General features: G+C 39.2%; 1 protein-coding gene and 4 long non-coding RNA genes across 7 annotated transcripts; 3 read left to right on the top strand and 2 right to left on the bottom strand.

The window, feature by feature from the left end:
* Window positions 1–8,544: 8,544 nt before the first annotated feature.
* LOC130412939 (uncharacterized) lies at window positions 8,545–10,262 on the bottom strand. The gene is made up of 3 exons (XR_008905424.1): window positions 10,014–10,262; window positions 9,188–9,274; window positions 8,545–9,070 (listed from the first exon to the last, which is right to left on the bottom strand). It is a non-coding gene; the product is annotated as an uncharacterized LOC130412939 (long non-coding RNA).
* A 1,919-nt stretch (window positions 10,263–12,181) lies between these two features.
* Window positions 12,182–14,457, top strand: LOC130412940 (uncharacterized). Its single transcript, XR_008905425.1, has 4 exons — window positions 12,182–12,375; window positions 12,888–12,924; window positions 13,230–13,398; window positions 14,171–14,457. It is a non-coding gene; the product is annotated as an uncharacterized LOC130412940 (long non-coding RNA).
* A 3,953-nt stretch (window positions 14,458–18,410) lies between these two features.
* Window positions 18,411–125,563, top strand: tmx3b (thioredoxin related transmembrane protein 3b). Of its 2 annotated transcripts, XM_056737747.1 has the most exons (16): window positions 18,411–18,652; window positions 18,758–18,818; window positions 41,937–41,976; window positions 43,384–43,507; window positions 45,127–45,172; window positions 55,166–55,246; window positions 71,100–71,199; window positions 78,945–79,022; window positions 80,103–80,169; window positions 89,203–89,301; window positions 101,815–101,872; window positions 101,983–102,036; window positions 107,238–107,294; window positions 117,416–117,545; window positions 120,518–120,586; window positions 124,946–125,563. In XM_056737747.1, the coding sequence occupies exons 1-16, from the start codon at window positions 18,634–18,636 to the stop codon at window positions 125,198–125,200; spliced, it is 1,338 nt and encodes a 445-aa protein (XP_056593725.1). In that variant the 5' UTR covers window positions 18,411–18,633; the 3' UTR covers window positions 125,201–125,563. The 2 variants fall into 2 exon arrangements, with proteins under 2 accessions (XP_056593725.1, XP_056593726.1); XM_056737748.1 differs by lacking the exon at window positions 55,166–55,246.
* A 56,817-nt stretch (window positions 125,564–182,380) lies between these two features.
* On the bottom strand, window positions 182,381–185,666 carry LOC130412941 (uncharacterized). The gene is made up of 3 exons (XR_008905426.1): window positions 185,024–185,666; window positions 184,153–184,199; window positions 182,381–182,715 (listed from the first exon to the last, which is right to left on the bottom strand). It is a non-coding gene; the product is annotated as an uncharacterized LOC130412941 (long non-coding RNA).
* Window positions 185,667–219,143: 33,477 nt separating this feature from the next.
* Window positions 219,144–228,044, top strand: LOC130412938 (uncharacterized). 2 transcript variants are annotated; one of them, XR_008905423.1, is made up of 6 exons: window positions 219,144–222,935; window positions 223,184–223,313; window positions 225,408–225,479; window positions 225,750–225,908; window positions 227,094–227,203; window positions 227,879–228,044. It is a non-coding gene; the product is annotated as an uncharacterized LOC130412938 (long non-coding RNA). The 2 variants fall into 2 exon arrangements; XR_008905422.1 differs by having other exon boundaries at window positions 219,144–223,313.
* The last annotated feature ends 4,034 nt before the right edge of the window (window positions 228,045–232,078 follow it).

Here is a 232,078-nt window from a genome sequence, read left to right as displayed (position 1 = left end):
TCTCATCATTTCCGGAGGATAGCGGCACTCTTGTAGTCCTTGGGGACTTCAACATCCACCTGGAGAAACCCTATGCTGCTGACTTCCACACCCTCACCACCTCGTTCGACCTCACGCGCCTCGTCACAGCCAGTACTCATAGATCTGGTAACCAGCTGGATCTCATCTACATCCGTAACTGCACCACAGATAACATTCAAGTCACTCCTCTTCACATCTCGGACCACTTCTTCATCACTTTCAACATGCTCCTTCCTACATGCACTACACCAACACCACCACCCGTTCACTTTAGACGGAACCTTCGCTCTCTCTCCCCCAGCACACTCTCTGCCAGAGTGACATCCTCTCTTCCCTCCAACTTTGCTTCTCTAGATGCTGACACTGCCACAAACACCTTATGCTCAACACTTACATCCTGTCTAGATAACCTTTGTGCTCTGTCCTCCAGACCGGCTCGTGCCACTCCCCGCTGCCCCTGGCTGTCTGACATCATCCATGAACAACGTAGTACACTCAGGGCTGCTGAAAGGAAATGGCGCAAGACCAAGAACCCTGCTGACCTAGGGGACTACCAGTCATTACTCTCTTCTTTCTCTGCTAGTGTTACCACAGCAAAAATGTCTTTCTATACCACCAAGGTAAGCAATGCATCTAACACTCGACAGCTTTTCAAGACATTTAACTCTCTTCTTTGCCCCAATCCTCCCCCGCCCACTTCATCATTGACTGCGGAAGACTTTGCTGTATTTTTCACTGACAAAACATCATCCATCAGCAAACAATTCTCGGTACCTCAGACCTTGGGAAACACCTCCCACACTTCAACCATCAAACTCTCCTCTTTCACCCCACTTAAGGACACTGAAGTCACCAGGCTTCTCTCCAGCCACCCCACCACCTGTCCCCTTGACCCTATCCCCTCCGATCTCCTTCAGGACATATCCAGCTCGCTCACAACTGCACTCACACATATCATCAACACCTCCCTGCTCACCGGCACTTTTCCATCCACATTCAAACAGGCCCAGGTCACGCCCCTACTGAAGAAACCAACATTGGACCCTTCTTCTCCCGACAGTTACAGACCTGTCTCTCTCCTCCCATTTATAGCAAAAACACTTGAAAGGGCAGCTTTCAGCCAGGTGTCTTCCTACCTGTTCCAGAATAAACTACTGGATGACAAGCAGTCTGGCTTCAAAACAAACCACTCCACTGAGACGGCATTGCTATCGGTCACAGAAGCACTGCGGCTAGCCAAGGCGGAATCTAAATCCTCGGTCCTGATTCTGCTAGACCTATCTGCAGCGTTTGACACTGTCAATCACCAGATACTGCTAGCAACCCTGTCATCACTAGGAATCACAGGCTCTACCCTCTGCTGGTTCAAATCCTATCTCTCCGACAGATCCTTAAGGGTGTCATGGAGGGGCTCGCTGTCCACGGCTCACCACATGATCACTGAGGTCCCTCAGGGGTCGGTGCTTGGACCGCTGCTTTTTTCCATCTACACGACATCACTGGGACCCATCATACAGGCACATGACTTCTCATATCACTGTTATGCCGACGACACCCAGATCTACATCTCGTTTCACCCAGACGATACCACTGTAGCAGCTCGCATTACAGCCTGCCTCGAGGACATCTCAGCTTGGATGAAAGACCATCACCTCCAGCTGAACCCTGCCAAGACCAAACTACTCGTGTTTCCGGCACACCCTACGGTCCAACACGATTTCAACATCCATCTTGGCAATACCACAATCACCCATTCCAAAACAGCCAGGAACCTCGGAGTCATATTTGATGAACAGCTGTCCTTCAATGATCACATTGCAAAGACAACACGGTCATGCCGATATGCCTTATTCAACATTAGAAAGATCAGACCATATCTCACGGAGCATGCGGCACAACTCCTTGTCCAGACCCTGGTAATCTCAAGGTTGGACTACTGCAATGCTCTCCTTGCTGGTCTTCCTGCAAAGGCTATCAAACCACTTCAGCTGATTCAGAACGCAGCAGCACGCCTCGTCTTCCAACAGCCCAAAAGGGCTCACGTGACTCCCCTTTTCATCTCTCTTCACTGGCTACCGGTTGCAGCCCGTATCAGATTCAAGTCACTAATGCTTGCCTACAGGACTATCACTGGATCTGCACCGGCTTACTTCCTCTCTCTCCTGCACTCCTACACCCCATCAAGATCCCTGCGCTCAGCAAACCAGCGGCGGCTTGTATTGCCTTCCCATAAGGGCAGTAAATCGCTCTCCCGCGCTTTCTCATTCACAACTCCTTCCTGGTGGAACATTCTTCCTAACTCTGTCCGTTCAACCACATCTCTCACAACATTTAAAATACTACTTAAAACCCATCTCTTCTGTGAATACTTGACAAACAAATGAGAAAAAAAAAGAAAAAAAAAATACACTAACCCTTTCTCTCAACAGGTAGTGGTCTAGCTTTTGTTGAAACCAGTAACTTTGTATTGGCACCTAATGTATTTTGCCTCCTATATGAACTTTCGCTTATTGCTCCTAAACTCTTTGTAAGTCGCTTTGGATAAAAGCGTCTGCTAAATGTCTAAATGTAAATGTAAATGTCCAAACCATGTGTAGCCTTTACAATTTTTCATTGGCCCCTCAACTTTGCCCTTAATTTAACAGACACACAGAAGTCAAAATCTTTAATCTGTCATTTTCCTTTATTCAGAGTGAAGCTGCCTGTTAGGGGTGAAAACATAAATGTTGTGGAAAATGATCAAAAAGGTCATGTTTTTTTTATGGCATTTCTACGTGCATTTTTCTGTAGTTGTTGAATTTCCAGCTCCAACTTTCTCATCTTCAGTTTTTTTTTACTGGATGTCAGTATCAATTGCTTCCATTTGTTTAAGGAGGTAGCGTTTATATAATCCTTTTATGTTTTCTGGGTTCTGTAGCAACATATATTTAAGTTATTTCATTGTCACATTGTTTTCATTTCTTAATACTCACTTTGTCACATGTGGTCCCAGACTGAGAGGGCTCTAGAACTGTGTCAGCATCGTGCAGCCAATAATATTTGAAAACACATATTATGATCACCTTATGACTCAAGTACATTTTTAAATATATAACAGTATCACATGGAACCTGTGACTACCTCAGGCCTCCTTGAACATACAGACACTGTCTCCTCATCCTCCTCAACTGGGGATGGGCCTTCACCCTGTAACCACAAATTAAACTCAGTTAAACTCATTATTTTACATGACTGTTTTAAAAGATGTCATACTCACAGGCAGCATGATGTCTGGTGGAGCCATCAAGCACACAGAATCTTTCGTCACTATGAAACCAAACATGATAGAATTAGTGGTGGGCATAGATTATTTTTTTTAAATCTAGATTAATCTAGATTAAAATGGCTCATTTGAATTCTGACGAAGGCATTCAGAGTATGTGTGCTATCCAAATAATGACTAAAAGTAAGTCTTTAAGAACGGGTGTCTCAAGCCAGGTGGCGCATTTGACCAGGGGCTCATCTCCTGTTTCCAAAATGCATCACAAACTGCTTGAGAAAGCTGTTCTACTATGATAATTGGTGATGAAAATAAATTATGTTCAATAAGGGTACTTGTGTTTATGTCACGGGGTGACAAATAATCACAGAATTTTTTCACCAGAGAAGTGTTTCCGCGGGGGGAAAACTCCCAGTGTAACACTGTCCCCGGGCCTGTGTGTGTGTCTGTCGCCATGGCAACTAACCGGCAGATTGGCAACAGGTGTGGGGACTTCACTCTGAGTGTCTGATTGAGGCCACGCCAGCATTCTGGAGATGATAAAACACAAGGGGAAGAGAAGGCTGGGGGGGGTTGTGTTGTGTTGTGTTGTGTTGTGTTGTGTTGTGTTGTGTTGTGTTGTGTTGTGTTGTGTTGTGTTGTGTTGTGTTGTGTTGTGTTGTGTTGTGTTGTGTTGTGTTGTGTTGTGTTGTGTTCTTTTCTGTTCTTTTCTGTTCTGTTCTGTTCTGTTCTATTCTACCTTCTCCGTTGGTCTGGAGTGTTCTCTCCCGTTGGGAAATGCTTGTGGAGTATTACAGCTGAAGAGTTATCGTGAAGAAAGAGGAGTGTGGCTTGCGGGACCCGAGGACAGTAAAAGAGAGTGGAATTCGTCGCCTGGACTGGGAGAGAGTGAAGGATTATCAGTGGAAATTCAAGGAATATCGTCAGCAGTGGGAAAGACGCCAGTGATGAGTATTTGATCTGTCGTTTATATGCACTATACACTGAAGTGGTGTTGAGAGTTTGGATAGTGTGTGGCACGAGTGAACTAGTACACCGAGTGGATTGTTGATCTGACTCTAACTTCTATCCTCCCCTTTGCCAAATGTGACAATAGCTGCACCCGTCTTATGCTTTTCTCTGGAGAGAAATTGAACCCTTGCAAGGACGAGATTTGAGCTGGTGGGAGAAAGTCCGGAGGGGTGAGTGCTGGCCCGAATGCACGGTGTGCGAGTGAGATGCAGTGCCTGAAGTCACGATTCACACGGTTTGTGTTATGGAGTGAAGTTTATGGTGTGGACAAGTAATAGTATTCTGCTGTGCACTCTCCTCCCAGTCTTTCATCCGCTGTCTCCAAGGAAGGGCTTTTGATACCACAAAGCGCCCGATTTATTACTTTGAGTCAATCCGGCTCTGTTAATGCTGAAGGTTTTATATGCTGTTGAACAGTTAAACTGGGCTGTATCGTTCCAGTGTATAGCCGAAGTGGAGCGTTCCGCCCAAAGTGTCCTCTCTGCCTGGTGGTCTCCACATGCCCCCGCCGAAAGCCTCTGGCCTGGTCAGAAAGGAAGAAGGTATTCCAGATGGATGTTTCGTAGACTGTGGAACAGTTAAATACTGCTACCTTGTTACTGTTGTGGCGCTGAAGCCCATCTGCATAGCGTGAAGTATCTGTCCCCTGCCACACCCGTGAGGTCTGTTCACTGCTGTCCGAAGCTTTGATTCTGTCTGTCCCAGCGAAAGCCCCGCTCAGCTTGTGACATGAGTCTGTTGCAGCTCTGAAACCCATCGGTGTAGTGTGAAGTACCCGTCCACTATTCGCCACTGAGTCCGGCGTCAGCGCCAGAAGGAAGTGAGTCCTGATCCACATATCCACCTGGGATACCCACCGTCTATTACTCACTACCGTGAGTCCGACACCGTCGCCCGACGGAAGCGAGCCCCGATCCACCTACGCACCTGTGTGGTCCCCGCTGGTCTGCAACTTACCACGGTGTTGCTTTGGATTCCTGGGAAGAGGAAGGAAGAGGATTTTAGATTAGGGTTTTCAAATTACTTTTAAATATTAAATAAAGCTTGTGATTCTTTTATTCCCGTCTCCTGCCTCCTCCTTTGACACGCTCCTCAGGGTGATCCTGGTCTAGGGGTGGGTGCAGTCTGGCTTGACCCACTCCGACCTGTGACATTTACTTCCGCATTAGCTAAGGGATGCTTTACGTTTAGGTGGTACTTGAGACTGGAAGAGCTCCTACAGTACATTTACATTTAGTCATTTAGCAGACGCTTTTATCCAAAGCAATTTACAAAGAGTTAGGGAGCAACAAGCGATATGTCATACAGGAGCCATAATACATTAGGTGCCAATACAAATTTACTGGTTTCAACCAAAGCTAGCCCACTACCTGTTAAGTTTTTTTTAAAACCAATTCCGTTTGCAAACAACCTTAGTCTTGTCGATGTTTTCATCGGGAAGTTTCTTAAAAATATTTTTTTTCCTGAAGCAACCCGGCGGCTTCAAAGCTGCATCCATGATAGCACGTCACGTTTGATGTGGTAATATCGCAGTAACGTTATGTTGTGTTCAGACCAAACGCGAATGGCGCGTCAAGCGCGAGTAATTTAAGTAAATGCAAAGACGCGATAGACCTACTTGCGGCGCGAATCGCGCGAATGAAGCCCTGGTCATGAGATGATGAGGCGGTGCGAATGACGCGTATTGCGCGAATCGAAAAAATCCCGTTCTCGCCCGGTACAGTGCAATTCAATTCAATTCTATTCAAGTTTATTTATATAGCGCTTTTCACAATGTGTATTGTTTCAAAGCAGCTTTACAGGGGCAAGCAGGACGAACAGAAAAGTTAAAACACAGCACAGTGCATGGTGTTTATACAACGAGTAAGATCATTCTAATAAATAATATCTAATTTCTAATTAAATAAATAAATGAATGAATGCAGTCTCCCGGTGAGCAGGCCAACACTGCCCTACCCAAACCCAAACTCCAATGATTGATTAATGGAGAAAAAAACCTCGGGAGAAACCAGGCTCAACCGGGAGGGCCAGATCCCCTCTGACGTGTCATAGCTGCACTCAAACTGGTGACAATGTGATTTTAGTTTAGCATTTAATACCAAATATTGTAACTTCAGCATTAATAAGACAAATAGTCCGTCTTTGCTCTTGGTTGGGGATGTAGTGGTCTGAGCTTGGATGGTCCGATGGTCATATTTATCTTGGCTGGTGGTGGAATTGCCTTAGATGGAGCTGGGATGGTCAGTCAGTCTGCAGCTGTAGCTGTAGCTGGCGTAATCTCAAATTGGGGATGGGCATCTGTCGGTCGTCTGGACATGGTGGAACTTCTTCCTACAGGCAGAGGCGGAAAGAGAATAAAGTGAATAATTAGCGTAGCTGCTGTTCATTAACTATGCATTAAGTGAAAGCTTGGCTGAAAAGATGCGACAGTTTTTTATCTCGCGATAAGAGGCTCACGTTAACGCAGCACGAACGCGAACGGGGACAATACTCTTAACATGAAACGCGTGAAATTTGGACGCGTCTACACGATAAATTTGTACGCGTAAATAGGAATGTTGAGTTCGTGTGTTTGCGTCAGACCGTACACCAGCCAATAGCGTTGCTCTGTTTAAGATTACATTTGCATTTGTGATGCGATGGCACGTTGCTATATACGTATATAAACATCAGACGACCATTTTTTGCGTGAGAGATGATGCGCTGGTAGGTAATCAAATACCTATGCAAACGTCACACGTAACATTTGTTCGCGAATGAGATCGTAATTGTACGTTGGCATGTCCGTAAGCAAACGTAGAAGTTCTGAGTGATACGTTGGTTGTGATGTCAGTCCTATGTCATGGGTTGCCATCTCATCTTTTGTCCCAGAATCCCCGTTTAAACTTTTAAACTGTCCAAGAACCTTTACGGACTGCATTGGATTGGCTTCCTCTTATCACACAGGGTGATTTTAATATTACAATGCATTATACCGCGTCATATTGCCTTACGTTTACTTTGAAATTTGCCCTGCACATTACATACAGACAGGCCTATGAAGAGATATACAGTATGGTGGTCAAAAGTCATACACCTGATTCTTAATACAGTACAGTGAGACCTGGAAAAATGATGACAGTGTGTGTGGTTTTCTGATAGTTGTTTAAGGGTTTAAAGTTTTTCTTTTCAATTAAACTATTCCCTGGTCTTTGATTTTTCAGCACTTTCTGCATGTTTATCCAGGTGTGACTATACAATGTTAGATTAATCTTTACAGACTTACAACAAGCACTCATACACAACTATTATATGTCAGTGTGTAAAGATCAACTCAACATCAGAGTTACTGCTGGACAGAGGTCGGACATGCAGAAGATACTGAACATCATAGAACATGTGCAGGACCTGGAGGATTTCTCTGAAGATCAGTGTACAAGTTAAATGGCTCATAAACAAAAAACTCTTAGACAACAGTCAGACAACACACAAACTATAACTGATTGTCCAGGTACATCAAACAGTATTATAAGAATAAGCAATATGTAAACTTTTGAAAGGTGTGTTTTTTTATACACTCTAAAAAAAGGCTGGGTTAAAACAACCCAATTTGGGTTATTTTGGTAACCCAACGTTGGGTCAAATATGGACAAACCCAGCGTTGGGTTATTTTAACCCAGCCAGTTGGGTTATATCTTTGACCCAACATGCTGGGTTGTTTTATTTAAATCAACTTTTGCTTAAAAATTACATTGCTGGTTTAAAACAAACCCGAAATGTTTAAAAATAATAATAACAAAATCACAGAGAAATACTCGAGGCATCAGTAAGAATCAAAAGTTTTATTAAGGATCAAAATGCAAGACAACAGGAATTCATAAAAACATGCAATATGTTATGCTCACACTCTAAAAAAAGGCTGGGTTAAAACAACCCAATTTGGGTTATTTTGGTAACCCAACGTTGGGTCAAATATGGACAAACCCAGCGTTGGGTTATTTTAACCCAGCCAGTTGGGTTATATCTTTGACCCAACATGCTGGGTTGTTTTATTTAAATCAACTTTTGCTTAAAAATTACATTGCTGGTTTAAAACAAACCCGAAATGTTTAAAAATAATAATAACAAAATCACAGAGAAATACTTGAGCATCAGTAAGAATCAAAAGTTTTATTAAGGATCAAAATGCAAGACAAAAGGAATTCATAAAAACATGCAATATGTTATGCTCAATGAACAATAAAATGGCATATAAAACACTTTGATGAAATGTATGTTTATACATATTTAAGGAAAATTAACATCAATAAATTACATTAGTTTAGATTTTAACATATACATTAAACAAGGTTATTAAAGTAAATATAAATAGTTAGACAACTTAACACTTCAAAAATTCATATACAGTTAACAAAGTGGCACGAGTAAAATGCTTTAGGGCAATTCCAGCGTTATGGATGCGACATAAAAACACTATAAAAAGTATTTTACTAAACCCTTGTTGATAGAACCGAATTTAGATGATAAAATATCAGTCTATGCACAAGTTTTCTATAAAAAAAGAAATAAACAAGCGTTATGGATGTGAAAAAGGGACACCGGAACTTTCCTCTTCATATAAACTCACAAAACATTTTAAAGAGTGTTAGTTCTTTCGGTTTCAGCACTGCTTAACCTGACATATCCACGGAGCAGTCTTACTAAAGAGGATTCTTTTCCTGGGAGTTTGTAGACAACAGTGTGGCGTGCACTTTTGGAAGTGGATGTTCAGCAGGAGGGTTTCTTTATCAATTTGTTCATCTATAAAGAGAAAAAGAGACAAGAGAAGAATGTAAGGAAACTGGCCTACCCAGAGCACAATGGATTATAATAAACATATAAAGAAGTACATTAACATTTTACCTAAATAATGTTTACCTTTAAGCCTGTTATGAAAACATCCACGTTCCAGTTGACTTTCTCTTGAATAGAATGATCCATTTATATTAGCTGTTATTCTGCAACCTGTCAGTGGGGGAAAAAAGAAGAGTGGGCTCTAGTACAGAAAGTGAAATACAGTCTTAAAAAATAATATTATAAACGTTAACACAACTCTTAACTAATTCGACACACTCGGGAATAAGTAGAAGTCTAAAAAGAGCAACAATTGTTCGTCTCATATACCCAAAATAAATTATATCGCATTGTTAACCACTAACGTTATAAGAGCGGCTACTCCCGAGGCAATGGCCGAGATGCCACGGAGCCACGACCGCTGACAGCCTGAAGCTCACACCTCCGACAGCGTCTTAACAAAATCTCAAAGAGGCGTTATGTTTATATATAAATCACGTATTTGTGTTCTTAACAACTAAATTCTCGTCTAAAAGACTATTTAAACTAAGTTCCCTCACCGAACATTAGCGGTATTTAAAATAAAAAAATTGCTGGATGTTTGCTTTTGACACGACGCTCTCTCGTGTCAACCTTAAACTAATATCAAGTTGCGTAAGTTACTGAACTAAATTCCTCACACAAGTCACACATTTCAGAGGAAATGTTCACCAAAAAGGAAGTTTAAATGATTAAAAAGCTGTAAGTTAGAACAACGTGGGCATAACGTTACAGACTAGCTATACAAAGCTAACGAAGCTAGATTGTAACGTTACTTTTCAAACCTAATGCGAACAGCCGAATTTTGCATACTTTTGCATTTTTTTTTTGTACAGTAATAGTTTTATACATTAAAAACTCGTAAACATACCTTTTCTTCTCCGAATAACAACTTTCCGAGATGAGGTGGATCAAAATGCCCGCGAAGGTAAAGTTTGTCTGATGCGTCGAGGAGTGGGAGGGGTTTACTCTCTCAACTGTCACTCAATTGGACCCGACTGCTAACCCAGCGTTTGGGTTACTCAAAAAATGACCCAACACTGAGAAAATAACCCAACAAAATGACCCAACAGGCTCAACCCAGCTGTTGGGTTAAACAAATAACCCAGCATTTTTTAGAGTGTATATTCCATATGATATCATAAAAGAAATGATGACAATGAAAACCACACAATCTTTTATGCATTCTTATTTTTTAATATCAGAATCAGAAAGAGCTTTATTGCCGAGTATGTACGTTTGCACAAACAAGGAATTTGTTTTGGTGACAGGAGCATCCAGGGGCCCGTTTCAATAAGGAAGTTCAACCAACACCGAGTTAAAATCTGAACTCTGAGTTGATTTACTCAGAGAATCGCTACTCTGAGTTTTCAGTTTCAGAACAGCTGATTTGAGTTAGTTCAATCAACCCTGAGTAAGTTCACTCTAGGTTACGCGCGTTCAGCATGGCGATGAAAAGCCATTATCAATTGAGTGAAGATAGCACGATTCACCATGGCAACGGCACGTGACAAAAAGCGCTCTGTTCATTTCTCGCCAATCGAATTGAAGGTACTGTTACAAGCGTAAGGTGAATATTAAGAAAAAAAGAGCAACACAGCCGCAGCAGCAAAAGAAAGAGAGTTGGTATGGGAGAAAAGTGCTTCACTTGTTAATGCGCCAGTTTATATGTCAATCACTTTTATATTTATTTTGTTGAAACTGTGAAAATGCGAATTATATTTAACTCTCTCGCTCTCATGTAGGTGCTATCCTTTTGCAATAAAAAGGTCTTGGCAGCAGCTGAATATGAAATATACGACGGCGTCGTAAAAAAAAAAAACATTTCGAGAATAAAGTCGAAATGTTACGAGAATAAAGTCGTAATATTTTGAGAAAAATAACAGAATTTCTAGAAACAATGGATGTGGAGGATTTGGTTAAATCCTACTTTAGATTATGATTTAGCAATAAGGAAATTCTTTGTATTTTGGCGCATCATCACGGAGTTATAATTAGTAAAAGGACACTGCAGCCGTTATGTAGGAAACTGAATTTATTCAGAAGAAAAAATCTGACATGAACTACGAATTAACTCACTGATTCAGATGACGTGCTCAAACATAACTTCAACTCTTAAACTACAACCTTCACGAAAATAAAATACGTATTACGACGAGTTTATTCTCGTAACATTCGACTTTAATCTCGTAACATTTCGACTTTAATCTCGTAATCTTGAATTTATTTTATTTTTAACGTGCCACTAAAACGCCGTCGTAGATATACAATAACATCATTTATTCAGGAAACTTTAAAGAAATAAAATGGTCTTGCTAGTAAGATGCCTGATTGGGAAATGTTAAATATACTTCTTAAACTGGCCTTAAAAGTTAAGATAAAACGTCCAAACGGGGCCTCACAATTCTCTCCCGACATAAATATAATTCTCTGCGAATTAATGCAGTTTCCTCTTCTATGGGTTCCTAAATAAACGGACATGCCATTTTAAGTTCTGTGTGACTAAATTGAGCGCGATTAGGAACACGAATCAATAAACAAATGACGTATGTAATTTCAACACCGCTCGCTTTCACTTCGAAAAGGGGGAGGAGATTGTAACAAACCCTACACTGTAACCCTTTACTGTAAATTTACAGCGAATTTCGTACAGAAGTGTACTGTATTTCCATAATACAGTATTACGCTGTATCTTTTACAGAACAGCTGTAAATATACAGCACATTTCTGTTTTCATCCCGCTAAATTCGTAATACAGAATCATACTGTAAATGCATTGCATTGTGGGATTGATTTTTTTCGCGCTCAATTCAGATGAGACAGTTCAGGAAAACTTGATGTGCCAGCGGGTCTGACGAATATTTATTCCTTTGATCTATATTTCAGAGTTTTTGTGAATTTATAATTAATCTTTAGGCTTTTGTGAGCTTTGGTTCGTGTAAGCTTCGTTTCGTGTTAGCTTTGGTTCGTGTGAGCTGCGTTTCGTGTTAGCTTTTGTTAGCTTTGGTTCGTGTGAGCTGCGTTTCGTGTTAGCTTTTATTAGCTTTTTTTCGCGTGAGCTTCGTTTCATGAAAGCTTTTGTTAGCGTCTTTCAAATATGAGTTGCCTGTGTGACGCAGCAGAAACTGTTAACGTCACATGAACTTCATGAAGACAGGAGGAAGAATCTGTCATGCGTCTGTGAGCAAAAGTGGATTTTAGAGTTTGAGAAGAGTGTTCAACTGATCGATACGGTAAGCCAATCTATTTTTATTTATTTATTGCGTTCGGATTTCTACATTGTTTACACGAATAGTTTGATTTTGCGCACGTGGTTTTGTACCGCGAAAAAAAAAACACTCCACCTCTTTACCAAGTAACAACTTAACTTCGATGTTTCACATACGCAGCATACCTTTTCAGTTGCATGACTAGCTTTTATATATATTTATAAATACCTCGACATTAAAAATCACTCGTTCCACCTCTTAACCAAGTATCGTTTACACGATTAGTTTGATTTTGCAAACATGGTTTTCTACCGCGAAAAAAAAAACACTCCACCTCTTTACCAAGTAAATTAACTTCGATATTTCACATCATACCATTTTAGTTGCATGACCTGCTTTTATATATATATTTATATTTACCCCGAAAATAAAAATCACTTGTCCCACCTCTTTACCAAGTAACAACCACATATAGACAAAATTTACAATGTCATTTGGATAATCTGCTTTTTATTAACATGTTTCTTTCGTTTCAGGTTTTACAATCTGATGACATAACAATCCAGTGCTAAAGTAAGTGCTATGTCCAGTCCACGTGCAAAAATGCCATTGTGTCAGTTCTGCGATTATTCTTTTGAATCATTGTCAGCATTTTGCCAGCACATGAAAATCCAAAGTCATGTTCCAAATTCCGTTTTCATTACTGTATTGATGAACCCTAACAAAAAACACTACTAAGGAAAATTGAAATGGTGTATCATGTGAATGGTGTTTCAGAGTTCTTTTATCAGTTATGTAGAATTATGAAAAGACAACTACATAGAACCCACAATTTTTTTTTATTAATACTTTTTTATTCTGTTTTTTATTTTTTACAGGTCAATCTCTGAGCAACCAGCGCTGGATGTTGAGTTTGGAGGGTCAAGTTGTGTGTGAAGGAGCACAGCCCACCTTCATCACCGGCCTGGCAGCGCTGTTTGCCTCCTTCTATAATTTCAATTTACAGTACAAGGAAGAGGCAGCATGCACCCTTGAGTTTGTTCATAGGTAAGTAATTAGCATATTTGCCATTCATATATTTTAGACTGAATTGACACTAACCTTGTCTGGACAGTATTTGTTAAGAACTTCATCTTTTTATATAAACGTTTTGTACAGCTGACTACTGGGAATAACAATATGGACCTGGTTTCACACACTGACAAACACACTGCTTTCGTCTTGTTTCCAGTCCAAAAAAAATAATTACTTAATTTGGATTAATAAATACACAAGACATAATATCTAATCTAATTTAACGTATCTAGTAAATGCATCTTGATTTAAGATTTTTTAGATATGTGGACTGGAAATCAGACAAAAAGAGAAGCATTTTTTGCAGTGCAGACAGGGCTTAGCTTAAGCCAGGCCCAGGCTTTATTAAAATTAGAGTATTTAAAGGGATGGTTCAGAGTAAAATCAACCTAGGGTCATTCACCATTACATTGAGCCAAACACCCCCCCCCCCAGAAGCCTTTTTTCCCTTGATCGAACAGTAGCTCAACAACTATTGGCTCAAGGTCATGGTGAAAAGCACCATTTAGGTTGAATTTTTTTTAAATTATATAAATTAAGTCACAAATATGGACTGGATTCAGCAATGTGTGCTCAGGGTTTATGGCTGTGTTTCAACTGATACTCTGGTGGGCCCTGATTCATACCTGATGAGGGGATTTTATTGTTAATAAGATGGGTGAATAGTCGTTAAAACAGACCTCTCTCTCTCTCTCTCTCTCTATCAAATATTTAATTTGATTCTTTTTTCTTTTCTGCATTTTAGATGCTTTGTTGACATCAATCCTGAACGGGGATCGAAAGCAAAAAAAAGAAAAGTTACTTCAAAGAAAACCGGCCAAATTGTGCAAAGAAAGAACAACACTGTAAGCCCACCAGTTTCCTCACTTCTGCAAAAACTTGCAGACTTTGAATGGAACTTTGTTTAGATCCTGTCAGCAGGTATATTCAAAGTAAATACTGCATCGTTAACTCCATTCATAAAAATACAACTGGGATTTCAGCCAATTTGCTGTTCTATTTTTCTTTTTTTACTCTTTCTAGCACTTTCAATTTCTGGATTTTTTTTACATTTGTTAAAGGTTAACAAGATTAATATATTATAAAGTGTAAAGTGTTAAGTTGCTTTTAAAATAAATGTTTTAAAACCCAGAGAATGTTGTTGGTTTCTAGTTTCAAGTTCAAAGTATAATGTTTTCCCTGTAAAAAATATATATTTTTATCTGGTTATGGTATTCTGTAAAAATACAGTATGTGGCTGGCAACCCAGCTGCCAGCATTTTACTGTAATTTTACAGTACAACGGTTTACAGATCCAGTACTGTAAATTTTAATTACAGTACTAGATCTGTAAAAATACAGCATGTGGCTGGCAACCCAGCTGCCAGCATTTTACTGTAATTTTACAGTACAACGGTTTACAGATCTAGTACTGTAAATTATAATTACAGTACTAGATTTGTAAAAATACAGTATGTGGCTGGCAACCCAGCTGCCAGTATTTTACTGTAATTTTACAGTGAAAAGTTTTACAGTGTAGGTTTGCGGAATAAAACCTGCTCCCGACCAGGTTAGGTTCACGGAGTAGGTTACTCTGGTTACTCACTCGGAGTATAAAATACCTCGATTTCTGAAATGGGCTTGACTTACTCCGTGGTCGCGGGTTTGACATACCTCGCGTTCTGAAACCAAAAACCCTGAGTATTCCGTTTTCTGGGGTTGACTTACTCTGAGTTTGCACTTACCCTGCTTTCTGAAACGGGCCCCTGTACACAGAAACAGCAACAACAGTACACAGACACCATAACACAATAGAATACAGTACACAGATGATTTATATAAGGTCCTATGGGTATGAAAATATGAAATACAATATAATAAACATAAGATTTAGACGTAGAGAGTAAAGCTATGTGTGTATGTAAATATAAAAGTAAAAACTAAGAATCAACTATTGTAATACAAGGTATGTGCTATGTACAGCAGAATTAAATAATAATTTACAGAAAAAGTTGTATAAAAATAGATGGTGTATAATCTGGAGGATATCATTAATATTGCACTTAAGTATTATTTCACAGAGTTATTAATTGCACGGTGGGTATAAAACATTGAACTGTTCAAGAGGTAGATGGCCTGAGGGAAGAAGCAGTTTTTGTGTCTGTTTTTTTTGGTGCTCAGCGCTCTGTAGTGCCGACCAGACGGCAGCATTGTGAAGAGATGATGGCTTGGATGTGAGAGTTCCAGGATGATTTTCTGAGCCCTTTTCCTCACTCTGGATGTATAGAGTTCTTGGAGGGTGGGCAGAGGAGCACCAGTAATCTTCTCAGCAGTCAGAACCGTCCTCTGTTGTCTTCTGACGTCTTACTTTGTGGCTGAGCCAAATCAGACAGTGATGGATGTGCAGAGGACATACTCTATGACTGCTGAGTAAAACTGTTTTAACAGAGTTTGTGGTAGGTTGAACTTCTTCAGCTGATGTAAGTATATCCCCTGCTGCGTTTTTTTAGCAATGGAGCCAATGTGATTGTCCTACTTCAGGTCCTGAGAGATGGTGGTGCCCAGGAACCTAAATGACACCAGTGCTGTTCATGATTGAAGAAGCTGGAAGTTTTTAAGTTAATGCCTGGAAAGGTTGTCCTTTTAGGGCTGTTTATCTCTGCTTGAGTCAGTACAAAGGTCTCTTTAATGTCCTTTGGTATTCTAACCATGCATTTAATTGCTCCCTTATATGTGCATTTTGGACATAATGGTTACATTGAAGCATGGAAAACATAGCTTAAACCCTTTTCAACAAATACATTTTATTTGATAAATATCTTTAAAATTCTGTATTAAAACGTATACAAGACATAAGTGATGTTATAGGCTGTAATATGTGTGTGCAGTGACCATTAAGTTGTATATAAAAACGTAAACATATGTAAGTTATACACCATACAACACAGGATAGAATATAAATATATGTATGGCACAAAAGAAGCAATTAAATAACAGCGATGTATAATTAGTGATTTGAATTTATTTATTGACCTCAAATTGTCAGCAGTTCAACTAAAACAGAAAGATTAGTATGTCATGTTTCAAAATAAGAGTCAAAATATTACACGCTCAAAAATGACCTGTTGACACGACAAAAACGTTCGTTTAAACAAAACACGGCCAAAAAGATCGCGTTATGGCGATACAAACGATCGTGTCTTGAAATAACACGGCCAAAAACTTCGTGTTAAGACGAAAGAAACGTTCGCGTTTACACGGAACAAAAAGTCACGTTCAAAATTGTCACGTTGAAGCGTCCAAATTTCACGCGTTTCATATTAAGAGTACAGTCCCCGTTCGCGTTCCACACACGTTAACGCCGTTAATGGCCCACCACTAGATAGAATAAAATATTTTTTTGCCAAAAAGCTTCATTAGCACAAGTACCTCTACATGACATTACTGCTATGATTTACTTAGGCTTACAATGCCTATGGAAGGAAATAATAATGATAATAATAAAACACACACACATTTTATATAGTCACTCCTTAGGTGGTATAATTTCAGATGACGTCCCCCCTCCTCTATTCTCACAAGGACTGGCCTCCCTTTGTTAATTTCCAATGCCAGCTCCTCTGCAGGAAGGAAGTTGGCTGGTGAAGTTGGCTTTAACTTTAAGCTGGCTATGATTACATATTTACATACCTTTAGATTTACTTACCATTCTGAAGAATATTTGTATATTTTATTTTCACCTGCTGCCAGGTTCTTTTTTCTTCACTTAAATTGCTTTTGTGTAAATGCTATAGCAATTACTGTTATTCACACACAAACTTCGCAATATATTGTGACACACATTTAACGTACGTAGCTGTACACCGCTACTTACGCAATGAGACGATCAGCAATTTCCTGCCAACCTTTCTCTCTTTTTTTGTTTATTGCCGCTGTATTTCCTTTTTTGTTGATTACATCTTTAAATTCTTCATATGTCTCTAATAGCAAACGTTGTTCAGGCGCCGTGAACATCGCTGCTCTTTCTTTACCTTTCGTTGCCATGGAAGCCCACAGTAAATCGATGGATCCATGCTCGACCCTCAGGGCTTTTAAACAATAGCGTGCACGCGCAATTATCTAGACTAAGTAAACCTGATTCAAATTAGTAAGATCACATGATCTTCAATTTACTGTTAAGGAAACCAATTTCAGCGTGCATGTTTAGATCGGCTAATTCAAGTCAGGTTTTGGACTTTAATCCCCGCTTTCTTTAGCGTCTGTTATGGAACAGGCCCCAGGATGAGCATCGAAGAACCAAACACTCCGAGATCGTCAACAATCAAATCCAGCTAACTGAATGAGCGAGCTACGAAGAACGGGCCCGAGGTCCCGAATGCACCTATCTATGTCATTGATAGGTTGAACACCACCTCCACAGAAAAATATGACTACTTCTCTAACCCCGCCCACTGGTTCGCGAATGACTCAGCCACACAACAGTAGTACACAGTCCCGCATTTGTGATGACTGACAAACTGGTAACCATAGCGACATGTTTGCGCTAAAGATTCGTTTTTTTCTGTCAGTTTAAACTAAACTGCTGATATGAGGTGTGCTGTGTTTATTCTCGGAATGCTACATCACAATGCGTTCTTTTTGTGTGTTGCCATGTTTGTTATGAATAAGCGCTTTTATGCTTGTTGTTTGGTCTTAGATCAAAAATCCTCGTCTCTTAGTTCTTAATAAATGGTCAGTTGCAAATTTTAAGAATTTTTGGTCTTAAAAAATATATAAACAATATATACATTCTGGATTTTAAGATGGGAATAAACTTAATAATTAGAGATAAACTGTCCGTATATTCCTCAGATTGAATTGCTATAATAGTAGGGTATAATAGTAGGACGAAGATGAAGAATGCGTGAGACTTGAGAGCCCTGTGTATTAATGTTATGGTGCTTTTAATGCAGCTTAAGTGCAGCTCCCCCGTCTAGTTGCATTTGTTTACAAGCCACTCTTCCGACAAATATGGCGGAGCCGTTGACGTATCGCAGCAGCTGACCTAAGCGGCCAATGCGCGGTCGTTTTTGTCTATGAAGTAAACGAGGACAGACGAATAGAAACTGAGAAGTACACAGAGCGCACAAATAAGATTTGAGAGCCATCCGTGCACAGCAGCGTCACAGCGCATGCGTGCTGGACTACTATGCTCGCGCTTCCTGTCGAACGGCACTACAAACCGGAGAGATGATGCTTCTGAAAGCAGGTACTGGCTACATTCAACTTTTCAATATATCATCTGAATACTCTTATCTTATTGAACCAGTCATGTATAATATAGTCACAACCGTCTGTAATTATGTGTTTGTAGCTATATCGCTTATTATCTTCAGTCCGATGGCGTTTGGTCTAGTGGAGGATCTCGATGACACGTAAGACCCTTCATCTTCGATAATGTCATTAAATATTATACAGTTAGCAATATTTTGAGGTTGTGTGATAAAACGGGGTTTTTGCACATGAATGACTAACTTAGCCATTGGTTCTTATTGAGCTTACGAAAATTACCACGTTTGGTTGGTGAAGTGTTTACTATAGGCAAAACCATGGTTTTACTACAGCAACCATTTTTTTTATTTCAACTGTAGTAAAGCCATGGTTTGTGGTTTTAAACCATGGTTAATTTTCATAAGGGCAAGCACATCTGACAGACACAGCTCAGCCATGTGCTGAATTAGGTGTTATGGCATGTCAGTTTAGGGCTGCTAAAAGAATCATGGTTGACAATTATTCACCTTGACATTGAAAAAGTGATATCTCCCTATAGAACACCTGATTCAACTCGTCAAACCAGCTTCAAATGTTTGTTAGTTTGATAATTCATCTCTCTAAAAACACACTTGCCAGGTGATGATTTTAACATCTGCCCAGTTGAATGAAAGCCCTTAGGTGAGTGTTTTCCTGAGGGACAAAATATCTCTAAGGCAAGGGATTTCTTCAAGACTGTGGCAACATAGGTCCTAATCGTCACCATTACCTAAGTGTTAATACTGAGGCACATTTTTTGTTATTTTAGCTGTGTACCAAAATATATTCGAGGAACCGTTGTATAATGGATCCTGTCTTAAAGTGCAGACTCAGATTTAGAGTGCAGGGCTGTATTTTTACTCCTTTTGTAAGTAGCACAGAGGTTTAAAGGGGTCATATGACGCAAATACGTGTTTTTCTGTGTCTTTGTTGTGTTATAAGGGATGCACCGATACCAGTATCGGCCCGATAACAAGCTCATGCACTCGTACTCGTAATGACAAACAGATACCAATGACCGTTACCTCACGTGATATACATAGAGTCCTTTGATTTCCACAATGCGGAAAACGCGGATTGAATCGAGGAATCCAGGCATGAAAAAACAAATTTGCTGTACAACACGAAATGGCACGGAATTTTTGCTATTTTTTTATTTCCTAACAAGAAATTAGCTTTGAACCGCTAACAGCTAACTTAACAGCCAGTTCAACAGGAAATATTCAGATAATGTTTAAATATGTATTCTGCTTGTTTTGCGTGACTATATGTGAAAGAGTGGTGCGGTTACGCGCGTACTGAACCTGAACGTATTGTGCTTGTGTTGTTTGCATGAGGACACAAATGCATAAACAAACACCATTTGCAGTGATCCGTCAAAATAAAAGTCTGCTTAACTTAAATAAACACTCTTTGCGGCGTCTCGTCAAAATAAAAGTCAGGGTGACTTGAACAAGGTATAAGTACACTCAAATTTTACCACACCACCCCCCTTGAATTTTTTTGTAATTCAGCCAAAGAATATATTGTTTACTTTAGCAAACTAAAGTAAATGTCCTAGTAAAATTGTGCTACTTATCATACATTTTAACTTTAATTTAAGGAAAAAAAATGACCACTAAGATTCTGGTTTATTAACATAATTGTTCATTATACAGGCATCCGTTATAGGTATCGGTATTGGCGAGTACCAGAAAAAAATATCGGTATTCATACTCGGTCTTTAATAAATGGTATTGGTGCATCCCTTGTTATAAATTGGCCAAGCATTTATTAGACACATAAAGTTGGAAAAAGTAAAGTGTCTGAACAAAAGATGCATTCTATCTAAAAGCGAATGCTCACCCAGACCTGCCTGAAACGCCTCGTGTTACAACACCCCCACAAATTCACGTCAGTTCGTGGTATGATTTCACAAATACCGACCAAATCAGTGGTGATCTGTCACTCCTCTTTAGGGGTAGCAGTGATGCGAAGCTCGGCAAAACATGTATTTAGCCCATCATGTTCATCACGCATCATGTCAAAATACATGCCTGCTGCAGACATTTTGAAAGGGTTTTTAATAAAAGAGATGCTCGCGTTTAGTAGATACTTGCTTAGTCTCATGTGTAAATAGATGTTAAGTGTTAACCTAACGTCTTCTGAACGTGAGCGTCTCTTTTATCATAATCCCTTTCGACGCGTCTGCAGCAGGGATGTATTTTGACATGATGCGTGATGCATATAGGTCCACGTGAAGCGCTGATCACATCTTTAGAATTCCTTCTCCCTCTTCTGAAGAGGAGGCACCGATTGCCACTGGCCCTAATGTATACGCAATTAAGGTGGGCGTACCTGTGAACTCAATTGCTTTGGAACCGAAATGTTCCAAAGATGGTAAGAGGCGTCACATTTCTGTCACACGCTTGCAGTTTTTGACCAATCACTTCACACTGGTTAACTGGCCAATCAAAGCTCACCTCGCTTTTCAGAGCTTTGAAAAAAATCTGTGCGTTTCAGAGAGGCAAACAGGAGATACAAACATGTACGGTATGTCAAAAATACAGCGTTTTTTAACCTTAAATCGTGTATAATCACACATTGCATTACATCTAAAACAAACGAAAATATTTGTTTAAGCTGTGTCATATGCCCCTTTTTAAGTTTCTTAGCAACGGCCAAACAGTTGCAGCATAAGTATAAAAGGTCTGTCATATTAGAAAAAAATACACACATTTAAATTAGGGTCATAAAGTTTTCCCCAAGTTTTTTCCCCAAGAGTTTCTTTTCTGATATTTCTGTATATATACATGCAGCAATGAGTATTTTTTTTTTTACACCTTTCACTGTAAAATTACAGTTAAAACAAGGGCAACTGTGAATTTATATGGACAGCCATACTTTTATAGTGAATCATAGCCTTTGCTATGATTTGTTGTGTTTTTGAAATCTAACTATGGTCTGTTTCACTTGCATGGGGATCGACCTGAACCCCATGATGTGGGTTCACAGCAACCGCTTCCAAATGTAAACACCACATGTAAAATCAACTCCAGGCACTTAACAGGCTTAATTTATGAATAAATGTAATTAACGAAAAGCCCATACCTGTGAATAAAACAGCTTTTGATTCAACTGTCCAATTACTTTTTGTCCCTTGAAAAAGGGCGGAGCTACATATTAAAGAACTGTAATCATTAAATCAGCTAATCTGGAGGTGAATACACTGTAAATAAATCTAAGAATGTGCACGTTAAGACAAAATACATTATATAACTGTAACTCAAATATATTTTGGTAGACGGCTAAAACAACAAAAAATATCCAGGGCTCCAGACTAACTTTTTTCACTAGGAGCACAGTGGCCCCAACTGAAAATTTTAGGGGCACAACCAGAAAATTTAGGGGCGCATACCGTAAATCAACATGCTAACCAAATCTACTAATTTCCACTGTATTACTAATAAATACTTTAATAATAGATGCAGAAATTACAATGTGCTCTATCAAATTCAGTGTCACATATTATTCTGCACTTTTGAAGATGCAACAACAAGGTAAACTGACAGCACCATCGCTGTCATGACAGTTCAAATAGTAAACAAAATACCATACATTCAGAATAAAAAAAGTGCTTAGTAACAAAGTGCTTAGTAACCTTTCGGTCATTTCACAGTTACAAACAACACTTAAATGTATGTAAACTAGTGGTGGGCATAGATTAATTTTTTTAATCTAGATAAATCTAGATTAATTCCAAGATTAATCTAGATTAATCTAGATTAAAATGGCTCATTTGAATTCTGCCGAAGGCATTCAGAATATGTGTGCTACCCAAATAATGACTAAAAGTAAGTCTTTGAGAACGGGTTTCTCAAGCCAGGTGGCGCATTAGACCAGGGGCTCATCTCCTGTTTCCAAAATGCATCACAAACTGCTTGAGAAAGCTGTTCTACTATGATAATTGGTGATGAAAATTAAATTATGTTCAATAAGATGAACTTGTGTTTACTTCCGCATTAGCTAAGGGATGATTTCCGTTTAGGTGGTACTTGAGACTGGAAGAGCTCCTACAGTACATTTACATTTAGTCATTTAGCAGACGCTTTTATCCAAAGCGATTTACAAAGAGTGAGGGAGCAACAAGCGATATGTCATACAGGAGCTATAATACATTAGATCTCAATACAAAGTTACTGGTTTCAACTAAAGCTAGACCACTTCCCCTTTGAGAGAAAGTGTTTTTTTTAAACCAATTCCGCATTGCACAATGTGCAAACAACCTTAGTCTTGTCGATGTTTCTATTGGGAAGCTTCTTAAAAATTAATATTCCCTGAAGCAAACCCGGCGGCTTCATAGCTGCATCCATGTTAGCACGTCACGTTTGATGCGGTAATTTCACAGTAACGTTATGTTGTGTTCAGACCAAACACGAATGGCGTGTCAAGCGCGAGTGATTTATATGTTAATGCAAAGAGCCAATAGACCTACTTGCTGCGCGAATCGTGCGAATGAAGCCCTGGTTATGAGATGATGAGGCGGCTCTAAGGACGCGAATGAAGCCCTGGTCATGAGATGATGAGGCTGCTTCTGCTTCCGCGAATGACGCGAATCACGCGAGTTGAAAAATCTCGTTCTCGCCCGGTACAGTGCAGTTAAGCTGGTATACATCCGCGCTAAAATATCAAGGTGAAAGTCATCATAGCTTGCGTAGTATAGACCCAGCTCCCAACCCAACTTTGAGAATAGATTAACGGCGACATTTTTTTTAACGCGCGATAATAGTCTCACTGCGTTAACGGCGTTAACGCCGTTAACGGCCCACCACTAATGTAAACATTAGGGGCACTGGCCAATAACATTCCACTAGAACATGTAGGCCTAAACAACTTGAGCCTTTACTCACTCCCCCTTAGAGCAGATCCTCCTGTGTTCCACTGGCTCCACTGGCTCAGAAGGCCAGCCCTTGTAATTTGGCCTCCTAGACCTTTTACCCTGACTGAACCATGTTTGCACAGCTTCCTTGGCATCAAACTCTTGTAAACTATGTCCCTCCATGCTAATTCAAATCAAGTCCTCCACAGTGTCTACATGCAGGGACCCCTGACATCAGATTTAATCCTCTTCTGAGCAGAAAATCCCCTTTCACATATAGCAGAGGAGACCGGGAGGACCAGCATGATGTGAACAAGATGTAGGATGTTCTACAAAGAATGGATCATTAGTGTAGGTTTTATTTAATCAAAAAGTAATAATTACTAACTTAACAAGGATATGATCATAATGGGGTACCCTGTAATCAGAGCAGAATGGCAACTTCGTTACCATCATCCCCCATAAGGCATGGTAAGACTTGTCCATGTAGTTCCTAAAAATGAATCTCTTCATGGATTGATACTCCTCTCTAGCCAGATTGAAATCACAGCCATTTCTGAAAAGAGTGAAAGGAAAAACTGACCAAACAGTCTAGGTTAAGGATCAAAGTAGATGTTTGAAATGTTGCTCTGTGTTATACTTTTTATATCTTTATGATAATTTAAAATGAGTCACTAACCTTGTTAACACAGAGGAAAAGTGGTCTAGCAGGAAGTCAAGCTCCTCTGCACCATAGTCTGTCAGCTCTCGTTGCTCTGCTGGCCAGGAATCATGACTGAATATCTTGAATGACTTCACTGCCTTTGCTGATGCTGATGTAGACTCTTCATCTATCAAGGAATAGAAGTACAGAGTTGAGAGAAAAAGAAAAATGATGATAGCTTATCTTATTTTCACAGATTTTTTTAAATATATAATTCTGTGCTTTCACTTACAAAGCAGACTGCTGAATCTTTGCTTTAAATGAAGCAAAGTGCAGTGGATGGTTGCTCTCACTGCTTGTTGTAGCTTAGGTGTGCTTGCCATGGAGAGTCCTTCCTTTCCCAGCCCAGCAGCTTCACCTTTGATGGTGATCCCCTGGGTTCAAAAAACATTCAACATTTAGACAAGGAAAAAATTAATAAATAAATCAACTCCAAATCTAAAATTTACTTTAAAAAAACTGCTCACCTGAAACTTGTACAAAAGGTGAGTCTCCCCCTCACCCTCTTGTTGTCTTATCTGGGCCTGAAGGTCTGCCAGTAATTCTGCCAGCCTACAACCTGGCTTGCATCTCACTGACATGGCCTCAATAGTTGCAAGGAGATTCTCAATCCCATTCACAGCCTGTAAAACATTTCCTTGTGAAAAACAAGGGTAGAAGCTACATATTCCTTGATTAAAATTATTTGTTTAATTATACTTTTCTTAACATGTCAACATTACCTGAGGCAAAATAACATCATTTCTTTGGAGAAGAAAGCTGAATTTACTTATGGCCTCAAACAAGTCAGCCAAGAAGTGATAGAAACCCACAAAGCTTCCATCTTCCATCATCTTCTTGACCTGCAAGACATAACCAATTACTAACCACTAACCACCAATATCAGTTATTTTGTGTGCCTCCCAAATATGATATCATTTTGAAATTAAATACAGACCTTCATTGATCTCCCAGCAATATCAGCATTGGTGGATGATGCAGTCAAATGTTCCATGTGGTAATACACTGCTGTGAACTGGCCAGGGTTCTGCAGATGTTTATCCTTTCCTCCAGGTTTTAGCAAGGTTTGGAGGGCCCGGTTCACATGTGGTAGCCAGCGTGTCCCACTGACACTACCTGGTACATTTACACGAACACCCAACTCCTCTCCAAGTGCTCGTAGTTCTCTCATAGACTTGCTGCTAAAGTGATATGTCTTCCAAACCATGTTGAGGAGATTGTAGACATGATCCACCATCGGAATTTTCCTTTGCACAGATAGCATTGCCAGCTCCATTCTACAATTACAATGAATTAAACTTAAAATTAAACATGCATTTTTTTAGGTTACTACCCTATCTTTATTCTGAAGGTTCACATTTAACCTACCTATGTGGCATGCGATGAAAAGGGACAATAAAAGCCCCTGCCTCAGCTTGGAGGAGGGCTATTACCCCTCCTTAATGCCCGAGGTTGACTGCTGCACCATCAGCTCCCATGGCAACGGTCTTCTCTAACCACCCTGTTTCTGCCCCTAGATGCTGAAAGGACTCTCTGGTGGTGTCATATTCACCTTAAAATGCAAGCACATGACAATGGTGTACAATTATGTCTTACACTGGACGAAAACACCAGTTGCCTGAACAGTTTTTTCCCTCTGTCATCATCACACCTCACAGCTGTTGTATTATGGCACCTTAAGTGATTATTTAAACTTATAAATATTCAAAGTAAAGACAGCTGAATAAGTTAGTGATATAGGTCTAAACATAATTTGAATTAAACTTACCTTGAGCGTGTGCATGTTTCACTTCGATGTGGCCAATCAAAATATTCATTGGTTTCCCTTCGTTTAGGATCCTTGCGTATATGATTTCGCATTCCTTTGTTGAAACGTCGGTGTCCCCATCGATCATAATTGATAAATACGGAGCATCCTTGATTTTCGTGTAAGTCTTCACCTTCAAAGTATCCGCAATTACTCCAACGAATTGTGCGCATGCTGTATCGTCAAGTTTTAAGCCATTCTTCCTTTGAAGGTCGAGCTGGCTTTTGTATTTGGTGAAGGGTAGTTCCTCTTTAGCAACGAAGTAGGCCGTGTTAAATTTCAACATCACCTCTGCCTCATCTGCGCTCTGATTTACAGTCATTTGTCTTTTAAAAGCAACCGGCAGTGGCGTTGCTTTCTGATTTATAAACATGTCACGACATACTCGATGTTTCAGGCTGAGATTGTGTTTAATCAGTGTATTGTGTTTAAACTGCGAAGTGCCTGTACTATCGGCAAACTTTGTGTTCCCCGCAGTTCTGGGGTAGCTGCTGCAGTATTCGCAGTTCATATAGTTTGACTGCTTATAGTACCTCAGCCAGCTGAATTCTTTCAGCCAGTCCTCTCGAAAATGGTGAGTGCGGGCTTTTTTCGCCACACCAACCTCTGACTCTGCATCATCATCCGATGGTGACACTGTAGACTATGGCACTGGTACACTTGCCGCAGGTCGGAAGAACGAATCAATAGTTTGCTTGCTCATAGCTCAGACGCACGAATATATCAGGTTTTGATGATATTTGTCTCCGTTTCCTTTCCACAGATGTTTACGCGCGCTCGATTATCTCTAGGCCCCTCCCCCTCCACGCATTTTAGCCACTTACAGTGACCATTCCCTATTCTTCTCACACGCATTGGCCGCCTCACAGATAGGCATCACTCAATGAAACGCGAGTGTGTGCTCGCGTCTCTGGAGTATGTGTGCGAGTATGTGTGTGTGTGTGTTTGCGTGCGTGTGCGCTCGCGTCTCATTGATTATTTCATTGTTCATTTCATTGATCGTTGAAGTGCCCCTTCCACGTTTAATGTATAAAATAAATACGGAGGGTGGGGGAGGCAAATTTACTGGTAGCACATGTGCGACTGGATGTAAAATTCAGTCGCACACTCTCAAATTTTTGTCGCAAAATGCGACCATTTGGTCGCAGTCTGGAGCCCTGTACCCCTGTCAAAATATTTATGGACTGACTGTATATGCAATGTGAACTGTGACAAATTCACTATTCTTTTCCATTGTAAATGTCTGTCCTTTTATACAGTAAAGTTGATGAGTAAAAAATGGCCGACTCCCTGTTGGGGGGAGCTAAGGTAAGCGAATAGACACCATGTTTATCTTGATGGGAGTGTGTCCCTACCAAAATTTGTGAAAATCAGATGAACATTGGTGCAACTACAAAAATATTAGGAAAATATTAAGAATGATTCAAGTCATACAAATCATTCTTTGCCATTACGTTATAATTTTAGCTATTTACGATTAAGTTTCTTGCAACACATTTTCAGTGAAATCCGATGCACTGTCTTGGAGGAGCACAAAAAGGAGTTAATATTAATATTTCAAAATGGGCGACTTTCTGTTGGCCGGTATCAGCGGATCTTTGGGGCCAACACGGCAAAAAACATATTCACGAATGTTAGGGGGCGTTGTGGAGCCAATGAGGGCTACCTTTGCTGATTTTTGCTTTCAAACCCAAATTTGTCTTAAATGACGTGTGCCCTGTTTCCCATAGGATTTTGACATACTTGTGGCGCTATGTGTTACGTCACAAACTAATTAGCATGTTTGTGACGTAATCACATCGTGTAAGCACTATTTTTTTTAAATGAAAAACTTGACAAAAGCGCTTTTTAGTTAAAAAACGCTTCCAGTGTTTGGTTACAATATCAGCCGAACACCATGACTTTGTGCACGAAGGCAGCCCAGAGAAACATAGCCAGCGTTAAGGAGGTCTACTTGAATTATGAACAGAGAGCGTCTTTGCAATAACTAACCACATATGTGACCCTGGGCAACAAAACCAGTCTTATGGGTGTAGCGATTTTAACTGCATGTTAAAATAAGGATGAGTTTAACTCGCCAAAATAAGATTCTCCACCAGATCTATCAAGATCACATACATGAAATGAGTTATTTAAAACGTCAATTTCAGTCAAGGAATTAGTTAAGCTCAAGGAAAATACGTATAATAATCGTCATTACACATACATATTTTACAATTCTGATAAGCAGTATAGTGATAAAAATCCTACATGTATTCGTCCAGCAAATGCATTAATGATTTATATACTAACGTTATCTTATGACCATAAGTAACGTGACTTTACCAAACAGAATTAAGTGCAGAGGTACCATAGATCGAAACACAGTTTAAGTGACCCGTTTGTGAGCGTGAACACAGAGAACCCATCACAAATGCCTTTATGGTTTTATTAAACTCTACTCTACATGGTAAACATAATGACGACAAACAAATGCATGAATCACAAACGCTCAGGGAGAGAGGGAGAGTGAGAATGAGAGAGAGAGTGAGAGGGAATGGCCGCGAGGCAGGTAAAACATGTCTGAAGACCAATAAAATAATCTTTAACAAAGAGGCATGCTCTTAACGCAGCTACTCTATATTTAGAGACGGATACTTGCAATCTCGGTGTTGGACCAATATCCGTATGCGCATGGATGGAAATCTTGAATGGTTTCAGAATGCAGTCCTGTTGAAACGCTGTTTGGGTTCTGAGTCCAAAGGGTCCATGGTCTAATCGGACTCCCCAGATGGGAAGCCCCAAGCGGGGGTGTCCGTTGGAGTGTCCTCAGCATCCTCTCTTTCCCTTCCAATTCCTAATTCCAAAAGGTATCCCCCGAAGTGGATCGGTGATGGTGTTTTAAATGCATACCTGCCCTGCCCCCAGATGGTATTCGGGCCAATGCCATGAAAGTGTGTTTGCCAGAGAAAGTTCCTTTGTTTCTCATGGCGCCTCATTTGCATAGCTCTGACAGGATGGTCAGTTTGCATTCAATATCTAAAATCACATAAGTTCCTATTTGTCAGAGAAGTTTCTCTGGTTAGCCTCAGATGTTAAGTTAGAGATGACACAGACACTTCTCACCAATGCTTTAAAGCTTTAGAGTCGTAAATATTCTACAGAGAAACCAAAAGGGTTTTCACACTCTAGGTGAGAGTTCACAATCTAAAACCAGACCCATGGAGCCAGGCTTTCTTTGGTCTTTTGATGATGGTATCTAGAAACCAGGACAAAAGGGAGTAAGGGGGTTCATGGCTTTCTACTCATTGATCCAGTCACTACATGGGTCAATTTTACAATTAATCTGAAAGCTGAATAATTAAGCTTTCTATTGATGTAGGAGTTGTTAAGGATAGGACAATATATGGTGGAGATACAGATGTTTATAACTCCGTAATCTAAGGGTGCCAAAAAATTGAAACATTGAGAAAATCGCCTTTAAAGTTGTCCATCAGAGACGCTGTAGCAGGCAGTCCACTCACAAAAATAACATTTTTATATATTTAGGGTAGGAAATTTACGAAATATCTTCATGGAACATAATCTTTACTTAATATCTTAACGAATTTTGGCATAAAAGGAAAAAAAATCATTTTGACCCATACAATGTAGTTTTGGCTTTTACTAAAAATGTTCCCGTGCTACTTAAGACTGGTTTTGTGATCCAGGGTCACATATTTAAAACACAGTACAATCTGTCATACTTAATCTCGTGCACATTTTAGCAACTTCATCCCTACCATTACCTACGGTGCTAGGGCCCTAAAAAAAACACAAAGAGAAAACGTCAGGGCTCTGCACCTACGATAGGGCTCTGCATCCACTATAGGGCTCTGCACCTAGGTGCATTATTAATAATAATAAACGCCAGGAAAACAATAGGGCTCTTCACCTACAGTGCGAGTCCTATGGCTGCACATCGGTTCTGGGGCCCTAATAATGTTCAGAGTGAGCATTTATTTGCAAGACCATGTTAAAAGAATAGTAAAAGAAACAATGAATAATTAACAGCACATATTATTTGTACATTGTTTACCCCTAAAAACCTCACTTTAATCCAGAAATTGCTTAATAATCTTAAATGGTAATAAAACCCTTTTGCTTACGTGACTGAATTTTTTTGTTCTTTTTGCAGAAAGAAATACTCTAAAATGTATGTAAAATGTCTAGGGATGTGCCAAGCCAATCGCAAAGATTGGGATCGGGGGCTGATCAAGGCATTTTTCAACCTGATCAGGAATGGCTATTTCATGCCTGATCATTTCTGATCACATCTAATGTCACACAAGTTTTGTAAACGAGCACGAGCTGTGACTCACAACTGTGTCTGCAGTGTGGAATTAAGAGAGCAGTGGAACAGCTGCTTGCTATTTCTGCAGCAGGAGCATTCCGCAGGGCATTGGCAACGGAACTTTGTTCAATGATAATAATTTATTTCCAAATTCTCAAAAATGTGGATGGATTACAGCGTGTTCACTCAGCTTTGTGACTGTTACGAAATGCTCTAAGACTTGAAGCTTTGAGGATCTAAACGCAGCTTTATTTATACAAGCATTCACCAATTCCCGGGTAGGCAGCAAACATGTGTATTGTGTTGGCAGACCATATGATGAGGGCATTGCCCTCCAGTGTTCTTGAGAGGGGAGTGCCCTCTAGTGTACTTGAGAGGGCACTGCCACTGGTGACAGTGACATAGCCCCCCTTAACCCCCAACATTGACAGATATTTTATCATTTTTTTATAATAATTTTTATCTATTCTGAGCGGAGACTTTGACAAAAAGAGCTAGTTATCTCAGCTGTTTAATCGCAATGATGCATTTTTTTAAGAAATCTACCCACGTTTAAGAGGTCATAAAAAGAGAATAAATGAAGATATAACTATACAGTTTCTTTTATTAAGAAGCAGAGACTCTGTTCTTTCATTTGATACACTCCTGATCAAAATCTTAAGACCGGGGGAAACATTACAAGTAGGGCTTGACGATATGGCCATCTACATATGATTATTAGAATTTAATTATTTTTGTATAGGACTGTACCTTGTGTAAGTTTCAAGTATTAGTTTCATGTTTACCAATAAAATCGAGAATAACTTTTCTAAATGGCTTCAGCTTCAAAGTATAATTCCATAACTTCAAATGTGCTTTAAATCATTGGCATATTTTACACTTGTGTTTACACTTGAATTCTTTTTCGAAGCTGCCAGCGTCTGTTTTACAACAAAATCCTCTGGAGTAAACCTTGTTTTCATAAAGTCAAAAAGTCAAAAAACGGTGGATAAAACCTTGAAAAGAGCCCGCCAAATCCCAGAAATGCCTATTCGAACGGGAGACACATAACATGACCTCGGTGTTCATCAAAATATGGTAGGTAATTTGGGGGGGAATTTTTAATTTACATATTACAGACAATGACGATTCGCACGAGATTAAGATCACAGACAACCTCTACAATACGCTCTGTGCACAAGTGTAGTGACCAACTTCCGCTGTAGCCAGAAGTCGGGATGTCAGTTTCCGGTTTGCTCTCACGCCGTACAAAATGTCAGTGTTTACAAGATGTCTTAAAGATCTGCCAAATATAAACATTAACGATGTACACCCCATCGTTGACGCCATTTCCCCTGCTCCAACAAGCAAGCGGACAGACTCAAAGGATTTAAGCTCGATATATAGTAGAACTGCACGATTAACCTTTAAAATACCGCAATCTCGATTTGAACACCCACGCGATCTCGTTAATGAAAATCAACGATTCTCTGTGTCTATTAACTTACACCTCGGACTAAAATCATGATGCTTCGATATGTGCTGGTTGATGGCGCAGAAGCAGAGAAACGTCTCGGTTACGTCTGTACCCTCAGTTCCCTGATGGAGGGAATGAGACGTTGTGTCGAGAATGACAGATGGGGTTCGCCCTTGAGAACCAATCAACTCTGACTTCTATAGAAAAGGCCAATGAAATTTGCATGCCGGTCTCCGCCTCCGGATGTCCGGTATAAAAGGAAGCCGTCGTGCAGCATTCATTTAACTCTTGTTCTGAAGAGCCTGAGAGCCTCTCACGACTGCAGCAGATTACGATACGTGTTTGTGGCATAAGGGACACAATGTCTCGTTCCCTCCATCAGGGAACTGAGGTTACAGACGTAACCAAGACGTTCCCTTTCTGTCGGTCTCTCGAGGTTGTGTCGAGAACGATAGATGGGGTTACCTGTGGAAAACGCCACAACGCTGTATTGTGTCACAATCTCTAGCGAAGCGACGGTAACAGGCCTGGGCGTGTCATCTCGAAGCTTTCGTGAAACTGTAACCTTCCTGTGTGGTGATCGGGGGTTTCCAGAGCTTTCTTGGAGAAAGATGGGTACAGCCCTTACCGGTGACCGTTCACGGACGGAGGCCATAGCTGTCTTCTGGCGAGAGGCTGTCCGGCTCGGGTTTACGCCAGGTAAGCGCAACTTCCTTAATTAGGGATGCGCTGCAGAGGCCACCTCCTACCCGTGGGGAGGAATATGGTCGACATAGGTATGGTCTCGTCCTTGGAGGAGAACGCATGGAACGTATGAATATTTCAGTTAAACTTTTGCCTTTAAAGTAAAAAAAAATTGGGACTTATGGAATTTGTGGTACAAAATTTCTCACCATGGTCACTTTAGGTTAACCATGAAATATTTGATAATTTTGACGCAAAGTCCTACATATTACCTACCTAAATATTTTTTTTGTCAGAACCTCTATTACATTTACATTTTACATTTAGTCATTTGGCAGACGCTTTTATCCAAAGCGACTTACAGTGCACTTATTACAGGGACAATCCCCCCGGAGCAACATGGAGTAAAGTGTCTTGCTCAAGGACACACTGTTGGTGGCTGCTGGGATCGAACCAGCAACCTTTTGATTTACCAGTTCAGTGGTTTAACCCACTAGACCACCATCTCCTTGCAAATGTAAATGATGTATTACTTTGTCATCAATCAGAATCGTAAAAGAATCACAATTTCTATTTGAAACCAAAGAAGCGGGATTCTCAATTTATCCCGAATCGTTGACCTCTAATATATACCATAACCGTTATATAATATACCGTTATATCCATAACTATGAGGATAAGTAGTTTAATCTGATGATTTTTCATTGTACACGTTATCCCCCACACGGCTCTAGACTAACTTTTTGCACTGGTTGCACTGGTGCGCCTAAGAAACCAGCACAAAAGTAAGGTGCACCCAAATTTTCGACCGCATCACATTTAACACATTTAATATTTAACTGGTTTTACCAGTACACTTTTTTTAAATGTCTATATTGGCAAAATTTACTTTTTGTAATGATTAAATAACAATCTGGTCAACATAAAGTTCTTTATTTGAATCCCAAAATCTACAAGAAAGGGAACTTACTGAAAAAGTGTTGGTGCTTAAAATGCTTCACTGAACTGAAATTTAAACTTGAAAAATCTCAAGAGAAACGGACCAGGGCCTGACATAACCTGGGAGTTTGATGGCTCCTTGTCAGAGCAATGCTTCTGATTTTCGTACGGATCAGGTCTTAACTTAACATTAATCACAAAAATCTTGTTCTTTTCATCTTCTCTCATGATGCACGGCTACATCCACTCTGTTTAACTGACGGCCCTAGGCTACTCACCTTTCTGTCTGACTGCAGCACACGCATTTCCAACAGGCCTGGATTAAGAATTTAGAGGCCCCTGGGAACAAATGTTTTAAGGACCCCCCCACTTCACACACATGCGCACAATAAAGTTTTAAATTAGCCTATACTCAACTCGACTCAACTTTATTTATATAGCACTTTTTACAATTTTCATTGTTACAAAGCAGCTGTACATGAGACACATTGACCACAAGTAAAACAACTGAAGTCATGTACCTGTAAAAACAAGAAAAAAGGTGAAAACACAAAAGACAGACATACAAATGCTCCACACACACAATATGCATACATACTTACACACATTGACATAGACGCACACACACGCACAGTGAAAGCACACATTTGAGATAAAGGAGAGAGAACCACAGGTCAAATATTAAATGGACTATAAATTCTTTTATGCAATATTAATTATGTCTAACTTCTGAATTCTAAACTATAGAATTTATATACTATAGGGTACTATGTGTATGAATACAGGATACAGGAATACTATACAGGATAACATTGAGATGTTACAAACTATGATCACAACCTGACAATATAAACACCTGTGCACATATTTAATCATACAGAATTTACACCACACGATTGCAACAATGCTTTCCTGGACCAGGAGCAACAATATTAAGTAGGGCTGCAACTAACGATTATTTTAATAATCGATTAATCTGTAAATAATTTTTTCGATTAATCGATGAATCGGATAAAAACAAAAACCAAGAAAAGCATTCATTTCCAACCCTTTATTCAAAAACAGAACTAAAATCTTTAGAAAGTGCACAAGCATGTTGCTCCTTGAACATCCCTGAGCTGTTAGAAAAATAATAAAATAAAATAAAAATGGACTAACACAAAAAACATACACATGTATGCTTTACATCTGCCAAATATATAGATTTTTTTTAAATAAAAGTGCCACCTGAGCTGCCAGAACAATAAATAATTTATAAAATCTAAAGAACAATACAAATCAGAAAACTTAACAGGATTTGTTTGAATGTAAGAACTTGTTCTCTACACTACACTCGCAGATGCACACACTCGCAGACGCACACACTTTTGCAGACGCACACACTGACAAACACTGACACACACACACTCGCTCTCTCAAATTCACTTGAAGCTTATTCATTCAATTACTACCATCATTGTAGTAAGTGCAAGCTTCATTTATACACCACATTTTAACAAAGCTTAAGATGACCAAGAGCTATAAAAGAACTTTAAAATTAAATTAAAAAGTACAACACACACAAATATATTTGTCAATAATAACCTATATGGGAGAAAGCACAGAATATACACTGCAAAAATTGCTTTTCTAACTTAGTAGTTTTGTCCTAATGTCAGTCCAAATAAAAAAAAAAAATCTTATATCAAGAAACATGTACTAGACACATGAAAAAGCATAAGAAATTATGTCTTGTTTTCTGAAAAAACACCTCAAATTAAGTGATTTTTTGCTTAAAGCAAGAAAAATTATCTGTCAATGGGGTACGAAAATAATCTTAATGAGATATAATTTCAAACAGAACTTTTAAGCATCAATTAATTTTCTTGTCTAGTAATCTTGATTTAAGACTTTTTAGATATTTGGACTGGAAATTAGACAAAATTACTAAGGAAGTTTTGCAGTGTAGCTATACATGACAACAGATTGATAAATGAATGGTCCAAAAAAGGCGAGTGAATAAAAACGTGTCTTCAGTCTTACAATGCAAAGCGCAAAGTAACTACACCACCCCTGATTATACTGTTATTAACGAGCTAATGCTAACTTGTGATGCTTGTCAATCTGGATAACGAGTAAACACCAGCACCACGGACATTACGTTCTTCACTTCGAAACGGAACAAAAGTATGATTCTGTAGTGACTTAACCTGCTGTTGAACTCCCTTCCTCCTCATCACAGACTCAAACATGTTTGAGTTTCAGGTGCTGGATCATTGCCGCGTTGCTCCCGCCATGTCGCGTTTGCATATTTTGTAGTTAACACAGTTTTTCTGTTTATTTAGTGTGAAATGCTCCCGCACCTATGATGACTTGGGTCGCGCTGATTTCTCTGCCTCCGTCATGTATCTTTCCTCCGCTCGGTTTTTTTTTTTTGCTCCGCCCTGTATATGAGGCGCCGAACTCTGCTAGCATCAGTGCGCGAGAGACCGAGTGTGTTTACTTCGCTCCGCGCTCAAATAAAGTTTTTTTTAATAACCAAACGTCTCCGCGTCGCGCGACACAACGAATCGATAATGAAATTCGTTGACAACTTTTTTACTAATCGATTTTTATCGATTTTATCGATTCGTTGTTGCAGCCCTAATATTAAGACATTTCCCAGCATACTGTAACAGTTACTCACTGGCATGCAAGCAGCACACACTACTACACCTCTATCAATTCAGTTCTATCAGATTCTTCTAATATTCACACAAAAACACGCCAGATTCACAAAACTGTTCTTAGTAGAAAATAATAAAACTTTCATAAGATAAATTACAGAAAGTCCCTGTATGCAATTTTCAAATTTCATTTTTTCTAAGAATAAACGGGCAGTGATTGTCAATGACTTTATTACAAGAGTAATTTGTCCAATTGTTAAACTTTAGTTGTGTAACAAGCACCTCGCGACTCCTGTTCTTATGTAACTTTTAATTTTTTACAATTAACGCCATCAACGAGTAGACTTTTATAGTCAATATACTTTTTTAGCCTATATATTAGCCACTGTGGATTATCTAATAATGAAGGCTGAATATTGGTAAAGTAAGGCAGTTACTGATCACATTATATAACAATATAAAATAATTCCTTATTGGCAAGGAAGCACGAACCAAGTAAATGTAAAAAACTCATACCTTTTAAGACGGCCGCGGGCGTATATCAAGTCTGGCAGAACTGGCAACATTTTCCCACTGAATGAAAGCTAAGGTTTATCCAAGAAATCTCTAGATTTGTCGCTGTGTGGTTCTTCTAATCAAAAGCCACTACAGGGCTAGTAAAAGTGACTTAATCAAAAGACAGACTTCCTTATTTAGAAACACTGTTTTGTGTGCCCACCTCAATGTGCGCGGACCAGAGAAGTGCACAGCAGAATGAATATGGCGAATAAACGCTGTAATGTGAAATTTTCTTCCCATTGCCTGGGCCCCAAGCGCGCATTGGCCCCTGGGCCTGTGCAAGGTGCCGTTAGGTGGTAATTAGTTTGTTTGTGACGTCATCACGCTGTACTTGCGTCTCTGAACTTGTTGTATTTTAATACAACTAAATGGCCAATAAAGCCGTTGTTGTTTATATTTATTCATATATTTAATCTTTTAACGTTTATGTTCATGTGTGATTATCTCTGGGAAAACCCAGCACATGGTGCAAATTTATATAGGCTATTACAGTTTTTGATACCATATTCAAGCCCTTTGCAAATCAGTTTTTGTTTTTCTCATACCTTGTGTGTGTAACAAAAGGTATGGCGAGGAGGTCGGCTGAAGAGCTATGATTTTTAGGAACGGAATTTGGTGGAAAACGTGTTTAACTGATGAAAATAAAAGCACAACAATCAAGTATCACAAGTAAAAGTCATTTTACAGTGGTAAGAGACTTGCTCTTATAACAATTTAATAAAAAAACATTTCATAGATGTGAATTCTATAAAAATACTGTACAAAACTGTTTGAATAAAACTAAAGTGAGGAAAATGGTGCGGGGCACAATTAAAAACGAGAGCTCTGCCATAATCACTACACATGGAAACTAACAAACATCACGGACAGCAACTAATAAGCAGTGAAGCAAGTTTTACGTTGTTTATCATGTGCATAGTGTCTGGACTTTTGATCATCCCTTATGTTTTGCGATCGCGGTCCGGCTCACATGAGCGGCAGACCGGGGATAACTCCTGGTGCTGCAGACTGGCAGTCTTCAGTCTCACGAAAACATTGTATAAAAAAACTTTGCATGTCATAGTTTACACAGGACTAGCGGGAAATGTGCATCGATACTCCTTCATTCTTCAAGTTGTGGGGTTTACTTTGATAGGTTAACCGTCTTTCCCCCATCCAGCGCAACATCCGGCGCGTTTTCCCAGATCGCATCACATGTCTAGTCAGTAACATTGACAGGTGAAAACACGCAGGTCACTTCGCAAGCATATCACGCTGAAGGGAAACGGGGATTTAGCTTTCCTGTAGCTCAGTGGTAAGAGCACTGCGTTAACAACGCAAGGTTGTGGGTTCGATCCCAGGGGATTGCAAATACCTATGTAAAATGTATAGGATAAAGCAATGTAAGTCGCTTTGGATAAAAGCGTCTGCCAAATGTCTAATAAATAAAATATTAAAATCTACAAATTGTCCTCATTGTAAACCGGCAAAACGACGGACTTTCCGTCACTAGTAAAATAAATCCGCCCATGAAAGAGAATTTTCGGTTAACGCGACCTCTGGTACACACACGTAAAGGATATATGGACCACGGCCAATCAGAGGGGGGTCCGCCCTTCACTATCTCTGATTGGTTCAGACCACGATATGGGCCTCATGTGTGTCTGTTATTGAACCAAAGGGAGACTTTCAGCGTTGCATAGACTTTTTTCTCCCTCCAACGGCTAGTCGCACCGGTGCGACCTCTGATTATTTTCAACATTGAGAAATAAGATTGCATTTGTGACCAAATTGGTTGCACTCTAGAGCCCTGCCCCAGAAGATTTAATGAAGACTTTGACATTCGTCCATTTCTCTAATATCATGTTTTTCGCTTAATATTTTGTTCTGAACACTTTTTCAAAGGTTTTGGTTTCAAGAATTGTTATTAATATTTCATTTATTTTGTATGTTTGCAGGTGCATAATTTATAATTTAATTGGATTATGATTTTGCGTGTGTTTATATATTGATTCGTTAGTATTAATTCACAATTATAATTGTTTTTTATTTTTATTTGTTTGGATGTCACGGGATCCTTGTTCGTCTGGAGGTATAAATTGGGGTTCATGAGTGTTGGTGAATTGTCTGATGAAGAGCCTGTGTGCTCAAAACGACCAAGTCTTTTAAATAATAAGGTATTTTTGATATATGTTTCGGAGGTCTGGTGTACCAACTTTTGTTACTACTTCGATTTACTCTCTTGCTCGATCGCTCATTTGAGATTGATGTGCAAAGAATATATTTACGTATCAAAATAAAGCCTTGCAAATTTAAATCAATTAAGACGTGCAAAAGACGTGCAAAAGACGTGCAAAAGACGTGCAAAAGACGTGCAAAAGACGTGCAAAAAGTACTGCAGTGCAAGAAAGGAGGATAGTGAGAGTGACCGGAAAAGGATTTAAAACTAAATAATAACAACAAAATAAATTGAAAAATCAAACGTTTCTTTACATTTATTTTGGATTTATTACACACCACTGGGAAAAAGTAAAGAATCCCAGAACCTAGAACGTATGTTTTAGCGGTTTCAAACAATTGTTCTGAGTGTAACCGGCAGAGATGGGAACAAGTCACATATGGTCAAGTCCAAGCAAGTCTCAAGTCTTAACCATCAAGTCTCGAGTCAAGTCTCGAGTCACAGTTTAGACAAATTAAGCAAGTCAAGTCAAGGGTTCACCCTAAGCAAGTCAAGTCGAGTCCTGATAAGTTTCAAGTCAATTCAAGTCGCAGTACTAAAATAAACCGAGGTTAATTTTTTAGATACATGTTTATTTTTGCACAGAAAAGATGAACTTATATACATACATTATGTATCTTATTCACATTGCTATATATGAATTATATGCATATCTGTGCAACATTAATATCTGAAAATAAAAGTGTTGCTTACACAAAAGAAATCCAGTCTGAAATGTATAATACAATCTAATTCAATTTAATTGAAACGGTCTACACAGAAATGGAAATACTTGTATCTGACAGAATGACTTAAGCATTTATACAGGCTATGAAGCTTATAAACTAAGTATTGTGACTGACAACTTGACTATTGTATGTTTTAAGTATATGATGCTGTAATACTTGTGCTGTCCATTAAAGTGCACAGTAGGCCTATAGGGAATTTGCAATTTATGGGAATCCGGATCATTTTATTGACTTCGATATTGAATCCTGTTTATCAAAATGAACGAATCTTTTTCATTTCGGTAGAATATAAATTAAATGTATGTTAATATAGCCCAGTGATGAAGTTATGATGCTTAATCGTCATCTCTGCGGTGGATGCGCAATATGCACGTTTCATACGTAATATATAATCTGAGAATATTTGTTTTCTATTTGAACTGGTTTCATTATTTGTTGTTATTGTGAGTATAAAAAAAATCCAAACAGTTAACAGATTCGAACTATGAAATTATTCTCGTCAGTATGACCGCAAAGTTTTTAAAGAGTTATTTAAGTCCAAGTGATGTCACCGGCGCGTCCATCACCCGGTCATGCACAGTATATAAGCGAGCTGCTATTCAGCTTCCACACACAGTCCACACAAACACTATTACACTGACTATAAAGAAATTACTTTCTTACCTTTCCTTGTGGTTCTTGTAATGTCGGACGAAATTGGATGTTGTGGTTGTCGTGTCAGAAATCCTCGCGATGCATACTCTGCATCTGGCAAATCTTTTTTATTTTTCACGGTCCAGTTCAAAGTCCTTATAGCCAAACGTGACTATCTGTGGAGCTCGACTGTTGTCCGCCATTGTAACGGCCACAACTGTTTCAAGCCGCCAGGCGCATGCGCAGTTTCCTCTCTATCGTAACTGCTCTACAGTAATTGGCTGTTACACCTTGTTTGGCACGGTTTGAGTTGAGCAGCGTTAAAGGGACAAGCGCTGTTGTGCTGCTGAGTCACAATAATTATTTTAGCTAATTTCATTACTTTACAAAGTTCAAGTCATTGTCGAGTCTTCCATTTAAAGTCAAGTCAAGTCGCAAGTCACCTGCTCTCAAGTCAAAGTCAAGTCAAGTCATTTTCTTACTTCTGTCAAGCAAGTCGCAAGTCCTGAAAATTGTGACTCGAGTCCGACTCGAGTCAAGTCATGTGACCGGTCCCACCTCTGGTAACCGGGGTGGAATCTTTAACAAAAAACATTAATTATCTCTGCTGTTTAATCAAAATGAGGCACTTCTGAAGAAACCTACCCACATCTACGGAGTGATAAAAAACGAACAAATGCATATGCTGGCGTAGGCTGGCAACTTTTTTTTTTAAAGAGGCTGGCGGCGAATTGGTTAACTGTGGTGGTGGCTGATGAACATAGTCATCCACACAAAGACCAATCTTGACTCAGGAAAACTACGGCATGGTAAGGTATGTGCATGGTCGTGTACATTAATCTGACGTGTTAATTATACACAGACCGAAAGCACTGTGATTGTTCTTATAGAACAACTCCCTCAGGTCCAAAGACATCTGTGATAGTGTTGCATTGCTGGTGAGAGTAGAGGGGATTCACATTCGTACATTACATTCACAACGCCGTGACCTAGTATTGTCCATAAACAGTAGGGGTGTAACGATACACCAATTTCACGGTTTTAGAGCCACGATTCGGTTCTGTTCTATTTGATGTGTGGGCAGGATTCATGGCATGACACCAGCAATGTTAAAGAACAAAATTCACTTTTAACTTAATAATAATAATAATAATATAACATTCATAACAGCGCTTCAAACCCTGATTATGGAACTCTACGTCATATTTTGAATTTGGTTATGTCCATTCACTTTTATCAATGTGCTTCTGCAGTCTGCAATCTCTTTAGGATTTGCTGGGTTATGAGTATATTATGAGGACAACGGCTTATTGTTTCTGTCAGATTACTGTCTGAATGCATTCTGTATCGCTCATCATTGCATGAATTCTCGGGCCATTTACACCAATGCTCCACTATAGATAATATATAATTGGTCATTAGACTGAAAAAAATTACAATTGTGTGACCAACATATCTTTTGCATATTTTCTGGTTAAAGGAAGCAGCAGTCAGCAATTTCTTTGCAAATCGATATGGACCTAACATTTGACTCTAGACAAGTGTTTGAAGTGTTAGTTTTTTTGCAACCACTGCAATATACAGAGGCTTAAACTTAAACTTACTGAAAGGTTCAACACTCACATTTTTCTACCTTACATCAACTGCTGTTTCCTTCAGCTTTATGCAGATTCAACATGTCTGTGTTTTCTATTCCGTTTAGGTTGAAAGACAACAGAATGGATGACATTTGGCTGGTGGATGTGAGTGTCCTTTCAACAACCATGGACACAGTGAATTTGTATTGACCAGTTTAATTGCACTATGCACTTACTATGCATTGTTGTCCCTGTGTTGTTCTTATTGCTTCTGTTGTTCACCTCATTTGTAATTCGCTTTGGATAAAAGCTTCTACTAATGACAAGGACTTCCGATTTTGAAACATTATCATCAGTTTGATCAGTTATTGATATTTTTTTGATTCTCTCTAGTTTTTGAATACAGGATAGTGCTGGACGACCAAAAATCTTTATAATGGTATTTTAATGGATTTAGGTGGTTTCCTGTTTTTTCAAGGGTATTCCTGACTGTTTTTAATGTGCAAAACAAATGCCCGAAATATGAACAATATAAGACAAGTTTTGAGTTGTTATCACTAGGCGTAAGGACACTTTAGTAATTTAAACATAAACATTATTAACATTGTCATTCACAAAACAAAGAGCATAATAAATATAGGCCTACCTGCTAACACAAAAAACAAGAATTCTGGATTTTTCCTATACTTTAAAACGGATGCTTAGTTTGGGATTCATTATTATTTGTAAGTAATACATATAGTTGCTTGTATGAAGCATATTTGTGTTCGAGTAAATGCATATGCTAACGTTTGCAAGTTTCTCAGTTTATCTTCACTATACATAGTGTTGGGTAAGTTACTCTGAAAAAGTAATTAATTACTAGTTACTCATTACATATTCAATAGTGTAATTAGATTACTGTCCAAATTACTCTGTCCAAAAAGTATTTAGTTACTCATTACTAATTACTTTCTATATCCTACATCGACCTTGATAAGTTAAGTGATTCAAGGATAGACATGAAACGGCTTATTTAATTCATTCAAATAAATAATATTATTAACTGACCAAAGGATAACAAATGTGAGCACAGATTTTAAAGTAAGACTTTGAATTTTGATGTCAATTACACTATTGCACACGCATATATTTCACAAAGTATTTAGTTTAAGTACATCAAAAGTAACTGTAATTAAATTACAGAAAACATATGAGTTATCCCTTACTTTACTTTTTCAAGGGAAAAGTAATTAAAATACAGTAACTAATTACTTAGTAACTAGTTACACCCAACACTGACTATACACGCTTGGTTTCTTAGTCTGTTAGGTGTAGATATCAGGCAACTTAAATAATTGTCACGAAATAATTGTGTACTGGAAAAATAAGCAAACAAACACACTGACCCCTGTCTTTTGGACATTTGAGGTTGGGGTTATGGTTGTATAGTATAGTTCACCAATTTTTTTGTTAGGACTACACCACTGGTGTATATGCGTATCGGATTGAATAATTTATTGTAGTAAGTGAATGTGATTCATATTGGGTGGATTACAGTCTAGCTGATGTGTGTGTTGTGTTGTGTTGCAGTTTTATGCACCATGGTGTGGTTATTGCAAGAAACTTGAGCCAGTGTGGCAGGAGGTAGGCGCTGAGCTAACACGTTCAGGGTCACCAGTCCGAGTGGGCAAAATGGATGCCACTGCATATTCAGGTAACTTTGTGTGTACATTAAAATGCGTGTGTAAATAAAGAGCGATCTTACTTTAGTCAATTGCTCATTTTTAGTTATTTTTGAATATTTGAGATTTTAAAGGGATACTTAACGCAAGAAACAAAAAATGTTTACTCTCCATCAAGACATCCTATCTGAATATGACTTTCTTCTTGAAGAATAATGCAGTTAAAGTTTTAATACCATGTATAATTTTTTTTCGAAACGGTAGAATGGGAGTGAATGGTTGTCAATTTTTTTAAACTTTGTTTCTTGCCTGAAGTATCCCTTTAAAAACAAGTAGAAATTGTGCTAATTGTTTAATTTCATCCAAGTGAAAATAGCAAAGCGGTAAGAATCAATTTACATTTGTTTTAAACTCCGAGCCAGGCGCGAGTTGACACAGGTTGTGTGTGCACGTGCGTGCATCAAGCCTCATTCAAATTGCCAGATGCGGGGGACAGAGAGATTTAGAGACACAGGCCGTTTGTGTGTGTGTGGTAGTGTCAAAAATATTTATATTTTGATACATATCCATACTGAAAAATCAAAAAAACGTTTCAATACACATGTCCCACAGAGCTCCGCCTCCTCTCAGTGACTCGACTCGTTTGCGCTGGTAAAATAGTGTTAAAGTGTATAAGATGGCCAATGTGTAGTCTCGTTTACGCTTCCCATGTTTACCATAACGCTCTTTAGCAATCCATGATATCATCCACTTGTTACGCTTCGGATAGATGTTTGTAGATGTTAGAAAGATAGGCAGTGAAAGTCTCCAGAACAGTTTAATGCGTGACTAAAAGCCTTATTAAAATCTGTTCATCATATAAATTACATGAATAACTAATTGATGAACAATGAGCAATGCAGTTGTTTAAGTTTTTTTCCGTGGTTTTTTTAATGTTTGTTTAGAAATACAATTATGTGAGCTCTGGTCCATTCATATAAATATGTAAAATATACCTCATTGTCTAGTCTTGTTTTATTTAAAGTTTAATAAAAATCTAACATTTTAGGACCTTTAAGGTTTAGTTCATCCAAAAATGAAAATTCCGTATAAATTACTTTGTTTGGTTGAACACAAAGAAAGATGGAACTGGAAGAATATTAGGAACTCTGATTTCTGGGCCACTATTGACTACCATTGAAGAAATAATTATTGTATTTTTTCTCTGTTCTCTTTAAAACAAAAGAAAATATTTTGAAGAATTTAGCAAAACAAACAGTTCTGGGGCACCTTTGATAACAATTTTAATAGTAGTTAATGGTTCCCCAGAAATGTCAGTTGCAAACATTGTTTCAAATATGTCTTTGTGTTCAACAGAACAAAGAAACCGGTTTGGAACAACTTAAGGTTAGGTAATCCATGAAAGTATTGTAATTTTGTGGTGAACTGTCCCTTTAATGGTATGGGAATTTATTCCCTGTGGGCTGGCAAAAAGTATTGAATATGATTTTTTTTTTAAAGATATATCAAAGTTAGAAATTCCAGTGTCGTGACAACACTACAATCTAAGTGATATAAATAAACAAATGGCTTTCTGTGTTTAGAATAAATACGTACATGTAAATTACTGAGAATTATGGGAATTTTCTTACTAATATGTTGTATCATGCAGGTGTGGCCTCTGAGTTTGGCGTGCGAGGATACCCCACGATTAAAATGTAAGTCCTCCCCATCTCTTAATCTGTTTAAAATCCTCTGTCTCTCTGCTACTGCTTATGGCTGTGACGGTGGTAGGTTTCTACCACAGCGGTGGTAATGGACTAAATACAGCCTTCGACGTGGTAAAATCACACATAAAATACAGACTCAAACTTCTATTAACAAACGTCCGTGTTTATTTTAGCACCTCAGTCAGGGAACAGCCTAGAATTCACAAAAATAAATATCAAATAAATAATACAGCTAAATAATAAACTTGCCTAAATAAGAAAGTTAAATATAAAACAAACATTTGTTGCAGAAATTTGTAATGGTCTCCAGGGCAGGTGCGTTCCTTATGCTGGTTCCTTTCCGTGCATCCAGTGACTCTTCAGTGTTATCTGGCTGATCTTCGGTAATACGCTTTATCCTATTTCTGCCAACTGTGGGCGAATACAGCCACCAAATTTCGGCACAACCTCATGGCCCTGCCAGATTTAGATTATGGTCGAAACAGTTCAGCCATGGCCATTCTAATTTCCTTACAGCGGCTACAATATTATCCCTGTTGTCTGTGGTGGTGCATGCCAGTTTTATTTCTTTCAATCTCCATTCTTGAAATGCATTGAGGAGATTTTCAGATAAGTTATCAGCCGTGTGACTTTCAGGGGTGACCAAAGTTTGCAGGCACCTGCTCTTCAGTTTCCATTCTTTCATTTTAAAATGGACGATCAGACTCAAAATCTTGGTCATGCTAAAGATCGACCACATATCGGTAGTGGCGAAAATAAATCAATTTCTTGCATTTCAGCGATGATGGTCTGCTTGGTTTCATTAAATAACTGTGGGATGAACATATTTGACAAATATTTTTTACTTGGTGGTTCGTATTGCCTGTCGAAGGAATGCAGCTTTGCATCTCTTTGAATGCATGTTGCCACATTTCTTGTTAGCGTCTTCCATTTGTCGCTGTCCCTTCTGTATTTGGTCAGTTTGGAAAATGCCTCACCAATACCAACCTGACCAGCTGGCCGTTTGCGATCAAGGGAACTTGAAAACACTTGTAAAAACTCAGACGGTTACATGACTGGAGATGGCTCTTGAGATTTCAAGTATTTAACACTTTTTTCCCCCCACAAAGTCGACATATGGCTTCATCCAAATTTATTGGTTCACCTCTCTCAGTTGGCACAAATCCCTAATGCTCCTAGATCGGCGATGTAGCATTTGGTTTCCCAACAAGGTTGATCGCTAAACACCAAACTGATTTGCTGAAAGCAGAATAAACTGGATTTTTGCATGCTAAAACTCACCTTCCAATGCGAATTAAATGTTGCTGTGAGCTACAGGGACCGGCCCAGCCTTTCCCTCTGAGCTATTTTACCACCATTTCTCTATGTAAACACGCGATAGACGTGTGGGTTTCAACCTGTGTGTCTCGCGTCTGCAGTGCCTTGCGCATTAAACACTAATGTATATGGCGGTTTGCACTACCAGCTGCACTTTGGGAGCGCTATTACGTCATTTTAAATACATTCGCAAGCAAACCTCTTCAAAAACGGATCATCGGTCTCTTACATTTGACAATTTAAGCATAAATCCTGATGTTTTTTTGTAGTTTATGTAGTTTACTGTTTCTCTGAAGGCTATGAGGGTTCAGTCAGTGGAGGACAGAGGATTGACAGCGTGATATGATCACCACCTCTGCCAAAGCATAAAGAGAAATCAACCACAGCTCTTTACTAAAAGTTACACCTGTTACGAAATCAAAGCATAATTTTTGTGCAATTACTTCCTGTCAGTTGAGTTTGACAAACATTTTTGCAGCATTTTCATATTGTTTATTACTGCATAATATATTATATAAATTAAATGTTAATTTGTTTCACAAAGTGCAAGATGATTTTATAATGCCTACAGTTTTTGCATTTTGTGTTTTCTAGGTGAATAAATTACTTTTTTCCCTATATATTTCATCTTTTAGCATTTCGTTAAAGCAGCCATTCCCCGCGATCGCATTTTTCAAACTTTAGTTAGTGTGTGATATTGCTATTATAGCATAAATAATACCTGCCTAATACCTGCAAAAGGATAAAGCTCAAAGTTAAATGCCAAGTGAGATATTGTCTTTCAAATTCAGAATTCAATTTTTCAAGGACCACAGAGAACGGCTAGAATTGACTACAGCTCTCTACTTCTCGGGTACATGATGTCCGTATTCCAAGTGCTTTTAATAACCTCCGCCCAAAGGAATACGCCAAAAAAGTGCTGAGGCCTTCCATAGAGAAGAGGAAGAGCCACTGGAGTAGTGTTTGGTTATCAGAGATTGTAAACATTTGACTGAGCTACACGCTAAACTTCTTTCACTTTCATCACAGTCCTACATCTGGTCCTAAGAATTCAGCTACACACATTCTAAGATGGCAGGGCCCTGAGTACCTCAAGTCTCTGGATGTTGTGGGGCTGTCTTGGCTGACACGCCTCTGCAGCATCGCGTGGGGGTCGGGGACAGTGCCCTTTGACTGGCAGACCGGGGTGGTGGTCCCTCTTTTTAAGAAGGGGGACCGGAGGGTGTGCTCGAACTATCGGGGATCACACTTCTCAGCCTCCCCGGGAAAGTCTATGCCAGGGTACTGGAGAGGAGAATCCGGCCGATGGTAGAACCTCAGATTCAGGAGGAACAGTGTGGTTTCCGTCCCGGTCGTGGAACACTGGACCAGCTCTATACCCTCTCCAGGGTGCTGGAGGGTTCATGGGAGTTTGCCCAACCAATCCACATGTGTTTTGTGGATTTGGAGAAGGCATTTGACTGTGTCCCTCGCTGCATCTTGTGGAGGGGTCTCCGGGAGTATGGGATTCGGGACCCTTTGCTAAGGGCTATCCGGTCCCTGTACGACCGGAGCAGGAGCTTGGTTCGCATTGCCGGCAGTAAGTCAGACTTGTTTCCGGTGCATCTTGGACTCCGGCAGGGCTGCCCTTTGTCGCCGGTTCTGTTCATAATTTTTATGGACAGAATTTCTAGGCGCAGCCTGGGGCCGGAGGGCATTGGGTTCGGGGACCACACGATTTCATCTCTGCTCTTTGCGGATGATGTCGTTGTGCTGGCCCCCTCAGACCAGGACCTTCAGCATGCACTGGGACGGTTTGCAGCCGAGTGCGAAGCGGCTGGGATGAGAATCAGCACCTCCAAATCTGAGGCCATGGTTCTCAGTCGGAAAAGGGTGGCTTGCTCACTTCAGGTAGGTGGAGAGTTCCTGCTTCAAGGGGAGGAGTTCAAGTATCTGGGGGTCTTGTTCACGAGTGAGGGAAGGATGAAACGGTAGATTGACAGACGGATCGGTGCAGCTTCTGCAGTAATGCGGTCGCTGTACCGGTCTGTCGTGGTGAAGAAGGAGCTGAGCCGCAAGGCGAAGCTCTCGATTTACTGGTCAATCTACGTTCCCACTCTCACCTATGGTCATGAGCTGTGGGTCATGACCGAAAGGACAAGATCCCGGATACAGGCGGCCGAAATGAGCTTTCTCCGCAGGGTGGCTGGGCGATCCCTTAGAGATAGGGTGAGAAGCTCGGTCACTCGGGAGGAGCTCAGAGTAGATCCGCTGCTCCTCCACATCAAGAGGGGCCAGCTGAGGTGGCTCAAAAAAAGTTCTCGCAATATTTCCTATTCATTCTTCATCATCAATCGAATCACATTAAAATATAATTAAAAGTTCTTCTATATTTTGTCTGTCCCTCGTCAAGCTTTTATTTCTCGAAAAACTGTTAATCAACTTTGTAAGTTGCTGAGTATGTGAGTCTGTGCACATAACTGGAGACAAATCAAAATCAAGTGTATGGAAACAAATTATAATGCATTTCATCCAGCTTAAAAACGTAAAAGATCACTAACAGCCAGAAAAATCATACATTAAGTTCTTATTATAGCATATTTGTTGGTTTTAAAAGGACATGTTGATGTTTTTAAATACTTCTTATTTTAAATGGTCAACACAGAAAGACAATGAGTTACATTAAGAAAAGAACACAAGGTAGGCTTTTAAAAAATATGTTGAATTTAGCATATGATGAATATATAAATTCTTAATCGAAAATAAAAAAGAATGTTTTAGGCTTGTTTAGCGAACATTTACAGAGCCTAGATTCAAAACAATGAATCGTGGGGTCTTACAGTACAAACATTTTTCATTTGTCTAACTGTAACTCTCCAAAATCGATGCAATATAAAAATTATAAAAATAATAAAGGAAATTGAATGTCTTGGCATTACCATAAGTCTATAGCTAGGTTAGACCTGGGTCGTCATGTCATTGCGCTTCGTGCGCTTGGAAAAACACATCGGTTTAGGACCAGAAAGGAGTAACCGTTCTGACAGCACAAACAAACTCTCTGTGATGGTGTTCCTTTCACAAATGCATGTGTATTTCCTAGGGACTTTGGAGTTTGGTTGCCAGCCCAAAGTTCCCAAATTTATGAAGTTACATTCAGTTTATTTTAAATTCATATTCCTATGCCCGTTTTGAATTGCAGCAAATTGAGTCAGTGTCGATTCCATCACCTCCAAAAGTGGGAGTTGAGAACGGAGTGAACTCCAACATCCCTATTTAGCAGACGCATTTTACGACGAGAGTTCAGGGAGCAATAAGCGAAATGTCATACAGGAGCAATAATACATATACAAAGTGCATATACAAAGTTACCAGTTTCAACAAAAGCCAGACCAACACCTGTTTTTTTCATTAGTATGTCAAGTATTCACAGAAGTAGTTTTTTTATGTTGTGGGAGATGTGGTTTACCAGACTGATTTAGGAATTTGCTTTCATCTCTTTTTGCGTGAAACCACTAGACTATCTTCATGCGGGAGCTTTACCCGCTTGCTGAATGAAATAAAAAAGGCACCGGATCAAGTTTACTCTGTAAATACCGCCACAGCAAGTATGAAACTGGAAATCCAACATGACGACCAGATGCAGCTGGCCAATGGTCATGTATTTATAGCTTTCTGTGGAGAATCTCTTTCCAGTGTAAATGATTGGTTTAATGGACCGTGCCTTCTGCTGTGTGAATTCTTTGGATCTAGTGGTTCTCAACAGGGGGCCCCCAGCTAAACACCAAGGGGGGCTCTAGATAACCAATTGTTTTAAATTTGACAAAATGAGCATGATGTTAATTATTATTTAGCCACTTTTATAATAAATAAACATTTTTCCAGTTCATGTTAAGCACTAAAATATTTACTTGGGTAGAAAAATATTGTTAAATACAGTGAGGGGCTTTAAAGTCCAAAATGTCGCGAACTCTAATCATTTACATTTATTCATTAGGCAGACGCTTTTATCCAAAGCGACTTACAATAAGGAGAGCATATAAACATTTTGTCAACACGTGAAGTAGTACTGTTAGTTTATAAACAGTAGCGTTAGTTTACAAGTACCGTTAGTTTCTAATCGGTCAATAGGAGCATGGGGAAAAAAATCCACATCTGTATATGTACTTCACAAGGAGTGTGTGAAAAAGGCCTAAGATTGAAACATACCCTGGAAGTCTTTTTTTTCCAACGTCAATGCATACAATTCAACTAATGCATGATGAAAATGATGTGTTGAAATATGATGTCAGCTGGGTTTATGTATGCTGGATGAAGTTAAGGAGCAGGGGCTCATGTTTACTATGAATGTGCGCCCAGTTGCATGACAACCATTAACAGAGCGTTTTTCAGAGGACAAAAAATCCCTCAGGAAAAGGATTTCATTGAAGAGCATTGCAACAAACATAATACCCATTATCCAAGTGTTAATAATAAGCTTTCCACGATAGTTGCTGTCAAAACACAGCTGTAGTGGCAAAAACAATGTTTGGTTTTTCCTGTAACCCCCTGTTACTGTTTTCGACCACCGGGAGAATGCAAATGCAGGGTCAGACTCTCATCCCAAATCCAAGAAAATCCAAGAGTGTTTGTAGTTGAATGTTGCTGGTGTTTATTGTAAAATAGATAGAGTAAAAGACTAAACAAAAAAATGAGAACTGTTTTAAATGTCTTTAAATATTCCTTTGTATCGCCTTCTCCTATAAGCCAAGCTTTCCTGTATCGCAGATCCAGGCCGAGGTCAAAGACCGTATCTGCGGGCACTTCTTCTCCCCTATCATGTGCTACCTGCTCCAATTTATAGGGTGATGCGCCCCCTGGCTTTTTGGAAGGTGTACTACCCAAAAGCAATAGAAAAGACAACTATAAGTAAATTATGGAACCAAAAACAAACTCAAATGCGGCTCCTACAACAGCAATGTGAATCCGATTGGTGTAGTTACGCTATTTAATCATCGACACAAATACATTACAGCAACCAAAACATTTGCTCTACGGACAATATTAACAGAGCAGAAAAAAGATGTTTCTATAGCTTTCCTGTAGCTCAGTGGATAGAGTCATGGGTAGGATCCCAGGGATTGCATATACTTAGAAACAAATGTGTAGTATAATGTATCGTTTGATCGCTTTGGATACAAACGATGAAACGCCAAATACTGCCAGTAATATTGTTTCTACATCTTTACAAATGTGTAAGAACAGCCCATGTGTTTGGCTGCATTGATTTTGTGTTTGTCGAGTTCAGTGCCTGAGTATGAAGAGGGAGTAAAGCTCATCTGCTTTTCTGTGTTGAATTCGCAGTTGGACACTTGACTATAGTGGTGCAATGAATCGCAAAACTCACGTTTTGGATATATAACAGATTTTGGGTCACGGATAGGATCATTTTCGGATCAGCTAATGTAAATGCTCATCATAGTTTTATTATTATAATATTAACAGTTTAGAGAATTTTATAAAGTTGTTCTGAAAATACCCTGAAGATATCAACAGATTGCTTAAGCGTTTAATAATATTTAATAATATAATTATCATTTATATTCTAGGCCATGTTATACAGTATGCATGGATTAGGTTTATTTAAAAATAGGTTATGTATAACAAATAAATATGTCTAAATGTGAAATTTCTAGAGATCAGATTATTATTGTCACAAGTGTTATGACGTTGATCATGGAGTAAGTATTTTAACAGACTTTCTATCATCTTCTCAAATGCATTACTCAATTAAGAGTGAGCGGCACGTCAAAATTGCCGAAGTGGCGCACATTTAAAAAATTTTGTGGATCGCTTATAGAGCATTGTATTGCATCATTTCCGCTTGACTCAAAACAACATTACTTTCACTTTACAGCTAGCCTTTACGCAGAGGCTTAAATTAAGATATATATGCGAGAATGCACTTTCATATTGTACTCGTCATGTCATTGTAGCCGAGATACTGGAGAGAGAGCGAGAGCAACTATCTTTTAATCTATGATGACTTGCAGTTAAACTGCGGGTCACATGCATTCCTAACTGTAGAGCATGATCCGTACGGATCACGGAATCAACCACGATTCTCCGTTTCACAACTAATGGACTGTGTTCTATGGGGAGGTATGTGTTTTGTTAAAAAAACATCCTCGGGTTAATGTCCTGCCTCATGAGGGATGGTGAAACCTAAAGGTACTTTTTGTCTTTATTTAGATGTACTGTCTAACCCTGGAGGTTGATATAACATTCATCAGTCATAAACCTATGTTTCGTTAGCCATGTCCTTCTGGACTCTTACATACACTGTTACTGTGTATTATCAAGGGATTTTTCATTGTCTTTGGAGACAGCTAAAATAGACTTGTGTGCTGCTGTAACAATAGCAACTACTTAAGTGTTGGTTGTTTCAATGTATAACAGAAGTTAAAGGAATATTCTAGGGATGATTGCATCATTCACTGAAGGTTAGGTGGTAAATTAGTCTCAGCCTCAGATGTCACACCCACGGAATGTGGGCTGAACATCTAATGCATAAGGTAAGGCAAGGCAAGTTTATTCATATAGCAAATTTCATACACAAGGGCAATTCAAAGTGCTTTACATAAAATGATTGACAGAGATAAATAAGACATATCTTTAAAATACGCAGAGGTCTAAATTCCTGCAGCTCTGGACCCGATAAGAATTATTGCGGCAATGTATCAAATTCCTCAATAAAAGACAGTAGCGGTTGGTAGCTCTCTTGGAGCGGATGTTCAGACGATTTTTATTGTGTAGCAAAAGTTGTTGTTCAGTAAGGGGTAAATGCAAGTTTTAACAAAGAAATAGAGGGAAAGTGACTTCTATAATTGAACCTGAGGACAATGATTGGGAGAAGTTTTTTGGTCCTACACCTTTCAGAGAAGAGAAACATGTATAATTATAAAAATACCAATGTATCCCTCTAATTATTGATTACTATTAGGATGTTAAGAGACTTCCAACCAGGAATACAAAAACATTTCTGGACAGGATTGCCTACTCAATTTTTAATATTCAATTTCGAAACGGCTTTATGGTGGTTAAATGTACCCTATCAACGACCAGGGAAGCCCAACTTTCTGTCAAATCGTATTTGTAATAAACACTAGCTGCTGTTAAATGAACAATCCCTTATTACAGGCGGAATAGATTTGGTAAGATGCTAACTTTAGCTTGCTAGCACTGAAATCATGATCCCACCCTTCAATTCCAATTTAATCATGTCTCATTCACCAGTGAGAACATGTTACCGTACAAAGTAAATATTGTCACTACAACCGCTATCATAAACAACAGGTTTAAAACGGGATTAGATGCATAGTTGCCAATAGACGCTGGGTAACAATGTAATACATAAGGGACCACAAACTACATAATCACCATAATCAAAACCCTTCAAAATCGAATCATAAAATGTACTTATCTGTCCAGAAGTTACCATGGCATCATCTTTGAAACCCTTGACTCCCGTAGGTGCTCCCAGCATGGAAAAACAACACTGATTACAATCAAACCCGTCGAAACAGAATTTTCCCATTTTTCACACCCATCTGCAGAAACCTCCAGGAACAAAATCAGGAACCGACTGAATGGGAAAACCCTGCGAACCGACCGCCAGGAACCAGAATGCATTCACAAATGGAATTCTGCTTTCACCTCGATTAGACGTTTTTAGCAGTGGCATTTTTAAGATGGCCTTTATTTCTGTTAGTCTTTCGCAAGTGTCACTTGTAAACTTGACACATTTAACAAGGGGGAAAGTTAGGTTCCAGATGTTAACCTCCCATCCTTCCACTGTGTCTGCACTGGGTATTGTGAACCCACTTATGACGCGCTGATAACGAATAGAGGAACAGGGTGCGCAGTTGGATGCAAAATTTGTTGACTGATAATGGACACATGACATATCATTGCCCGGCACTGACGACAATGATTGAGCAAAGTTTTTTGGTCTGACACCTTTCACAGACAATATATAATTATAAAAATACCAATGTATTACTTATTGATTGCTATCAGGATGTTAACTCTTTCACCGCCATTGACGAGTTATCTCGTCATTTAAAAAAAAAAACGGTTCCCCGCCAAAGACGAGTTATTACCGAAATCAGTGTTTGTACTGTTTTACTGCAGGTGGTGCCACACACCTTTGGGAAAAAGTACAGAATCACAGAACCTAGAACGTTAATGATTGTTCAGAGTGTAATCTGGGCAGAATCTTTGACAAAAAACGTTAGTTATCTCAGCGGTTTAATCAAAGTGATGCATTTTTCAGTAATAAAAACAAACAAATGAAGATAGTGGTTGTGGATATGGTTTGTTTTGTTTAAAAGCTGAGACTCTGTTTTTTCATTTGACATACTGTTTGTCCATATATTCTTTACTGAAAATGTACTGTGAGCCATTAAAAGTTAAGAGACTTCCAACCAGCATGACAAAAAGCATTTCTGGACAGGATTGCCTACTCAACCTTTAACCGGATAAAGTAAAAAATCTCATGCTAAATGTTTCTAGAAGAACGTTAATGTGCCGAATTGATGACCACAGAAAACCAAAAGTGAAAATGCATGCTTTAACAGTATGATCAGTTTGTTTATCATCTTCTCTCTTTTTCTCAGTTTATAGTATTTTTTTGTTTCTTTTTCTCAGGCTGAAGGGGGAGCTTGCCTATAATTACAAGGGCCCAAGAACCAAAGATGACATAATCGAGTTTGCAAACCGGGTAGCAGGGTAAGGCTTTTAATATAGCAGTTTTCTGGTCAAACATAAAGTAAATGTAATTTTGTGTTTTATTGTTACGGAGTTATACAAATTGCATGTTATTGCAACCATCTAAATTGCCATGTACGTGGCAAAAAATCCATAGTTTTTGCAAAGAATACTGGCAACTCTGGTTAAAAATAAAGGAAACAGATAAACAGTTATTTATTTTAAACGGTGACAGAAATGCTAGCTAAATTTTAAGTATTACGGCTGTTTTTGTATATTCTATTATTCTCAATAGTATGTTTCATAGCAACGTCTTTTATTTCCTACTTATTCAAAACTGGGTAACACATTATGATGACTTTTATTAATAAACCATTAAGAAACATTATATAATGCATATTATAAACATATTATTAGTTAATATATATTCAAATCGATAGAAACGTAAGATTATTTTTTGGTTAATATTTACTAATAAACTTATCTAACATTACCTAACGATTAATAGATCATTATTTATTGTAAATTAAAATTAGTGGTGGGCATAGATTAATTTTTTTAATCTAGATTAATCTAGATTAATTTTGGAATTAATCTAGATTAATCTAGATTAAAATGGCTCGTTTGAATTCTGCCGAAGGCATTCAGAATATGTGTGCTACCCAAATAATGACTAAAAGTAAGTCTTTGAGAACGGGTTTCTCAAGCCAGGTGGTGCATTAGACCAGGGGCTCATCTCCTGTTTCCAAAATGCATCTCACACTGCTTGAGAAAGCTGTTCTACTATGATAATTGGTGATGAAAATTAAATTATGTTCAATAAGATGAACTTGTGTTTACTTCCGCATTAGCTAAGGGATGATTTGCGTTTAGGTGGTACTTGAGACTGGAAGAGCTCCTACAGTACATTTACATTTAGTCATTTAGCAGACGCTTCTATCCAAAGCGACTTACAAAGAGTTAGGGAGCAACAAGAGATGTGTCATACAGGTGCCATAATACATTAGATCTCAATACAAAGTTACTGGTTTCAACTAAAGCTAGACCAGTACCTGTTGATAGAAAGTGTTTTTTTTAAACCAATTCCGCATTGCACAAGGTGCAAACAACCTTAGTCTTGTCGATGTTTCCATTGGGAAGCTTCTTAAAAATTAATATTCCCTGAAGCAAACCCGGCGGCTTCAAAGCTGCATCCATGTTAGCACGTCACGTTTGATGCAGAAATTTCTCAGTAACGTTATGTTGTGATAATACCAAACGCGAATGGCGTGTCAAGCGCGAGTGATTTATGTGTTAATGCAAAGAGCCGATAGACCTACTTGCTGCGCAAATCGCGCGAATGAAGCCCTGCTTATGAGATGATGAGGCAGCTTCTGCTTCCGCGAATGACGCGAATCACGCGAGTTGAAAAATCTCGTTCTCGCCCCGTACAGTGCAGTTAAGCTGGTATACATCCGCGCTAAAATATCAAGGTGAAAGTCATCATAGCTTGCGTAGTATAGACCCAGCTCCCAACCCAACTTTGAGAATAGATTAACGGCGACATTTTTTTTATCGCGCGATAAAAGTCTCACTGCGTTAACGGCGTTAACGCCGTTAACGGCCCACCACTAGTTAAAATGCTTACAAATGTCATAAAACTTTTAATTCATATGATAATACATATCTTGAAGACCCTAAACATTTGAACAGATGTTATACAATGATTGAAAGCTTTTGTTATTTTACAACACTTTTGCTGTGATAACTATGATATGGCTATGGTTAGGGACAGGTTTAGAGGTATGTGTAGGTTAAAGGGTTAGTTAAGAGGGCAACAGTGTAAAGGGGTGAATTTTGAGATTTGATATCTGTTGATTACTGTTTTCTACTGTTCTCTTTAAATGTTGATTCATTTTCTCTGGTTGCTGTATGATTCAAGGAATATTCTATTTAATTGTAAACAATTGTGTGCTAATGTAAATGTTGTGGCAAAACATGCCTTGCTTGCACACAAATTATGCCTTTAGCAAGTATTAAATGTAACTAACCACCCATTACACACATGTTGTGAAAGTCCTAAATGATTAGTAAACATTTATGAACATTTACAAAAATTAAGAATAGTCAACGTCGGATTGCGGACTGCAAAAACTTGAACAAATTATAAAAAAATATTTTTAAAGATGTTTAAATAGGGTAAATTCAGGTCATTTGGGTTTATAAAAATTTACGATTGATTAATAGTTTCCTCTTTAGACTGAGTACTGCAACAACATAAGCAAATACTTACTAAATGATTTGCTAAACAAGTCTAAACAACAAACAAAAAACAAATATATGACCTTTACGGACTGTAATACTTTGAGTGAATAGTTGTAAAAGTTTTTCAGAACATATAAAGTAAATAAAATACACTTGTAATCATTAATAATGATGTTAAACATACATTAATAATGACTTCTGTTAAATATTTTGTAGATTTTTTAAAGTGCATGATCATATGAATTGAAAGTTTAATCACATATGTTAATATTAACTTCTGATCTGTTTCTTAATAATTTATAAATTACATTTCTAATCATCATGACATGCCTCGACAACCCGATCCCTGGACGCGGAATCTAGCTCTAGGGACATGGAACGTCACCTCTCTGACGGGGAAGGAGCCGGAGCTTGTGCGTGAGGTTCAGAGATTCCGACTAGAGATAGTCGGGATCACCTCTACGCACAGCTTGGGCTCTGGAACCACACTCCTCGAGAGAGGATGGACTCTTTACCACTCTGGAGTTGCCAAGGGTGAGAGGCGGCGGGCTGGTGTGGGTTTGCTTATAGCCCCCCAGCTCAGCCGCCATGTGTTGGAGTTTACCCCGGTGAACGAGAGGGTCGCGTCCCTGCGCCTCCGGGTCGGGGATAGGTCTCTCACTGTCGTTTGCGCCTATGGGCCAAATGGCAGTGTAGAGTACCCGGCCTTCTTGGAGTCTCTGGGAGGGGTGCTGGAAAGCGCCCCGACTGGGGACTCCGTCGTTCTGCTGGGTGACTTCAACGCCCACGTGGGCAGCGACAGTGACACCTGGAGGGGCGTGATTGGGAGGAACGGCCCCCCTGATCTGAACCCGAGTGGTGTTCTGTTATTGGACTTCTGTGCTAGTAACAGTTTGGCCATAACGAACACCATGTTCAAGCATAAGGGTGTCCATCAGTGCACATGGCACCAGGACACCCTTGGCCGGAGGTCAATGATCGACTTTGTTGTTGTTTCATCTGACCTACGGCCGTATGTCTTGGACACTCGGGTGAAGAGAGGGGCGGAGCTGTCAACCGATCACCACCTGGTGGTGAGTTGGATCCGATGGCGGGGGAGGAAGCTGGACAGACTCGGCAGACCCAAACGTACTGTGAGGGTCTGTTGGGAACGTTTGGCCGAATCGCCTGTCAGAGAGATCTTCAACTTCCACCTCCGGCAGAGCTTCGACCAGATCCCGAGGGAGTCTGGAGATATTGAGTCCGAGTGGACCATGTTCTCCACCTCCATTGTCAACGCAGCCACTCGGAGCTGTGGCCGTAAGGTCTCCGGTGCCTGTCGAGGCGGCAATCCCCGAACCCGGTGGTGGACACCGGAAGTAAGGGATGCCGTCAAGCTGAAGAAGGAGTCCTATCGGGCCTGGCTGGCTTGTGGGACTCCCGAGGCAGCTGACGGGTACCGACAGGCCAAGCGGACTGCAGCCCGGGTGGTTGGGGAGGCAAAAACTCGGGCCTGGGAGGAGTTCGGCGAGGCCATGGAGAAGGACTATCGGTCGGCCTCGAAGAGATTCTGGCAAACCGTCCGACGCCTCAGGAGGGGGAAGCAATGCCCCACCAACGCTGTTTACAGTGGAGGGGGGCAGCTGTTGACCTCGACCGGGGATATCATCGGGCGGTGGAAGGAATACTTCGAGGATCTCCTCAATCCCGCCGTCACGTCTTCCATTGAGGAAGTAGAGGCCGAGGGCTCAGAGGCGGACTCGCCCATCACCCGGGATGAAGTCACCGAGGTAGTCAAGAAACTCCTCGGTGGCAGGGCACCGGGGGTGGATGAGATCCGTCCTGAGTACCTCAAGTCTCTGGATGTTGTGGGGCTGTCTTGGCTGACACGCCTCTGCAGCATCGCGTGGCGGTCGGGGACAGTGCCCTTGGACTGGCAGACCGGGGTGGTGGTCCCTCTTTTTAAGAAGGGGGACCGGAGGGTGTGCTCCAACTACCGGGGGATCACACTTCTCAGCCTCCCCGGGAAAGTCTATGCCAGGGTACTGGAGAGGAGAATCCGGCCGATAGTAGAACCTCGGATTCAGGAGGAACAGTGTGGTTTCCGTCCCGGTCGTGGAACACTGGACCAGCTCTATACCCTCTTCAGGGTGCTGGAGGGTTCATGGGAGTTTGCCCAACCAATCCACATGTGTTTTGTGGATCTGGAGAAGGCATTCGACTGTGTCCCGCGCAGCATCTTGTGGAGGGTGCTCCGGGAGTATGGGATTCGGGACCCTTTGCTAAGGGCCATCCAGTCCCTCTACGACCGGAGCAGGAGCTTGGTTCGCATTGCCGGCAGTAAGTCAGACTTGTTTCCGGTGCATGTTGGACTCCGGCAGGGCTGCCCTTTGTCGCCGGTTCTGTTCATAATTTTTATGGACAGAATTTCTAGGCGCAGCCAGGGGCCGGAGGGCGTCGGGTTTGGTGACCACACGATCACATCTCTGCTCTTTGCGGATGATGTCATCGTGCTGGCCCCATCAGACCAGGACCTTCAGCATGCACTGGGACGGTTTGCAGCCGAGTGTGAAGCGGCGGGGATGAGAATCAGCACCTCCAAATCTGAGGCCATGGTTCTCAGCCGGAAAAGGGTGGCTTGCTCACTTCAGGTAGGTGGAGAGTTCCTGTCTCAAGTGGAGGAGTTCAAGTATCTGGGGGTCTTGTTCACGAGTGAGGGAAGGATGGAGCGGGAGATTGACAGACGGATCGGTGCAGCTTCTGCAGTAATGCAGTCGCTGTACCGGTCTGTCGTGGTGAAGAAGGAGCTGAGCCGCAAAGCGAAGCTCTCGATTTACCGGTCAATCTACGTTCCTACTCTCACCTATGGTCATGAGCTGTGGGTCATGACCGAAAGAACAAGATCCCGGATACAGGCGGCCGAAATGAGCTTTCTCCGCAGGGTGGCCGGGCGATCCCTTAGAGATAGGGTGAGAAGCTCGGTCACTCGGGAGGAGCTCAGAGTAGATCCGCTACTCCTCCACATCGAGAGGGGCCAGCTGAGGTGGCTCGGGCATCTTTTCCGGATGCCCCCTGGACGCCTTCCCGGTAAGGTGTTCCGGGCATGTCCCACCGGGAGAAGACCCCGGGGAAGACCTAGGACACGCTGGAGGGACTATGTCTCCCGGCTGGCCTGGGAACGCCTCGGTGTCCCCCCGGAAGAGCTGGAGGAAGTGGCTAGGGAGAGGGAAGTCTGGGCATCCCTGCTTAGACTGCTGCCCCCGCGACCCGGCCCCGGATAAGCGGTAGAAAATGGATGGATGGATGGATCATTGTAAGCCATGTCAAAATCATTTAAAGATGTTTAAAAAATGTATGTTCTTATGAATTGAAAGTATTATGGCATTTCAATTTACATGAAATAATGAAATGGTTATGATCTGGTGAACTATCAAATAAGTGAAACCAGAATTTAGATGCTCTCCTCTGGATTTCAGACAAATGAGGGAACCTTCCAAGTTCTGCTCTACCTCCCAGATTTGATGCATTTCTGTGGATTCCTAGGATGTTTTTAAAAAATTCAAGATTGAAAATTTACCCTGGACATTTATCCCAAGATGTATAGCCCAAATTTCACTACTATGACACAAAATCTTTGATGTTGTCATCAAATCCATTATTCTCTACAGTTTTGTATGGTGGTTAAACTAAAATTGTGATTGTCAGACCCAAATATTCAGATTCGCTTAATAGGACTAGGTATTATAATCCAACTATTTATGGTGGAGATGGTGGTCTAGTGGGTTAAACCACTGAACTGATAAATCAAAGGTTGCTGGTTCGATCCCAGCAGCCACCACCAGTGTGTCCTTGAGCAAGACACTTTACTCCATGTTGCTCCAGGGGGATTGTCCCTGTAATAAGTGCACTGTAAGTCGCTTTGGATAAAAGCGTCTGCCAAATGACTAAATGTAATTAATGTATTTCAGCACAGTTGAATTGTCCAATAGGACATTTCTCACACCTTATGCATGACAGCAGTCAAGAATATGAATAGAGGAAAGGAGGTCTGAGGTTTTACTGAGTTCGTCGGGTAGGCATCCTCTGTGTTTGGGGGATAAATGCTTATAGAAATACTAAGCATATTTATACTTGCCTTTCCTTGCTATTATTAGAGATAATCCCATAAATTTACTGCAGTCTCTATATTTCTTTTGCGGTGGCGGTCCGGACAAGACTTTTTTTAATAAATAATATTTAATCCTTCAATCTATTGTTTTATTAGGCCATTTATTTTATATTCTGATTTATATTAGCAACGGCTGCTCACTGCTTTGGCTATGTGTTCACAGTGTGTGTGTTATTCACTTCCGTGTGTGGACTTGGAATTTGTGGTCTGCATTTAACCCATCCGAGTATGGAACATCATACTTGGCCTCACATCACTTTCACTTTTTTTCATTCACTTTAATGTAGTTTTCATCTGTTTTGCACAGTATTACTTTAGTAATCATCAGATTGAAGCGTTGTCACTCTGCATGACAGTTTTGCCCAAGCAGCATCTGTTAGTCCCGCCAATTAAGTTCTTTAAACCACGACTGTTAAGTGCGTGTCCACAGTCCAACACTTCATATATTAGGTTGACCATGTGCATCATCCAGGTACTGAAAGTTAAGAATTTTCAATGTGAACTAGTGTTGATTTTGGCGGCCTGTTTTAATTCTAGTTTTAGTCTAGTCTTTGTGTCAAGCTATCATTTTAGTTTTTATTAGTTTTAGTCATTTTTAGTCGTTCATACTCATTAGTCAAGTTTCAGTCGACTAAATGTCTGAGCATTTTAGTTTTATCTTAGTCAGAATTATCCATGACTTATTTCGTCTAGTTTTAGTCGACGAAAACTGATGACATTTTAGTCTAGTTCAATGAAAATGGTATTTTAGTCTCTTTTTAGTAATGCAATTCTATTTAACCCAGTCAGTATAGTATAGAGGACCTAGTAGTATAGGCAAAACCAAAATTTTAATTTAGCCAAGCCAATTTCAAACAATGTTATTTTTATTGTTACCTTATAGATTCCGTATACATACATTCCAGACATGGAAAACGCTTTGATTTGAATTTACGGCAATCGGTGGGAATCTCTAGGCACGTCATGATGCGATTTGATTACGATTCAGAGGGTTGCGATGATAAAAAGATTCTCAATGCATCTTTTACATACACAATACTTTTTCTTGCTGTGTGACTATTAAAATAAACTATTTGTTATAACCCAAGACCGATTTTACTTCCAATATCCATTATTAATAAAACCAATTAAAGTGGTTTCGCAAGTCAACTGGAAGGTTACATTTGCCAGCATTGTAAAGAACCAACAGGAAAACAGTGACTGCCCTCAGTGCCCTGTAGTAGCATACAGAATGCGGTAAATTAATGCAGACTTTTTTTGCACATAGCACTGGAGCTAGAGAGGTTTACAATTTGGTAGCACAGGTCAAACAGTATGAGCACAAGTATAAATTGTTCGTTGTCATCATTAAAAAAAAGAATGCAAGTGCAAGTGCTTTCATGAAAAGGCAGGTAACTGACAAAAGACATTCATGTTACATACAGATGAATAAATTAGAGCCATATCATTAAACTGCAGTAACTATAGTAAATTGCAGTAAAATTATTATATACTATTCTGTTTTCTAACTTTACCTTAATACACAGTGTTTATCAATTTACAACAAGGGCACTACAATTTTCAATTGCAAATACTATAGTTCACTAAAGTTTTTTTTGTCTGAGTGTTCAATTTAACGTTTTTTATTTTGACGGGTCTTTGGGAAGACGCTCGAGTGTTTCTGTTAGCCGATAGCTTCACTCAAACAGTAAACGGTCTTAAAATAAACTCCTATCCTCATACAGGTCAGACGCTGATAAATCCTCGACCATCATGTTTTGTATGTTAAACTATGCACATAATTCATTCAGACACGCAGAACAGCCAGATCACATTTAAATAACAGGATTCTGCTCCACATCTAGGTTAAAGCATCAGACGAATTTGTCTCGTCTCGTATTGGTCAAATAAAATGAAGAGACATTTAAGCATAGTTTTTATTTTGTGAACCACATTTAGTCTCGTATAAATGAGACCCCTGGCCAGTAGAAAATATCCCTAGTGTTGAGCCCTTTGACTGACTGTGACCTAGGACTTTTATTTTGAAGGTACTGAGCATGGGTATGTGAAAACAAAGTTTCCCTCCATTACACATACATACCAACTTAATGCCGACAAAATATACCATCCTTATGTAGTTGTATGTTTGTAGCTCTATTTTTGGTTTTGTGGTATCACAAAATACCCAGTTTATCATCCCCAGTTGTTAGTTTTGGTCTGTTAAATGTTATTTGTTTAAATGCTTAATATTCAGTCATGCATGCTGTTCCAATATTATTACACAGAAAATTATACCAAAAATACTTTACACAGTAACTGTTTATTTAATTTCATTTATTTATCAAGTTAACTTCAATGCATTTCAAACAGCTGCAGGTGCACCTCTCACTTGCCAAACCTGTCCACATTGAAAGTAGCCATATTTAAAGGGATGATATGAAAACAAATATTATTGTTTGTTTAAGATGTAATGCAATGTGTACACACGATTTAAGGTTCAAAAACGCTGTATTTTCAAGATACCGTGGATGTTTGTGCCTCCTCTTTGCACCCCCTCTTTTAAAGGCGGAGATTTTTAAAGATCCAATTTCCCCAAGATCGCATTTTTCAACCTTTAGAGTAATGTCGGTGCTAGAGCAAAGAACACAGCCTGCAAAATGATAAAGCTCAATGTTCAGTGCCAAGCGAGATATTGTCTTTAACAGAATTCTCAGTGGGAAGAGCATTGTGTTAACAACACAAGGTTGTGGGTTCGATCCCAGGGGATTGCAAATACCTATGTAAAATGTATAGGTTAAAGCAATGTAAGTCGCTTTGGATAAAAGCGTCTGCCAAATGGCAAAAAAAGGCTTACAGAGAATGGCTTGAATCGGACTACAGCCCTCTATTTCCCAGGTACATGATGTCACTATTCCGAGTGCTTTTAATAACCTCCACCCTAAGGAAAACACCAAAAAAGGGGCGAGGCCTTCCTTATAGAAGAGGAAGAGCCGCTGGAGTAGTGTTTGGTTATCAGAGATTGTAAACATTTGACTGAGCTATTCCCTAAACTACGTTCACTTTCATCACAGTCCCACACCTGGTAATAAGAATTCAGCTACACACATTCTAAGAAAACCAACGGTCAAATAACAGCTTCCATGACTTTAACATCGGCTGTGAAAGCTGTTCCGTGTAATACACTAATATTTTGTGCGTGTGTATACCTCCAAAAGATTCTATGAAACGTCCTTTGAAGTCCTTCTTTCAAATCTCTCCTGGTCAGTCTGCTTGTTTTATCCAATTCAGGTCCAATATAAAAATGCTTCTGATATTGTTAATTAAAATAACTGGTCCGACACCATTCGGTCCGGTGTCATTTCCCTCGCCATAGTAGGGAAAATTATGATCTCTAACAAAGATTGACGTTTGCACATGCACTAGCAGACCTCCGTAACACTTCAATTGAACCGGATTTGTTTAACTGATGAAGTGCAGTTGTTGCCATTGTTACTGTTTCTGCTAAAAGCCAAAGTTTATAAATACACGTGCACTGAGAGGGGGACCGACCAATCACAACAGCCCAAGAAGCTTGCTGATATGGTGTGGGACATCTTTACTAGGGATGAGTCACGAATTTCGAATATTCAACTCAACTCTCAACTCAACTTTATTTATATAGCGCTTTTTACAATTTTCATTGTTACAAAGCAGCTGTACATGAGACACATTTAATACAAGTATGAATTCTAAAGCATTCTAAAGCAAATTAAGAATTAATTAATTCTTAATTTCTCTGCATCTGACAGTGACAGCATATGACGTAATTTAGATATATTCTTAAAATGGAAAAATGCAATTTTACAGGTGTTGGCGACATGGCTTTCAAATGACTGAGTACTGTCGAATACAACGCCAAGATTCTTAGCTGATGACGAGGATTTTATGGAGCATCCGTCAATCGTTAAGCAGTATTCTTGGTTGATACGCATAGCAGTTTTCGGTCCAGTAAGTAACACTTCTGTTTTGTCCGAGTTTAGTAGTAAAAAATTGTTACTCATCCACATTTTTAAGTCAACTATGCAATCCTTTATTCGATGAAACTGCTGGGTTTCATGAGGCATCGAGGAAATATAAAGTTGAGTATCATCAGCATAACAGTGAAAGCTAATTCCGTGTCGCTTTATTATATCTCCTAGAGGTAGCATGTATAATGCGAAGAGCAGGGGTCCCAAGACTGAGCCCTGTGGTACACCGTACTGGGCTTGTGATTTGCGGGACACCTCATTGTTTATTGCTACAAATTGAAAACGGTCGGATAAATAAGACTTAAACCATTTCAATGCTATTCCGTTAATGCCGACGTAATTTTCGAGTCTATGTAGAAGTATGCTGTGGTCAATGGTGTCAAATGCAGCACTGAGGTCTAGCAGCACCAATAATGAAATACAGCCACGGTCAGACGCTAAAAGCAGATCATTTGTAACTCTTATCAAAGCAGTCTCTGTACTGTGACATGCTCGAAATCCAGACTGGAATTCATCATTAATGTCATTCCTTTGGAGGAAGGAGCATAATTGAGTTGAAACTACTTTTTCCAGAACTTTAGATATAAAAGGTAAATTCGATATAGGCCTGTAATTCCCTAGTTCTTTAGGGTCGAGTTTGGGTTTTTTTAAAAGAGGCCTTATAACAGCCACCTTAAATGCTTTAGGCACATGTCCTAATGTCAGAGATGAGTTAATAATACTAAGAAGAGGATCTATAATTGTTGGGAGCATTTCTTTCAGTAGTTTTGTAGGTATAGGGTCTAGCATGCATGTTGTTGATTTAGATGATCTAATGATTTTAGACAGTTCATCGTGATCTACTGTAGAAAATAATTGCAATTTCTCCTTAGGGGTGCTGTAGTTAGTTTGTTCAGTGGATTTCACTACAGGTTGCTGTAGTAGAGTAGGCGGGGCGAGACCGTGGTTCGAGTCCGGTGAGTAATTGTGAATTAGCGCCAGCTGTGCGCACACCGGGCTCGAATCACGTAGGAGATGGGAGCATAAAAGGAACGAGCGACCGGACCGTCGAAGAGAGAGGACTGGGCCCGAACTTATGTTATGTTTGTATTTATATTATGTTTTGTTCGCCGGCGGTCGTCCGTGAGGGGCCGCCGGCTGTTATATTACTTTATTAAATGTTTAAATGTTTGCCGGTTCCCGCCTCCTTCCTTCTATTTTATTGAGATTTGTTACAGTTGCATTGTTATAATTTTTTCTCTTATATCTTGGATTTTACTCGTGAAGTAGTTCATAAATTCATCACTGTTATGCTGATAATCAGAATCTGACGTCGATGACAACTTATTTTTTGTTAATTTAGCCACGGTGTTAAATAAGAACCTAGGGTTGTGATGGTTTTCCTCTATTAGTGTTGAAAAGTAGGCGGATCTAGACGTTTTTATGGCATTCCTGTACTTTCGATTACTATCCTTCCATGCTATACGAAATACCTCTAAATTCGTTTTCTTAAAGTTGCGCTCCATTTTACGGGATGCTTTTTTTAGAGTCTGAGTGTGTTCATTATACCACGGTGTTGGGCTGCTATTTTTAATTTTCTTTAAACGCAGAGGAGCAACTGTGTCTAATATTTCCGAGAAAGTAGAGTTAAAATTTTCAATAGTAGTGTCAAAATCGTCAACGTTATTACTCATGCTAGATATTTTAGACAATTCAGGCAGATTATCGAGAAACGCATCTTTGGTAGTTGAAGTAATCGTTCTACCATATTTGTAACAAGGAGTTTGATTTGCAGCCGTAGGCCATTGAAGCAAACATAATATCAGATAATGATCCGAAATATCTTCACTCTGCTGAACGATTTTAACATCGTCCACATTAATACCATAAGAAAGTATTAAATCTAAAGTATGATTACGAAGGTGAGTGGGTCCTGACACATGTTGACTAACGCCCATGGAGTTAAGAGTGTCTTTGAAAGCCAGTCCCAAGGCATCTGTATCATTGTCTACATGGATATTAAAGTCACCGACGACAAGGACTCTATCTGCGGCCAGTACTAGTTCTGATAAGAACCCACCAAAATCTTTAATAAAATCTGTGTGGTGCCCTGGAGGCCTATATACAATAGCTAGAATAAATTTTAAAAATGTTTTGTCCTTAGTATTAGGTGTCGATACGTGAAGTACCATGACTTCAAAAGAATTGTATTTAAAATTAGACTTCTGAGAGGTAATAAAAGAATTCTTGTAAAGTGCAGCGACACCTCCCCCTCCACCTTTTAGACGAGGCTCGTGTTTATAGTAATAATCATGGGGAACGGATTCATTTAGAGTAATATAATCATCTGGCTTTAGCCATGTTTCTGTCAAACAAAGCATGTCTATTTTATGATCGGTTATCAAATCGTTAACAAAAAGTGCTTTATTTGAGAGAGATCTAATATTAAGCAATCCGAGTCGTAACAGCTGATTATCTGTATTTTGTTCATGTTTGATTTGTTTAACGTTTATTAAATTACTTTCAAGAGGTTTACGCAATATCTTATGTTTGCTAATCCGGGGGACAGACACAGATTCGAATAGTATATTTAATTATCGAATTTCGAATAGTGTGTGCGATCTTAAAAAACTCGCCGTGTTTTCACGTGTAACGGTGTTCATGTAACCAAAGGGTGGCACTGCCAATAACAACGCACCTAAAACCTAAAGGCTGTCAATCGACAGACATTTTCCCACAAGAATTGGTAACGAAGTTACGCACACTGTAGACCCGCGTGGCATAACGGAAACGGTAAATTGATATCAAAAATGTGTTCTGTGTGTGGGGGTCCTTTAATAAAATGAATGAGAATAAAGTGCAGTGCAAACTGTGCAATGCAAAGCTAGCTTATCATGGATCAACAACTACTATGCACAATCATTTCAGGGCGAAGCACCCAGCAGGTCCATCCACAGGTCAGCAATCAGTTGCTAGTTTATGGTCAGACCAACCAATTTGGATCCCAAACGGGCGGAGCAAATAACGGCTCTAACTAGCAAGATGATCGCTAAGGATATGCTTCCGATCGGCTTTGTCGGAGGAGAGGGTTTTAAAAATCTAATGGAGTTTGTTCAGCTCGAGTTAACTGTTAGTCTAGAAAAATGATCACTGCCAGACTGCAGAAACTTTTTCATGACAATTGAAACTGAAGCCTTATGAACTATTAATGCATGAAATCGCTCCGAACTGTTAATAAATGCCGTCATTCGGTTAATATGTTTTAACGCCTTTTATGTCTAGTCTAATCAGGAAAATATATTAAAGCCATAAGATTTAATCACACTGCTGTTTTTTAGTTGGTATAAATGTGCATGCTCATATCGAATAGGGAAATGTCCTAGCATTATGAGCGGTTGATGCTGATCGACGTACTGTTAATAAGTGCCGTCATTCGGTTGTTAATATATTTGTTTCAGCACGTTATTTTAATGTATTGCTTAACGTAAGATTGCATATTCCATAATACATAAAGCAGTGTGCCGTCATACTGATTTGATGCGTAAATGTGCTCTCTCTCTCTCTCCGTTTGTGTGTGTGTAATACTGTAAATGCGTCCATGTGGGGGAGGGGTGCGAATTTCAAATAATTTTCGAATAGTTCTCATCGATCTTCGAATATTATTTTTGCTTTAAATGCCCATCCCTAATCTTTACACACTCTAAGCATGGAACCAATTACGACAGACCTGGTCAGGTTTACCAATCAGAGCGTTTCGGAAGGTGGGACTTTATAGAGACCTTAAGAAATCCCGTCGTTTTGTTAGAAGAGGGACAGCGGTGAATAATAGACTTGAAATATGTGAATTATAATGCATTTTTGAAATTAGAAACATGAAAATCCACTGTTAAACACGCCAAAAACATAATCAAAGCCTCAAAAACAGCAAAGAATGGCTACCTTATCAAAGTTCATCGCTCTGAAAAGCGAGTTGTGCTATGATTGGCCAGTTAACCAGTGCGAAGTGATTGGTTGAATACTGCAAGCGTGTGACGGAAATGTTACACATCTTAACATATTTGGAACATCAGGTTCCAAAGCAATTGTGCTGACAGGTACACCAACCTTACTTGCGTTGACATTTGGGCGGTCTCAGTCAACTCATACCACGTACTGACGTAGATTTGTGGGGATATGGTTACACAGGGCGTTTCATTCAGGTATGGGTGAGCATTCGCTTTTAGATGGAATGCTTCTTTTGTTCCTCTACTTTTATTTTTGTTATTTTACTCAACTCAACTTTATTTATATAGCACTTTTTACACAATATTCACACGTACGAACACGCATAGACATAGACACAACCACACAAACATACACAGACGGACACACAGACCAGCACGCACACACAGACAAGGAGAGAGAAACACAGGTCAAATATTAAACAGAATATAAATTCCTATATGCAATATCATGTAGAACTTTTAAATTCAAATTCCAAAGCAGCCCCCCCGGGCAGGCAAATGGCCCAAAACAGTATGCAAACGGTGGCGAGAAACCCAAAACTCCAATGGGGACCCAGACACACCCAGGGGATTCCAGTTCCCCTTTGGCAAGAGCTGCTGCCTCTGCACAAGCTCAACAGTGCTTGCACAACAGGGCTAAATAAAAGTAAATAATCTAACTAATAAGGTAAATTATAGAATTATTAATCTAGTAGCATTTGAAATTTTGTAGCGAAGTCGTGTCAAGTTGCCACGTCCTTCTTTATCCAGCTCTATCATCTCAGCTCTTGTCAGGTCGCCACATCCCATTCTCCGCTCTGCCATCAGGTCTGGCCACGAACTGCATCCTGCTCGCAGCCATTCGAGGAAAGTGTGGAGAGGTTGAATTGCACTTGTATTTTTGGGCCTGTACATTGTCATAGCCAAACTCACATTTATTTGTATATTGTAAATAACTTCAATAAAAAAAAACAAAAAAAAAACTTCAATTTATTTTCTTTGGGTTTTTGACTACTGCTACTGTGGACACCCTGGATAACTACATTTTTTGCACCTTTGGGATTAAACTGCGCTGATCTGTGCTTTTTGTGACGTGTTATATTATTTACACCTCTGACCGCTGGTACATTCTAACAGTGAAAATCATGAAACATCATTCTAACTTTATGAAAAATAACTCTAAACTCTAAAGCAGACAACTAACAATGACAAAAACTATCATTAATAAAGTTTTTGCAAACATTAATATTTAGCATACTACAGTAATCTTTAAAAAAATTACCACCAAATTGAACATGTTGCAGTGCATAATGGGAATTTTCAGACATTGGTTTATTGTAAACATGTTTGTTTAGAATACACAGTTTAGCAAGTTGCTTTTTTTGCAGTGTAGATAGATAAATGTGTAACAGCTTTTTTGGGTCAGTACTGATTAATAAAACTGTTTTTTAATGGTTCCTTTCTTTAAGAAATTATGTAAGGCATATGTGCACTTATGACCCTAACTTTATGCATCCTTATGTTCTGTGTTTCAGACCAGCTGTGCGATCCCTCCCAAGCAGACAGATGTTTGAACATATATTAAAGAGGCATAATGTGCTGTTTGTGTATGTTGGTGGGGAGTCGCCTCTCAAAGTGAGTGACATCTCAAATCGCTTTGTGAGCTGTTTGTTTGTGCTGTATGGTGTTGATCATAGAGTCGGTGTTCCTTGTGTACTACACTACAAAACCATGGTTAAAGTGATAATCCGCACAAAGATTTGGTTTAAAACATGAATAGATTTGTTTGTTCTGATTAACACAAATGAAGATATTTGTAAAAATGTTTGCAACCGATATTCTGGGACATCATTGACTACCATAGTAGGAACTATTTGTTGAACTCAAACTGAGAAATTTTGAAGAATTTATAAATGCAAACAGTTTTAGGAAACCTTTGACTACCATTTACATTTTTCTAAAAAAATTCTAAAGTTGTAGTGAAAAAAACCCCCCACTGTGCAGTGCTTTAACACAATATAAAATTTCTGTTTTTGCGTATATTTTGCCAAGATAGGAAGCCAAGGTTCTTTGCGTTGTCCTAGAAAACACGAAAGCAATGCATATTAGAACAACAGCTATGACTTTGGGATATATTAAATATACTCTTAACCTCATTGTAGTGCTATGCTATGATTAGTTTATTTGAATGCTAACGTAGCTAACGTGAGCTACTATAGATAGTGGTGTTCTGCAGCCATAAACAAGCTTCCATTCAAGCCAACATTAGATGATAACTAACGTTAGCTAAACACAGCTGTCTAAGCGCCAGTAGCTACCTAGCACAAACAAACTGCACGGAGAGCTAAGACAGTAAGCTAGCACCACTGAAGTGCGCAGAGCTGAAGCTACACTACAAAAACATGTAATTAATTTAGCCAACTTTAGTACTTACTTGTTATTGTCTCCTTCACAAGTGACAATTGGGTGCCTCTTTTTCAGATGCTCCAACATTGTTGTGCTGGCATGGTATGCAAACTTCATTTGGCAAAGAGCGCAAATAACGACACATTTACGTTTGGAACTAAATTTGAAGTATTTCCATACCCATGTTTTGGTCTCCCACGTGTGTGTGGCGAGCTTCTGTGAAGCGTGAAATCTTTTGCTGTGAAGCAAAAATCTGACGTCCACGAAATTTTGACGTTAACATCATCGACGCGTCGTTACAGGCCTACTTATGACAGATCAGTGTCAGTTGAGTTTAATTCCATTTCTTTCAGTGGACAAAGCCTGTGGCCAAAAGTAGGAAAGAACAACCGAACTAACAACTTATTAATTCTTCAGTTCGGTTAATTTGATCCGGACCAATGGCAAAATATGATACACTGTAGCATATCTTATCTGCGTTGTTTCCTTTTCTGACCATACTGATTGCTTTGGTCCGAACCAGTGGAATCAAACCTAAATCTGTTCACGTGACGACATCCACATCACTCGTTGGCGAGACCCCATTTTCAAAATTGCTTTATGTTTGGTCAGAATTTACGTGCGGGAAAATTTAGACAGCCAGAAGCCAGCAGACAAAACGCTGCACTATAGAGAGATGACTATGATGGTTGAATGTGTCCCTGATCATTATATATCACATCTTTCGTATACACCACAACATACAGACTATACAATTCTGTAATGAAGCACGGGTGCGGCTGTAAAATAATGTTTTAATTAGTGGTGGGCTGTTAACGGCGTTAACGTGCTGCGTTAACGTGAGACTCTCATCGCGCGATAAAAAAATGTCGCCGTTAATCTATTCTCAAAGTTGGGTTGGGAGCTGGGTCTATACTACGCAAGCTATGATGACTTTCACCTTGATATTTTAGCGCGGATGTATACCTGGCTGAATTGCACTGTACCGGGCGAGAACGAGATTTTTCAACTCGCGTGATACGCGCAATTCGCGTCATTCGCGCCGCCTCATCATCTCATGACCAGGGCTTCATTCGCGCAATTCGCGCCGCAAGTAGGTCTATTGCGTCTTTGCATTGATTTAACATGTAAATCACTCGCGCTTGACGCGCCATTCGCGTTTGGTCTGAACACAACATAACGTTATTGTGAAATTACCACATCACATCGTGCTAACATGGATGCCGCTTTGAAGCCGCTGGGTTGCTTCAGGGATTTTTTTTTTTAAGAAGCTTCCCAATGGAAACATCGACAAGACTAAGGTTGTTTGCACCTTGTGCAATGCGGAATTGGTTTAAAAAAAAACTTTCTCTCAACAGGTAGTGGTCTAGCTTTAGTTGAAACCAGTAAATTTGTATTGGCACCTAATGTATTATGGCTCCTGTATGATATATCGCTTCCCCAACTCTTTGTAAATTGCTTTGGATAAAAGTGTCTGCTAAATGACTAAATGTACTGTAGGATTTCTTCCAGTTTCAAGTACCACCTAAACGCAAAGCTCCCCTTAGCTAATGCGGAAGTAAACACAAGTACATCTTATTGAATATAATTTATTTTCATCACCAATTATCATAGTAGAACAGCTTTCTCAAGCAGTTTGTGATGCATTTTGATGCACCTGGCTTGAGACACCCGTTCTCAAAGACTTACTTTTGGTTATTATTTGGGTAGCACACATATTCTGAATGCCTTCGGCAGAATTCAAATGAGCCATTTTAATCTAGATTAAAAATAAATAATCTATGCCCACCACTATGATAAACACATTTTATCCATGTTACTAATGTAATTTCACTACATATAAAAATATGTTTCAATGCATATTGCTATTTAAACAATGTAGCAAAGATAATATAACATGAAAACGAGCAACGGTTTATTAAGCTCATGGTTAATATGAAGTTACCTAGCTTGCCATCGTATTGGCATGAGAAATGATAATATCTTTGCATAAATTTACACCCTAATTTCTGAAACAAGTTGCTTTGTACTGGCAATGGGCAAAAACGACATAAAATCACGTCAATTTAGGTGTCAGATGTGATAACGCTAGGCCGGTCAATTGTGCGATAGCGCTGGACGATAGCGATGTTGAACTTTCATGGGTCTCAACAACCTCCTGGACTTGGATGTACTGCTGGCGGAGTTTCTTCACCCGGCACCTTTCCACAGACCTATTAAACCCCCTTTCCCTGAATTGTTTGCTAAACAACAAAAATGATACGCTGTTCTTGTGACTTTTCTACAGCTGTGAGGTAATATGGTCATCAGACCAAATTACTATGAGGGCCCGCACCTACTCACAACTCCTAGTTTGTCCACTAGCCGCCATGCTAGTCCAAATTTGTCCTCATCCCATCATCCTCAGCGCAGCTGATTACGGCAGCTGGTTTAGTCCAAAAAAGTGCTTTACTACTTTCATTTTCACCACCACAAACAAACAAAGCATACAGAGACCACCTCTTCAAGGAGTAGGTACACTTATTTGGTCAGTTTATGGTGCGCACTCGAGTGCGATTGCTGCATTCATACCTTCCCAAATGAACCTCGCAAAGAAGAAAAACTAACTCTAGTGGGATTCAACCGTTCTAAATCAGGTCAGGTGAGAAAGCACTCTTAGCCATGCCACTCCTTTGCAAGTTGTAGAAAGAAAGATTACACAAATCAGACAACCTTTCTAACCGTAAAGGAATTTTTTATATTAAGCTAGGGCTACATGATAATTTATTGTGATACTACTAAATCCTTTTGCAATCGAGCTGGCATATTGTAATATGCAATGTGTCGATCTGGGATCAGTAGGAAATGCTGCTTGATCTAAAAGCAGTGCGAGTTTGAGTCACTTATAATGTTGTAGTGTATTTCAGGGAAACTATGGGTTTAACCACAGTAATTAATTGTGATTAACCATACCTATTCTATACACTTTACTTGATGCAGCATAATTAATAATGGCGACAAACTAAATGCACTCGTCCAGTGAGTGATCAGCATGAGCGTATATCAACTCTAAGAAATATTACTTTCCTGGCCATGGAAACATAACACTCTTACTTTAGTGCAGTGCATGGCCTATAAAATAAACAGATGTTATATGAAACTTAGTCTTGTCAACATTTTGGAAAACGTTTTTGTTCATTGAGATATTGTTTAAAATGTTACTTTTCAAAGGGGGTGTACTCATTTATGCTGAGCACTGTACCTGTGTGTATCTTGTGCTATAGTCGTGTCCTGCTACGCTTGTGAATGACCCTTGTGGATTACCTTGCCCCTTGCTTTGATGTAATTTGTGGTAAGTCGTGTCCTAGTCTTAGTAAGCTTTAAGGATCTTGTCTTTTTTTTATGCCCCCTTGTGGGAAGTCTTTTTTCCTGTATCGTGCCCAAGTTCTGTTTTTCCCCATCGTTGGTTGTTTTCTTTTGTTCCTGTTTTTGTAAAATTCTTTTTGGACGCAGCCACAACACCGTTTGCTTCCCATTCTGCGGCGGCTGCCAAGCACCATCTGTAGCGGCGAACGGCGGTGGTGATATGAGGGTTCCCATGGATGAAAATTTTGTGCAGATGCAAGAAAGTAAGCTTTCTCAATGCGCCCATCCTGATAGGAAGCCTCTTTGGTCTGCTCCCTAGCAGCTTCGCCTCCTTCGCCATTATCTGGAATAGAAGTACCAGAATCTCCAACAACAGCGTACACACCACCTTGAGAGGCTGTCAGCTGGTCGAATACCAGTCATCATTAACCTAAGACCGCTCATCTTTGCCTTAATTCCATCATATAGTCGAGTCCTGGTGTTCATAAATTTGATCAGTTCGTATCTGGTTACCACAACATCAATTTGTAAACCAGAAATCCCACACTCTTTCCCACTTTGTCCAAAACCTATGTTTCTTCGGCACTGGATTTAATCTGGTGATGGCAGGTGTGACCTCCGACTATTATTATTGCTTCTACCAGAGCACACCTTCCTGTCCAATTTCTTGGTTCTTTCACAACCACCATAGATCGGTTGATGTTCTTGTGCCTTTTTCTGAAGGCATGAGTGGGTGACTATGAATATCTGGCCTACAATATTTTAAACAGTGATCTCGGGCTGTGGAATTAGCTTGTCTCAAAGTAAACTGTGTGTTCATCGATCCTAATCCTAACCCGCTTCAGCCTTTACACTTAGTTTCATAAATCTGCATCCTTCCCTCCATGTATGCTATTAGGCAGTTCCACACCACCTCACAATATGATAAAACCTCAAAATTTAGACCCAAATGCGTCACAGGGGAACATTCAGTGATGACAGGTAGCCCCCTCATCCACTAAAAGAGCAAAGATCTTCTGTCTGGCACAAGCAGAAATCAGTTTATCTATTAGGGAAACCACACAATCATCCAGACGGACTTTCACCCACGGGGTCGGGAAAGACCTACCTATTAAAACCGCGAATAGAGTATATTTCATCGTGAGGATGAGGTCATTCTCATTTCTGCCAATACGGCTGGTAGCACTTCTGGCCATTTTCTACCTGTTTCCAGACAAGTCGTTGTGATCTTATCTTTAATCGTTCGGTTAGTTCTCTCGGCCACCCCAGATGATTGTGGGTGGTACTGTATATCGTAGCAGCTAAACTGACCAATCAAGTTGGGTTATTAATTTTAACCCAACAAATGGGTTGTTTCCTTTTTAAAACACTGCTGAGTTTATTTTACATCATAACATTGCTTTATAATACTTTGTTTATTATTTTATATTCCACATTCAAAACACATGTCTGTCAAATACAATATATTACAAATACAACTATCTATGTTAGTACGGTATCTTTATTTTTTTAGTACACATATAACACAATTTCTTGTACATTAGATTTTTTCGATTAATATGATTCAAGAGCCTAGGATGAACAAATCTTATTAAACTTATAAAACATATTTATAAACCTTTATTTCACCAGAAAAAATACAAAGCATATCTGCTTGAAAAGTGCTTACTGATTTTTCTCCTGAAGAAAGTTGAAAATGCCCGCGACAGCAAACACAGCAGTTGTGTTGTTTTGACTAATCACAGCTTGAATGATTATTCAGCTTTTGCAACTAGTTAAAACATTGAGTTATACATAATTTACGTAGTGAATAAAATCAATTCAGCTTTTGAAATTTGTTTCAATGAACTTGCTTTAAGTTTGCTGATTCTGTCCAACTCGAATCACACAAATACTCTCTACAAACTTTAAAATACAAATAAATAAATAAATCAGGTAATTACCGACCAATTTGTTTTTTAAATGTAAACAAATCTCTTGACAGAAACATTAAGCAGCATTTCTATGACAACAGTTCTTTCCCCTGCCAGCCTATGGCAGCGTTTTCTAACATTTTAACCAAAATTTAATGTCTCGCACTACATTTTCTGTAAAGAATATATGGACAAACAATATGTCCAATGAAAGAACAGAGTTTCTGCTTTTAAACAAAGGAAACCGTATTCTAAAATCTTGTTTTGTTCTTCACTTTGATTAAAAGATAATTTTGAGATAATTAACGTTTTTTGTCAAAGATTCCGCCCAGATTTCACTCAGAACAATCATTAAAAACCGATAAGAAATATACGTTCCAGGTTCTGGGATTCTGTACTTTTCCCAAAGGTGTGTAACAGCGCCACCTGCTGTACAACAGTATAAATACTGATTGCCGTAATAACGTCTTTGGTGGGGAACCATTTTTTTTAAATGACGAGATAAATCATCAGTGTAGTTGAAAGAGTTAATGAAAAAGAGCAAGTCACAGAAGAAAATATTTTAAAAATAAAGGCAAGATATAAGACTCCTATCACTTAACGTCCCTCTCTTATAATCATTTTCCTCTCATTTAATACCTAATAGTGTTATAATAATCAAAACAGGCTTGACTCCTAAGCTCAATCAAAGCTTTATACTTTGCAAAACAAATAATAACAATGATGTAATTATATGATTATTGTTGTTATTTTCATTACTATTAATATTGCATTCTCTCATAAAAAGATTTACCACATAGTTAGTTAGTTAGCTCTAGATGGAGAACAGTCACCTTTCCCACACTTTACTTGTTCGCATTCGTTTGTAAACCCTTCATAATTCTCGCTGTGTGTCCTTCTACTGCGATAGCATTCGGGAAGGCTGCATTACACTCTAGCGCTACAGTGCCGTAGCGGTCAAATTGTGATATTTCAGGCCCTTAAATTAAGTCACGTAATCAAACAACTACTCGACAACAAGAATATCTGTCGACTAATCGTTTCAGCCCTAATAAGGATAGCAACAGTGCATCCGTTCCCTCTCTCTCTTTCTCTCTCCGTTCATTGTGTGCGTGCCAGAGAAAGCGCATCCTCGCATATTTCTGAACTTAGACGGCTTTGGGAGCTATTAGTAGTTGTGGTATTTACAGTGCTAATTCGACACTGAAATGACGCCGCTGCACATCTGCTGCATGATGCAACATAAACTCGCTCATGTTTAAAACCAGTGAAACGCACGATGAGGCGATGTTTTGATTAAACAATTGTCTTAAAGAAGGTTCATCATGTACATTAAAGTCTTGCAAGGCTTGTAGCCGATATTTCAAAATGTGTGATAATTAATAATTTTAGTAATATAATTTAATTATATTACTCTTTTGGAAGTGCAAAAAACAACTCTTTTGTTCCAGTAGATACAGCCTAGACTTGTATTATGTTTTTATTGTAAAATAAAGATTACTCGATTAAAACCTAATTAGTCGATAAACAAAACATTTTACTACTCGACTACCAAAATATTGGATAGTGACGGCCCAACTGGAAACATTTTACTTTACTCGGCATTATGGAACAATGCATTACTGGAACAGAATAAAAGTTTTTAATATGTAAAGATTATGCACTTATTTTTTGCATACAGTACCTAAGCGTTATTATGCTTATGTTGTCTTTCAGGAGAAATACATTGAGGTGGCATCTGAACTCATCGTGTATACGTATTTCTTTTATGCATCTGAAGATATCTTGACTGAGGTAATAACAATTCTATTTTTTTACTTTTGGTTTTAATTGCTATAGGCCCTTTTCACATGACTTCACGCGAAGCAGTGTAGCGTTACTTCCATTTAGCGCCTCAGAATGGACTTTACTAAGTCCCTTGCACAGCTGCCACAAATAGGGCTAGATGATGTACAACAAATTTTCGGTAACGACTAGATCAAAGCTAGATAAAGGATACAAATTCTTTGTGGAAACAATGCCTGTTTAATTATGAAGGTAAGTGTTTTGTTTTCTTTTTGTTTTAGAGAAGGTGCTAGGATAAGTACTTGCATACATGTTTTGTCAGTTGTTAAATTCCAGCGCGACGGCAAAAAGGACTTTCTTCTTCTTCTTCTTCTCCTTGTTTGTTGCAAGACGGATGTCATGATTAGATTAGATTAGATTCAACTTTATTGTCATTACACATAAACAAGTACAGTGTAACGAAATGTAGTTTAGGTCTAACCAGAAGTGCAATTAGCAAGTGCAGGATATACAGTGTGAATAAATACAGAATACAATATTAGGAAAAATACTATACAATAGGCATGTACTATGAAAATACTTTACAGAAGGAATGTTCTATGAAAATATGACAGTCGGTATGTACTATGAACAATATATACAGAAGGCTATATACTGTGAACATTAATGATTCACTGCTTTGCGAAAAAGCGAAAGTTAAGTTACGTCAAAAGGGCGTATGATCAGTGACTCATTTTATGTTTTGAAATAGTTGTTTACGAGTCCCGTCTATCTTCTTAGCTGTTTAACACACTATATTTTTCAAAACAATTAACCAGGTCCTGTGGAGTCTTTGCTCTACCAGCATGCCTCATCATCGGTTTCAATCCAACTGCGCCTGTATGATGTTAAGATTCAACTTGTCATGCTGAGGACACTTGATGGACTCATACACAACTATTAGAATAGATGAAGACATTTATTAAAGCATTACATTAAAAACCATACGTGTTAACTACATATGTGCGTGTGTGAGGGCTTTTGTGTTTTATCCAGGGAGATTGTTTGTCAATGTATATAATAAATAGTTCCTTTTCCCTTTTACTGCAGTCTGTTACTTTGCCGGAATTACCTTCAGTGCTTGTTTTTAAAGATGGAACCTATTTCACATATGATGGTGAGTCAGTTTAATTTTATGCAGATTTACTTATTTTCTTGCAAAGCAGCTTTACAGAACACATATAGTAGAACAAATAGTAGAGGCATAAGAAAAAAATAGGCAAAAAAAGGAATCCTAATAACAGGAAATTATGGAATACATTGATTTTTACTATCTGTAGGATTTTAATTTGACTGTTATTTTAATAGACAACATCGACCCAAACACCTCCGGGGGTTCCTTTTCAACAAATGAAACAGTAATATAGTTTACGAAACCATATCTACCAGTAGGATTAAAAATTAAGCAAGGAAAAGTAAACAACATAAAAGATAGATAGAACCAATGTTGTGCAAGTTACTTCCAAACTGAAATACATTACAGATTACTTGTAGCTGTTATTTAAAAGTAACCCCTTTTCTTGCAATATTACCGTCTCAGAATTGTAATGCGTTACATGACTCCTGTATTACTTTTGAGTTACTTTCACCAAAATAACTTCACATTCCAAAATGACAAAATGTCTTTCTATTTTTTTATTTTCACAATACAAAATATTTTTGCCAATCAACCTCTTTATTAGACTGGTGATTTCTTGAATTAACTAGGCTATACAAAAATAAATACAAAAAAATACTAAGATTAAATGCATTTAAATACAAAATACCGAAGGTGGGGGACTTGAGTCACATGACTTGACTCGAGGCACAATTTTCAGGACTTGCGACTTGCTTGATTGAAGTAAGAAAATGACTTAACTTTACTTTGAACTGAGAGGAAGTGACTTGAGACTTGACTTATAGTGGAAGACTCGACAATGACTCGAATTGTTAATAAAGTAAATTAAAGTAATACAATTAGTTTTAAAAATAATTATTGTGACTCAGCAGCACTATAATCAGAGCCTGTGCCTTTAATAATGCACAACTCAAACCGGGACAAACATGGCAGACTACAGTCGAGCTCCACAAAAATTCACGTTTGGCTATAAGGACTTTGCATCTGGCAAATCTTTTTTTATTGGCACGATCCAGTTCAGAGTATGCAACGCAAAGGATATCTGACACGACAACCACAACGTCAAATTTCATCCGACATTTCAAGAACCACAAGGAAAGCTAAGAATTTATTTCTTTATAGTCAATGTCATAAAATGAATACTAGTGAAATCAATGAATCGTTTCTGTTTGTCATAATTTGGCTTGGTTTTTTCTTTATTATTAGAAATGTGATCATTGATCATCACTGATAGGCCTACGTCTCATCTCATAAGTAGTTATATTTGGGAATTTTGCTATAACAGTGGTGTTGTCCAAATTTTAATGTTGGGGGTCATCTTAAAATGAAGGGGCTTCCCTATATTACATTTAGGCTTACGTCTATAATAAATGTGTGCGTTTTCATGTGTTTGTGTGGACAGCGTGTGGATAGCTGAATAGCAGCTCGCTTATACTGCATGACAGGCTGATGGACGTGCAGGTGCGTTCACTTATACTTTAAAAAAGTCTTTAAAAACTTTTTGGTCATACTGACAGAAATAATTTAATCGTTGAATTTGATAAGTGTCTAAACATTTTTTTTGCTAATCTGCTAAAAAAAAAACATTTTTTTGTGTACACTCACAATAACAACAAAAGTTTTGTGCTGTATAATAATGAAACCACTTCAAATAGAAAACAAATATTCTCCATCATATATTAAAGTATCGCATATGAAACGTGCATATTACAAGTCCAACGCAGAGATGACGATTAAGCATCATAACTTCATCACTGGGCTACATTAGCATACATTTTATTCATATTCTGCCAAAATGAAAAAAGATCCGTTCATTTTGATCTACGAGATTCAAGATCGAAGTCAATAAAATGATCCGAGATTCCCAGTCCCCATAGGCTTACTGTGCCCTATAATGGACAGCACAAGTATTACAGCATCATATATATAAAACATATAATAGGCATAAATTCTGAAATAATAAATTTCAGTCACAATACTTAGTTTATAAGTTTCATAGCCTGTAGAAATGCTAAAGTCTTGCATTCTGTCATGTACAAGTATTTCCATTTCTGTGTCTATATAAACATGTTTCTGTGCAAAAATTAACATGTATCGAAAAAATTAACCTCTGTTTATTGTATTACTGCGACTTGACCTGAGACTTGATGGTTAACACCTGAGACTTGCTTGGACTTGACTGTATGTGACTTGTCCCCACCTCTGCAAAATACTATTACAAAATAATACAATTTTGTATTCCAAATGGATGTATTTGAAACACTGCCCATCCATGCAGTCTAATTAGGAGGTTGACTGGCAAAAAAGTATTTTAGTTTGAAAATACAAAAATACTAAGATTAGGGTTATATATATTGCTAAATTTACTTATCCAAATGGGTTCCTAGCCCATTCTGTAGCATTCTGAATACTGTAGCCCAATACAGTATATATGTTTTGTTCTGTTGAACTCAAAATATGTTTTGGGAGATTTAGGAAAGCAAACAATATTGGGTCACCTTTCACTACCATTATAATCTTTTCTGCTATGGTAGTCAAGGATGCCAAAGAATTGTCAGTTGCTAACATTCTACCAAATATCTTTGTGTTCAACCGAACAAAGAAATTTATAAAAGGTTTGGAACAACTAGAGTGCAAGTAATCATTTGCGAGTGTCCCTTTAAAAAAGATCCCATGTGTGGTGGAAAACTCGCTTAAGAAATAAGCATGGTAAATATATTTCATATGTATAATGTGTACAAGCACGTCAATGTATTAGTTGTTCTAGACCGCATATAGCACTACTCAAACGTGATATTTCGCAGCCGGAAGGATCAACTGTTGTACACTCATGCATGATTTCTTTCATTGTGCAATGTGACATGCACCTTAGTACGAAATATTGGTAAAAACATAATTGGGAATTCATAAAACATGTCAAAAACCACCGCTATATTTTCACCTTTGGTTGACCTGAGCTCCTGCGTTTCTCCCTTTACTGTAGCCTGCCTCTCAGACGCTCATTCCCCACACTTTTAAAAACGGGTCCGGTCCAGGAAATAGAACTTACTTGCAGGATTTTTGTGAAAAGTTTGTTATAACGCAAGCGTTACTGAACATGTACAGAGTAAAATATTACTGAAAATTTAACACTACTGTGTTACAGCAAAAAGTAATAGGTTACTGTAATACATTACTTTTATAAAGTTAAGGGTTAGTCAGATATATATATATTTTTTATTAAAGCGGGTAACACACAGGGTCTCTGCCAATCTCATAATAATCTTGAGTACCTATAGAGTAGTATTTCATACTTTGTATCTTCGAAGAGTATTTAGTTTGATTGCATTTATAAAAGATAGATACATCTTTCAATTGTTTCCGAAAACATACGGCGCGTGCAGGGGGAGGGGTAGGCTGAACCAAAGCATGTTGCGCACCCATTTTCAACAGAACCCAGACATCAGTTTCACTCACCGCATGTGGTTCATGTCCGGCATCTTTTAGGGCTGGGACGGCTCCATATCAGTTTCAAACGATCTCCATATCCAGTGTTACATCCACAGTTAATATAACATTCATCACCCAAATGCAGTGAAAAACAAACACTTGAACTTTGCGACCGTATGCTCTCTCTCTCTCTCTCTCTCTATCTCCTCTTACAAGTGAAAGTGACATCCGCGCATGCTCCTTCTCCCGCGTCTCTGTGGTGCCGCTTGCTTTTCCGGGAGAATTGTCCAATAAGGAACTAAGAAAAATTGTTACGAAAACAATTTTATATGTTCAAAAAAAACTTTCCGAAACCTGTGCGATCGCTGGGGAAGTGTATCGAGCACAGAAATACTATGTAATACGCCCAACTCGTTTTTTGATGAGTTCACCATGTTAAGCAATTAGAAGACGGATAAATTCTGCAGATAAGGTAGAGGCTGGCAGTTCATTCCACCAGAAAGCAACAGAATGTGTGAAAGTTTTTGCAAGTGATCTGGTGCTCTGTTGTAATGGGGCAACTTTTTTTCCTGGAATTCCTGGAAATTACTTTTCATGTGTTTAAGTACTTGGGGTCATGGGGCATCTACCAACCCAGAAAATGTCAAAATGAATACCCACTGACTTTCTTTTGTCGAGCCTTTCCCTGCTAGCATGTGGAAAAAACAAGCCGATCAGATTTTGCTTCCCTTCTGACGTTGGATAGGGGTTCTTTTTATAATATTTCTGCTCCTTAATCTGCACGTTTCCACCCACAGCTCCGCCGCCATTGTTGCTTTCACAAGTGACGTAGGACTATCAGTTGCACGCCATGACCAAAGTTCAAGCAAAGCATGCTAAATGTTATGTGCTGGTGTGTGCAGCAAACGAAACAACAGTATTTAGACCTCCCAGCCTCAGAGGTGGCAAGAGAGCAATTCATTTATGTGAAGGATTTCCAATTGAAATCCTCGAAAAACAGTAAGCAAATACCTGCTTGTAGGCACTAATATCACTTTATGCCGGAATGAAAACAATGTGTTCAGTTTTTAAAGGCTCGCTGCGTTTGTCCTGTGTACTTTCAACAACTTCCATAACTTGACCATTGGCTGTGAAAGATGTTCTGTGTAACTTAATACACTGATATTGTATGTGTGTGTGTGCACATAACGGTACCTTTAAAACACATGTCCTTCGAAGTCCTGCTTGCAAATGTCTCTTGCTCAATCTGCTTGTTTTATTATCCAACTTGGGTCCAATATGATAAGGCAAAACTAAAGTTACTGTTATTGCTGTTTATGTAACCCGTCTGACACCAATCGGCCCGTTGTATAGGCTATGCCTCGCAATAGTAGGAGAAACAGGGTTGTCCTGTATTGCTATTGCTTACAAAGATTAAGGTTTGCACGTGGACACTTTCACACACTAGCAGACCTCCGTTACACTTCTCAATTCTGATCAATCTGTGTGTTTTAACTGTTAACTGTTTTAACAAATTAAAAAAATATATATACAAATATTATAAGGTAATTCAACTTATAATACGACACAATACAAAATATAATGGAAACAATAGTGCAGTGATTCCCAACACTGGTCCTCAGCTTGTTCCCAGATATTATACCATCCAACGTTATCTCGTGGACATAAAACAACTCATCTCTACTTTTACAGAACTTGGAGCATAGAAACCAAAATCAAAAACACAATTTAAGTGATTACAATTTTAAGCAGTATTATATGCTTAAAGCCCATAACACAAAAAAATAACCAGGAACGTACAAAGTGAGAAGAGAAAGAGAGTTGAGTTACCCCCCTACTTCTGGTAGTTTTCTTTCGGATACTTTTAATGTCGTGCGAGTGGACTATTAATATTACAGTCCTGTTGTAATGGGATTTTACCCAACCTCTGCAATGTAAAACAAATCCCGTTCGAATAGGGCTTTTATAACGGTTTCCTATGGGAAGGCAATGCTGAACATGTAATTAAATGCATTGCGTTCATGGACTCCTTTGCTTGCCTATATTTGCTTTATTAAAAAGGTATATTCTAAACATCACTATTGAATTAACCCACATGCTGCAGGTACTGATATGCCTCTGTGCTTTTATAATTGTGCAGCAAAGACCTGAAAACTGAACAACACAAAATAAATGAATTTGTCTTTGTGATATTTCAGGCCACCTCTTTATTTCATCATCCCAACTAGTGGCATAGCAAGTCAGGTCCGGGCCCATATGAAAAATAATTTAACGACATCCGTTAGTGACCGCGTTGCGCATTTCTGGACATTAGAATCGGTTGTTTTCTCGCTTTGTTATTTAAACGTTGACGCGTGTCAATTAGGCTCAAAAAAGTAGTGGCAGACACCAAGACAGCGCAAACTCTCATGTGCCAGAAAGAGGGACAAAACAAGGCAGCCAGTGTTTTGCACGTGTTTTACACGCAACATTTGAACAGCCGCTGATATTTTTATGATAAAACAGTTGTTAAACATTTTGCTTCTCATAACTAGGCCTAACTGTGGCGATAGTCAATTTATAGACTTATCACGCGATTTCTAAACTTGACGTCGGTAGTTTTTGGTGATGCAATATATTGCCATTGAGTTTATATTTGCGTTTGTTAACATAAAAATTAATGGCATGTTATCCAATTGCGCTTTCTCTGTTACTGTGCGTTCAGACCGCAGCCGTCGAGAGCACCAACGTGGCCGGAAGTCATCAATTTTCAAGGCGAGCAGCGTCGAGGAGCTTGGGCGTTGAGGGCGTCAAGGAGAGTTGAAATCAGGTTAACTTTATGGTAATGAGCAATGATCCAGTTCGGCGGAAACCAATGGGAACGTAGTAGTCTACCGCTTGAGAGGATTCCAGAGAATGCAGTCCCATAAACTGTGGTTCCGACCACATTTGTTTCCGAACAAAATGGAGGAGAGGTTTATTATTGTTGTGGCGTGTTTCCCAGTCATACGACGCGTCCCTGTTTTGCGTACAGGGACATAAATGATAAAAAAATGCGTGGACAAATATGTCTGACATTGTTTGTGTTCCTGGTGAGTTGGATGTGGTGTGTGATAAACTCACTTTGTCTACCACCACGGGGGAAGCAGCACTAACACACCTACATCCACAGCTACATACTTTATTCATCAACAGCTACCCTCCTTTTCCCTGTTAGCGCTGTCGGAGGAGCTGGTGCACAAGCAACACCTATGGCACATGAACACATTCTTTCATCTCTCAAAATTCCCAGTCAATAGCGATTTCCGTACATTTCCATACATACTTGCACTTTGTCTTTGTTTCGTCTCATGTTTGTTAGTTCAAGTGAGTCTCTTGTCTTCTAGTACGAAGCGCTAGCGTTCGACCCGAACAAACTGCCGTCAGCGGTTATCACGGCATTCCGTTGGGCCGATCCAATGTGGCCAGGAGGGGGCAATACCATTGTGTTAAGTGTCTGGGTGTTTTTTTGGATATTTGTGTACGAAGCTTGTAGATTAAATATTTTAAGTGAAGAATGACATGTTACTTACTTGTTATACATATGGAGTGGGTATGGGGTCATTATGTGTTAAGGGGGGATATACTAGTAAGTACGATCCTACTGGTGTCACAGAAATGTAAACTTATCTGGATAATGGTAGGGCCCCAAAAAAGGGGGGGATTTGGCTTTTATAAGCCCATGAAAAACCCCAAATCAAGGCTTGTTCTGGGTAACCAAGTCGACGCAATAGTGCTTTTTAGGTGCCTCACACAATCCCCCCCAAAAAAACTGTATTTAGAGTGAGTGAATAGTTGTTTTCTTTTCTGGTTTTCTCTCTCTTTAATTTGATACTTTGGATTTTATTGGTTACCTGGACACTGTTAAAATATACCATTACTGTGGATTACTTTTTGGCACTGTAAATAAACACCACCTTGCACAGAAGTGCTTCTGCGAGTGTTCCAATATTTTTATATCTCTTTTGGATTCACAATTCCTGCCGAAGAAGAGCTGGTGGGCTCGTTTTCATCACAATGTGCATTACACACACATACAAACAAAATTGCGTGCGTGCAGTTGCACACACGGGGCGGACATGGGCAGGTGAAAAGACTCAGAGTTATATTGTGTTTTCCTGATGAATAAAGCCAGTTCGGAATATTGTAGTAGGCCTAATCGTCTTGGTGTCAAAGCCGAAAAAACCTCCCACTCTGATATTAAAACTAAGGAGCGCGTGAACAAGACAATCTCCTCTTTTAATACGGAGGTAATGAAAACAGCAACACAAATCAAAAACAAAAGCTGCATGGCATTTGGAGATCGAGAAAGGTATTACAGACATTTAAGTTAAAAATGACTGTTCACATGTATGAATATACATCACGAATGGAACACCACTCAAAAAGTCATTCCAGATAAAGAGAAATTGTTTTTTCAAACGGCCACATTATCACATACAACTTGCTGCCCTCTCTAGAGTTAGCATATCAAGGCTCTGCTTACCCTAAACTTCATCACAAGAGCTTGTAACAAATATCAATCAATTATAATTAAAGAATGGAAGTGTCTGTTTTATTCATTTTAAATATTTACACTCCAGTTATTATTTACATTCCAATTTCAATGTCCAAATATTTTATTAAAATGTCTTTGTTCTTCTAAAGGGTGTACTTGCATTATTACATTATCATTATATTATAATATCTTTACTTATTTATAAAATTACAATAATATTGATTATCGCAATTATTTCTGATGGAATTAATCGGCAAACAAAGAGTTGCTATTGCGACAGGCCTAGATACAACGTGCTCTTCAGCAATGAAACGGACCTCATCCTCGGCTTCTGTCAATAACAACTCCATCATTCCAGTTGATCGGACAGTAATCCTCACCTTCCTTCATTTGATTGGCCACCTCATGACATTGACGAGCGCTGCACTGCCAAAAATGACATTCTTACTAAGAAATTTTGTCTTGTTTTTATTAAAAACTTCTTCAATCAATATACAATTTCTTGACAAGAAAAGTGACCCAAGATATTAAGTCTTGTTTTATGAAAAATAATATAAGAATTAAGTAAGCTTATGTTAAAAAGTAAACAAGTAAAAAAATCTGCCACTGGGGTTGTGAAGTCTTGCACATTTTAAGGAATTACATCATATGATTTACTTTTGTGTTGAAAAATAAGTGTCACAGTGGAAATGTGTTATTTTAGTTTCCCTAAAATCATTTAACCACTGGAATGATAACTAATTGATTTTACTTTTTTAAAGGCTGTGTAACAGCAGATGTGCCTTAATGAATATTTCGGTCTCTGTTTCAATTCCAGTACAACAGAAAGTCATATAATTTATCACTTTAATGCGTTAGCTAGTTGATTTATTTATTGTTTAGTTTTAAGTTGCTTCTCTGAATACTAGATGAAGGTTGCTACAACTCATGTTTCCTGGTCTTTTTTTCAGGTTAAGTGGCACATAAATGTCTATTTTAGAAATGTCTCATGAGTGATCTCCTTGCAGAGTCATTATCATTTTGCAAACATATGTCTGCATAGTGACATGTTTTGTGTTTTAGTCTTTATTGTGTTTGTTCTGTTTCAGAGTATGAAGATGGCAGCTTGTCATCCTGGGTAAATCGGGAGCGTTTTCAAAGTTACATGCAGATCGATGGCTTTACACTCTATGAGCTGGGAGAAACAGGTAGAACATTATTTCAGTTATAACATGACTATTTTTTTATTAAAGGCATTTAGCAGATGTACAGTAAGAAGTAACATGCACTGCATTCCAAATATTCATTTGGTCAATTCATAAGTTTCCTGAAAATCACATCCCTGACATTGGAAATGCAGATATATGCCTTTTTTATTCATATTTCATAATGTGAAACAGAATATATTCAAGCAGGGATTTCATATTTGTGGATTTAGCTTAAAAAAAACACAAGCCCTCTCCTTTTGAGTGGCTGATGGATTATGTAAATTAAAGTTATAATTGTAATTATGTAGACAAAGACTATTTTCCCCGTGCTGATACCGTCTTGCGTGCTTGCAGAGCATAAATGTGCTCTCGCGAGGGTTTTTATGCTTGTGGAACTGTTCTGCGTGCTTCAAGCATGAAGCACGCAGCAAAAACATGTGGTTTTCATGTGCTCAAGTTTAGGGACTGGATAAACACCCTAGACATATTTACAATCTTCTCTGCTGGAAGCTTTGGGATGCCAGCTGCTCTCACCGACCTCAAAGGTGGGTCTCCCAAGCTGGAAGCCAGCCTCAAATGCCTAGGGAAAGCCTTTAAGTCATCACAAGCAACACTCATACCGACTTGGAGCTCTGGTTTGGTGACTATGACAACTGGAAACTCTGGAGTGTCGTCCCTGACACCTGGGAACATGGATGTGTCATCCTTGGTGGCTGAAGAACTTGACATGGCCTGGTAAGACCGGCAACCGGTAGGGCGTACGCCTGCGAAAGGCACCTTCCCCCTTCCTAGGCGGGTCAGCATATTTCCAACTCCAATCTTCCCCCACCGGGTGAAGAATAGGCATTCCATCCATCGCTAAGCACCTCCTGCGGGCAGGCTGGGCAGAGCAGTGTATAGCTCTAAACGTAAAGTGTTCCAGACGTAGTAACCCCCCCCCAGCAGGGTGGTTCCATCTGATATATCCTCATGATTGGTTCCCTTGGTAACCCATGACCTTCCCTAGGTTACGGTGGCGGGTGGCTTCTCACTGTTAGAGAAACAAGGCCTCTGCCTGTGACGGCCGGTGGTTGAGGCTTCCCACCTTTCCTAACCTCTGGGACCAGCTATCCCTCCTCTGGACGGTTACAATTTCACGCTAGTGCTTGCGTCTGACACGCCCAGGCCAGTCAGCATCGCTTTGTTAGAGATTGTGATGCGGCAAAACGCTGTTGCGTTTTCCACAGGAACCCCATCTGTCGGTTCCTTCATGCCACAATCCGTGCCACCTGCTGCAGCAGTCGAGAGAGGCTCTCAGGCTCAACAACCCAAAGATGAATGAATGCAGCACGCCGTCTTCACTTAATACCCGGATTTCGGGTGGCGGTCCGGCATGCAAAATTTTTTTCGCCAATTTCCTTTTTGAAAACTAGTCAGAAGATGATAGGTTCTCAAGTCAAACCCCATCTACCGGTTCTAATGTAAAATGTAAGGAGAATAAAAAAAATCCTAAATTACAGTGTGTACATTATATCCTGTGTTGTGATCTCGCAGAGCGAATAGCTCCTAATGAAGCAGACTGCCCATATACATAGGCTAAACGCTAGAGTAATTATGATGTTAAGATTATGTTCTTGTTGAGGAAATGCATTATGCGCGGATGAAAGTCGGCTCAATGTTTGTGAACAATAACTCTGTCTGAGGAATCTGTGCAAACTCTGCAAGGAAAAAGTTTTTATGATAAAAATTAATCAAAGAACCTATAAATTATGTGAATCTAGAAGCGGAGTGATTCTCATCTCCATTTGTTTAATTCTCTGTGCTCAAGATGCATTCACAATATTTACAGCTCATTCTGCCAACAAATAGTGTAAATCCATCTTTGATGCATTGAATTTTAAATATTAAAATATTGATGTTCATAATTAAGTAATTGTTAACATAACTGTATGTAGCTTTAGATCATAATGTACTTTTCCATTTGATGTCTGCATTCGGTGCTTCCATCTGCGTTCTCCACATCGCAGCAATAAGAAACCAATACAGTATGGTTTCGCATGGCTCCAGTAGAATTATTATTATGCCACTTCGATATGACATACTTTGTGTAAAACCTACAATTTCTTAACTTGGCTTATGACGCAAAAAATATCCGCACAGAAATAAGAACCCAGCTAAAAGTCTGAAGTTCCTTGCCTTGCACGGAACTGACATGATTATTGCTCACGCAACACAATATTATGGTCTGTTTAAACTTTCTGGTGGTAAAAAAAGTTTTTCTAAACGATTGATACAATAATTATCAGGTGTTTTTGCCCAAAAAAGACGTTCAAAATCAATGTTAAGGAAGTGGCCTAAATAATAAAGTGTAGTGTCAATAAAATATTTAATTTATCGCGTTTATCATACAGTCAAATATACAATTAATACAATTTTGAATGCTACTTCAGGGTATGATTATGATCTGCCATTTACAGCAGTACACACATTACATATTTTTGTCATTATTTTGGCTAAAAAAACTTTGATGCCTTAAATCTCATAATTCTGTGACTATAAGCTGGAAATTACAGGTGGGGTCACAATTATTAAAACAATGTACTACAGATTTATTTTATACATCTAATTAAAAAACTAAAATATTTAACTACAGGTTCCCATGTTATTTTAGATTCAGCTAAATAACTCCTAAAACTAGTCGATATGCCACCTTGTCGATCTTAGGGTTAGTTCAGAACGAAAACACAATAAATGTAGCCAATTAATTATATAAACCAATAAATAAAATATAAAGCAGTAATTGAAACACTTAAACATTTTGACAATTATATTAACTCACCACCATTTATTTAGATTTCAGTATTATGGTATAGTTACATTGTAAAACGTTAAAAGTGCCATTTAGCGTTTTTGCATTATTATTCTGGGATCTTCTGTATTGCTTATTTGCTTTACATGGTATAATTAAGGTGTATACTAAATTTTGTAATTTGGTTTTAATGGATTAAGCTAGGGATGTGCACTAATGTTCGAATTTTCTATCTGTGATTATTATTTGAAAATGAGAAATGCTATTCGAATATTCATATTTTTCATAAGAAGAAAAACTGCGTCACCACGGGGTTAGAATGTTCTTGTCTTATTTAATGCTTCTTCACTCCATCTGTAATAACTTTATAATATACAGATTATATATATTTTATGTGTTCCTAAATCTTTGTTCATTCAGGTCGCAAGCTAGTTTAAATATTTAAAGTTTACACAAGCTGGTCTGACGAATCGGCTGTTACATAACCATATTAAAATGTTTTAAAACACGTGAGCCACAGAATTTGTTTACATAACTAATTATAAATTGGTATAAAAAAGTCAAATTCTGCTAACAGTACAGTACACACATATAGAGGATTGAAATTTCGTTACACTGAGACCCATGTTGCATACAAATAACACTACACTGTGGTGTCAAAACCACAAAAATTTCCTGTTATACCCTTCCTGCGGTAGTCGCAGTTATTTACTCTTCCTCCAAAATGGAAAGTGTACAAATCCCTCAGGTTGTTTGCAGCGAAGAGCTTAACGAGCCACGTGCCCCCTCCGCCTCCGGTTGGTGCAAGAAGTCAGTGAGTGAGCATCACCTGTGTGCATGATTTCCCTGTCGAAAAAGAGGCAGTTAAAGAAAAACGCTGGCATCGTTTTGTTACAAATAGCAGCCATGACTTCAGAGGCTGCGTCTGTGCATGAAGGCAGTCCAGAGAAACAGATAGGCAGTGTAACGGAAGTCTATTTGAATTATAAACAGAGAGTGTCTTTGCAATAACTAATCACATATTTCTTGCTAGAAATGACTTCAAACGTTTTTGAAAGTGAAAATTAAACTTATTAGGTATAGAAAACTATTTTCCAATGGAAATTTTGGCCGCCATTTTATTTTTTTCGAGCTTGGGCCTTCTCGACATTCTTGCATGTTGTTATGGAATCGACAGGTCTCAGTCATTGGTTATCTGTGAAGAACGGTGTTTTTTTCCAGAAAAGTTAGACTTTTTTCAACCTCAACAGACACTCTGAGCTGTAGAAAAAGATGCCAGTGCTGACGTTAAAAAAAGCGCTCAGGACGTTAACTGCATAAGATTATAATGTAAAGCAGATGCTAGCGTCTAAAAAAAAGAAGTCAAGTCAGAATAAATACTATTTAGCTTTCTACCAATAAAAATAACAGGGGTAATCAACTAGCTCCACATGAACTCGTTTGAAATAGGTTAACATCCTTACATTCCTGCATTATAACTTGGACTGAAAAATAAATGTGTAGAAAGGAAACATGTCTCCAAAAACATTGGACAGCTGTAGGTTCGATTACTGCTTTTTTACAGATTTTTATTTTTGACCTGCAGGTTGAGGCTCACTTAAGTTACATTTAAGCATTTTTTTCTATTTTTTTTACAGAATATTATTTATGTTCTGAACTTTTGATTATTGTTGAGCTACAGGTTAAGGCTCGCTTAACTGACTGCATTTATTTTACTTTAATTAAGAAGAACTCAAATATTTATTTTAATGATTTAACCTGACATGTTCCAGAATGTTCTAAATGTTTGTTAAAAATAAAACGTATTGTGTTCAGTGGAAAAAATCTACATTGTATATATGTAATTATAATACCATGGCACTGTGAAACCGTGGTAGGTTTGCTCAAGGTTATCACACCATCAGAATCTCATACCAGCACATCCCTAGTCCTAGCTAGACCAATTTGTGAGTGAGCTGTTGAGGGATGATTTTGTTAATTGCTGATCTGAAGTCTGTTAACGGCATTCTGACGTTCATTTAGCAGGGGGATGGTGTTGTCACAGGTCTGCTGTGGTGGCTTGTAGTCTGTGCTGGTCTGAATCCCCTGCAACTGACTCAGAGTGTCTCTGCTGTTGCTGAAGAGAGGGGCTATTCTGCTGGAGTACTGTCTCTTAGCCTCTATGATGCCGAGGGCTAGATTGGCCCTAGCTGTCTTCAGGGTCTCCTCATCTCCACCTCTGAAGGCAGCGTTCCGAGCCTTGTGGAGACTATAGACCTCCTCTATCATCCACAGCTTCTAGTTGGCTTGCACAGTGATGGTCTTTGTGGGCATTACGTCATCAATGCACTTGATGTAGGCAGTGATAGTCTCTGTGTACTCTTGGATGTCTGTGTTGCAAAGCTAAACAAGACATACAATGACCATGAAACGACAAAAAACAATATTTATAGAAGGTGGTGTTCATTATGATTTGTAATTCTTTCCCAGGTGACGGTCACATAATAAACAAGAAAACAAGCAGTACAATGGCTCCTTCTTTGTTTTTAGGATCAATTAACAGTTGGCATGAGGTATTAATCCTGTTTACTTTATTTATTTAACATTATAAACAATAAAGCCAGATATTCTTGTCAGATCTGGGTTTTGTTACCGGGAGTTAAAGAAGAGCCAGGGGTGGCGCTAGGGGTGGGCTTAAGGGGGCTGAAGCCCAGAAAGTTTTCAATAAAGCCCTGAATGTTTTATTACCATACTCATAGATCCAACTACGAGATATGGCTTGTAGATCTTATAGATCTAAACTTTGAGTCCAGTTTCACTAGATCTCTCTCCGTGAGGAACTTATTAAACCTGGAAATATCAATGAGTCAATCCTTTAACCCGACCACCAGGGAGCTATAGAGTTGAAGGGAAGAACAGCAGGCAGGAGACGAAGTGATGTTAAATAAACAGAAAACTAAGGGGCCGTTTACATTTTGCATCTACCCATTGGGAAAATCCTGGCAGCTTCTCTAGCATAGTGAGTAAACCACGTGATAAGTAGTACTGACACTACATATGTATGCAAGATTCAAAACCACCTTTTGCCGAACTACATTCACATATCATATCGGCTTTTTTTTTTTTTATTAAAATGAAGAAAATATAGGAAAATGGCTAACAGGTGTTTAATATGAAAGTGTATGGTGAGGTTAAGGGTGGTAGAGAGGTCTTTATTTATTGTCCCAATTAGTTGTCATCTATTTAAACATTTCAATACACAAAAAATATACACTTTTATTATAACTCTATAATGTACAACATTACTTATTTTCCTTGCTGAGTCGAAACGAAATTAAGTTTAATTTATGTGGACTCTGAATAAGCTTGTTCAATTTCAATCTAATTGAGGTGGCCAAACAAATGAATGACGGCAGGATTTGCTATGGACAGGGTCAAGGTCCGCTTTGACTGTGAAAGAGCCAGCACAATATAAGTAGCTAAATGTTTAATGTCTGCCACCTTTTTAATCTTAATCTTTAATCACCTTTTTAATCTTGTTAGGGCCATTCACACGTTGCGTGTAAAAACACGTGCAAAACGCTGGCTGGCTCTAAACTACGCAAAAACCTGATGACGCCTCTGCTGCGTTTTTTCTCCAAATAGAAATCAGCGATGACGTCCTATGGTCTATCAATCAATATCATGAGTCATCAAATCGGCAGAACCACAAAATTCTTTGTGATCCCATTCCACCCATACGTTCTGACATATTGTTTTTAAAGGTCAACGGATCAGGTGGATGTGGAAAGTTGAAATATTGAATTAGCTTAATCCTATGCATTCGATGATCTCACAGGTTTATTTGATAACGATTACTTCCCCCGCAAGATGTGCTAACAATATTTCAGATTTTTAAATGAGCGCTCATGAAAAGTAACCATTATTTTACCATTGGAACCATGATTTAAGTACCATAGGTGCCAATTAAGCTGGTGTATTCTCACACTCAATAACGTGCACTTATATCTGCAAGAGATTATTAAGTTTGGTCACATAAAAACGGCGTGCAGCGCCGTTCTCTTTCAGTAAATGGAATCTGCCTGACAGCGGATCGGATTGAATGCGCTCTCCAAATCAAACTCTCGATAATTGTCAATAAAATAAAAGTCATATGAAAACTTTAGAGATTACTTATTTATTCACGCTAATAATTATTAAAGTTGATTATGGCAGGCTGGCAAAAAAATTAAGTGCAGCATAGAAAGTTACCAAGAGGTGTTTGTGTGTGCGTGTGTGTGTGCATGACTTGCAGCAAATGCTTGCAGCTGATGCTAGTCAACATTTAAAATAAAAGTTTACTAGTCCGTTAATATTGATTCCCATAAATGTGTGTGTCTTTCAGACTGTCGGAGTCACGTAGAGGGAAAAAAAAAAATATTAAAATTGCGGCTGCTACAGATTCACCAACCTAAAATCAATGCATTCTTCCGAAAATCACAATATTTGAGGCCAATTCGGGCACAAACCCTTCTCACTAGAGTCACTGTAGAACACAACTTGCCGTTAGCTGGTGCAGACCATGCCGGACCACTCTTTAGGAAGATGTTTCCTGATAGTGAGATATCCAAACAGTATGGCTGTGCCAGAACCAAGACAGCATCCATATTGAAAGTCCTGGCCAGGAATGATGATGAGTGCATTACAGAAGCAATGAAGCGGTCTCCATACAGCCTTGCTTCAGATGGAAGCACTGATATGGAGGACATAGAAATGTACCCTATTGTTGTTAGGAGTTTTGATCCCAGTCTTGGGAGGGTAGTTGTAATGTTGCTCAAGATTTGTGAAACAAGAGAGTCTTGTTAGGAAAGCAATATTTTAATTACTTGATGGTGAACTGAAGAAGAGAGACATACAATGGTCAAATTGTGTCAGCTTTGCTGACAATGCTGCAGTCATGCGAGGTTTTGGGATGACTATGATGAGTGAAATTAGTAGCGGTATGAAGCAAACCATCACAAGGGACAATCAGCTACCTGATGAGGAACTGTCAATTGGCCATGGCACTCAAACCTTTATTAAAAACAAAGGTAACCTCTAGCAAAAGCCATTCTTTAGAGATGTTAAGAAGTTCTTTTCATCTGCAGCTGAATACATGGTTTCCAAATATCCTTTTAGGGATGAACTGCTTAGGCATGCTGTTGTGGCAGACATATTAAAAAGGCAATCTGTGAAATTCTCTTCTCTCAGATTCTTTATCTGCCACTTTCCTTCTATTCTACTTGATGAAATCACTGTTGATCAAGTGGAAGATGAGTTCCGTAGGTATCAAACAACCAGCTTTGATTATAGCATTGTCAGCAAGCGTATTGATGAGGCCTTGCAAGACATTGGTCTGTTGAAAAGGGGAGGCAAGGAGGTCTTCTCTAATCTCTCTGAAGAAATGCTTGGAATATTGGTTATGTTCCATAGCAATGCTGATTTTTGAAAGGGTTTTCAGTCTTGTCACAAAAAAACCCACTACAGAGCCACCCTGAGCACTGAAATGGTAAGTTATATTTTAGGGTCTTTCTACCTTTATTTGATAAGGATAGTGGAGAACAGAAAAGGAAAGCTTGGTTATAGAGAGGGTAGTGGAACACTTCGCAAAACTCCCCCCTCCATCTTTACTGCTGCTATGTTCGAGAAGCTTTTGGTATCAGCCATGCGCTCCCAGTGTAGATGTAGGCAGTCCCTGGGGAAATGGTAAAAACTGTCCTCTAAAAATGACATGCTGATTTTAGACAGAAAGGTCTGCACTATGCATTCGAAGGACACGTTCAGCATTTGAGATAAATGTAACAATAAGTATACCCATATTGGCATCCATACCAGCAGACAATAACCTTAAGTTAAACTCACACTATGCATTAGGCTACTTACCTTACTATCACACAAATGGATGGGTAACACTTTATAATAACTGCACGCTATGAATCATTAGTTAAGCATCAGTACATAGTTAATTAATCATTTATGAAGCATTGGGCCCACATTAATAGACATTAGTAAACAGTTTATAAATACAGCTATACATGCTTTGTCCTTGATTTATAAGCATGTATAAAATATGCTTAATAATCAAATTTTCATACTTTATCAAGGATGAATTCATCATTTCTAAATTAAGGATTACATTACTTACAAACCAGTTAGTTAGGAGTTGTCAGTGGTTCATGAGATCATTTAGAAAGTGTAAGTAAATGATTAATAAACTCTTTGAATGCACATTTATACATCTTATTATTCTGACATATAGTAACAGTTACTTAATTTGTTAATAAATGCTTTTTTAACACACATTCCTGCTGTAATTCATGATTAATTAAGATAGTTATAAAACATTTACTAGTTGTCAGTTAACTATTTTTGTGAGCTCATCTAAAGTGAGGACTATGTATGCCTTGTAAATCATTTACAAATGAGAGTTAAAGGCTCAGTTATCTTCTAAACAGAAATAGGAAAAAAAACACAGAGGGAGACAGAACATAGAAATATTTATTTCAAGATGCAAAAGAAATTAAACTGTACAACTGTACATATTAATGAATATAAAACGATTTAATATAAAAAATAAATGAACCTCTGCAAAATTAAAATTGTACAACCGAACATATAAATTAACATTAAATGAATAGATATAAAATGAAAAATAAACTTCTGAAAAAAAAAAAATCCTGCACACCTCCAGAAAAAATATAACTGTGAAGTGATATGCAACTCTCATTTGTAAATGCTTTACAAGGCATACATAGTCCTCACTTTAGATGAGCTCACAAAAAATAGTTATCTAACAACTAGTAAATGTTTTATAACTACCTTAATTAATCATGAATTACAGCAGGAATGTGTGTTAAAAAGCATTTATTAACAAATTAAGTAACTGTTACTATTTGTCAGAATAATAAGATGTATAAATGTGCATTCAAAGAGTTTATTAATCATTTACTAACACTTTCTTAATGATCTCATGAACCACTGACAACTCCTAACTAACTGGTTTGTAAGTAATGTAATCCTTAATTTAGAAATGATGAATTCATCCTAAATGAAGTATGAAAATTTGATTATTAAGCATATTTTATACATGCTTATGAATCAAGAACAAAGCATTTATAGCTGTATTTATAAACTGCTTACTAAAGTCTATTAATGTGGGGCCAATGCTTCATAAATGATTAATTAACTATGTACTGATGCTTAACAAATGATTCATAGCGTGCAGTTATTATAAAGTGTTACCACGGATGTATAGCTAACCTAAATGTGGTGTATTAAGTATTTATATACTGCGAAATTTGTTGTAATGACAATTTTAGAGAGAGAGTAACTTCGGGAGAGTTTTGGTCGACCATGTCCATTTTCCTTCACTATGAACTAAGTGGCTGGCCTACCAAAATTACTACAACACCACAACGACTGCTCGTGCAGGAGGTCATAAAAGATCCCAGAACAACATATAATGAAGTGCAGGCCTCTCTTGCTTCAGGTATGGTCAGTGTTCATGATTCTACAATAAGAAAGAGACTTTGCAAAAATGGCATCCAGGGGGAAGTTCCAATGCGAAAACCACTGCTGACCAAGAAGAACAAAAAGGCTCGTCTCACATTTGTTAAAAAACATCTTGATGATCCCCAAGACTATTGGGCAAATATTCTGTGGACTGAGGAGACAAAGGTTGAACTTTTTGGAAGGTGTGCATTCCACTACATCTGGGGTTAAATGAACACAGCATTTCATAAAAAGAACATCATACAGTCATGTTTGAGGTAGTGTGATGTTCTGGGGCTGCTTTGCAGCTTCAGGACCTGGATGACTGGACATAATTGATGAAACCATGAATTCTGCGCTCTACCAGAAAATCCTAAAAGAGAATGTCCAGCCATTGGCTTGTGATCTCATGCTTAAACGCACTTGGGTTACGCAGCAGGACAATGATAGAATACAGGTTCTAGACATGATGCACACGCATCACGAACGAGCGACAGTGTTGGGGGAGGAGAGTGAAGTTTTCGCGGCAGTATCAGCCAAACGTAGTCGGGGACTATTTCTAGTGACGTAGATATGCAGCGGGTAGAGACTCGGACTAGCTCACGTCTTGTTTGCGTGATTCAGAGTCGACTCCCTTTTTTACAAGCCAATAACTTAACAACTTGACTGCTTACTTTAAAACACGGCAACATAACGGACTGCATGAAATGTAATTTTCATGATCTAATGTTACTTAATCCTTACAACAATTCTACAAAAAATAGAGCAAAAATTCCTCCACAGCATTGTGAAAGATTCATTCTGAGCTATCGCAAACACTTGATTGCATTTGTTTCCGCCAAGGGTGGCACAACTAGTTATTAGGTTTAGGGGGCAATTACTTTTTCACATAGGGTCAAAAATGTTTGGATTGTTTGTTTTTTCCTTAATAAATAAAACCATCATTTGAAAACTGCATTTTCCATTTACTCTTGTTTTCTTTGTGGAATATTAAAATTTGTTTGATCTGGATCTGGATCTGGAATATGCAAAAAACAAAAAATCAGGAAGGTGGCAAATACTTTTTTACGCCACTGTATAACTATATATAAACAATGACTATATATAATAGATAGCGTTGGGGGGGGTCTCGCATCATTGTCACCTATTTTCACCCCATTGAGTTTCCTGTTCTGTGCATCCTGCTTCCACCTATCATCATTAAGATATTTCTACAATTTTATCGATTTGTGGTAAATTCAGTTGATTAGACATGATTTGGAAAGGCACACACCTGTCTATAGTGTATAAGGTCCCATGGATAGCATTGCATGTCAGAGCACAAACACACCATTAAGTCCTAGCAAATGTATAAAGACCTCCAAAACAGGATTGTATCGAGGCACAGATCTGGTGAAGGTCCCAATAATCACAGTAGCCTCCATCATCTGTGAAAGGAACAAGTTTGGACCCACCAGTACTCTTCCTAGAGTGGGGGGTTGTAGCAATTTAGGGAGAAAGGCCTTAGATTGGTAGGTGACCAAGAACCCGATGGACACTCTGACCAAGCTCCTGCGTTTCTCTGTGGAGAGAGGATACCTTTCAGAAAAACAATCTCTTCAGCACTCCACTCCATCAGGCCTGTATGGTAGATTGGACAGACGAAAGGCACTTCTGGAGAATTATCTGGTTTGATGAAACAAAGATTGAACTCTTTGGCTTAATAGCAAGTGTCATGTCTGGAGGGAACCAGGCTGCGCTCATCACCTGGTCACTACCATCTCTACAATGAAGCATGATGGTGGAAGCATCATGCTGTCAGGATGTTTTCCAGCGGCAGTAACTGGGAGACAAGTCAGGATCAAGGGATAGCGATGTACAGATACATCCTTGATGAAAAGAAGAAAACAAAGAAGAATGTGAGAAACTACCCAAAAATTGGTCTGCCAAGCTTGAAGCATCATATTCAAAAAGCATGAGGCTGTAATTTCTGCCAAAGATATTTCAACAAAGTATTGAGCAAAGGCTGTAAATACTTATGTACATGTGATTGTTTTTAAATAAATTTGCAAATATTTCAAACAAACTTTTTTCACATAGTCATTATTGGAATTTTGAGGAAAATAATTTAATTAATCCACAAGGCTGTTATGCAACATAAAATGTGGAAAAAGTGAAGAGCAGTGAATACATCCCGGATGCACTGTATAAACTCACCTTGCACGTGCCTTATTGTGTTCTATTCCTCATGTGAACAGGTAAATTGGTGGCAATTGCAGTTACTGATGAGAAGGATCATACAGAGCAGAGTGTCAGGTACAAAGATCAGTCACAAACTGAAGTCTATGAGGTTATGCTACTGTGTCAGTCATTTTATGCTGTAAGAAATGTATACAGAATTTATTCATTTGAGTGCTTTTCATCAGGTTAAAAGGTTTTGTCCAGAGAGTTGCTACTGAGCACAAGGAACAGTTTAACAGGTAAGATCCAAATCACTCTTGTTTTGCTAGTTTATCTAATTGGCTTATTTGACAAACATTTGTGTTAGGCCTGTAAAAAATAAATAAAGATTAAGATCACAGGTGCCACAATGCACTAATTGTTAAATGGGTCAATAACATTATCCAATTTTTTGCAGCAATGGCAAAAAGTCTGCAGTAAATATTTTACAACAGGTCCTATTGAGCAGTGTTATGTACGATCTCTCCTGTCACATAATAAGAAATTACCATTACTATATTGCAGTTGGGAACCATCAGGGAGCAACTATAATGTTTCACTTGGTGTTGTAGCTCAGCTGCCTGCGAGTATTCCTAGTCGTTTTAGTTTTATACTGGCTAACTAATAGTTGTATTCACTTATTAAGCTCAATTTTTCCACCATGTTCCACTTTTATTCTGCGAATGTCTACATTTTAATACTTTTTCTATAAACACGACACTGCAGCTGCGCATTGCCTCGACCACTACATAAATTATTGCGGTAAGTCTTTTGTTATCTTGTCGTGCACCTCATCCCACATGTATAGCTTAGCTTCTTTCATCAGCGAAGATGTGTGAAATCTAAGGAAATAGTCATGCTTGCGGAGATAACAGAATTAAGTTGTTCTGCAACCTCAGGAAGTGTTGAAACCAAGACAGAAGAGACATTTGATATCTGCTGATGTGGTTTAAAGAATGATGGTGCATGGAGATGATAGGCCACCATGTACTGATGCCTAGTTGCTAATGTTTTCAAGTCAGTCTTGAAGTTTTGTGTGTCATGTACTACACGCTTGAAAAAGCTGTGTTTGCCCTCAAATCTCATGGTCCACAAGTGGACAAGAGGCCCAAAACAATGTATGAGATCTGAGTAGTGCTGAACTCAGGAAAAACTTCCTAAAGGATTTGTCTGTGATCAAGTATCCATCCATCCATTTTCTTCCGCTTTATCCGGGGCCGGGTCGCCGAGCTTCTCACCCTATCTCTAAGGGATCGCCCAGCCACCCTGCGGAGAAAGCTCATTTCGGCCGCCTGTATCCGGGATCTTTTCTGTCGGTCATGACCCACAGCTCATAACCATAGGTGAGAGTAGAAACGTAGATTGACCGGTAAATCAAGAGCTTCGCCTTGCGGCTCAGCTCCTTCTTCACCACAACGGACCGGTACAGCGACCGCATTACTGCAGAGGCTCCACCGATCCGTCTGTCAATCTCCCGTTCCATCCTTCCCTCACTCGTGAACAAGACCCCAAGATACTTGAACTCCTCCACTTGAGGCAGGAACTCTCCACCAACCTGAAGTGAGCAAGCCACCCTTTTCCGACTGAGAACCATGGCCTCGGATTTGGAGGTGCTGATTCTCATCCCAGCCACTTCACACTCGACTGCAAACCGTCCCAGTGCCTGCTGAAGGTCATGTTCTGATGGGGCCAGCACGACAACACCATCCGCAAAGAGCAGAGATTAAATCGTGTGGTCCCCAAACCCGACACCCTCCTCAGGTCCCTGGCTGCGCCTAGAAATTCTGTTCATAAAAATTATGAACAGAACCGGCAACAAAGGGCAGACCTGCCAGAGTCCAATCCGCACCGGGAACAAGTCTGACTTACTGCCGGCAATGCGAACCAAGCTCCTGCTCCGGTCGTACAGGGACCGGATAGCCATTAGCAAAGGGTCCCGAATCCCATACTCCCAGAGCACTCTCCACATGATGCCGCGAGGGACACAGTCGAATGCTTTCTCCAAATCCACAAAGCACATGTGGATTGGTTGGGCAAACTCCCATGAACCCTCCAGCACCCTGGAGAGGGTATAGAGCTGGTCCAGTTTTCCACGACCGGGACGAAAGCCACACTGTTCCTCCTGAATCCGAAGTTCTACCATCGGCCGGAATCTCCTCTCCAGTACCCTGGCATAGACTTTCCCGGTGAGGCTGAGAAGTGTGATCCCCGATAGTTGGAGCACACCTTCCGAGGGACCACCACCCCGGTCTGCCAGTCCAAAGGCACTGTCCCTGACCGCCATGCGATGCTGCAGAGGCTTGTCAGCCAAGACAGCCCCACAACATCCAGAGACTTGAGGTACTCAGGGCGGATCTCATCCACCCCCGGTGCCCTGCCACCGAGGAGTTTCTTGACTACCTCGGTGACTTCAACCTGGGTGATGGATGAGTCCGTCTCCGAGCCCTCAGTCTCTGCTTCCTCAATGGGGAGATCCCTCGGGATCTGGTCAAAGCTCTGCCAGAGGTGGAAGTTGAAGATCTCTCTTACAGGGGATTCGGCCAAACGTACCTAACAGACCCTCACAGTACGTTTGGGTCTGCCGAGTCTGTCCAGCTTCCTCCCCCGCCATCGGATCCAACTCACCACCAGGTGGTGATCAGTTGACAGCTCCGCCCCTCTCTTCACCCGAGTGTCCAAGACATACGGCCGGAGGTCAGATGAAACAACCACAAAGTCGATCATAGACCTCCAGCCTAGGGTGTCCTGGTGCCATGTGCACTGATGCCCTTATGCTTGAACATGGTGTTCGTTATGGACAAGCTGTAACTAGCACAGAAGTCCAATAACAGAACACCACTCGGGTTCAGATAAGGGGGGCCGTTCCTCCCAATCACGCCCCTCCAGGTGTCACTGTCGCTGCCCACGTGGGCGTTGAAGTCCCCCAGAAGAACGATGGAGTCCCCAGTTGGAGCGCTTTCAAGCACCCCTCCCAGAGTCTCCAAGAAGGCCGGGTACTCTACACTGCCGTTTGGCCCATAGGCGCACACGACAGTGAGAGACCTATCCCCAACCCGAAGGCGCAGGGAAGCGACCCTCTCGTTCACCGGGGTGAACTCCAACACATGGCGGCTGAGCTGGGGGGCTATAAGCAAACCCACACCAGCCCGCCGCCTCACACCATGGGCAACTCCAGAGTGGTGAAGAGTCCATCCTCTCTCGAGGAGTGTGGTTCCAGAGCTCAAGCTGTGCATAGAGGTGATCCTAACTATCTCTAGTCGGAATCTTTGGACCTCACGCACAATCTCAGGCTCCTTCCCCACCAGAGAGGTTACGTTCCATGTCCCTAGAGCTAGATTCCCCGTCCAGGGATCGGGTTGTCGAGGCCCCCGCCTTCGATTGCTGCCCGATCCACTAAGCACTGGCCCCTTACGGTCCCTCTTGCAGGTGGTGGGTCCACTGGTTGATCAAGTATCGTAGTTTGCAAATACTGAATGGATTAATTCCTCATCTAACGTTGGAGACACCACAATTCTTTTAAAATCCATCAAAATATTCCAAGCACCATCCTCCTCAGGAACCGTACTGCCGCACATCAGTGGAAGTAGTCTTAACAGCATCACATTTTTGTGGCCATGGCCCCCCAATGGTCTTCTTTCCAGTAAAGTTTTTTTAGATGGGATGTGATTTGGTATGGGAACTTCACAATCTTCCTGTTTAAATATTCCAGGATAAAATATTTGAGCTTCATCATCTCCTGAATACACAGGGTCAACTTCACAGGAACAATTCCCTAAAAAAGACCATGGAGGACATCAGGCGGGAAACCAGTGATTGCATGAAAACACGCCAAACTCTGTCTCACAGGAGTCAGTCCCCTTGGACAGCAAACTGACTTTGACCATCGCCTTGCATAATTTCCTGCAGATCCAGATCATGACTAACTTTTGTCCTTAGGCTAAATACATCATCTCCAACATCATAATATTAAATTTCGTCTGGTGTAGCTTTGTGGAACCTATCCTGATCTGAAAGACTGCAGAAAGCCTGTTAAGGAATAGGCTGCCAGATTATCTGACACTACACACAAAACAGTGCACCGACTGACCAATGACTGACAACAAGACCAAATGAAAACACAATCTTGTTCAAGACAGCGAAGATCTTGCAACAAAAGAGAAGGTGCTCTTCGATAGCCACAGCTCTGAAGATCAGGTACCGTACATAGTGCTGCTAGCTGAATCGCATGCAGTGTGGATCCTCCTTTAAGCGGTACCGTGAAGTACCAAGTGGGTTCACAATTTTCGTGATAATCAATGGCAGTGACAGATCTAGACATGACAACAAATTATTCTCCTGGAAATATATACCATCTTTATGGCTCATTTAATGTTTTTTTTTTCCGTTTTTCATGTCGAGAATGTCTGTATGTCTGAACATTTCCTGAATCCTATGGAATATGGTGTCAGGACTCGTAGCGTAGCGTGGGTTAATCCTACATAGCGTTTGGTCGGTGGGAGCTGTGGGCAGTTTTTGTCCAGGTGTGTCATTCTGCATTTTAATAGAACTGATTGAGTGTGTCTGGAAGTCCACTTTTGCATTCTTAAAGCCACAGGACAGATTGGCTCTTGCTGTTTTGATGGCTGCTTTATCTCCTGTTCAGAACATTTCATCTCTGGTCGTTAGCAGCCCACAAACCTGTGCGGTCATCCATGTTTTCTGGTTTGCACTTTTTGATGCAAAAAGTCACTGATTTATTACACTCTTGTAAGTCTGTATGATTGTGATAAATGGCTGCCTCTTTAAACATGTTCCAGTCTGTGTACTGAAATCAGTCCTAAGGTAGCATCGTCTGGCCATACTGTAATACCTTTCTGAACTGGTTTGGAATGTTTCAGAAGTGGATTGTATGCTGGGATTAGCATAACAGAGATTTGATCAGAGCACCCGAGGTGGGGCAAGGGCTCAGCTTTGTACGCGTTCTTCTCTGTTTTTTAAACAAAGTCTAGTGTGTTGTTGCCCCATGTTGCAAAGTCCACATGTTGGTAGAACTTTGGCAAAACTTTCAGAGACAAATCCAAGATCAAAGAGGTTTAAGTCCAATTCAATACCGAGTCCAAAATGAGACAATCTAGACAGAGACAGAGCCTGAATCTTTCTATTTATTGGAATAATCAAAGTGTTTTTATTGATTTTTTTCCTTTTCTGGAGCCCCCATAGCACGTGGAGTTGCCCTTTTTGAGTACCAGATGCAAGATGGCTGATCTTTTATATATAATTTAATTAGTTCTACATAACAACAAAATACTTAATTATGTAATTGTAATGGCTTAACACTGCCTAAGAATTCATAGTCTTTCAAACAAAGTTTTTCCCAATAGTTACAATCCCTGAACTCTCTGTCGATTTGGGTGTAAATGTAAATGTTTTGATGATAAACCAAAAATAAGTTTAACATTTTGTGGCATTTTCTGTTTATTAGGGACTTCCAGTTTGGCCACATGGATGGTAATGACTACATCAACAGCCTGATAATGGGGTAAGTATCTCTAGAGCATTATTCAAAGCAGCCAATGTCGTTGTTTCCAGTATTTTTTCCTTATTTTATTCTTTCTATAGCATAACAGCCTTAAAGTTTTCAGTAAAGACCAAAAACGATAACTCTAAAGATAACTTTAAGGATACATATAGCTGCAAATATAAGTTTGCACCTGCATTAAGGTGGGCTATTTTGTCTTTTGTAAGTTTGCTGTTGCCAGTTTGTGGCGCAAACCAGGAGTCACATTGGCCACATCAATTAGATAAGCCTGGGTCATCTTTATTCTAAACCCTTGTTTTAACCTCGGGTAAACGTACATTTCACTCTTGTAATTTGGAGGCAGGGTTATTCCTGAATTTTACCCAGAATTATGAAACCTGAAGCAGGGTAAACTCTGCCTTTGCAGGGTTAACCCCGCATTGCGGTGAAACAAAGTCAGGGTAGACTAATAAGACCAGATCTTTAGCAACGAACACCCAATTAAAAAACTGAACACACTGTGTCCATTCACAGAAACTCGGCGTGCTGTGTAAAAAGCCTTTTTTATTTTTTTATTTGAGTAAATACATTTTATTTGAGCTTCAAACAGAGAAAAAGGATTTTTGATATTATGCATAATGATATATTTTATAACCATGATTCTGTTTACCCAAGGTTTAGAATAACCTGCGGTTAACCATTTTAAGCGTGAAAAGCCCTTAAGAGCCTCAAAAACACTATTTAAGAAATGGCAAAGCTTTTTCAAATTACATCAGAAATTTCTCTATAGACAGTTTCATCTTAACAACATAAACAAACGACCCCAATTTAACTTTGGTAAACATTTACAAACAATGTAGTTCATGTGGATAATTTCGGATAACAATCAAAAGAAACCGGGAACAACCGTTAATTGGCTAAGCTTGTTTCTCCAATATTTGGAATTTAGACTGTGAAACCGAGCTCAACCGCTAGATGTCAATGTACCATATGGTTTAAATAAGTGAAAAATACAGGAACTATTCAACACATTGTTTACTTGATAAAATGAACATATAACAAAATTCAACAATCGTTTGTTTAATATATTTATTTCATAATAGAGTAATAATATTAATTAATATAAATATATGGGTCAATGACGTGACATGTATTTTTTGTGTCCAAATTCATTATTTTCCTAAAAAGAATTTGAATAAATACATGTCATATATCAAATGGATCTACAATATGTCCTTAATAAGAAACCCTTTTCATTTTATTGAAATTCAATAGATTTTTTGAGTTTTGGTGTTTGAAAGACCAAAAATGTCAGGTGGTGCGACCGTCCGAACATACAAACAGAGAACAAAACTGAGAAATAAATGTTAATTTTCTCAATAAAATTCTTAATAAAATATTTTGGCGTGATTTTATGTTAAATTTCTTATATATGAGGGGAAAAATACTCAGTGCTAAATACATTAAATGTATATTATTTTAAATTAATATATGGTCGCACCACCTGACATTTTCTTATTTGTCATTGACACATATATTAATACAGAGCTACAGACGGCGATCAAATTGCAATTTTTTCCCCCTCTGTCTCCAAACTAAAAGTGTGTGTTTGACCTCATTTGTTGTTGCACTGACCGGGCAGCATTAAAAGGATCGAGGGACAGACTCCTCCGTATACTCTCGTTCTGCGCAGCGCTTGATAAAGTTGAACATGTTGGTTCCTGAACTGTCTTTCACTATCACACATTAATCAATAGCATATGACACAATGAATAAAGGTCGGAAGACAGAATCCATGTTTCACGTGGCACACTCAGAGAATATTTTTACCTGAATTACAGCCGGTTGTGAATGTTCTCAAAAAACATGTTGCCTTTTCTCCCCTGACACATAGACATCTGCACATGCAGCTGACATAAAAGAAAATTCTATCGAGTGAAGTGTTTTCCATGATAACCTCTATATTGTGCAATGTTTTAAAAGCTGTGAATAACAAACAACAGATTCAGGACCTAATGACTCATTTGAACCGATTCATTTTGTTGAAACAACTTGTATGTCAAACACTGAACTCACGACACTCACTGTCTGAACTTTTGTCATGTCGCATCACGCCGCGTAGACATGGTGTAAGAGTGCCAGTTAAAAATATATTAAGAATCAGTTCATCAGTTAAATAATTCAAACATACAATGTAATGTAAATAAATAATGTTTGAATGGACAAACTAGTATTAATTTAAAATGTAGCTTAATACAACATTAAAACCATTAATGAAACAAAAAATGTTTAAAGAATACATAACTAGGGATCTGTAATGTCCTACTTTTGTTAATGGAGTGTCCAACAACAAGTTTATGTACTGAGAAGGTTTAAAAACACTATAATTTCGTAATAATAGGTAATTATTCTTACCTTACTTCTAGACTGACTCTCAAATGATTTGTTGCGCTATTAATCTGTTTTATTCCCTCCTTTCGGCTAGCATAGTCTGATGTGATTGGTCAGATGGTATTGTCTGCAGTGATTGCTCTACCACAAACTCACTAGATACAGTGTTTGGGGGAGAGGAGTGAAGTTTTCGCAGGTAGTCCTTGCAAAACATAGGCTGAGACTTTATGCAGGGACGTAAATCCGCGGCAGTTTGCGAATCGGACTAGGGACGACTCGTTTGCGTGATTCAGTGTCGTCTCCTTTTGTTCCAAGCCAGTAACTGTTATTCATTCACCTTCGGATTTATAACTTGGCAGACAGCTTACTTTCAAACAATGCAACATTACTCACTGCATGAAATGTCATTTCCATGGTCTCATGTTATGTACTCTTTAAATTATTAATAAATAAGAATATGTTCAAACAATTTTTTTGATTAATGTTTTTAAAAAATCGAAACAACAACCCCTAGCGATGCACCATCTCGTTTTCAAGGGGGTCCTGATACATAGGTGTCTCAAAACAAAACATATATAAAAAAAAATCGAAATTCAACAACAACAGACAACCCATTCACTACAACACCCAACATACCCCTACATGGAGTCATTCAAGTAAAATAGACAAACAACAATTAACCAATAACTAACTGACTAAGAAGTCAATACAGTAATTAAGTGTAAACCAACATTATATCATCTAAAACAGTTACAGTGTATTTCAAAATAAAGAACCAAGCCATTTTTTAATATGTGAAGTGAAGTCTAAGAGCGTGTATGTAGTGGTAAATTATTCCAATCGTCAGCAGTCTTGTACTTAAAAGGTTTCCTCCCAGAATCTTTTCTAACTAGGGGAGAAAAAACATACGGAGTAGAATATTTTAACTGGTATTGTGAGGTGTAAGGCATTATATACTGTTGTAGATAGCAGGGATAGTTAGGTTGCACACATTTAAATATAAGTTGTAACCAATCTAAGTGTCTTCTGATATTTAATGGAAACCATTTTAAGGCATTATACATAACACAATGATGTGTATTTAAAGGACATCCAAGAACAAATCTGCACACATTATTTTAAACAGTGGTAAGAGACGAAATATTAGATGTAGATGCATTCTGATAAACTATATCTGCATAATCAAACAATAGTAATATCAATTGTAGAGCAAGTTTTTTACTAACAGTGAATTTAAAACAATGTTTAGACCGCAATAATAAACTATTAGCAAATTTTATTTTACAACGTATATAATCAATATGTGGTTTGAAAGTTAATTCAGGATCCAACCATAATCCTAAATATTTAATTTGATCTACTCTACCTATATGTGTGCCGTCATAACACATTCAATTCAGATTATGAGAACGAAGAGAGAGCAGTGCGCTGGTGCTGAGCGTTCGAGAAACTGCTTGCGTCACTCTCACAGCTCCTGCTACTGGGGGACCTTGAACTGGGATACGGTCGCGTCTGCCACAAGAGCAGCTCTTGAAAAGTGCACTTTTCCTGAGACTGGCACAGCTCTCGTTAGCCTGGCGTTTTTATAAAAACTGTGGCGATTCCGTTGGAAACACTTAAGAAAAAGTAAATGTGCACCGTCGCGGTCGGATTGGTGACCTACTCAAAAATATCACTCTCAAATTAATATTTTCAGTCTGGAGCCCTGATTGATCCTTGCCATCAACAATCGCATTTAACCTGCATGTATACCGAAGGGAGTATTTAAGATTAAAGCAACTTGCTTTTATTTGCTGATTTGAAAAATCCTTTCTTTGCCTTTGGACTGTTTAAACGTGGAGCAACCAAATCAACTTTCGACTCAATTTTATGATATGTAGAATTTGCCAATTTCCAGCAAGAAAGACCAACGTCATTGAATAGGACCTAAATACCTTGTACCATGGCAAATAGAACAGAAAACTTGCAGTATATAATTTTATTAAATTAAAGCTTGGTTGCTTGATCTTGGATAGTTACACTGCCATCATAACACAATTCCCATGTAGAGACAAAATTTGTGCTTGGAGTTTTGTTATTCACAAAAGCTGCACCGTGTCTGACACACTAAGAGTATGTATAAATTACTGGTGGGCATAGATTAATTTTTTTAATCTAGATTAATCTAGATTAATTCCAAGATTAATCTAGATTAATTCCAAGATTAATCTAGATTAATTCCAAGATTAATCTAGATTAAAATGGCTCATTTTAATTCTGCCGAAGGCATTCAGAATATGTGTGCTACCCAAATAATGACTAAAAGTAAGTCTTTGAGAACGGGTTTCTCAAGCCAGGTGGCGCATTAGACCAGGGGCTCATCTCCTGTTTCCAAAATGCATCACAAACTGCTTGAGAAAGCTGTTCTACTATGATAATTGGTGATGAAAATTAAATTATGTTCAATAAGATGAACTTGTGTTTACTTCCGCATTAGCTAAGGGATTACTTCCGCATTAGCGTTTAGGTGGTACTTGAGACTGGAAGAGCTCCTACAGTACATTTACATTTAGTCATTTAGCAGACGCTTTTATCCAAAGCAACTTACAAAGAGTGAGGGAGCAACAAGCGATATGTCATACAGGAGCCATAATACATTAGATCTCAATACAAAGTTACTGGTTTCAACTAAAGCTAGACCACTACCTGTTGAGAGAAAGTGTTTTTTTTAAACCAATTCCGCATTGCACAAGGTGCAAACAACCTTAGTCTTGTCGATGTTTCTATTGGGAAGCTTCTTAAAAATTAATATTCCCTGAAGCAAACCCGGCGGCTTCATAGCTGCATCCATGTTAGCACGTCACGTTTGATGCGGTAATTTCACAGTAACGTTATGTTGTGTTCAGACCAAACGCGAATGGCGTGTCAAGCGCGAGTGATTTATATGTTAATGCAAAGAGCCAATAGACCTACTTGCTGCTCGAATCGCGTGAATGAAGCCCTGGTTATGAGATGATGATAATTTTTTTAACTAAAAGGTTTGTGTTAGGTAATTTATATCTTTGTTGAGTTCTTAATTATATAGTTAAATAAACTTATAACCCCTTACCCCCACCCCTTGCATATAAAAAAAACGTAATTGCATGACTATGGACATGGTAGGACATGGTAGGTAGGTAGGTAGGTAGGTAGAGAGTCTCATTCTAGAGAGACTAGGAGTCTCATTCTCATCTGAGGAGGATGCCTCATAATCAGGTTCCTCCCTAACATTATCGTCTGTCTCACACATTTTCATCTATGTCACTTTCACTATTAAAACACTGTGACAAAACCTAATTTACAGGAAACCTTTGCTTAAAGGCTATTTCAATAGAGAAAATTTAAAGAGAGCCCACAGATCACAAAGAGAAATTGTTTAGAATGCTTCTTTTCAAGCTTTTATATGTTTGCTCCTACCCTGTAAACCACAATAATTATGTTTTCCAATCCCCTAAGGCACAAGAAATATAAAAGTTCTCATGAATTCAGTTTTTCCCTCACCCATGGCATGAGAAATTAGGATACCCCTACCCCCATGTCATCAGTGGTTCTCACAATATTACAGGTATGGTTATGTTAGATTTTTGAATATTATAAAGAAAATATAAAATTATTTGGAATATTAAAAGATTATATTATGTTATAGTGATCTCAATATCACCCAAAACAAATGGATGTGAAATTTCTGATGTCTTATACAGCTGAAAGAGCTTGGGGTCAAGGAACATTTTAGATGCTACAAAGTGTGTATAAGGCATTGAAAAAAAATCACGTCATGTTAATTTTGAGTTCACCTCATTAAATAAGGAAAAGTAATTAAATCTGAAGAAAAAAAATGATGTCACAATCATGTATATACAGACGTTAAACATTGAATGGGGTCAAATTGACCCCTAGGACAATAGGAGGGCTAGTCAAGTCAACTTTATTTATATAGCGCAGTGTTTCCCATACATTGATTTATTCTTAGCAGCCCGCTACACGATCAACATTGGCCGCCACAAATACATTTTTCATGATTCCCCTTAAAACTATTATTTCACTATTCAAACATTTGCAACCAGCGTGTTGAATCTCAGCGCCTATTTCACTCATGTTGTGTGAGCTCTTCCCTCAACATGAAGTGCCACTCTCTCACATGACAGTGAACAAATTAAAATGTGGCAGTGTTTTCAATATGCGTACCTCAGTCACAGATGTTACTGAAAGACAATACTGCTGACGGAGTTAATCAGGACTTGACGAAAGGTTAACAGTGTTTCCCATCTCCGACACACCCTTTCTCTATGTGCGAGCTCTTCTTCCACTCTACCAGTGAGTTTGGTGCAGTGTGTATTTGTAACTCTGTGTAACAGTGTATTTTCCCATATTTCTGAATTTGCTCCAAATAATATAATATGCGTAATATAGCCATAACCACCGCATATAGCTGCTCTTTAAACCTTTCAAAAAAAAATATTTTTTATTGATGCACAAGTGTTCTCATTGAAACTCGAGTAGACAAAATAAGTGCATGCGATGTACATATGAGCACGACTGGAGATGACAAAAAAAACATAAAATTGCTACTCTCTGTATTTCTGCTTTGACATATGTGAGACAGCGCTGTATGCATGTGTTAGAAATGGAATGGTGAGAAAACATTCTGCTTGGTATGTTTTTCGCCTTTAGCAAAACTTTAAGGTCTTAAGCTGGCATTGTTTATTCCTGTCTGGCTAGCGCGGTTCTCAAAACGTTTACGCATGATGTCCATGTCTCCTTGTGGCTGTTCATCAAACACTGCAAAAACAAAAGTGCACAGAATAAAGCTGATGTCTAACTAAAGCAGTGCGTGCAACACCTCGACGCTACTCTTCTATTGCCAGACAACACTCCATCTTGCAAGGGACAAAAATGTATAAATTGCTAAATCTAAATACAATAAAATTGTATACGCACTATATGCAACTGGGTAACTACTACCTTACAATGCATAACCTGTGTTATAGGAATTGAAAGGTTACATAAAGTCAGGTCCATAAATATTGGGACATCGACACAATTCTAACATTTTTGGCTCTATACACCACCACAATGGATTTCAAATGAAACGAACAAGATATTCTTTAACTGCAGACTGTCAGCTTTAATCTGAGGGTTACATCCAAATCAGGTGAACGGTGTAGGAATTACAACAGTTTGCATATGTGCCTCCCCATTGTTAAGGGACCAAAAGTAATGGGACAGAATAATAATCATAAATCAAACTTTCACTTTTTAATACATAGTTGCAAATCCTTTCCAGTCAATTACAGTCTGAAGTCTGGAACGCATAGACATCACCAGACGCTGGGTTTCAACCCTGGTGATGCTCTGCCAGGGCTCTACTGCAACCGTCTTCAATTCCTGCTTGTTCTTGGGGCAGTTTCCCTTCAGTTTTGTCTTCAGCAAGTGAAATGCGTGCTCAATCGGATTCAGGTCAGGTGATTGACTTGGCCATTGCATAAAAGTCCACTTCTTTCCCTTCAAAAACTCTTTGGTTGCTTTTGCAGTATGCTTTGGGTGATTGTCCATCTGCACTGTGAAGCGCCATCCAATGAGTTCTGAAGCATTTGGCTGAATATGAGCAGATAATAATGCCCGAAACACTTCAGAATTCATCCTGCTGCTTTTGTCAGCAGTCACACCATCAATAAATACAAGAGAACCAGTTCCACTGGCAGCCATACATGCCCACGCCATGACACTACCACCGATGAGGTGATATGCATAGAATCATGAGCAGTTCCTTTCCTTCTCCATACTACTTCTCTTCCCATCACTCTGGTACAAGTTGATCTTTGTCTCATCTGTCCATAGGATGTTGTTCCAGAACTGTGAAGGCTTTTTTAGATGTCGTTTGGCAAACTATAATCTGGCCTTCCTGTTTTTGAGGCTCACCAATGGTTTACATCTTTTGTTGAACCCTCTGTATTTATTCTGGTGAAGTCTTCTCTTGATTGTTGTCTTTGACACGCATACACCTACCTCCTGGAGAGTGTTCTTGATCTGGCCAACTGTTGTGAAGGGTGTTTTCTTCACCAGGGAAAGAATTCTTTGGTCATCCACCAACAGTTGTTTTCCGTGGTCTTCCGGGTCTTTTGGTGTTGCTGAGCTCACCGGTGCGTTCCTTCTTTTTAAGAATGTTCCAAACAGTTGTGTTGGCCACGCCTAATGTTTTTGCTATCTCTCTGATTGGTTTGTTTTGTTTTTTTCAGCCTAATGATGGCTTGCTTCACTGATAGTGACAGCTCATTGGACCTCATCTTAACAGTTGACAGCAAAAGATTCCAAATGCAAATAGCACACTTGAAATGAACTCTGAATCTTTTATCTGCTCATTGTAATTGGGATAGTGAGGGAATAACACACACATGGCCATGGAACAGCTGAGAAGCCAATTGTCCCATTACTTTTGGTCCCTTAACAAGTGGGAGGCACATATACAAACTCTTGTAATTCCAACACCGTTCACCTGATTTAGATGTAAATACCCTCAAATTAAAGCTGACAGTCTGCAGTTAAAGCACATCTTTTTTGTTTCATTTGAAATCCATTGTGGTGGTGTATAGAGCCAAAAATGAATTGTGTCGATGTCCCAATATTTATGGACCTGACTGTATATTTTAGGGCTCCAGACTCATTTTATTTGGTGGAAGAGGGCCCAGAATGGCTCTTTTGATCGCATAGGTTGCAGACCCCTGCTGTATGCTTTCAAAAGTTAAAACTCCATGAAAAATAACCTTGTTCCCCAGTTTCTGATTTGGGCATATGTGAGATATTCTTAGGCACATTCCCAAATCATAATCCACAACAACAAAAGACAGCCATTTTTTGTTTTAATTGTTTTGAAGTGAAACAAGAGCATTTTTGATTTTCGTTTCTGTTCAGTCTGCTCGTTTTATTGTGTTTAGCTATAGCTGTCGTCAGTGTTTTTGTGTGGCAATGGCACTGTTATATGTTAAAATATCAAATTGGAGACTGTATTTTGTCGATTGTGGCACTAAACAACACAATAGGAAGATATTTTAAACTCCTTATGTAGCCGAATCTGTGCTGGTTTGCATTGGCCACCTCCAGTTGTCCCCTTTTTTTACCTCCAGCTAATGCCGTGACATAAGTGTGACGTCGGCCATACAGGGGTCTATATCCTCGCTGTCGGGTGGAATCCTCTCATCTCCAAAACCGTTATTTTTCAGGAAATAAAAAACGATACATTGTATCATTAAAGTTGGTATTATACCTTATATTGCTATCATATACTGTTGTGTTCCAGCATTAACAAAACATTTCCCCCAAACCATGTTTAATCAGAGATACATGTTTTATGACTTGGGAGCAGGGAAATACGAGATTATGATGTCATTGATAAGAATGGTACGGATGCAAACGTCGCTGCTGCCAGCAGTGTTAATCAAAGTCTGTGGTCGCGTTGAGCCTTTTGACAAGAGACGACGAGGCTTTAAGAGCTAATGAAAGCTAATGATCGTGGTTACGTACATCTTCCTAAACTCTTTTTTAAACGTTAGAGCTATGAGTGATCCAATGTCAAAATAAAACAATAAACCGACTAGGCTGTCTAACATAGGCGCCGCATATAAATTTGACGGTCGCGTTGAGACTCTTGACAAGAAAAAAAAAGGCTTTATACTAGTGTTACTTGAGTTATTTCAGAAAGTTCTAAATTACATCTTGCTTATCATTTTTTGTTGCAGTGAGGTGTCAGTGCCGAACATCATCATCCTCAACACATCAAATGAGCAATACTTCTTACCATCCGAACCTGTGGAGAATCTTCAACAGCTGCTCTACTTCTTTAACAGTGTACTGGATGGCAGTGCTCCGGTACACATTCCCTAAAGGATTTACAATCTGTCGATATTTTTACAAGAATATATCGGTGTAATATATTTGCTAATTGGTAAACTGAAACATGCACATCACTAGCTTTGTTTACATGCCAACAAATATCTGTTTGTAATGGGACTTTTGGCTCGGTCAGACTGAAAAGCCATTAGATTTTTAAAAACATCTAAACGACTCCAGGGGGTAGAAAAAGTTGAAAGAAAAAGTATGTGAACCCTTTGGGCTTACTTGGATTTCTTCATAAATTGGTCATTAAATGTGTTCTGATCTTCATCTAAGTCACAACAATAGAGAAACACAGTCTGCTTAAACTAATACCGCACAAACATTATACGTTTTTATTGAACACAACATGTAAACATTCATAGTGCAGGGTGGAAAAAGTATGTGAACCTTTGGGTTTAATAACTGGTTGACCCTCCTTTGGCAGCAATAACCTCAACCAAACGTTTCCTATAGATGCCGATCAGACCTGCACAACGGTCAGGAGAAATTTTGGACCATACCGCTTTACAAAAGTCTTTCAGTTCAGCAATATTCTTGGGATGTCTGGTGTGAATCGCTCTCTTGAGGTCATGCCATAGCATCTCAATTGGGTTGAGGTCAGGACTCTGACTGGGCCACTCCAGAAGGCGTATTTTCTTCTGTTGAAGCCATTCTGTTGTTGATTTACTTCTATGCTTTGGGTCGTTGTCCTGTTGCATCGTCCATCCTCTGTTAAGCTTCAGTTGGCGGACAGATGGTCTTAAGTTTTCCTGCAAAATGTCTTGATAAACTTTGGAATTCATTTTTCCATCGATGATAGTAATCAGTCCAGGGCCTGAGGCAGCAAAGAGGCCCCAAACCATGATGCCCCCTCCACCATATTTCACAGTTGGGATGAGGTTTTGATGTTGGTGTGCTGTGCCTTTTGTTCTCCACACATAGCGTTGTGTGTTCTTTCCAAACAACTCAATTTTGGTTTCATCTGTCCACAGAATGTTTTGACAGTAGTGCTGTGGAACATCCAGGTGCTCTTTTGCAAACTTCAAACGTGCTGCAATGTTTTTTTTGGACAGCAGTGGCTTCCTCCGTGGTGTCCTCCCATGAAGTCCATTCTTGTTTAATGTTTTCCTTATTGTAGATTTGTCAACAAAAATGTTAGCATGTGCAAGAGATTTCTGTAAGTGTTTAGCTGACACTCTAGGATTCTTCTTCACCTCATTGAGCATTCTGCGCTGTGCTCTTGCAGTCATCTTTACAGGACGACCACGCCTAGGGAGTGTAGCAACAGTGCTGAACTTTCTCCATTTGTAGACAATCTGTCTTACCGTGGACACATGGACATCAAGGCTTTTAGATATACTTTTGTAGCCTTTTCCAGCTTTATGTAAGTCAACAATTCTTGATCGTAGGTCTTCTGAGAGCTCTTTTGTGCGAGGCATGGTTCACATCAGACAACGCTTCTTCAGAACAGCAAACTCAAAACTGGTGTGTGTTTTTTATTGGACAGGCCAGCTTTAATCAACACATCCAATCTCATCACATTGATTGGACCCCAGGTTGGCTGACTCCTGGCTCCAATTAGCTCTTGGAGAAGTCATTAGCCTAGGGTTTCATATACTTTTTCCACGCTGCACTATGAATGTTTACATGTTGTGTTCAATAAAAACATGAAAAAGTATAATGTTTGTGCGGTATTAGTTTAAGCAGACTGTGTTTCTCTATTGTTGTGACTTAGATGAAGATCAGAACACATTGTGACCAATATGACCAATTTATGAAGAAATCCAAGTAAGCCCAAAGGGTTCACATACTTTTTCTTTCAACTGTACATGTCTTCTAAAGTGAAACTATACGTTGGTGAGGAAACACGATTTATTTCTAATTATTTACCACTGGTTATTATCACATATGTAATGTAAACACAGCACCGCACAAGTTGCAATCTCATTGTTTCTCATGTTTCATGAGTAGTCATCAACTTGTAGGACGAACTACATAAGAAACAATGAGATTCAAAGTTGAGATGGAAGGACAATTCTAGGAAGAGGCAGAATACGATACAATTACTCAGATGTGTTTTGCTGATGAAATGCCCAGAATGGCATGAGTATGAAAAAATTCTCCACTCTGGATTGACCCTGGTTACTGTTAATGGAATTCCGAGGGGCTTGTCTTCTGTCATAACTTTACATAAAGCAAAATAGAACATTGTGTCATTTGAAACAATAGTTTGCATTCAACATAAAAACTTGATTCCAACCAATCTTGAATTTACATTTACATGTCTCTGAAATACCAAGGGCCATATTTACTACAGGAATTTGGACAGAGAACCCATACAGAGACAGCAATCTCAAATAACAGAAATTTATTGAACAAAAAAACCCATGAGGGGGCAATGCATGGTATGTTACGTCTGAGTCCCATTCGTTCACTCATTTTCATTCACTTCTTCCCCATACAGTAAACTATTTAGCATTTGTTATATAAGAAATAGTGAATGAGTTAACGAGTGAGCACATTCAGACAGAGGTTAAGGCATTAAATAGTGGAAACAAGAAAGGTTAATGACAATGGGCAGGTGTGGAGAATGAAACACTAGCAGGAGGATAAACAGGGGAATTAGGGGGTTTGGCCAAAACATGTGACGGGAGAGCACATGGCACAAAGCAACAAAACAATGCCCATGTACTTCCACATAGAACACAACAAGCAGAAAGACATTCTGTCACGACCCTGTCCATAAAACTAGTAAAGTACCTGACAGGAGACAGGATCATAACAGGACCATAACAGCTCATGTCCAGTACATTCATTTTAGTAATTGGGAACAATGCAATAGCCGCAATTTAAGCACGCAAGCTTAAAATAACTAATCATTATTGTCCACTGGTGTTGAAAGCGAGCTGATTTTGACCCCATTATCAAGCATTTAGTGTCTAACATTAGCGTCTTTATGCTTCCAGGCTTTTGGAGGAGATGGAATATTCCAAAGAATCAAGCGTGTGGTTTATGATGCCAAATCTACAATAATGGTGAGTCAAGGGTCAGGATTGCAAACTCATCTGGGTGAAAAACTTGACACTGTGTGTCGTGTGTTTTTGTGTCAAAATAATAGAAAAGATGCTCTGTATTTTTTCAGACCTCGAAAACTGAAAAGAAAACCAGTTCAGATTCACTTTTAAGCAATACAACAATTATATTACACATCTTTTTAGGAAAATAAAAAAAAAATTATGTGATAACCGTCAATGTTTTATCAGAGTTTTGTCTTGTCATGCTTTTAGTCTTTCACATTGCTGTTTGATGACACTCCTGACTTTACATTTTATTGAATTCCGAAAAAAACACTGGACTGGAATTACCGCATACATAGAAATGCTGATTTGAAATAAAAGCAATATAAATATACACTGACCAATATTATAAACACAACACTTTTGTTCAATAAAAGTGTCGTTTTATTGTTGAGAAGTCCTCACTAACACAGATTTGTGAACTATATTTGAGAGAAATAGGCCTTTTGTGTACATTTTGAGCAACTCATGAAAAGTGGGGGCAAGAACAAAAGAGTTTATTATTTTGGTCAGTGTATATGTATATTTAATGTTGCTGTTAGAGCATAAACAATACCTGCAAAACGATAAAGCTCAAAGTTCGGTGCCACGCAAGTTTTTGTCTTTACCAGAATTCGATTTTCAAGGACTACAGAGAACGGCTGGAATCAGACAACAGCCCTCTACTTCCTGAAGAGCTGCTGGAGTAGTGTTTGGTTATTAGAGATTGTAAACATTTAACCGAGTTATGCACTAAACTACTTTCACTTTCATCACAGTTCTACAACTGGTAGTAAGAATTACGCAACACACATTCTAAGACAACCAACGGTCAAATAACAGCTTCCATGACTTTAACATCGGCTGTGAAAGCTGTTCTGTGTAATACACTGATATTATTGGTGTGCGCATAGCCTACCTCTAAAACATTTCTATGAAACGTCCTTTGAGGTCATGGTTGCAAGTGTCTCCTGGTCAATCTGCTTGTTTTATTATCCAACTGGGGTCCAATATAAAAAGGTAAATCACTGTTATTAGTGTTAATTAATATAACCGGTCTGACGCCATTCAGTCCGGTGTCATTTCCCTCACCATAGTAGGAACAAAAATTTGCTATCTCTAACAGAAATTGACGCTTGCAATAGCAGACCTCCGTAACACTTTGATCGATCCACATGTTTTTAACTGATAAAGTGAAGTTGACACCATTGTTACTGTTTATTGCTAAAAGTTTATGAAGACACGTGCACTGCGAGGGGCACCGACCAATCACAACAGCCGAGAAGCGGAAGCTCGCTGATATGGTATGGATGGGACATCTTCACACACACACTCTGAGCGGGGAACCAATCACGACAGATCTGGTCAGCTTTACCAATTAGAGCCTTTCAGAAGAAACAATCAGCTGTACAAATACGGTAATTTTAGGAAATTCCACTCCAAATCTATAGTGCTTGCTCAGTACATGTAAGATTTCCATCTTGCCAAACGAGTCTATTCAAGAGAGCAAGGAGGCAGCAGTCTTCATATTCCTTAGCAGTCATTTTGAAAACGGTTATTGCTGCTTGCTAGCAAGGTTAAGTCAAAGATTCTCCATTTTTTGAGAAAAGATGCTGGGGATGCTTGATCTCCTAAGATACTGAAATGAAACACCAGCCTATTCTTGCGAAAAATTTACATGATTTTACTATAGTAACAGTAGTTGACCAAACGCATTTGTTGTAAAACAACAAATGTAATATTGTTTCACTAAAGGGGCCATACAACTGTAATCATTCCGTCTAGAAAAAACAAAGTTACTCGAATCCAATTTCATAACAGGAAAACAAAGAGGTCACAACAAAGAGGTCTCTCGATTCATTCAGCTGCGTAGTGTGTCACACTGAGTATAAAATTCAGATTTTAATGAAAAGATCTGCAACAGCTATCGCTGTGAAATGGCTCAGTGTGGTTATTGCCGTGGTAACATAGAGTGGCGCGTTTTTGAGTTCTTATGGGCAAGTAACCATATTTGGTTACTTAATCGACCAATCACAACAGCGTTTCCATGCCTCTGCGTGAGCTTGTGTAAGCACATGGATGTCTCCCGGTCAATCAATAGAGCTCGGTCTACGTCACAAATACATTTACATTTAGATTTAGACATTTGGCAGACGCTTTTATCCACTTACAGTGCACTTATTACAGGGACAATCCCCCTAGAGCAACATGGAGTAAAGTGTCTTGCTCAAAGACACACTAGTGGTGACTGCTGGGATCGAACCAGCAACCTTTTGATTTACCAGTTCAGTGGTTTAACCCACTAGACCACCATCTCCACATAGTGAATAGTGACATCATGGTATGTGGCCAATCAGGAGTTGCCGGGGCGTTTCAAACTTCGGTGTAATTCCGGAATTTGTGAAACACAGATCTGCGCTCCTACCTGCTTCCACCAATACGTAACTATCATTGAAACGAACAATGAAACTCACATGTTGAGATAGATGCTGTTTGTGTAGGATTTCGAGATGAAGTGTCCATTTTTAGACATACGCCCGATAAGTCTTTTACTAATAATTCATTAACATAGGGCAATCGTATTTATTAAAGCATTGAATGTTGCCACAGGTTAGTGTGGCATTGTGGGCAATGGTGGCCTAATGGTGGCCTAATGGTTTGAGAGTCGGACTTGTGACCAGAAGGTCACCATACCTGACAAATAGGTCGCTTTCAATTCACTTTCGCTTATAACATATTTATACATATTTGTGTTTATTTTATACTGTGAGCCTTATAACTGATAAGATAAGTGGCACCAGCAGTACTCTGTGCTATATTTCACTTCGTGTTATACAGTATCTCACAGAAGTGAAGTACACCCCTCACATTTTTGTAAAAAAAAAAATATATTTTTATGTGACAACACTGAAGAAATGAAACTTTGCTTGTATAACCATGTAAAAATGCTGTCCCCTCAAAATAACTCGACACACTGCCATTAAGGTCTAAACCGCTGGCTACGAAGTTAGTAAAACCCATATGAAAATGTCCAAATTGGGCCCAAAGTGTATATGTATATTGTTTGGCCACTATCATTTTCCAGCACTGCCTTAACCCTCATGGGCATGGAGTTCCTAAATAAATATACAGTTAAAGTATGTTTTATGCATTTATTCATAATTGATATACAGTGGGTACGGAAAGTATTCAGACCCCCTTAAATTTTTCACTCTTTGTTATATTGCAGACATTTGCTAAAATCATTTAAGTTAATTTTTTTCCTCATTAATGTACACACAGCACCCCATATTGACAAACACAGAATTGTTGACATTTTTGCAGATTTATTTAAAAAGAAAAACTGAAAATGAAAAACACCCCCACAGCATGATGCTGTCACCACCATGCTTCACTGTTGGGACAGTATTGGACAGTTGATGAGCAGTGCCTGGTTTTCTCCACACATGCCGCTTAAAATTAAGGCCAAAAAGTTCTATCTTGGTGTCATGAGACCAGAGAATCTTATTTGTCACCATCTTGGAGTCCATCAGGTGTTTTTAAGCAAACACCATGCGGCATTTCATGTGTCTTGCACTGAGGAGAGGCTTCCGTCGGGCCACTCTGCCATAAAGCCCCGACTGGTGGAGGGCTGCAGTGATGGTTGACTTTCTACAACTTTCTCCCATCTCCCGAATGCATCTCTGGAGCTCAGCGACAGTGAACTTTGGGTTCTTCTTTAACTCTCTCACCAAGGCTCTTCTCCCCCGATAGCTCAGTTTGGCCGGACGGCCAGCTCTAGGACGGCTTCTGGTCGTCCCAAACGTCTTCTTTTTAAGGATTATGGAGGCCACTGTGCTCTTAGGAACCTAGAAGAAGAAATGGACAGCACCTGAGTTCAATATATGAATGTCACAGCAAAGGGTCTGAAGACTTAGGACCATGTGATATTTCAGTTTTTCTTGTTTAAAAAAATGTCAACAATTCTGTGTTTTTCCGTCAATATGGGGTGCCGTGTGTACATTAATGAGGGAAAAAAAATTAACTTTAATGATTTAAGCAAATGGCTGCAATATAAAAAAGAGTGAAAAATGTATGGGGGTCTGAATACTTTCCATACAAGTATGCGTCTTGTATTTTTAAATATATATAAACGTTTTGGGGGGAATTGACCATAGACCAGCGAGGAACCATTAAGTATTCAACATTATTTTTTATCAGTATTAAGTTTCAACATTAGATTTTAAGGATGTAGTAGTAAATGCTGCAATTAACATGCACTAACAATAAGCAAAAAAAAGTTTAAGCATTTATTAATGTTAACTAATGCATTAACTACTGTCCATCTTTCTCTTGTAGTCTGTGTTTCGCAGTTCACCAGTATTGGGTTGCTTCCTGTTTGGCTTGCCATTAGGCGTCATCAGTCTCATGTGCTATGGAATCTGCACAGCAGAATCTGATGACAGTACAGACAACATGGAATTCATGAAGAGAGAAGGGTTTACGGATGAGGACGAAGAGGAGAGTGAAAATGAGACGCAGCGTCAAATTAAACACAAAGGAGAAGAAGAGGAGGATGAAAATGAAGAAGAGACTAAAGAAAAGGTTGATTAAAAAAATGAATAAATATGAATGTAACAAATTGAAACGCCTCTGTATTAGAGGAACTATTGGTCTAGGTCTTTTTGACTGGTTTGGTTTTCATTTGGTTATTTACAGTCTTAATTGACCTTTTATTTTCTGAATGTTTCCCCAAATGTCAAATTTAAACTGTAACTTGATGAGGGTTGGGTATAGCGTTAAATTTTGTTCTGTGTAGTTTAAGGGTAGATAATATCCAGTCAGTCACAAATGGCACACAAAATGTTAAAAACACAGTTCGCCCAATTACTCACCCTCATTTCATCCTAAGTGTACAGGACTTTATTTATTCAGCTGGACACAATCAGTCATATTAAAAAATACCATTGACCTTCATAGGACTGTAATGCCATTTTTTTTAAGCTCCAAAATATCTGTAGCGGTTTTAACTCTGTTAAAATAATGATGAGCTTAGCTCACCAAATATGATTCTCCACCAGATCTATCAAGATCACATCCATGAAATTAGTTATTTAAAACTTCAATTTCAGTCAGGGAATTAGTTTAGCTCAAAGGAAAATACGTATAATAATCATCAAGTATACATATTTAACTGTTTCTGATTAGCAGTATAGGGATAAAAATGCTTGTATGTATTCGTCCAGCAAATACATAAAATATATTATACACTTCAACATAATTTCATGGCCATAAATAACCTGACTTTACCAAACAGTATTAAGAGCTGTAGCATAGATCCAAACACAGTTTAAGTGACCAAGTATATGTGAGTGTTGAGCACAGAAAACCCATCACAAATTAATATATGGTTGTTTATTAAACTCTACTCTACACGGTGCGACATAACGATGATCGCGTAGACACAAAAAAAGACACAAATTTCTGTGAAAATCATGTTTCACAGAAACATGAACCACAAATTCGCTAGGGAGCGCGGAGAGAGAGAGAATGGCAGCAAGGCAGGTAAAGCATTTCTGAACACCAAGGAAATCATCTTAAACAAAGAGGCACAAACTTAACTCCGCTATTCTATGTATAGAATCGGATACTTGCGAGCTCTGTGCTGGACCGATATCCTTTTGCGTGTGGAGAGATGGAAATGTTCAAAATGTTTCAGAATGCAGTTCAGCTGGAGCGCTGAGTTTAAGGTTTAGCCCTGGTGTGTAAAGTTTGCAGGGCCTATGCGGCCTCCCAGCGGGGGGTGGGGGCGTAAGCCCCAGTCTCTGTTCGATTCTCTTTTGCGTGAAGTGTATAGGTGAATGATGTTTTTATTTGCATACCTGCCCTGCCCCCAGGTGGCCTGTGGGCCAATGCCATGAAAGCGATAAGTGGGCTATTGAAAGTTCCTTTGTTTCTCATGTCGCCTTATATGCATAGCTCTGACAGTATGGTTAATTTGCACCTTATCACTAAACTTAGTTATCAACGTAGTACGATGCATGCTATATAACATAGCTCATCAGATAGAAAATTAAAAGAGGAATTACATAGTAAACATACTATGTAAATTGAAATTCGTTAAACTGTGAATAATCCCAGTGTATGAATACAACAAAGCCTAAATCAAAACTTGAATCATTACTGGTATCAGTTAATTTAAGATTGCAAGAGTGCCAACACACACCAAGGATATTCAGATATATTTATAGAAAAGGACAGTTTAGTTTAGTCCGAGACGATTCTCTGGATAGCTCCAGATGGGGGAATAGGTGTTATGTTCTTTTAAAGGCTTACTGATAGCAAAAAGGCCTCTGGAACCCAGATCTGGAGAGATGATGGTCATAAACTTTGGAGAAGCACCATGTATCAGGCTATTTGGAGTTGACTCTCTGGGATCCCCCAAGCGAGGTCTGCAAAACTGTTGAACGGGACGTTTTATGACATGACATGACATGACATGATCCATCATTTGGCAAGACGGGCTCTGCATATCACTGTAAATTTTTTGTTGTAAAATAACGGTAAAGTATTGGCAGCTGGGCTGTCAGCATTTGAATGTTATTTTACAGTTCTATGCCTTTATTTTACATCTCTATTTTTTTCAGTATAGTACCATAATTATACATTGAAAGTTAACTCACTTGTTTTTCCAAACCAAGCTCCTCAAACTATTCGAGTTAAAAAAATATATATTTACACAGTGTTAGCAATGAAGTATTATACTTTAATCTTCTTATTACTTAATACTTTTTCCATGTAAAATTAAACTGCAAAGACCTAATCTCTCTAACCGTGTGTAGTTCATCATTACAGTTATTTCTTATAAATAGAGCAACATGCAGCATAAACATAATCATTGCCTGTCATTTTCTTAAATACAGGCTCTACTTGTCAACACAATGGTGACTCAATTCAATTCAAGTTTATTTATATAGCGCTTTTCACAATGTGTATTGTTTCAAGGCAGCTTTACAGGAAAAACAGAAAAGTTAAAACACAGCACAGTGCATGGTATTTATACAACGAGTAAGATCATTCTAATAAATAATATCTAATTTATAAATTAATTAATTAATGAATGCTGTCTCCCGGTGAGCAGGCCAACACTGCCGTGCTGTGGCGAGGAACCCAAACTCCAATGATTGATTAATGGAGAAAAAATCTCGGGGGGGAAACCAGGCTCAACCAGGAGGGCCACATCCCCTCTGACGTGTCAGCTGCACTCAGACTGCTGACATGTGGTTTTGGTTTAGCATTTAATACCAAATATTGTAACTTCAGCATTAATAAGACAAATAGTCCGTCTTTGCTCTTGGTTGGGGATGTAGTGGTCTGAGCTGGGATGGTCCGATGGTCATATTTCTCTTGGCTGGTGGTGGAATTGCCTTAGAAGGAGCTGGGATGGTCAGTCTTCTGCATCTGTAGCTGGCGTAATCTCAAATTGGGGATGGGCATCTGTCGGTCGTCTGGACATGGTGGAACTTCTTCCTACCTCGGGATGGTCATCCCGAGGCAGAGGCGGAAAGAGAATAATTAGCGTAGCTGCTGTTCATTAACTATGCATTAAGTTAAAGCTTGGCTGAAAAGATGTGTCTTTAATCTAGATTTAAATTGGGAGAGTGTGTCTGACCCTCGAATAGTATCAGGAAGGCTATTCCAGAGTTAAGGTGATACGTATGAGAAAGCTCGTCCCCCTTTGGTGGATTTTGTTATTCTAGGTGTTGTCAAAAGTCCTAAATTTTGAGATCTTAGAGAGCGTGAAAGGTTGTAATGTGATAAAAGCTCGGTTAAGTAAGTAGCTGCTAAACCGTTCAGGGCTTTGTAAGTAATTAAAATAATTTAAAAATTAATACGATACTTAATGGGTAGCCAGTGAACCGATGATAAAACTGGGGTTATGTGATCATATTTTCTTGACCGAGTAAGAACTCTGGCAGCTGCATTCTGAACTAACTATAGTTTGTTTATCGATGATACAGGACAACCACTAAGTAGAGCATTACAATAGTCAAGCCGTGAGGTCACAAATGCATGAATAAGCTTTTCTGCGTCTGCAACACATAAACTATTTCGTAATTTGGCAACATTTCTAAGGTGGAAGAAGGCTGTTTTTGTGATATTTGAGATGTGATTTTTTTATGACAGGTTGCCGTCTAATATAACGCCCAGGTCTTTAACTGTATTTGTTGGAGTAACAGTGCAGCTTTCAATTTGCAGGCTGTAGTCGGAGATATTCTGTTTACTTGATTTTGGTGCTATAAGTTATATTTCTGTTTTGCTAGAGTTTAAAAGGAGGAAATTACTAGTCATCCAATGTTTTATGTCCTCGATGCACTCTGCCAGTTTGGATAAATATATATCATCAAGACCAGATGATTCCTTTAAGCTGAGTATCATCTGCATAACAGTGGAAGCTATGGGGGCAGCATGTATATGGAGAAAAGCAAGGGTCCTAAAACCGATCCCTGAGGTAATCCATAATTTACTTGCGTAAGATTTGAAGATTTCCCATTTAAATGGACGTATTGAAATTTGTCTGTTAAGTAAGATCTGAACCATTGCAGTGCCTGTCCCTGAATACCGATATAATTGTGTAAACAATCTAGTAGTATTTTATGGTCTACAGTATCGAAAGCAGCACTAAGGTCAAGCAGGACTAAGAGTGAGATGTTACCTTTATCTGAAGCAATAAGGAGGTCATTTGTAATTCTAACGAGCGCAGTTTCAGTCCTGTGGTGCGGTCTAATGCCAGACTAATACTTTTGGTTCATGTCATTATTTTGTAGGAAGGTACACTTAACCCACTTAACTCCGATACCAACAATTAAACTGTAATATAACAGAAGCGTGCATAGATCTGCCACTATATCATCTTGTGAGGAAACGCATTAAAAAAGAAAAAGGAATAATGTTCAACTGAACTCTTTCCAGGAACTAATATTTGAGTAAAATTTACTTGTTTTACTTTGTAAATCTGACTCTTCTGTTTTACAGTATATTGCTTTTCCTTAACTTCAACATAATTTAACAGTAAATTACTGCAGCTGAGTTGCCAGCATTTTACTGTTTCTTTACAGTGTCATGCCATAAAATAAATGTTCGGATTCTTGCTGTTAACATTTGTTAAATCTGTTAAAATCTCATATGGCACCACAAACCCCTTAAATCCCACAGGTAATCACTTCACACTGTCTACAGTACGGAGTCATAGAAACCGTAGCAGTGTTGCAGTTAATTAGATAATTAATAGATTAATGAAGTGATGACTTATTCATAAGTAACAAACACAATCACTGATGAAAAGGAAAAAGTACATCACAGCTTGAACCTGAACTGTAAATACCAGATGAACACTTTGGATCTGTCAAGATCTGGCCAGAGGTCCACAAACACCATTATCATCTTCACTTCAATTATTACAGACACCGCTTTCACTTTATTTTTTACAAAAGTTCTTATTGGTAATTAACCAAGGTTTAGATGATGTTTTATTTCATTTAGAGTTACCCTTATTCGGATCAGTTTTTGCTTTCTTTTGGCTTTTGACACTTGACTTTTTGAGTTATTATATGAATGTGTGTTTGGAAACTGTATTTGTTATGGCAAAGAAGGCTATAATAAGATATAAGGGGTTGATTATGAAGACATGATTATTGTCTCAAACAGAATGTTATTTTAATGCAGTGTAATACTGTAGAGAAGGTTCATTAAAAGGAAGGAAGGAGCCGGGAACCGGCTAACATTTAATGAAGTAATAACAGCCGGCGGCCCCTTACGGCCGACCGCCGGCAAACAAAACATAAATACAAATACAAACATGTTCGGGCCCGGTCCTCTCTCTTCGATGGTCCGGTCGCTCGTTCTCTTATATGCTCCCGATCTCCTACGTGATTCGAGACCGGTGCGCGCACAACTGCCGCTCATTAACAATTACTCACTGGTCTCGAACCACGGTCTCGCCCCGCCTACTCCACTACACTAACTAAATGTAATGTGTTATCAAGTGCATCTACCTTGTGATACTACATCATGACATCCATCAGTGTTGTGGCGGTCATATGAGAGACTTTCAAACAGTGCACATGTCAAAAGCTCAACTGTGTTTATGCACAGATATCAATAAGCAGTGTATTAATCTAAACAATGGTGACAATTAAATTAATTTTTAAGAACTATAAAATAATTAATTCCGCAATGCATGCTGGGTAAAATCATTGTAAAACTCATAATTTCTCCCAGCATGTATTGTGGCATGAATAAATCATATTATAAATAACTTACTGTTTTTTGTTTTCATTTGCTTTTTCTCTTGCTTTTGTTTGAACTTTAGTTGCTTGTTTTGCAACGCCATAGTTGATCTGTTTATCTGAATATTTTGATGCCTGTGCATGTGGTTAGTTTGTAATAGATTAACCTTTATTTGCATAGTCATTTATAAATTCCTCCTATTATCTTATTGCCACAACACTGCTGGACCTCATGATGCAGTGTCTAAAAGCATTAGTGAGTTCAGGATTGATTTCAGATTGTATTTAGACTTTTGATTACAGCAGGTTATGACTGTGATCATCAATATGCAATCAACCTCACCAGATGTCACACTTTCTTTTTTTTTTTTTGTCAAAACAAAAAAAGCCAATTACCATTTACGGTCAAGATCCCAACTGAAGCAAACACTGATCACTAGACATTAACTGGGTATTGGGATGTCGTGATTTATCACTATTCATTTAATCAGTCAAACATCTGACCTTTGCATCTCTGGCTGCATATAGCTGAAGCGAGCTATGAGACTGACAGGTAAGCAAATGTAATGAGCATGTGACAAGTGTGTATCTTTTTCCAGTGCTGTGTATTCCCAGAAATTGCCTTTAGTATGCATATGATACGCATTTTTTTGTGTATAATAGGCACCTAACTCACACCTCTAATCATGAGCTAGGAGCGTATCCACGTAAAGTGTCCTTTTCACGTAAAAATAAAAACATAAACGAGACTAAGCGATCGGGTACATTTTTGTTAATTAAATATTTTGCTACTTCATGACCACCAAACACTTAACACAAATTGAGAAAAAAGTATTTTGGGTATAGATTAATATTTTTAATAATAATGCTTTTTCCTACTTTTTTCATACAAAACAACAAATTCAGTGAATGTGTAACCCAAACCACTTTTTTATGCCTTTAAAACCTCTGAATAGGTTAAAATATCAAAACTAAATTACTGCAGAATGATATTCAGATCAGTGGTCCTGATAGGCTACTTCTATCAGTTAACAATAAGATGAGCTTATCAAAGTTATTTTTCATTAGCAAGATAATAACATTAGTGATCTTTCATTTACAATAAAGTATGTTAAAACAATTGACATTTTCTTTTTTTATTCTCTTTATATTTTTTATGACAAATTGTGATGAAAAACCTCTTTCTTTACTGGCCATTACAATCCATGTCATCATGACCGCAAGACAGTCAGAATGGAAATATTGCTGCGTTCAGACATTTATTTCTAGAAGGGATAGAGCTACGGCCAGAAGTGGTGCAAAATCCATGGAATATATGGATCAACTTTTTTTAGCGTTACAAAAAATATGCAGTCTTGAAGTGCGCATGCCCAGTGGAGGTAGCTGTATCCCTTCTTGTCAAAACCCAAACTTTTTGCGAAGTTCCTTGGGAGTATGACCACATTTGAGGCAGTCCGTCTCTTCATAAATCAAAGGCTCTTTGCAGAGCCAACTCATAATCATAAAAAAGTAGATTATTCCTGTGTGTGTGATGATCAATGTCGTCGACAAATGCGACTCCCAGAAGACGCATCCGAATCCTGGCAAGGACATTTCAGGGAGAAGTAGCTCATATGTTCACCCTACAATAGATATAAGGTCAAGCGGAGTAAGATAAGTTCTGGACTGGGTTCGGGTGCGGAGGCCCTGCAATAGTTACAAAATGGCATAATTTTGGTTCAAACCCCTCCCGGTGGCTCTTTAATAAGCGTCAGCTACATTCTTGTTGAGCGATGACTCATGCTGGCATGCTAGTAGATTTTGGTAAGCTGGCAACCCCTTTCACCCCATCTACGTGCTCACAGGAGCCTAGTGTTAAAGATCTTCATTCCCGCTGCTCTCCCGCAAGAACCGCGGGACCCGACCACAGTTTGTGCGATGCGGGATACATTTCCAAATTAAATGCGGTAGTGGTCGGGAACTTTGGTGTAATTTGAACAGGAACGGGCGGTCTAAAAATATTCCGTTCCCGTCGTCCTTTCAGAACTACATGTCTGCACTCATTCTTATCAACCACAAGTAGGGCCTACAGTCTGCACTTAGGACTATTGTGCACGCGCTGCAAACATGGACCGGTGCTTTCTGCGTAATGCATTTTTTGCAAGGTCCGTGCACGCAACATTTGCATAACGCTCCTCAGAGCGTGCTGTACCGAATAAAGATGGCAGAGCAAAGTGCGGATGCGCTGTCCTTGAAGGATGTTCAACATGGACTGGAAAACGGTAAGTTTACTGCCAAGAAACCCACGTCAGGCAAGTCTGATGTATGGGAGTCTTTTTCGTGTGTTATATACGCAGATGGCAAAGAATTACCCTTTGTGCGATGTGATAAATACCTAAAAATTTTACCGTACAGCAGTCACAACACTAGAACCTAAGGTTTAAGGCGGCACTCATGCCTCACAAAGGGGCAAACCAAACTGATATTTACTAAGTCTAGGCAGGTGCCAGAGCAGTTTAAAAGAGACCACCGAAAAATGTGTTGAATTTGTTTGCAAAGACATTCGATCGTACGATACTGTATCCGGAAAAGGCTTCACACAACTGGCCCAACATTTGGTCAACACAGCAGCAAAAATAGGAAGATTTGCTTTTGACCCAAGCACCCCAAAGATGGGTGAAAACATTCGAAGGCACCTGCTGCAGAATCTCAGACTGTTTTTAGCATTGATGCGACAGAAATGGGCAGTAAGATAGTTTTTGTCACAGATCGTGGAGCCAACATGATCAGTGCCTTACGGGGATACACCAGGCTAAACTGCACAGCGCACATACTTAACGTGACTCTGTCCAGTGCGTTTGGTCCCGCCGTAATGGACATTTCTCCAGAGATCGCTGGGCTTCTAACTGATGTTAAAAAGTTGGTCACATATTTCAAACACTAAGGACAGCAGGGCAAACTAAGAGAGTCACTGAAACCATCCGTAGAGACACGGTGGAACTCCAACTTTGACATGCTAAATTCTGTTTTGGAACAGTACGAAGACATCGCATCTGTGCTGACTGAGAGCAACAATTATGACAAAATCGGAGGCATCAGCGCCAGCACGCTTAAGTTACTAGTATCATTCCTAAAACCCTTCAAAGAGGCAACTGACGACTTTGAAACCGACCACACAGCTCCAAGTGCCTCCCTGATTCTTCCATGGTGATAGATCCAACTATGAGATATGGCTTGTATATCTTATAGATCTAAACTTTAAGTCCAGTTTCACTAGATCTCTCTCCGTCAGGAACAAATTACACCTGGAGATATCAACTCCGTTGTGAGTCAATCCTTTAATCCAACCACCAGGGAGATAAAGAGCTGAAGGGAAGAACAGTAGGCAGGAGACGAAGTGATGTTAAATAGACAGACAAATGATTTATTGAATAATCTCAGTTGTGTGTTGATGCTCAGTCAAGCTCTGCCAAACTTCGTCTGACTAGAAACAGATTCAATATGTGTTTTTAACCATTCAAGATTACAGTATCAAAACATTGCCTCATGACCTTATTTTGGACCTTGAGATGGAGACCAACGGATACTCATATCAGCATAAGACACAATACAACTCCCAACGAGGTTAAACAACAGGAAAGTAAGGAGCAAATAATATGAATAGAAGTGAATAATAAAATAAAGGAATGAATACATATGATGAATATTGTAATAAATGGGATAAATGAAGTAGAATAATAAAATGAAATGTAGCCCCCTCAAAACGAAGCTTTTTAGTATGTTTACTTTGTTTATGGTGTTTACATATTAACAGCTTAATGCGTTATTCTTGAGTGTTCTATAACTGTTTCTTTGGTTCACGGGTATATGCCAAGAGTGTATATATTTATATGCGTGTCCCCTTTAAGAAGTTTTTTTTCAATGCTGAAGTTTGGTTTACGTGCACTGGGTAAAAACGTGGGTTTCTGCAATCATGTTTGATTATAATGGGTTGATTGGGTGAATAAGTGCTTAGACCCGCCTATGTATAAAAGATAATGATGTGATTGGTCAATGAGAGGGGGGAGAGAAAAAAAAAGGAGAAAAGATCATCGAGAGAGATCTGAAGGATATATCCGCAAACCGCGAGTTATATTGGGATTTTTCGTGAGTGTTTTTGTAAGTTTATGTGTACTGGTTGACACAGGCAATGTGTTACAGTATTGTTCACTGAAACTATTCGCCCGTGAGCGAGAGCGGCAGCACGCTTGGTTAGCCTTTAATTAGTTGCCGGATCACATAGCGCTGTGGAAAGTGTTTTTGTGCTACAAACTTTAATTGTGCCGGCTGGCCATGATCATTCTGTCGTGGGAAGCGATTAAGGAACTACATAGCTTTTTGTCGGGATACCGGATAGCGCACCCAGCCACCGGGAGTGTTGGGTGTTCCTCCGGCATCGTGGGACGGCTGGCGGAAAGTCACTGATCGTGTTTATAGTGCAGCCAAGGAGAATATCGTGCGTGCATAAGGAACACAGGTACCCTTATTGATTTTATTTTGCTCGCAGACGAGCGAAGAGGCCAGTTTGCTGTTTCATAGGCCCCTACGTTCACAAGCAACGACTCAGGCCTGCATCGGGGAGTGTTTGTGTGTGTGAGTGTGAGTGGGCCCACTTTAGTTTACTTTATTGTATATATCTTTAAATTTACATTGATCGTTGTTACACTAGCGTACAGTGTTCCCTCATTGAGGACTGTTAACTGTGGTTTCAACAGTTTGTATTTCTTGCGCATGTTTAATCCGCAGGTTAGGGTGCGGGGCAAACTATCTGACCATTAAAGAAACACCAAGGGTAGTGAAAATAACAGGTTTTCTGGGTTAATATTCTCTAGGGGATATATCTGGTTTATTTTTCGGTATAGTTATTATTTCCAGCTGTACATCTCTCTATTTGAGTTTTGTTGTATGTTTGAGGGATTATTCATTCCTGAAATCTATATATACACGTCTGCATAATTCTATTGATTTGTGGATAACCTTCATTTGTTTTATTTTATTTCATTTCTATTTTATAAATAAATCTCTTTAACTTAAATTTCTCTAGGTCATTTATTTATTATACAATCTAACAGAGAGGGGGATTTAAAACATTGTCGAGAGACAATAATAATAAGGATCCGGTGCTCCCCCCTATAGAGTTTAGGTCAGGAAAACCTAGGAGGGCAGGGGGCGCTACAAAAAATAAACAAGAAACAAGTGTATGTTTCTATCCAGATCTACATACAAGTGTATGTTTCTACCCCCTCTTAATCATATATGAAATAATTAGATTATGTATGATTATAAATCTTAATGATTAAAAGCAAGCAACCTCTCATAATCATGACAAACCAACAACAATAAAAACAAAAAGTTTGGATGATCAGGCCATACTTTTCCCTTCTCCATGCCCTTTAAATGGACAGGTCATTTTCTCTTTCATACCGCGTACTAGCATGAGAAAAGGTGGTGTGACTAGTCTCAATGTGCTGTCGTCTGACCAGCTTTGTACTTTTGACAAAACAAATAAAACAACTTCAAAGTAATGTACAAGAGCAAGATGATTAACACCCCTGACACTACCATTGTTGCAAATGCTTTCAAATGATTCCAGATTGGTCCTAATATTGATGCGAACCATGTATCTCACTCAGATGAGAATATACCATGATCTTTGTTGATTTTAGCAACCTGTTCATGTAGAACTTGAGCTAGATTGTGACTACTTCCTCGGAATTGTCTGGAATGTAGAACAACACTCAGTACCAATTATTTTACAGGCTCCTTCCTGAGAGGCTAACATTATATCTAAAGCCATTCGATTTTGTAGAACAACTTTTCTCATATTTCAACAGAGATGTTGGTGATAGACTGAAGAGTACTGTTTGCTGTTTTCTCAAAAGCTTCCTGTAATGCCTGTACTTCAGTTTGTAGATCAGTCACTCCGAGGAATGGTACAAATCGCCCTAACCACTTTTCAACCTTGGAAAGGGAACGCCAAGTACGTGTCAGGATTAAATGATGTCTAACATAATCTTCTGACACTACTCAAACTGCTGGTAAAACATAAGACAAATAACACCTTGCCTCTCCATCCCTTAGGAAGGAACGGATAGGCTTTGTTACCACAAATAAAGTGTGTGCCATTAGGAGCAATGAGTGCTGAATTTGTGATAAATGTCCTATTACATTTAAAAGCCTGAAAAGTCAGGTTTGGGTCAGACTGACTTCCTGCATTCCTTTCAAAACACCAGAAGGAAATGCCCTCAGATTTTACATTGAGTGCGAATTGGCTGTTGGAGCCAGTATTATCATATTTAGGCAAATGCCAAGAGTTGTAATGTGGATAAGAACAACCTCTGTAGTAGCACATAGTGCTTGTAACCTCTAGGTGAGTATTCCAAGAAAAATCGACCATCCTAAAGACACATCTGTGAGAATTTGATGTTGTTAATGGTCTAACAACTGTGCATTTAGCACCAGCTTTACCTTGTGATTTGGAACAATCAGAATTTCCAAAAACTATAGTATAAGTCTACCCATTGAGGCCCCCCTGTAGTGGCTGTATTTCTACTTCTTCCAAATATAACACTTTTGGCCATATATTCTTAACATCATCTTGATGTTTCAAAATTAAATAATCATACATTTGCAACAAATGAGCCGATATAGATTTTGATTTGTCAGAGGTTTTCGGGTCTCCAATTGGAGCACAACACATGGATTTAGAAATAGGTGTTTTTTGTACTAAATTAGCCAAAATCTCACCTATTTCGCCCATGTCATCTTGTTTAGCAATAGAGATCAGATCAGGTAATAGTAATGGATATGCTTGCAATTGCCATGCAGTAGCAGCTTGTGGAAAATATTGACATACCCAGCATTCAGATGCATTTATAGTTCTGGCATAGACGTTAGCAAAAGTAGTGGCTAAATTGACATCATTCTGAACTTCTAGCTCTGGATAATAGACAGAATATGGACTAAACTGCAAACTGCTTGAAGGCTGCTGACAATCTGTAAAAACAAAATGAGAGAGAAAGGAGACAGAGGAGTTCCACATTCGAGGAAACAAGTTATGTCTTATATGTTATATGTTTGAGTCCAGTTTCACTAGATCTCTCTCCGTCAGGAACAAATTACACCTGGAGATATCAACTCCGTTGTGAGTCAATCCTTTAACCCAACCACCAGGGAGATAAAGAGCTGAAGGGAAGAACAGCAGGCAGGAGACGAAGTGATGTTAAATAGACAGACAAATTATTTATTGAATAATCTCAGTTGTGTGTTGATGCTCAGTCAAGCTCTGCCAAACTTCGTCTGACTAGAAACAGATTCAATATGTGTTTTTAACCATTCAAGATTAGAGTATCAATACATTGTCTCATGACATTATTTTGGACCTTGAGATGGAGACCAACGGATTCTCATATCAGCATAAGACACAATACAACTCCCAACGAGGTTAAACAACAGGAAAGTAAGGAGCAAATAATATGAATAGAAGTTAATAATAAAATAAAGGAATGAATACATATGATGAATATTGTAATAAATGGGATAAATGAAATAGAATAATAAAATGAAATAAACAAGAAACAAGTGTATGTTTCTGTCCAGATCTATCAATGGTCTCTGCGGTTAATTGAGCACTGTACGTGTGCCACCAAAGACCCTCTGCTTTCTGAAATTGCAACCGTCTGTGTGACACGGCTGAAAGAATTACTGTCAACACACAGCACTTCGTTACATTCGGTTCACATGCTTTATAAAACAGCAACCTTTCTCACACCAAATCTGCGAGGTTTGGAAATGTGGATGAAAAATGGCGACAGGAGGTGATAAAGGAGTCAAGGAGATGATCGAAGATTTAAAGTTTGAAACGCATGATGAGGATGTTGAGGCAACACCGGCCAAAAGGCCTACTGTTCTCCGTAAATTTTCAGAATGGGAGGATGATGAAGAATCATGTGGATCAAAATCCCTCTATTTGCAGATTCAGGAATACAGGACCATGCAACTTGAACTATCAAGTCAACAAGTTTTGCAATGGTGGAATTCACATCGTTTCCAGTTCCCTGCTCTGAGCAACCTTGCAAGATATGTCCTCTGCATCCCGGCCACGAGTGCACCTTCGAGAGAGCATTCAGCATTTGTGGTCGGATTTTGGAGGAGAGACGTTCGTTGCTGAAACCATCGTCAGTCAGTGACATTCTTTTCCTGCATGGATATTTTAAATAATTTAGAAAAATATGATTTTGCAATTAAGTAAACGGTTTTCATTTTTTTGTTAAATTGTTAGGTTAAAAGGTGATTTTAATTTGGCAATGGTCAGCCAACGGTTTTGTTCTTTTGTTTCTAATTTTAAATGACAGATGTCTATTTTTTTTCTCAGCTACACTTATCCTGCTGTGTTGACAAACATTTTACATTTATATTTTGAATAAAAAGAACAAATTATTAACAGACATTTTTTTCTGCAACACGTGTTCCTTTTGTGTTGACGGCTAAATGTTAAAAGCATCTTGACAAGACGAATACAAATAAAAAAAATTGTACAACCTACAGTTATGTTATCTCTCTCTTTCAGTAGTGGAAATTCAATTGTGGAATTGTGGAAAAGATTGATTTAAATTTGGCGGAACGGTCGGGTCGGGAAGAAATGTATTCTATGCGGACAGCGGGTAAACAAAGAGTAAATACATGGCGGGAGCGGGCGGGTGCGGAATATAACCTTGCTGGAGCGGGATAAAAAAACTGTCCCGCGCAGACCTCTACCTTGTGTTGGAGCCGGACAGAGCGGAGCTCTTTCACCGCCATTACCAATGGCAGTGTAGCTACGGACAGGTCGTGCTTTTCAAGGTTCCCCTGTCGGGGAGGTCCCACAACTATCTCCGCCAGCACTCAGGTCTCGACCCCTTCGGCCTCTGATTGCTGATAGTCAGGATGCCTAGGATGTGCCTCAGTCTGTACCATCGGAGGGTCGGCCGGTCCGAGCAAGGGCTCGTCCTGCCCTTATCAAAAAGAAGTATACTTGAAGTTGAAGTTTTTTTAGTATACTTAAGTAAAGTTCAAGTATATTTTTAAGTATACTTTCATGTATTAAGTATACTAATATCAATGGACCAGTTGTATGTTTGAAAGTGTACTATTCGAATACCGCTTGGGACTAAATTGGCCCACTTTTTAGTTTATAAAAGTATACTTTTTAAGCAATGGTTCTCAACTCCAGACCGCAAGATCCATTTTCCTGCCAAGTTAAATCCCAACTCTGATATAAAACACCTGAACGAGCTAATCAGTGTATTTGGGAATAGATTCGTTCAACTTAATGCGCCGCTGCGCAAATCTATCAGCGTATGAGATTTAAGTACCGCGATAGCAGTTCAAGTGCAGATTTATCAGTACGCATTTAAATCGCTCCAGCTGTACTTTAATGCGATATGCCAAACAATCTGCGCAGCCCAACTTTAAATTGATACGTCTGTTCCTGAAGTCACTGATTAGCCTCTTCAGATGTTTTATCAGAGTTGGGGCTAAACTCGGTAGGAAAGTGGATCTTGCGGGCCAGAGTTGAGAACCACTGCTAAGTGTACTTTAAGTGTAACAGAAGTAAACTTTAGAGCACACAACAAGTTTACAATTAGGTTTTCATTTGTACTACAACTTTACTCCAGTTCCGGGTGAAAAGGAGACGCAGGCGCCTTTGGTTGGCGCTCCTCTCTCCGGGATTATTGAGAAGTGCCCTTGACCCACCCTCACTACTGAAATGCGGAATTACGTTTTAATCCTCGGCCTGCTGTTTTTATCGTTGAACTACTTCAGCTGGAATCAACCCATCTTTTGCACAGACAAAGAGATACGATGTGATTTTATCGTCTACTATCATTGAAGAAAAACTGGACTCGGTTTGCTTTACACAACCAGGGAGATGAACTTCTGTTTAACGAACTTACTCCCCCTGGCTACGGTTAGTTTGATGCCTCACGACCCTCAGACAGGAGTGGGGACATCGTTGTACTATATAATAATGTTTTTTCAATAAGTCCAGTAGTCATCCCCCAGTTGAATTCCTTTGAGTGTCTCTGCACCCATCACTGCAGTTATAGCTGAAGTCTACCGACCTCCTAAGACAACAAAAAACTTTGTATCTAAATATGCAGAACTGCTATCTATGTTATGCCTCAAATTTGAGAGAACTCTTAACTATGAAGACTTTATCATCCACATTGACAAAAAAGACTTTGTCATTGCAAAATGATCATTCTTGTCCCAGTTCTCCTCCGCAGATATAGGATTGTCTAATCATTTTGCTAAATTTTTTTATATGATATTGTCACATCCTAACAATGTTACATCTCGTATTGTAAATTACCGTAAATAGAAATCCATCGAACTCTCTGACTTCTCTGCCTGTATTGAGTCCTCATTAAGGGTTTTTTCTCCATCTGATCCCTCAGGAGAACAAAAGTTTTCTGTTAAATACTGTTATTAAGTGAAACAATAAGTCTGGTCTGGATTCATTTGCACCTATGAAATTCCAGTCTGTGGCCTTCCAGTCCCTGGTATAATGACGAGCTGCACTCTATGAAGGCAGCATGTTGTAAGATGGAGCGAAGGTGGCGTCTTTCTGGCCTGAATGTGCATCACCAAGCTTGGAAAGACCATATACTTGAATATAAGGCAGAGATAGCCAAAATAATCACCGACCACTGTTTCATACCAAAAACAAACGTCTCAAAGGAAAAAGCTCCCCTAGTGTACCTACCTCAGTTCATCTTTGTAATAGGTTTCTTGATCATTTCAGTTCTATGATTGACAATGCTCACAAATGTATGGCCCCTGTCTGGTCTGATTCTGTTCTCACACATTTTTCTGGCTCCTTTTACACAAAGTTGTCCTCACTTTATTTAGTTTCCTTTGGTAAGGAGGTTTCAAAATTGAAAACAACCACTTCCATAGTTGATCCCATACCTAGGGATTTGATTAAATCGTGCACTCTATGCCCTGCGGTCCTGAGTATAGCAAATGATTTCCTGCGCATGGGTGTTGTGCCTGCACCATTTAAAATTGCTGCTGTAACACCTGTACTAAAAAGACCAATACGAATAGGGACAACCTCAATAATTTTCGTCCCATCTCAAATTCCCCCTTTCTTGCTAAATTGCTTGAGCGAATTGTAGCCCCTCAATTATACACTCACCTTGCCATCGGTAATCTTTTTGATCCCCTCCAATCTGGTTTCTGCAAACCACATTGCACTGAAACAGCATTAGTTAAGATAACAAATGACCTGTTACTAACTTCTGACTCTGGCTGTTCTTTCAATTCTGATGGTTCTCGTCTTAGCGCAGCTTTTGACACAGTGGATCATTTTATTTTACTCAACCGTTTGGAAAGTGTTTTTGGTGTTACTGATACTGTATTAAACTGGTTCAAGTCTTTCCCCTCCGATCGTAGACAGTTTGTGGCCTTGGGTGGGGGCAGTGCAATTTGGAGTTCCCCAGGGATCAGTTTTGAGTCCCTTGCTTTTTAGTATGTACATTTTTACCCTGGGTCAACTTGGAAGATCCTTGGGTGTTAAGTTCCATTTTTATGCAGACGACACCCAAATCTATTTTAATTCAAAACCGGACGATAATACGGTCATTGCCTTTCTGGAACATTGCGTATCTTGAGATAAAATCATGGATGACTCATTTCTCTGTCTCAACATTGACAAGACTGAGGTTATGGTCATCGGTTCACCACAACAAATTTGCAGAGCTGATGCAGTAACCGTAATGGTGGATGGCTCTGCTTTGGAGTTTCTAAATAAATAAATGTATTTCGGGTTGATATTGATTCATATTTAACATTTGGTCCTCATGTCCAAAATATGGTAAAAACTTAAATTATCTTAGAAACATTGCTCATTGGTGCCGCATGTTATCTTACTCGGTGGCTGATAAACTGATTCATTCATTTGTCTTCTCTCGCTGTCACGAATAGCAGAGGGAAAACAAGGAGCGGATCCATGTGCAGTAAAGGTGTTTAATATGAAGTCCAAAGGTGTACACAAAGGGTAAATCCAGTCAGGGAACATATAACAATGATGCCGAGACAAACAATAATCCACACCAGACTACTGAAAACAAGGGCTATATATATACAAAGATGAAGGGTCAAGCGGCTAATGAGACACCGGTGAAAACAATACATGATAACGAGACAAAGCATGATTGGAACTGGAGTCCGTACAAAACATAGACCGAACAGAGTGGAATGGCGCCCTCAGGTGGCGAACAGAGGGGCCAGCACCAGGGCGTGACATAGCCCCCCCTTAAGGGCGGATTCCAGACGCCCCCAAAAATAACAAGGCCCTGGAAGGGCGGTGGAGAGGAGGCGGAACTGGGGGAGGGTTGGCGGTCCAGGCCCATGAAGGGGAACAGGACCCGAGTCGTGGACGACGCTGGGGACCCTGAAGCGTCCATCTTGGATGAGGCAGGGAACTCCGAAGCGTCCATCTTGGACGAGGCAGGGAACTCGGAAGCGTCCATCTTGGACGAGGGAGGGAACTCCGAAGCGTCCACCTTGGACGAGGCAGGGAACCCCGAAGCGTCCATCTTGGACGACGCTGGGGACCCCGAAGCGTCCATCTTGGACGACGCTGGGGACCCCGAAGCGTCCATCTTGGACGACGCTGGGGACCCCGAAGCGTCCATCTTGGACGAGGCAGGGAACTCCGAAGCGTCCATCTTGGACGAGGGAGGGAACTCCGAAGCGTCCATCTTGGACGAGGGAGGGAACTCCGAAGCGTCCATCTTGGACGAGGGAGGGAACTCAGATGCGTCCATCTTGGACGATGCAGGGAACTCAGAAGCGTCCATCTTGGACGAGGCAGGGAACTCCGAAGCGCCGGATGGGACCAGCTCGACAACCTCTGGAAGACCGGACGGGAACGGCTCGACGACATCTGGAAATCTGGATGGAACCAGCTCGATGACATCTGGAAGTCCGGACGGGAACGGCTCAAAGCCCTTTGGAATGGGAGATCATTGCACACCCAGACACACCACAATGCAGCAACCACCACCACCAGCAGGGCATATTCAGGACTTCCAGCTTGCACAACCAAACCTCTACAGATGATCCAGAATGCTGCAGCAAGAGCTATCTTTAATGAGCCGAAGAGAGCACACGTCACTCCTCTAATCATTAAGTTACATTGGCTCCCTATAGTCGCTCGCATCAAATTCAAGACTCTGCTCCTGGCCTACAAGACCACCTCTGGTTCGGCACCACCTTATCTTCGCTCCCTAATACAGACATATGTACCCGCCAGATCCCTACGCTCTGCAAACGAACGCCGTCTTGTGGTGCCATCCCATAAAGGTAAAAAATCTCTCTCGCGCACCTTCATCCGGATCTGTTCCACCTATGTGGAATGATCTGCCCACTGCTACAAGATCTGCAGATTCTGTAGCCATCTTTAAGAAACACCTGAAAACACATCTCTTCTGCCAACATCTTACTGATCTGTTCTGACTCTATTTTCTTCTCTACTCTTTTCTTCTCTACTCATTAAAAAAAAAAAAAGGTATGAATGAATGATTCTGTATACTGTGTTAGGCTATATGAGACCAGTCTTCTTTTTGATTGCACTTATGCTTTTGTTGTACTTGTGCTGTCCCAATTGCTTCAATTACCTACCCCACTTGTAAGTCGCTTTGGATAAAAGCGTCTGCTAAATGACTAAATGTAATGTAAATGTATTCAAAAGCAAGAGTCTCAGAATCCACCTCAGGCACCATCAGTTTCTAGATTCGGTAGACACCAGCCCTCAAAGTAGACATTAGATGAGTTGAAATCAGATACCTGTACCTCAAACAAACAATCTTTCAAACTGGCTCAGGAACTGCAGTCATCTTGCAATCGGGCTCTAGACCGGCGGCCATCTTGTGAGCGGGCACTGGACCGGCGGCCATTTTGAGCAGGCTTCCATAACCGGCCCAGCTTTGTGGTCACCGGAGCCGGATATATGCTGTCCCCCTCCAAAAAACTGTATGGAAGTTTCCTCCACCTCGCCCACAGTGAAGGGAGATCCGCTCTGCACCAGAGCCTACTCAACAAAGTTCACAAAGCTCCCTTGAGAATCAAAACAGGCAAGTCGAGTTCTGAGGGGTTAATTGAGGCTAATACCGTAGAAAACAATAAGTGACTTGTCTGGAAAGTGAGTTTGATGAGAGAGGTCCAAAAAATCTCGGGTATGATCCTCAAGGGAGTTGCAGCCCTGGGGTAGCATGATTAACCGGGCTCCTGGGGAACAACGTCTGCTGGATCCATTGTTGGTGGATATTTCTGTCACGAATACCAGAGGGAAAACAAGGAGCAAATCCATGTGCAGTTAAGTTGTTTCATATGAAGTCCAAAGGTGTACACAAAGGGTAAATCCAGGCAGGGAACATATAACAATGATACCGAGACAAACAATAATCCCAACAAGGGCTATACAGTCAGGTCCATAAATATTGGGACATCGACACAATTCTAACATTTTTGGCTCTATACACCACCACCATGGATTTCAAATGAAACGAAAAAGATGTGCTTTAACTGCAGACTGTCAGCTTTAATTTGAGGGTATTTACATCCAAATCAGGTGAACGGTGTAGGGATTACAACAGTTTGCATGTGTGCCTCCCACTTGTTAAGGGACCAAAAGTAATGGGTTGCTTCACTGATAGTGGCTTGCTTCACTGATAGTGACAGCTCTTTGGATCTCATCTTGACAATTGACTGCAACAGATTCCAAATGCAAATAGCACACTTGAAATGAACTCTGGACCTTTTACCTGCTCATTGTAATTGGGATAGAGAGGGAATAACACACACCTGGCCATGGAACAGCTGAGAAGCCAATTGTCCCATTACTTTTGGTCCGTTTAACAAGTGGGAGGCACATATACAAACTCTTGTAATTCCAACACGGTTCACCTGATTTGGATGTAAAAACCCTCCAATTAAAGCTGACAGTCTGCAGTTAAAGCACATCTTGTTCGTTTCATTTGAAATCCATTGTGGTGGTGTTTAGAGCCAAAAATGTTAGAATTGTGTCGACGTCCCAATATTTATGGACCTGACTGTATATACAGATGAAGGGAAAAAATGGTAATGAGACACAGGTGAAAGCAATACATGATAACGAGACAAAGCATGATGGGAACTGGAGTCCTTACAAAACATAGACGGAACACAGAGTGTAATGGTGCCCTCAGGTGATGTACAGAGGTGCCAGCACCAGGGCGTGTCACCCGCATTGACTATTCTAATGATCTGCTTGCTGGGATTTCTTAATCTACCCTCAACAAATTGCAGTATGTCCAAAACTCAGCAGCCAGAATCCTGACAATGTCCAGGACAAGTGAGCACATCACTCTCATCTTGAAGTTATATCTTATTATAATTCGTTTTTACTTTAATGTATGCTTTTTTTACTTTTCTTTTTTGTATATTATTTATACGTATATGAAATTCTATTACAGTCCTGTCACGTAATGTTAACGTGGAACTCACTTAACATTACTGTTATGTCATTGAACAATGTAAATTAAGCCCTTTAGCGATAAAAATATGCTAGAAAAGCACCAACATACCTCACCGTGCTTCTTCTCTTTCATTCACTCCGTCAGTATTCAGAAGGACTCCACCTACAGGTTGAACTGTGTTACCGAGCAGTACCAATTCACACATGTTACTTACACTTGTAAGTATAGTTAAATTAATATGTTAAGTTTAATCACGTTAAATAATTCAGAGCTGTCATTGCTTAGTTGAACTAATAAAAGAAAAAATGTCACATCAAAATAAATATTTTTTTAAAGCAAGCGTTGAAGTTCCACACATTTTTATTTATTTCGTTCCAACCAAAATAAGACTTGTTACTGTGTAAACTAAAAGATGTAAGTAATAAGACAGTATAAATAAAAATATGAATATTCTAAAGTATGTAAAACTATTAACTTAAATTAAAATAACTTTACTTGTTGTTGCAAAACTAGGCGCTTGGTTGCTTAAGTGTTTTTAGGTGGCTGCTATGGTGTTGCTAAGGCACTCTGGGTCATTGCAAAGGTGTTGTAAGTTGGTTTCTAGGGTGCTCTAAGTCAAGGGTTTTCAAACATTTTAATCATAGTGGCCCAACGACGGAATCCAATGGCGCGCGGTTGAAGGGATCTCGTCTTCTGCTTCTTCTCAGCGATTTCTACATGAAGTTATTTAAAAACTGTTACAATTTGGTTCAATTTACATTACTCTGTGGTTATGACTGATCAGACTCTAATTTTATTATATCAAATAAGTCATATGATATTTCCAATGAATCTGTTTATCACAGTTAATTTTATGTGTAAATCTTCATACTATATATATATCCTTTGGTTTGGGACCTGCAGTCGCATAGTCTCACGCCGGCCGGGTTTGTGGATCTCACGGTCACAAAACTGTCAGTCCTGATCTTTAATCAAAGGTTGCCGGGTAAACTACTATCATTAAGTTTGGCCGGCCCATGTTTGCTCAGAAAAATAAAGAAAGTTACTTCAGTCACGATCATGCAACTTGCTAAAGCAGGTGATAGGTGGAAATCTGGTACATGTGAGCTTTAAATGTGCCCCATTTGTAGTTTAAATCAAAACTCCAGTCCATCCTGTCCTGACATATTGATTTTGCGGTAACAAAACAGGCTCCTTTCAATCTACCGGTAATAACAGACTCTGAAGATTTCAGATATAATCAATAATAACAATTTATGATGCCAGGTAGGCACAACATTAATTAAAATCATAGAATTCATATATTTAAACTTAATAAATAAAGATGATCCACATAATATAAGAATAAAAGAAAACCACAAAGTTTATCATACCTGGCAAAATCGAGACACAGTTGCAGTGTGGGAAGTTCGGGTTTCAGATGCTTCCCTGGGTCTTTTGCCAATGCACCTTATATACCCGGATGTAACAAAGAATGATGAATTCCGTGGTAATTGTGTAAGAATCATGAATGCAATGGTCAATTGTGAAATTTGGTTTAACTCGTGGCTGACAAAATCATCAAATGGAATCTCTATCTTTCAATGAACAGGCTTCCCTGATAAAGACACTCCTCTTAGAGGAGTGCAGGTAATGGCATAAATTAAAAAGATCCTCTAATACACTCTTTGTTTGGTTTCAAGGAACTAGACCCTTTTGCCCATCGCACGAAGACCTTTAAAACAATACCAAACATGATGATCAAATCTTCAGAACATGACGAGTAATTATAAACAAAGTATGGAATGTGTTAGCACTTTTCCAATGGTCATGAATCAAATTTTCGATTCCCAACCCTACTTATAACAAACCAAAGACACAGAAAAACACATTTTCGTACTATATTACCCCTTTAACTTAACAGGGTACCTTTTTACAAGGTAGTAGTATATGACAAGTTGAACCTGAAGGTCATTTGCATTAAAACATGCGAATCAAATCGAACAAACACCACATTCACTGATACAAAAACTACTAATGGGTCTGTGCTTGGACTGAAGTACTTTCAGTGCTGAAAGTCCAGCTTCATACAAGTAGGTTGTATCGAAAGGTAAAAGACACTTTTGTTGCCATTTTAGACAAAACAGGGTAGTCCTTTCTAGCAGACATCCAAAACTTAGAAATATGAATGCTTTGGAACTTTGTTTTCTTCTCTCCTTCATTTGTCAAGTCAATCAGTTGCTCTTGTTATGCTAGACCCAGATGAGTGTCAACCCCTGGTGCATATGGGTTTCTAACTAATTCCAGGTGAGTGTTGTTCAAATCAGGGAAATATTGTTTTAAATAGCCATTGAGATGCGACATGTGAGCCTGGATTATGGGCATTATGTTGTCAGCAGTGGAGGAGATGCACTATTAGGTAAAGGGGAAACATTAACTCCCTCCTGAAGTTTGATTTCCCAAGGAGATATTTTCTATGTGAATGATTATACCTTATCTTGTGCATTCAGTATCTACACATTGTGTCCGTGCATGTTCTGATTGAGGACATTGAGAAAAATCTATCTTTTGTAACCACAAGTTATCTTCAAAACATTAAGCAAGTTCCGTCTTTTCACCAGAGAGAAACTCTATCAACTCTTTACGCAGGGCATACACCCGAATTAACACAGCCCCACATGAAAGCCAGCGTACTTCTGAGTGGAGCAGCAAACAATCGCAATCTGCATGTGGGGTGTGGTTCACATAGTTCACACTTTTAACTACATTTCTCAGCACTAAATGTAATTCATCATCCATTCAATTTGGCCACTAGAGCCTCACGATGAAGCATGCAGTGTGTGACAACTGGGTCAGGGACTTTCTCTTTTATCAGCGTTGCAAATCTGCTGCGCTTACCGGCAGGACCGTCAGTGCACACTTCAACACACCAAGACCAGTCCACTGAATAGTCGTCATAAATTGATCGATCATGTAAAATATATCCCGTCCTGTGGTTCTGCCTTCAAGGGGTTTACAGAACATAAGTTCCTCGATAAATCTGTCCCGTTCATGGAAACTAATGTAGAGCATCAGCATAAGTTGTGCTTGATTCAGTCTTCTAGCGATTCAAATCGATTCACAAATTACAAAACATTGATTTTAAATGTTATAAGTAAATATAATAACGTGATGTAAACGAAACAAACAAAAAAGTCAACCGCGAGAGAGGTGAAGCACCCGGTCAACAAGTCTGACTGTGAGCGAAAAATGCGACGTAATGACATTTTCTGTATGCTAAGTAGTACGTTCTGAATCGAATCATGACCCTAAGAATCAATTCTGAATCTTTCATGCTACGTCCTCTCCCAATAGCTCCCTGACGATGTCTTTATAGGTCAAAATAATGTTTTGTCGATTGTGTGGGGCTATTTAGCACGGGCAATAAAGGGATGCCAAATAGGATCCCTTTTAACTCCTCTCAGGGAGTGATGCTAACCTGCCTATTGCGAAACACAATTCCTTATGTTTAAAACAGTCAGTAGATTTTTTCTGCCTCCTTGGGTTTTTTCTGATGGATGATTTCATGCACTCGTTGTAGAGAATCTCTTGGCAGAGTACACACTGAGGATCGATTCCCTGCTTTAACATACATGTAAATCCAAATGTAATGTAATGTTGTCGTATTTTCTAGATTTTTGCTTGGCGTTCACCGCGTTAGACTGACACAAACTCGTGGTTGCAGTAGCGGGATTCTTCGAAACTCTTTCCATCAATTGACCAGCATTAAGTGGTTATTAATATATTTCCATTTTTTTCCGCTTATCCTGGGCCGGGTCGCGGGGGCAGCAGTCTAAGCAGGGATGCCCAGACTTCCCTCTCCTAGACACTTCCTCCATCTCTTCCGTGGGGACACCGAGGCGTTCCCAAGCCAGCCGGGAGACATAGTCCCTCCAGCGTGTCCTAGGTCTTCCCCGGGGTCTCCTCCCGGTGGGACATGCCTGGAACACCTTCCCGGGAAGGCGTCCAGGGGGCATCTGGAAAAGATGCCCGAGCCACCTCAGCTAGCCCCTCTCGATGTGGAGGAGCAGCGGCTCTACTCTAAGCTCCTCCCGAGTGACCGAGCTTCTCACCCTGTCTCTAAGGGATCGCCCAGCCACCCTGCAGAGAAAGCTCATTTCGGCCGCCTGTATCCGGGATCTTGTTCTTTCGGTCATGAAATTTCGCTAGAAATAAATTTGGTCAAATATATATTATGTCTATAAATTTTGTTCAAGTTTTCCACGGACACCCTAGCTCCCTCTTCCGGCCCTACTGCGGACCCAGTTTGAAGACCACTGCTTTAAATGATTACTAAGGCTTGGCTTGAAGCATTACTGCCATCATATGCAAGATTACTTATAAAAGTCATAGCATACCTCTCCTCTCTTTGTGTACGACAAACAGTGCGGTGCGGGAGAAGTAATGCACCAAAGTTTTGTCCAGAAAAATCTTGAATAATAAGAAGAGCACTTCTTTTTTTGAGAAATTTGAGAAAAAAATAATTAAAAGGCTACTCAAGGAAAATAATAGACACAAGTACAAGCCAAGTTTACTTAGAAGTCAAAAGATTAAGTTCAAGTATAGGCCAAATATACCTAAACTCATCACTCAGTAAAATCAAGTATACTTAAAAGTACATTTAAGTATATTTCTAAAAAGTACATAAGAAGGAGACTGAAAGTTCCTCTCTGTCGGTCTCTCGACGTTGTGTCAAACCGACAGATGGGGTTTGACTTAAGAACCTATCATCTTCTAACTAGTTTTGAAAAGGCCAATAAAATATGCAAATCAAATTTGAATGCCGGACTCCGCCCCCAGATATCTGGGTCTATCTCTCAGTGAGGAGGGCAATGGACAGGATGTCTTCTTCAAGCGTTTGGGTTTCCGGCACGCTGAGGCAATCTTCATGGATACGTCCGAAGGCCCCCCTCGCAGAATTTTTCAGCTCTTTCCCTTAGCTGCACATTCATAGTTATGGAAAGTGAAAGATATGATGTTAATGAATATTAAAACCGCTCTCGCTCTGTAACAAATACTTGCTGTACGCTAAAAATGATCTGTACAATGTTTATAGAAGTCTTATATTAGCTACACAGCAAAAAATCAACAATGGACCAAATTAAGGTGCATGAACCGCACTTTATTAATTAACGGTCAAATATAGACGTGTTTAATGCATCACATAAATAAAAAATGATTTCTCACCATAAAATGCCCCTGTCACAGATGTCTGTAAACATTAAATCATCAAGCAAAATATTCAGAAAATGCTTTTTAAAATTGATCTAATTGAATTAATAAATTAAATTTAATTTAATAAGTTAAAGATAAGGTAAAAACATATTTTCTATTAAACATGGATAAACATTTGTTTTCTTAAGGGATGAACGATATTATCGGCAGGCAGATATTATCGGCAGATAATGGCTTATAAATTAATTATCGGCATCGGCCCGATACAGAAAGTAATGCTGACATGCCTCACCGATAGGAAGCTCTATTTATTAATATGCGTTTGCGTCAATTTGTGTGGTTGTGCTACAGCCAGCATGTCGGTGCTGTATTTATTTGGGGGCAGGGTTTAAATCAGGGATGGGCATTTTCAATTTAATATTTGAGCTCATGAAAAATTTATATTTGAATATTTGTTTATTTAAATTAAGTTGATAATTAAATAATTTGTTAAATGTAGAAAATATAGAAAAATACATAAAAACTGCATTTAAACCTACGCGCAAGGGGATAATGCAAAAAGAAAACATACAAAACAAAATGAACAAAAAGGAAATGTACAGTGAGTATATTGACAGTCTGTGTTATATAATAATATTGTTTATTTTGTTTTACATGTTTTTGATAATAAAAACAAGCATAAAGGCTAGGTCTAATTTACTCTAGTGAAAGTCTGTTCAACAAGCCGACAGTTAACAAGCCGACAGCGGAGAAACGATTGTGAAATGATTTTTTTAACTCCCGGTAACAAAACCCAGATCTGACAACAATATCTGGTTTTATTGTTTATAATGTTGATAATTAATAAAGTAAATGGGCTTGATACCTCCAAGCTGACAGTTAAGATCCTAAAAAATACTCTGCAACAAAGACGGAGCAATTATAGTGCTATAGATATTTCCTTATCAGCGCAACATAGCCTATAAATATTGTTTTTTTTGTCGTTCACGGCAAGTGTCTTACTTGTTTAGCTATGCATTGTGTTTGCATCAATAAATAAGGTAGGCCTTTTTATTTCAACAAAGGTAAGGAATCACAGCGCATTTTAGAATTAACAAAGAAAGCATCCGTGCAAATATATGTACTTAATTTGAAGGCGACGACCCTATTTGAACTTCTAGAAGGAAATTTCGGGCTTTTAGGGGTTGTGACGATGGGCGCGGTGCTTGCTGGAGAAAGAGATAGAGAGTGAGGGCAAGAGCAAGAGAGAAAGCAAAGCGAGAGCCGATGTTGCCTAGTAATGTTAAATCAAAATCTGGTTTTCAAAAAAGGAAAAGAGAGAAAATGGAGAGAGGAAAGACAAAGGAAAGGGTGTCAAATTGTAACCCAGTTATTTTGATTGAAAAGTTAATATATATTTAAGTTTGTTCTTTTTTTTTAATCTTTCATTAATAATTATATTCATAATTAATAATAATTTTGTTAAGAGAATTTTCCATGTCAAATTTTACAATAAAAATACATTGAGACTGTTAAAGATAGCCTTCAGCGCCTTTTTTATGGTTGCTTTTAATCTTGAATCAAATAGTGAACTGCATACTAGACTTGCATGCATGTACAAATCACCAGCAGTAAATATTGTGCTAGTACTAGTATTTAACTACAAGAAGCAAGACAGTTGCAACCCTGTAATTAGAGTTATGTAAAGCTTTTGATATTGTGGATTCTTGAGATGTGGTGACAAAAGCTGCGCAGAGGGGGCCCAATTAGATTTTTTGTTATGGGGCCCAAAATTCCTGGTGGCACCCCTGATTTTAAGTAATCTGTGTTAATAAATTCTCACAACAAGCGTGGATTAAACTTTATTGATTTCAAAACAATTAATAATTCAGACATAAGAAAATCAATCAATACATGGAAAGGTTATAAATGAATGTACACTGTAAAAAATAATCCGTAAAATTTACGGAGAAAAACTGGCAGCTGTGGTTGCCAGAAATCCACCGTAAAAAATACATTGAAAATGTCAGTTGTTTTACGGTAACCAAAGAAGTGAACTGTGAATTTTACAGCAAAAGATGGTAGCTAGGTGACTGTAATCTACTGTAAAAAATACGGTAGAAATTTTTTTCAGTTTACGGCATATTTCAGAGTGAGCTGAATAATATACGGTAAAAAAATAGCAGCTGTGGTTGCCAGAAATCCACCGTAAAAATTACAGTAGAGATGTTTATCAAATTAAGATACACTTAAAGTGAATTGTAAAAATTACTTTTGCAAATGAAACTTTATATCCCAGAATAACAACAAACAATTAGGAAAAATTTTGCAGGGTAACAATTTTATTGAAATACCAAAAATGTTGTAATAACACCATTTAAGCAACCATAGTTTTCCCTCTGAAACCGTTATAAAATGACGACTAAACATTTTGAACAATTATCCAACAAATAATAGAAGGCTCTGCTGTTAAGGTTAATCCAAAATATGAACATTAAATGCATAAAGACACAGAATACAATTATGAAAAAGCATTCCAAATTGAACTTTAAAAAAAAAGTTAAAGTATCTTTCAGTAGGACGATACGGAAATATGTAATCAGTTTAACATTTTTAAGTTTCTGTAAAGATGGGTTGTAGAGCCTCTATGTTTCTTTGGGTGTTTCTATTATATGCACAAATGTAATAGTTTGTTGGCTTCTTAAATGACTACAGGTGAAGTACCATATAAACCAAAAGTACAGAAATGTATTCAAGCCTTAAAATAACTTTGTAAAGTGAATTAACACTTAATTATTTTCAACAAAAAATTTGAGAACCAGTCAGTGACTATTAGGATTGTACTGAAAAACAAATCTCCACAACTTAAAGTGAACTTAAATAGAGTTAACATCAAAAAGGAAAAAGGCCAAAGTACTCCCAGGTTAAGGTAGTAAAACATCAGTATCAATGTAATCTTTAGTCATCCAACTGTCAAAAAAGGTATTTTCCAACCTCAATCTGCTCTCCATTCATAATCCGCAAGGTCTGCTATGAGTGTAAGGACTCTGGGATTCACTGGGAGCTGTTTTTTGTTTTTCCTCCATTCAACTTTAGTGCCCTTCTCTGGGTTTATGCCAAAGAAGCACCTTAAAAAGAGAAATAAATGAATACCTTTGTTGCTCACAAACATACACCGATCACCATAAAAACAGCATTGCAACGATCAAACTTTTAAGAAGCGACACAGCCTATGAATATTGCATTTATAATGTATTGTAAAGAAATAATTAATGCATTCCATTGCAGCCATAATGACTTATAAAATGATACAACATAGGTTTTTTTGTATTGTTTTAAAACTATGCTTATAATGCATTTTAAATGCAGGGTTTATGGAAAGTGCTTAGAGTGACAACATTGGTAAGCAAATAATGAAAATGTTTAATTTTTTGGGTGAACTTTCAAACAATTTCATACTTAGAAATAGTTTGGTGGCTACCTTTGCAGGAACTCCAGAGTAGAACCCAGCTCCAAAGGATAATGAATGTTAAAGCAGTAGTAGCTGCCAAACATTATGCAGATTGCTGAGATGAAAGTAGAAATGTGTCTAGTTGTAATCCGTTGGTCGATGCTCAACATGAACAGCTTTGATGTGTAGCACGAAGAGCCTAAAGACAAAAACAAATAAAAGTGATTTTTAAGATTTATTCCCAGTTTGTTGGAATTCTTTTTATGTTATTTATTGAGCTAATCCCTTAAAAAATAATTCAGACATTATAACTGTATTTGCACTTTAACAATAACCTTCTTTAGAAACGTTTTAAATTTGAAAAACAATGTTATTCATTCAAACTTACCACAGACAATGATGCAGGGTGTTGCTGGTAACTTGTCTAGCTCTACTTCTTCGACAGGGCAAGACTCTTCCACATAATGAAACATCTTCTCTTCCTTTTCATCGAAGTAGGCAAGCAGGAGCAGCACCATGTCTTTGAAATCTTCAGAACAGCCCTCGATTTGACCCCTCATAACTTCAAGCTTTGCAGCAGCTTGCAGTACTTGCTTCCTGTTTCCCCCAACAGTTTTAAGAAAGTTTAGGAGGCGCTGTCCCTTTTTATCCAAGCTGTTGAGGAACATCTCCTTCAGATCAATTCCAGTTAACTGCTTGAAGTGTACACACATTCCAACCTCTTGAAATAAAAAAGGCCAGTTCTCACAAAGCTGTTGCATGGTTATACCCTTGTTTATGTCTTGGCGTTGTGTGTAGTATGTTGCTTTTAAAAGGGTGCCAACTACTTCTTGGTCAACAGTTGCAATTTTAGACATCATCTTCATTTGTTGTTGTTTATCCAACTGGCTCTCTTCCGTCTCATTGAGTGGCAAAAATTTTAATTCCCAACTCACACATCCGTATGTGTCCTGAACGGCTGCCTTTTTTTCAGCAGGAATCTCATCTGTGTCAGAGTCTTCGGTTCTGGTGCGTTTCTTGACTTTTGGCACATGTGATCTTTTTACATTTTCTACACGATTCTGAAACTGTTTCACCAGCGAATGATACCCTTTACCAACTATATCACCTTCAATAACATCCTGCAATGATGCTGGGTATTTTGCCACCATCTTCTTCGCAATGGCAGTCGAACTTTGTTTACTGGGACAGTCACATATCTTCAACATTTCAGAAACCACAATTCTGACAATCTCTCTACGTAATCGAGGACTTAGTCTCTTCTTTCGTTCTAAACATTGAGAGATTTCTTCTGGAAGCTTCTGCCATGGAACTTTGAAATTGTCTGCCCAGTCTGAAGCAACTTTGGAACCCGTTGCAAGAAGTGATGAGGTTGATGAACAAAAGGGTACACGATTGCCACTGCTTTCTATAGAACTTGATGAGCTATCAGTACTTTGGTCTACAGAAACAGAAGGAAAATACATTCCCTTAATTGAACGCTTATGAAACTATATTAAGAACGCATGAGTTATAAAATCATGTGATGAAATGAATTTACTTTTCTGGCTCCATACAGATACCAGTCGTCTGGCCTGTATGGGTCGTAATACTGGAAGGAGATCTGTTTCCTGAACATACTGAAAATCTGCAGGTGTTGTTACTCCAAGCGAGTTCAGCGTCTCCACAACTGATTGCAGCACAGAAGATGAAAGATCTTTCAGTACTTCAGCAACTGCACTGGTTACATTCCTTTGCTGTGATTCATCCATTACTAAAAAAAGAAATACAAAATTAACAAATGCAATAATATGTGTGGTGTTTAGTTACACAAATAAACAGTGGAAAATTGGGAATCACAAATTTTTATTATTGATTATAGACCCAATCTAATGCTACAACAATGCTGAACTTGTAATGAGCTAATCTGACACTACACTGTGTTTCAGTGGAACTACTCTACATCCTTGCATCATGTAAAATGTCAGTGGGTAAAAGTCAGGCAAGTCCTCAAGGTTCAAACACTCCACCCTTTCACTGGTGTCTCTTAGCGAGTACAAATGATACTCGGAAAGAAAGTCTGCAATGAAAACTTTTGTCAGTAAATCAACTCGATCTTCTGTGATAAACATGAGCAAAAGTTCACCAAATTCCACTGTGTCATAATTTTTAATGAGAACCAGTTGGCTGTTCTTGAATACAGTTCCTTTATACTGTATTTCTACAGAAACCTTTGTTTGTGTTTCACTGAAGCTGAACTGACTAACAGCATTTTTGACTGCTTCACTGTAAAGCTCAGAACAAAATAGAGAACTCCCTTTCATTTGCAATACCGGGGGACAGGACCCAGCTGTCAAATAGGCCTGATACGACTGATGTCTCTCTGAAAGGGTGTAACACAAGTTTTTGAAATTTTTTAAATGTCTGGTACATCTTTTGAAGTAACTATGCTTACTTTCAAATCTGATTGTCCATAATCTGATCAATGGACCAAATTTGAGTATCAGACCTGGATAGTGCCGCAGATAATGATGTTTGGGTCTCAGATTCACTTCTGGAAAGGCTGCTTTTCTGGACTCCAAGTACTCTTGGATTAGAACATCCAAATAAGCAACCTGTGACACTGAAATTTTCTGAGCGCAAATCAGTTCAACAATGTCCTTCAGCTGCAGTGTTAGTTGCCAAACTTCATCTGCAGGATCAAGCACTCTTTCACCAAGCATAACTGGTAAAAGCCTTAAAAAAATCCAGTTTTGAATGGCCTGACCTGTCAGCTTAAGTCCATGGGGACTGACCCCGCAAGGTTTTGTGGAAGCATCAGAGCCACTATATTTGAACTGACTAATTCGGCGGTTAAGAATTGGGTAAGTAAACCACTTTTTCTTGACAAAATACTTGAGGTAAAGGGCAAGATCATAAGACAACACGCCTTCAAAAAGATCGTGGCCAAGGCAAGGTGGCAAGCCAGGTTGGCACACTTTAAAGTTCTTCAAAGAATTAAAAACTGAATTGAACTTTACACCTTGAACTTCTGTAGCGCCTTCTGTCTGTAACTGCTTAACAGCAGAATCATATCTCTCAAGAGTGCGTAATGGACCACAAACATTTGGGTCGACATTCTGAAATTCCTCTTTCGTAACCAGACAGTACCTGCAGAAATACTTGGACTGACTAAAGTTTTCCAAGAATCCACCAATGGAGTGTGATCCTAAATTATCTCCAGCAATGGAGTACAGACTGCCTTTTATAACAGACTGATCTGACAACGCAAAAAACACTTTCACTGCCAAAGTCTTTAAAGTCCTTCTCTCTGCACAGCATAACCAGTTGCATATGTTCCGTGTTTGACCTAAGGTGAGATGGCAAATTCACAAGAGAGAAGTAAACGGCCAGAATTTTGTGCTTCTTACGTGCAGAGCCTAAAGGGTTAAGGCATCCTGATAGAGCAGTAGCTGAAGGCTTTGGTTGCCTTGAGAGAGGTCTCTGGACTTGAGTATTTGGCCATCTGTGCAATCACAAAGAATGTCAGCAGAATTTTGTTCGGACAGGTGCAGTGAAATGTAATTCTTCCCAATATCTGAATTTAACAAACTCTTCAATGTCTCTTTCACAGGTACATAGTATGCAAACTGCTCTTTCCGATTCTCATCTCTACCTAAAAGTATTCTTTCTGGTTCAACATAACTTAATACTTTCTTAAAGGCCTGACTCCTTGAGTACTCTGTTCGCATAGGCCCCTTATGACACAAAGAAAACAAGTCTGATTCTTTCAAAGTAGCAAAGATTTTAGAAATAGTTTCCTCAGGTAAAGACAAATCATCCTGCAAAAGTGAATGAAGCTTACTGAAAGTATATGTTTGTCCCAATTCGTGAATATTTTGCATCTCACCTACAATATTCTGGATTGTAGAAGCTGGGAGAAGAAACTGTCCTTGTAATTTCAGATAAAATAAGCTTACATTTCTTAAATACAAGTCATCAAAATTTTCACATGTGCCTATTTCAATTTCTGACTCACCTGTATTTGCATCCAAGTCAGAAGCTGTAGGACATTGTTCAGTTGAAACCGATGAAATCTCTGGTGCAGAATGTCGATGCGAATGATCAATGCTATCAAATGAACAGATTCTGTGCTTCCTAGACATATGGGAGGTAAAAGAAGACATGATTTGAAAAACCCTTTTGCACCCTTTCACTGGACAGTTAACTGCACGACCTTCCTTCATATGGTTCTTTAAATGAGCAACAAGACCAGGCACATCACTACACTGATGACCACAAAGTGCAATATTGCATGTCAAGGCTGTATCAGTTACTCCATGTGCAGGCACAGTACATGTAGAGGTGTTATGGCAACGATAAAAGTGACTCTTAAATCCTTCATATTTGGAAAACGACTGTTTGCAATCAACTGCTGCACATTTGAAAATTGCATGTGGTTCATTGTGATGCAGTCTGCTGTCCAAAACATAGTCTCTCAGACTTTGCACAGTTAAGCTGCAAAAGCTGCAAGTGTACATTTTAATGTTATTCACACTTAACTGAACTCTGAACTGAAACTCTACCTTAAAAATGCAGGCTATCTGTTTGAAAAGAAATCTTCCATGCCATTGCTGCAGCAACACAGACTCCTACTTTGCATCCCAAAATGTTTCGAAATAACAATCAAAGAGTTTATTGACTTGGTTAACAAATATCCAATACAATTATTACACTTACAATATGTGTTTTTGATGTGATCAATGAGATTTCGTGTGGTTTATATAAAAATTTCAGCAGATAACAGCGATATTGCCACATGTGACTGTTTCAGAAAGACCGCCAAAATAACAAACCTTCCCGCGCACGCAATGCAACGTCCTGAGCACTGATTGGACAGTCGAGTCAATAAAAGGACAAGATTTTAAATTATAAAAATATTCCTATTCGAAATAAAATGAATCTATTTTATTCAATGTCGTTAAAACGAGTGGGGACAACTGAAATGCCGAAAACATAAAAGTCTGTTGCAACGTCATTGATGCACAAGCACAACTTAATATAAATTTGGCATCAAATAGACTTCTGCAGCACAACAGACTGCTAAATCTTTTCAAAACCAAGAGAATAAGTGCACTATTAATGTATAAGGTTATATATCAACACGGTAAAACGTTACAAATTACAGAGCCAGCAGGTACAGATTTTAACGACATGAAAAACAACAAACGGTTTAAAACACCACTGTGTATTAAATAAACCAAGACAATTATCACACTTTTACCTTATTTGTGCCCTCCTGAGAGATTTCGAGTTGATCAATTTAAATTTTTAGCAGTTAACAGCGGCATATATCACTTTTCTTCCACGTCACTGTTCTAGAAATCAACGAGACTGCCCGCGCACACCATGCAACGTCCTGAGCACTGATTGGCCACGTCAAAAGTCAGTAACAGAAGGACAAGATTTTAAATTATAAAAATATTTCTGTTAAAAATAAAATTCTTCTATATTATTCAATGTCGTTGCACCGAGCTGACCACTGAAAGGCCAAATAGATACAATGATAATGCAACGTCATATATGATGCACAAGCACAACTTAATATGAAGTTAGCCTCAAACACATTTTGCAGCACAACAGACTGCTAAATCTTGTCGCAGGACATTTCAAAACCAAGCGAATTAGTGCATGTGTACGGTTATATATCAAAAGGGTAAAACGTTACAAACTACAATGCCAACATGTGTACAGGTACAGGTTTTAACGATATGAAAAACACCAAACGGGTTAAAATACAAACGCGTATTAGACAATTATTACACTTTTACCTTATTTGTAACCTGCGGAGAGATTGCGCGTAGATCAATTTTAAATTTCAGCAGTTAACAGCAGCATATAATTTCTCTTCGCTGTGATTGTACCAGTCCACCAAATGAACATGCCTGCCCGCGCACAACATGCAACTTCCTGAGCACTGATTGGACACGTCAAAGGACATTACCAGAAAGACAAGATATTACATCTTGAAATTATTCCAGTTAAAAATAAAACTCCTCTATATTATTCAACGTCGTTGAACCAAGTGGACAACTAAAAGGCCAAAGAAATGAAATTATGATCCAACGTCATCACGGAGGCCTATATGATGCACAAGGACAGCTTGACGAATAACCTCCGACCTTAATATTAAGTTAGCATCAAATAGACTTTTGCAGCACAACAAAACCAAGAAACCACAGTGAATTAGTCCAATATTAATGTGTAAGGTTAGGCTATATATTAAAAGGGTAACGTAAAAGCATTACAAACTGTGAAGCTATCAGGTAGAAGACAGAAACCAAAAAATGCTTTTCTGAAATAAAACTTATTAATTTAATGCTGATTAAATTAATGATTGGACAACCATAGTAGTTTCTTTCTGTACATAGAAACGTCTTGGTTACGTATGTAACCTCAGTTCCCTGATGGAGGGAACGAGACGTTGTGTCGAGAACGACAGATGGGGGTTCGCCCTTGAGAACCAATCAACTCTGACTACTATAGAAAAGGCCAATGAAATTTGGCGAATGCAATTTGCATGCCGGGCTCCGCCCCCGGAAATCCGGTATAAAAGGAGGCCGGCGTGCAGCATTCACTTACCTTTTGTTCTGAAGAGCCTGAGACCTCTCAAACTGCAGCAGAATACGATACGTGTTCGTGGCATAAGGGACACAACGTCTCGTTCCCTCCATCAGGGAACTGAGGTTACATACGTAACCAAGACATTCCCTTTCTGTCGGTCTCTCGACGTTGTGTCGAGAACGACAGATGGGGTTGCCTATGGAAAACGCCACAACGCTGTATCCAGGGGCGTTTCCAGCATTGAAGGACATCCGGGGCTTAGCCCAGAACATTTAATGCAAATACAGGGATCACTCGAAGAGGTTTTTTTTTTTTATTACACTCAGTAACACTTTACTTTCAGTCAAAATACATCTTTAACATTATCTTCAAGGCAGGCTAACATCCTCTCAGTGCTCAACTGAGCACAACCTTTTTTTTGGATATGAAGAGCATAACCATTGCTCAACTGAGCATGATAACATTATACATCTTTAACATTATGCTCAATACATATACACAGAGTCAACATACAACATACACTATTCACCTCTTGCTGTCTATCTGGTATGTCCTTCTATATTAGTTATATTTCTCTCTCATCACCTGCTGTAGTCTTTCTCATCACCTGCTGTAGTCTTTCATCACCTGCTGTAGTCTCTCATCCACTTGCTAGTCTTTCTCATCACCTGCTGTAGTCTTTCATCACTTGCTAGTCTTTCTCATCACCTGCTGTAGTCTCTCATCCACTTGCTAGTCTTTCTCATCACCTGCTGTAGTCTCTCATCACCTGCTGTAGTCTTTCATCACCTGCTAGTCTTTCTCATCACCTGCTGTAGTCTCTCATCCACTTGCTAGTCTTTCTCATCACCTGCTGTAGTCTCTCATCACCTGCTGTAGTCTTTCATCACCTGCTGTAGTCTCTCATCCACTTGCTAGTCTTTCTCATCACCTGCTGTAGTCTCTCATCCACTTGCTAGTCTTTCTCATCACTTGCTGTAGTCTCTCATCCACTTGCTAGTCTTTCTCATCACTTGCTGTAGTCTCTCATCCACTTGCTAGTCTTTCTCATCACTTGCTGTAGTCTCTCATCACCTTCTGTAGTCTCTCATCCACTTGCTAGTCTTTCTCATCACTTGCTGTAGTCTCTCATCACCTTCTGTAGTCTCTCATCCACTTGCTAGTCTTTCTCATCACCTGCTGTAGTCTCTCATCACCTGCTGTAGTCTCTCATCCACTTGCTAGTCTTTCTCATCACTTGCTGTAGTCTCTCATCACCTTCTGTAGTCTCTCATCCACTTGCTAGTCTTTCTCATCACCTGCTGTAGTCTTTCATCACTTGCTGTAGTCTTTCTCATCACCTGCTGTAGTCTTTCATCACCTTCTGTAGTCTCTCATCCACTTGCTAGTCTTTCTCATCACCTGCTGTAGTCTCTCATCACCTGCTGTAGTCTCTCATCCACTTGCTAGTCTTTCTCATCACTTGCTGTAGTCTCTCATCACCTTCTGTAGTCTCTCATCCACTTGCTAGTCTTTCTCATCACCTGCTGTAGTCTCTCATCACCTGCTGTAGTCTTTCATCACCTGCTGTAGTCTCTCATCCACTTGCTAGTCTTTCTCATCACCTGCTGTAGTCTCTCATCCACTTGCTAGTCTTTCTCATCACTTGCTGTAGTCTCTCATCCACTTGCTAGTCTTTCTCATCACTTGCTGTAGTCTCTCATCCACTTGCTAGTCTTTCTCATCACTTGCTGTAGTCTCTCATCACCTTCTGTAGTCTCTCATCCACTTGCTAGTCTTTCTCATCACTTGCTGTAGTCTCTCATCACCTTCTGTAGTCTCTCATCCACTTGCTAGTCTTTCTCATCACCTGCTGTAGTCTCTCATCACCTGCTGTAGTCTCTCATCCACTTGCTAGTCTTTCTCATCACTTGCTGTAGTCTCTCATCACCTTCTGTAGTCTCTCATCCACTTGCTAGTCTTTCTCATCACCTGCTGTAGTCTTTCATCACTTGCTGTAGTCTTTCTCATCACCTGCTGTAGTCTTTCATCACCTTCTGTAGTCTCTCATCCACTTGCTAGTCTTTCTCATCACCTGCTGTAGTCTCTCATCACCTGCTGTAGTCTCTCATCCACTTGCTAGTCTTTCTCATCACTTGCTGTAGTCTCTCATCACCTTCTGTAGTCTCTCATCCACTTGCTAGTCTTTCTCATCACCTGCTGTAGTCTCTCATCACCTGCTGTAGTCTCTCATCCACTTGCTAGTCTTTCTCATCACTTGCTGTAGTCTCTCATCACCTTCTGTAGTCTCTCATCCACTTGCTAGTCTTTCTCATCACCTGCTGTAGTCTTTCATCACTTGCTGTAGTCTTTCTCATCACCTGCTGTAGTCTTTCATCACTTGCTGTAGTCTTTCTCTTCACCTGCTGTAGTCTTTCATCACTTGCTAGTCTTTCTCATCACCTGCTGTAGTCTCTCATCCACTTGCTAGTCTTTCTCATCACCTGCTGTAGTCTCTCATCCACTTGCTAGTCTTTCTCATCACCTGCTGTAGTCTCTCATCACTTGCTGTAGTCTTTCTCATCACCTGCTGTAGTCTCTCATCACTTGCTGTAGTCTTTCTCATCACCTGCTGTAGTCTCTCATCCACTTGCTAGTCTTTCTCATCACCTGCTGTAGTCTCTCATCCACTTGCTAGTCTTTCTCATCACCTGCTGTAGTCTTTCATCACTTGCTGTAGTCTCTCATCACCTGCTTTAGTCTCTCATCCACTTGCTAGTCTTTCTCATCACCTGCTGTAGTCTTTCTCTCATCACTTGCTTTTTCACTTGCTTTGCTGGGTATCATTAAAGGGTATTTTCTTGGTTTGAGCATTGCAAATCGGTTCATGACACTGTTATGGTCTGTGACACACACAAGTCCCCTCTCAATAGACATCACTGCCAGGTAATTGAGCCTCTGCTGACCCATGGTTCTTCTCAACCATGTGTGTAGGCGACGCAGAGCACTGAATGATCTTTCGCAACTGCAGCTGCTGACAGGAATCGTTAGTGCTGCTTGAAAGACTGATCTCAGGCTTGGGAACATGTCAGGGTCAAGGAGCTTGTATACACTTGCCATATCTGAAATGACACCTTCATCTCTTCTTTTGATCAGGAACTGTCTAGCCACTGCAACCTCTTCTTTACTGACCTTCATGTTATAATGTTTGGCAATCAGCTCTAATGATTCTTCACACAGGAAGTCATTTGCTGCTGGATGGCAAGCTTTGATGCCTTTCATTAGCTCTGCACCAACACCACAAAATCTCCCCTCCAGCTCACTCACCATTCTGTCAAGGCATGGGTAAAATATGTGATTTCTTATCTTATCCAAAGTGCTCACATAAGCCCTTGTGCCAGTGGTGGACTCTACCACATAGTCATCTAATCGCTTCTGCTTGCGTTTTTGAGAACCTCCTGGAGCTGGGGTCTCTGACAGATGGTTGGCCTCAAGAATTTCTTTGGCCTGATTATAGAATTTCTCTGCCATTTCCTCTGTCCGCATGGACCTAAGTGTTTCAAGGACCGCATCTTTATACCATGTAGCTTGTGCTAAGTCTACATCCTCTTTTTGAAGGTACTTGTGAAGTCCCTCTGTAGTGGACAGCAAAGCTTTGAACATCACAAGCATATAGACATTTGAAAGTCTTGAAAGTTTGGAAAGCAGTCCAATTGCTGTGGTGGTACTGGTCAATTCTGTGAGGGACTTCAACAATGCTGGCAGATTTGCAATCACGGCAGTGACTGATTTGAGCTGGCATGCCCACCGTGTCTTCGAGAGCTGAACAAGCTCACTCTTCTCTAAGCCCAAGGCTTTTTGCATGTCAGAGAAAGACTGATGATTAACTAAAGACACACTGAAGAAACAGTACACACTCTCCAGTGTGTCGAAGAAATCAATGGCTTCTGGCACAGCCCTGCAAGTGTGACAAAGCACCAAATTCAGTTCATGGGCATAGCAGTGCACATACACTGCTTCTGGATACTTCACACGGAATTGAGCCTAAACACCCCGAACAGCACCGCTCATGACGGAGGCCCCATCGTAAGCCTGAGCAACACATTGCAGGTCTTCCAGGCCTTTTGATTTGAGAACTTCTTCAATGGCCTCTGTAATGGAATGTGCATCGAAAGACTTCAGACTTGTAAGTTCCAGAAAACTTTCTTTGACAGTGTTCTCATATCCCACATAACGAACACACACAGCAAGCTGTTCCACATGACCATCTCGAGCCTCATCAGCCATCACTGCATACATTTTTGAATGCTTCATCTCTTTAATGATGGATGCAGTAACTTCCTCTGCACAACATTGAATCATCTCATTCTGTGAGCCTGAAGAGAGATATGTGGAATGGGCGGGAGGTGTGTAGCTTTGGAGAAAGGGGTCGAATTCCTCTAGAAATTTCATAATTTCTAAGAAATTTCCCTGATTGTCAGAGGACTCTTTCTCATCATGGCCACGGAATGTGAGGCCTTGCTTTCCCAAAAAGCTAACGACAGCAGTGATACGACGAAGGTATTCTCTTCTTTCAATTATCTGGTCAACATTGGCCACATGCATTCGCTCAACTACACTGCCATGTGATAAACTGGCTTTGTAAGTCTTCCATGCAAGCATTGAAGCTTTGTGTCCTGAGCTACTATCGTGCTCTCTAAAGCTGTCCAAGGCTCGTTTCCAGTTAGAAAATCCAACAGAGCTGGTTATCACATCTTTGTTAACTCTAGACACTTGTTTCCCAAAGAGCCTGCATGCAAAGCAGAAGGCTGCATTTCGGCTAGCAGAGTACTCTAACCAGTCAAATGTCTCAAACCATTTTTGCTGGAAGGACCTTCTCTGTAGTCCAAAGGTTGTGAGAGGGTATTCTTTTAGTTTTGCTCTGGCTGGGCCTGTTTCTACAGTCCCTAAATCTTCCACTACAGTACTAGCGACCTCAACTAACTCAGCCTCTCTCCTCCCTGAATCATCTGTGATGCAAAAGAACAGATACAACACATAACTAATTGCCAATCAGTTTCAAACAACTTCAGCTTCAAACAACAACTAAGTTAAAGCAATACATGAATGACTTCAGTCAAAGTTCATTGACACACCATGGCATCGAACTGTATATCAATGTTTCACTTTTAACTTTCTCCAAAGTAAAATTGATTTATTGTTACCACTAACCAGTTTCCATGTCTGATCCTGGCACAGCTGCTGCTGCTGCTGGCTCCTCCTCAGTCTGCAGCTCATCTTTGCTACCCTCTACAAAACCATGTGTATAAGTGTATATTTACTACAAACTAATAACACATAAGTCACACATACATTTTATGTTAACGCTTATTGGTTATATCCTTAGAGAAAACAACATCTGATAAACAAGGAAAGTATTCAGTAAAGTGGGATAAAACTAGGGATAAAACTTTTTCGTAAGCTACCCTTATGAAAAAGAAGTATACTTCAAGTTAATTTTATGAAGAAGTATACTTAAGTAATGTTGAAGTATATTTAAGTATACCAATATCAATGTGTACTATTTCAATACAGCTTGGGACTAAATTGGCCCACTTTTATAAAAGTATATGTTTAAGTTATAAGTGTAAGAGTAGTAAACTAGGCTAGGTAGGTGTCTCATTTTTAATGCATCTGTACTACAAGTTAACTCTTAAGTAGTAGTTTACTATTTTAATACAAGTAGTATTTTTTGTTTATGAAAGTACACACTGAAGTGTACTCTCAGTAAACTATTAGTTTAGTAGTGTATACTGCAAGTATACTTGCAAGTTTTGCCTTTACTTATAGTTCACTATTGTTGTATTATGTTTGCACTTGCACAGTATACTATTGTGTTTAAATGTAGATATTTTTTTTTATAAAAAAAAAAAAACTTTAACTGTACCTTAATTTTAAAAACATGTCATTAGCTTAATGTTGCATTTTTTATCAACACTTGATTGTTGGTAAGTTTCATAAAGAAAGGCAACATTTTAAACAAAAAAAAGTTGAAGACTACACCTTGATCAGATTCAGAACGGATTCAGAATAATAATAAAAACACAGATGGAGTAGATCGAGTCCAAAGTCCAAACCTTCACAGACAGTAGTTTTCTAGGCTATTTGTGGGTTAACTTACCCTTCATTTCATCTGGTAATATTAAGCGTTTTATTTTATTTTTTACTTTTGATTTACACACTGTTTAATAATTGATGATGATCACATTATTTTATATTTGATTGAGCATGGATTGAGCAATCTTCTATCACTTGCTAGTATCACTAACTTCTAGGGGTGGGAATCTTTTACCATCTCACGATTCAATTCGATTCCGATTCTTGAGGCCACGATTCGATTCATAATCGATTTTCGATTCAAAAAGATTTTCGATTCAAAACGATTCGATTTTATCCATAATGATTTCTAATCGGGTTTCTGATCATGATCTACTCTCATCTGCTTTGCTATACAGAATGACAAACGAAGACATTAAAGTGTCTTTTTCACATTTATTAAGTTCAATTCTCAGGAAAGTGCCTTTTATCAAAAACAGTCTGGTTCTCAATTGCTACTCATTAGTAGTAATGATTAGTATTATTAGTAATTAAATATAGATGAATCATCATTAAAGCTTCAATTTTCTCTGTTCCCGTTGTTCTGTGATGAACATTAATGACAGGCATCATCAGTGCTCCTGTCACTTTAAGAACAGCCGCGCATCTCACGCGATGTCCCGCGCATCTCATTTCCTCACAACTCTTTAAGTTCATTTAAGACGTTATTTAACTAATTATGACTCCTGATATGAGAATACTCAAAATCCTCTATGTTATTGTTTGTTCAAGAGCAAAAGAGAACTCGAGCAGGTGAGCAACTGTGAGCAGGAAACTGACGCGAGTCTGTCTGTGCGTGGAGTGTGTGTGTGTGTGTGTGTGTCCCTTGATTAGCTGACATAAGACGCACACACACACACACAGGACATTGGCATACAGCGCGTTCTCTTGTGTCTTGTCACGCTTGGAAGTATTTACATGAATAAGCGTGATGATCATGTAACGCTAAGCAAAATGGATATAAAAACGGACGCTGCGTTATTTGCGTTAAATATTTTTAATGCGTTAAGCTGAAAAAATGAATCGCCCGCGTTAACGCGTTAATTTGCCCAGCCCTAATTAATTTATTAAATCGATTATTCGACATTTCAGATCGATTCTGAATCATTGCAAATGAGAATCTAGATTCTTCTGTGAATCGATTTTTTGGCACACACCCCTACTAACTTCTATCAGATGCTAGTAACATACAAGTGATGCTAGTACCCTAATAGCTAGTTAAACAAATAGACATACAGTGAAAGAAGACATCCAGATGATGATCTTTAGATTTAAAGGATTAAAAAAAATGAATTCTTACCCACTGACTTCTTTCCAAAAAATCCCCAAAGTCTCGTTTGCTTCATTTTTCCTGCCCGCTGTCTGTCGTTATTAACAACACTCTCTCAGACACTTGACTTTGCTGCTAGCTCCTCCCCTACCTGCTGCATATTCAACAGGAAGAAACGACAGCAAAGAAATGTAGCCTATACTCTAGGCTAGATTATTTTTAAGGTCTATTTTTACAGGCTGTATGCACTATGCAGTACGTGCAAAGCCAAAGCGCAAATAGGATAACTTATGATTTCGCGGGTTTACATAGGCTCAAAAAAAAAAAAAAGGGATTTTTTTTTTTTTTCTCGTTCGGGAATCGGGGCTACACTCAAAACATCCGGGGCTGAAGCCCCGGCAAAATCGGCTGGCTCCGCCCCTGGCTGTATCGCCTCACAATCTCTAGCGAAGCGACGGTAACAAGCCTGGGCGTGTCATCTCGAAGCTTTCGTGAGACTGTAACCTTCCAGTGTGGTGGTCGGGGGGTTCCAGAGCTTTCTTCGAGAAAGATGGGTACAGTCCTGACCGGTAACTTTCACGGACGGGGCCTTAGCTCTCTATAGGCGAGAGGCCGTCCGGATCAGTTTACACCGGGTAAGCGCGACTCTTAATCAGAGAAGCGCTACAGAGGCCACCTCCTACCCGTGGGGAGGAATATGGTGGATATAGGTATGGTCTCGTCCTTGGAGGAGAACGTGCGGACTGAGTAGTTAACCGCGAGGTGGAGGCCCACCTGGGGAAGCTCATGGGTTACCAGGAGTGGGAACCATTCTCATGAGGATACATCAGACGGAACCCTCTTGAAGGAAGTGAGCGCCGTCAGGAGGGCCGTCTTACTCTATGAGGAAGATCGGAACCTCCGAGGGGCTCTTTGGGGGGCCCTGAGGCTCCCCAGGACCACTTAGGGTCCCAAGAGGGTATGGAGCGGAGATGAGGCGGATTCCGCCCTCTCGCTGCTTAGGAACCTGGTGACCAGGTCGTGTTGCCCTAGAAACTTTCCACCGACTGAGTCGTGATGAGTGGCAATAGCGACTACATACACATTCAGTGTGGAGGGGAGATGTTAGTCTCCAGTCTCGTAGAAGGAAAAAACACAATCCTGATCGAGCACCTCAGTGGGTCTTTCTCATTGAGAGAGACACCAGGACGAGAAGAGGCGCCGTCTAGAGGCGTGTAACCGCCTAGTAGATGGGGCCCTAACCTGGCAGATGGTCTCAGCCATAGAGGGGGAGTAGCCATCTCAGGATCTTCTTGACCCGTCTAGAGACCAGACATGGGTGTACCAGAGGTCTGATCTGGGATGCCAGAACGTGTCCTTCCCCTGATAGAGCAGGTCCTCTGTCAGGGGAATGGTTCAGGGGGAGTCGCTGTCCAGAGCATCAGCTCTGAAGCCAAGTGCGGTTAGACCGGTGTGGTGTAACCAATAACACTTGGTGCTCCTGCTCCCTGACCTTGCACAGAGTCTGTACAAGAAGGCTCCTGGGGGGGGAAGGTGTGCTTCCGCCCATTCCGCGGCCAGCTGTGCGCAAGGATATCCGTGCCGAGGGCAGGGACTATCAAGCGGGCAAATGGTGGTGTTACGGGAGGTGAACAGGTTTTACCTGGGCCTACCCGAACAGCCTCCAAATGAGCTGGACTGCACGGGGGTGGAGTCGCCACTCTCCACGAGGCATAAACTGGCCAGAAAGCACGTCGGCTGTCTAGTTCAGTTTGCCCGGGGTGTGTGGCCTGCAGGGAACGAGTCACCTGTTGACTCCACCGGAGGAGGCGTCGAGCAAGTTGTGTTTAGCTGCTGTGAGCGAACGCCACCCTGACGATCTGTATTCGCTACAGCTATAGTGCTGTTCCTGGAACAGCACGTGCATGTCTCGCACGAGAGGCCGTAGCCTGCTCAGTGCAAGTAGCATAGCCCACAACTCTTGGCAATTGATATGCCAGCGCAGGCGGGGGTTCGTCCAACACCCCACCTGCGTGCCCGTTGCACACTACACCGCACCCCTGCAGGGAGACTTCAGTCGTCACCACGACCTGCCTCATGACCTGCTCATAGGGACCGGAGTCCGTCGAAAAAGTCATAAAGACTAGGGGTTATGGTGCGTCGGCAGCAGGGCGGCATCACCATGCGCCTGCTGCCGGTGTGCCACGCTCTCCTCGGAACTCGACTCTGAAACCAGTGTTGGAGCGGTCTCATGTGCATCAACTCAAGGGGTATTAACCCGCGAGGACGCCATGTGTCCCAGGAGCCTCTGAATTGTTTCAGGGGGACCGCTGTCTGCCTAAAATGTTCATTTCAGAGAGTTCAACACTGGTTGGGCACAACTGCGGACAGGTGCGCCGACATGGTGACAGAGTTGAGTTCCATACCGAGAAAGAGGATGCTCTGCACTGGGGAGAGCTTGCCCCTCTCTTGGTTGACCTGGAGTCCCAATCGACCTAGGTGCCGGAGCACCAGGTCCCTTTGTGTACATAACAGATCTCGCGAGTGTGCCAAGATAGGTCAGTCGCTGAGATAGTTTAGTACCCGCTCGCCTTCCTCCCCTCAGGGAGAAAGGGCGGTCAGGGACAGACCGAAAGGGAGGACTCTGTATTGATATGCCCGCCTCTCGCACGCGAACCGTGGGAACGGCCGGTGTCGAGGAGGATCGAGACATGAAAGTAAGCGTCCTTCAGGTCGATTGCCACGAACCAATCCTGACACCTGATAGATGTCAGGACGCGCCTCTGTGTGAGCACCCTGAATGGCAGCTTGTGAAGGTGCTCTGTTCAGGGTACGCAGCCTTTGGGGGCAACCCGCCGTCTTTCTTGTGAACGATGAAGTGCGGGTCGTGACCCACTGAACATCTTGGTTTTGAGGGACGAACTCGATGCCTGTTTTGCCAGAAGGGTGGTGACCTCTACCCGAAGTACGGAGGCGTCCCTGCCTCTGACAGAGGGAGAGATGATGCCCCGAAACTTGGGAGAGTCTCTGGCGAACTGGATCGAGTAACCAAGACGGACCGCCCTCATTAGCCAGCGAGACAGTGTGGGCAGCTCTCGAGCTCCCAGGGACTGTGACAGGGTGACCAAGGGGACGGTCTGCTTCATCATTCCCACGGGAGGTGGTTCGTCGGCTGGCGGAGCTAACCATGTCGTGGGGAGTCCCCAGAGGGAAGGTTTGCTCTGCCTACTTACCTGCCTGGCGGGACAACGGCACGCACTGTTGGTTAGAGAGTGGTGAAGGCTGTCGTATGTGTACGACCTCACGCCTCGCCAGGGTGTGAGGTCGGTTCGCCGAGCACAGTCCAATGGAGTGTGCGATCGGCTGCAAGTAAACCCGGGGTGAACAGAAAACTCAGTGAGTAAGTGGGCGCCAAGCCCTAAAAAGGGCCCGGCTTTGGTGACGAGGCAGGAGTCGTCCCGTACCAACCGATCAGAGCCGTGGCTGTGAAGGTTCGGGCCCGATGTTGTTCTCCCTGGGGTCTTCCCGTCAGTGTCCCTTCTCGCGAGGAGGTTGCTGACGGGGTGGAGGTTTCCCCCTCGACCTCTGCTTCCGGGGTGCCGCCTGTGGGGGCACAGGAACCGGAGCCGATGTCGAAAGGGTCCTGGGTTGCAGGGAAGCAGACGTCACGTGAGATCTCGGAGGCCTGTAGGCGGCCGAGTCGCGGCGTGAAAAAAATGTCGTTTATTGCCACTGTCTGCTTCGCCGTCAAAAAACTGCTGAGCGCAGTCCTCGACGGTGTTACCAACAACCCACCCTGCGAGATGAGTGCATCAAGAAAGCGGACTTCCTTGGTGTCACTCTTCTGCACAAGGTATAGCCGGGGGTGTCTCTCCTGGACCACTACCGTGGACATCGTCCGACCCAGGGCCCGTGCCGCCGCCTTAGTCGCCCGTAGAGCGCTGTCAGCGGCGGCACGGAGATCCTGCATTATACCCGGGTCGGCCTTACCCTCGTGGAGCCCTCTCAACGCCCTGGCCTGGCGGACCTGCAGGATGGCCATGGCATAGAGAGAGGAGGCAGCCTGGCTCGCAACATCGCAAGCTTTTGACACCAGTGATGCCGAAGTCTTACGTGCTTTGGACGGTAGGAGTGGCCGATCCCCCCCAGGTGGTAGCCGTCCGCGGCACAGGTGCACCGCAGGCGGACGTTCCACCCGGGGGATCTCGACGCAGTCCTTGGCTGCCTCACCATCGAGGGAAGTAAGGGAGCCAGAGCTGGTTTCACTGGAACGGTCCGTGAGTGGAGAGTTCCAAGTTTTACACAGCTCCTCATGCACCTCCGGGAAAAACATGGCGCCCGGGGTGGGCGCGGTTTGCACCGCGCACCGACCTCAGGAACCACGTATCCCCGGGTTAGCACAGATGACATCACTTCTGCTTCCTCCTGAACTCGACCTCTGGGGGTGGAGTTTGGTTTCGGCAGAGTCAGATGCCAGTCTCCCTCCGATGCTGCGAGCGACATCTCATCTACGTCACACATCGTTTCCGAGTGTGTGCGTGAGGATCCGGACGGTATGCCACCGCCGGTTGGGGAACGTTCAGAAGAGCGAATCGGGGTGCGATCGGCCCGTGAGCACTTGGCTGGCGGGTTTACGTTCGCAGAGTTCCCCATATCACTAACGCTGCTACGTGGGTGGTCATCGGGGCCGTAGCCACAGATGTCACAGCCCGGATAGCAGACGAAATGGTGGCTGGTTCCCGTAGGAAGACAGCCACCCGTGACCGCAACTTCTGAATGACAATCTGCCCGCAGTGCAGGCAGATGTGTCAACGAACGCTGCTTCAGTGTGCTGGACGCCCAGACACCTAATGCAGCGATCGTGTCCATCCCCCTCCTCGATGAGGGTGCCGCACCCAAGAGAACAGCGGGACATGCCGCGCTGGAGAATGCTCAGTCAGTCCTGAAAAGGACTTTTAGAAAAAATCTCTAACACCTCCGGAACCGCCGAGACGCCCAGGGGAAGGTCGCTGCAGGAAGGGACGATCTGCTGTAACACGTCGTAGCACCAGCGTGTAGTTGTAGAGGATTAAATCCTGAGTTGTACTCATGAGCGATGGCTCTGAAGAACAAAAGGTAAGTGAATGCTGCACGCCGGCCTCCTTTTATACCGGATTTCCGGGGGCGGAGCCCGGCATGCAAATTGCATTCGCCAAATTTCATTGGCCTTTTCTATAGTAGTCAGAGTTGATTGGTTCTCAAGGGCGAACCCCCATCTGTCGTTCTCGACACAACGTCGAGAGACCGACAGAAAGGGAACTGCTTGGTTGTTTCACTAGAATTGCCCATTTTAAGTACAATAAAAATTAACAAGGGTATTTTAATGATAATCTAAAGGAGTAATTAAAATAAATAAAAATTAAGTTTGTGTTGATTGTACAATAATATACTTCTAACAGCAGACATCTGTAGAAAACACAGTGATTTTCTGTTTAGTCCGTTTGTGTTCTTCACTGTTGTTTTAATTTTTTTTTACTGTAAAATAATGTGTTTTTTACAAAGCAATCATGTAAAACCTATCAGGTGTTCTTGTATTTACGTAAACAGCATTTAACTGTTAATTAAAGGGTAATTTCATGTATTATAATTTACAGTTTTTTACCTTCGAAATTTTACAGTTTTTCACCGTTTAATCCACTGACATTTTTTACAGTGTATGTACATTTCTATATAGATGTATGTAGGATTGTATGTCTGTCCCCAAAGTGAGTAATGATTGTTCATCTCCCTACATTCCATTCGGTCGTAAAATACTGTTATGTTGTGATGGTTTGGTGTGGGTTGCTATGGTCACCAGAGATCTGGTTCTGCACCTAGGTGTTAGTTGTAGATTGTGAGTAGACCCTCCGGACTATCTTGCTGCTTGGGTGAGGGGGTGTTGTTGTTTGATTTAAGAAATATTAATAATTATTGCGTGTCTGATCGGTCTTAGGCACTACATATTTGTGATGTTGAGGACCCAGAAAACATTGACCAATTCATGTCTGCAGTTTGTAACCTGGCCACAACTGTGTCAGGGAATCTTCTTGATGATATCTACAATTATTCACCCCTTGTTGATGTGCAGAAAAGGGATGGTGATATATGACTTTGTGTAGATTACAGACAGTTTAACAGCAAGCCATGAAAATAGCGTATCCACTTCCACGGATTGAGGAATCACTGGATGCTCTAAATGGTGCTCAGTGGTTCACTACTCTTGATTTAGCGAGTGGTTTTAACCAAGTTCCCATTTCAGAAAGGGATAAGGAGAAGATTGCATTCTGTACACCCTTTGGGCTTTTTGAATACCACGGAATACCCTTCAGACTTTGTAAGACACCGGTTACTTTTCCACAGTATCAACTCGGGGGGAAAATGAAATTCAAGTCCTTTAGGCTGTGGAATCTCATCATTCTGCTTTCCTACATTATTGGAGAAGGGGGCAACCCCCCAAAATGACTGAGAGAGCAGGAAAACCCAAAGGAGGTCGTGGAACTTGTCCACCAGTGGAAGCAGATTAGAGAAAGAGATCGGGTTTTATATTAGAAGTATTTTTACCACCAGGAATGACAAGAACACTTCAGGTGCTGCTTCCCTTGATCATGAGACAGGAAGTTTTAGAGAGTCTCAATGACCAACACGGGCACAAGGGGGCAAAGAGGACCATGAAATTGGTCAGAGAAAGATGTTTTGGCCAAATTTGCATTATGATGTTGAGCGGTGGTGTGCTGAGTGTGAACGTTGTGTGGTCGCTTAAGCTGTTCGCCCCAAAGTCCGGACAACGATGGGTCATTTGATGGCCCCAAAGACATTAGAAATCCTTGCAATTTATTTTTTATTAGTTTTGGAACGTGCTTGGGCTGGACGAGAAAATGTACTTGTGGTCACAGATGTGTGAGAAGTTTACACAGGCTTACCAAACTAAAGATCAGAGAGCTAGTACTTTTACCAACATCTTGACTGAGAGATGGTTTTATGTCTATGGCGTACCGATACGCATTAATTCTGATCAAGGCCGAAATTTTTATTACAATTTTGTTACAATTTTAATAATCGAATTTTGATTGATAGAGAAAGAGAGAGGTTTATTTTTTGAATTTATTATTTTCAAGTATTCATAGAGGGATGGGTTTTTTAAAAAACAAAAAAAAAAGAAAGAAAATAAACTATATTAAGTCAAACAAAACTGAGAATCACATCAAATAAACCCATCTGAAAAATACATTCAAATCACACTTAGACATCAATCAAATTTAAAGTGAGAAATTAAATCGGCCAAATCCTTGAAGCTCTCCATTCCCAATGCAAATTAATGTGAACATCAAATGGGAACGGCTACAGCCCCAACAAATGAAGGGCAAATCTTAAAAAAATTAGCTTATAGATCCTACCGGCCAGACAATTACAATTTTCAGGGTATTTTTCGAAAAAAGAGAAATACAAACAAAACCCAATAAATTTAAAGAAAAAACTTTAAAAAAAGGGGGGATAGAAAACCGTGGTTGCCCGGCCAGCAGCTAGTCCACTCCTATACAAAGACATCATTAAAATACTCATAGTCCATGTCCATGGCTTCAAATTTAATTTAAAATAGCAAGAATGTTGTTTTTGAGCAATAAAACAAAAACAACAACTTTAGTCAACAATTTCCTGACTTCTGCACCAGTCTCCAACACCTGTCCACGAGAGGACCCGGTGGATACACATAGTCTTATATGGCATTAATTATCAAAAATCTGAAATTTTTAATAGTTTCAATTAGCACTGAATTTGTGTTCAAATGAAGACACTGACTTCATATTGGTACATTATCAAATCATGTATGTACTGTATATTACATTATATAATATATTGCTTATCATTTTAAATAATTGGAACAGAAAAATGCATTACAGGTAAATATTTCAACTCATGAGGAGCAGCATAATTATCTTTTCATAATTTATCTTTAATTCTAAAGTTGTGGATAAGGCACCACTTTCTCAAAAATATAACATTGAAAACGTAAAATAGTTCCAAATAGTAGTTTTATTAGTTTACTCTTTGTAACACATTTCAGACATGGAAGGAAGGAGGCGGGAACCGGCAAACATTTAACAAAGCTTTAATATAAATAATAACAGCCGGCGGCACCTCACAGACGACAATACAAAACACAAGAACATAACTACAAACGTAAAACACGTGCGGGCCCGGTCCTCTCTCTCCGACGGTCCGGTCGCTCGTTCTCTTATATGCTCCCAATCTCCTACGTGATTCGAGCCCGGTGTGCGCACAGCTGGCGCTCATTCACAATTACTCACCGGTCTCGAACCACGGTCTCGCCCTGCCTACTCCACTAAACTCTTTAATTAGCATCATAAACTAGTGATGTTTGACTAAACTGGCCATTAACAAAAAGGTTTGTTATAGAAGTCCAATACTGTAACATGTTACACTATTTGAAAGGCATAAATGGACATTTACGTAAACGCATATGTGACCCTGGATCACAAAACCAGTCGTAAGTAGCACGGGAACATTTTTAGTAAAAGACCAAAATACATGGGTCAAAATGATCGATTTTTCTTTTATGTCCAAAATCATTAGGATATTATATAAAGATCATCTTCCAAGAAGATATTTTGTAAATGTCCTACCTTAAATATATAAAAACTTCAGTTGTGTGAGTGGATGGCCTGCTACAGTGCCCCTGGTTAACAACTTCAAATGCAATTTTCTCAATAGATTTTTTTGCACTCTCAGATTCCTGAGTTTTAAATGGTTGTATCTCAGCCAGATATTGTCCTATTCTTACAACTCATGCATCAATAGAAAGCTTATTTATTCAGCTTTTTGTAAAAATTGACCCATAACACTGGTTTTGTTGTCCAGGGTAACATATGGCCTTGATGGCAATAGTTCAAATGAAATGTTTAAAGTTAATACACATTTTTATAATAATTATGAATTATCAATGTATTCCTGGGGTCATACCATTTGGCATGCATACCTTAAAATACCTGACAATACCCTTAAATGTCAAATGATCTCACATTTTAAAATAGTTTCTAGCCTTTGCACGCAGCACTTAGTGCAGAGGTTCTCAATTCTGTTTCTCGCAACCCCCGCTCTGCATATTTTGTGTCTCTCCCTTGTTTATAACATCTGATTTAAATCGCCAGCTCGTTAGAAGAGAGCTCAATGAATGAACTGCGGTCCGATTGATGTGCTCCCTGAACAGTGTTCATTGCTCTCTACTCACTGCACACAGGGAATCGGCTGAAGAATTTGCACAACACGACTGCCTGCAGCGTCACCACACAGACAAAACCTAATACGGAAGTTTGAAGGGTTATTTAACCGTAAATCTTGAGATTTGCGCAACATTATACGCCCATTTCGAACTGGAATTATGGCAGACTATCTAGTGATGTTCACTTAGCAGTGAACTGTTCACTTAGATGTTCACTCTTCTGGGCTTATTGAACAAAGCTCCGAAGCGGTACGAGAAGCATACAAAATATGCAGAGCGGGGGGTCGCGAGGATCAGGCCCGTTTCAGAAAGCAGGGTAAGTGCAAACTGTTTATACACGAGCCGGGCTCCGTGTCGCGAGCCTCCGCTGACCGCGCGCGCAACTCCCCAAACGGACGAGACGTTTATACTTGACGCGTTCGCCGTTGAGATATTCTTTGAAACGACAGGGGGCGCACTTACGAAGTCGTTCTGTAAATCCGCAGGAAGTAGAAGAAAAGGAGGAATTTTACCGGAATTACGTCAGATCATGTCAACAGATCAACTGTTCGTACGAGTCACAAAAAATGTTGTGCACGCCGCCACGCGAAATGAGCTCGCGCTCTATGGTATGGAACGCGAACGGGGACAATGCTCTTAACATGAAACGCGTGAAATTTGGACGCGTCAACACGATCAATTTGTACACGACTTTTTGTTCCGTGTAAACGCGAACGTTTCTTTCGTCTTTACACGAAGTTTTTGGGCGTGTTATTTGAAGACACGATCGTTTGTATGGAACGCGAACGGGGACAATACTCTTAACATGAAACGCGTGAAATTTGGACACGTCAACATGATCAATTTGTACGCGTAAATACGAATGTTGAGTTTGTGTGTCTGCGTCAGACCGTACACCAGCCAATAGCGTTGCTCTGTTTAAGATTAAATTTGCATTTGTGATGCGATGGCACGTTGCTATATACGTATATAAACATCAGACGACAATTTTTTGCGTGAGAGATGATGCGCTGTTAGGTAATCAAATACCTATACAAACGTCACACGTAACATTTGTTCGCGTATGAGATCGTAATTGTACGTTGGCATGTTCGTAAGCAAACGTAGAAGTTCTGAGTTCTGAGCGTCCTCTGTTGTCTTCTGATGTCTTTCTTTGTGGCTGAGCCAAATACAGTGATGGATGTGCAGAGGACAGACTCTATGACTGCTGAGTAAAACTTTTTTAACAGAGTTTGTGGTAGTTTGAAATTCTTCAGCTGATGTAAGAAGTATATCCCCTGCTGCGCTTTTTTAGCAATGGAGCCAATGTGATTGTCCTACTTCAGGTCCTGGGAGTGCCCACCCAGCTAACAATTTTACGTTATAAAAACGTTCCTGTAACGTTTCAATTAAGTTTTAAAAACGTTTATGTTCTAACGTTCTTAGAACGTTCAAAACGTCCAGTTTTTTAGACGTTGTATTAACGTTATTGTTTGGTTATAAGAACGTTATTCAAAACGTTTTAAGAACGGTTCCATTTGTTGTTATATTAATGTTCTAAGAACGTTTTTAAAAACGTTATAAAAACATTCCATTTGCCATTATAACAATGTTCTAAGAACGTTTTTAAAACGTTCCATTTGCCATTATATGAATGTTCTAAGAACGTTTTCCTAACGTTCACATTAAGTTTTAAAAACGTTTATGTTTTAACGTTCTAAGAACGTTCAAAACGTCCAGTTTTTTAGACGTTGTTTTAACGTTATTGTTTGGTTATAAGAACGTTATTCAAAACGTTTTTAGAACGGTTCCACTTGTTGTTATGTTAATGTTCTAAAAACGTTTTTAAAAACGTTATAAAAACATTCCATTTGCCATTATAACAATGTTCTAAGAACGCTTTCCTAACGTTCACATTAAGTTTTAAAAACGTTTATGTTTTAACGTTCTAAGAACGTTCAAAACGTCCAGTTTTTTAGACGTTGTATTAACGTTATTGTTTGGTTATAAGAACGTTATTCTAAACGTTTTTAAAACGGTTCCATTTGTTGTTATATTAATGTTCTAAGAACGTTTTTAAACACGTTATAAAAACATTCCATTTGCCATTATAAAAACGTTCTAAGAACGTTCCATTTTCCATTATAGTAATGTTCCCAGAACGTTTTTTAAAATGTTATTAAAACGTTCCATTTGCCATTATATTAATATTTTAAGAACGTTTTCCTAACGTTCACATAAAGTTTTAAAAACGTTTATGTTTGAACATTCAAAACGTCCAGTTTTATAAACATTGTATTAACGTTATTGTTTGGTTGTAAGAACGTTATTCAAACGTTCCATTTGCAATCATATTAATGTTCTAAGAACGTTTTCCTACAGTTCACAGTTATTTATAAAAACAATGTTTAAACATTCTTGGAACGTTCAAAACTACTCAACTCAACTCAACTCAACTTTATTTATATAGCGCTTTTTACAATTTTCATTGTTACAAAGCAGCTGTACATGAGACACATTTAATACAAGTATGAATTCTAAAGCAGCCCCCCCGGCCAGGCAGATAGTGCAAAACAATATGCAAACGGTGGTGAGGAACCCAAAACTCCCATCAAGAAAAAAAACCTAAGGGGAACCCAGGCCCAACCAGGGGATTCCAGTTCCCCTCTGGCAAAAGCTGCTGCCTCTGCACAAGCTCATCAGTGCTTGCACAACAAGGCTTAATAAAAATATAAAAATTAAAGATTATCATTAACAATCTAATAGCATTTGAAATGTTGTAGAAAAAAAACAAAGTTGTCGCGTCCTTTATCCAGCTCTATCCTCTTAGCACTTGTCAGGTCACCGCTTCCCATTCTCAGCTCTGCCATCAGGTCTGGGCATGAACTGCATCCTGCGGTAACCTTGGAACAAAGAGACAAGACTGGCTGAGAGTAGAGTACTGTTCTGCACTCTTTGATGCAACAAGTACATCATTTGTTGTTGGATGTGTTCCTGGTTCCGGTTGATCTAAATAATGCAGCCTAAATCCTCTGAGGATTAATATTATGGAGGTGTAGTGTATGCAAGATTAAAAAGATGAGTCTTTAGTCTAGATTTAAACTGACAGAGTGTGTCTGCCTCCCGGACCGTGCAGGGAAGAATATTCCAAAGTTTAGGCGCTAGATAAGAAAAGGATCTACCACCTGCACTTGATTTTGAAATTCTAGGTATTACCAACTGACAGGACCCCTTAGAGCGTAATGTACGTGGTGGTCTGTAATACAATAGAAGTTCATTCAAATACTGCGGCGCTAGACCATGTAGGGCTTTATAGGTAATAAGCAAGATCTTAAAGTTAATGCGATGCTTTATAGGTAACCAGTGCAAGGTTGACAGAACCGGGGTTATATGCTCATACTTTTTTGTACGTGTAAGAACTCGAGCTGCCGCGTTTTGAACCAGTTGCAGTTTTTGTAATAGGCCCGCAGGGCAACCACCTAGAAGTGCATTACAGTAATCTAGTCTTGATGTCATGAATGCATGAATTAATTTCTCTGCATCTGACAGTGACAGCATATGACGTAATTTAGATATATTCTTAAGATGGAAAAATGCAATTTTACAGGTGTTGGCGACATGGCTTTCAAATGAGAGAGTACTGTCAAATACAACGCCAAGATTCTTAGCTGATGACGAGGATTTTATGGAGCAACCGTCAATCGTTAAGCAGTATTCTTGGTTGTTACGCATAGCAGTTTTCGGTCCAGTAAGTAACACTTCTGTTTTGTCCGAGTTTAGTAGTAAAAAATTGTTACTCATCCACATTTTTAAGTCAACTATGCAATCCTTTATTCGATGAAACTGCTGGGTTTCATGAGGCATCGAGGAAATATAAAGTTGAGTACCAGTTGTACGTTATTGTTTGGTTATAAGAAAGTTATTAAAATCTTTTAAGAACCTTCCAGTCTCTTGTTATAAAAATGTTCTAAGAACGTTATATAAGACATTAGGAAACTAAAAATACTATTCCGGTTCTTTGTAGCAACAGCAAACAATACATTGTATGGGTCAAATGTAGATACTATGGATACAAAATCAATGACATGTACAAAGAATCAATTAAATGTATACTTTATATTTTAGTTATATTCAGTTTATAATATAATTAACTTGCAGATCAAACAGTATTTCCAGTTCACATCAATATAAAACATGAAAAACAATCAAAACAAAACAAAATTAAGAACTTTAAGATTTTTAAATGGATTGAAATTATTCAAAATATTTAGAACATTCATAAAAAAAAGGTAGACATGGCAATATTTTTTCATGAAAACAGCTTAAACACTTAAATCTAAAACATAGACAAAAAATCAAAAAAACAAATATTTAAAGATGCAGAGAAATATTTTAAGATGCAGAGATGTATTATACATGACAACAGTTTTTAAGGATGTCACTGTGACTCCATGTCAGCTTCAATCAACGGGACATCTTAGTGGACCTAAGCTTCAGAGAATGTCGGGAGATACTGGAACGACAAAAAGACAACAGTATTGTAAGTGGAAGTTCACCCACAAATCAATTTTGTGTGATTTTTTACTCACCCAGATGACGTTAAACAGGTTTAGAGAACTTCCGGCTTCTTTGGAGCACAAATGAAGATATTTAGGTGACATCAGAGAGACTTCCAGGCCTCCTCATAGACATCATGGTGTCAGTTTTGGCCAAAGTCCAGCAAAGTACTAAATACATTGTTAAATTGGTCCACCCGTGCATAGTGGCTCAGTTGAATTTTTTTGAAGCGACAAGAATGCTTTATGTTTGAAAAACAAACCAAACTACCGTTTTGTGTCAGTGTCTGACGAATGTCAGTGTATGCCACGCGTTAACAAGAGCACTTCTTCTGCATGAAGAAACACAGAGTTGCGCTTCCGTGTTATGAGTAAGAATGCCCAATAGGGGCAATCCCCATGCGTTGTTCGGCACACAAACCTAATACGCATGCGTCAATGTGCTCTCATCCAAGAAGAAGAAGATGAAGAAGTGCTCTTGTGAATACACTGAAAAGACAGAGGAGAATATATTGATTAAATCTGTATTTTGGTGTGTTGTTCGCACATAAAGCATTCTAGTCGCTTCAAAAAATTTCAACTGAGCCACAATGCACGGGTGGACCAATTTGACGATGTCTGTAGTACTTTTCTGGACCTTAGCAAAACTGACACCATGATGTCTATGAGGAGGCCTGGAAATTTCTCGGATGTCACCTAAATATCTTTATTTGTAGTCCAAAGATGCCGGAAGTTGTATAAACATGTTTAACGTCATGTGGGTGAGTAAAAAAAAAAAAATCACACAAAATATAATTTTGGATGAACTTCTCCTTTAAGTGAGGTGAGATTTAGTATAAAATAACTGGAACACTGTAGTTGCTCATGCAGAAGATCTTATAAAAAAAGGAGCGAATATTTTTTTTATTGTTTAAGTATTATGAACTAATGATTAGTCAGAGTTATGGACAGGTGTTCCTTTAAGTTAGTATTTGAAGAGTATGCTCCAAAATGAGATAACAATAATTCCAAAATAAAGTTATGTTTAAAAAAAAATATTGTTCATTCCAATTGAGTGATATCAATCAAACTGCAGTTTCTTTGTTTTGATTTAAGACATACTAACTCAAAAAATACAGCTAACTAACACAATGAAACATAATAAAAAAACATGATTTTTGAAAATTGAAAACCAAACTCTTCATTTGTATTTACAACTAATATTCAAACACTGAGCATTACTGCATCAAAATAGTCTTGCTATTGTATCGTTAAAAATATTATTTATTGACAAGAGTTTCAATTTTCTACCTTGCGCAAAATAATATTTTAAAGACGTTTTTAACATGGCAAATATTGAAAATAATTGAATTTAAATATAAAAAAACTAAAAGGGGGGAACAAAATGGTCATACCCAGTCCCGGTCAGACTCCATGAGGGATATATTTTGTAAAATTGCCACTGTTAAAGAAATGAGAAAAAACAGACAAATTAATTAATCTGAAAATAAAACAAGCCTGTTGCGTTATGGTGAATAATATTCAGATAATTTGACAGTTGGTTTGATAACTTTATCTGAAACGGTGGCAGAGTTAAATTAATTGAAGTACATCATATTAAACATAAAAACATGGATTCAGTACCGTATATGAAAACATCATACGCGCAAATGCCTAAATGTCTAATGAATATCAAACGTCAAACTAACTTTAACGCTTTGGGTAAAATTGCGCGGCTTGTTCATCCGGTCATCTAATCTTAGCCCACTGAAGGCAACGTCGCTACTGGAGATCCGCGCTAGCAGAGTTAAACTGGATCCGACCCTTATCAAACACAAGTCTTGCTATCTGGGTTAATAACGTTAATCCCGAATACACAGATGAGCTTTTTAGGGTGTGTTTTATTAAGGTTGGAGCTATAAACTCTAACGCGGCCCTCCAGGACCGACGACGCTCTTAGCCGATTTGGTTTGAATATCAAGAAAGTGTTCCAACGAAAAACATTTCGATAAATCAAAAGAGTGAACTAAATGTTCGGGAAAAACATCGCCTTAGCAAAAACATTTATCAACGACATTCGACTGTATTCCTTAGTTGTAAATAACGTTAGCCTATAGCTATAGCTAACAGCTCTGTGAATAACGGCCGCAGTTTTCGAGATAATTCAATCCTACGGTTAACCCAATCATAACCTCATTAAAACAATAGTAACTGCTGCAAAACTAAGATTATAAACATTGTTATTAATGTATTTTTCATAGAATCAGCAAATGTCTCTATTCTTACCTGAAATTCGAAGTAGCTCTGAAGTCGTCCGTCCGTTAGTCACGCTGTTTGAAAACGCACGTGGTGTGCTCTCTTAAACCACGCCCATACTATCACGGTCTTCAGCATCGTTAATCCTTGAAAGTTTTTCATATGTATTTATATTTTTTAAACTAATGTACATTTATAAGATTATATTTGGTATTATACTGCCTTTGTATCAAATTACAAGAAAAAAAACTAGTTAATGCTAATGTGGGGGTGTTTCTTATGCAGCTTCTGTAAACTTGATTTCATTCTCTCTGCTGACTGCATTCAGTTCTATATTTTTTCCTATTTTGTGGCTATTTTTGGCTATTTGAGCAAATGGGAATGGAAAAAAATATTTGTGGTACTCTCCCATTCACTACAACTTCCGCTGCTGAGAAATGTTGTGGAGTTTGAATAAGTAGTTTTGAGAATTGGATTTCGGATCAGAAATATGAGCAAAAATGAGCGAAAAAAATCTCCTGACAGATTCGCTTAATAGGACTAGTTGTTATAATCGCATTACAGCACAGTTGAATTGCCCAATAAGACATTTCCCATGCCTTATACAGAGGGAAGCAGTCAAGAATATGAATAGAGGAAAGGATGTCTGAGATTGCACTGGTTCGTCAGGTAGCCATCCTCTGTGTCTGGTCATAAATGATTATAATACATAGCATACTTACCTTTCCTTGTCATTATCAGAGAGACATCTCATGAGTTGTGTGTCCCAATTTCATCACAATACCATGCCTTTTGGTGAGTTGTTGCTGATAGTGCCCTTTGTATGGTTCCCATCAATGCGACACATCGTCAGTTGTGCACCTCAGCCTCATTGGGTGTTTCAGCCCTTTATCACAAGACACCCTCAGCCAAGGTAGGCCCACCGCAGATTAATCAGACCTGGGTGTGTTGCGCATTGTTACAAGGTCATCTGTGAAGGACATAAGCTGTCCTGCGTGTCCAAAAATTGGACTCAAGGACTTCGGTTGAACAAAAGTTGAAGTTTATTAATCTGAAATACAGCGCGCTGGGCCTCCTCAGAGTCTACACAGAGAGTCAGCCCCGCCTCAGTGGTTTACAACAATTTTATATGTGTATGTGTGGGTGTGTCTTCAAGCTTGCTTCGGACAGTGGCCAACCCCTGAGCGCCTTGACCTCTGCTACTTTCTTTGTGTCCAATGGAGTGATGCTTCATCTCATATTTTCATAGACTACGTCCTTCTTCTTTTACTATCTGCAACACAAAATACTTCCCCCACCTGCCTCCACATAAACGTAGGACCCCGCACTATTAGGGTATGTGTGTTTGGATGTGCAGCACACATCTCTTATCTTCTCCCCTGCATGGAATGCTGCCCACACATACTCAACCCCCACATCCTGTTGAAAATACCTCTTTGCCCTCTAATATTCTCTCTTAACTCTGAGGCCCTCCTCAACACAGTAAAATAATGTAATGTTATATAAGGTAAGCAGTAATAATCATATAAAAACACACACAGAAAATGTAATTGATATAAAACATATAGAACCCAGATAAAATATATAAAACCCTTCAATCCCTCTCTTGACCTCTGAAAGAGGTCACACACACATATCCCACATGGTTACCCTCTATATTATACGGGGTACATCACAATAATTATAGTGTCATAGTTTCAACGGATAAGCATATAGCAGTACACGTCTATCAAATAAATGAAGTGAAATGTATGAAACACAGTAAAAGTCACACCTATGAAAATAATGAAGTAAGATTATACAAGACGTATTAAATGTCACATTTATACACATGGCTGTCCTCTTCCTCACTGTCATCATGATAGTGGTCTGTGGTCAACAATGGCATAACATATGGTGGGGGCTCTCGTTTTTCAATTGCAGTAACAATTAGGCGGTTACATAATGATCTAATACACGGCACACAACAGCATCCACAAGTTACCAGTATGCCCACAAACACAGCCATAGACACAATTATATGGTTAAAATGAAATAATAATTCAAAGTTTATCATACCTGGTAAAATCAAGACTCACAGTTGCAGTGTGGGAAGTTCTGGTTAAAGAAGCTTCCGTGAGTCTTTTGCCAATGCACCTTTTATACCCAAGAATGATATACTGTACTCAATGTTCATTGTGAATACAATGGTCACTGTGAAATTTAGTTTAACTCGTGGCTGACGAGATCATCAAATGGGATGCCAATTTATCTGTGAACAGGATTCCCAGATAAAGCCAATCCTCTTTAGAGGAGTGCAGGTTATGGATTAAAGTTTAAACAGTTTTAATATACTCCATGTTAGATTTGAAAGAACTAGACCCTTTCACCCATCGCACCATGACCTTTAAAACAATACCAAACATTAATCATCAAACTTCATACTATGACAATAAATGATATACACAGAATAAAGCGTAAGCATTTTTTTTTCTAGTGATCAGGGCCTGAAGAGATGAAGGGGAGAGGTGTGATAAGAAGATGGGGTTCAATTCTTGGGAATCAACAAAACCTTAGGGGAGGGCAGGATATCATTCCTCAGAATCTAGCAACAAAATGGTGTTTGATTGTTTAGTCCCAGCTTTACAAACAACCTTAATTCTTTGCACTTTTCCAGCTGCCTTACAGTTCCTCCCCTGACCCCTTGGGGCAATCTCAGAGCAGTCCCTAAGGGGACACAGTTAGGCATTTTTTGGTCTTTGTATATCAATTATTACCTTAGAAGTCTCTGTAGAGCTGGTACTGTGCAGAGCAGGTGGATCTTTGCTGTTCTTTTGCCCAGGTTGGTTTCCACCTAAGTCAGATAGTCTGCAATATAATTTGTTGTACCAAGTCCATTCAGTCAGAGCCCATGTGCTCTATTTGCAGAAGGTGTCTTCCCACCGAAGAGAAACATCTGTGTGTAGTAGTATCCTCCCCATGATATTTATCTGACCCATTTATCCTTAGGAACATCTAAGTAGAAGGTATGGTTTGCAGCGCAGCTCCCTAGGTTAAGGAATTCATCTCACTAATAACACATCATTGTGTATGAGACACCTGAATGGCATCTGCATAAGCATACAACAACTGAACACTGATGACCTTAATAACATTGGGAGAAGATTATAAAGGGTTACAACAAAAAAAAAACTATATATATATATTTCATGGTACCTGGTGCGAGTGGTGAATAAGGTCTCAATTTCATCCAAAGCCACATAAAGTGATCCCATTTGATTACCTGATTCTTCACTACTATAGTGGAATTTAGATACTCTGAGTATTTTATAGGAAGAGTGGCAAAAGTCAATTTAACTGGCATATTCTCCAGTGGTATACATCATAAAATAATAGTTTATAATTATATCTTTTAAATATATTGCAACCAAAATACAAATCTACAGTATGCTTATAAATGTATTTTCATGTATTTATAAAATCCAGATACAACGTTATGCATAATATGGTATAGTTATATAACTCATTTTAATAACCATAATAGTAATTCAGAATACTCAAATACGAGTTAACCCTGCAGATCTATCGTTACAAAGAAGTATTAGGACATATTCTGAATCTCTAATATAGCTGTTGTCAAAACAATCTGTGAATGTTGATGTGTACAGTACGCCATCTCATGTTCAATGGTAAAAATCTGATTGAGAATTGCGAGGCCGATTGCAGAAGCGCCAGCACTTCAGATCTAACCACTCTTTAAACATATCATTAGACATATGTTAAAAACCAGTGTGCTATCTGGTTTGGAACAATGCCAATGATTTCAATTGAAAATTGCACAAATTTTCAATTTCACCTCTCTTCATCAGAAATCAAACCATTTACCATACATAAAACTATAACCATGCAAATTTACTATATACATTGCAAGGTTTCAAATAAATCAACATAATTGTAACAACAGGTTTTATCTTATAATTAAATCAGCATCATGAGTTTGTCCTATGTGTGAGATGCTATACAGTTGTGTGTATGCATGACAGGCTATAGATCCTTCTTATGTATCATATTTTAAATCTAGACTAATCATCCTAGGCGATGTGTGGTGTTTTGAGTCTGGATAACTTTTAAGATTATGCCAGATAATCATTTTATGAGTTTGTAGTGGCGAAAGTTTGTCCACAATGCTATATGTTCATGTCTGGGAGATGGGTATCTACAACAATCTGTGTTGCACAATTTGGATCCGGTGCTACACCGGGAGGCCGTGTAACTACTTCTGTGATGTAACTGTGAAGTGTGAATGACCCCTTGAAGTATTATCTCACCCATCTCCTCCATTTCAGGTTCTAAGACACCTCTCTGGTATCTGGACTCTATAAGGAGTCATAGTGATCAATCTGAAAAGAAAGACTTTAGGATAACAGACAGAGATACATTTTTTTTTCTCTCAATTCAGTCAAATCTGTGGGTTAAATATCAGTCCATATGTTGTAGTGCTGTCTGTTTAGCTATTCATTTTTTATGGCACTACCCACACCTGTCCATTTGAGATCTTTGAGGCCTGTAAGGACTAAGTAATTTCTGTGTGATATTTAACAGATGGTTCACTATCACTTGTATCTATAGTGTTAATGAAAAAGTATAAAAAGTATACCCCCCCTTTTTGGCACTGGGTAGTGGACCAATGAAATACAAATAGAAGTATTCTATGAGTCTTTAAATGGGTTTGACCCATGCAAGTTAGAAATGCATGTGATGCTTCACTTTTCATCATATTTATTCTTAAATATTACTGCAATGCCTGCCCCATATGCACAATCTTCACTTACACAATGCGCTAGAGGTTCAAATGTCACCTTTCTTCTATATGACCAATGTTCCTTTTTCTGCGCTCCCTTGTACTTCACCTTCAACACCCTCCCTCTCTTGGACCTGAGATCTCAGGTCCACAGCCGTCTATTCCAGAGACCTGTTTGGGGAATAACAAGCAGCACAAGAAGACAAATGGTACCACGTGTCGCCTTTTCCTTGAAGTTGGACACAGTGGGATGTTCGTGAGGTGCCCATGTGCACTGCTTCCTGTTTCAGATACATCTAGGAAGAAACTTAGATAGTAGTTAGCACAATTCAAATGAGCTGCATGTGCCAATTGTGCTTTCAATGTGATGCACTATCTAAACTCTGTCGGCTATGCAATGAAACAGGGGGTGATTTATTAGCTCCCCACACTCCTCTTCACCCTCCCCTTGTGGAATGTGTTCTCCCTGTTCTTCTCCCTCGGGGGCTAACTGCTGTGCTGTTCCACTGACTAATCTTGTTAGTTGGTGTAATTGCTGTCTTATTTCATTTATATCAAACGTTGTGTCAGGCAATTTTTTACTACGTTTCCTTGGTTTAATTTTACCAAAACTTGCTGCAATTTTGCGTCATACGGTTGTGGTTTTGTCAATAGTTGCAAGTCTTGATATAGTTTTGGGGGTGGGTAATATACTGTTTGTTCCCTGACTCCCTGACTTCTTTGTCTGCACATTTTCTCCCCCCTCTCTTTTAACCGGACTCAGAGCAGTGGCCTTAAACGCAATGCGTGTCCATATTCTTAATTCATCTTGCAATTTCTTTTCTTGACTAAAATGTCTTGTTTTTCCTTCTTCAACATGTCTTTTCAGTCTCACATGCGCTCTTTTTTCCATATCACTGGCTTTTGGTGCTAGGAACACAAAAATTTTTAAGGTGTGTCCCACCCGTTCTCAATACACATCTGACTCTATTTATTCTCCCATATTTTCTTTTCTTTTTTATGACACTTAGGCTCCACCTGAGCTATTAACATATCCACTACACTTTGCCACTGGTCTAAAATCAACATACCTCCATAGTTTTCACATTCCCTTTCATATTCTGCCATTCTTTCTCTGTTTTATACACATACACACACACACACACACACACACACACGCAGAGTCTCACAGGCTGAGGTTTTTTCTCTCTCTCTCTCACTCCTGGGTTTTTTTTTTTTTTTTTTTTTTTTTCTTCTCTGTGTCACAATACAATATACAACAACATAAAAAATATATTACAATGCATTCATACCCCCCACGTGACCTGTTTCCTAACAGGATTTTAATTTGCACATATATACACAATTTAAAACATAGAAGAAAATGTACCAAAGAAATCACAGAAAATATTAATTTACAATTTTATAAATTTATGGTTTCCAGAACCAAGGGACTCGAACCCAATTTGGTACTTTATGGCTATTAATAAAACCAAGGGACTCCAACCCAAATTGGTACTTTATGGTTATTAATAAAACCAAGGGACTCGAACCCAAAATAAATTTATGGTTATTAATAAAACCAAGGGACTCGAACCCAAAATAAATTTATGGTTATTAATAAAACCAAGGGCCTCGAACCCAAAATAAATTTATGGTTATTAATAAAACCAAGGGCCTCGAACCCAAATTAAATTTATGGTTATTAATAAAACCAAGGGACTCGAACCCAAAATAAATTTATGGTTATTAATAAAACCAAGGGACTCGAACCCAAAATAAATTTATGGTTATTAATACAACCAAGGGCCTCGAACCCAAATTAAATTTATGGTTATTAATAAAACCAAGGGACTCGAACCCAAAATAAATTTATAAATGTTCAATCCAATAAACTTCACTCTTGTACAAAAATTTGTCAAAAAATCAATAAATGATCAGGAATATTTGCAATTCAACACAAACAATTTAGAGTAGTCAATCAGCAGATGTTCGATAAAACAGGTCTCTGCTCACCTTTCATTTTCGTCCGGACGTTGTGTTGAACACAAGATGTTCCTTCTCGGTTTTTCCACCTTTTAGCCTTTAAAGATTGTCCGAAATGTCCTCCTTTAGCCAATCACGTCGGTGTCACCATCTGAAGGACATAAGCTGTCCTGCGTGTCCAAAAATTGGACTCAAGGACTTCGGTTGAACAAAAGTTGAAGTTTATTAATCTGAAATACAGCGCGCTGGGCCTCCTCAGAGTCTACACAGAGAGTCAGCCCCGCCTCAGTGGTTTACAACAATTTTATATGTGTATGTGTGGGTGTGTCTTCAAGCTTGCTTCGGACAGTGGCCAACCCCTGAGCGCCTTGACCTCTGCTACTTTCTTTGTGTCCAATGGAGTGATGCTTCATCTCATATTTTCATAGACTACGTCCTTCTTCTTTTACTATCTGCAACACAAAATACTTCCCCCACCTGCCTCCACATAAACGTAGGACCCCGCACTATTAGGGTATGTGTGTTTGGATGTGCAGCACACATCTCTTATCTTCTCCCCTGCATGGAATGCTGCCCACACATACTCAACCCCCACATCCTGTTGAAAATACCTCTTTGCCCTCTAATATTCTCTCTTAACTCTGAGGCCCTCCTCAACACAGTAAAATAATGTAATGTTATATAAGGTAAGCAGTAATAATCATATAAAAACACACACAGAAAATGTAATTGATATAAAACATATAGAACCCAGATAAAATATATAAAACCCTTCATCTGGCAGAAGCAGTGTGCAGCTATCACAGCAGCTCAAAGGCACCACAGTCGTTTCCTGGCGGCCCTGAGAAATCGAACCAGCAATCTTCTAGTCACGATTCCGACTCTCTAACCATTAGGCCAAGACTACCCAAACCGTTAATGTGCGCTCAGTCCCCCACAGTCCTGTATGGCATACCATTACAACACATTACCAAAATAAACGCAACCAAATACACCAAACCATTGGCTAAGGCTGTTATAGCCCCACTGGCTCCGTTAATGTTAGCTCAGAGCCCCTGGTCCCATATGGCATCATAAAACAACACTATTTTTTTATGTGGTCACTTGGCAGCCCATATTCCGTCATTCTGTTTCAACCAGAGCCAGGGGCCTAACTCGCAACGAGAGTGGAAAGTTCTTTGACTAGTGTTCGTTTGGTCTTTCCTCTGATCCCCACTTTCTTAAGCAGCCTTATAGTGGAATTGGAAACACAGCCCCTGTAGCCCACTTCCACCGGGGAACACTTTCGATGTCCAGCTCCGATCTTCAGCCTTCGCTGACAAGTTGGCATTAGATTCTTTCTTTCAAATGCTTTGTTAATGACCTCATCCCAAGGTACAGTCACCTCAACTATGAGGACTGTCCTGGCGCTGCACCACAGAACCAAGTCCGGCTGATCGATGGCACTCATTGCTAATGTTTTTTGAATGTCCCCCTAACAATGCAATTATAGCTTTGGTAATGCTTATCCCAACCTGCAAAAAGTCGTCAAAAAGACGTCTGGTGGTGGGTGTGAAGTTTTTAGAACATTACATTAAAAACGCAAAGGAAACGTTTTTAATCGAAATGTTTTTAGAACGTTTCGCTAACAATGCAACTATAAAGTTTTTAATGCTAACGTTTTAAGAACATTACATTAACAAGGCAAAGGTAACGTTTTCAAAGCAAATGTTTTTGGAACGTTTTCCTAACAATGCAACAATAACGTTTTTAATGCTAACGTTTTAAGTACGTTACATTAACAACGCAGAGGTAACGTTTTCAAAGCAAATATTTTTAGAACGTTTTGCTAAGAATGCAACTATAACGTTTTTAATGCTAACGTTTTAAGAACATTACATTAACAACGCAAAGGTAACGTTTTCAATGCTAATGTTTTAAGAACGTTTAGCTAACAATGCAACTATAACGTTTTTAATGCTAACGTTTTAAGAACATTACATTAACAACGCAAAGGTAACGTTTTCAATACTAATGTTTTTAGAACGTTTTGCTAACAATGCAACTATAACGTTTTTAATGCTAACGTTTTAAGAATGTTACATTAACAACGCAAAGGTAACGTTTTCAATGCTAATGTTTTTAGAACGTTTAGCCAACAATGCAACTATAACGTTTTTAATGCTAACGTTTTAAGAACGTTACATTAACAACGCAAAGGTAACATTTCAATGCTAATATTTTTAGAACGTTTTGCTAACAATGCAACTATAACGTTTTTAATGCTAACGTTTTAAGAACATTACATTAACAACGTAAAGGTAACGTTTTCAATGCTAATGTTTTTAGAACGTTTTGCTAACAATGCAACTATAACGTTTTTAATGCTAACGTTTTAAGAATGTTACATTAACAACGCAATGGTAACGTTTTCAAAGCTAATGTTTTTAGAACGTTTTGGTAACAATGCAACTATAACGTTTTTAATGCTAACGTTTTAAGGCCGTTACATTAACAACGCAAAGGTAACGTTTTCAATGCTAATGTTTTTAGAACGTTTTGCTAACAATGCAACTATAACGTTTTTAATGCTAACGTTTTAAGCATGTTACATTAACAACGCAGTGGTAACGTTTTCAAAGCTAATGTTTTTAGAACGTTTTGGTAACAATGCAACTATAACGTTTTTGATGCTAACGTTTTAAGGCCGTTACATTAACAACGCAAAGGTAACGTTTTCAATGCTAATGTTTTTAGAACGTTTTGCTAACAATGCAACTATAACGTTTTTAATCTTAACGTTTTAAGAACGTTACATTAACAACGCAAAGGTAACGTTTTCAATGCTAATGTTTTTAGAACGTTTAGCTAACAATGCAACTATAACGTTTTTGATGCTAACGTTTTAAGAACATTACATTAACAACGCAAAGGTAACGTTTTCAATGCTAATGTTTTTAGAACGTTTTGCTAACAATGCAACTATAACGTTTTTAATCTTAACGTTTTAAGAACGTTACATTAACAACGCAAAGGTAACGTTTTCAATGCTAATGTTTTTAGAACGTTTAGCTAACAATGCAACTATAACGTTTTTAATGTTAACGTTTTAAGGCCGTTACATTAACAACGCAAAGGTAACGTTTTCAAAGCAGATGTTTTTTGAACGTTTTGCTATCAATGCAACTATAACGTTCTTGATGCTAACGTTTTAAGAACATTACATTAACAACGCAAAGGTAACGTTTTCAATGCTAATGTTTTTAGAACGTTTTGCTAACAATGCAACTATAACGTTTTTAATCTTATCGTTTTAAGAACGTTACATTAACAACGCAAAGGTAACGTTTTCAATGCTAAAGTTTTTAGAACGTTTAGCTAACAATGCAACTATAACGTTTTTAATGCTAACGTTTTAAGAACATTACATTAACAACGCAAAGGTAACGTTTTCAATGCTAATGTTTTAAGAACGTTTAGCTAACAATGCAACTATAACGTTTTTAATGCTAACGTTTTAAGAACATTACATTAACAACGCAAAGGTAACGTTTTCAATGCTAATGTTTTTAGAACGTTTTGCTAAGAATGCAACTATAACGTTTTTAATGCTAACGTTTTAAGAATGTTACATTAACAACGCAAAGGTAACGTTTTCAAAGCAGATGTTTTTTGAACGTTTTGCTAACAATGCAACTATAACGTTTTTGATGCTAACGTTTTAAGAACATTACATTAATAACGCAAAGGTAACGTTTTCAATGCTAATGTTTTTAGAACGTTTTGCTAACAATGCAACTATAACGTTTTTTCTCTTAACGTTTTAAGAACGTTGCATTAACAACGCAAAGGTAACGTTTTCAATGCTAATGTTTTTAGAACGTTTTGCTAACAATGCAACTATAACGTTTTTAATTCTAACGTTTTAAGAACGTTACATTAACAACGCAATAGCAACGTTTTCAAAGCAAATGTTTTAAGAACGTTTTGCTAACAATGCAACTATAACGTTTTTAATGCTAACGTTTTAAGAACGTTTATAAATTGCAGATAACGTTAAGAAAACGTTCTACAAACGTTATTGCAAGAACATTTTTGATAACTTTGAGAGAACCTTCAGAGAACGTTAGCCAAAGTTACGGGAACGTTCCCTGTTAGCTGGGCAGGAACCTAAATGACACCACTGCTGCAAGTGCTGTTCATGATTGAAGAAGCTGGAAGTTTTTAAGTTAATGCCTGGAAAGGTTGTCCTTTTAGGGCTGTTCATCTCTGCTTGAGTCTCTTTAATGTCCTTTGGTATTCTAACCATGCCTTTAATTGCTCCCTTATATGTGCATTTTGGACATAATGGTTACATTGAAGCATGAAAAACATAGCTTAAACCCTTTTCAACAAATACATTTTATTTGATAAATATCTTCTTTAAAATTCTGTGTTAAAATGTATACAAGACATAAGTGATGTTATAGGCTGTAATATGTGTGTGCAGTGACCTTTAAGTTGTATATAAAAACGTAAAGATATGTAAGTTATACACCATACAACACAGGATAGAATATAAATATATGTATGGCACAAAAGAAGCAATTTAATAACAGCGATATATAATTAGTGATTTGAATTTATTTATTGACCTCAAATTGTCAGCAGTTCAACCAAAACAGAAAGATTAGTATGTCACGTTTCTAAATAAGAGTCAAAATATTACACGCTCAAAAATGACCTGTTGACACGACAAAAACGTTTGTTTAAACAAAACATGGCCAAAAAGATCGCGTTATGGCGATACAAACGATCGTGTCTTCAAATAACACGCCCAAAAACTTCGTGTTAAGACGAAAGAAATGTTCGCGTTTACACGGAACAAAAAGTTGCGTACAAATTGATCGTGTTGACGCACGCGTTTTATGTTAAGAGTATTGTCCCCGTTCGCGTTCCATATTTGCGCGTAGAGTGCGCGTTGTATGCGCGTAGAGTACGCGTCGATTTTTCACGCGTAGACTACGCGTACTCTACGGGCAAACAACGTGTTCTCTACGCGCAAACAACGCGTACTCTACGCGCAAACAACGCGTTAAAATACGCACGTTTTTGGCCCTCCTGGCGTTCCATACTATTGTCCCCGTTCGCGTTCCATAGCACTCACCCAAAGCGAACTCCGCAAACACCGCGATGACGTCATATTTGGCGCGCGCACCCAGGCGAACTAGCGACTAAGTAAGTCAAAGAGTAAGTCAGAGTAAGTCAGAGTAAGTCAACCCCAGACAACGGAATACTCAGGGTTTTTGGTTTCAGAACGCGAGGTATGTCAATCCCGCGACCGAAGCAGATGTGTTGTGAAAAAAAATTCAGAAATCGATGTATCTTATACTCCGAGTGAGTAACCAGAGTAACATCCCAGCTAACAGGGAACGTTCCCACAACTTTTACTAACGTTGTTTTGTAGGTATTTAAAGGTTATGGGCAGGGATGGGCAGTATTTCAAATACATGTATTTAAAATACGTATTTGAAATACAAAATAGTATTTTGTATTTTAAAGCCTTTGGAAAAATCTAATGTAATTTGTATTTAAATACATTTAAGAGGAGTTTTTTTGTATTTTCAAAATACTCAAAATACTTTGAGCCAGTCAACCTTTTTATCAGGGTGTTTTCGTCCATCAACCAACATAATTCAGGCCAGCAGGCCCTTCCCCAGCCCCAACATTCATGCACGTGAGCTCCAGCTGTAGCTACAACCCAGCATTTGGATCTGCGAATTTTCTGAAATAATGTGAGGATTTCATGGTCAATTTTATTTGTGTTTAAAATATTAACGTTACTGCGTGTTAGGTATGGGTGATGTCATGAAAACATCAACATGTCGTAGATTCGTAGCGATTATATAAATTGATTTAACTTTTTTTAAATAGTTTAAAGAGCTATTGGGGTAAGTAAATATATATGTGCACCTTTTAGTGGGCAGGAATAATTGGAACATGAGAGTGGAAAAAGAAACGAGTGTAATTGTAATTGTGAGTAATTGTGATTTGTTATTATAACTGCCGCGAAAGGAAATTCAAATTCTCACTTTGCACGTTGGCAGGCAGTTTTTTTTTCTGCACGCTCTCTGAGACGGAGCGTCACGTGTGACGCGGTAAGCGTTGGAATAAGCGCAAAGTTGCCGCTTTCTCTTGTTGCTTTGTGCAGTTGAAGCCTTGTTTATACTTTCACAATTCGCATAGATACGCCGCGAAACTGTTTACTGCGCGCACTCCTCATTAAACCGACGAGGCTTTTATGCTTGACGTGCTCTTCGTTGTATAAATCTGTGAAACGACAGGGGGCGACTCTGATAAATTGTTCTCCAAATCATCAAAAAGGAGCGATGAGAGGAAGTCATTTGTTTGCCGAATAATTTGTGAAACACTCCTCTCGTGATTAATGGATTTCTTCACATATAAATTGATTAGGTTTTGGGTCATTTTTAGGTCATTATGTGAAAAAGGTTTTGAGTACACTTCTTAAACCCGCAGTAAAACCCAGTTAACTTCAAATTGTGACATTATTTCAAAACATATCAATATATGATAACATTAAACACACTAAATTGAAAAATACTGTCTTATACATTTTTAAATGCATTATTTTCTTTCAATTAACGATTGTATTAAACAAAATAATCTCCATTAGTTTAGTGTATTGATTGTGTAATGACCCCCTGCTCTGCTTTTGTTTTATTGGAAGGCGCCACTAGAGGGCGCCAGGGAAATTAAGGGTAAAGTTGCAGCACCATAGAAGAAGTGTCTCACGTGCATCGCATAATCTCACATCAGAGCAGCACTAAGTTTATTTTAAATATGTAATTTAGTTTCCCCTTTTTTGGTAATAGCGAGACGAGGTATGTTATATTCATTTTGCATTTAATGCTATTGTGTTTATTTCCTATTTTGATGATGGAAGTAATTCTGTTTGAGTTTAATTATGTTATGTTTCTTTTGTATAGTTTTACGGTGATAAAAGCAACATGGCTGAATAAAACTGCTAACACCCGTCATAACTCTCTGCCTAATATTTCGAATGCCAAAGGGGCAGCTACAGTAAAACTCTACCGCTCCTGTTTCATCGCGTGAGTGCAACGGGACGCTGCATCTGCTTTCATCGCAACGCTGCTGTTCCACGTGAGTGACGCGACGCGGCATTTGAGGCTTTCACCGCATCGCCGCTGTTTCTCCGTGCGAGTGTGACGCGAAGCATTGTTAGAAGCTTTCACCGCATTGCTGCTGTTTCATCACGTGAGCAAAGGATTAATCGTGACATCTGACGGCCAACGTGTAACTGTGTGCACCAGAGATAAGTCAACAGCAAGATTACACTCTATTGCTTCAAAGAATTACACTTCATATGGAGAAAGGGAAAGATAAGTGAATCAAAGCAAATACGGTATCTTGTTTTTTGTGTGATTGTATTGAAATTTGGGACACTTGACAATTTAAATGCCTTTGAGATTTTACTGTGAAACTCAAAGATTATAAATTGTTGACTTTGCATACGGAACTACAGATTATATCCAACCTTAATGAAATGGTGTATTCACTGCATGTATACGATATATATATATATATATATATATGTATGTATGTTGAACAGGAAATTTGCCTTATTGCTGTCTGCTAAACATTTGAGTGTCTAAACCAAAGATGTCTGATGCAAGTGGGTCACAGCTCTTTAACTCTGAAAAGAAAGTGGAAGACACAATTAAGCAATTAACAGTGTCAGTAGGTCAAATGCCTACCTCCACAGAGGAATTAAGTGTTTCCCCCAGAGAGCAACGTGTCAGATCAAGTTCACGTAAGGGAAGTTTGACAGAGAAGGGCCTAGAAATGCAAAGTCAAAAGGCGAAGAAGCATGAGAAAGCCTTTTACAAGGCTTATGACTCTTGGAAACAGACGGTTAAGGAATCTAGGTCTAAATTAAAAACCCTGTGCTCACTGGAGGATCTTGAAAGTCTCCAAAGACACATTCAGTGCAAACTTGATGCAGTTAGCCAGTGTTACACTCCTTTGTTACGTAATCAGACTACAACTCCGGATATTGTTAAAGGGATTGATGCCTGTACTACACTTATTGCAGAAATCTGTGATTTGGTGAGCAGACGAATGGAAACCATTGATGAGAGCCCTAATGAAAAGGTTGTGAAAGAGAGAGTTAGACAAATCCTAAACAAAGACGAGTTTGAATCCATCTTTGGTTGTACAAACACAGATACTGTGGTTTCAGAGCCGTCAAGTGCAGAGAGCCAGTCAAGGATTTCCTCCAGGGTTTCCAGTAGGAGGGCTGACGCAGAAGCAGAACTTGCTGCCAAAGTTGAGCAAGCTACGGCCATGCAACAAATTCATAAGCAGCAAGAAAAATTATGCCAAATGGAGAATGACTGGAAGATTAAAGAAGCTAGAATGCTAACAGAGATGAAAGAAAGGGAAACAGTAATGTGCCTAAGAATAGAGCAAGAGAGAAAAAAGTTGGAGAGGTTGAACGCCGAGAAGGAAGTCAAAGTCGCAGCAGCTCGCATGAGGGTGTACAATGATGTCGAGAGCTATCCTGAAGAGTTCGAGGAGGGCAGAGTTACTGAAACTGACATCAAACCCCAGCTTAATCCTGAGGTAGAGTCATTTCATCCTCAGCAAACAGTTCCTGAGGTGCTTACTGCTAAAGAGTCAGTGAACGTAGTACAAGCATTAGTGAACTCTCTAAGTATAAGTCGATTGCCTATTCCAGAGCCCGCGACTTTCAGTGGTGATCCTTTGAAATTCATTGATTGGAAATTGTCCTTTACGACACTCATCGACCGTAAATTAATTCCAGCAGGGGAAAAGATGTTCTACTTGAAAACATATATTTGTGGTGAAGCACGGAAGGCAGTTGAAGGATTCTTTTATCGTAACTCTGAAGATGCGTATAAGGGAGCCTGGAAGGTTCTCGAAGAACGGTATGGAAATCCCTTCATTGTCCAAAGAGCCTTTCGCGAAAAGCTCATGAAGTGGCCTAAGGTAGGAGGGAATGACCCTGCGTCACTGCGGGAGTTCAGTGATTTTCTACAGGGCTGTGTAGAAGCCATCCCACACGTGAAGGGTTTATCCATTCTAAACGACTGCGAGGAGAACTACAAACTTCTCAAAAAATTACCAGATTGGATAGTGTGAAACTAATGAATAATGAATAAGATTGTGGTTGACGAATTGGACTCGTCCGGGGACTACCCAAGTTTTAAGCGATTTTCAGAGTTTTTGCAAAAGGAAGCTAAGCTAGTCTGTAACCCGGTTACCTCTTCACTGCTGATGAGCGCTAAAGTTTCTGATGAGAGATACCCCAAAAGAGCTAAAGCTTTCCATACAAGAGTGCAAGTTAAGGGTTCAACACAAAGGACACCTGAAGTTCAACAATGTCCTGTTTGCAAAGGTGAAGCGCACAACATTGCTAAATGTCCCATCTTCGCAGTAAAATCCATAGATGACAAAAGATCTTTCATTCGGGAGAACCACCTCTGTTTTGGATGTTTGAAGAAGGGGCACATCACCAAAAATTGCAAAAGACGACACACGTGTCACATACATGAAGAACGAGACAAAAACAATGTGAGGACACTAAAGTCAAATCCTTATGTAGAACACTCAAGTCAAGAAATACAAACTGTTATGTCTTATGCCTTGACCCAACATGCTTCTGCAACCTCTAGTATTGTTCCTGTCTTCATCTCCGCTGCAGAGGACCCCCAAAATGAAATTCTTACATATGCGCTACTAGATACTCAGAGCGATACGACTTTCATTTTAAAGGATTTCCTTGATGAGCTACATGTAAACTGTGAAGAAGTGAAGTTGAGGCTTAGCACTATGACTACTACTGATACACTCACTACCAGTCACAAGATCAGAGGCCTAAGGGTCAGAGGACTGCAAAGTGAGAAATGCATTCAGGTTCCACAAGCCTATACTTGCAATTTTATTCCAGTGGACAAGGCTTACATACCAACTAAGAAGACAGCATCGCAATGGCCTCACCTCAAGCACATAGCCCATGAGATACCTCCTCTTCAGAGCTGTGACATAGGGATGTTGATCGGATATGATTGTCCTTCAGCTTTAGGTCCTTTAGAGGTTATCACTGGCGGTGACAACGAGCCCTTTGCCCAGAAAACAAGTATAGGATGGAGCATCATAGGTCGTTGTAATCCTCATCTTGACAGGCAAGGTAACCAAAGCTTTGTGCATCGAGTTTCAGTGAAAGAAGTGTCAGTCCCATCTCCAAACGATGTCCTAAAGGTATTAGAGTCAGACTTTAATGAGAAGCATCAGGAGGACAAACATGTGTCTCAAGAAGACATCCGGTTCATACGTCTTCTCAGTGATAACGTTCAGCACAAAGAGGATGGACATTACCAGCTGCCCCTTCCCTTCAAGAGTAGCAGCGCTCCTTTACTCCCCAACAACAAGAAGCTTGCGATGGCACGACTACAGCACCTAAAGAAAAGACTGAAGAACAACCAAGAGTATTATTAAAGTTACAAAACCTTCATGCAGGAAATGTTCAACAAAGGAGAAGCGGAACCAGCTCCTACACTTTCTGAGGATGAAATAGCATGGTACATTCCCCATCATGGAGTTTACCACCCTAAAAAAACAGGCAAGTTGAGAGTGGTGTTCGATTGCTCTGCAAAATTTTATGGTGTTTCCCTTAATGACATACTCCTTACTGGCCGACTTGATTAACTCCTTGGTGGGAGTCCTTTTCCGTTTCAGGAGAGAAACAGTCGCTGTGACATGCGACATTGAAAAGATGTTCCATCAATTCTTTGTTCCCCCCGAGGAAAGAAATTATCTGAGATTCTTATGGTGGGAGGACGGAGATCTGGGAAGAGAACCGTGAGAACACAGAATGGCCGTACATCTTTTCGGCGCAGCTTCGTCTCCTGGATGCGCCAATTTTGGCATTAAATACTTGGCAGAGCAATACAAGTCACAATATCCCACAGCTGCATCTTTCATTCAGAAAAACTTTTACGTGGACGATGGCCTGAGTCCTTCGATTCAGAAAGCTGAGAAGCTAATTGTTGAAGCCCAAACATTGTGCAAGCGTGGAGGCTTATGTCTTCATAAGTTTCCTGAGGCAACAGGATGTGTTCTTGGCATTCAGTGGGCTGTGAAGGACGATACGTTTAGATTTGATGTCAAACTGAAAGACCACCCTTCAACTCGTCGTGGAATCCTGTCTGTCACTGCTTCCTTGTATGACCCTTTGGGGTTTCTTTTCCCATTCCTTCTGAAAGGAAAGATAATTCTTCAGGAGCTCTGCCGCAGAAACATTGGTTGGGACGACCCCCTTCCAGAGGACATAATCCCATGGTGGGAGAAGTGGAAGAGTAGTCTTCATGAGCTGAAGCATATCAGCATTCCGAGATGTTACCTCCCACCAACCTTTGGTACAATCATTAGAACAGAACTGCACCACTTTTCAGATGCAAGCAATCTAGGTTATGGTGCATGCTCTTATCTTAGGTTCAAGAAAGAAAAGGGATGAGGTACACTGCAGTCTAGTAATGGCCAAGGCTAGAGTTACTCCCACAAAAACTCAGAGTATTCCAAGATTGGAATTGTCTGCAGCTGTTGTTTCAGCAAAATTGAGTGCTATGTTAAAGACCTAACTGGAGATGAAGATAGATCAGGAATTCTTTTGGACTGATTCCCAGGTTGTGTTGGCATATGTCAAAAATGAAGCCACAAGATTTCATGTGTTTGTTGCAAATCGTATACAGTTAATCAGGAGAATCACAGATGTAAGCCAGTGGTATTATGTAAACGCTTCTAAGAATCCCGCCGACCATGCCTCCAGGGGTCTTTATGCCTCAGACATATCCACAACTTTTTGGCTGTCAGGACCAGAGTTCCTATGGGAACCAGAAGTTCTTTCAACACCCTACTTCTCAAATGATTTACTCGTTGGAGATCCTGAGGTCAGATTAACTCAAACCTTCGCAACCAAAGTCAGTGATAGTTCGGACTTGCTTAGCAGATTCAATCGTTTTTCCTCTTGGAGAACACTCATCAAAGTTGTTGCTAGAATAAAGAGGCTTGTTTCAGCACGGAAATACCCCAATGACATTATCACCGTGGAAGAATGTGAAAGAGCTTCAGAGGCTGTGATTAAGATTGTCCAACAGGAAGCTTTCTCCCAAGACATTAGGGTGATTCAAGGAAGAAATGTTCTTCAGAGCACAAGTGCACTTTTCCCCCTTGATCCCATCATGAAGAGTGGTCTTCTTTGCGTAGGTGGAAGATTGAAACAGTCTTCTCTGAGTGAAGAGTTAAAACACCCAGTGATTCTGCCAAAAGACAGCCACATAGTTAAACTTATTTTGGCCCATTATCATGCCAAGGTCTGTCATCAGGGACGCTATATGACACTCATGGAGCTCAGAGCAAACGGATTCTGGGTTATCGGTGGTAGTAGATCTGTTGCTAAATTGATTCAAGGATGTGTCCAATGCCGTAAACTCAGGCGGCCAACAGAAGAACAGCAAATGGCTGAGCTGCCCAAGGAAGGGGTCGAAGCCTCTGCACCTTTCCTCTACACTGGCATGGATTGCTTTGGTCCGTTTAGTGTAAAAAGGTTTCGGAAAGAGCACAAGAGGTATGGAATCATTTTCACCTGCCTTTCATCACGAGCGGTTCACATTGAAATGCTTGAAGATCTGTCAACAGACACATTTATCAATGCCTTGAGATGCTTCATTAGTCTCAGAGGAGCCGTTCGGCAACTTTTCTGTGACTGCGGAACGAACTTCGTAGGAGCTAGAAATGAGCTTGGAAATGCTCTCAAAGAGTGTGATGTCAAGAGTCTGGAGTTGTTTCTCAATGAAAATCAATGTGAATTTGTCTTCAATGCTCCCTCAGCAAGTCACACAGGAGGGGTCTGGGAGCGCCAAATAAGGTCTGTTCGCAGTGTGCTTAATGCCACACTTTCTCAATGTCCAGGTAGACTTGACGACTCATCTCTGAGAACATTGTTTTATGAGGCAATGGCTATCATCAACAGTCGTCCATTGACAATAGATGGAATAAATAATCCCAAATCTCTGGAACCTTTAACCCCAAACCATCTCATTCTGATGAAGTCCAAAATTGCTCTTCCTCCTCCTGGGAAATTTCAAAGGGAAGATATGTATGCTTCAAAGAGGTGGCGTAGGGTTCAATACCTAATTGAGCAGTTCTGGAGCCGCTGGAAAAGAGAATATCTCTTGAACATTTCTACAAGGCAGAAGTGACACGTTCCACATAGAAACCTCAGCGTCAATGACATAGTCATTATTAAGGAGGACATGCTGCCAAGAAGTCGGTGGCAGTTAGGTAGAATCGTTGAAGTCACTCAGGGAAGAGATGGTTTAGTGCGACGAGTTAAGATTCAAACTGGTGAGAAAAAACCAAAGAGTAAACAAGAGCCGCACTCCAAGCCTACTATTATTGAGCGACCAATTCAAAAGTTGGTAGTTCTGCTTGCGAGTGAGTGATTTGTCAAACGGTGACACTCTTGTATCAGACACTTTCTGAAGGTGATATATCAATGCATTATACATTTTTGTTTGAGCAGTCATTCAGGTTTAAAATCATGTATCATTTATTTAATTGTTTTGTTGTGTTGTGTGAACACATTAACATGATTGGTGGGAGTGTAATGACCACCTGCTCTGCTTTTGTTTTATTGGAAGGCGCCACTAGAGGGTGCCAGGGAAATTAAGGGTAAAGTTGCAGCACCATAGAAGAAGTGTCTCACGTGCATCGCATAAGCTCACATCAGAGCAGCACCATAGAAGAAGTGTCTCACGTGCATCGCATAATCTCACATCAGAGCAGCACTAAGTTTATTTTAAATATGTAATTTAGTTTCCCCTTTTTTGGTAATAGCGAGACGAGGTATGTTATATTCATTTTGCATTTAATGCTATTGTGTTTATTTCCTATTTTGATGATGGAAGTAATTCTGTTTGAGTTTAATTATGTTATGTTTCTTTTGTATAGTTTTACGGTGATAAAAGCAACATGGCTGAATTAGTCCTGTCGCGGTTAGGAAATTTCCCTTGCGGTAAATATGGGTGGCACAATAGCGCGGTAGGCGGTATTACCGCACCCACCCACATTTTTTGAGTGATTTATCATTATTTTAGTGCATTTAAATATTTATTGATCAGTTGTTACCCACCCAGCAAAAAGACGTCGAAAAGACGTCAGTGCCAGACGTCCAAAAAACGTCGAAATGTGGTTGAAAAGTGAAAGGTGAAACGACGTCTTTTTCGCGTCGTGATGAGACGTCTTTTTCCGGTCTTTGAGAAGACGTCTTTTTCGGGTTGTTGAAAGACGTCTATACATTTTTTTGTCTTTTTCCAGACTTGAATTTAACTTAATTTTAAGCATAAAATCATTTATATGTATTCAATATATATCTCAAAATAAGACAACTGACTAAAAGTACTACGAAACATTTATTGTCAGTTACATAACATACAAATGATCGAAACATTTGAATAACAAAATTTAATAAGAACACTTTAGTTTGCACGGTGCCCGGTATCGCCAGATCGCCCAGGCGCCGTGTCGTCTCCCATGGCTTTGACTATGATGTGATCGGTGGCCTTGCTGTTTAACATTTTGACTGCATCTGCAATGACAAAGAAAAACACATTTGTTCTCAGTTTGTTACTCAAAAGGAATAATTAATTTGTTGTAAAGATGGTTCAGTTCGCATATAGCCTAAATGAAATGCCTCGATTCACAGTTTAGGAATATAGATTTACGTCGCCTTCCGTACAATAACATTGGACCCGAAAAAGGTATTTTACATTATACGACAGCGGCCTTTAACATTATACGGTTCAGATGTAAACAGCACATAAAAGACAGTAAACCATGTGTGAGCAGTTAATGCAGTAGCATACATTTAACGGAAAAGACGGTCCATCAACTGTTGTGTGAAAGCGTGAAAGCAACTCCCCTCACTGTCTGTGTCCTTATTCGATGATTATTACTATGATTATTATTACTTTCTTCATAATATGTAATTTTCTTTTGTTGTAAGCTTATGCTTTAGGTTGAGTTTAAATAAAACGGCTAAGTAAAAAGCTTTTACCTCAGAAAAACGGCTGTAGTGTGGTCCACTCAGAAGTGAGTCGGGTGCACTGCGCGTGACGGTCACAGACCAGTTTATATTCCAGGTTCCGCGGGGTTGGCACGAGCAAGCAGCCAAGAAGTACTAATATATTTTTTATATATGACATTTTTAATGTGTATCTATGGAAACATAACTTGCGTTATACTACCTTATGACAAAAAAGTAGATAGATTAGAAAAAATTTGCAGTGCAGCTCCGTAAGCCTAGGCTAACTATAGTGGTGTGTGTGGCTCTTTGCTAAAAAGTACACTTTCAAAATATACTTAAATTGCTCTTTTCCGCACACTAAATTTATAGTTGTATTCTAAAAAAATAGCCTTTAGTATTTAAGCCTCCTCAGAGACAAACTCTTAAGTTGAAATCGTTGCTATAGTAATAGTTCCGCTCTATCTAGTCATAGTTGATGTAGCGGAGCTATCCTGCTCCGGGAGAAGTTATAGTTCACACTTCCTGTTTATTGATTTATGTGCTTTTAACATACTATTTATGTAGGCATATTTAAAATGTATTTAATTACCACCTGTAACTAAGTGCTAACTAAATAAAATTTGATCACATTTCATATTCGTGGAGTCTTAAAACAGGGCCGGCCCAGCCTGTGTTTGTGCCCTAGACATTTTAGATTGGCTGAGTACACTTATGTTTTTAAGATTATCTTAAGTAGTAATACATTTAATACAAATTGTATAATTACTAAAAAGTATAAAATTAGTGTACAAAAGGAGAGCACTATAAGTACATAATGTAAGTGTACTTTTTATCATCTGACTAGGCTAGATATAAATTTAATTAATACATTTTAAATTATGTTTTTTTTAGCATTCAGTAAATAATGTTTAGTTTTTATCACATACATTTCTTGATATTGTGGTATCGTAAATACTCAATGAGTCCTTTGCCCGGCTGTATAATTGTCTTATGTTCATTTTATAGATATGACCTTAAATAAAAATTGATTTCCTTAAGATGACGAAAACATTTATAATTATTAAATATGAGATAAAAATCTTACCTTTTTTTCAATGAGATGTGCAGTGAAGAACCTTCTCACCCAATGATCTTTTTCTTCAATGGCATCAAAATTTACTTGTTGCAGAATGAAGTCATTGTTTATGAAATTTGAAATGAATATTGTTTAAGATCAAGTTTTCATTTTCTCAAATCCACTGCAATCGTGGCCATGTCACAAACCTTATTCAAAATTTCTCCCCTTGTGTTCAGCAGAACAAAGACATTAACACAGGTTTTGGACAATTAGTAAATTATGACAGAATCATAATTTTTGGATTAACCATTCTGAATTTGCCTCAAAGAAGCTTATTTTGTAGTTTCATCTAAACATAGAACCCAGTTTATTGTTAAGTTCCATTAATGTGCAGCAACTAAAGATTCAGGAGATGGCTTTTGGATGAGAAAATATCATTTTTGTGCTTTGGTCAACGACTTTGTCAATATTGATTGACAATGATGATCAGGCATAACATTAATGCTTGTTTTTGGCGCTGTAAAAGCTGTAGGACCAGATTGCATCCCTGATTGCATCGCTGCCGGCGGCTAGTTTGTATCCTCTGACACTTGCTTCACCTCACATTTGTTCTTGGTCTTATTATTAGTGTATTTTACTATCGTTACATATCACTTTCGTTACATATCACTGTCGTTGCCGAATTATTTATAACTTTATGTTTTAAACCTATATTCATTGAAACGTAACGCCGCTAGCATATTAGCGTGTTAGCTTGCCTTCTGTTTACATTGTGGAATATCATCTCCCCCTATTTGTCTTGTGTGCTAACTGTTTCTCTTTTTAAGTGTATATACTAAGACTCATCAAGCAACCTTGGTAAGTTAGGATTGCACTTCATACCCGGTGAGTTATGGCTTCTATTCCTATTGTTGTTACTTGCACCTCATGTCATATGTTTAGTTTAGCCTTCTCTGTCAGCGGCGAGGGTTTTACATGTGATAAATGCAGGGAAGTAGTTAGGCTGACGGAGAAGATTTTAGAATTAGAGTCTCGCATCCAATCTTTATTTGAGGATAGTAAGAGTGTAAGAACCGTAGAAAACACTTCGGATGCGAGCAATGTTAGCGCACACAGCTCGGTTCCGGTTGAAAATCCCCTGCAGCTGGGAAACTTTGTGACGGTGAGACGGCATAGTCGCAGGACAAAACATCACTCAACCGTTCCGATTAAAGTCTCGAACAGGTTTGCCCCGCTCAGTGACGCACCGACTGAGAAACCTGCTGAAAGTGCCCTAGTGATCGGTGATTCTATTGTCCGGAACGTTAACATAGAGACACCAGCCACCATAGTCAAATGTTTACCGGGAGCCAGAGCGCCTGACATCAAGTCAAATTTAAATGTGCTGGCTAAGGCTAATCGTAAATACAGTAAGATTGTTATTCATGTCGGCACAAATGATGTTAGACTCCGTCAATCGGAGATCACTAAAGATAATATTAAAGAGGTGTGTGAGCTCGCAAAAACGATGTCAGACACTGTAATATTCTCTGGCCCCCTTACTGCTTACCGTGGTGATGAGATTTATAGCAGATTATCATCACTAAATGGCTGGTTGTCTGAGTGGTGCCTGCAGAATAATATAGATTTTATAAATAACTGGAAGAGTTTTGAGGGCAGACCTGACCTGTTGAAACGAGATGGTCTCCATCCCTCCTGGGATGGGGTTTTCCTCCTCTCTAGAAATTTGGCACACAGTCTTAATAATGCTAAAGGCTGACTACCTGGGGCCCAGGTCAGGAAGGAGACAGAATGGCTTAACCAACTGTCTGCTTGCCGTCTCGCGTTACAGAATACACAAAATATACAACATGTAATAATCCCTTCTTACAAACAACATAAAATAGAGACTGTGTCTGTCCCCCGGATTAGCAAACATAAGATATTGCGTAAACCTCTTGAAAGTAATTTAATAAACGTTAAACAAATCAAACATGAACAAAATACAGATAATCAGCTGTTACGACTCGGATTGCTTAATATTAGATCTCTCTCAAATAAAGCACTTTTTGTTAACGATTTGATAACCGATCATAAAATAGACATGCTTTGTTTGACAGAAACATGGCTAAAGCCAGATGATTTTATTACTCTAAATGAATCCGTTCCCCATGATTATTACTATAAACACGAGCCTCGTCTAAAAGGTAGAGGGGGAGGTGTCGCTGCACTTTACAAGAATTCTTTTATTACCTCTCAGAAGTCTAATTTTAAGTACAGTTCTTTTGAAGTCATGGTACTTCACGTATCGACACCTATTACTAAGGACAAAACATTTTTAAAATTTATTCTAGCTATTGTATATAGGCCTCCAGGGCACCACACAGATTTTATTAAAGATTTTGGTGGGTTCTTATCAGAACTAGTACTGGCCGCAGATAGAGTCCTTGTCGTCGGTGACTTTAATATCCATGTAGACAATGATACAGATGCCTTGGGACTGGCTTTCAAAGACACTCTTAACTCCATGGGCGTTAGTCAACATGTGTCAGGACCCACTCACCTTCGTAATCATACTTTAGATTTAATACTTTCTTATGGTATAAATGTGGACGATGTTAAAATCGTTCAGCAGAGTGAAGATATTTCGGATCATTATCTGATATTATGTTTGCTTCAATGGCCTACGGCTGCAAATCAAACTCCTTGTTACAAATATGGTAGAACGATTACTTCAACTACCAAAGATGCGTTTCTCGATAATCTGCCTGAATTGTCTAAAATATCCAGCATGAGTAATAACGTTGACGATTTTGACACTACTATTGAAAATTTTAACTCTACTTTCTCGGAAATATTAGACACAGTTGCTCCTCTGCGTTTAAAGAAAATTAAAAATAGCAGCCCAACACCGTGGTATAATGAACACACTCAGACTCTAAAAAAAGCATCCCGTAAAATGGAGCGCAACTTTAAGAAAACGAATCTAGAGGTATTTCGTATAGCATGGAAGGATAGTACTCGAAATTACAGGAATGCAATAAAAACGTCTAGATCCGCCTACTTTTCAACACTAATAGAGGAAAACCATCACAACCCTAGGTTCTTATTTAACACCGTGGCTAAATTAACAAAAAATAAGTCGTCATCGACGTCAGATTCTGATTATCAGCATAACAGTGATGAATTTATGAACTACTTCACAAGTAAAATCCAAGATATAAGAGAAAAAATTATAACAATGCAACCAGAAGTGAAACCCGCTGAACAAACTAACTACAGCACCCCTAAGGAGAAATTGCAATTATTTTCTACAGTAGATCACGATGAACTATCTAAAATCATTAAATCATCTAAATCATCAACATGCATGCTAGACCCTATACCTACAAAACTACTGAAAGAAATGCTCCCCGAAATTATAGATCCTCTTCTTAGTATTATTAACTCATCTCTGACATTAGGACATGTGCCTAAAGCATTTAAGGTGGCTGTTATAAGGCCTCTTTTAAAAAAAACCAAACTCGACCCTAAAGAACTAGGGAATTACAGGCCTATATCGAATTTACCTTTTATATCTAAAGTTCTGGAAAAAGTAGTTTCAACCCAATTATGCTCCTTCCTCCAAAGGAATGACATTAATGATGAATTCCAGTCTGGATTTCGAGCATGTCACAGTACAGAGACTGCTTTGATCAGAGTTACAAATGATCTGCTTTTAGCGTCTGACCGTGGCTGTATTTCGTTATTGGTGCTGCTAGACCTCAGTGCTGCATTTGACACCATTGACCACAGCATACTTCTACATAGACTCGAAAATTACGTCGGCATTAACGGAATAGCATTGAAATGGTTTAAGTCTTATTTATCCGACCGTTTTCAATTTGTAGCAATAAACAATGAGGTGTCCCGCAAATCACAAGTCCAGTACGGTGTACCACAGGGCTCAGTCTTGGGACCCCTGCTCTTCGCATTATACATGCTACCTCTAGGAGATATAATAAAGCGACACGGAATTAGCTTTCACTGTTATGCTGATGATACTCAACTTTATATTTCCTCGATGCCTCATGAAACCCAGCAGTTTCATCGAATAAAGGATTGCATAGTTGACTTAAAAATGTGGATGAGTAACAATTTTTTACTACTAAACTCGGACAAAACAGAATTGTTACTTACTGGACCGAAAACTGCTATGCGTAACAACCAAGAATACTGCTTAACGATTGACGGATGCTCCATAAAATCCTCGTCATCAGCTAAGAATCTTGGCGTTGTATTTGACAGTACTCTCTCATTTGAAAGCCATGTCGCAAACACCTGTAAAATTGCATTTTTCCATCTTAAGAATATATCTAAATTACGTCATATGCTGTCACTGTCAGATGCAGAGAAATTAATTCATGCATTCATGACATCAAGACTAGATTACTGTAATGCACTTCTAGGTGGTTGCCCTGCGGGCCTATTACAAAAACTGCAACTGGTTCAAAACGCGGCAGCTCGAGTTCTTACACGTACAAAAAAGTATGAGCATATAACCCCGGTTCTGTCAACCTTGCACTGGTTACCTATAAAGCATCGCATTAACTTTAAGATCTTGCTTATTACCTATAAAGCCCTACATGGTCTAGCGCCGCAGTATTTGAATGAACTTCTATTGTATTACAGACCACCACGTACATTACGCTCTAAGGGGTCCTGTCAGTTGGTAATACCTAGAATTTCAAAATCAAGTGCAGGTGGTAGATCCTTTTCTTATCTAGCGCCTAAACTTTGGAATATTCTTCCCTGCACGGTCCGGGAGGCAGACACACTCTGTCAGTTTAAATCTAGACTAAAGACTCATCTTTTTAATCTTGCATACACTACACCTCCATAATATTAATCCTCAGAGGATTTAGGCTGCATTATTTAGATCAACCGGAACCAGGAACACATCCAACAACAAATGATGTACTTGTTGCATCAAAGAGTGCAGAACAGTACTCTACTCTCAGCCAGTCTTGTCTCTTTGTTCCAAGGTTACCGCAGGATGCAGTTCATGCCCAGACCTGATGGCTGAGCTGAGAATGGGAAGCGGTGACCTGACAAGTGCTAAGAGGATATAGCTGGATAAAGGACGCGACAACTTTGTTTTTTCTACAACATTTCAAATGCTATTAGATTGTTAATGATAATCTTTAATTTTTATATTTTTATTAAGCCTTGTTGTGCAAGCACTGATGAGCTTGTGCAGAGGCAGCAGCTTTTGCCAGAGGGGAACTGGAATCCCCTGGTTGGGCCTGGGTTCCCCTGAGGTTTTTTTTCTCGATGGGAGTTTTGGGTTCCTCACCACCGTTTGCATATTGTTTTGCACTATCTGCCTGGCTGGGGGGGCTGCTTTAGAATTCATACTTGTATTAAATGTGTCTCATGTACAGCTGCTTTGTAACAATGAAAATTGTAAAAAGCGCTATATAAATAAAGTTGAGTTGAGTTGAGTTGAGTAATTTTGTATAACAAAAACCGGAAAAAACTAATGCACTCTGTAAATTGCAGAGAACGGTTGCGTGATAAATAAGGGAAACTCTCACGAATGCAACATTATGAGCAACTATTAACAACAAATCGACCAACCTTAAGAATCGTCTGAAAGGTGTGTGCATCATGAAGAAGCGGGGAGAACACTTTATAAAATTGAATTAGCAGTCACAACGTTATTTTTATGGATATTTTATATTGAATGTATTACGGCTTCCGTTATAAGCACGGCTCAATATATAAACATTTGAGTGCTTTAGCCACATTGTTGAACTAGTTAAATTATATCTTAAGAAATAGTCGCAACACACGTTTTTATCAAGAAACTACTGCAATGTGATTTTCTTTTCATGTCAATATTAGTAAAATACGTCAATTTTTTGGGCTAATTTCGAACAAATTTCGACGGACCAAAAAAAGACCAAATTTCGACGTCGATTTTTGGGCTAATTTCGACCCAATTGCGACGGACCAAAAAAAGACCACATTTCGACGTCGATTTTTGGGCTAATTTCGACCAAATTTCGACGGTCCAAAAAAAGACCAAATTTCGACGTCGATTTTTGGGCTAAAAGACGGCCAGGACGGGCCGACTTGATTTAGCCCCAAAAAAGACGTCCAAATGACGTCTAGTGCTGGGTGGGTACATTGAAGTAAATATATTTTTTGTTATATATTTTTTTATTGTTAAATGCAGAACAGAACACCACGAACCATGCCTTGAATCTGAAAAACGAAAAAACTAAATTAGCCTATCACATAAAAACAGTTTAAATCAAAATACAGCAAATAAAAATATAATAAATAGGCTATATCTTCACTTGAGCATTAACTTTTTAAATGAAAGAGAGACGGGTTATAAAATGTTTTTTTGTCCAATGCTAACTGCCGAACACAGCAATACGCTATAACAATAACATGCATTCAATCTGAAAAACGAAAGAACTCGAGTATCACATGAAAACAGTGTAAATGAAAATACAGCAAATAAATAATAAAAACTAAATAAATGTGACTTCACTCACTTGAGCGTCAAGAAATGTGATTTAATCCTGGGTTATCTTGTCCTTGTTTCGTGCTAGAAAAACTAACGTATAAAAATTATGTGGTTTCAGGGACGAACACAGCCATAATAATTTTTCCGGCGGCATTGAAGACTCTTTCTGATGGTGTGCTGGTCGCACAAATACAGATTTGCGAGCATCTGAAATCTGCCCTGGTTTTTGGGCCACCAGGAGAGTGGATTTGCGCTAGAGTCTATTAGCACATGAGCTCGTTATCTGCGCAAACTCTCCTAGGTAGGGACGCTGATGCGGAGGTTGTATGTAAAATGAGACCTCAAATTCGACGTATTGCTGTGTGTTACAAGCACCTTTCTTCTGCAAATTTTGCATATCGGCTCATCTAAATTAGCTGGCTCTCCCTTAACATTCGGTTCAAACCCAAAGTATTCCCAAACTGGCGACGTTACATTAGGTTTTGGGACCAGAGAGCCTGCATTGCGTCCATCTTTAAAAACAACCGTTACGAACAATTGGCGGGACAATGATACACGTAACACTCTTGTATTCATCATTGATTTATTAAACATTCATTGCCGAATGCAAAGGTGTAAAAAAGAAAAGCATACCCTGATGCCATACTGAAAAAAAGGTGGTTGCCGCGGTTTCTGCGGTTGTGTTCCTGTCCCTGCGGTTCGCTTGTCAGTAGCGCGGTAGTACAATACAGCGGTTACCGCGACAGCTCTAGGCTGAATAAAACTGCTAACGCCCGTCATAATTCTCTGCCTAATATTTCGAATGCCAAAGGGGCAGCTACAGATTGTGTGCATCTGTGATGACACTGATTAATGATACACCACACAAAATCTTTAGATTTTAGTAGAAAAAAAACAACCTTTGGTTGAATAATGCCAAATTCTAATTTTATTTTACTTTTTACTTTAGACAAACTATCTATTTTTATTACTGAGTTCGAAGTTATGATGGTGATAAAACATAATAAAATAAAACATTTTATAAAGTGTCTTTTTTTGTAGTAATGTATTTCCTACCAGGCAGGGGAAGGGAATCGGTAAATAAAATGAAAACGAAAGTTTCTTAGCAGTTAAACACATCATGCTTTTTGGCATTTAGAATAGGCCCAGATAGATTTCAGCCTAATGGGGTACCTGCACTGAATCACCAATTTCACATGTATTTTGTGTATTTTCAAAATACAAAATCCTGTATTTGTATTTAAATACATTTTTCCACACAGTATTTTGTATTTGTATTTAAATACACTTTTCCACACAGTATTTTGTATTTTAAATACATTTTCATGTATTTATGCCTATCCCTGGTTATGGTGAAACATTCTTAAAATAATGTTTATGGAACGTTTTTATAATGTTTTCAATGTATGAGTAAGGTTCCTTTAATATTAAGAAAAAACGTCCTTAGAACAACATTCTAGAAACGTTCTATTTATGTTATTTTAACCCAACGAATGCTCTTGTAATGTTAAAGGAAAATGTTCTTAGAACAATGTTCTTGTAACATTGTTTTGATGTTTTTTTGCACTTGATAAAGATTTTCATAATATTAAGAGAAAACGTTCCAAGAACAATGTTTTTAGAACGTTGTTTTGATGTCATTTGTAGGTGATAAATGTTCTGGTAGTGTTAAAGGAAAATGTTCTTAGAACAACGTTCTTGTAACATTGTTTTGATGTTTTTTTGCACTTGATGAAGGTTTTCAGAATATTAAGAGAAAACATTCCAAGAACAATGTTTTTAGAACGTTGTTTTGATGTCATTTGTAGGCGATAAATGTTCTGGTAGTGTTAAAGGAAAATGTTCTTAGAACAACGTTCTTGTAACATTGTTTTTGTTTTTTTTGCACTTGAAGGTTTTCATAATATTAAGAGAAAACGTTCCAAGAACAATCTTCATGAAGATTCTCATAATGCTGAAGGATAACCATTCCTGGAACAATATTCTCAGAATGATTTGTTATGTTATTTTGTGCTTGATGAAAGTTCTCGTAATGTTAAAGGTTATACGCTCTTAGAACAACATTATTGGAACTTTTTTAGACATTGGTTAAAGAGTTGGACTTGTAACCCGAAGGTTGTGAGTCTTAGGACCACCAGAAAATGTAACTTGGGGGAGTGAATAAACACCACATTCTCCACTCTCATTCCAACAACCAAAGGAGCCCTTGAGCATGTGTGACTTCTGCATTTAATGCAAGCACCCTCTGCAGTTTCCTGTTGGGGAGACTAAAAGCAGAGTGAAATGGGAAAATGAGAAATTAGTTAAATTAGAACAGCACTTCTATAGGCTATACCACTGCGGTGTGCTGCAGTGTAAGGCATCTGCGAAATTGATCAATTTTCTCAGTTTCCCATTTCTCCCTGCTTTAAGTCTTGCAAACTACTATTGAAAATTTTAACTCTACTTTCTCGGAAATATTAGACATAGTTGCTGCTCTGCGTTTAAAGAAAATTAAAAATAGCAGCCCAACACCGTGGTATAATGAACACACTCAGACTCTAAAAAAGGCATCCCGTAAAATGGAGCGCAACTTTAAGAAAACGAATTTAGAGGTATTTCGTATAGCATGGAAGGATAGTACTCGAAATTACAGGAATGCAATAAAAACGTCTAGATCCGCCTACTTTTCAACACTAATAGAGGAAAACCATCACAACCCTAGGTTCTTATTTAACACCGTGGCTAAATTAACAAAAAATAAGTTGTCATCGACGTCAGATTCTGATTATCAGCATAACAGTGATGAATTTATGAACTACTTCACGAGTAAAATCCAAGATATAAGAGAAAAAATTATAACAATGCAACCTGTAGTGAAATCCGCTGAACAAACTAACTACAGCACCCCTAAGGAGAAATTGCAATTATTTTCTACAGTAGATCACGATGAACTGTCTAAAATCATTAGATCATCTAAATCATCAACATGCATGCTAGACCCTACACCTACAAAACTACTGAAAGAAATGCTCCCAGAAATTATAGATCCTCTTCTTAGTATTATTAACTCATCTCTGACATTAGGACATGTGCCTAAAGCATTTAAGGTGGCTGTTATAAGGCCTCTTTTAAAAAAACCCAAACTCGACCCTAAAGAACTAGGGAATTACAGGCCTATATCGAATTTACCTTTTATATCTAAAGTTCTGGAAAAAGTAGTTTCAACTCAATTATGCTCCTTCCTCCAAAGGAATGACATTAATGATGAATTCCAGTCTGGATTTCGAGCATGTCACAGTACAGAGACTGCTTTGATCAGAGTTACAAATGATCTGCTTTTAGCGTCTGACCGTGGCTGTATTTCGTTATTGGTGCTGCTAGACCTCAGTGCTGCATTTGACACCATTGACCACAGCATACTTCTACATAGACTCGAAAATTACGTTGGCATTAACGGAATAGCATTGAAATGGTTTAAGTCTTATTTATCCGACCGTTTTCAATTTGTAGCAATAAACAATGAGGTGTCCCGCAAATCACAAGTCCAGTACGGTGTACCACAGGGCTCAGTCTTGGGACCCCTGCTCTTCGCATTATACATGCTACCTCTAGGAGATATAATAAAGCGACACGGAATTAGCTTTCACTGTTATGCTGATGATACTCAACTTTATATTTCCTCGATGCCTCATGAAACCCAGCAGTTTCATCGAATAAAGGATTGCATAGTTGACTTAAAAATGTGGATGAGTAACAATTTTTTACTACTAAACTCGGACAAAACAGAAGTGTTACTTACTGGACCGAAAACTGCTATGCGTAACAACCAAGAATACTGCTTAACGATTGACGGATGCTCCATAAAATCCTCGTCATCAGCTAAGAATCTTGGCGTTGTATTCGACAGTACTCTCTCATTTGAAAGCCATGTCGCAAACACCTGTAAAATTGCATTTTTCCATCTTAAGAATATATCTAAATTACGTCATATACTGTCACTTTCAGATGCAGAGAAATTAATTCATGCATTCATGACATCAAGACTAGATTACTGTAATGCACTTCTAGGTGGTTGCCCTGCGGGCCTATTACAAAAACTGCAACTGGTTCAAAACGCGGCAGCTCGAGTTCTTACACGTACAAAAAAGTATGAGCATATAACCCCGGTTCTGTCAACCTTGCACTGGTTACCTATAAAGCATCGCATTAACTTTAAGATCTTGCTTATTACCTATAAAGCCCTACATGGTCTAGCGCCGCAGTATTTGAATGAACTTCTATTGTATTACAGACCTCCACGTACATTACGCTCTAAGGGGTCCTGTCAGTTGGTAATACCTAGAATTTCAAAATCAAGTGCAGGTGGTAGATCGTTTTCTTATCTAGCGCCTAAACTTTGGAATATTCTTCCCTGCACGGTCCGGGAGGCAGACACACTCTGTCAGTTTAAATCTAGACTAAAGACTCATCTTTTTAATCTTGCATACACTACACCTCCATAATATTAATCCTCAGAGGATTTAGGCTGCATTATCTAGATCAACCGGAACCAGGAACACATCCAACAACAAATGATGCACTTGTTGCATCAAAGAGTGCAGAACAGTACTCTACTCTCAGCCAGTCTTGTCTCTTTGTTCCAAGGTTACCGCAGGATGCAGTTCATGCCCAGACCTGATGGCAGAGCTGAGAATGGAAAGCGGTGACCTGACAAGTGCTAAGAGGATAGAGCTGGATAAAGGACGCGACAACTTTGTTTTTCCTACAACATTTCAAATGCTATTAGATTGTTAATGATAATCTTTAATCCTTAATTTTTATATTTTTACTAAGCCTTGTTGTGCAAGCACTGTTGAGCTTGTGCAGAGGCAGCAGCTTTTGCCAGAGGGGAACTGGAATCCCCTGGTTGGGCCTGGGTTCCCCTGAGGTTTTTTTTCTCGATGGGAGTTTTGGGTTCCTCACCACCGTTTGCATATTGTTTTGCACTATCTGCCTGGCCGGGGGGGCTGCTTTAGAATTCATACTTGTATTAAATGTGTCTCATGTACAGCTGCTTTGTAACAATGAAAATTGTAAAAAGCGCTATATAAATAAAGTTGAGTTGAGTTGAGTTGAGTTGAGCAAACCGGAAACTGACGAGGGTTCTTCCTGTTTAATACAGAAGTAATGCACGCATGCTCCGCGGGCACCACAGCAAAAATGGCTGCAAAAACTGTTTATAAACTCTCACTGCTGTGTGTGAGCACTTGGATGGGTGAAATGCAGAGCACAAATATGTATGGGAAACATGTAGTCATTTACATTTACATTTAGGCATTTGGCAGACGCTTTTATCCAAAGCGACTTACAGTGCACTTACAGGGACAATCCCCCTGGAGCAACTTGGAGTAAAGTGTCTTGCTCAAGGACACACTGGTGGTGGCTGCTGGGCTACTCGGCCAAACGACACTTCTAAGAAAGAAATAACTACATATTTATGGTAGAAAATGTTGCTAGAAAATTTAAATGTCTATGATTAGTATGCCCAGTTGAGACCTCTATAGCACAGGTGTCAAACTCAGTTCCTGGAGGGCCCCAGCTCTGCACAGTTTAGCTCCAACCCTAATCAAACACACCTGATTCAGCTAATCATCTTCAGGATTACTATAAACTTCCAAGCATGTGTGGTTAAGAGCTGGTTGGAGGTAAACTGTGCAGAGCTGAGGCCCTCCAGGAATTGGGTTTCACACCCCTGCTCTATAGGATCTCTGTGTAACCCAAAAATTGACATTTGAGGCATTGTGTCCTATGCAGCAGCACCGTGTCCTTTCATCTTTTGCACCATTCTTTGTTTCACAGTGTAACATGTATATGGCTTAATTTACAGTAATGCTGCTCTTGACTACAAATTATTGAGACCTGCATCATTTTCTCCAGTAACATTTTAACTTAATGGCCTACTCAATGTTTGCTCATCAGTGAGTGACAAAAAACCGCTGCACATAACCTGGGACAAAAATATAGCACAATTATAGTTTTTCATGACTCTAAATTTAAATGGTGGACAATTTATAACTTCGCTGGACGAATGGGCCTGGCACAAAGTCTGGTCTGTGTTTGTTGAGCAGTCTGGCCAGTGGTATTTTTATTAAATTTATATTAACATTAATTAACATATTTTTTATTATTTAAAACTTAGAAAATATTATATTGACTTCATTAGAATAATTGATGGCATGTGAAAAAATATTAGATTATTAATTGTGTAATCATATTTTAAGTGTCTATTAAGTAATCAATCAATCCATTATCCATCCATCCATCATGGGAAATCAGAAATATTATGAAGCTGATACTTTAAAATGTAAGCTATCTTTTTAAGAGCATGGCGCGCAAAACGGATCGCGCCCAAAACGGATCGCGCATACGCAGGCCACACAACGAACGTTTGTTCATTCCATGGCGCTTCACTTGGTGAATACAGAGCATGATCTCTTATTTAGTCTTATCTTCATGTGTTTATTGCGATTATTACTTAATCAAGATGCGACTTGATATTACATTATCGTATATTGACGTGTTTTGAAGTATATTTTACATTTAAATCTAGCATATGGGTATGCCTATTTCAGCTAAAAACATACCAAAGTATATTTATATTTTTTAACCTTCCGAAAGTGCAGTAAAATAAGTAAATGTTTCATTATCGATTTCAGTCACTCTTGTCTTTTATTGAATACTTTGTTGAACTTTGAGCAGGGCGCCAATATTTGAATTCAGTGGTTGCTCACTGATGGAAGATCTGTTTGACCTCAAAATTATTTCACAAGAGTTTTATGTACTTTGTTGTGTGCGGGTTATGATATTCTAGATTTTGCATGGCATAGAACATATTTAAGATGATTAGTCATCATTGTTGACTGATTATCTCCAGCAAGTTTGTGTTTCTTTCCAGAAAGTTCTTGGAACGTTCTGATAAGTTTAAACAGTAAAAATACCACCATATGTTTAAATGAAGCTGTTAAAACCGTGTCCTAACCAAACACGATGCGACACGCGATAAAATGTGTCTTTTCTATGTTAACCAAAGGTTTTGTCCTAACCAGCCTCGATAGCCCTGCGTGACGAACAACGGCTGTTTCTGTTTTAGAAACGGGACCCATAATATCTCTCTTCTGCTGTAGCGTGCGAGGCTGTGTGGACTGAGACAAACTGTTCTGATTAGCTGTGTCTTCTGATTGATTGACGCGTCCCGCCCCTTTTCAGTATGGACAAACAAATTGCTTATAGCAGTCGCGTTTGGTTAGTCGCGTAATGCACTTCTAGGTGGTTGCCCTGCGGGCCTATTACAAAAACTGCAACTGGTTCAAAACGCGGCAGCTCGAGTTCTTACACGTACAAAAAAGTATGAGCATATAACCCCGGTTCTGTCAACCTTGCACTGGTTACCTATAAAGCATCGCATTAACTTTAAGATCTTGCTTATTACCTATAAAGCCCTACATGGTCTAGCGCCGCAGTATTTGAATGAACTTCTATTGTATTACAGACCACCACGTACATTACGCTCTAAGGGGTCCTGTCAGTTGGTAATACCTAGAATTTCAAAATCAAGTGCAGGTGGTAGATCCTTTTCTTATCTAGCGCCTAAACTTTGGAATATTCTTCCCTGCACGGTCCGGGAGGCAGACACACTCTGTCAGTTTAAATCTAGACTAAAGACTCATCTTTTTAATCTTGCATACACTACACCTCCATAATATTAATCCTCAGAGGATTTAGGCTGCATTATTTAGATCAACCGGAACCAGGAACACATCCAACAACAAATGATGTACTTGTTGCATCAAAGAGTGCAGAACAGTACTCTACTCTCAGCCAGTCTTGTCTCTTTGTTCCAAGGTTACCGCAGGATGCAGTTCATGCCCAGACCTGATGGCAGAGCTGAGAATGGGAAGCGGTGACCTGACAAGTGCTAAGAGGATAGAGCTGGATAAAGGACGCGACAACTTTGTTTTTTTCTACAACATTTCAAATGCTATTAGATTGTTAATGATAATCTTTAATTTTTATATTTTTATTAAGCCTTGTTGTGCAAGCACTGATGAGCTTGTGCAGAGGCAGCAGCTTTTGCCAGAGGGGAACTGGAATCCCCTGGTTGGGCCTGGGTTCCCCTGAGGTTTTTTTTCTCGATGGGAGTTTTGGGTTCCTCACCACCGTTTGCATATTGTTTTGCACTATCTGCCTGGCCGGGGGGGCTGCTTTAGAATTCATACTTGTATTAAATGTGTCTCATGTACAGCTGCTTTGTAACAATGAAAATTGTAAAAAGCGCTATATAAATAAAGTTGAGTTGAGTTGAGTTGAGTTAGGATGAGGTGAACCTATTACTGTAATATATATCATATTATATCATCGTGTTTCAGACAAAACCCTTTAATGAAGTACTATTTCATACCTTTACTATTTTTGTTTCTTCTTCAGAAATTGCATCACTGCTAGGCTGTTATTAAATTTCCTGAAGATAACACTGTTGATGTTGTGCCTTCCACGTGGCTTGATATAACAATAGAGGTGTTACCTATTATTCTCATCTTATGCTTCAAACTTTTATTGTTCTATGTGTATCATTAGTCTATAGTTATAGTCTATTAGTATATTGCTATTGGCCATGTAACGAAGAGATAGACCTGACACTACACTTAGATCGAAGCATGTTGCATCTGTTCTGGTATATGCAGGTATGAAGAATTAGTTTGAGGTTTCTTATGTTTTCGTGGTTTATGCTGATTGTCTTTTACTGATCTTTTCTTTATTTCCAGACAGCTACGAAGAAGCTAGGTGCAAAGCAAAACAGACAACCATGATCAAACTTGGAGAGTGACGAAGATGAAAGTCATATTCAAAGAAAAAGAAGACCACCAGCACGATACCAGAGAGCATTAGCTAGTGGTACAGTATAGACTTTTTGTCAATACAGTATTAATACTCTACAAAGTTACATTTATGGTTCACAATTTATAGATACTTGGCGTGATTAACAAAATGTAGGTACAGATATCTGTAATGCAGCTGTTCTGAGTAAGACAACTGATTTTTTTAAATTATTTTAAAATATTTATATCACATTATATTCACACATTGTTTGCATCACTCCCTTTGTCTATATTAGAGACTATATATTAGGGATGGGCATTTATAGCAAAAATAATATTCGAAGATCGATGAGAACTATTCGAAAATTGTTTGAAATTCGCACCCCTCCCCCACATGGACGCATGTACAGTATTACACACACACAAACGGAGAGAGAGAGAGAGCACATTTACGCTTCAAATCAGTATGACGGCACACTGCTTTATGTATTATGGAATATGCAATCTTACGTTAAGCAATACATTAAAATAACGTGCTGAAACAAATATATTAACAACCGAATGACGGCACTTATTAACAGTACGTCGATCAGCATCAACCGCTCATAATGCTAGGACATTTCCCTGTTCGATATGAGCAAGCACATTTATACCAACTAAAAAACAGCAGTGTGATTAATCAGGAAAATATATTAAAGCCATAAAGATTTTAGACAAGACTTAAAAGGCGTTAAAACATATTAACCGAATGACGGCATTTATTAACAGTTCGGAGCGATTTCATGCATTAATAGTTCATAAGGCTTCAGTTTCAATTGTCATGAAAAAGTTTCTGCAGTCTGGCAGTGATCGTTTTTCTAGACTAACAGTAAACTCGGGCTGAACAAACTCCATTAGATTTTTAAAACCCTCTCCCGCGACAAAGCCGATCGGAATATCCTTAGCGATCATCTTGCTAGTTAGAGCCGTTATTTGCTCGCCCGTTTGGGATCCAAATTGGTTGGTCTGACCATAAACTAGCAACTGATTGCTGACCTGTGGATGGACCTGCTGGGTGCTTCGCCCTGAAATGATTGTGCATCGTAGTTGTTGATCCATGATAAGCCAGCTTTGCATTGCACAGTTTGCACTGCACTTTATTCTCATTCATTTTATTAAAGGACCCCCACACAACACATTTTTAATATCAATTTACCGTTTCCGTTATGCCACGCGGGTCTACAGTGTGCGTAACTTCGTTACCAATTCTTGTGGGAAAATGTTTTGCTCTACTGTCTCTTGATTGACAGCCTTTAGGTTTTAGGTGCGTTGTTATTGGCAGCGCCACCCTTTGGTTACATGAACGCGTTACACGTGAAAACACGGCGAGTTTTTTAAGATCGCACACACTATTCGAAATTCGATAATTAAATATACTATTCGAATATTCGAAATTCGTGACTCATCCCCACTATATATATATATATGAAAGTAGTGCAGGGTGTAGACTGGGTTTTTGGAATGTTCCGAGTTATCTCTTGTATGTAGAAGCGTGAGGAGGTGAAATATACAATTTGCTTTGAGAATTTTTTTAAGCTTTTATATAAATGTATTGCTGCACAGTGTTACAACATTTTGTCAGTTCACTGGCTGGTTGCAACTTAAAATGTTGACCTTCTTGGCAGTGCTGTGAGCCAAGTGCTGCAATTAAAAGTATCTGTGGTTGTTTTTAAATGACGTTTAACTTTCTGGATTAAGTGACATCATTTCTCTGATAATATTTTTTAATAGATGATGATGTTGATGTAAAAAAAATGCCCAGAATTGCAAGCAGACACACGTGTGAGTTAATTGTTTTGATGAACTTATGTTTTCATTGCATAATGTAGCCTACCATTGATCTGCACATTTTTTTATTTTTTTTGGGCTAGTTGAGGAAAGACCATCAGCACCAAGGACCAAGCACACCTATATGTAAATTTATTTCTTGATGAGCTTAGTTTTTCATTGCATACTTTAAATCCAATGTTGACTTAATCCCACTGTTACATATCAACAATTTAGTCACACCATGAACCAAGTATTTTAGTGACAGAACTGGACAAACAGAGCCTTGTGTGTATTTTGCCAAGCACACATAGCCATCGCATCTGATGAGATAGCTGCAAGTAAGCCATTTTGTATTTTTCAGGTGTTTTTGAAAGTACCTTACAAACAGAGAATTGCACTGCTTCAACATCTGAAATCGAAGAACTTTATCAAGGTGAAAGATTTCAATACTTTGAATTTAAAAATATAAAGTTGTCATTTTTATACAAAAGAGAGTAATATATAACTGAGGAATAATTAATAAAGCCTATGCATAGTTAGGACATGTTTAATTTTGAAGAATAACATGTTCATTGTAATATTTTATTCCATAATCTCAGTTGACAATTTGTCAGACACATTTACACAGGACAAAAATCAGAGCACCAATGTGGTTGAGTATTAAATTTGCGGGGTGCTGAATTATATTTTATTTTGGTTACAGGTCCATTATCTAAGCCTTCTTTGGAGTAAAACTCCAGGTGATGCTGTGAGGAGGGTTTTACAAACAATTGCAACTAACAATGTGTGGGCTCAGTATAGGACGAAGGGTCGAAAGGGAAAGAAAGCATTGAAGACCTGGAAATTTGCAGTGTTATTACTCGTAAGTGTTACAAAAGTTGCTCTAACACTGTTGTGATATTGCATTTATGTTCAGTCAGCAGGCATATCGGTAAGCACACATTTGAATCATTATTGAAGTCTACTCAAGCACAAAGCTGATTCATATACAGTATAAACAGTGTCAGATCATGTTCTGTCTATCATGCACAGTGTAGAAAGGGTGTTATTGTACTGTCAATTGATTGGTTCCCATTTTCAGTTGTGAATAGTGTTGCAACAGATCACCAATCTCACGGTACGGATCATTTCACAGATCTTGGGTCACGGATCGGATCATTTTTCGGATTGGCTAATGTAAAATTCACTGTAACAAGATTCAAGATATGGAAGGAAGGAGGCAGGAACCGGCAAACATTTAAATAAAGATTTAATACAAATAATAAACAGCCAGCAGCCCCTCGCGGACGACTGCTGGCAACAAAAACATAAATGTTAACTTAACATGTGTCCGGGACCGGTCCTCTCTCTTCGACGGTCCGGTCGCTCGTTCTCTTATATGCTCCCAATCTCCTTCGTGATTCGAGCCCGGTTTGCGCACAGCTAGCGCTCATTCACAATTACTCACCGCTCTCGAACCACGGTCTCGCCCCGCCAACTTCACTACATTCACCATAGTTTATTACTATATATATTATTATTATTATAACTATAATCACTTGTTTTCGCAATCAATACATTGCTAAAAAATAGGGGCGCTTATTTAAATACATTTATAAATATGAAGGTGTTAAAGTACCCTATTTCATTTAATTTAATTTAACAGATTAATTCACATGATCATGTATATTCTATGCTGTCACACAGTTAGCAATGCATGCATACAAAAATTGCAATATGTTTAACATATAAAATAATATAAACGTGCAATCAGAGTAAACAGCTGATAACTGGATCTCTAGACATCAGATTATAAATGTGACGCGTGTAACAAGGTTGGAGATCATGAATTATCTCGAAAAACTTTCTTGGACATGTGCGTGCGTGCTGAAACTGTCTGATGAATACATTTACAGATAATCCGCGGGTCACATACGTTCCGAACCGTAGAGCACGATCCGTATAGATCATCCGTGATCAGTTTCATCACTAGTTGTGAAAACCTCTTTTAATTATATATGTACAACACTGAGACATTTGTAAAAAATCTCTTCGATGTTTATTTCAGAAAAAATATTTTCAGAAGCCTGCTGCAAGATGCATCCGAAGGAGTCTACAAAGGTGTTTTGTGACTGTATAGCAGACAACTTAAAGTATGCCCCACAGCGAGGGACAAGGGTAAGTTAGTGATCTTTTGCCACGTACAGTTTTCCTCCTTGGCTGCTTTTCTTATTATAATTTATTTAAGTCTTCATTTATTTGAGTCTTTATTTGTTTATTCATGTATTATGTCAAATGTAAAATTTCTATAAAGAAATAATTTTGTTTGGTTTCAGATTGATGGATCAATCTTTGTTTGACATTGTAGATCCTACAGATCTAAGCTTTCGTAAAGAAAGTGGAAATTTAATGTTTCACAACATTGTTATTAAGAAACCACTGGAAATCCATATCTACTGCCCCATTTCCAGAAAATCTGGGACACTTTGTAAAATGTAACTAAAAATAAAATATAATGACTTCGAATTGATCTTTGGCCCAAAGAAGATGTCTCATTCAAACATTTGATAACGTGAATGACGTGGGTTTAGAGATTTTTAAATCATTGCATTCTGGTTTTATTTACATTTGCAGTGTTCCGACACTTTCTGGAAATACAATTGTCCAGCAAATGGCATCAAATATGTTTGTTAGATCAATGTCAATATTAATGTTGGAGTTTGTTGGTGTGTGTTGGATCACTGTGAGTAAGCCTTAACGTTTTAAAGCAAAGCACTGAATTCAGTTGTATGTAAACCAAACTGAATTTATCATGATCAAAAATTGGAAATTAGGATTCTGTTCACTTCACAGGTGAAGAATGAGGAGACAGAAGAGAGGTGTACACAGAAGTCCAGTCAACAAACAGATTACAATTGTAGCATCCTAATAATATATGTTTTTCTTTTAAATTGCTGATACATGTTTAATAATTAAATATGTTTTAATGTTTAATTTGCTTATACCTTAGTTACCTAAATGTTTCATGTCACTTTTGAATACTAACCTATTAAAAAGAAATTGTTAATACTCAATATTAATGTTCATATTTTGAATAAAAATCAAGTTTGAAGAATGTTGTATCAAGTGTTTTGTAATCTTGTATTAATGTTCTAAACGGTAAATTAAAAGAAGCTTTTAATGTTATAAGAATATAAAAAAATAAGTGTTCAAAGAACATTGAAAATAACGTTAGGAGAATGTTGTAAAAAAATATTTGTAACCTATTAATAACGTTCTAATAACACAAAAAATTGACAATTTAGCATTCTAAGTATATTAAAAATAAATGTTTATAGAACATTATATTCTGATTGGAAATTAAGTTAGTCAAACGTCATACAAAACGTTTTCGTAACCTTTAAATAATGTTATAATCACAACAAGAAACATGGACATTTTAACATTATTAGAATGTTTTTTTAAATGTTTAAGAACGTCATATTTTAGTTGGATATAAAGTTAGTCAAACGTTATAGAAGAATGTTTTTGTAACCCTTAAATAACGTTATAACCACGACAAGAAAACTGGACATTTTAACGTTTCAGAAACATTCCACAGCAATGTTTCCACAACCAAAATGCAATGTTTTGACAATGTTTTTAGAACCTAAATTTGTTAGCTGGGATTCTCCGTGAACCTAACCTGGTCGGGAGCAGGTTTTATACCACAAACCCAGGGTTTGTTACAATCTCCACCCCTTTTCAAAGCACGAGCGGTGTTGAAATTGCATACGCCTTTTGTTTATTGATTCGTGTTCCTAATCGCGCTCAATTTAGTCACACAGACCTTAAAAAGGCATTTCCGTTTATTCAGGAACCCATAGATGAGGAAGCTGCATTAATTCGCAGAGAGTTACATTTATGTCGGGAGAGAATTGTGAGGCCCCGTTTGGACGTTTTATCTTAACTTTTAAGGCCAGTTTAAGTAGTATATTTAACATTTCCCAATCAGGCATCCTACTAGCAAGAGCATTTTATTTCTTTAAACTTTCCTGAATGAATGATGCTATTGTAGCTATTTCATATTCAGCTGCTGCCAAGATCTTTTTATTGCAGAAGGATAGCACCTACATGAGAGCGTACGACGGCGTTTAAGTGCCACATGAAAAAAAGAGAAGAGAAATGTTACGAGAATAAAGTCGAAATGTTACGAGAATAAAGTCGAAATGTTACGAGAATAAACTCGTAGTAATACGAGATTGAACTCCTAATATTTAGAGAAAAATCACAGAATTGCTAGAAACAATGGATGTGGAGGATTTGGTTAAAGTACTTCAACCTAAGCAAACATGGAAATATTGAAATAAAATACAAACATTGAAATATAAAAAAAATGCTTGATTACCTGTACAAAAGTCGGGTTGCATCAAGCTTATAAAAGCCACAATCCTTAAGGATTTATAAAAATGTACAAATGTGAACTAAAGAGGTTTTAAAAATGACTGCTGGTGTTTGCAATGCCTTCCGTAGAACTAAGAACTAACTCACTGGTTCAGATGACGTGCTTAAACATAACTTAAACTCTTAAAATACAACATTCACGTAAACAAAATACGTTTTACGAAGAGTTTATTCTCGAAACTTTTCGACTTTATTCTCAAAACATTTCGACTTTATTCTTGAAACATTTCGACTTTATTCTCGTAACATTTCGACGTTATTCTCGACATCTTGAATTTTTTTATTTTTTAACGTGGCACTAAAACGCCGTAGTAAGAGCGAGCGAGAGAGAATATAATTCCGTTAAATATAATTCCCATTTTCACAGTTTTAACAAAATAAAAATAAAAAGTGACTGACATATAAACTTGCACATTAACACGTGAAGCAATTTTCTCCCACGGCAATTTATGCTGCAGCGGTGTTGCTCTTTTTTTCTAAATAGGTGCTCATATTCACCGTACGCTTGTAACAGTACCTTCAATTCGATTGGCGAGAAATAAACAGAGCGCTTTTTGTCACGCGCCGTTGCCATGGTGAATCGTGCTATCTTCACTCAATTGATGATGGCTTTTCATCGCCATGCTGCATGCGCATAACCAAGGGTGAACTTCAGAGTGGATTGAACTAACTCAAATCAGCTGGTCTGAAACTGAAAACTCAAGAGTAGCGATTCTCTGAGTAAATCAACTGTGTTGGTTGAACTTCCTTTTTGAAACGGCCCCTGGATTGAGAACAGCTGACTTCGTGTCAACAGGGGTTCTTTGTGATTTCATTTCCTGTCACATGTCTTCTTGCATAATGATAACAAAATTGCTCCTCCAATGGTGGTTGCACCACCTTGGCATTTCATGAATTTATCTCGACTCACATTATTCCCCAAATGTATTATACTTTGTAAAACAATGGTGATCCATTTTCTTTGATTTACTTTTAAAAGTAAAAGACTAATGTCAGTATATGCCAGCTATCTGATATGGTCTGATGATGGTTTTATTGAGAATTTCACATTTTATAAACAAGATTACTTTATTTGGTATTAAGTTTTTGAAGGCCACGTTCCCCGTGATCACATTTTTTCAACCTTTAGTTAGTGTGTAATATTGCTGTTAGAGCATAAAAAACCTGTAAAATGATAAAGCTCAAAGTTCAGTGGCAAGCAAGATATTTTCTTTAACAGAATTAATTTTTCAAGGACAACAGAGAACGGCTGGAATCGGACTACAGCTTTCCTTAGAGAAGTGGAAGAGCCACTGGAGTAGTGTTTGGTTGTAAGAGATTGTAAACATTTAACAGAGCTACACACTAAACTACTTTCACTTTCATCACAGTCCTACAGCTGGTAATAACAATTCAGCTACACACATTCTAAGAAAACCAACGGTCAAATATCAGCTTCCATGACTTTAACATCGGCTGTAAAAGCTGTTTTGTGTAATACACTGCTATTGTGTGTATGTGCGCTTACCATTTAAACACTTCTATGAAACATCCTTTGAAGTCCTGCTTGCAAATGTCTCCTGGTCAATCTGCTTGTTTTATTATCCAATTAATATAACCGGCCTGACACCATATGGTCCAGTTTCATTTTCCTCGCCATAGTAGGATTTTTTTTGCCATTGTTACTTTTTTATTGCTCATAGCCAAGGTTTATGAATACACATGCCCTGAGAGGGGCACCGACCAATCGCAACAGCCTGAGAAGCGGAAGCTCGCTGATATGGTATGGACATCTACACACACTCTAAGCGGGGAACCAATTATGACAGACCGGGTCAGCTTTACCAATCATAGCGTTTCGGAGGGAGGGACTTTATATAGACCAAAAGAAAACCAGTCGTTTTGTGAGAAGAGGGACGGCGGTAAACAATAGACGAGAAATATGTGAAATAGAAAGCGTTTTTTTTATTAGAAACATGAACATCCATTGTTAAACACCCAAAAAGCATAATCAAAGCCTCGAAAAACAGCAAAGACAGGCTACTTTAAGGTTACAGCACATAGATATTTCTGCAATCATTCCCAAAGTATTCTCGTAAAATGAATTAAAACCAGAATTTCAGTTTCGGTCCTCATAAAAGAGAATGTATTTCAAAATTGTAACACTTTTAAATGTAATTAAACCACAGGGACAGAAAAAAAGTCAAATCATTGACCTGATATCAAATGCTGCACTTATGTCCAGTAGCACTTGGACGATGTGAAGGATTTTTCCTAAGACTAACTGACAGTTCACTTGGGCAATAGGATAAAGAGACGTATGAACAACCTGTTGGATGTCTGTTGTTATTTGTATCCAAAGTTCACAAATACGTAGAAACTCAGTGATGCGTCTCATTAAAACACAGGAGGAAAACATCAGTCTTTATTCTTCTTTATTAAACTTTACTAAAAGTTTTTCAGTTGGATCTACTGCAGATGCTCATTCACATTACATAAAACAATCCTCAGTAGAGAAACAGGCAATCAAAATTAAGCAGGATAATCAAGAAAAGGGCACAGGATGTTTTTGTGTCACTAAAAATCATTACATAAAAAATTTGAAATAATCCATATAATTACATACAAAAA

The sequence above is a fragment of the Triplophysa dalaica genome, chromosome 23, assembly GCF_015846415.1.
Source record: "Triplophysa dalaica isolate WHDGS20190420 chromosome 23, ASM1584641v1, whole genome shotgun sequence".
Lineage (NCBI taxonomy): Eukaryota > Metazoa > Chordata > Actinopteri > Cypriniformes > Nemacheilidae > Triplophysa > Triplophysa dalaica.
This window is presented reverse-complemented; position numbering and strand designations above follow the sequence as displayed.

Excerpts from the sequence above, each read along its gene's own strand:
- tmx3b (XM_056737747.1), top strand. Across the intron at positions 55,247-71,099 it reads TTTGCAAACCGGGTAGCAGG|ACCAGCTGTGCGATCCCTCC; the intron begins GTAAGGCTTTTA and ends TCTGTGTTTCAG. Across the intron at positions 102,037-107,237 it reads CACAAGGAACAGTTTAACAG|GGACTTCCAGTTTGGCCACA; the intron begins GTAAGATCCAAA and ends TCTGTTTATTAG.